We start from the raw sequence: 230,940 nt of genomic DNA on the forward strand, positions 1-230,940 counted from the left end.
CTCAGTCATCTCCTGTATAAATCCTCTGTACCTTCTTAAGACAGTATCCTTTCTCACGAGATACGGAGTCACCCATTTTGCAGCTTCTCCCTCCAGGAGGCTAATCACGAAGGCCACTTTAGCCCCATCATCTGGAAATTCCGTGTGCCTGACATCCAGATATAACTCACATTGAGCCACGAAAGTTGCCAACTGATCACTTTGTCCCACGTATTTTGGGGGCAATCCAATGGGAACCTTTACTACGGCAGCTGGAGGGGCTGTTCGCATCTGGTCTATCGTGGCCTTCAAGGTTTGATTATCCGTCTTCAGCGCCTTGACTGCTGCTAGCAGGGCTTGAACATCCATCTGCAAATCAGCTACCTTAGTCCTCAAGAGTTTCACTTCTTCCGTCTCAGAAGTGGGGTTCGTCCCCCCCGCTGCTCCCTTTGACATCTTGTCCCAGTCAAGTGAAGAGAGTGTTGAGGGTGATTTAGGTGGCTCTGTCAAGCTGTCAGGCCCAGGATGTGACTCAGGAACCAGACCAGCGGTTGTAGTTAATTCGTGTTTTATTAGGGTAATGTCCAAACAAAGACTGCGTTTTCTCATGAAGCAATACAGGGATACAGGTCCTGTGGCATTGGGAGAAAGTTGACAGAGCAAGGGACTTCTTCCTGCCTGTTCTTTAAGAAGGGGCCAAACGGGCGTGCAATCTTTCGCTCCTCCTTAACTGCCCCTCAGGTACTGCCCGCCTTCCCCCCTTCTCTCCTGTCTTTTCAGCTGTCTGCATGTGCGCGGTGAGGGGGGAAGCATCACCCCCTCCTCTTCTGAAGTTTCCGATTCCAGGATGGGGGATAGGGGAGGGGCTGATGGTAAACTGCCTCCCCGCTTTTCGGCTGTGAGCAGCCCTCCCTCTTCCCCCTCTTGCTCTGAGCCTGAAAGAGGGGGAGGCGTGAGAATGTCCAGGGAGGGCTCAGGATCCCCGTTGCTAAGCGACCTTATCACTGGCAGTTCCTCTGTTTCGTCTTCGCTCCAAAGGGGGGAAGTGCCTCCCCCTTCCCTCTGCCATCCATCCGAATACTCTTCTCCCAACTCTCCGGGATCCAGCTCCCCGGGATTGGGACCCCAGCTCTGCCTTCCGACATAATGGGAGACTCCCACATGAGGCAGCGATGGCCACCAAGGTGGATTGCTTTGAAAGATTAGACAAATTCACAGAGAAGAATAAGGCTTTCCATGGCTACTAGCCATGATGGCTACGTTTTCCCTCCACTGTTGAAGGCAGTAAATGCCTCTGAATCCCAGTTGCTGGGAATCACAAGTGGGGAAAGTTGCTGTGGCATTTGGGTTCTGCTTGGGGGCTTCCCAAAAGAGGCATCTGGTTGGGCACTGTGGGAGCAGGGAGCAGGACTAGATGGGCCCCTTTTGGCCTGATCCAGTAGGTTCTTGTTAGGTCCTTGTTTGAAATATTTCATAACCAACGTTGGTTATTTTAAAATATTAAAATGGTAACGCATTTCCTGAAAGTTGGTGGAAAGCCAGAAAGGGCTTATCGCTTTCTCAGGGTGCAAACTCTTCTATGGATTAATCAGAAGGCATCCGTGACCTGACTGTGGTGAGACATGAATCCCAACAGGATTTCTCAGCCTTGATGTTCAGAGGTCAAGTATCAAAATGGCTGGTGAAACAAGTAGGAATGATTTGACTAGCTCTCCATGAAGATACTCATTTTCTGTATTCAGACTGAAACTGTAGAAGTTGCCCTGCAAGCCAGAGGAGAGGTCAGTTTGGAAAGAAAAAACCACATTTTTTTTCAGGGGGTGGGATGGCCAGTAGGAGGCTGATCTAGTTAATCAAAATCTAACCTGGCTTTATGCTAATACTATTGGTAAGATGAATGATCACCCTTCTCCATGAGTCATTTGTGATTTTAAGTTGCTTTTAATCATGGAATCATAGAACAGTAAGAGTTGGAAGGGGACTGTAAGGTCATCCAGTCCAACCCCCTGCTTAGTGCAGGAATCCAACTGAAAGCATTCCTGATGGGCGGCTGTCCATCTGCCTCATGAAGGCCTCCAGGGTTGGAGCCCATCACCTCCCGAGGTCATTGGTTCCATTGTTGTACCGCTTTAACACTTAGGAAGTATATTTTAAACAGTACAAATGAAGTATTTTAAACTGTTGTAACCCACCTATGAGTGAATGGCGGTTAACAAATTAAAATGGGGCAGAGTTGCTGCTGCATACTTGGAGGGGTAAGGCACCAGCGAGGTTAGTCACATCATCCTCCCTGCCACTTTCCCCCTCCCCTCCTGGTGATCAGAAGTGACTAATCAGCCAGGAAGTCACGTAAACGTTCCTGCCTCCCCATGCCATCCACTACTGAGGCTGCATTAGCACCGTACATTTAAAGCACTATCATTCCACTTTAAATAGTCATGGCTTCCCCCAAAGAATCCTGGGAAGTGTAGTTTGTGAAGGGTGCCACTGAGACCCTTATTCCCCTCACATAGCTACAATTCCCAGAGTTCCCTGAGAAGAAGGATTGATTGAAGGAATGCTGTGGACATAATATATCTCAACTTCAGCAAAGCTTTTGACAAAGAGCCCCATGATTTAGCAAGCTAGCTAAATGTGGGCTGGATGGAACAACTATCAGGTGGATCCACAGTACTCAAAGAGTGCTTATCAATGGTTCCTTCTCAAACTGGGCGGAAGTAATGAGTGGGGTACCACAGAGCTCGGTCCTGGGCCCAGTGCTCTTCAACATTTTTATTAATGACTTGGATTAGGAGGTACAGAGCACGCTTATCAAATTTGCAAATTGGGAGGGATAGCTAATACCGTGGAAGATAGAAACAAAATTCAAAGGACTGGACCATTGGGCTGAAAACAACAGAATGAAATTTCACCAGGGTAAGTTCTACACCTAGGAAAAAGAAACCAAATGCACAGTTATAAGATGAGGGATATTGGCTCAGCAATACTACATGCGAGAAGGATCTTGGGATTGTTGATCACAAGCTGAACATGAGCGAACAGTGTTAGGTGGCTGCAAAAAAGCCAAATGCTATTTTAGGCTGCATTAACAGAAGTGTAGTTTCCAAACCGTGTGAAGTACTAGTTCCCCTCTGTTCGGCACTGGTCATCTTGAGTACTGCATCCAGTTCTGGGCATCACACTTTAAGAAGGATGCAGACAAACTGGAATAGGTTCAGAGGAGGGCAATGAGGATGATCAGGGGACTGGAAACAAAGCCCTCTGAGGAGAGACTGAAAGAACTGGGCATGTTTAGCCTGGAGAAGAGAAGACCGAGGGGAGATATGATAGCACTCTTCAAGTACATGAAAGGTTGCCACACAGAGGAGGGCCAGGATCTCTTCTCGATTGTCCCAGAGTGCAGGACATGGAATAATGGGCTCAAGTTGCAGGAAGCCAGATTTCGGCTGAACATCAAGAAATACTTCCTAACTGTTAGAGCAGTATGACAACAGAACCAATGACCGAGGGAGGTGGTGAACTCTCCAACCCTAGAAGCATTCAAGAGACAGCCGGACAGCCACCTGTCAGGGATGCTTTGACAGATTCCTGCTTTGCACCCGATGGCCTTAGGAGCCTCTTCCAACTCTACAATTCTGAGTCTATGATTTTATGATTGTTTAACCCAATCATGAGGAGCTATGACAGCAACCAAGGGAAGGCCACTAGATGATTTAGTGTCTCTGACCACGATGGTGCATGTGTCTGAGTGCCGCACAGTATACAATACACAAAGGTTTCACACCAGTTGAGATGGCTCCTGACTAAATGTAGGTTGAACTCCTTGCAATTGTTGGAGAATGGCGAGATATTGCCCAGAAGGGCATTTGAAGATCTGATATATCTCTTAATGGCATGCCCCTTATATCTAGATCCAAGGACCAGTAGCAATTCCCCTCTAAGCACAATTCGATTCCTGCAGGCTGGTACAGACCACTGCAAGTCATACCAGACAGCCAAATTTGTCAAATTGCCTCTGGGGACGTGGGAGTCCCTTATTGTTCAGGAAACAGGATACGCTAACATGCACTGAAATTTTGCAATGGGATATTTGACAATCAGATTTTATCATGGCAATGCATTCCGTATTAGGAATGGAAAGAGTTGTCCATTTTGGCTCTCTGTTTCCCATTTTCCAACCTTGAATTCAATTCTCCACCTTTCTGCAGAAAAAAAATCCTCATGAAGATTCTCCAGCATTCTGCCTTGCCTGAGGAAGGTCCTAGGTTCACCCCTCGGCATCTCTCAGTTGAGCTGGGAAAGACCTCTGTCTGAAATCCTGGAGATCTGCCGTCAGTCAGTGTAGATAATACTGAGTGCGATGGCCCAATCGTCTTGAGGTAGCTTCCCTCATTCCTCTTTAAATCACCACTAAATTCACAGTGATGAGAACTGGAATCTTGCTTTATTTTTAGTGAAAATTTCAATGGTAGTGACTGGATAAAGAGGCTTTGGGAGTTAGCTCTGACTTAAAAATTAACACATGATTTAAGACAATCATTATTTACAATAAAATGTTAGTGGGGAGGGCCGTAGCTCAGTGGCAGAGCCCCTGCTTTGCATGTGGAAGGTCCCAAGTTCAATCCCCGGCAGCATCTCCAAGTAGGGCTGGGAATGTCCCCTGGCTGAAACCCCAGAGAGATGCTGCCAGTCAGGGCTGACAACACTGCACTAGATGGACCAGCAGTCTAACTCAGGATCAGCCAGCTTCCTGTGTTCCAGCTTCCTCTTTCAACAAGCCTTTTAAGTGGAGACCTTATCCCAGTCTGCGTCTGTGCTGGAACTGCTTTTTAACATGGTTTTAAAGCTTTTCTTTAAAAATATGTTCTTTTAAGACTTTTTAAAAGATGTTTTGTTTTAATGTATTTGAAAGCCTGTTTTTAAGCTGTTTTAGAGTGTTTTTAGTGTTTTCGTTTGCTGCCCTGAGCTCCTACTGGGAGGAAGGGTGGGATATCATCATCATAGCCAACTAAACTGGCCAAAAAATGGTCTCGACGGCCCCTGCACCTGCATCAGCAGTCTAAATGGCAGCGTTTGGCTTTTCACCCCTTGAGTCTTAATGAACACTGAGCTGCTATTCAGGGCGCAGGAGCAAAGGCCAGATGAAAAAGTTGGCAACCTGAATGTCTGCTTTGCTAAGCTGAAGGTACGTGCCTTCCCTCTCTCTCTTTAACACACACAGCTTCCCCAGTGACTCATTTCCAACTTTCTGATCTTAGAAGCAAACCTACTGCCCTGTCCATGGGCTTTGTTTTGACCTTGTATGCCTTTGGGGAGGGGATGAAAAGGAAGTTCTGAGAAAACAGCTGCGTCGCTGAAATTACCCACCTGCGCCTTTTTGCTGCCACCGCTGTGCTTCTCTCTCTCTCTCTCTCTCTCTCTCTCTCTCTCTCAGACACACACATAATTGTGAGATGATCACCAATTTTCTCAGACCAGAGAGAGAGGAAGAGAGAGGCACGGCACCTTTGGCGTGCCCAACTCACCGGCCCTGCTTCTCAGAGTCCTCTTAGAAAGATTGGTGGCCATCAGCCCGTTTACATGGTGTTGACAGGTATGTTTCATTCCTCCCTCTCTTTTTTTTTCTTTCCCACCCACAGTTCAAGATTAGAAATGGGGAGAAATTCAGTTCAGTTTGCAGTTAATTTTATTTTATTTATTTATTTTATTTGTCAGTCGCTTTTCTACACAAATCTGGGCTCTCAAAGTGGCTTACAATTGATAAAAATTAAAAGTAAACATCTATCTATCTAGTTAAAACAGAACACTACTTACTGAACAACAATACTTCTTCAGAAGGCTGCACAACAGAAGCCCTTCAAAAGCCTTCCAAAATCAAGAACCATCTGTTACGCTTTCCAAAAATATGCAGAATAAAACAGTTTGTCCTTTGAAATTTGCACCCCTCTCTCTCCCTCTCCGACTCCATACACACACACACCAGGAGCGGGGGAGACATGTGATTCAGTTTGCATTTCAGACTGAATCTATCCAATTGGCCCTTTCTGAAAGCAAAATGAGAACTGACAGGCAGGCATCCTCTGAAATTTGCACTTCTCCAAATTTTGCAATGCAATTGGCGAACCAAATGACGTTTACAAACATACATGTTAGGGGAAAGGGTGCATGCAAAACATAATCTACAAAACAGCATTATGTGACAGGAAATGGCTTGCAAATGTCTAAACTGCCTACAAAAATGGTTCTACATTTCATTATATGAAATCTGTAATTGCAGCACTTAAAATAGACAAATATAGAGGGCTTTATACAGTGCTGGATAAATAAAACCTATTGACCTATTGAAATAGGTGGACATAACTAAATTGGATTTGTTCATTTTAATGTGTCTACTCTAACATAGAACTTAGTTGGAGACTTCCCTTAGCTGGGTGAAATCTCTACTCCTTCCATCAATCATCAACCATCTCGGGCCCTAGGATCAGCAGGCAAGGCTGCCCGGCTGGCACTGAACCACTGACGGGGCCCTCTCAGCTGTGGCTCCCCATTTGCGAAATGCCCTCTCTAGTGAGGTGCTCCCATCTCCCTCAGTATTGATTTTCAGGAGAAATCGAAAAACATCCCTGTTTGCCCTGGCCTTTGATAGATGAAAGATCTGTTCCTGGCAACACCAAAATTGTTAGCTGTGCTTGACTTTGCTTGGAAGGTTTTAACTGTGTGGGTTTTTTTTAAAAAGAAGAAGTTGTAAACTCTTTTTAGAAGGTTGTTTATAAGCAGTTTTTAAACGTTTTAAAAGATTTACGTGCTTGCGTCTCTGGGCTTCTCTGCAGGGCAAACTATACATTTAATTTAACAATAACAATACCTTTATAGAAATGTCATGGGCTGCACCCGGTTTTAGTTATCAGATGGGCATCACAAACTGAGATCCATTAATTTCAGTGGGTCTAATCTGAACACAGTTTAGTGGGAGACAACTGAGTAAAATTCATATGAAGAATTCATGATCTCAGCAGTGAAGAGGCATCAAATAATTCCAAATTAAACTTTTATTTCCTAACACTGTCAAATGGAACCAGGCCTTTTCAACTTGCTCTTTTTCATATAATTTCCTATTTCTCTCTTTTTCATATAAAGGCATTCTTGTTCATTCATTCATTCAATATTTTCGATAATAGGCCTCACTGGTTTCCATCAATGAAATGGAAAGCAATCCAACAGAATACAAATCAAATTGCAGCATGCAAAATAAGAAAAGGGACACCATTCAATGATACCTCAATGCCATCAAAATCAGACTGGTAAAAATAACCCAGATAACATTTGAAAGAATATGTGCATTTGTGTGCAATTCTTTCATAGAAATTGGATGGTTGGAGAATAGGGAGCTGTCACAAATTTATATATATAAATGAAGCAATCAGTTTAAATTTAGCAATCAACCGCAATGTGCATCTTTGTCTCAAAAGAGACAAAAAAGAAAAGTTATAAAAAAGGATCCCTTGGAAAAAAACCGGGCATTAATAATAATAATAAATATTTGAATTCCCTATTTTTTATTTGTCTATATGCTTTTATGCTACTGTGTTTTATGTTAACAAAAATAATAAACAACAACAACAATAATAATCATATTATTAAATTTATTACCCTCCTTCATTAGAAGGTCCCAGGGCAGGCCACAACAATATAAAATCACCTGCCAACAGAAGAACAGCAGGGAGGGAACCAATCTAACATTTCTAGGAAAGGAGTTCCAGAGTCTAGGGGGGGCAGCCACTGAGAAGGCCCTCTCCCGTCTTCCCACCAAATGTGCCTGTGAGGGTGGCGAGACCAAGAGATGGGCCTCCCCTGATCATCTCAGGGCTCGATCAGGCTCATATGAGAATATACGGATCTTCAGATAGCCTGGCCTTGAGCCATAGTGGGGTTTATAGGTCATAACAAGGACTCTGAATTGTGCTTGGAAACAGACCAGTAGCCTGTTGTAACAAGGGAGCTGTGTGCTCGCTGTAACCAGCCCCACTTAACAATCTGGCTATGGTTCTTTGGACCAGCTGAAGTTTCTGAATATTCTTCAAAGGCAGCCCCACGTACAGTAATCCAGTAATCCAAACAGGATGTGACTAAGGTATGTGTCCCTCTCGCCAGATCAAACGTCTCCAGGAATGGGTGAAGTTGGCACACTACTTTTAATTGTGCAAATGCATTCCTGGTCACCGCCAAAACCTGAGCAACAGGCTCAGGGCTGAATCCAGGAGTACACCAAAACTGCAAACCTGTCTTCGAGGGGGAGTGTAACCCCATCCAAAACAGGCTCATTTCCTCATCCAGGAGCACCTCTGTCACATCTGGATTCATCTTCAATTTCTTTGCCTTCACCCAATCACTCGATGACAGACATCAAAACAGCTTCCTTATATTTAGGTGGAAAGGAGAAATAGGGTTGGGTGTCGTCAGCATAGTGGTGGGACTGGACCCCAGAGCTTGGACAATCTCTCCCAGCGGTTCCAAGTGTAGGTTAAACAGCATGGGAGTCAGAACAAACCCTGAGGGACTCCACAGGTCAACAGCCGAGGAGTCAAACAGGAATCTGCCAACCTTCTGGGATCACCTCTCAAGGTAGGAATGGAGCCACTGTAAAACAGTGCCCCAAGTTTCCTCCATTGAGGCACCCCAGAAGGCTACCATGGCTGATGCTATCAAAAGCCTCTAAAATCCCAAAGGGACACACTCCCCCTGTCTAGATCGCAGCATAAGTTGTCCACCAAGGTGATCAAAGGATGGCTGTGTTTCAGTTCTGATATTGTTTGGAAAGTGCGAATTGGATAGATTCAGCTTGAACTGCAGACTGAATTGAAGTTCTTGCCCATGCCTAGTCTAGTCATTCTTTTCCCATAAATGTGGAAAACATATGTCTTTGAAGAAAAAAATGCTTTAAGTACACGGTAAGGTTGGCCATCAAACACTATAGAAAAATTGCAGACAAACATAATCCTTTGTGTGGAGATGCATTGCTTTTTTATTTTAAAATTAATCTAAGAAGTAGTGATCTTTAGTGCAGGGAAGAGATGGGAGAATGCCTCAAAATTAGAATAAGTGCGAATTTCGAAGGATGGCGTGTGTTTTGTTCCTCATACTGTTTCGGAAAGTGTGGATTTGATCGATTTGGCTTGAAATGCTCTGAATTGAATTTCTCTCCCCTGTTTTTTCATTGTGCAGCTAAAACTCCTTGCCGTAGTGGATACAACTTTGTAAACATAGTTGGATTCTATTTTGTGACTCTTAACTCTTTTAACACTTACGTTAAAGGATAAAACTACATTAACAAATGCCCACTCTGAAATCCGTGGTTAATTTTCACGAATCAGCGCCTTTGAGCAAAATACCCTCTTGGAGTTTAGATGTAAAATACAACCTGAATCTCCACCTGAGATTTTGTGACTCCAGAAAATATTTATTATATTTATATACCGCCCCATAGCCGAAGCTCTCTGGGCAGTTTACAGCAACTAAAAACATTAAAAACAAATATACAAATTTAAAGCATATAAAATATACTGTTAAAGCCTTTTGTGGATTAAGAAGCTCCTTTCTCAGATGGAACATGAGATGAGATGAGCATTTTACTTTATGTATCAGACAGGGCAAGATTTGGGTATATACTTTATATTTAAAAATCTCTAAGTATACAGAAACACAACATATTACAAATAATAAAATCAGAGGGTTGGATACAAGTAAATTAAAATAATTAAATTTGGACCTAAGTAAGTCATGCCCTTAATTGCAACGGATCTCTCGGTATTTCTATTGGATTTGAAATTGTTTTTATGTATGTAATTGTTTTAACTGATTTTAGATCTGTAATGGTTTTTATTTCTGCAATTGTTTCAAATTTTTTTATATGTTTTCATGAACAGTGAAATTGCTATGCAAGCTTCAGAGGAATTGATTCATACATGAAATGAATAATGTGCATAGCTATCTACTTAATGTATGGACCTCTATCTGTATATTTTTGGATTGTATAGCGAAATTGCTTTGAAATGCTTCATAGGAAGTGATTCATAATTACAGCAACATAAAAACCAGTAAAGCATGATAAAAACAGATCCAGCAATAACAGGGTCCAGTCTTGTGGGTCAGGGAAAGTCTGGGGAAAAAAGAAACGCCTTTCTGAGACTGAGATGGTGCATGATGTTGCATGTACAGCAAGAAGGAATGGTCTCTAATACATGCAAATATTCATGCTGAAGATCAAACAATGCAAATGGGTTTTAAAATGCAAGGTCTTTTAGAGGAGATTCTTTGATGTGACACAGACTGATCAAGTCATTAAAAAAAAGAGACTCTTGCACTCGGGTCAACTGTGGACAATTTGCATCCCGAGCAAAGCGCTGGATAGGGATGGGTGAAAATTTTGATCCAGTTTGCATTTCAAGCAGAATTTATCATATTTGCATTTTCTGAAACAATCTGAGGACAGAAACACAGACATCCGTTGAAATTTGCATTTATTAGAATTTTGGGATGCAGTTCGCCAATTGTTGCTGTTTATTTCTGTCCTGCCTTTTGGCCAAAAAACCGTCAAGGCGGCTTCCAAAAAATACATAAATATCAAAAATACTTATCAATAAAAACAGTACAATTTACAAAAATTAAATAACAAGGTAATAACATTATTAAAAAGCAACAATAACAACTGTCAATGAAAATACAATAACAAATCACACTTTCCTAACAATTTCCTCATAAATTCCTAACAATTAGACAATATCTGCTGGTTCTTACATCAATATGTTGACATCAGAACATGATACCACGGAGGTGTCCTGCTGGTACTGCATCTGCCAGTCCTAATACAGGAAAAGGCGCAGGACCAGTCCAGCTTTTTGCCAACATAGACTCTGTCCATGGTAGGCAGTACTTCAACTTGATCACGGGTCGATGTTCTGGCTCTTGTAGGTTGTTGCAAAGGTGGAAACAATGGGCTCGGAAGGAAAGGAGAGGGAACAAGTAGAAGCCTGCTCAGAGTGTGTGGGGCTGCCTCCGGGAGACATGGAACCGATGGGCTCTGAGAGGAAAGGAGACGAAAGGGGTGAAGGCCTGCTCAGCGTACAGTAGATGGATTTGCCCACAGGGGAGGCCTCAGTGCTGGAGCTCATATCAGATTGATTCCAGCCCCTTGAAATCCACCAATGGTTTTTCCACCACAATGCTTTCCACATGAGACTGTCATCATCATTCAAATGTGCCTGCAGTGATTTTGATCCTTGCTGTCCACAGGCTGTCGGGGCCAGTTCACTCCCTGGTCTCTCAGCCATCTCCCCAGGCTGATATAAAAATCTCTTCTATCCCCCTGTTATAGCTCAACTAAACAACATTTACAAAAATGCATATATTAGGGGAAAGTATGCATAAAAATGGGTACATGAGTGAAAATAGAATGCAAAAAGGCATGAAGTGATTACAGATGGCGTGCAAAAAATGTGTGCCTGTCAAAACTGCCTAAGAAATTCACACTAAAATGGTGGAGAATTTTCATGAGGAATTTAAAAACAATCTTCGCAGATTGCTGCAGAATTGTAGAGAACTGAAATTAACATTAGAAAAGTGAAAAACTCAAAGAACCGAAATGGACAGATCTTTCCATCCCTAGTGCTGGACTGGACAGGGCAGTTTAAGCCCTGTGTTTACTTTGATTTTGTTCCCATCCTTTTGCAATGGCTGTCAAAATCAGCGAGGAGCGGAGGCAGAAAAATGGGCTTAGAGGGGGCTTGATCAGGCCCTTGGGGTGGGGGTTAGCCACCCCTGCTTTAAATGAAGCCCCCACTTGCATCATATCTGCATTTTCTTGGGAAGAATAAAGGTAAAGGTGTCCCCGCACTTGTAGTGCGAGTCGTTTCTGACTCTTAGGGTGACGTCTTGCGACGTTTACTAGGCAGACCGTATACATGGGGTGGGATTGCCAGTTCCGTCCCTGGTCTTTCTTTACCCCCCAGCGTATGCCGGGTACTCATTTCACCGACCATGGATGGATGGGAGGCTGAGTGGACCTCGACCCCTTTCACCGGAGATTCGACTTCCTCCTTCCGTTGGAATCGAACTCTGGCCGTGAGCAGAGCTTTCGGCTGTGCTACCGCCGCTTACCACTCTGCGCCACGGAGGAGGACAAATAGTTGATTGTTAACCCTTCTTGAAAGTGTAGCTCTAAGGGAACAAGGGTCTCCTAACGCCTCTTGGCACCCTTCACAAACTACACTTCCTAGGATGATTTGGGGGAGAACCATGGCTGTTGAAAAGCCATGGTCTTTGGTGGGCACCCCCCCCAATGTTCATAATAAAATTATATTTATTTATTTATTACATTTATATCCTGCCTTTCTTTTCATGACAGAAACCCAAGGTGGCTTACTTGGGTAGGTTTGTATGACTGAAAAGGGTTTTTTTTAGCCGTTTTCCTAGCACTCTTACTCCCACCCTTCCCTCTGACTTCCCTTTTCCACTCATTTCCCCTCTCCTTGCATCTTTCATGAGATCAGGAGGATCCATGAGAAGCCCTGTCGCCGGCTAGCTTCAATGCCTTTCAGGAACAACCAGATAACATGAGGGATGGAAAAATCTGTCCATTTTGGTCCCCTCTGTTTCTCATTTCCCCCCCAACCTTAAATTCAGTTCTCTATATTTTTGCAGCAATTTGCATTTAAAAAAAAAAAAATCCTCATGAACATTCGCCAGCAATTTAGTGCAAATTTCTCCTCATCGACCCATTTTTGTAAGCTATTTTGACTTGGGTACACATTTTTTGCAAGGCATCTCTCGTCATATAATGTGTCACGTCTTCATTTTCAGGCGCCCTTTCCCCTTGCATTGGTTGGCTGGCGACCTGGCTTGCAAACATTTGAATACTTGTGAATTTAAGCCTGTGACCTGTCACCACACCTTGTGGTAAGGAAATGCATAACTTGACAGTGTGTGGAGAAGCAGGCGTCCTTCTTGTTTTCCAGCGCTGAACTGATTGCCGATCAGTATGAGTCACCATGAGTTCTTCTGTTATGAGGTGGATTTCTCTGGGTTAAACTCTCTCCTCCAGTCATTGTTTGATAAACCACCTTTTTTTTCTGCTTTAAAAGGCCCCGGCAATATTTGGGATTTTTTAGTTTAGAGGAAAAATTAGTAAAGACGGAGACATGCTAGAGTGTATGCACGGTGTGGAAAAAGCAGCTAGTGAGAAGTTTTTCTCCCACTCTCATAACACTAGAATCCAACCGGTGGGGCGTCATCTAATGAAGATGAACGTTGGAAGATTCAGGACAGACAAAAGGGGTTTCTATGCCGAGCATGTAGTTAAACTATGGGTTTTGCTCCCACAAGAGGCAGCAATGGTCACCAACTTGGATGGCTTCAAAAGATGATTAGACACATTCACGGAGGACCATCAGGCTTTCAGTGGCTACTAGCCCCCAGGGCTATGTTCTTCCTCCACTGTCAGAGGCAGTAAACGCCTCTGAATGCCAAGTTGGTGGGAGTTGCTCTTGCGTTCAGGTCCTGTGTCGTGGGGCTTCCCGTTGGGGGCATCTGGATGACCACCATGCGAATGGGATTCTGGACTAGATCCAGATCCAGCAGGCCTTTTCTTATGTGTAATGGTCAGAATGGAAATAGGCTTCTGTAGGATCTGAAGACCAGTTGCTGGGAATCACTAGCAGGGAGCGTTGCTGTTGCACTCAGGACCTGCCTGCAAACTTCCCATTGAGGCATCTGGTTGGCTACTGTGGAATAGGATGCTAGACACGATGGGCCCCCATTGGCCTAATCCAGCCGCTGGGGTCTTCTAATGTTCTTCTGAACACTGATAGGCAAAGATGTGGCCAAAACCCCACCCACCTGTCAAAATGGTGGGAGAGGTGAGGACCCTGCCCACCAGTTGGAAAAGGTTCCCTACCCCTGCTCTGGAGCAAACAAGAGAACAAAATTCTCCATCATCTGTATGATAACCCATCAAATATTCGGAGATGGCTCTCGTCTCACTTATCCAGCAGGGCTACCACATCACCTCTTCATCGTCTCTTCTCCAGATGGATCCCTCCAACTTGTTCAACCATTGTCTCTTAAGACAGGGATAGGGCAGCTGGTGGCTCCATGTCAGTGGGGGAGTGGAATCCACTCCAGGTTTTAATCCAAACTTTCAAGGAGCTGTCCAAGGCACTTGAGTACACAGCCGTCCTTCCAAATTCACACTTCTACGAATTTTGCAATGCAGTTCACCAGCCAAGTGGTAGGCACAAAAATGCATTATACTGGAGTAAAGTTTTCATAGGAATGCATGCATTCATGAAAATATACATAAATGTGTTCTGTTAGGGGAAACTGCTTTCCAAAAACATGCATACTGGGCAAAATGCATACAAAAATGTGCAGATTCGGAGAAATTTGAGACAGTGTGGGGTACTGCTTAGGAGGTCTAGGGCCTGGGAGACCAGTTTCAAATCTCAACGCACCTGTGGAGCTTACTGCATGACCTTGGGCCAGTCACTGCTGCTCAGCCTAGCCTACCTCACAGGGTTGTTGTGGGGGCTAAATGAGAACCCTGTATGCCATCTTGAGCTCCTTGGAGAAAAAAAGTGGGATACAAAGGAAATAAATAAATAAAATGCAGATGATAAGCCACAATCTGGTGTGGGAATGTAGAGAACTGATTTTAAGACTGGTAAAATGAAAAACAGTAAATGACCAGATTTAGTGATGGGTGGGGCCAGGACCCAAAATGGTTGCAGCAACAATTTTTAATTTACAGTACTCACACACCCCTCTGTATTCTTCATTCAGTGAAGCAAGATGCATTATTAGAGTTTAAGGACACATTCTAGCCAGGCACAAACACTAGAGGGCTGATAAGAAGTGTGGCCTAGTGTGAGGAGTGTGGCCTGTGGAGTATCCCAGGGGCCAGATTGAGAGGCTTGGAGGGCCACATTCAGCCCCGAGCACTGAGGTTTCCCACCTCTGTCCGAAGATGATCTCTCAGCCCTCGCGGTCTTTGTTGATAGCTTTGGAGGACACCATGAGTCTTATCCAACGCTACTCGAAGTAGATCTATTGAAAAAGATGGACAAGGCTTGCTTGGGTTCGATGGGTCTGCTCTGAATAGAACTTAGCCTAAGACAACCCACTAGGACCCAAGTTAGTCACACCCATCATTTTCAATGGCTCTACTTGGAGTAGAGCTACCATTGGAGACATCCCACTGAACCTACAAAGATGGCACTACCGTCATGGATTGTGAGTGAAATAGATCCTTTGGGTGTAGCTCTCCCACTCAGTTCTTTGATACAGTAAAAAGTTTATCAGCATGTGGTTGAGAGATCTCCCAAGAATTAGCCTCATTTTATGTCAACTGTTTCCTTTTCTCCTACGCCACAGCTAGAAATCATCGAGAAGACAGCTGTGGTTTGTTCAGATAAGCTCTCGAGAAAGGTCGACTAGTTCTTCCTAACAACTCATTGTTCCTAGGTAATTGATATTCACTTTTCATTTCATGAGGCGGGTTTTTTTTGTTTCAGATGGGGCTCCTTGAGAGCCTGAAACATTTTGGCTGACGCAGCTGGGGAACACCAGAATGCTTTGGAAAATCCACCCAAAGGTCTATCAGTTTTTCCTGAAGGGCGACAACAAGTGACATACATAGAAACAGAGTTGGCATTAGGGATGGGATCCATTTTGCTGGTCTGAAAGTATTCTGTCGACCTAACAGGCCAGTGTCGATTTGTGTATGTTCTTAGTCTGCTAGCATTTAACAATCTCGGGTTTTTTTATATCCTGCCCTCCTCCCAGTAGGAGCCAAGCATGGCAAACAAAACACGAAAAACACTCCAAAACATCATAAAAACAGACTTTAAAATAGATTAAAACAAAACATCTTTAAAAATACGTTTAAAAATCTTTAAATATATATATATATATATTTAAAAAAACTTTTAAAGCATCTTTAAAAGCCATTCCAACACAGACTGGGATGAGGTCTCTACTTAAAAGGCTTGTTGAAAGAGGAAGGTCTTCAGTGGGTACCAAAAGGGTAGCAGAGATGGTGCCTGACTAATATTTAAAGGGAGGGAATTCCAAAGGGTAGGTGCCACCACACTAAAGGTCCGTTTCCTATGTTGTGTGGAACGGGCCTCCTGACAGGATGATATCTGCAGGAGGCCCTCACCTACAGAGGTAGGTATATAATGGGTAAGACAGTCTTTCAGGTATTCTGGTCCCAAGCTGTATCGGGCTTTGTATACCAAAACTAGAACCTTGAACTTGGCCCAGTAGCTAATAGGTAGCCAGTGTAATTCTTTCTGCAGTGGGGTGACATGTTGGCGATACCCTGCTCCAGTGAGCAGTCTCGCTGCCGCATTTTGCACCAGTGGCTGCTTCTGGATCAACCTCAAGGGCAGCCCCACACACAGCACATTACAGTCATCCAGCCTGGAGGTTACCAGCATGTGGACAACAGTGGTCAGGCTATCCTGGTCCAGAAACGGCCGCAGCTGTCTCACCAGTCGCAGCTGGTAAAAGGCACTCCTAGCCACTGAGGTCACCTGGGCCTCTAGTGACAAGGATGGACCCAGGAGCACCCCCAGACTATGGGCCTGCTCTTTCAGAGGGAGTATGACCCCATCCAAAGCAGGCAACTGACCGATTATCCAATATTAATATTGATATTCTGAAAGGAAATGCTGACATTTTGGAAGGAAAGATCAATGCAATTATCGTTCTTAATATCAATATTTTACAAGCGGATTTCTTTTTTAAAAATCCATTTTGAAAATAGCTGCTGAAAATGGCTGTATACAAATCTGACCTGCAATAATCAATGAAAAAAGTAATGGAAAATTTGGTACTGAATCCAAACTGGGCAGAATTCTAGCACAACCCTAGTTGGCATGCATATGTTTTTCTGATGAGCTGAGCTTGGATTGGTGTTCTGTGGTAAGAACATAAGAGGGGCCTGGCTGCTGAATGAGGCCAAAGGGGGCCCATCGTGACCAGTATCATATTTTCAGAGAAGCCAACCAGATGCTGGTGAGAAGTCCGCAAGCAGGACCTGAGCACAACAGCAACTTTCCCTGCTCGTGATTTCCAGAAACCAGTATTCTGGCCCTCCTCTGTGTGACAGCCTTTCAAGGACTTGAAGAGTGCTATCATATCTCCCCAGTCTTCTCTTCTCAAGGCTAAACATGCCCAGTTCTCTCCTCATGGGGCTTTGTTTCCAGTGTCCCTTGATCATCTTTGCTGCCCTCCTCTGAACCCATTCCAGTATGCCTGCATCCTCCTTAAAGTGCGGTGCCCAGAATTGGACACAGTACTCAAGATGAGGCCTTACCAGTGCTGAATACAGGAGAACAAATACTTCATGCAATTTGGAAACTATACTTCTGTTAATGCAGCCTAAAACAGCATTTGCCTTTTTTGCAGCCACATCATGCAGTAGGCTCATATTTAGCTTGTGATCAACCACAATCCCAAGATCCTTCTGTCATGTAATATTTCTGAGCCAAGTATCCCCCATCTGCACCTGATTTCTTCCCGCCCCCCCCCCCCACGTGTAGAACATTTGTGTCCAAAGAACTATTAAATACAAATTGGAAAAGACTTTTTAAAACACTACCCGGAGAACCTCCATACGATCCATTGTTTCCATTGCAGTCATGTTCAAGTTTTTTTAAGGGTTTATGATTCTTCTCTCTCTCTCTGTCTCTCTGTCTCCAGGAGTTGAAGAGGAAACCAGCTGTGGCTGATTTTAGCACCGTGAGGCTTAGATATGACAGAAACTTGTGGTGAAATGCTGACTCATCCATTGAAAGGGGAGGCACCCCCTATTCCTCTGCTGAGTAAGTGCCACTTTCAGTGCCAGTCACAAGACAATAAGGCAGAGATTCCTGGTAAGTGGTTAGTCCCCGGAAGGAGGCCAAGGGGCCTGTGGCGATGCCAAAAATCACCTGCAAAATTGGCAAAAGACTCCAAGACCACAATTCCTCTTCTCCCCATTATAAATCAACAGAGAAAGAACTAGGAGGGATAGCTGGCTGTTTTGAAATTCAACTGGGAATGGGAAGCTTGTGGCCTTCAAGGGTGATTCTGAATTGGGGCTGGGTGGGAACATTTAATTCCGTTCGCATCTCAAGCCGGATCGATCAAATTTGAGTTTTCTCTTGCCCCTCTCAAATCCGAACTCTTTATTTTCTAGAAGGCACCAAGAGCATGGAATGTGTCCCAGAACCTGCCAGGGTCTTCCGCTCACTCACTGTTTGTTGCAAGACGGCCCTGCTCCCTTGTGGCATGAAGGGGACTCTGAGGAGGAAGCGAGAGTTCACCCCTGAGGCGGAAAAGGACACCACGTATTGGGAGAAGAGGCGCAAGAACAACGAGGCGGCTAGGCGCTCCCGGGAAAAGAGACGTCTCAGCGATTTTGCGGCAGAGAGGCAGGTTGTTGCTCTCCGAGAGGAGAATCTCCACCTCCGTTTAGAGCTCCTGGAGCTGAAGGCCCGCTTTGACCTCATTAATCTGGAGGCCCATTGCACCCAACAAATTCAGGACTCCCAAGTCTGTTCTGCCCATTGCAGACAAGATAGCTGCTGGTTTAGAGCCCAGCATGTCTCTCCTGTGGCCCAAGAATCAGTGGATGCTATGTATGTCTCAAGGGGAGTCCTTGGTTCTGACCCAAAGCACATCCCCTTACTCATACGGAGTGACTTAGGGTCCCCTCAGGCAAGGAGTTACAAGGAACCCGCTTTTTCCAGATCTGCCTTCTTCCTGCCTTCCATCAAGTGCCCTCTCCTCCATAATTCCTCCTGCCAGTTGCCAGTGTTTGAGGGCTCCCATTTTCCAATCATGCTACCAAACACAGCTGACGTAAGGAAGGAAAGTTTACCCCGAAACCACTCAGGCGACAGACCTGACCAACAAGCAACCAAGTTTACCCCTTGTAAGTTGTTGGTGGGCCCTTCTGAAACCCACCCAATTGGCCAAGGTTGCTCTGCCCTGCCTCATAAACTTAGGATTAAAGCAAAATATTTAAATTTCTGGGGACATGGGAGTGTTAATGGACATTGTACAGGCAAGCAATTGTGAACCTGTAAGGGAGGTCCTTGGGATAGAAGATAAAATGGGACCTCTCAGACATCAGTGCAGATAAAAGTATTGGGATATGTTGCCCGTGGCCTTATCGTGTGGGAGTCACCACAGATCATGAATACGGAGAAGGAACAGAGCCACAATGAACTGATATTTGTGCATGTGTTCAGAGGAAAAGGGGGGATTCTTAAACCCATTCTCAGTAGCTCAAATGTGCTTGAAGAAATTCAGATTTGGATTTGATATCTCCCAGAGGCCTGCAGCTAAGAATTGGCTGGGTAGCGTAGTGGTTAGAGTGTCCTGCTTAGAACTTGAGGGATTCCAGTTCAAATCAGCCCGTCAGCTGTGAAGCTCACTGGGTGAAGTGGGACAGTCACAAATAGAGATGAGGGATAAATTCAACTGAGTTCACATTTCACACCGAATCGATCAAATCTGCACTTTCCGAAACTATAACCGAAGCACAGCCCCCTTCAAAATTCACATTGGTGTTGATTTTGCAAGGCAGTTCACCAAAGAAACAAGGTCCAAAAATGCATATGTGGGCTCCTGCTGGGAGGAAGAGGGTGAAATAAACCAACAAACCAACAAATAAATGTGTTAGGGTAAAGTGTACAACCAATAAACACAGAAATCAAAATAACATGCAAAGATGCATTGTATGATGAGAAATTGCTTGCAACAATGCACACACAAGTCAAAACCGCCTACAAAAATGTTTTATCAGGAGAAATTCACATTAAAATGCTGGAGAATTTCCATGAGGATTTTTAAAAAGAAAAACCAGCAAATTGCTATGCAGAGAGCTTAATTTAAGATTGGGAAATTGAGGAAAGAACTGAAATGGATGGATCTTTCCATCCCTAGTCACAAACTCTCACCCTAGCCTACCTCACAGGGTCCCAGCAAAGTCCATATGTCTCCAGGAATGAGCCAATCAGCATGAAATGAGAGTGTGTTAGCCACTGAGAAGAGTCTTCTAACATGCTACCGTGTCCTGCTGATTTGGAGTCAATCAGAATGAAAAGAGATGAGTCAGCCACGGAGAAGACTCTTCTCAGCAGCTGACACTCTGCATTAACAAGGATCTCACTCTCAACCCAGCAGGGGAAGAAAAGGATAGGAGAGGGTATTGCTGTGACCATCATTAAGGAACCCTGCACTTCTGAATTTGCCATTACATAATTGCAGCCAAGGCAGGCATTGAAAGGGCTACATGGCATGATATAAGGCAGCTTCCCCTGATCTAAACCAGGGGTGGCTAACTCCCAGTTTGGGGGGCTTATCAAGCCTGCCAAGCAAATGTTTCTTCCCAGCCCCCTAAGAAGGTAAGAAAAGCCCTGCTTGGATAGGCCAAAGGCTCCTCTGGTGCAAGAAGCTGGTCTCACAATGGCCGAACTGTTGCTTCTGGGAAGCCCACATGCACAACGTGAGCGCAAACCGGGCTCTCCCAACATGCAGTCAGGGATGGGAGAAGAAACTGTATTCGATTTGCGTTTGAAGACCAACTTACTGAATTCTCACTTTTCATGGGAATACTGAACTAAGACACAGCCATCTTTCTAAATCTACACGTCGCCAAATTTTGCTGTGCTGTTCTGCAGCCAAGTACAAAAAGGCACGTCCTCGGGTAAAGTGTGTGTACAAACGCACATATTCGTGAAAACAATGCTTCCTACGAGCAGAAATTGCTTTGCAAAAATGTGCAACAATGCATATATTTGGAGAAAGTTGCATGAAAAATGCTAATGAATTTCCATGATGACTTAAAAAAAACAATCACAAACTGATGCAGATATTTGGAGAACCAAACACAAACCTGGAAAAAAAGAGGACTAAAATTGATATATTCACCCATTCTTAATTGCAGTTCCCAGCACCGGGCATCCTACTGGAGTACGAACTGTGTACGAACTTTGTACGAACACAGACAGCATGGTCAAGATTCCGCTTTTTTTTTTTTTTGCAGTAGTCGCAAAAGGGCAGAAAAAATAATTAAAGCAAACACACTACAGGTAGTAAATCTAACACCCTGAAGGGAATGAAAATGATCTCCTTCTCACATCAGATTGATAATTTGATGAGTGGAGAGGAGGCAATCGCTCCTGCTATGCTCAGCTGGCTGCACATTGGCTGAGAAGGCAGGTAGGCTCAGGGCCAGATTATCCATTAGGCTTAGTAGGCTGAAGCCTAGGGGTCTGGAGCTCTCGGGGGCCCGCGATCCGCAGCTCCTGTCCTGCTTCCTCAGGACAAGAGCTTCCGAACTGCCCACCATCCCCCCACTTCACTTACCTTTTTCTCCGCTGTTTTTTGTGGTTTGCCATCAATGAAGTTGGTGGCTGAGGTTTCCGAAGGGGCTGAAGCCTCTGCCGCCATCTTGGCTGACGGCACGCGTGCGTGCTACACGTGCGCATTGCTGCCATCAACCAAGATGGTGGCGGAGGCTTCAGCCCCTTAGGGAAAACTTGGCCGCCGTCATGATTGATGGCAAACCTGCGTGTGCAGTGTGCGCAGCCCCCCCAAAAAATGCTTACAAAAATGCTTCTGTTAGGGGAAAGCGTGCATCAAAATGAACATCTGAGTGAAAATATCATTCCAAAATATGGCAAGACGTTGGTTGCAAAAATGTGCGAATTTCTCATAAGAAAACACATTTTTGTAGGCCATTTCTTGTCATAGAATGCCTTCTTATGCTATATGAGTGACAATAACATAAAATGCATTCTTTGACAAGAAATTGTTTGCAAATATGAGTATATTAGTCAACAATAATGTGTTCTATTGGGAGAAATTTGCACATTTTTGCCACCAACTTCTGGTCACATAATGTATCTTGGAATGGGTTTTTTGCTCATATATTCATTCTGATGCACGCTTTCCCCTGACATATGCGCTTTTTGTAAACATTGGTTGGCAAACTGCACTACAAAATTTGAAGAACTGTGAATTTCAAAAGAGGGCTACTTTTCTGCTCTCATGGCGATTTGGAATGCAAATTTGATAGATTTGGCTTCAAATACAAACTGAAATGAATTTCTTGCCCATATCTACCTCCAGCTATGGAGGCAGAACATAGCCACCATGACTTAGTAGCCACTGATAGCTTTAGTCTATCTAATCATCTTTTAAAGTTGGTGGCCTGCATTTGTGGGAGTGAATGCCATGGCTTAACTATGCGAAGACTCTGCCCTGCCCTGAATCTTCCAACATTCAGCTTCATTGGATGTTATGATGGAGACATGCCATCCATCATTTATGCTATCATTTATGCTATCATCCATCATTTATGCTATCATATCGCCACTGACTCGCTTTCTCTCTAAACTAAAAAGTCCCAAATGCTGCAACCTTTCCTCATCGGGGAGCCCCTCCATCCCCTTGATCATTCCGGCTGCCTTTTTCTGAACATTTTCCAACTCTCCCATATCCTTTTTGAAGTGAGGCAACCTGAACTGAGCACAGTGTTCCCAAATGCAGCCGTGCCATAGATTTGTATAGCGGTAGCTTGGCAGGGAAAAAAAACTTGTGGCCTGGGGCCTCGTTAAGGTCTGAGGATTTGTAAATGATTTTGATGTTTTTAAAACATTTTTTTTAAGTATCAGGGTCAACGTAGCACAGACACACACACCACCATCAAAGGCAACTAAAAATCCCATCAGTGTTCACAAAACTCATTTCGGTGCTGATAGATATTGTATTTTCTGAAGCCACTTCAGAAAATTGACACTAGTGGACTCAGCATCAGTAAGTGTGTGTGCTTATCCATGGTCCTAAATTTGATGGTGTTGGTGGGGAGATGGGCATTCACTTCTAACTATGACCAGTAACTTTTGCTGGTCAAATGGTAAGTCGTATGGGACTAAATTTGTTCCTTCTTTGATACGAGTCTTGCACCTTTATGGGCTGCATTGAACAGAGCTCCTGCTTACTTTCACTAGAGGAGAAAAGTATTCTTTACATGCTTTGAGATACCATGATTTAAAAAAAAAAAAAAAACCACTCCCCTCACGTAGGAAAGGCTATCTGCCCTTGTATGCTTACGAACAATTTCCAAAGAGTGGAGGGACTGTACTTCTCAGGGATGAAGGGAGGAAAGCACTTTGCACATGCTTAGTAGCACCCAGCACTAGAACACCAAAACTGACAGATGCTGATCATGCCTCTTTGCCCAACGCAAATAATAGTTTTTTTTAACAAAAATCAGTGACATTACTGTCTGTCTTTTCTCTTTCCTCTAAAAGAAACCACGACGGCTTCAGCTTGCCATTGCTCAGGGGAATTTGCTGGGAGGGAGCCAGGAGATGTGTGTGTGGAAGAAGAACCCACCGCAAACAGGCTTTGCACCATGGCAAATGAGCTCTTGCAAGCAGAATCGACCACAATGAAGCACAGGCTGCAGTGATAATGAGACCACAAGATCAAGCCTTGCATAAGCGCCTTGGACAACAATACGAGGCCTCAGCTGGGTTCTCTTACTTGCAACAAAAGCCATCACAGTTGCTTGATCTCAGGGAGGCTTTGGGTTTTGAAGCCTCCTTCCCAGGGTCCCCACCAGAGCTGTGTGCAAAAGGCCTCTGTGTCTGTGTGAGCTCATTTTAGTGAATTTAGCCAGCAGAGTGTTGGTAGCCAGCCAGCTCATCCTCATCATCTACAACACAAGTGGGAGAACCAGGGATTGACCTCTATGTGGCCCTTAGGATGCTCCCCCAAGCCACACCCCTCTCCAGAATTGCTCCACCCATCATTGCCTGTGGCCCCACCTACTGTTGGCAGGCAGCCCCCAGAAGGTGCACGTGAGGACATGAGACTTTCAGGCTGAAAACGAGGTCCTCCCCTGAGTCCGTTCTACAATGGACAGTGTTTTGTTCCAGGGCACTGTGGGGTGAAGGGATGGTGATCACCCCCCCTCCCCCCCAAGATTGTGGCAAATATTCTGAGAAAATTCTGCAAAGTAGTCTTTTTTTTCCTAGGAAGGTGAGAAGCAAGAAAAATCTCAAAAATATTCTTTGTGGGAAGGAAAACATATTCACCTCAGCTCTGGTCTCCAAGAATCCAGGAAGGGCCCCCGATCCACTGGAGGGGTGTGGGGGAACTGAGCTGTTATAATCCTTTTTCTAAAGAATGACCAAATTACGAGAAAATGCATTAAAATCAGAGATGGAGAAATCACTATTTCTGATCTGTGCCTTCGCCCATAAGCCCATTCTGGACCCTTTGCCTCATCAGTCTGCTTTTTTTTAACTGGAAAAAGTACTCAAATCTGCATTGCAGTGGTTCCGCTCCTACTTGGCAGGTTGCCTCCAGAAGGTGGTGCTTGGGGACCATTGCTGAGCACCCTGGACTCTCCAGTATGGGGTTCCGCAGGGGTCAGTTCTGTCCCCCATGCTGTTCAACATCTACATGAAACCGTTGGGTGTGGTCATCCGGAGCTTTGGAGTGCATTGCCATCAGTATGCTGATGACACGCAGCTCTATTTCTCCTTTTCATCTTCTTCAGGTGAGGCTCTCAATGTGCTGAACCGGTGCCTGGCTGCGACAATGGACTGGATGAGGGCTAACAAACTGAGGCTCAATCCAGACAAGACTGAGATGCTGCTGGTGGGTGGTTCTTCTGACCAGATGGTGGATGTCCAACCTGTCCTGGATGGGGTTGCACTCCCCCTGATGAAGGAGCAGGTTCATAGCTTGGGGGTTCTCCTAGAACCATCTCTGTCACTTGAGGCTCAGGTAGCCTCGGTGGCATGGAGTGCCTTCTACCAACTTCGGTCGGTGGCCCAGCTACGTCCCTATCTGGACAGGAATAACCTGGCTTCAGTTGTCCACACTCTAGTAACCTCTAAATTAGATTACTGCAATGTGCTCTACGTGGGGCTGCCTTTGAAGACGGTTCGGAAACTGCAGCTTCTGCAAAATGCAGCGGCGAGATTGGTAACAGGGACCAGTCAGCCCGAACATATAAAACCAATTCTGGCCTGCTTGCACTGGCTGCCTGTATGTTTCCGAGCTCAGTTCAAGGTGCTGGTTTTGACCTATAAAGCCTTACACGGCTTGGGACCACAATACCTGTATGCCGGAGACTGGACGCAGGAAGACAGGAGGCTAAACTCTGGCCAATTGTCAGTCTAGCTCAATATTGTCTCCTCTGACTAGCAGCGGCTCTCAAGGGTGTTGGGTAGAACATCAGCATCTGCCTTACACTGAGTCAGACCATTGATTCATCTAGCTATGTATTGTCTACACTGACTGGCAGCACCCGTTCCAAGGTCTCAGCCAGTAGTCTTTCCCAGCCCTACCTATGGATGCCAAGGACTGAACCTGGGACCTTTTGCATGCAAAGCAGGTGCTCTCCCACATAGCTATTGTCCTTTCCCCAGAAGGCAAAGTAAGATTCTAGTCCTCAAGACTGTGACTGAAACACTGATTTTAAACAGGAACCTGAGAAGCTGCCGTATACGGAAGTTATACCATTGGTCCATCTAGCTCAGTGTCACCTACACTGACTGGCAGCACCTCTCCAGGATTTCAGGCAAGGGATATTCCTACGTAGAGATGCCGTGGATTGAACCTTGTGCCTTCTGCATGCATAGCCACTGAGCTCTGGCTGTTCCCCATCATCAGCTACTGGAGATCTTTTTTTAAACTGCAGATGCTGGGGAATTGAACCTGGGATCCTCTGCCTGCAAAGTACTTTACCAGCAGTCAGTCCCGTAAGAGGATCGTCTGCTTACAAATCAAATGTGCTGCCACTGAAGCGTTGTCACTTTTGGCTGCTGCCCTGTTATTCAGCTGGCTTGACATTAGGTACCAACAAATCCAACGGGAAATTGGAGGACCTGTGCTAACTCTACCTGAACAGGGACAGAGTTTACTCTCCAGTCAATAACTACGAGCCATATTGCAAGCCTATGCAAACTGATTTATTTTTTGGTTCCCCCCTTCCTCCTGCCCATCCATCCCAGTCCTGAGCTACCCTGGGGATTAGGTCTGGGCCGTCTCAGTAGCACTTCTTGTGGACGATGTATGGCCCACATTCGTGATATTCCTCCTTTCGAATCCAGCACGGCTGGAAGTTTCTCAGAGAAGCAAGAATGGATCCCCCAGTCCAAACAGTGTACTTCCTCAGCTGGATGCCCGTGACTCGCACTTTTGTGTTGGTTGGCACGGAGGTCATGACGTCATGCAAGAATCTCTTTTCAAATCCCTCGAAGAGGGACGATCCTCCGCATAACATTATATTCTCATACATTTCCTTCCGAGATTCTTCAGGGATTTTACTTATGCTTCTCAGCGCCATGCCATGGATCCCCAAAAGACGAAGTCCAGACATTTGTGGAGGGTTGAACAATATCTCTGGACACTGGAATCTCTCTTTCCCCAAGGTGATAATTTGGCCATCGGGCAACTGGTAGTCCACCATATACTCTCTTTTGGGACGATTCCACTCAGTCTCAAAATCGATGGCCACGTAACAGCATTTCTGTTTGATGTCATCGATGACGTCCAGCATTCTTTCATCGAAAGAATGTCCCATGTCCTTAAGGAGGTCCATCAGACATGAAGTCATGTTGGCTCCAGCAATGTCCATCCTTTCCGTGGCATGTGGCAAATTGTACCCTTGATGGACTGGCACAGTGTGTGACGTAGCATAACCTGTGTCCACCACCAACCCACTGATTTGTCCGTGGGCATACACTGACAATACAGACTGATATGCCACATACATCCCAGGTGAGTTGAGGGACTCAAAGACAACCTCCACCAACTTTTCTCTGTTCGTGGTTGGGCAGAGGGGAAGGTCGGACATTAAGAGCGCATGGTCTTCTGGAGAAACCTTGAGGTCATGGTAGAACAGGTGCCTCCACAGAACTTCGACTGCGTCCCAGTCTATGATGATGCCATGTCTTAACGGCAAAATGATATCAACATCAGGCTCCAACCGTGCTCGCTCCCCAATGAAGGTATCTGGCCTGTCTCTTCTAGTCCTCATGGACTTTTCAGTGGGATGTCCAACCAACGTCCCAATGACCGACTGGGGAGTTTGTTGACCTGCAAACCCTGCTTTACATGTTCCGGTACCAGTATCTATCACAACCGCTCCAGTCTTGACAACCGAGTGCCCTTTCTCTGGAGTGTTTGTCCTAGGCATGGTAGAACCTCTTTCTCTTGAAGATGCCCGAGATGTGGGCGATTGTTCCATCGCAGATCCTGGGGACGGGGTCCTTGTTCTAGCTTGTCCTGGGCTGACTGGCCTTGGCCCTGGGCTCCTTGATTGTGAGGACGCTGGACTCCTCGATCGTGAGGACGCTGGACTCTTCGTCCGCGAAGGGCCTGGGCTTGTTGCCCTGGCACTCCTGAATGACATTTTGAATGGGCCCCAAGCTTACCCTTCCACAGGATCAACCAATGAACTGCAACACCAGAGTGTCAAGCAGGAGCCCTCTGCTGGACTCTGTCGTCACAAAGGGATCTATGACATCACATCAGCACCTTAGGGGAAGTTGCTTCAGCTAGGCAATTGGCCTTGCCTGGTTGCGATTGCTTTCCTCCAACCATCGCTCAGGGTAAAAAAGCAGGTCAGTCCATCCCACCACTTCTACTGTCTGGTTGGAGGTTCTGAAATGTTCCACGAGAGACAATGGGCTGCAGGCCGGAATCTTGGAATCTTAAGGACAAAATGGAATTCCATGAGTCATCCGAGCCAAGTCCTCTCAGGTGGGCCACGTCTGTGGGTTTTAAAGCATTGTTCTGGGAAGTCCTTGGAGAAGATAAGTCATGGCTCTACCTCCACTGGTGGAGGCAGTATTCTTTTGAGCACCAGGTGCTGGGCTCGACAAGCAGGCAGAGTGGCTATTGCACTCAAGTCCTGTTTGCCGGTTTCCCATTAGGGCATCAGCTTGGCATTGTAAGAGTAGGATGTATGACTAGAAAGGCCTTTGGTTTGATCCAGCTGCCCGGCACTTCTGATTGTTTTCATGAGGATTAGCCACGGAGGATAAGGCTTTTGATGGCTAGAAGCCACCATGGCTTTGTTCAACCTCCACTGTCAGAGGCAGTCTACCTCTGAATACCAATTGCTGGAAACTGCAGGAGGGGACAGTTGCTCTTGCGCTCAGGTCCCACTTGTGGGCTTCCCATTGGGACTTCTGCTTGGCCACTGTGAGAACAGGAGGATGGACTAGATGGGCCCCCTTTCAGGAAAGGCACCTGGAGATGCTGGAAAGCGAATCTGGGACCTCCTGCATGCAAAACAGGTGCAACACAGCTATAGCCCTTCCCCTAAAAATAAGCTTCTGGTCCTCATGGTTCTGAATAGGGGTGTGCTAGAATTCCACCCAATTCGGATTTGGCACTGAATTTTCTATCAATTTTCTTATTCGCTATCATTGCAGATTGTATTTCTTTCCACAGGGCATAGTTAAACTACGGAATTCGCTCCCCCAAAGGGCAGCGATGGCCACCACCTTGGATGGCTTTAAAGAGGATTAGACAAATGCATGGAGGAAAAGGCTACCAATGGCTACTAGCCACAATGGCTATGCTCTGCCTCCGTAGTTGGAGAAAGGATGCTTCTGAAAACCAGTTGCCGGAAGCCACAGGAGGGGAGAGTTGCTCTTGTGCTCAATTCCTGCTTATGGGCTTCCCTAAAGAGGCATCTGGTACACTACGTTCAAGATCAAATGCCCTCCTCTGGGTGCCTACTCTGAGGGAAGCTTGGAGAATGGCAACAAGGGAGAGGGCCTTCTCAATGGTGGCCCCCAAATTATGGAATGATTTCCCTGATGAGGTGCGCCTGTTATCTTTTCAACGCCAGGTCAAGACTTTTCTCCCAGGCATTTTAGCATGTGTTCTATATTGTTTAAAATTTTTAAATTGTGTTTTAAATTGTTTTTAAAAGATGTATTTTAAATTGTATTTGTTTGTCGTTATTGTAAGCCGCCCAGAGAGCTTTGGCTATGGGGCGGTCTACAAGTTTAATAAATAAATAAACAGGATGCTGGCCTAGATGGGCCACTGGCCTGATCCAGCAGCCAGGCTCTTCTGGTGTTTTTATTTTTATGTTCTGATTTTCCACAGCTAAAAAAAAAGGTGTCTAAAATATTGATATTAATATTCACATTTTTATCGATATTTAATTTATCTACATTTCGTTTCAAAATATCATTATTTTTATATAATATATTAACAGTTCTGAAAAAACGGATCAGTAACAACAGCAATCGATGCCCGCCTGCGGGGGCCACGGATGCTTTCAAACTGGCCCCAACCACCAGCTCCTAATAAAGGTCTGGTTTAATTCATTGAAAAGCAACAACAGCATGAGAAGCTGCCTCGCCTGACCTCAGAGCTCTGGCCCATCTCACCCAACTCTTGCCCACACTGACTGGCAGCAGCTCCCCAGGGGTTTAAGGCAGGGGTCTTTCCCAGCCCTAACTGAAGATTGTACCTGGGGCCTTTTGCACTCAAAGCAGGGCCCCTGCAAGTACCACTGAGCAGTGGGTCCCTCTCCTTTTCCCAGTGAGCGATGGGTTCAGCACCCTGTGTATGCTCAGATGATTTGTTTGTTTCATAGCTATCCCACCCAGGGGTATAGTCGTCTAGGTCTTGGGGGATTTTAGACCCTTTACTGTTTTGGGAGCAGGGTCCCTACGTCTCCAACATCCTGTGATGCAATCAGCATGAAAGGGGAGTGTTAGCCACTGAGAAGAGTCTTCTCCCATGCTTCCTTGTCCTTTTCTGCTGATTGGAGCCCATCAGAGTGAAAGGAGGTGAGTCAGCCACTGAGAAGACACTTCTCAGTAGCAAACACTCTCCCCTTTGATGCTTTCTGATGGCATCCTACGGATGTTGCTGTGGGAGAAGGCATCTCATTCTCAGCCCCACAGGGGGAAAAAAGGGAAAGGACGTGGCTGTGACTAACATGGACCCTGCACTTCTGCACTTCCCATTACACTACTGATCCCATCTTTCCTCCAAGGAGCTCAGGTTGGCAAGCGTGGTTCCAAAACCTCAGGAAGAGAAGTTCCTCCCATGTCTAAATGGGGGAGGCACACTTATCTGTACTTGAGGCAAAAGCTCAATGAACCCTTCACCCACCCACCCCAGTGTTGTCCTTCCACCCTCCTCACATTCACACACACACCCCGTGGAGGCTGGTGCCTTTTGGGACTGGGTGGGGCAGAAGGCAGGGTGCCAAACCAGTAGGCGGAGCTAGAGCCAGTGAGAGGCGGAGCCAACTCACTCTGGTTTTGCCCCCAGCCTCCTGCCCCTTGCCAAGTTCTGCAGGGGCAACACTCAGACTGAGGAGGAAGGGCCACCCCCTGGGCTAGCCGGCTGGGGAGCAGGGTGGGATTGGTGAGGCAGCCGCCCAGCTTGCCCTCACGGGCCAGCCTTCGATGTCCCCCCACCCACAAAACGCACAGTGATCCTCACCGCTTCATCATCCCAGCAAACTTTAGTGCAACCTTGTGTCAACAGGGCAACGTATTCTGGATTGTTTTAAAAGATCTTTTTTATTTCTAACGTTCGAGAGTTCTTACAAAGCCACAGATGAGCAGAGTCTCCCCTCCACACAAAAAAGAACACCCGAGATCTTAACTTACATGCAGAGCTCAAACGTTTACCTGTAACAGAAATATATTTGTAATGGGGGGGAAATACACCTATGACAAGAATACATCCATGATCACATTTTTAGCAGAGGTGGTGGGCAGCCCTTTTTTCAGGGGTGCTGTGGTCACAACCTGCATAGAAGACCTTGTGCTGAGCAGGAGGTAGTTTGGATGACCTTTAAGGTTCTCCTCCCACAGTATAATTCTAGGATTGTATGTTGCCCGCTGCATTGCAGATCCTGCCTGGAGCAGTGGGTTGGACTAGATGACCTCCACACTCCCTTCCTACTCTATTATTCGAATATTTGTTTTTAGCCAACAAATCATAGCATCCCTTTTCGGGGTAAAATTGACTGACCTACCTCAGGCTTCTGAACACAGGAAATAAACTGTCTCTGTACAAGGACATGAGTGCAAAAGAGGGCGTCCTTGTGGCTTTTGAACCATGGGGGCAAAAGAAAACTGCTTCCTCTGATGTCATGGTGACGTCGGGTGATTGACAGGCGGGTAGCCCCGCCCACCTGTCCGTAAGGCTCGTAGGGGTTGGGGGACAGTCTCTCCCCTGTGAGCTTCTTTAATTAAATTATAATGGGACAACATAAACAAGTGGGGAAAGGGAGATACTCTGGGCCTGCTGCAGAGAGGAGGAGGGGCACAAAATGTGGAGCTGGCCTTGTACTCTGGATCTGGTGGCTGGAGATCATTGGCTGGTGGGGCAGAAGGCATGGCACCCAAACAGTAGGTGGAGCCAGGGCCAATTAGAGGCGGAGCCAACTCATTCTGGTTTTGACCCCATCCTCCTCCTCCCTGCTAGAGTCTACAAGGAGACAACATTGAAACTGAGGAGGAGGAGCAGGGCCACCCCCTCGGCTGGCCAGGTGAGGGGCTGGCTGAGGGCAGAGTGAGGTTGGTGGGGCGGTCCCCCATTCGCCCTAGCAGACCAGCCTCCACTGCCCCAGGGGAATAGAAAGCACAGGAGATTCTCAGCAAGTAAGAAACTTGCAAGGCAGCCCAGAAAGTCGCCCATTCACCACGGCGGAAGTTGGCCGGACATCTTGGTGGCAGTGTGTGAGTGTGTGTGTGTAAGAGCTAAGCAGGTGTGGTTTTCACCGTCTCCTCTGACTGCTCTTCCGTCTTGGCGGCAATGCTGTAGTAATAGGTGCGGATGAGCGTTTCCACCAGAGCAAAATCTGGCCGGTCTTCCCACCTGGGAGGGGAGGGAAAATAAGTGGGGGCTGTTTATTTGTAAATAAAACACCGATGTTACAAACCCCAAGAAGCCTCCAAGGACCTCCTTCCAAGGGGAACCCACCCTCAGCCCTTCAGACTTCGCACCACTTGTAGAAACGGGTTGAGGGGGAGTGATATTTATGAAGACAGGCATGCAAGTGCCTTGAACCAGGGACCATGGGAGGTCTTCATGAGTCAGGGATCGTGAAAGTTCACGGTAGCAAATTTGGGGAGGTTGACACTCTGCGGCAGTGCTCAGGCGACTGTGGTGCAGATCATTGAGAGATATTGGGCCACATCCATGCAGGATTTTGGAGGGCGGGGGAGATTTCGGGCACTCAGCAAAGCCCACAAAACTCAACCTCGATTTAGCTGAAAGAGGGCCTCACTTGAAAGTCCAACACTGTTGCATCAGTTTGTACATCTCCGGAGGACATTTCAGGGGGCAATCCATCCTCTTCCCTTCCTCAAGGAATGCCATCACCTCAGGTCCTTTCATTTTCTAGGAGAAATACATATTCATTTAGCATTTATAAACTGCTTAATATATATTTATTAACACGTATTCATTTAGCATTTATAAATAGAGGTAAGTATTTATTTAGCATTTATAAACTGCTTAATGTTTTTTTAAAAGCTGGATAACAACGTAAAAGCAATACCATAAAGAGAAAAATGCAACATAAACTTTGAATGCATGCAAGAACTTTATGAAAAACAGGGATTCAGAGACTTCAGGCAAATAAGAACAGGGCCTGATGATATGGCTCAAAGGCAGCCTGAGCAAAACAGTGTCTTCGGGTATGTTGGTTCTCTTAGTCCCTCATATTTCCAAGCTTCACTTCAGTTCTTCACATTTCTATAGCAATTTGCAATTAAAATAAAAATCCTCAAGAATTTTAGTGTGAATTTGTCCTAACATCATCATCATCATCATCATCATCATATTATTATTATTATTATTATTTGATTTATATCCCACTCTTCCTCCCAGCAAAACAAAAGCACTAAAAACAAATTAAAACATCATAAAAAGACTTTAAAATACATTAAAACAAAACATATTTAAAAGCATTTTTTTTAAGCTTTCAAGATATCTTTTTTTTTAAAAAGGTTAAAAAACATATTAAAAAGCAATTCCAACACAGATTCAGACTGGGATATGGTGTCAACTTAAAAGGCTTGTTGAAAGGGGAAGGTTTTCAATAGGCACCAAAAAGATATTGGCACCTGCCTAATATTTAAGGGGAGGGAATTCCACAGAGTAGGTGCCACCACACTAAAGGTCCGCTCCCTTTGTTGTGTAGAACGGACCTCCTGATAAGATGGTGTCTGAAGGAGGCCCTCACCTGCAGAGCGCAGTGATCGACTGGGAATATAAGGGGTAAGTCGGTCTTTCATGTATCCTGGTTCCAAGCTGTATAGGGCTTTGTACACCAAAACTAGAACCTTGAACTTGGCCCAGTAGCAAATCGGCAGCCGGTGCAATTCTTTCAGCAGTGGGGTGACATGTTGGCGATACCCTGCCCCAGTGAGCAGTCTTGCCACCACATTTTGCACCAGCTGCAGCTTCCGGACCAACCTCAAGGGCAGCCCCACATAGAGTGCATTACAGTAATCCAGCCTGGAGGTTACCAGTGCATGGACAACAGTGGTCAGGCTATCCCGGTCCAGAAACGGCCGCAGCTGTCTTACCAGCCGAAGCTGGTAAAAGGCACTCCTAGCCATTGAGGTCACCTGGGCCTCTAGCAACAAAGATGGATCCCTAGACTACAGACCTGCTCCTTCAGAGGGAGTATGACAAAGCAGGCAACTGTCCAATTATCTGAACTCAGGAACCACCAACCCACAGCGCCTCCGTCTTCAGTGTCAGTTTATTGGCCCTCATCCAGCCCCCCACTGAGTTCAGGCAGCGGTCCAGGGCTTGCACGGCCTCTTCCGATTCAGATGTTACAGCAAAATAGAGCTGGGTATCTTCAGTGTACTGCTGACACCTCACCCCAAATCTCCTGATGACCATTCCCAAGGGCTTCATATAGATGTTAAACACCATGGGGGACAAGATGGTACCCTGCGGCACCCCACAGCACAACTTCCAAGGGGCCGAAAGTCAATCACCCGATGCTATTATCTGAAAACGACTTTGGAGATAGGATCTGAACCACTGTAAAACAGTGCCTCCAATACCCATCTCACCAAGTTGTCCCAGAAGGATACCATGGTCATTGGTATCAAAAGCCACTGAGAGATCAAGTAAGAATAACAGGGCCGCACTCTCCTTGTCCTCCTGATAAAGGTCATCCGTCAGGGCAACCAAGGCCGATTCAGTCCCATAACCATGCCTGAACTCAAACTGGAATGGGTCAAGATAATCTGTTTTATCCAAGAGTATCTGCAATTGCTGCACCACAACCCTCTCAATCACCTTCCCTAAGAAGGGGGTATTTGCGACCTGTTGGGAATTGTCGCAGACCAATGGGTCCAGGGTGGGCTTTTTCAGGAGTGGTCGGATCACTGCCTCTTTCAGTGGCTGGAGCCACTCCCTCCCACAATGATGTGTTGACCACCCCCTGGATCCACCTGGTAAAAACCCCTCGGCAAGCTTTAATAAGCCAAGAAGGGCAAGGGTCGAGAGGACATGTTGACTGGCCGCATCATTGCAAGCACCTTGTCTACATCATCAGGCCACATCAACTGCAACAGTTCCCATGAAATTGCAGCAGACATTACACTGGAACCTCATTGGGGACTACAGTAGATGGGGCATCAAGACTGCTACAGACGTGAGCAACTGTACCCTTAATGTGCCTTGCAAAGAATTCACAGTGGGCCTCCAAAGGGTCTAAAACTCCATTTCCTGGAGCTGATGTCAACAGACACCTGACAATACAGAAAAGCTCCACTGGACAGCTATTTGAGGATGCGATGGAGGCAGAGAAGTGGGCCTTCTTCGCCACCCTCACCACCAAACAGTAGGCATGGTTATGATGTTTTACTCGTGCCTGATCAGCCTCACAGCATGTCTTTCACCACTTGCACTCTAGCCGTCGTCCAGCCTGTTTCATTGCCCTTTGCTCACTGGTGTACCAAGGTGCAAACCGGCTCCACAATGCCGGAGAGGGCGCTCAGGGGCAACTGTGTCAAGAGTCTGACACACCTCGCTGTTCCACAGCGTGACAAGGGCTTCAACAGGGTCACCTGCTCTTATCTACTGGGAACTCCCCCAGGAATCCAGTGGATTTCATTAGTCTCCATTAGTATAATGCATTGTGGCACACTTTCCCCAACATATGCATTTTTTGTAAATGTTGTTTGGTTGGCAAATTGCATTGCAAAATTCCGATAAGTATGAATCGCAAATTTTCCCTCATATATTCATATTTTATGCACTTTCCCCTAACATATGCATTTTTGCAAACACTGCTTAGTTGGTGAACTGCATTGAAAAATTCAGATAAGTATGAATCACAAAGGATGGGTGTGTTTTGGTTCTCATGCTGATTTGGAAAGTGCAGATTGGATAGATTCAGCTTGAAATGTGAACTGAATCGAATGCCTGCCCCAGCTGATGGATGCTGTTTCATGTACGGCAGAGGGAAAGGCATTCCATTGTGCGGGGACAATAGCGGGAAATTCCCATCTCCGGATCACTGACCAATGATATTCCATAGGGTGCAATACCCAGTAACTCAGCTCAGTGCCATTCACCTTGTAGGGTTTTTGTCCGTAGCTAAAAGCCTCCCACATGGTGATGCCGTAACTCCAGACGTCACTCCTGCTAGAGAACTTCCGGAAGAGGATGCATTCTGGAGCATACCACTTCAGGGGCCATTTCCCAGTGGTCTTAGCCTGCATGGAAAGACAGAAATGGGTGCAATGAAGAATGCCAAGATCATCCAAGTGGTGTGGAAACAGAAAACACAAGCAATCTGTTGGAACGCCTCTCCCGCTATGAACCGGCTCGTACACTACGGTCTGCTACAAAGGCCCTCCTCCGGGTTCCGACTCATACGGAGGCCCGGAGGGTGGTGACAAGATCAAGGGCCTTCTCAGTGGTGGCCCCCGAACTGTGGAATAGTCTCCCTGAGGAGGTCCGCCTGGCGCCGACACTGTCATCCTTTCGGCGCCAGGTTAAAACCTTCCTTTATTCCCAGGCATTTTAATTTTAATTTTAATTTTAATTTTTGTTAATGTACTGTAATGTCTGAAACTTGATTCTGAGCCTTTGCTGTTTTAGACTGTGATATTTGATTTTAGACTGTGATTTTTTTTTTGTACCATATTGTATTTTATTGTATCTATGTTCACCGCCCAAAGAGCTATTGCTAGTCGGGCGGTATATAAGTTTTAAAAATAAATAAATAAATAAACAACTCGCCCGGCCAAAGCATGAAATTGTGGCGTGGAAACCCAAACCCTGGGAGGATCTGTCAACTCTGCTTCGCTCATTTTCTGATTTTTTCCAATCTTAAATGTCTGCAGCAATTTGCTTTTTTTTTTAAAAAAAAATCCTCATGAATTCTCCAACATTTTAGTGCAAATATCTCCTAATACACACATTCTTGTAGGCGGTTTTCACTAATGCAGACATTTTTGCAAGCCATTGCTCCTCATGTAATGCATTCTTGTATGTTATTTTTTACTGAGATACTCTTTTTTATGCATGCTTTCCCTTCACATACGCATTTTTGCAAACATTGCCTGGTTGAAGAACCACATTGCAAAATTCAGATAAGTGCGAATTTTGAAGGAGGAATGTTTCAGTTCTTATGTTGTTTCTGAAAGGGCAGATTTGATCAATTTCACTTGAAATGTGAACTGAATCAAATTTCTCACCCATCCCTAGGAAACGCACTCATCAGAATTTCCCAAGACCCATCTAGTCCAGCATCTTGTTCTCACAGTGGCCAATTGGATGCCCCAAAGAGACATCCACAATCACGACCTGAGCACAACAGCAACCCTCCCCACTAGTGATTCCCAGAAACTGGCATTCTGGGTAAGACACCAGAACTACAAATGGGGTGCTCCCTGGCCAGGAAAGAGTTTCTGAGTTCTACAGTACTCTCGTTACCCTGATCAGGAAGGAGTATGAAATATTTCAGGTCAGGATGGAACTTTGCCTGAGCGATTGCAAATATTCATTGAGGGGCTGCATGAACCACCAGACTGAATTTGGAACGATTCAGAGGGAGCCCATCATCTCGGACAAGTCCCGAAAGTCTCCAAATCAGCATGATCCGGCTCGGGATTCATCCAACTCCACTCATAGCATTCCTGATTTCCCATCTTGTGACCACTTCCTCTCTGTGTGTGGTGTATGATTTGGAATCCTATGCCTTGGAATGAGGAACTCGCTCTGCTGGTCAGACGAGTCTTTTGTTAAGCTAATAGAGTGGCCAGGTAGATAATAGGTCTATCAGTGGCCCAGCAACTGGTGAATGGGCCAGAAAGACCCTTTTGTCATTAAAACTCTTCAGGAGAACCTTCCCCCCCTTCCTGGTGGCTAGCAGAAGTCTAGAGAATGCCCGGGAACTGGAGGCAGGCAGAGAGGCTGGCTCTCTGCATCATGGCTATAGGATGCCTCCTGTAATACTGATGAGAAAGCTGGATATTGGACTGCTGATGCCTTGAACCCCTCCATCCTAAGCTCAGGTTGGAATGTGTGTAAATAAATAAACCATATTTCATAAAGACACCACAGTCTCCGCTGACCATCTTCCCAAAGGAAACCAAACCCTGGATGAGCGCAGGGACCCCTGGAAATCTCACCGCTCGGAGATTGAGGAGGCGTGCAACAATATTTATATCAATATTTTTTTCCAAAGGGGGGGGAATGGATAAAAGCAGCGACTTGCGGACAAAGAACAAAATTGAATCGATACAAGCCTGTTAGGTTGACAGAATGCTTTTGAACTGGCACTGGTCAACTGATCCCAACCCTACTGTGTGTACGTAGAAGGCTTTGGCAAGCCTTCTAAGTGGATATTTTTATCCCAAGTTGGTATCTGTTTTAGATTTTAAACTGTTTTCACATGGGTAACTTTTTAAACTGTTGTTACATACGTAATGGTTTTCAATTGTTTTTATATGTGCATTTGTTTGAGCGGTTTTTAATCGTACAATTGTTTACATTTTTACTGTGTTGTGAATTCTCTTTGAGATGCTTCACAGGGAGTGATTCATAAATGAGATGTTAATAGGCTGTTTTCAACAGTAGTCCTACTCAAGAGTTTTGTTGTTATATGCCTTCTAGACCCACTGAAATTAACAGACATTTGAATAGGTCTACTTTGAGTAGAACAATGCATTCAAATGCCTTCGTGTTTTCTCAGGGTCCCAAGTCTTCTCAAGTTTAGCCTTGACAAGAGAAGAGGGGAGATAGGATAGCACTCTAAGTCCTTGAAAGGTTGCCACACAGAGGAGGGCCAGGATCTCCTCTCGGTTGTCCCAGAGTGCAGGACATCGAATAATGGACTCAAGTTGGAGGAAGCCAGATTTCTGCTGAACATCAGGAAAAACTTCCTGTTAGAGTGATATGACAATGGAACTGATGACCGAGGGAGGTGGTGGGCTCTCCAACCCTTGTGGCATTCAAGAGGCAGCTGGACAGCCATCTTTCGGAGATGCTTTAAGTTGGATTCCTGCATTGAGCAGGGGGTTGGACTGGATGGCCTTATAGGCCCCTTCCAACTCCACAATTCTATGATTCTATCCTTCATTGCTCACCAGGTAGTAACTGTCGTCAGCAGCTAGAGCCTTGGAAAGCCCGAAATCGCTGATCTTGGCATAGTGCTGGTTGACCAGCAGAACGTTTCGGGCAGCCAGGTCCCGGTGGACAAAATTCTTCTCCTCTAAATACTTCATTCCAATGGCCACCTGGTGCATCAACTCCACCACATTATTCACCGGAACATCATCCCTAGAGGAGGAAGAGAAAGTTCTTGTTTCTCCAGGGTGAGGCATTGACTTTTGGGAGTCCAGAGCTGAAGACCCTCTTGGTTTAGTTCAGGGGTGGGGAACCAAGGGCCTCATTCCCTTCTGGGGCCCACGTCCCAGTTGCAGATAGGATCACTAAGATCTTTGGGAAAGAGCCTTTAGTTGGACCCCCATGGCTCAGACTCACAACTCATATCCACCACAGGAGCCGTGCATTCAGTATTGTGGGCCCTGATTCTGCAGAACTCTCCCTGCCCAGGCTCTTTCCCTGTTGAACTTCTGGTGCTTGATGAAGACCTTTCTATTCCAGCAAGCATTTTAAGGAATTTGCATTAGGCCTGTTTATGGAGCTTATTATATTTGACTGATCAATTGCTTTACTGAACTGTAAGCTATTTTTATAATGATATTCATTTAACAGGATTTATGTGACGGCCACTTGATTGTAATAAAACATATAAAGCGTTTACCAACCCCCCCAAAAAAATTATCAATAAAAGGAATATTAAACACACTCAAAGGACAATAAAAAACTATCAGTAAGCTAAAAAGAGATTAAAACATCCTTCTATGTGTCTGGATAGGCTTGCCTAAACAAATATTTTCAGCAAGTGCCACAAAGAGAAGAGTCCCTGTCAAGAGGCAGGGAGTTCCAAAGTGTCGGTTGATTTCTTACCGATGGATTTCTTTGAGAACATCTGTGCCACACAGCGGTCTGTTGGAAATAAATAAATGGGAGGCTGGCACGGCTCACCTTTTGGAATACAAGAACTTGTTGAGCGACCCTGCGGAGGCCATCTCCATCACCAGCATCAGAGCCTCCGCCTCGCAGACGCCGATCATGCGGACAATGTAAGGGTTGTCGAGCTGGTGCATGAGCTGGGCCTCTTTCATCATTTCATCTCTGCCTGCTTTTTCATTGCCGCTCTTCAGGATTTTGATGGCCACATCGATGTGCTTCCTGGGAGGGAGAGAAGCAGCAATTATGGCAGCAAGGAATGAGGCCACCTCTCTGAAGTGACATGAGATGGAAGAATGCCTCTATTTAGAAGAGGCGTTCCTTCCTGAGAGAGGGGAATGCCTCTTCTTAGATCAGGAATGGGGAAACCTGCCCCCCTCCAAATGTTGCTGCACTACGACCCCCAGCAGCCAGCATGACCAACAGTCAAGGTGATAAGAGTTGGTGTCCAGCAACAACTGGAGGACCAAAGGGTCCCCATCCCTGCCCTGTGTCAGGTCAGATGCTTGACATTTGGTATTTCTATTAGGGATGGTGTCGTGGTTAAGGTGTTGGACTACGACCTGGGAGACCAGGGTCCGAATCCCCGCATAGCCATGAAGCTCACTGGGTGACCTTGGGCCAGTCGCTGCCTCTCAGGCTCATGAAAACCCTAGTCATAGGGTCGCCATAAGCCAGAATTGACTTGAAGGCAGTCCATACATACTGAGAAATTAGATTCAGTTTGCATTTCAAGCCGAATTGATCAAATTTGATCAAATGTATATATTAGGGGGAATGAGGGCATAAAAATTAATATATTAGTGAAAATAACATGCAGTACTGTGTGATACTAGAAGAAATTGCTGGCCAAAATGGGTACCTTAGTCAAACCTGCATACAAAAATGTATTAGGAGAAATTCACACTGAAAAGGTGAAGAATTTTCATGAGGATTTAAAAAAAAGGGGGAAAAAGAAATTCACAAATTGCTCCAGAAATGAGGAGGACCGAATTTAAGATAGGAAAAAGTTGAGAGAAACGAGATCCATCTATCCCTAATTTCTAGCCACACACATTTGTCTCTTGGCAACTTGCCACCTCGGTGGGGTGAATGGAACCACAAAACAGGAACTGACTGGCAAAACCTGCCGTGCCCCCTCTTGTGACAATCAAGCCTATTTTTTAAAAGGCAGCACCAGACGTTTGTGCAGGGAAGTGGCTGTAACTCAGTGACAGACCATCTGATTTGCATCCAGAAGGTCCCCAGTCCAGTCCCTGGCATTTCCAGGCAGGAGAGCCGCTGCCAGCCAGTGTAAACAGTACTGAACCTAGATGGACCAATGGTCTGGCTCAATAAAGTGTAGCTTCCTATGTTCTTATGTTAAATCAGCCCTTTATTCACAAGGATGAGGACTAGAGTCTTACTTTATACTTTGGGGAAGGGCTGCGGCTCAGTCGCCAAGCATCTGCATTGCATGCAGAAGGTCTCAGGTTCAACCCTGACCCTGATGGCATCTCCAGGCAGAGCTGGGGAAAGACTCCCTGCCTAAAACCCTGGAGAGCAGCTTCCAGTCAGTGTGGACAATACTGAGCTAGATGGACCAACAGTCTGATGCAGTAGAAGGCAGCTTCCTACGTTCCTATTTTCAAAGCAGGCCTTTTTTTCAGAACCACGAGGACTGGAATCTTACTTGATGTTTAAAGAAAGGGCTGTAGTTCAGTGGTAGAGCGCCTGACTTGCATGCAGAAGGTCCAGGTTCAATCGCCGATGGCTTCTCCAGGTAGGGCTTAGAAAGACTCTCTGCCAGAAACCCTGGAGAGCCGCTGCCAGTCAGAGCTGACGATACTGAGCTAGATCAACCAGGAGGTCTGACTCGGTATAAGGCAGTACCCTCTGTTCCTGTGGTTGAACACACCGCCGGGTCACCAACTTACTTCCTCATTTTGTAAACGCCTTTCTTGACGCAGCCAAAATTGCCTGCCCCCAGGTCCACATCTTCGATGATCAGGCTGCTCCTCTTCAGGAACAGCTTCTTGTCCTTCAGCTCTTCAGGATCGCTGTACGGGCTCTCGTAGCAGGATGTGTCCATGGGCAGGATCCGGCCCTTCTTCCCGGCACCTGCTCCCATCCCCGAGACATTAAGGTATGACAATCACTGTGGGCTGATAGTTCATCGTACCGGTCCAAATTTCATCACTCTCCCTGGCTCTAAAACAGCCTCTGTTCAAGGTATCCACTGGCCTTTTCTATGGAGCCTCCATGAATAGTGGTAGTCTATACAGCTGGCCACCAAAGGTTGGAATTCCATAGCAAGGGACGTCTGCCCCTTTGGAAGCCTGCTTACACACCTCACAGCTGGACACTGGTAGAAACAGAATGTGGGATAAAACATGGATTTGGGGTCTGATCCAGAAGGTCCCTTAAGTTCTCTTGAACTTTGGGACCAATTTGTCATTTGATGAAGTTGTTGGGAGTAAAGCCCCAATGCATGTTTCAAGTGACCTGAACTAGTTGGGGGGGGGCATAGCCAGAAAGCAATCTAGTCTACCCTCTGCTGATTCCTCCTCTAATGTGTTAGTTGCTTTTGCGGGGTCTGCTCCTCCCCTTCCTCCCTTCCCCTCCTGCCTTTGTCCTCAGTTCATTAGTCATGTCTCTCTGAGTGGAAGCCACATGGCTGCTTCAGCTTGTATGACTTTGTAGTAATAAACATTATTCTTTCAATAACCAGTCTTAACAGACCAGTTATATTTCTGCATTCCGCTTATATATATATATACGCATATATAAATATATTCATATATATATATTAGGTGATTAATGGAATCCTTATAGGAATCCAGAGCAAGCTTGAGTGTAGTTCTGTTTGTTGCTTTCAAAACCCTATAAAATTGCAAACAGCATGGAGAAAGTGGATAGAGAAAAGCTTTCCTCCCTCTCTCCCTCTCTCCCTCTCCCTCTCTCATAACACAAAACTTGTGGACATCCGATGAAGCTGAATGCTGGGAGATTCAGGACAGACTTCTTCATAGAAAAATCTGGGGCATGGAATGGTGTATCCTGGAAGATGACTGGCTGGCTGGAACACTGCAACAATTGGTTGCAGATCTCACATGCAAAAATTATTCCCATCAACTGGTACTCTGGGGCATTTGCCTCCAACAGCGGAGGCAGAGCATAGCCATCCTAACTGCCAGGGATGCTTTAATTTGGATTTCTGCATTGGGCAGGGGGTTGGACTTGATGGCTTTACGGGTCCTTTCCCGCTCGACTCTTCGAGGAGTCAGGTAGCCATGGATCGTCTTTTCCTCCATGATTGTATCTAATCCTCTTTTAGAGCCTTCCAAATTGCTGGCCATCGCTACGTCTTGGTCTATAAGAGTCCTGCTGGGTCAGGCCAAAGGGGACCCATCTAGTCCAGCCTCCTGTCTGAACCATGGCCAACCAGATGTCCCGTTTAGAAGCCCACAAGGCAGGGCCTGAGCACCACAGCAACTCTCCCCTCTTGTGATTTACAGCAACTGGTATTCAGAGTCATCCTGCTGCAGGGGCGAGACTGTGCCGGGACCATCAAGGGGCAAGCTTTTCCACCTGCCTTGCCCCCCCCCTGCTCTTAGTGACATTTTTCTGGGGACTGCCTTTCACCAGGAAGATGAATGCTTTTGGTTTTGTGCTCTTGTTGTTTAGAAATGTTAGCGTTTTGTTAGTTTAATTTTCTTTTTTTGTAAATTGTATTGTTTTTATTTGGGGGCCTATTTGGCCGAAAGGCGGACCAGGAATAAAACGTAACATAACATCCAGCCTCCGACAGTGAACGGTGAATTTAGCCATCATGTCTGGCAGCCGCTGATGGCCTCATCCTTCTCTAGGAATTTGCCTAATCCTCTTTTAAAGCCTTCCAAGTTAGTGGCCCTCACTATCTCTTGCGGCAGGCAGCTCTGTTGTTTAACACATAGCTGTATGAAGAAGTCCTTCCTTTTGTCTGTGAGTGTGGCTTTGACCCCTTCATGCAGGCTTTGGAGAAACTCATGCATGTATCAAGTTTCTAGCCCTGAGAATATCATCTATATCTATCAAGTTTCTAGCCCTTATTGGTATAAAGGCATATTTGAAAATCCGGGGAGGAGTGCCTGCTAAAATATCCAAAGCCAAAGAGGAAACTATGGTTTTCTTTCTTCCTTTAGCATTTTTTTAAAAAAAAAATCAGCACAGCACATTAGCCCCTAAATGCTCTTGCAAAATTGCAAACATCCTTTTTGCAGGGGTGAAACAAAACCTTGTCGTACCACAACTGGCCACAGGGTGGCGCTAATGGGACAGAAGCACAATTCTGCCCTGTCCTGGGCCCCAACACCAATCGCTGACATAGACTGTGCCATGTTTTTTTAATATATATAACTTTTATTTATTGATTGAATTTGTTAATCGCCTATCTGGCTGACCATCCAACCTCTCTAGGCGATGTACAAAGCAAAATGATATCTAAACAATTAACTTCAGTTTCTTAGTAAGTATATAAAAATACACTGTCAGCGTTGGATATATTTTCCCCCCTTTTCAAAGGAGTAGTACTCACCTATAGGTTCGGGTGTGTAACCGTCGGAATTTTGTGACATGAGTCTCCGTGGGGTCTAGCAGGGAGCAGAGAGAAACTTCAGCACAGAACACACCCACAGGCATCGCCATCGGCTCGGTTAAGGATCTGATCAAGCTGTCCATCGTTAACTAAGAACTAGTGCTTATGGTAAGTCTGGGGACAGGGACTGTCTTCTGATCATTTGATTGATAATTTTGCATGTCTTTCGTAAACCACTTTAGAGATCCAGTGTGGCGTAGAGTGTTGGACTGCGACTTGGGAGATCAGGGTTCGAATCCCCACACAGCCATGAAGCTCACTGGGGGACCTTGGGCCAGTCACTGCCTCTCAGCCTCAGAGGTAAACCCCCTCTGCATACTGCTTACCATGAAAACCCTATTCATAGGGTCGCCATGAGTCGGGATCGACTTGAAGGCAGTCCATTTTCAAAACACTTTAGAGGGTTTCTATTTTTTTTTTTTACAATCAAGCAGTATATAAATTTTAAAATAAAACAATTGTAAGCCACTCTGGAAGCTCTTTTCCGCTTTTTTTAAAAGCTTAAAATAAACGAATTTTATATTCACAACAACCCGGTGAGGTAGGTTAGGCTCGGAGGACGCAATTTGGCCGAGGTCTCCCCGTGAGCTTTGTGGCTGAGCCCCGTATGATGAGAGAGTGCCACCCCTTCCTCTGGCACCCTTAAAAGTGGTTACATGGAACAATTTATCAGGACTTCCCTGGCAGTTGATGAAGGGTGCAAAGCCACTGTGGATCTCTTGCCCAAGCCATACGTGGCTGCCAAATCCTTAAGCCAACCCAGAAAGGGGCTACCTGGCAGGGACCATGCGAGGAAAGGCTTTTTCAAAGAGACCCAAATGGGGGGCATTTGCCATACTTACATATGCGGAAGGGTGAGCTGGAGGGGAAGGTGCCATGGCTGCTGGAAATTGGGAAGGAAAGAGTTTGCTTAGGTTATGTCTGCAAGCGATGAGCCTAGGACACTGCCTCATAAGAACATAACAACATAAGAAGAGCCTGCTGGATCAGGCCAGTGGCCCATCTAGTCCAGCATCCTCACAGTGGCCAACGAGGTGCCTGGGCCTGGGCCAGACCAAGTTATGGTCCTCCTTGCCCCCTCCCCACCACCAAACAAAGCTAAGCTTCCAGTCCTCATGGTCATGAATGCAGGGCTGATTTATATAGGAACGTTAGGAATCTCACTCACCTGTTGGTGTGTCAGGATTTGGGGTGCTCTCCTTCAAATAATAGATCATGCCATCTGGTTTCAGTTTGAGATACTCTACAAGCTGGGGGGAGTGTGCAGAGGTTTATTAGGGGGAGGGGGGTTATAAGGCAAAGAAAGAGCATTAAGCTTTGCTTGCGTCCCAAGATTTCCTCAGAGATATTGAGGTGAAATAATAAACCCTGCTACCGAGCTTACCAGGAATCATTAGGGAAAGCGTTACTCCACAGGGGTTGGGGAACCATTTTCAGCCTGAGGGCCATATTCCCTTCCGGGCAGCCTTCCAGGGCCACATGGCAGTGGGGGGTGGAGCCAGAGGCTAGGGAGCTGCCTTACGCCGACTCTGTCCATGAATCCTTCTAATTCAGGATTGTTGACCCTGACACTGCAGAGAGTCTTTTCCTGCCTGGAGTTGCCGCGGATTGAACCCGGGGCCTTCTGCATGCAAAGCAGGTGCTCTCCCACTGAGCTATGGCCCTTCCACTAAAGCCAAAGTAAGATTCCAGTCCTCATATTCCTGAAAGAAGGGCTGATTTAAAGAGCCACCTGCTTTATACTGAATCAGACCATTGGTACATCTAGCTCAGTACTATCTACTCTGACCGGCAGCAGCTCTCTGGGGTTTTAGGCAGGGGACATTCCCAGCCCTGCCTGGAGATGCCATTAGGGATTGAATTTGAGACCTTCCAACCTGCTGACTGAAGCCATCAGAGTGAAAGGAGTTTGTTTTAGTTTCTACTTCAAAAAACTAAGTTGTGGAGAGTAGTGAAGTGGCAAATTCAGAAGAGCAGGATCCCTTCATGATAGTCACAGCCACACCCTCTCCCCTCCTCTTTTTTGCTGCTGGATGGAGAATGAGATCATTGTTAATGCCTTCTTCCATGACAACAGACATTCCCAGGAGCCAATCAGCGTGAAAGGGGAGTGTGTTAGCTACTGAGAAGAGTCTTCTCAGTGGCTAACTCACCTCCTTTCACTCTGATTGGCTCCAATCAGCAGGAATGGACATGCTCCCAAAAAAGTAAAGGGTCTAAGACCTGCCCAAGACCCTGGAGGACTACACCCCTCGTTGTGCAGAGTGAGAATTCTGTAACTGCAGAAGAAGAAACATGGAATCCTGTTGATAGCATCCCATCTACATCATAAAACAGTTTGGTAGCAGCAGGAGATAAATGTGTGGGCACTAAGTTCAGTAATTCAAGCTGATTCAAGCTAATTCTCTGACAGTGGAAAAGGGCAGTCAAAATGTGACCGTGAGAGAGGAGCGGACAGCAGGATTCAAACCTGGCCAGATTATTCTATAATCTTAGGAGGCATGGCTGCACTTCTGAATTTGACCGCTTCATTTAAATGTATGCATTCTAGAAGGAGGAGGGTCTTAATACACACATATTAGGGATGTGCTAGAATTCCGCCCAATTCAAATTTGGTACAGAATTTTCAATTAATTTGCTTATTCTCAATTGCTAAGGATCGGATTTCCATGCAGTGAATTTCCACGGCTTTTCTTTTGAAAGCAATGATAGTTTATCAATATTTCCTTCAAAATATCGATATTTAAAAATGTCAATATTAATATTTTTTCCGAGCGAAAAGAAAACACAGATTGATAAAAGCAGCGACTCGCGGATACAGAACAAACTTAAATCGATGCAGGCCAGGTCGGTTGATGGGATGCTTTCGAACCGGCCAACAGATCCCATCCCTAACACAAAAAAACACTCAGACACACACAAAACCAACCCACCTGCCACAGCGTATCAAACTTTGTTCCATCTTCCATGGAATATTTCCCTGCTTTGTCCTGCCCTATCCGGTAGTGGTAAACTGTCTTGCCATAGATGAGGGATAGCGCATAAGACCCTTTTTCCTTCTTTTCTCGCAGCCTGGAGAGAAGAACGGGTGTGGTCAGATGCACCGATGTTTCTACAAAGGGGGCCTGGCATTAGGATGGGCAACCCTGTTTGTTTTGGCTTCTCTCAATTTCTCACTCTTCCAACAATATGTTCAGCTCTCCAAATTGCCATATCAGTTTGTGATTTATTTTGATTTATTTTTGAAGTCTTCATGAAACCCATCAGCATTTGGGGGCAGATTTCTCCTAATGTTAGCGTCTGTATGTGATTTTGCCTAATATACTTTTTTTTTTTTTTGCAAAGCAACTATTCCTGAATATAATGCATTTTAAAAATATTATTTTTACATGCACATAAAAATGCACATTTTTATGCATACTCTACCACAGTGTAGGCACTATTTGGCTGGAGAATTCCATTGCAAAATTTGGAAACCTGTGAATTTCAAAGGATTGGCTGTGTTTTGCTTTGCCTATAGTTTCAGAAAGTGCCAGTGAATTAGGTTTTCCTTAAAATGTGAACTGAACTGAATTTTTCCCTTAACCCTAGCGGGCACACATGTAGCAACTAAAATCAGGAAGCCGATGCAGTTCTGAAAACAAAGACTGAAATGCAGTTAATTTGGGGGGGGGGCTCTTGAGCAAATTCCCTGTGGTTGGGGGCCCTCCTACACTGGTGATCTCCAGGAGGTTTTGCTGACAGCAGCATCCCGCATCATGACCTAACGCTGCCATTAACATTTCCCACAATGCTGTGGGGCTGCTATTTCAATCCCTCACAATGCCCCAGGGTGATGCCATGCTTGGGCCAAGTGTGACAGGTGGGTGGGGCCACCTACCTGTCAACCCACTGACATCATCATGACAGCCGGTGACTTTTTTTTAATCTGCAAAGCACAGGTGATCAGCTGATCATTGGGTCTCACTAAAGCCCCTGTCAAAGACAGGTCTTTTCCTGTCCCACACTTTATATCATCTAATATTGGGGGGGGGGAGAGGTAGGCATTTGGAGAATTCCTTTTGAAGTGGAAATTGCTGCAGTTTGCATAAATCAACCTAGCGAATAAATCGCAAATCAATCCAGTGAATATGCTTGGTATCGATCCAGCAAATGCAATCAATACCTGCTCACAACATTATTGTGCGGGGTTTTTTAAAAAAATTCCACAACCAGTATGTAATTAATGACTTTTTAAAAACAAAGACACCTTGTTTTGTTCATTTCTTTACACTGCAACAAATGGTGGTAATAATGGCATCCTTCATGATGATAAATTCTTAACTTCCATCAATAATTGGAAAATGGAAATGGACTGCCTTCAAGTCGATTCTGACTTATGGCAACCCGATGAATAGGGTTTTCATGGTAAGCGGTATTCAGAGGGGGTTAATAATTGCATAATGTTAAATGGCAGACAGCGAGATGAATCGCTTGGTATTTGGCAGAAATTGAACTGCAGCAAACACTGTAAGAATTAAATCAACCTGAACAGAATGCTCTTAACAAAAAAATTTAAGGTACACATTGAATGCACAGAATTAAAAATAGAACATAATTTAACGTAAATATCTTATAGAACCATCAGACCAGCATAAACTCACTAGTAAACTTCGACATACAACTCCAGATCAATGCACGTACATAATAAAATTAAAAATATGGCCCAACATGTTTGGACAGAGGTCTCAACTGATAAGAATACACCTTTCATATTTCTGTCATAAATGGGGACTGATAATTGAAATTCAGTTGAAATCCCAGCAGCGTGCCTATGAGGACCATGTGATGTCAATGGAAATATACGCCAATAGGAAAAAAATGGTATTTTAATTCTTTGAATTATGGACATTGATTTGAAGGTCTATGTAGAGATTTGCTAGTGAGTTTTATGCTGGTTTTAAAGTTCTATATAATATTTATATTAAAGGATCTATTTTTAATTCCGGAAATTAAATGTGTACCTTACCTCTTTTGTTCAGTTTCTGCATCAATTGCAAAAAAGACAGGTCAGAATGGAAATGCCTCTTGACATCCCTAAGGGCAGGCAGGTGGGCATGGCCAGATTTGGGGGAGGGCTGGCAGGGCCTATTAAGGCTCGAGGGCCAAAGGTTCCCCACCCCTGTTGAAGGTCATTAAAATGCCAGCTTCCTGACCTAGCCTTTCAGACCCACTCCATTCCAGGTCCTTTGTGCAGGTGGATATGTGCCCTAAATCGGCAAAGCCAGGCAGATAAGTGTCCTGAATGCAGAAATGCAGGGACATAGGAAGGTGACAGCAGCCCCATGACAAATGGGGAATGTTGGCCTAGCAATGACATCCTTACAAGAATTTCCCATCAGGCTGTGAACCCGAGTACAGGCGGCTCTCTGCTTGCTCCCGGGAGATGGAGCCGTGGTACCAACCCATCTTCTCGTGTGCTGTGGTGGCCAGGAGCTTCTCCACCTGGGGGGCTTGGCTTATGATTGCCTGCTCGAGGGGGTCTCCCTACAAAGAAGCAAAAAGGGAAGGGGGAGAGAGAAAGAATGTGTGTCTTTTACCTCTCGGGGAATGATTTAAATTCTCAAAATGGGCTGTGCCTGGTGGGGGTATTTTCAGCCTACCATACCAGCTCTGGATGGACACAGGCAATGGAAACTGAACCTCAAGGTTCAAAGGTATCACAGAGGCATTTGGGAACCAGGGTGCCGGACTCAATGAACCTTTGGCCTACCACAGCTACCCTGGAGTACTAAGCTATGGTCTGATGAACTATGTAAATTGTTCCAGGGATCCGTTCTGGAGCTTAGCCCCATGGAATCAAGGGACGTATCAACAATGCCACCTCATGTGCGGCTGACAGACAGTATCAAATCTCTAGATTGGCCAGGGTTGGTATAAATGCAAAGAACCTTTTACTGCCTAATTGGAAAAGAGGGACGGTCTCTTGTCACGCTAAGGGCACTGTTTAAAGGCCTCCACCCTTTAACACATATCCTTTAGCTCCACTCCATAGAATGTTTGGTCAACTGGTCATAAGGCATTCCTTTAAAACAAATTAAAAAAACTGGAATCTTATAATGAATCCAGTCTTGCTAAAGAACAGCAGAAACGCCAAACACATTTGGCAACATCTATGTCTACACTTTGGAAAGTTCTTTGTCCTTCTGTTCTCAGACACCTCTTTAAAATATCTTAACCCAGTTTGGCACGATGGTTCCTGAGATCGAGGAACAGGTTTTCAGCAATGTTTCAATACAGTTGGCCGCCATTTTGAATCAAGATGGCTGACCGAACCTGTCAAAATGGTAGCCTTTTTTTTTTTTTTGGTCTATCAGCATTCCCAAGCAATGCTAGGTACAAGGCTATTGGTAAATAAATAAATACATACATACATAAAATATGGGTTTTGATTTAATTGGCCTGGAGAAGAGGAGATTATGGGGAGGCATGGCCCGAGCTTGGAAAAGTTACTTTTTTGAACTACAACTCCCATCAGCCCCAGCCAGCATGGCCGCTGGATTGGGCTGATGAGAGTTGTAGTTCAAAAAAGTAACTTTTCCAAGCTCATGGCTGCCTTCAAGTATCTGAAAAATTGTCACGCAGATGCTGAAGCAGACTCATTCTCTGTTGCTCCAGGCTGGGAATCGCAGGGAAGAAAAGTTTGGCTAAATATTAGGGAGGAATTCCCTAGGGGTAAGAGTGTTTGACAGTGGAACAGACTGGAGGTGATTATTACTATTATTTTGCTTCCCCCCCCAAAAAAAATGATCTCAAAGGAAATAAAAAAACCATTAAAAACAGGAATAAGAACAGCCTAAAATGCTCACCAATAATATATAGAAAAGAGCAGATCCAACTCAATGCCACTAAATGATAAGCAGAACAATGAGGCCCAATGGCCTGGGAGATAAGGAATGTTTTTGCCTGGCATGAAAAAACAGACAATGATGGCACCAGGTGGGCCTCCCTAGGGAGAGCATTCCACAAACAGGCAGCCACCACTGAGAAGGTCCATTCTTGTGTAAACCCCCCACCCACCCATGCAGACAGAGAACAACCTCTGATAATGAATGCAGGGCCTCAGTTGGTTCAGGTGAGGAGAGGTGGTCCTCATCCACGTAAGCCTTCATAGGTCCTGATCGGGGTCCTGATCTGTGAAAGGCTTTATAGGTTCAAACCTATTAAGCAGAGGTTGGGCGGCCTTCTGTCAAGAATGCTATGGTTGCAAGAATCCTGCATTGCAGATCCTGAGTGGAGGGCTGGACTAGATGGCCTCAAAGAACCCTTCCATCTATGGCTCTATAAGAAAAGCCCAAATTCCACCCATACCTCCAGCTTCCACGTCTGCCGGATATACTCGCGCACCATGTTCTCCCGGACATTGTCGAAGATCCCCGGCTGAGGCTCCAGGCTGCTGGGACGGTTGCAAGGCTTCCGGAGAGGGCAGCACAGCCCGTCGGCATCCTTCGAATAAAACTCGCAGAGTTCCTCGGGGCCACAGTGTGCTTTCCCCCCAGGAATGGCGAAGGTGCCATTCATCTGCCGCTCAATGGAGTAGTGGTAGAACTGCAGTTTGTAGACGATGGAGAGGACGTAGCCCCCCAGGCTCCGTAGGCACTGGCGGAGCAGGAAGAGGCCGTCAGACATCCCGCCCAGTTTGAGGTGCTCTTCTGCATCCGCGCGGGAGATGCTGCCATAGTAGAAGGGCAAGTGGGCTGCAGGGTTGGGCATCTCGCAAGAGTTCCTGGCTCCACCCAGACGGTGCTCATAGGCTGCTTAGGAAACGTCTAGGAAACAGGAGGACCCATGTATTAATAGTAGCCATAGTGCTGGTTTGTGCTTTGAATAATGCAAATGCAAATATATTAGGGATGTGCTAGAATTCCCCCAATCTGGATTTGGTACTCAGTTTTCCATTAATTCGCTATTGCGTTGTGGATCGGGTTTTTATGCAGCTGTTTTCGAAAACGGTTTAAAAAAAAAAAAAAAAACCAACGACCTCTAAATTATTGATATTGTGAACAATAATTTTATCGATATTTCCTTTCAAAATCATCAATATTCATATCAACATCTTGGGCGAGGGGACAAAACCATTCGGTCAGTGGACAAAGAACAAACTCGAATCGATACCGGCCTATTAGGTAGGCAGCTTTCGAACTGACTGTGGCCAACACACACACTCACTGTAGTGGCAAATTCAGATGTGCAGGGCCCCTTCATGACAGTTACAGCCACGTCAGCTCACAGCAACACCCTTTCTAAGTTTATAGTCTGGGTCCCAGGCTATGGTCTGAAGGCACAAGAGGCCAGCACCTGGTCAGTGCCTGGATGGGAGACCGCCTGGGAACCATATGTAACCCGCCTTGGGTTTCTATCATGAAAAGAAAGGCGGGGTATAAATGTGATAAATAACAACAATCTGGCCAGGTTTGAATACTGCTTTCTGCTTCTCTGTCCTTGTTAATGCCTTTTCCCACAACAACAGACATTCCAATCAGCATGAAAGGGTAGTGTGTTAGCTACTGAGAAGAGCCTTCTCTGTGGTGACTTCCTTCCTTTAACTCAGCAGGAAACAAGGAAACATGTTAGAAGACACTTTTCAGTTGCCAACATGCTCCCCTTTCATGCTGATTGGCTCCTAGGATGCTTGGGACTGTGCTGGGACCTGGCTCCCAAAAAAGTAAAGGGTTTAAGACTCCCTGGACGCACACACATCCCTGTATCGCAGGGGTACCACCAATGAGCTGCGTTCAGGTGGTCTATGGCATGTTTGTGAAAAACACTTACAGATTGAATTCTATATAATTCTATGAATTTCAATACCGTAAATAATAATAATAATAATAATAATAATATTTAATTTGTGTGTCGCCTACAATATAACAAGCTAGCAAAGCATCAAAAAATACAACTGAAAACCATACAGTATCTCTCAAGCACATCACATCCCACCTGGTACAACTGGAAGGCAGGGGGATCATTAAGTGGTCCTCTAAGACATGTTCAAGGGCTCTGTGGTGGGAAAAGCGTCAGAACCACCTAATTATAGGATACATCTTGGGTTGTGGCCTGCTAAGTTTGACTCAGAGGAGACCCATTAAAAAAATTTAATCATTTTTTATTTTGAATAATTGCTTTTGTTCTTTATTTTTCTTTATTTATATATTGCATTTATGTCCCACTTTTCCTCCAAGGAGAATCTTATGAATATGGCATTGGATCAGATCAAAATCCCAGCAGTCCTGGTGATCTGTCTCTGCAGTACTTTTAATGAGTACTTAAAAAAAGCAAAACAATTATTTGAGGATGGTAGTTTTGTCAGTATCAGTTAACCAGACTGCTTCATTCAGGAGTGGCTAATGCTTTGTTTTGATGGGGAAGGAAACATGCCAGTGGTGAGTGTGCCCAAAACTGGGCGAGGTCCCGCCTACTCTCACACCCACCCACTCTTGCACCCACACCAAGGACACACAAGACCCTTCCTCAGCTGTCGGTGCTTTCAGCTGTGGAGGGGGATTATCATCCTTTGCCCACTGATCCAACAATCAGTCTAGATCATTTGCATCATTAATAGGGCATGGGGCTGGGTCATTTCTCTTTAAAAAATTGCAGCTGCCAAGATTGATGGGAAATGGGAGGACAGGACTGACCCAGTCCCTGCGTCAGGGGGTAACCATCCGTCCATTAACTGGCTACAAACTTTTAGCCTTCTGTTTGATGTGGTTGGTTGTACTGATTGTAAAGACAGACAAATCTGCCCATTTCATTTCCCCAGGCTTATGTTCCTCACCCATTTGTGAAGTTTTTAAAGTCCTTGTGAAAACTGGTCAGCCTTTTATTGAGTGTTTCTCCAGCTACACCCCATCCTTGTATGCGATTTTGGCTAATATGCACATTTTGGCAAGCAATTCTCGCTAACATACTATGTTTTTTTTTAAATTAAATTTGTTATGTTCCTTTTCTACACATGTATGCGCATTCAAAGTGAGAGTTCATAAAAAATTTAAAAAGTAAAAGATATATATATCTAAGTTAAAAGCAAAACAGTTCATAAAGGCAATGCAGCAATCCTTCTTAGGAAGGCTACACAACAGTAGCCCCTCAAAAGCCTTCCCAAGTTAACAAGAAGCAAATGCCTGAGAGAAGAGAAAGGATTTGGCCTGTCGTTTAAAGATGGATAATGATGGCACCAGGCCGTTCCACAAATGTGGGGCCACCACTACGAAGGTCTGTTCTCTGCCCCACACAAAGAAGGGCCTCCAATGCCGAGCGCAGGGTCTGGGCTGGTACATATAGGGAGAGGCGGCCCTTGAGGTCTTGGGGTCCTGAGCTGTGTAAGGCTTTATAGGTCAAAAGCAGCACTTTGAATTGAGCCTGGAAACTAATTGGCAGCCCGTGCAGTTGTGCCAGAATTGGTGTTATGTGCTCAAACCGTCTTGCTACAGTGAGCAGCCTGGCTGCTGAGTTCTGCACAAGCTGCAGTTTCGGTACTGTCTTCAAAGGCAGCCGTGCAGTAATCTAACTTAGAGGTTACCAAAGGAGGGTAGATACGGCCCAGACAGGGTCGTAGCCGGGTCATTGACTTGAAGGCATATGACCACAACAAAAATACATTTTTATATGTCAAGGTCACCGATAACTGCATTCGTACGCACACTTTCCCTTCATATACTCATTTTTCTACACATTTTGGGCCTTGCAAAATTCGGAGAAGCGCAAATCTCGAAAGAGAGCCGTGCTTCGATCCACAGGCTGTTGTGGAAAGTGCAAATTGAGCAGCTTCGTGTCAAAATGCAAACTGGATGGAATTTCTCCATCCCTCATTATATTGATAACCTTTATGATTCATTTTGCTATTTTTGCACGCTCAGGGTTTTTTGCCTGCCTGCGTGCCAGTGGATAAACTGGGTCATGGATTTTCTCCAATGACAAAACGTTTGCGTGACATGGGACCTGTCTTCGCTGGAACAAAAAGTACAGCATGGGGGGGGGGTCCTCATGCCTCTTGCACTGACTAAGAACAGGTGGACAGAGTGGTGTGACCAGGGTGAAGGAGACCCTGCCCACAGAACGGGGCACATGATCCACTAGCCCATCACAGCCATCACCTGGCCCGAGTTACATCCACCAATTTACAGCATCCTTTCATCCATGTGCTTGCATCGTCGTCCAATCCCAGAAGACAAGGGGGCCTCTTGAAGGAGGAGGAGGTGGTGGCAAAAGCATCCTACGTCATTTACAGCAGGAAGTTGTGGCAGGAAGTGAAGCCGCCAATGGGCGTGACTCAAGAGCCAGCAGATGGTCCCTGCTCGTACGTGTCGGAGACTCGCTGAGAGAATGTGGCTGCAAACTACGGCTTCCAACACATGCTGCACTCGAACTGCAAAACCATTTGGGGTGTGTGTTTGTGTGAGGTTTCATCCTCCTGAAGCAAATCCAAATGTGCTTTGCAGAAATCCCAAGGCCCTGGGCTGATTTTGTGAATACCCTTTTGTTTCTTGGTGTGAACTGCCTTGTGGGATCAGGCCAAAAGGGCCCTTCCAATCTGGCACAGTTCAGACAATGACTGCCCAGTCGGATGCCTCTGGGGAAGCCTCGCAAGCAGGGCATGAAGGCAACAGCCCTCCCTCTTTGCCATTAGAGGTAGACTACCCCTGAGCATGGAGGATCCACTCAGCCATTGATAAGAGTTATCTTTCCATAATTTGTCTAAAGCGACCTAAACTAGCAGCCATTTCTATTATGCTTATAGGGAGAATAAATTTCCAATTACAGAAGTAGGAAAATCTCAATTCTGAGGGCCAAATAGGGAGGTAGTGAGCTGTCCAACCCTTGAGGCATTCCAGAGGCAGCTGGCCAGCCACCTGTAAAGAATGATTTAAGTTGGATTGAGCAGGGGGCTGGACTAGATGGCCTTAGAGGTCCCTTCCAACTCTACTAGTCTATAATTCCTCCAGTCCCCTCTATCCGGCCCTCAGAACTGTCCCCATGCTACTCCCCATGTTAATAGCACTGCTCTGCACCTTGGAATGTGCCCCTGAATTGTAATAATGCCTCTTTGCCTCTTGATTGCCCAGATGTGTGTGTGTGTGAAACCTCAAGGCAGATGTTCTGCCACTGAGCTAGAAATCTTTCCCTTATCCAGTTCTTTCCCACTAAAAGGCTGGTCCGGCCGTGAGTAAATGGAGGAGAAATTTGATTCAGTTCAGATTTCCCATCAAATTTAACAAATTTCCACTTTAACAAATCTGAAACAACGTGAGCAGCAAAACACAGCCAGCCTTTGAAATTCACACATGTCTGAATTTTGCGATGCAGCTCTCCAGCCAAGCAGTGTTCACAAAATTGCACGTATTAGGGGGAAAAATGCAGAAAATGAATACATTGGTGAAAATAACATACAGTAGGGCGCCGCTTCTCGGCGCCCCGCTTCTCGGCGTTCCGCTAATACGGCACCAGCGGGGCGATCAGCTGGAGGGGGGTCTGGAGCTCCCCGCTCTCCAGCTGATCTCGCCGGAGGAGGGGAAGATCAGCTGTAGAGCGCTATAGCTGACCTCCTCTTCTGGCACGATCAGGCTCCTGCGCTCGATCTGATCGCGCCGGAGGAGGGGAAGATCAGCTGCAGTGCACTCCAGCTGATCTTCTCCTCCTCGGGGCGATCAGACTCCCGCACTCCAGCTGATCGTGAAGATCGGCTGTAGCATGCTACAGCTGATTTTCTCCTCCTCCGGCGCGATCAGCGGTAGGTTCCAGACCCCCGCACTACAGCTGATCCACTTTCGGGCGGTTTTCACTTTTCGGCGAGGGTCTGGAACCTTACCTGCCGTATGAGTGGGGCCCTACTGTACAAAAATGCATTCTATTAAGATAAATTGCCTGCAAAAAAAAAAAGAGTGTGCCCTTAGTCAAAATTATATACAAAAAGGTGTTTATTGGGAGAAATTCACACTAAAATGCTGGATAATTTTCATGCGTGTTTTTTTTTTTAATCTCAAATTGCTGCAGGGAAGTGGAAACACAAATTTAAGATTTGAAGAATGGGAAACAGAGAGAAGCAAAATTGACAGATGATCCATCCCTAACCATAAAGCAGAATCAGCTGGCCACCTCTTGTGGCAAGTGATGGGGGGCAGTGGTAGCCGCCCCCCACCATTCCCCCTGAGCCACTCTCTTGCTCTCTGTTAGAGAACAAAGCTGAGCGGGCCTCATGTCCTGCTCGGCACCCCCAGTTGACACAAGACCAGGCCAGTCATCCTTTGTGTGCGGAATGGGGAGAGAGTGCAATTTTGTCCTTTCCCACAGGCAGGAAGAAGGCCGTAGCCCAGCGGTAGAGCATCCACTGTGCATGCAGAAGACCCCTGGTTTAATCCTCAATGGAAAGATCCCCTGCCTGAAGCCCTGGAGAGCTGTTGCCACTCAGTACAGATCTAGATGGCGCCAATGGGACTGACTTGGTATAACTTGGCAGCTTCCTAGGCTCCTATTTAAAACCAGCATTTTATTCACAACCATGAGGACTAGCATCTTACATTACCTTATGGGGAAGCCCCAGAGCTAAGTGGGATGGCACCCAAGCTCAATCCCTGGCAGCATCACCGGGCAGGGCTAGGAAAGATTGTCTGAGGGAAAAGGTGGTAGGCAGAAAAATCGGTACCCAGCCTTCCATGTTTTTCTCCAATGAACATGTATGCTTTTATAAGGTGCGTGATTGCAACAGCCATCTAACCACCCAGTGGCTAAGCGTTTGTGGTTGGAAATTTATGTGCATCACTGTGGGGGTGTGAAGAGGGCAGCAAACTGTCACTGCAGGCAGTCGTGGTGTTTGGCTAACGCTCGAGGAAATGTTTGCTAAATGCGCAAGCTCAGCGAGGAAGATAAATGTACGTTTTTGAAAGTGGGTCAGGTGGCGCTTTCTTATTTGGTGTTTGCTGGGAAAGATTGCTCAAGGGAACTCTAGAGGGCTTGGTTGTGTCTTTGGGACCATAATTGATGGTATGGATGCTTGGATCCCACCTGCGCAACCTGCTCCTTGTGGCGGCTCTTGCGGGGGGGGGTAAACCCAAACCAGTTTATTTATACAGGTTGAGCCAGTAAGGCACAAGCAGGCAATACTCATCCCTAACTAGCTTTGGTCCAGCGCTGACCAGCATCATAGAATCTGAGTCTCCAGCCAGGTAGAAGTTTGTTAGGCAACGTTTTATATTTTTTTTGACAAACCTCCAAATTCAGAATCACCTTTAGCTAAAAACCAAGCCAAATTTCCCTCCAGAGGTAACATTTGGCTCAAAGCATGGTTGCCCTGATCCCGGACATCATTTTTATTCCATAAATCCCCTGGGTGCAAGATTACATCACTGCAGCTTCCTCCCACCAGAACAGTTGCATTGGAAGAGGCCTTTTTTAATGCAGACTTTTATTTCTCTTCAGAACTTTATGTTATACGTTACTTTTTACAACTGGTCTTTAATTTGAACTGCCATCGGTTTTGACTGTGAGTTTGTTTTTTGCTTTCGCTTTTTTTTTTTTTAAATTGTATTGATTTTATATCAGCTGCCTCGTGTACATAAGGCATATATAAATAATAAATGTAGCGTATAAATCAGAGTAAAAATCCACCTGCGCTGTTGCATTCCAGGTGTCTCAGCCTACAACTCCCAGGCTGATGGGAGTTGTAGTCCAAGATATCTTGAGGGTGCCAGGTTGGCAAAGGCTGGCATAAAGAAGTGAGCACACAAATAAACAAAGCCTGCTTCCACTTCCATTTCAGAACGCCCAAAATACTGGACACACAGCCATTTTTCCACTTGTGAATGAGATGGTGAAATTTTGAGGGGGGGTGTTCAGTCCCACTTTAAGTCTCTTTTGCACACACAAGGATTATTTATTTTGAAATATTTCTGTCTCACTGTGTCTACCAGAGATCTCCAAAGCCGCTTGCAAAACAAGATCTATGAAACAGTATATCCGGACTGCCAAATAAAAAGAACAGCTCTTTTGCGGAAGAGGAAGAAAACTCATCAAACAAACCATTCATCTTCTCAAACAAGCCATAGACTTTCAAACAGCAGTAGATGTTGATTGGAAGAGTTGAACGCAACAATTCAGACAAACGTTTCCATCAGTGAAACTTGGTGGATCTCTCATGCGAGAGATCATTCAGTACTCTGGGCATGATAAGTCTCACTTTCCCATCCAGCCGGTCGAATGCCAAATGGCGGTGAATGGGTGAGGGAGTTTGCATTTGAATGTGAATCTACCGAACTGAACTTCCCAAGACAATACACGTACCGAAACTCAGCAACCCATCAAAATCTAGTCAACTTTTGCAGAGCGATCCCCCAACCAGAAAATGCCCACAAAAGCTGAATTTGTTAGGCAGAAGTGCGTATAAAAATGCGCAGCTTAATGAAAATAATCTACAGAGATGTATCAGGCAAAAATGTGTACATGAGAGGGAATGCGTCCCCAACCGCTGACCAATAGGGATGGAAAGGTCTCTCCATTTCAGTTCTCCAAATTTGTTGGCCCCTTCGAAGGCTTGGGGGCACAATTGCTCCATTTTTTACCAACCTTGCAGAGTTGTTCTGCGGCTATAAAGAACGGGAGTTGTTTTCTGCCATGAATTCTCTGGAACTATGTAACCCATTAGAATTCCTTATCAGAACATCAGAAGAGCCAAAAGGAGGTCCATCTAGTCCAGCCTGCTGTCCTCACAGTGGCCAACCAGATGCCCCAAAGGGAAGGCTGAAAGCAGGACCTGAGCGCAACAGCAGCTCTTGGTAGATTGGTTACATGCTACAGAAGAATGACTCCAGCTCCTTTACTCATAATTCAGATTAGATAGACAGACAGATAGATTAGATAGATCCAACAAAGTTCTACACATGGTAGACCGATTAAAAATTAACAGGCTTAAGTTAGTCATGTCCATTAATTTCAATGGGTCTCCTCTGAGTAGGACTTCTGTTTTCCTGAACTGGTTTTCCAGCAACTAATTTTCAGAGACACGGTGCCTCCAATACTGGAGGGAGTGAATTCCAACCACTGAACATCGTCCCCAAAACAAACAAGCGAGGCTGGAATCCTGACTTGGGTCAGCATCAGATTGCCTTCTTCGCAGGCAAAAGGACCTTGGTTCAGTCAAACGGCCATAGTTCAGTGACTAGAGCACCTGCTTCGTGTGCAGAAGGCCCCAGGTTCAATCCCCAATGGCATCTTACAGGGAGGGTGGGAAGAGACTCCTGCCTGAAATCTTGGACAGCCTCTGCCAGTCAGTGTAGACAACATTGAGCTAGAGGGGCTCAGTGTAAGACTCCTATATTCCTCTTTAAATCAGCCCTATATTCAGAACAATGAGGACTGGAATCTTACTTTATCTGTAGGGGAAGTGCTGCAGCTCAGCAGAGGAGCACCTGCTTTGCATGAAGAAGGTCCCAAGTTCAATTCCTGGCATCTTCAGGAAGGGCCAGGAGAGACCCCTGCCTGAAATCTTGAGGGAACCGCTGTCAGTGAGTGTAGGAAATACTGAGCTAGATACACTAATGGTCTGACTCAGTATGAGGCAAGAGTGAAGAATCTCCAGCCCACAGGCTTGATTATTTCACCCAGCAGCCCCTTTTGCCCAAGCCCCACTCACCTGTAAAATTTGGCCCACGTGGGAGGAGGCATATGCCGGCAAGATTTGGTTGCCTACCCCTTGGTATAAGGGACGATCTAGATGGGCCTTTGGCTTGCTTCAGCAGGGGGACCTTAAGAAAGTTCTGAGATTCAGTTCTGTCCCCCAAATGTTCCTCTAGTGTCAGACCATAAGAAGCTGCCTTATCCTGAGCGAGATCCCTAGTCCATTGAGCTCAGTGTTGCCCACACAAAGGTCTTTGGTTTCCTGCATCAAGCAGGGGGTTGGCCTCGATGGCCTTGTCGGCCCCTTCCAACTCTACTCTTCTAGGATTCTGAGATTCTGTCTTTCCCAAACCTGCACAGAGGGCCCGGGGTTTGAACCCAGCCAAGCAGGCGCTCTATTCACAGAACTCTGTCCGTTTTCCAAAGGAAGGGAACAGGTCTTTCCCTTGGACAAACGTCTCAGAAGATGAGGATTCAAGGTCTTCACTCACCCCTTTACCCCCTGTAACAAGAAGGGCTCCAGCTGCACCCCAACGGAAGCAGAGATGACAATGACACTGGTGGAGAGGGGGAAACACAGCATTCACCTTGTCTCTGGAACTTGGGACTTCGGGAAGGGTCGAGTCGGAGTGAGGTCTCTGGGCTGCGATGGGCAAGTCTTTAAAAAGCAAGGAAATTGGGCAACTATAGGGAAGGCACCAGGGGAGCAGGAGACCCGACCTCCTCTCTGAGATATTGCACTGCCCTACAAATTTGTAAAAATGCCAACACAATTTGGGTTGGTTTTCACAGCCCGATCCACTTCCTGTGTCACTTGGAAGCATTTGGCCATGTGTGCCTCTGAGCATCCGGTGAGTGCTGCAACCAGCCCAAAGAACAGAAACAAGAGAAGCCTGCCTCAGAATCCCACAGACAGACCAGAAGGCCTCAAATAGACAGCAGAGGAGAAGATCCACCACCCACCCTCCCTTAAAATCCAGGAGTTTGATCCCAGGAACTCCAATTTTGAACCCCCCAATATTTTTGGGGGGGTGCGAGTAGAAGAATGGTCACCATTGCATCCTACACCCCAAGTACCGACGGCCTTACCTGATTCAGAGAGCGGGGAGAAAATGGGTTGCCTTTAAAAGATTTTGTCTGGTTACTTAAGGAAAAATAAATAAATTCAGGTTTGTCCTCTGTCCGGGAGCAAAACAGTAGTTTTCTTGGTAATGAGCAGTTAGGACTGGGCAAGTGGGAGGAACGGTCTCTGAGGCAGCGAAGGTGCTGCTGACTAAGTTTGCTTTGTAGATGTTGATAGGGGGGCGGTGAGAGGTGCCTTTGAAGTTTTGGCCTGATTTCCTCACAATGCAGGCAGGAAGGTTGAAAAAGTGAGCTTCAAGAAACGCAGACGGATTTCGAGAAGGCCTGAAAAGTGTGATGCTAGGCCCAGAGAGGCCTGAAAAGTGTCACCCGAGTCAGGTTGCCAGTTCTTCTCTCCACCTGTGCATGCAGCAGGCTGAAATTCAACACGTAGAGCCATTTCCTGGCCATCACTGCTTTCTCCCTCCTGCTGTGAAAAGCTGCAGATCTTGATGCCAGCTTGAAAAACAAAAATGGAGGTGGAAGGGATGGGGACCTTGCCAGGGTGTGGAGGAAACGTGGCAACCCAGCCTAGTGGTTAGAGCTGCCACTGACTTTTGGCTCAAGTGAAAATTCCAAAGGCAAATGGAAAGGCTGCTGGTCAGGCAAAGCATCTGTGGGGTGTTTGAGCACCCCAAGACCCTATTTTGGCACAAACAGTAAAAATGCCAAATTGGCGTTCACACATCGCTAATGATAGCCTAAACTGTGTTCTCAAGAAGACCTCTTCAGCTGGGGGGGGAACCCCAATATGTTCTCATTTGAATAAATCATGCATTTCTGACACATATTTACCTAATTTGCATGCATTACTATGTCCCAAGAGCGGGGTTCATTTAACATTAGTTTTCAAAAAAGGAGCAAGCATTGATTGTCAATAAGACCATGCTGAGTCCCAAAAAAAAGACTGGGCTTGAGAAGTATAGCTGTTCTGTCCTGAGGGAAAGGCACCTAGAGGTACTCTTACTTCAAATCTGCATCTCCTTTGTATATTTTTAAAGGAGCAACATGACCTCAGAATTTGGGAAGCTGATGTGTTGGAGTGGTTTAGCCATAGCAGAAAGAGGTAGGTTGACAAGAGCAAAACCAACCGCACCAGGTTGCAAGAGAATATTCCATGGTTTAAAGTGCCCTTTAAGATGGGAATGGGGAAAGTGTGGCTTTCAAACGTCACCGGGCTACTCCGCGCATCATTTTTGACCATTGGCCATGCCGGCTGCTGAGGAAGTGGGGAGTCACCTTTCCATCTCTTGCACGCAATAGGGGGTGTGAGTTTTTAAGTGAGGGATGGGGGAACATCTGTGGCTCCCCTGAAGTTGCTGGGCTCCAACCTCCAGCAGAGGTGCTCCTGGTCAGTCGTAAGGCAGATCAGGGAATAGGGATACAGTCCGTGCTGGATGGGGTTACACTCCCCCTGAAGACACAGGTTCGCAGTTTGGGTGTGTTCCTGGACTCAGCTTTGAACTTGGAGACCCAGGTCTCTGCGGTGGCCAGGAGTGCTTTTGCCCAGTGAAGACTGGTGCGGAAGCTGTGCCCATTCCTGGAAATGCCCGATTTGACTATGGTGATGCATGCCATAGTCACATCCCGTTTAGACTACTGTAACGCGCTCTACGTGGGGCTGCCTCTGAAGACTGCTCGGAAGCTTCAGCTGGTACAACGTGCTGCAGCCAGAATGCTAACTGGGGCTGATTACAGGGACCATACAACTCCCCTGCTAAAAAAGCTCCACTGGCTGCCAGTTTGTTTCCGGACACAATTCAAAGCGCTGGTGCTGACCTATAAAGCCCTACACTGCTTGGGTCCAGGCTATTTGTCAGACCGCATCACCCTCTATGTGCCTGCCCGGGCCCTGAGATCCTCAGGAGAGGCCCTTCTTTCAATACCTTCGTCCGCACAAGTACAACTAGTGAGGATACGAGATAGGGCCTTCTCGGTGGCTGCCCCTAGGCTTTGGAATTCCCTCCCTAAGGAGATAACAATGGCCTCTTCCCTGCAGTCCTTTCGTCAACAGGTAAAAAAAATTCTTGTTTCAGCAAGCCGTTGATTCCGGAGGCGGCTAAGGATAGGCCCAAAAGGAGGTTATATTGTTCTTGCTTGTTTATTTTTTAATTATTCTGATTTTATGAGTATAGTTTTTAATTATTAGAAAGAGTTTAATGCTATTTTAAATTAGAGTTCATTTTTTAATTATATCTGTCTTTATTTATTTATGTATTATATGCTTTTAACTTTGGTAGGTTTTAATTGTATCTGTTTTTTATCTGGAAGCCGCCGTGAGTTCCAATTTGGAAAAACGGCGGGGTATAAATAAAGTTAATAATAATAATAATAATAGCCACAGATGTTCCACATCCCTGCCTTAAAGCATTGTGGGAATTAAAGCATTTCTTGTGTGGTCATCCTGGTGTGTTGATGTAAGTAGAGTGGCTCACGCTAGCCTATTTCACACAATGATTGCCTGGATGGGACTGCGGCTGATGATTGGCCAATGAGGGCCCATGTGATTGGCCACGGCCACATAGCAGGTTTTAAAATCTTTTCTGTGGCACCGGAGCCACAGGAAGGCAGCCGGGCACCTAAAGGGCACTTCAAACAGCCGGGTGTCATTCAGGAACAGCAAGTGAATGGCTTCCAATCAGACCAGCTAAGCCGGTGTCCAAAAAATCACCCTGGAGGCCAAAATCAACCTCATACATTTGGAAGAAATTATGTGAAGTGTTCAAGAGATTGGAATGGTTTAAAAGCAGGCAGGCAGGCAAAAAAAAAAAAAAAAAACCACCAGAAGGCGCTTTGAAACTGAATGCTGACACGTGACCTCTTTTGTCCCTCAAAGGATCCCATGTAAATAAATGAAATTATTATTATTATTTCACTTCTGACACTAAAGTGTCTCAAAGTGGCTTGCAAAACCAGACAACTTTTCCAAAAGGGGGTGCACAGGGCAGGCGTCCAAAGGGCCCCCACTGTGCCCCGGCAGTCACCTTGGGATGCCAGGTGCTGACCCCAGATCTGAATGGAACCCATCCTCCACTGCTCCAACCCCCAATCCATGTCCCCTCTATTAAGAAGCTGCTTTATATGGAGTCAGACCATTGGTCCATCTTGCTCAGTATTGTATACAACATGGGGAGGGAGGTTCTCCAGTCCTCAGACCTAATTCAGTCCACCAGGCCTCCCTGCCCTTCCCAGAATCCTCTGCAGACCCTAGAACTCTGGCCACTGGAGCTCTGTTAGGAGTCTCCTCTCAGCACCCTTCACAAGCTACACTTCCCAGAGTTCTTTGGGGGATGCCATGACTGTCTAAAGTGAAATAAAGATCTGGTGTGGGTGTGGCCCTCTGATTAAGCAAGCCCAGCAACTGTGACTCTGGCTTTTAGAACACTGACAGTTGGCTCTTACTGAGCATGCCCGACATTATCATTGAGTTCAAGCCAACATTTCTTAAATTAATTAAAAATCAGCCAGACTTTTTTTAACTTTTAAACTGCAGAAGATGAAAGTCAGAGTATGGGGCAAGGTCAGTAATAGGATTACAGGTACTCTGTGAACATGGCTGATTTTTAATTAATTTCAACAAATTATGAGAACTCCGACAGAAACAAGTCCAAAAGGGGTCTGTTTCCCCCCGTCTTTTTACACTTTGAACTCTTGATTCTCTCTGACTGTTTTGTGTATCGCTGTGAAAATTGAGAAGGTTGTTCAGCAAGCGTTTCTGAGTTCAGAACTATACGTTTTGTAACATTTTATTTTGAAAGGAGCTTATGGGAAGCATCAGAATGGCATATGGGGTATTTTCAATTTAACATTGCGGAATGCGAAAAATCCATGCTGGCTGTAGTATACAGCCACTCTTGTGGCTGTATAATGAGTTGGATTGTGCCCTTAGTCTGTCGGGTTTAAGGAAGTTTGTATTTCAAGCCAAATCTATCAAATTCATACTTTCTGGAACAATATGAGAATCGAAACACAGCCATCCTTTGAAATTCATACTTGTTCCAATTTTGCGATGCACTTCGCCGACCAAACAATGTTTTGAAAAAAGGATATATTAGAGGAAAGTGGGCGTTAAAATGGATATCTTGAAAGTAACGCACCAAAATGGATTATATTAGGAGAAACTTCTTGCAGAAATGTGTACATGAGTCAAAACTGTCTACAAAAATGTGTTTATCAGGAGAAATTCACACTAAAATGCCGGTGAATTTTCATGAGGTTTTTGTTTTTTTTAAAATAATAATAATATTTAATTTGTGTGTCGCCTATCTGGCAGATAGCCACTCTAGGCGACGTACATTAAAATGGGATAAAATACAATAGTATCAAATGCAGTCACATTAATCTCAATAAATAAAATACTGGACAGTCATCAGTACATTTATAAAAAAAATCACAAATTCCTGCAGAAATGGGGAGAACTGAACTTAAAATTGAGAAAATGAGAAAATGACAGAACAAAACGGACAGATCTTTACATCGCTTGTCTAAAGGTTGTTGCTCTGGGTCCCAAGTTCAGTTCCCAGCATCTCTAGGTAAGGATAGGAAAGATCCCTGCCTAAAACCCTTGAAAGCTGCTGCCAGTCAGTATAGGCAATACTGAGCTAGATGGACCAATGGTGTGACTCAATAAAAGGCAGGTTCCTATTTAAATCATCTCTTTATACAGGACCATGAGGACTAGAATCTTACTTTATCTTTATGAGATAGCTTAGTTGTAGAGCACCTCCTGTGCATAAGAAAAGTCCCAGGTTGTGGGTGCCCCCATCTGAAATCCTAGAGAGCTGCTGCCAGTCAGTGTGGGCAATACTGAGCTAGCTAGACCGATGGTCTGACTTCGTATGTTCTGATATTACAGCAAACACATCTTGTGACACCTGAAAGATGCAACTCAATTTATCACAGCATAAGGTCTCTTCTCCAGAAATGACACCCTAATGTTGTTAGTCTTCAAGGAGCTTCTAAGAATGGGGGTGGGGGGAGATTCAGTTCAGTGGACACTTTTCAAAACAATATGCAAGCCAAAAGGCAGCCATCCTTCAAAGTTTGTACTTGATTTTGCAGTGCGTTTCTTCCAAGCGCTGTACACAACGACGCATAAAGTGTGGATTTTACAAAATCAGATATTGGTGAATTCAAAGGCATGTTCTGTTCAGGGCAAATTGCTTTGCAAAAATGTGAACATTAGGCAAAACTGCATGTCAACATGTCCCTACAAGGAGAAATTCAGACTAAAACACTGATGAATATTCATGAGGGTTTTTTTTTTAAAAAAATTGCAAACTAAGGTGGGAAGGCAAGAGAACTGAATTTAAGGCGGGGGGGGGATGAGAAACTGTGAGAAACCACAACTGATATATCCTCCCATCTCTGTGTGATACACAGTCCCTTGGTGTAGTTTGATAATGCTGTTCCCCCCCCCCCCAGGGAGTGGAAAAGCACTTGGAGATTTAGGGAAGCCCAGTGAATTTTGTTTTCCAAGAATTGAGGGTGATTTCAACCATAATCATAATGTGAAGCCCCACTTTTCCCTTAGATGTGCCACTACCTTTCTCCCTCCCCTCTTTTCTCCAGATTCCCCGCCCGCCCGGCAGATGTCTTGCATCTGTAACAGCAACAGACCTGCCTTTAGATGGCGTCATCGGGGAAGAAGGAGGATCTCTCTTTCTCTTTCTCTCTGAGGGGGGGAATGTAGTGTGGATTTTTTTTTAAATTAGCCTGGCAAAATCCCCCCTCTTTTTTATTAAGGTCACCTCTCTCTCCACGCTGCTTCATCTAACCACTCTCATACCTCCATTATGCTTTCTGAAAGGAGCTCTTTTTTGCAAAGAATCCGTTAGCTCAAGACTGTTTGCAGGAGGAGTGTTTTTCCTTAATTTTTTTCCCCTGCCTCTCTCCCTCTCCCTCTCTCCTGCCTTCCTTCCAGCTGTTGCTTGAGAAAACCTTTAGCCCTGAGCCTGGAGAGCTTCTCAGACCAGACGAACGCACATTTGGGCTCCTGAGAAAAGAGGGGGGGGAAAGATTAAGCGACGGGTAAGCAAAGTCATTCTCTTTTATTCCTTTATTTTTACCCCCTCTGGTTTTGCAAAAAGTGATTGCAAGTGTCCATGGATGGGATTGCGAGGCTCAGGTCCCAGCAGTGCAGAAGTAACTTGGATGTTCTTTTGGGGGGCCCAGGCTGCTCCCCAAAAAACATGTTGCATCTGGGTCTGGCCAAGGCAGTGGCATTCCGAGGGATGGGAAGGGCTTCTGGCCAAGTTCTGGGTGAGTGGAAGGGAGGGAAAGCGTTTCAGGGGAACGCCAACTGTGTTCGGCCGATGTTCTGAAAATTCCCCACGTATGCAGAAATCGCCCGGGCTGTTTTGGGCCAACAGGACGGCCTTCCCTGGTCCTCAACCATCTGGCTGGGCCTGGAGAGTGTTCCAACTTCCGTCTCCCTTGAGACCCTTACGTTGAATGTGGGTTTTTCTTCTGACTTTTCAGCGAGCTGTTAATGACCTGACTCTGCATCCGAGTCATCAAGTTTTGTCGGATTCTATGTCTACCTTCCCGCTAGGAATAGAAGGATCTGTCCATTTCTGTTCTCTCCATTTCTCTTAAAAAAAAAAAAAATCCTCATGTAAATTCTCCAGTGTTTTAGTAGCGTTTCTCTTACTAAACACTTTTGGGTGCAGTTTTGACTAATGCACACGTTTTCGCAAGCTATTTCTCATGTAATGCCTTTTTTGTATGTTATTTTCACTCACTTTCTCCAATATTGCAAACGTCGTTTAGCTGGAGAATCTCAAAATTCAGATCAGCATGCATTTCCGTGGATGGGCTGTGTTCTGGCTCTTGTGTTGTTTCTGAGGGTACGCATTTGATAAATTCAGCTTTAAATGTGAACTGAATTTAATTCCTCCTGCATCCCTACTTTCCATCGAGTTAAATACACACATTCATCTCATCCGCTTTTCAGACACCCCGGGAGGGGCTTTGGTTTCCCCCCCTGCCCACACGCAATCAGAAGCTTCCAAGCTGGCTCTCCTGCAAAATGTGTCCACTAACCTGGACAGATAGGCGACCAACAAATAAAATTTATTATTATTTATTATTATTAAAATAAGTTAATAGCAGTGCAAATTTTTCAAGAGCCGCTGGATATCTGGCATTGAGATCCAGGTCATATGCTGTGATTAGACCCTTAATAGCATTCAATTTTTTTTTAAAAAAAAAATCATGCTGAAAGTGCCACCGCACAGTTTAATCAATTCCTTGGGATGCATTCTTCCAATCATCCGAGCAAACGTTAGTCGAGCTTAAAAGCCAAACGGTTTCTTCATTAATGTTTGGCGGGTTGGGATGAGCATAAATAATTGGGCTGCGTAAGCATCCGAAAAAAGACAGGGGTTCAAGGGAGGCTGGAGATGAGGATTCCTGGATTTTCTCTTTTTATCTCCGTGCCAGATGTTTCAGAGCTAGACACGATTGCACAGGTCGTTTCGGCTCCTTTAGGTCCGTGCTTTTAAGGTTCATGCTTCATGCCAGGCAGAAGTTCAACCAGGAGGTGCCTTTTCACCTTATCACTCTTGAATTCCTGACAAGGTGGCAACCTTCTCTGAAATGGCTGGGGGAGAAATTCAATTCAGTTTGCATTTAAAGCCGGACCTACTGAAATTTGTACTTTCTAGTCCTGCCTGGAGATGCTGGGGGTTGACCTTCTGCATGCAAGACAGATGCTCTATTGGTGAACTACAGCCCTTCACCTACAGCCCTTCCTAATTCAAGCTTTCTTCATGAGACATAGTCTTCTTCAGGACCCTTATCTTCACTGTTCTTTTGTGGACCTTGTTCCAGTTTGCCAGTACCCTTAAAACAATTTGCCCAGAACTGGACATTAGGACTCAAAGGGAAGTCTGGTCAAAACAGAATGGTGTCCTCTCAGGATCCTGATATAGGGTTGTATGGAACTAAATCCTACTCAGAGCAGGGGCACTGAAATTCATGAACTTAAGTTGGCCGTGTCTATTAAGTGGGTCTGCTCTGATTAGGACTAGCACTGAATGCCATCGGTAGATTCCATATTCTGAGCCCTATATATTCTAAGCTCTCCTGAACAGGAGTAGTTTCCCAGTCCAAAGCATAAGAAAGATCTCGCCCGAAACCCCAGACAGTCTCTGCCAGTAAGATCTGAGCAGTTGTTCCACAAGACAAAGGGAAAGACCGTCGCACAGTGGTGAGGGAGTACTTGCTTGGCATGCAGAACATCCCTGTTTTGTTGCAAGCATTTGGCCAGATGAGGTTGGGGCAGCCTCAGATCACCCTGGGTCTGATCCAGTCCACCCGGAGCGATCTGGGACAGAGGGGAAAGAAGGAAATTGCAGGCAAAGTTCTACACCTAGGGAAAAAACCCCAAGTATGCGGTTATAAGGTGGAGGATACTTGGCTCAGCAATGCTGCATGTGAGAAGGATCTTGGGATTTGTTGGTGATCAAAGGCTGAACATGAGCCAACAGTGCGATGTGGCTGCAAAAAAGGCAAATGCTGTTTTAGGCTGCATTAACAGAAGTGTAGTTTCCAAATCGCATGCAGTATTGGTTCCCCTCTAATCATCACTGGTTAGGCCTCATCTTGAGGACTGTGTCCAGTTCTGAATACCGCACTTTAAGAAGGATGCAGACAAACTGGAAAGGGTTCATAGGAAGGAAATGTGGATGGATAATCAGGAGACTGGAAACAAAGCCCTATGAGGAGAGACTGAAAGAACTGGGCATGTTTAGCCTTGAGAAGAGAAGACTGAGGGCAGATATGACAGCATTCTTCAAGTCCTTGTCTCACAGAGGAGGGCCAGGATCTCTTCTTGATTGTCCCAGAGTGCAGGACACAGAATAATGGGCTTAAGTGACAGGAAGCCAGATTTCAACTGAACATCAGGAAAAACATCCTGTTAGAGCCATACGACAATGGAACCAATGACCTCGGGAGGTAGTGGACTCTCTGACACTGGAGGCATCCAAGAGGCAGCTGGACAGCCACCTGTCGGGGATGCTTTAACTTGGATTCCTGCATTGAGCAGGGGGTTGGACTCGATGGCCTTTTAGGCCCCTTCCAACTCTACTATTCTAAGATTCTATTATTCTGAGGGTCGGGGGAGCATCACTGCAAAAGGCCCTCCAAATTGGTTCAGGGCCTAGATCCCGGTTGGCCCTAGATCATCCCAGGTTGGAGTGGGGCCATTCTGAAGTGCCTTATTGGGACCCAAATAAGATTGAGGGGGCCATGTGCCTCTTTATTTGAGTGCACTGTATCCCCGAGTGCTGAACACATGCATGAGCTTCATGCCACACTCTGGGCTCATCCAAACGGAGCGGGATAATCCACGTTTTCCATATCCAGTTCGTCAACTGACAGTCCTCACTTTGCCTGTTTGTTCGCTCTTTCCCAATAAAAAACCCGCTTTTTTTGCGCCCACACACCCAGCGAGAGGACCCGTACTTCTTCTCGATTTTTCCCAGCTCCGCCCATAACACTCCCCCTATCAGCCAATTGGTCCACAAAAATATGACGTATGCTCCTCTCCCCCTTTGCAACAAAGCACAACAAGGCGCATGCACTTGAACGTACGAGCGCAAAAGTTTGAATTTCCTGATGGTTTGGTAGTAGTGGTTGTAATGGAGTTCCTTGTCGCTCACCACTCTGGAGCAGCGCCGGCCGGGGGTGTGTGTCTCCAGGTGCCCCTGACCATCCAGGGGGATTGTGGGCAGTGCAAGGGCTTGTAATCGCCGGGCGAATCCCCCTATAACCCTTGGGCTCATTCACTGCAGGGTTCAGCCCCGGACCGTTATGCGGCTCAGCAGCAGGAATGCTGCCCCTGAGGGAAGCAAACAGCCCCCCCCCACACAGGTGGCCGCTCTTGGCTCGGGCAGGGAATGCGGGCAAACAGCCCCGCGTGCTGCTGTGTCAATCTGCGCTGAAGCGACCAGCACAGGCTTTGCGGTGTTCCCTCTGATAAAAGAAACATGCAAACCACGTATATGCCTATAATTCCTGTATTTCTGTTTGCTTGTATTTGCGATATTTCGCAAAACCGACTGTATGCTTTTCTACCTTTAACGTTTCTGGAGATACACATGATTGTAATTCCACTTCTTTCTCCAGAACAGCAAGTAACGATGTGTCATGTCACCCCCAGTCTCTATGGTTGCGGGTGGCTGAGACGCTCTAGCAAACCACTTATATGCCAATAATTCCTGTGGGGTTTTTGCTTGTATTTGCCATATTTCGCAAAAGCGACTGTATGCTTTTCAGCTCAGCTGGGCTGTGGAGAACCTGCAGGCTGTGGTTGAAATTGATAAGACTCAAAGAGAGTAGCCTTGCAGGCAGGAAAGCGAAATTGACTAATGGTGGGTGAGTGTCTGTCATCCAAGAGGAAAGCCTCTATTTCTCTTCTGCCCCCTTCTCCCTCGACTCTGGATGCCTGGAAGCAAAGACCAATACATTCAAGAAGGACATCTGATGCGGGGGGGTGAGGGGTGGGAGGAGGAGGTTAGGCAAAGATAAATATTTTCTCCCTTGAAAAAGTTTACAAACAACCACAATTGCAGATCTCACCCTGAGCGGCTGCCCAGTTTGCAGGCTGGCTAAAAATTAACCGCTGTTGCTGCTTCTGTGCAAATGCGCTTTTTTGCATCTGTGCAGTAGAAGTTGCAGGGCCCCCCCCCAACACCACACCATTGTTCTGATAGGTTCCTTTTTCCCGGGCTTTCCCCGGACATTCGCGCACATGCGCAACAGTGGAAATACGTGATTGGCTGAGAATGAGGGAAGGGATATGGGGAACCGCCCAAGAACTGCCCATCAAACGCCCACAGCTGTAAAGTCCGCGGTATTGCATCCGAGTGTCTGAAGGTACAGCGGATGATTCCCGGTTTAAAAAAGCAAATCGCACGATTTGCGGTACTGCAGGAGTGGATTTAACTGCGCGAAAATGCGCAAAAACGCACGGCATCATATGGGCGACCGAAAAATAATGAAAACACAAAGCGATCATGTCACACATTTTACAGTCGTCTGGATGAGCCCTCTGTCTCAGCCAGTTGATGCAAAAATGGGTATATTATGAGGAATTACATACAAACACGTGTATATTAAGAGAAATTGCCACTAAAATGGTGGTGAATTTTCAGGAGGCCTTTGTTGTTTTTAAAAAAATGCAAATTTATGTGGAAATATGGAGAACAGAACTTAACCTGGAAAAATGAGAGATTGAGGGTGGCATTCAATGCTACTCAGAGTAGACCCATTGGAGTTAATGGGCATGACCATGGCTGCAAGCCAATATGCACTTAGCTGGGAATAATTCCCCTGGAACTGAATGGAGCTCTTCGGAGCAGACATGCATTCGATTGCAGCCTCACTTAGACTCATTAATTTGAACGAGTCTCCTCTGAGTAGGACTTAATTGATAATACAACCCTAAAGCTGACTTATGTGCCCATCACTAATCATCAACCAAGCCATGCTCGGATAGCAGACCCATCAAACTTAATGGACTAGAAGTTACTGAAGTCCACTGATTTCAGCGGATCTCTTCTGAGTCGGACTGATATTAGATATCTAATAGTGATGGGCAAGACTTTTAATTCAGTTTGCATTTTCAGCCGAATCTAACAAATCTGCACTTTCCAAAACAACAGGAGAACCGAACACACAGCCATCCTTCGAAATTTGCACTTATTCAAATTTTGCAGTGTGGTTTGCCAACCAACCAATGTTTACAAAAATGCATCTGTGAGGGGAAAGTATGCATAAAAATGAATATATGAGTGAAAATCACATGCAAAAAGGCATGATACGGTGAGAAACGGCTTGCAAAAAGGTGCTCATGATTCAGAACGGCCTGCAAAAATGTGCTTACGAGCAGAAATTTGCCCTGAAATGCTGGAGAATTTTCATGAGGATTTAAAAATTAACAGGCCTAAGTTAGTCATGTCCGTTATTAATAATGGTAATGTTGACCTAACTGCAGATCAGAGCTCCCCAGTCTGCAATCAAAGGCTTGGATATATAAAGCCCTTGCTGCAAATGCCCTTGTTTGCTTTGCACTCAAAGAGGGGACCCCTTTAGGCCAAAGTAACAGCGCATCTGCTTTCCATTTCTGTCCTCTCCAGCTGGATCTGGAGCCAACACGACTGAGTTGTCGGCAAACCCAGTGGCAAAATTAGGAACAGCCGCTCTCCCTCCTTTCCCGCTCTCTGCTTGCTCTCAAACAAGCACATTTTGGCTCTGCTGTTCAGAAACCTTCCTGGCGTCTTCCCACATTGCAGTCCCAAAGTGTGCACAAGGAGGCCGAGGGCCCTGGGAAGCAGGGCAGGGGGTTAGAGGGAGGGGGCTCGCAGGGAGGCTCTTTGGGATTTCCTGAAGGGTAACATCGTGCTGGGGCGGAAGTGGTGGATGTCACTCTGAGGGCCAAAAGACTGGGGCAATGGCGAGCCTTGAGCCCTGAGAGGAGGCGGGTCACAGCTGGGACGCTGTCAGGAATCAGCTGCTTGGAGCTGCTGTAAAGTCGGGGAGACGTGCAAGAAAATGCTGGCTTCAGGCAGCAAGGTTCAGGGAAAAAGGTCCCTTTCTTTTCCTTCTGTCTCCCTTTCTCCCTCCCTGCCTCACACCATCTCTTCACTGCCAGCTTCCTTTTCCATAGTCTCAGGGTTCCTATCAGGGGTGTAGTCATCCAGGGTCACCGCAGGTCTTAGATCCCTTGCTTTTTGAGGACCAGGGTCCCTAATGTCTCCAGGACCCAATGAGCCAATTAGCCACTGAGAAGAGTCTTCTCACGTGTTTCCTTGTCCTTTCCTGGTGATTGGAGCCGATCAGAGTGAAAGGAGGTGAGTCAGCCACTGGGAAGACTCTCCTCAGCAGCTAACACTCCCCCCTTTCATGCTGATTGGCCCCTAGGGATGTCTGTTGCGGGAGAAGGCCTTAACAAGGATCTCATTCTCAACCCGCCAGCAACAACAAAAAAAGGGGGGGGACATGGCTGTGACTAACATGAAGGGACTCTGAACTTCTGAATGTGCCACTAAGCTATGGGTTGCCCTTGCAGATCTTGGCCAGGGAGGGTGGTGATGACAAAGGTAGGATTACTCACCTCTGCAGGCTCCTCTTGCTCTTGGGACGCCCTGCCTTCAGCCCCATCAGCTGCCAACGGGCACCTGGCCACCAGTGCAGCTCCACAGAGAGACAGAATGTGTCCAACTCTCCCCCCAAGTCTCCTCTTCCTTCCGTTCCCCACTTCTGCCCGTAACGCTGCCTTTCTCCCCCCTCCGACAGAGCAATGTCACGGCGTCCTGCTGGCATATGCTGAGCGACAAAGGCCCGATCCGACGCACCGCGACGCCTCCCGCACCGTCCCCGTTGCCTTCAGGAGAGCGCCCAGTGGCTGAGGATGGCCACCGAGGAACCAGGGACACCTCTCTAGACAAGCGTGGTGGCTCAGGGAAAGCAATGTTGGAACAGATCCCCGTGGCCTGGTCCAACACAGCCTGCACCGCAAAGAGCATCTTTGTCCACGATGGCGACGGCCTGGAGGCTTTTGACCTGGACTCTCGTCTCCGCTGTCTCTGTGGGCAACCTTCCTGGCTACACATTCCAGTCACAAGGTATGGGAGGCAGGCCCATAGAATCGTAGAATCATAGAGTAGGAGAGTTGGAAGGGGCCTCTAAGGCCATCAAGTCCAACCCCCTGCTCAATGCAGGAATCCAAGTTAAAGCTTCCCCGACAGGTGGCTGTCCAGCTGCCTCTTGGATGCCTCCAGTGTTGGAGAGCCCACCACCTCCTAAGGTCATGGGTTCTATTGCCGTACCACTCTAACAGTTAGGAAGTTTTTCCTGATGTTCATCCAAAATCTGTCTTCCTGTCACTTGAGCCCATTCTTCTGTGTCCTGCACTTTGGGACAACCGAGAAGAGATCCCGGCCCTTCTCCATGTGACAACCTTTCAAAGACTTGAAGAGTACTATCCTATCTCCCCCCAGTCTTCTCTTTTCCAGGCTAAACATGCCCACTTCTTTCAGTCTCTCCTCATAGGGCTTTGTTTCCAGTCTGCTGATCATCCTCGTTGCCTTCCTCTGTGTTTGTCGGCATCCTTCTTAAAGTGCAGTGTCCAGAACTGGACGCAGTACTCAAGATGAAGCCTAACCAGTGCTGAACAGAGGGGAACTAATACGTCACATGATTTGGAAACTACACTTCTGTTAATGCAGCCTAAAACAGCATTTGCCTTTTTTGCAGCCACATTGCACTGTTGGCTCATATTCAGCTTCTGATCAACAACAATTCCAATATCCGTGTCACACGTAGTATTGCGTAGGAAGCCTGGATTCCGCCTCTAGGGAGCCTCAAGCTTCTGGCCCGTACGGCAGAGATCGGGGACCTTTTCCAGCCCAAGGGCTGCATTCCCTTCTGGGCAACCCGTTCTGGGGGCCACATGCCAGTGGGGGGCAGGGCCAGGCACAAACATGGATGGGGCCATGGATGCAAATTTTACCTTTTGTACAGTAGGCAAGTTTCTACACTTACTCATACACCCCTCTGTATTCTCCATTCAGGCAAGGAAGAATCAGTAGAGTTCAGTGGCACATCCGAGCCAGGCAAAAACACTCGAGGAAGGTGTGAAACAGGGCCAGGGAGGAGTATAGCTCAGTGGTGGCTGGTGCTCCTTGGTGCTGGTGGGGAGGAAAGCAGTGAGCCTAACAGCAGGTGAAGCTGGACACCAGAGCAGTAGTGTAGTGACAAATTCAGAAGTGCAGGGTCTCTTCTTGATAGTCAGGTCAGGTCCCCTCACAGCCACAACCCCTCGCTCACTCACTTGCTCTCCATTATCATCAGCACACTCCTCAGTTCTTCCCATGTGCAACTTCTCCCACCACAACAGATGTCCCTAGGAGCCACGCAGCATGAAAGGGGAGTGTCTTAGCTGCTGAGAAGGGTCTTCTCAGTTGGTGACTCACCTCTTTTCATGCTGTCTCCAATCAGCAGGAAAGGGCAAGGAAGCGACTTAGAAGTCTCTTCTCAATGGACAACACACTCCCCTTTCATGCTGATTGGCTCGTAGGATGCTGGAGACATTGGGACCATGCTCCCCCAAAAAGTAAAGGGTTGAAGACCTGCTGAGACCCTGGACCACTACACCCGTGCACCAGAGCCAATGGGAGGCAGAGCCAACTAATTCTGCAGAGGGAGAATCTGATAAGAAGACCCCCCCCCAGTCAAGGTATAAGAAAGCAGGGAGGTGGGGGGTGGGAAGCTGGGAGACTGAAGGTAGCCCTCCAGGCCCTTCTATCTGGCCCCCAGGACTCTTCCTTGGCCATGCCCCCCACAGGCCCTGCTTCGCACCCTCCTTGAGCGTTTTCGCCTGGCTGAGATACGGCCTTGAACTCCGGTCATGCCCCTGTCTTGCCTGAATATAAGGTCAAAGAGAGGTGCGCAAGTGTGTGTCAAAACTGAGCCTATTGTACAAAGGTAAAATTTACATTTGTTGCTCTGCCCACTTTTGCCTCTAGCCCCGCCCATGACTGGCATGTGGGCCCCGGAAGGGAATGCGGCCCTTGGGGCAAAAAAAGGTTCCCCGTCGCCACCTCCACGCACAAGACCAAAGTCTCTCTGCTGAGAAACTTAGGCCTGAAATTTGTTGTCAGGCCCAGTGTCAGCCCCTGGAGTAAAATTGGGGGGGGGGACATGCCTACATTGCTGCTGATGTGGCTCGCCCATGTCATGATCATGCTGGATGGAGTCATAGGCTCACACACAAGGAATGTGCACTGGTTGGCATTGTTGACATGCTTGATTTTCACGCAGAAGGCAGAGGATCCTAACATCGCAGCAGCTGTCAGTGATCCACACTGATGGGGCCGGAGCTCAGTACTTAGATCTTCTGCTCTGCATGCAGGAGGTCCCAGGTTCAATCCCCGACTGCATCTCCAGGAAGGGCTGGAGAAAGACTCTGGCCTGAAACCCCGCAGAGCTACTGCCAGCCAGTGCAGGGAATACTGAGCTGACTCCATATAAGGCAGGCTCCTAGGTTCCTGCTGGGGAAGGGCCGGCATCGTGAGCCTGGCAGCGATGGGGGCTACACTACCATCAGGACAGGAGCTTTGCTCGCTGCTGCCGCATGAGAACCACAGCTGGGGGAGAGTTGCTGCTGCTGCATTCAGGTCCTACATGAGGGCTTCCCATCATGGTCACCTGGTTGGCCACTGTGAGGACAGCATGCTGGACTAGATGGGCCCCCTTTGGCCTGGTCCCGCACCGCAGGGGTCTTCAAAGGATGAAAACCCAACCTTAACAACACCTGAAACACAAAAGTGGGTTGAGTGGGGTACTAGCTTGAGTTACTGAAATGATTACCATAATTTTAATATACATTTAAAACTAACACTTAAACATAATTTAAAACAACCAAAAGATATAATTAAAATATCATATATCAGTGTTAACTCCACAACAATACTATACTAGCTGCTTTAGATGTCACATCTCTTTACACCAATATACCACATAATGATGGGATTTAAATGAGTTCCTTAACAACAGAGATGGGAACCTCCAGCAGAGGTTATCATAACGTTAGCTACACTAGTTCCGACTTGCAACAACGTTACTTTCAGTGGAGAACGCTACCTGCAACTACAAGGCACAGCTATGGGGACTGGCATGGCTCCATCATGTGTGAATCTATTTATGGGTAAACTGGAACAAGAGATCCTCAAAAAGGCCATTAACAAACCACTTATATGGTGGCGATACTCTGATGACATCTTTATGGTCTGGACAAAAGGCAAAGAGAGTTTAGAACAATTTTAAAATTACGTCAATGCATCTATTAAGTTTCCAGTGAATAGTACAAATGATAGTCCACACATCCCTTTTCTTGATGTCCTTCTCATGATAGAAAAAAACAAAATAGCTACTGTTCTATATAGCAATCCCACTGATGCCCACATCTATCTTAACTGGAAATCCTGCCATCCAAAGCATATATAGCTTAGAATACTCTGAGAATCAAACTTATTTGTAACAATGAGGATAAACACCAGAGAAGGATCAGTGAACTTGAAGAACACCTTCTTCTGAGAGGATATCCTCCACATATTATTGATTGCAACATCCACCGAGCCTCCATTCTGTCCAGAGAAAACCTCCATCATACTGAGGTGTCAAAGAACAACGGATTCCATTTGTGGTAGATTCAGCATCTCCTAACTATAACCGAGCAATCAGGGAGAGCTACCCATTGCTGGCAAACTCTGAACATCTTGCTAGAGCCATCAACGAGCCTCCTGTTGTAGCATTTCGCCAGCCTCCTAATTTGCGCAGACTCTTAGCGAGAGCTGTGCTTAAGCCACCTATCACCAATCCTGGGTCTCATCCTTGTCACTCCAAACGCTGCATTACCTGTGCGTACCTCAGGGAGACAGCTACTTTCAAAAGCACCAGGACAGGCAGAACATATGACATCAAACAGAACATCACCTGCAGGTCCTGCAATATAATTTATGTCATCAAATGCAAAACACCAAGACGTATTGGAATACATAGGAAAAACTACAACTGACCTAAGCACACACTTCAGAAACCACAAATCAGCAATCTTGACAAAAATTGGAGCAACCAGTTGCAAAACATTTCAACATTGAGGGCCACAGCCTGTTGGACTTTTCTATAACAGCTACAGAGATGCCAACAGACCCAGCAGCATTGACTAAAAGGGAGAACTTTTGGATTTACTCTCTGGACACATTGGCACCACATGGCCTGAACCTGGAGGACAGTACCAGCATCACTTGGCTTCTGCAAAGGAAGCCCCACTGAGCAATCCATCCTCAAAGCTCTATAACTGCCACCTTGGTAACAGCATTTGTGTGTTAGCAGCTGATGAAGGCGGAAGCCGGAACATTTTGTTAATATAATAAAAACCTGTTTTGTTAATCACAATTACATGCATATATTTTTAGGTGATTAACGGAATCCTTATGGGGATCCAGAGTAAGCATGGGTGAAGTTCTGTTTGTTGCTTTCAAAACTGTCTGTCTGTCTGTCTAATCTCCCTTCCCCCTTTATCTCATCTTCCTCCTGGGGAAATGTGAGCAACTCTCTCCATCTCGGATATTCCAATTCAATGTGCTTTCCACCACACCCATTTCCTAAGGATGCCGGCTTGCTGGAGTGCCCAGAAATCTATTTTACCGATTATATAATCTAGGGACCAATGAATTTCTTCTGCTTCGTTCCATTGTTCTGTCTGCCCTGCCTTGAGTTCTGCTCCACCTAAATTCTGGTTTAAGTCCCCTCCAGACTGTTTAATCCCCCCCCCCGGGTGTATTATGCAATGTGCAATTGATGCAATAATAGTGTACTTGTGGTAGATTTATCCTGGACTGTCTGCACATCATTCCACTTTATAAGTCATTCTGTGATGCTTTCTCAATGTTGCCACATTATTGTCTGGCAGGTAGAGATGTGCTAGAATTTTGCCCAATTTGGATTTGATACCAGAGTTTCCATTAATCTGTTGATTCTCTATCGTTGTGGATCTGATTTTTATGTAGTAATTTACTTCTGCTATTTTCAAAAATTGAGTTGTTTATTTAAAAATATCCACCTCTAAAATATTGATACTAAGTACAATTTTATCGATATTTCCTTTCATTTATTGATATTTCCTTTTAAAATATCAATATTTCAAAACATCAATATTAATATCAATATTTTCTCCATATTCTGTCATTGCAGTAGCCTCATGTCCAGAGTGTAGGTTGTGCATCAGGACAATCAGATGCTGTGGCACCCCCATTTCTTTTAAAGCATTCCATAGTTTTCCATGATCTACATACTCAAGGGCTTTGCTGTAATATATAAAGCACAGGGTGATTTTCTTCTGAAATTCCTTGCTCCGTTCCATTATCCAATGTATGTTTGCAATATGATCTCTGGTGCCTCTTCGCTTTCTAAATCCAGCTTGGACGTCTGGCATTTCTCGCTCCATATATGGCAAGAGCCTTTGTTGTAGAATCTTGAGCATTACTTTACTTGCATGGGATATTAAGGCAATGGTTCAATAATTACTGCATTCTCTGGGATCCCCTTTCTTTGGAATTGGGATGTAGACTGAATGCTTCCAGTCTGTGCACCATTGTTTAGTTTTCCATATTTGTTGACAAATTTCTATCAAAATTTGGACAGATTCAGTCTCAGTAGCTTGTAGCAACTCTATTGGTATGCCATCTGTTCCTGGTGATTTGTTTCTTCCAAGTATTTTAAGAGCAGCTTTCACCTCACATTCTAAAATTTCTGGTTCTTCATCATACGGTTCCTCCATGAATGAATCTGTCATCCTTGAATCTCGTTTACAAAGTTCTTCAGTGTATTGCTTCCATCTTCCTTTTATTTCATCTCAGTCAGTCAGTGTGTTCCCCTCTTGATTATTCAACATCCCTACTCTTGGTTTAAATTTCCGTTTCATTTCTCTAATCTTTTGGAATAGGGCTCTTGTTCTTTCCTTTTTGTTGTCCTCTTCTATTTCTATACAATAACTATTGTAATAGTTCTCCTTGTCCCTACATACTAGTCGGTGTATTGTTGCATTTAGGGTTCTAACTGTGTTTCTGTCTCCTTTTGCTTTTGTTTTCCTTCTCTTTGAAGAGTTTCTTCATTCATCCATTGAGGTCTTTCTCTCTTTTTAACGAGAGGTATTGTCTTTTTGCATTCTTCCCTGATAATGTCTCTGACTTCAGTCCATAATTCTTCTGGTTCTCTGTCAACTAAGTTTAAAGCCTCAAATCTGTTCCTTATTTGATCTTTATATTCTTCTGGGATGTTATTTAAATTGTGGTTTGGGCATTATGATTGCTTTGTTCTTCTTCTTTAGTTTTACTCCTATTTTTGATATTACCAGTTCCTGATCTGTACCCCAGTCTGCTCCTGGTCTTGTTTTCGTAGGAAGTATGGAACTTCTCCATCTTCTGCTTCCAATTATATAATCGATTTGATTCCTATATTGACCGTCTGGTGATGTCCACGTGTACAGTCGTCTTTTTGGTTGCTCAAAAAACGTGTTTGCAAGAACCAAATCATTGGCTTCACAGAATTCAATAAGTCTTTCTCCTACTTCGTTTCTATCTCCTAAGCTCCATTTCCCCACAATTCCTAGTTTTTCTCTGTTCCCTACTTTAGCATTCCAGTCCCCCATGATTATCAGCACATCTTGTTTTGGTGTGTGATCAATTTCTTCCTGTACTTCTGCATAAAATCTCTCCAATTCCTCTTCTTCTGCGTTTGCCATTGGAGCATAGACTTGGATGATGGTTAATATGTTTCCCATTTAATCTCACTGATATAACTCTCTCAGACCTTGAGTTATAGCTCCTAATTGCTTTCGCTGCATCACTTCTCACTATTAAAGCAACCCCATTTCTTCTTGATTTCTCATTTCCTGCATAAAATATTTTGTAGTTGCCTGACTGGAAATGTCCCATTCCCGTCCATTTTAATTCACTCACGCCAAGTATTGTAATGTTGATGCGTTCCATTTCTTGCTTGACAATTTCTAACTTTCCCTGGTTCCTGCTTCTCACATTCCATGTTCCTGTTGCGTGCGTCGTACAACTCCGGACTCTCCTTTCGCATCTGTGCGCATCAGCCGCTGGGCTTCCTTTCGGCTTTGACCCAGCTGCATCATTAGTCACAGCACTACTCGTACTTGTCCTTTGTTCTTCCCCAGTAGCTCGGTCTTCTGACCTTCTGAGTGCCTTCTGACCTGGGGGGGTCTCATCTTCCAGCACTATCTCGTGTTGCATTTTGGATACTCGGTTCATGGTTTTCATGATAAGAGATATTCAGAGGTGGTTTACCATTGCCTTCCTCTGCATTTGGATGCACCTTAGTCTGGTGTCTCAGCTTTGACCATTCCGCCTTGGATGCCCCTGCTAGGAGTCTAACCTCTTGGTCTAGACTCCTGACACCATTGCTCTCAGCTTCTTCAACACTCTCAAACCCCCTCACCACGTTAAGGTGTGCATCCTAGAGGGGAAGGCTCATATTATAAGGATTTAAAACAACTATTCTCCAGCACTAGACCAATAGACTGAGTAGGATACATACTTACATATTATATTGTATAGGTCATATTTACTACAATCAAGATAGTGTATGTTGTTCTTTTGCAGAGCCCTCACAATAGGAAGTTGGCATGTTCAGATACACTCAATAGTGAGCAATCATTTGTTTTCCATTATATGTTTGCGTGTGTATGTGTGTGTACTAACGAACATCCAAATGCTGTTACCAAGGTGGCAGTTATAGAGCTTTGAGGATGGAATGCTCAGGGGGGCTTCATTTGCAGAAGCTCGGTGATGCTGGTACCGTCCTCCAGGTTCAGGCCATGTGTTGCCAATGTGTCCAAAGAATATATCCAAAAGTTCTCCCTCTCAGTCAGTGCTGCTGGGTCTGTTGGCATCTCTGTAGCTGTTATAGCCAACAGACTGTGGGCCTCAATGTTGAAATGTTTTGCAACTGGTTGCTCCACTTTTTGCTGATTTGTGGTTTCTGAAGTGTGTGCATAGGTTGGTTGTAGTTTTTCCTACGTATTGGATATGACACCCTAGTCTTTTGCATTTGATGACATACATTATATTGCAGGACCCGCAGGTGATGTTCTGTTTGATGTCATATGTTCTGCCTGTCCTGGTGCTTTTGAAAGTAGCTGTCTCCCTGAGGTACGCACAGGTGATGCAGCGTTTGGAGTGACAAGGGTGAGACCCAGGATTGGTGATAGGTGGCTTAAGCACAGCTCTCACCAACAGTCTGCGCAAATTAGCGAAATGCTACAACAGGAGGCTCGTTGATGGCTCCAGCAAGATGTTCAGAGTTTGCCAGCAATGGGTAGCTCTCCCTGATTGCTCGGTGATAGTTAGGAGATGCTGAATCTACCACAAATGGAATCCGTTGTTCTTTGACACCTCATTGTGATGGAGGTTTTCTCTGGACAGAATGGAGGCTCGGTGGATGTTGCAATCAATAATATGTGGAGGATATCCTCTCAGAAGAAGGTGTTCTTCAAGTTCACTGATCCTTCTCTGGTGTTTATCCTCATTGTTACAAATAAGTTTGATTCTCAGAGTATTCTAAGCTATACACAATGTTTTTCTTTATATGCTTTGGATGGCAGGATTTCCAGTTAAGATAGATGTGGGCGTCAGTGGGATTGCTATATAGAATAGTAGCTATTTTGTTTTTTTCTATCATGAGAAGGACATCAAAAAAAAGGATATGTGGACTATCATTTGTACTATTAAATGGAAACTTAACAGATGCATTGATAGAGTAGACGTAATTTTAAAATTGTTCTAAACTCTCTTTGCCTTTTGTCCAGACCATAAAGATGTCATCAGAGTATCGCCACCATATAAATGGTTTGTTAATGGCCTTTTTGAGGATCTCTTGTTCCAGTTTACCCATAAATAGATTCACATATGATGGAGCCATGCCAGTCCCCATAGCTGTGCCTTGTAGTTGCAGGTATTGCTCTCCATTGAAAGTAACATTGTTGCAAGTCAGGACCAGAGCTTGGAAGATTACTTTTAAAAAGTAATAAATTACAGTTACGGTTACATGGCCAAAAAAGTAGTAATTAACGTTACAATTACAATTGCTCTGAAAGTAACTGATTACTTTACTATTCCTCCAATGTAATCACTACAATTACATTTCAGTTACTTTTTAAAAAAAGCCTACAAGGTGCTGGCCTTGGCTGCTGCACATCTAAGTAGCCTAACATTAAAAATAAACACGCACATACAGAGGTAGTAGAATAATTATTTTTATTCATAATATAGCAATGGTGGTCTCTCCGCTGGTAAGGGTGGTCACTACTCAGATCTTTGCACGTCAAACCAAGTGCCACCACCCCCCAGCCAGCAAGCATAATCTGTCTCACTTAACCACCTCCCAGACCCTGCCCTGCCACCAATTAAGGGACACTCACTCAAGCAAACATTTTCCCTTGAGATGCCAAAAAGTTAAAACAGTAGCCAGAGAGGGTGGTGGAGGCCAAGTGCAAACACAGTATTCTCTCTCTCTCTCTCTCTCTCTCTCTCTCTCACACACACACACACACACACACACACACACACACACACGTACATTGTCATCTTTCACCTCCACAGTTCTTTATCTCCATTCTGCTGCTGCCTCCTTCTCCTCCTTTATCCATGTTCTTGACCTCTGGATCCTTTTTCCCTCCACTCCATTCTTCACCACCACTATCCATTTTTTTATATAATTGTTTTCTCCACTCCACCCCGTCTCGCTCTCCACCACCTCCCTCGTCGCCTCCTACCCACCCACAGAGCATGAGGGAAGAGCGACGCTGCACAGAAGCCCAGTTTGAGGCACATGATTTTCATCCACAAATCAGAGGAGCAGAAGACTTCCCCTGCTCCCCCACCCCAAGTAATGCCCAAAAGTAATTCTGGAAATGTTACAATTACTCCACAAAAGTAGTAAAATTACTCCTAGTTCTATTACAATCAAAATGTAAAGGAATTACCCACTCGTTACTCAAAAAAGTAATGAATTACAAATAATTAGTTACTTGTAACTAGTTACTTCCAAGCTCTGGTCAGGACTAGTGTAGCTAACGTTGTGAGAACCTCTATTGGATGATTGTTCCCATCTCTGTTGTTAAGGAACTCATTTAAATCCCATCATTATGTGGTATATTGCTGTAAAGAGATGTGACATCTAAAGCAGCTAGTATAGTACTGTTGTGGAATTGATACTGCTTGTTTAAAGACTTGATTTTAAGTAAGAGTCATTGGTGTCTTAAATATATGATGGGAGGTTTTGCACCATGTTTTGTAAATTTAAGTCAATGTACAGAGAAATCTTTTCAGTAGCTCTGTTGGCAATTGGGCGACCAGAATTGTTGGCTTTGTGGATTTTAGGCAGCATGTAAAACCTTCCGGGGTGGGATTTGGATTAACAAGAAGATCAGCAGTCTCCTCCTTAAGAAGTTTCCTACTGGTAAGGGTTTCTATATTGAGTTCTGTGGTGATGTCTTTGTCAAGAAGTCTATACGTTACATCCTTTAGTTGTCTTTGACCTTCTGCTATGTCATCAGCAGTGTTAAGCACCACGACAGGACCACCCTTATCCACAGGCTCGATGACAACATACCTTCTCATCTGAAGGTTCCTTAGGGCCATTCTTTCTTCTTTTGAAAGATAGTCATGAGTAGGAGTTTGTGTGTGGTTGTTAATGACTCTGTTTATTGATAAGAGAAAGGTTTCTAGGACTGGATTCCTATTAATGTTCGGTGTCCACATTTTAGGTGGCAGATAGTGTAATGGAGGATCTCTATGTCGTTTTTAGAGCCATCATAAAAAAATTCAGCCAATCTGCATCTCGTTTCAAATGTCACATTTCATTTGTGCTATATTGTGCTCTCTAGCTGTCGGGCATAAGTTGAGGCCTTTGGATAGACACTTTGCCTGCAGTGAGATCTATTATTGTTGTGGAGTCATTTCTGTAAGTTATATCGGGTGAACTGGTTATGCATGTGGAAGTTTTTGGAGTAAACCTTTTGAATCTCCTGTTTTTCTTTTTCTTGTTGTTAGCTTTTACTCTTGTAGCAGAGGAAAATATTTCTTTATAAACAGAACCCTGTGTTATTAAATTGGATGGAATAAAGGGAAGATGATATCTTAGAATATCCCTTTTGAATTTTTTCTTTTTGGTGGCATGGACATCGATAAACTTTGTCTGTTTTCTGGAGCAGATATAGGAGACGTTCATAGTCACGTGGTGTTAGAATGTTTCTTTGAAACATTAATTCCTGCTGTAGTGCTTGTTTCAAGGTCTTGATTTTCAGGAGATTCTGATTAATAATCGAAGAAATAAGGAATATGCTCGGCTGATGTTTCTCTATGTGCCAATTTAGACATAAAGGGATACTTTCCTGAATAGAAATTGGTTTAAAGATCTCCAGGCCTCATGGGATAATGTTTAAGGTCTTGTACACTTTAAGATGCTCTTTAAGTGGGCATTTTGTCATTTTCTCTTGTTAACAACATTGCATACTTTGGGTGGTTGTTGTGCATGAGGGAATTTTATTTATTTATTTTATTTATTATTTATTTATTTCGTTCAATTTATATACCGCCCATAGCAAAATAGCTCTCAGGGCGGTGAACAACAAGAGTAAAATACGGTACATCATAATGATAAAATCACAAAAACATATACTAGACACAAATAGGAAAACAAAACATCACTAAACTAAAGACAAAATACATTAAAAAGAATGAAAATTATAGAATTAAAATAGTTAAAATGCCTGGGAGCATAAAAAGGTCTTTACCTGGCGCTGAAAAGATAATAATGTAGGCGCCAGGCGTACCTCTTCAGGGAGGCTATTCCACAGCTCGGGGGCCACCACAGAAAAGGCCCTAGATCTAGTAACCACTCTCGGGGCTTCATGATGTGTTGGTACCTGGAGGAGGGCCTTAGATGCAGAACGAAGTGAGCGGGTAGGTTCATAGCGAGAGAGGCGTTCCACAAGGTATTGCGGTCCCGCACCGTGTAAGGCTTTATAGGTCAAAACCAGCACCTTGAATCTCGCCCGGAAACAGATAGGTAGGAATGCTTGAATGCTTGAATGAAGTAGATGTGAGTTGCTTTAGACAGACAGTTTTGAAAGCAACGAACAAAGAAAGCAAATATATATTTGTGTGTTTGAATGCTGCGTTGACAGCCCCGGTACGACAAGACAATCCGTCCATAGGAATGTCCATAGCATTATCACGTGAGAAATGCAAGACAATGAAAGAAGGAAGGGAAAGAGGTTGCGAAGGGCAGCAGCTCAGTGGTAGAACATCTGCTTTGCATGAGGAAGGTCCCAAGTTCAATCCCCAGGAGCATCTCCAGGTAGGGCTGGGAATGTCCCCTGCCTGAAATCCTAGGGATCCAGTGCCAGCCAGTGTACTTAATACCATGCTAGATGGACTTGGTATAAGGCAGGTGTCTATGTTCCTGTTAAATCAGTCCTTTACTCAGAACCATGAGGACTAGCATCTTATTTCACATTTTGGGGGAGGACCGTAGCTCAGTGGTAGAGCACCTGCTTTGCGTGCAGAAGGTCCCAGGTTCAACCTGAATATCTCTAGGTAGGGTCGGGAGTGTCCCCGCAGGCTGAAATCCTGGAAAGGCACTGCCAGCCAGTGTGAACAATACCGATCTAGACAGATCACTGATCTGACAAGCTTCAGGCAGTTTCCGAGTAAAAAGGTGTTTAAATTGCAGGTGGAGGAGATGTTTCTGTCCCTGCTTTGAGAAGAAGAATTCCTTACTGGGTGCATGAGATGGAGAAATGCTTCTCTTTGGAAGAGGCATTCCCCTCCTAAGAGAGGGATGCTTCTTATTAGATCAGGAACAAGGAAAACCTGCATCCCTGCAGATTTCACTAGAGCTCCAGCAGCCAACATGGCCAATGGTCAGGGATTATGGGAGTTTGGGAGTCCAGCGACATCTTGAGGGGACCCTACAGGCTCCCCATCTTTGTTTTAGAACTTTCCCAGTAAGACTGATATGCAAGTAGAATGTCACACCGTGTTGAAATCCTAAAACGGCAAAGGAGCTGAACACACTCTGCGCATGCCCCGAGTCACCACTGTGCATCCTCCTTTTCGCCCCTTTTCACAGAGGAGTTCCTCTCGAGCCTCGAACACTATGAAATCGCCTTCCCCATCCAGGTGGACCAGAATGGGGACTTCCTCACCTTCGACGTGAAAAGCCAACAGAAGCGGCGGTCCCGGCGTGGAGCAGCCTATGAGCCTCAGGAGAAGCAGGTCTTCTATAAGGTCTCTCAGTTCCTCCTCAACTTGACATTGCACACGAACCTGCTGGCGGAGCACTTCCGGGTCGAGTACTGGCGAAGGGATGGTGTCGACCAGCACCACAAGTTCCACGAAGACTGCCACTACTCCGGGCACTTGCAGGATGAGTATCTGAACTCCAGAGTAGCCATCAGTAACTGCAATGGGCTGGTAAGTGTATTGCTTTGCAGAGGAATGCAGTCATCATGGCCGCTGCCAATGGCGGGGCGGAAAGGAGGGAGCCCCAAGAGGGGGCGGAGCCAGAGCCAATGATAGGTAGAGGCAGAGCCAATGAGGCAGAGCCAACCAATCTTAGCTTTGCCCCCATCCTCCTCCGCCCCTGGTTGACTTCTACAAGGTCAACACTGAGACTATGGAGGAGGAAGATGGCCTACCCCCTGGGCTGCTTGTAAGTAGGAAGACAGCAAGTGGGTGGGGGCTGGCTGAGGGCAGACTGAGGTTGGTGGGGCAGCACCCCACTCGCCCTCGTGGACCAGCCTCCACTGGAACCCAGGAAGCTGCCTTATAACTGAGTCAGAACTACATCTGTATTGTCTACACTAACTGGCAGCAGTTCTCCAGGGCTTAAGAACATAAGAACATAAGAAGAGCCTGCTGGATCAGGCCAGTGGCCCATCTAGTCCAGCATCCTGTTCTCACAGTGGCCAGCCAGGTGCCTGGGGGAAGCCCGCAAGCAGGACCCGAGTGCAAGAACACTCTCCCCTCCTGAGGCTTCCGGCAACTGGTTTTCAGAAGCATGCTGCCTCTGACTAGGGTAGCACAGCACAGCCATCACGGCTAGTAGCCATTGATAGCCCTGTCCTCCATGAATTGGTCTAATCTTCTTTTAAAGCCATCCAAGCTGGTGGCCATTACTGCATCTTGTGGGAGCAAATTCCAGAGTTTAACTATGCGCTGAGTAAAGAAGTACTTCCTTTTGTCTGTCCTGAATCTTCCAACATTCAGCTTCTTTGAATGTCCACGAGTTCTAGTATTATGAGAGAGGGAGAAGAACTTTTCTCTATCCACTTTCTCCATGCCACACATCATTTGATACACTTCTATCATGGCTTCCAGCAGGAGACATCCTAGAGATGCCCTTGGAGATTGAACGTGGGACCTCCTGTGTACAAAGCAGGCGCTCTGCCACTCAGCTACGGCCTGTCTTCCTCACAGTCTCCCCGTGACCATCTCTTCTCCAGGTTGGACGTTCCGATGTCCTGCAAGCATTTTTTTGCACACGTTTTTCGTCTGCAAAATCTGGAGAGGTGTGCATTTCCAAGGAATGCTGCGTTTCCGTCGTATTCTTCCCAGAAGTGAGAATTATGCAGCTTCACATTCAAATGCCAACCAAATCCAATTTCTCTCCCCCCCCCCCCCGTTCTACATCTAACCTGGTAGAGACGGTGGGATGAAAAGAAATATTGCCTGGGGAAGTGGGAGAGGATAGCAAGTGAAACCTTTCTCCCGGAACACGCTTAAAAATAATAATACTGGCTTCCCACTACTCTCTTTTTAAAAAGCCTCTGAGAAATCTATTAGCATACCTAGCTATAGGTTGGTCTGTGGCTCCCTGAAACTTTTCTCCAGCAATCTCCCCACAACAACAAGAGCTGAATTGCTTCTGTGGGCCTGTAATGAAAAGTTTCTGGCTTTCCAGCCCTCCAAGGGGCGACGTTGATGGCCCTGCTGTAGATTTCCTCCCTTGTTGCCTTTGGCCAGAAGCCATCATTCCAAGCACAAGGGAGGTAGTGTGAGGCAAGCCTGGCTGGCAGCCTGACCAAAAAGCCATGCATCCACTGAGGAAAGCAGCCAGGAGGAAGGGATCACCCCTTGGCTTGTGGGCAAGGTCACTCTGGGGTGCGTGTTTGGGTTTTGGGTGCGGAAGATGGGCTCTGCAGTACGGCTGATGAACCTCTCCTTCCAATTACCTGGTTTTATGTTTCCAAAGTGGAAAGGCAGCATTGGGAATCTCCGGGAAGAAATGAGATCTTGTCTAAATGTTTGTCTAAGTTTTGTCTAATGGCAAATTTTGTCTAATTGTCTAAATTTTGTCTAATGGCAAGAACGACTGCTCAGGGTCGCTGTAGCTGCAAGATTGCTACACTGAGCAGGGAGTTTGACCAGATGGCCACCAAAAGGAAGGTTCCTGGTGTATTCCTTGGCATCTTCAAGTAGGGCTAGGAATATCCCCCTGTCTGAAACCCAAGAGAGCCACTGCCAATCAGTGTGAACAGTACTGAGGTGGATGAACCAATGCTCCAACTCAGTATAAGGCAGCTTCCTAGGCTCCAGCTTAAAGCAGCTCTTTATTCGGAGCCATGAGGACTGGAATCTTATTTTCTTTTTAGGGAATGCCCCATATCTCACAGGGAAGGGTCATGACTCAGTGGCAGAGCCTCTGCTTTTCATGCAAAAGTTCCCAAAACAAGCAAAATGATGGTGGAGCTCAGCTAGGGTCACGGCTCCTTGGGCCTTAGTCTGCATGCAAAAGGGCCCAGGTTCAATCCCCAGCACCTCCAAGCAGAGCTGAGAGAGGCCCCCGTCTGAAACCTGGAGACTGCCAGTCAGTGCAGACAATGCTGAGCTAGATGCTGGTAGTCTGACTCTGCACAAGGCAGCTCCTTGTTTAAGCCAGCGCTTTGTTCGGAAGAACAACTGGAATCTTCTTCCATTTTTGAGGGGAAGGGCCTTAGCTTAAAAATAACAAAGCTGTCCAGCCTAATATATAGTCACACAACAGGGTAAACCAGCAGAATAACATTATGGTTCCACATCTTCCCAGAGATGTATAGCCTGGATAGCAGTTGGAAGATGGACCCCCAACATCAGATAGTGCCAAACAACACTGGGGAACAAAGACATAAGTTCTTGGTCCTACTCTTATCGGAAAAAGCCTAGCAACAGCCAGGAATTAATTAGCCAATCAGGTGGCTTTCTGATGATGAAATCTTCTGGAGCTTTCGGGCCTAACGGTCATGCACTCACCAGCCTTCCCAGACCGGTTGGCCTTGAAGTACCAGTTTTGGCTGATAAGCAGGTGTTCTTGCTTACTGCTTAAGAGTTCAACTGGGAGAACTGACTATCTCAGGGCCTGTCAGAGGCCCTACTCGGGCAAGATGCCCCCCCCCACGATTCCTTGCCATGGAACCATTTTAGAAACCAGGCGTTCTTGACGCACACCTGGAGAGAGAACAGGTTGATCTGCCAATCAGTTGCGAATTCTCTTTGAAGCTGATTTTTTTAAAAAATAACACACACAAGTGGCTCCCACCAAGTTTTACAGTAAAAAGGGCAGGGTTTGACTAGCGTCGTGTGCCCCCATTTTCAGAAGAGGGAGGTAGAGAAGCGCTGGACCCAACAGAACAGTGATTGTGTCTCTGCCCTTATACTCTCGAGCATAGCCATCCGCCACTCCAGGCCTCTCACATTTTCTTCCAAAAGCACCAGCGCCTTGCACTTGTTGCATGTGCACACCATGTTGTTCTCGGGTAAGAAAACAAGCACTGCCTCCTCCTCCTCCATCAATTTATTTAATCCTCTTTAAAACCATCCAACGCAAGACCCCCCCACACACACTCTCTGCCCATAGCATAGCAAAATCAGACTGCACTGCAGCGGCAGAGTGCAGAATCCCTGCAAAGCCACACCCCCTTTTTTGCTGCTGGGTTGAGAATGAGATCCTTGGTAAGGCCTTCTCCCACAAGGACAGACATCGCTAGGAGCCAATAAACATGAAAGGGAAGAGTTTTAGCTATTGAGAAGAGTCTTCTCAGTGGCTGACTCACCTCCTTTTATTCTGATTGGCTCCAATCTGCAGGAAAGGGCAAGGAAGCATGTGAGAAGACACTTCTCAGTGGCTAAAACACTCCCCTTTCATGCTGATTGAATGTAGGATCCTGGAGACATAGGTACCCTGCTTCCCAAAAAGTATGGAGTCTAAGACCCCCCCCAAACCCCGGAAGACTACACCCCTGCTGCATTGCGAACACTGGGCCTCCCCAGAGAGTTCTGTCTAACAGCTGTCCTACTGAGTCAGTCTTTCTCACAAAGCCAGTCCGGGCAGAATCGGCATGTGGTCCTCTTGACACTGGAAGCAGAACACAGCCATCGCGGCTAGGAGCCCTTGACAGCCTTCTCCTCTGTCAGTTTGTCCGAATCCCTTTTGAAGCCATCTGAGTTGGTGGCCATCGCTGCTTCCCGTGGGAGCGAATTCCATACTTTAACTATGTGCTCTGTGAAGGAGTCCTTCCGTTCATCTGTCCTGAATGTCCCGACATTCAGCTTCACTGGATGTCCCTGGGTTCTAGCATCAGGAGTAGAGGGAGAAAAGCTTCTCTCTCTCCACTCTCTCCACCCTATGCACACAATTTTTTACACAAGTTCTCTCCTCTTCCCCTTCCAGCACGGCGTGATCATCGCAGACGATGAGCAATACTTCATTGAACCGCTCACCCCCGGAGCCAACATTAGTGGCGGACACGAAAGCGAAGGAAGCCCCCACGTGGTCTACAAGCGATCCTCTCTTCAGCACCGAAACATGGATGTTGCCTGTGGTGTGTTAGGTATGACCTGGGCGACATCTCTACTACGGGTGGGGAACCTCAGCCCTCAGAGGCCAAATACCAGGGCTCTATATCTGGTCTGCAGACCTTCTTCCTAGTCCCCCCAACTGCTTTTACAGGTCTAGCATCCTCTTGCTTGCCCAGATGAAGGCTGGGGAGGTCTGTGTATAGTGCGAAGGGCAGGCTGTTGTCGAAACCTTTGACTTTTGCATGGCTGGAAAAATGTAGCCTACTGTATCACATCCATTGCTTCACCTACTGTCACCTCTGGCCCTGCCCACCAAAGGCATGTGGCCCCCGGAAGGCTAGAGAATGCGGCCCCTGGTCTGGAAAAGGTTCCACACCCGTGATCAATGCTTATGTTCAGGGCATAAGAACCGTGTGTGGTTTCGGGTACAGAATTCCATGCCTGAGGATCTTTGCTTTATTTTTTTTTGTACTTTGATATTTAAAAGGCAGTTTCTAGTCCTTATGATGTCAAAAACATGCTTGAAACTACGGGTTGTATGGAGCTAAGGTCTACACAGAGCACATCCACTGAAATCAAGTGGGCCTAAGATAGTCGTGGCCATTCATTTCAATGTGTCTACTCCAAGTATGACTAACATCGGATACAACTATATGTGGGTGCTGCCTGGCCAAATCTCTAAAGCCACAAGGATAGTTGAATGGCTTCCAGTGGTCAGGGGAGGGAAGGACACAGTTCAGTGCTCTGCCTAGTTTTTTCTCCAGATTAAACTGGACAAAATAAGCAAGATTCTGGAAAATTTAGACCTATTTTTTGCAAAGCACAGATTGCAGAAAGAGCTTGATCTGGGCTCCTCAGTCCTCCACTCCAGATGGCAAAATCAGATTCTCAAGGAATTCCACATCAATATTCTGCCCCCTTGTGGCAAGGAAACCCACTCAGGATTGCCAGCTTTTTTTACAGGCCCTGCTCTTGAACCTTCAAAGAGGAGCCTGGCATGCAGTAATTAAATTGGTGAAGCGTTTCCTAGCATGAAGAGAGATGATGGGGAAAGCATCGCTGATGAATGTCTACAGCATGTTCAGGCCATTAGTTAAAGGCACAGGAGCAGGGTTCAGTGAAAAAGTTGGCAACCCTAAACCCACCCTTCTTTGATTCATATATACATATATATATATATATATATAGTTTATGGTGACCCTGTGAACAGGGTTTGCATGGTAAGCGGTATTCAGAGGGAGTTTACCATTGCCTCCCTCTGAGGCTGAGAGGCAGTGACTGGCCCAAGGCTCAGAAAACGTGCTTTTTCCTGCTTTTCTGAACATCTCACAGATTGAATAAGTAAGCTTTCAGTCTTTTTCTCTCTTGTGTGTAGGAGTCAGACAGGTTTAAATTTTGAAGAGGGCAGTGTTTTGCAAACTTCCCAATATGAAGCTTTAATCCAGTACTTGCTTCTTTTCCAGAGTTAACATACCCAGAGTAAACCCCATTGAATTCAATAGGAGTAGACATGGTTAGGAATGTGCTGTAAATTGATGGGACTTTTGAATGACCATAGGAAAGAATTGTCTTCTCTCCCCCTCCAATCCAATCCTATTTTTAAAGCAATTAGGCAGGGCTTACTTAGGTATCACTGTTTTTATTGCGTAGGAAACTAATACTGATTTTATTTTTTTTAATGTTCTGCAATGATCAACTGGTTTTGACAATAAACTATTCTATGGGGGGGTGTATTTTTACATCTCCAGTGTGTGTGTGTGTATGGGAATCTTTCCAACAACCCTGTGAGGTAGGGTTGCAGTCTGGAAACCAAGGCAGCTCGCAATAAGAAATAAATCCCTTTAAAATCCAATAACCATAAAAGCAAGTATAAACAGTTGCAAAACAGCTTAAACTGGCATGATTCTGAATTTTGGGTTGCGTGAATGAAGTTGCTTATCTCTTGAGGTTGCTGTTCTGTCCCTGTTTGAATAAGCCCCACTGAATACATTGGGACTTGCTTCTGAATAAATAAACATAGGATTGCACTATAAATATCTTTACAGGTCGCTTATTACGGTCACAGACCCAATCAAATAAAATAGTCAGTAAAACATCAGAATAATTAAGATCCAGGAATATAAAAGCACTTAAAAGAGAAGAATCCTCTTACGACTCCTTTGGACAGAGAAGAGGAACGTAGCCACTGACTCTGTTATAGACTTATTAAAATCAGCTAAGAAGTATTTTAGAAACCAGACCAATGGCCTGCCAGGAAAGTTCCTCATAACTGGGCCGAGTAGTCTATTGCAATCCTCCCTATAAAAATTACATACAAAAAAGACGCGAGTCAATGTTTCAACTTCATCACCGCAAGGACACAGCCGGTCTGCATAAGGGGTACCTTGGTATCGTCCTTCCAAGAGAGTGGAAGGGAGACAATTAAACCTGGCTCTGTGTTTAAACCAGGTCGTGTAAATAATAAACATATTTGATAGTCATGTTTATACAAATATTTCTTCATTTTTCATATTTTTGGTTTTTGGTTAGGAATCCTGACTGGTTGTGGGATGCTTAGTTTTTCTGCCTTACTCTTAGGAATCTTGTTGTGGTTGGTATGGTATTGCACTTAAGAAATCATCACTGTCTTTTGTTTCGCTGTTTCCATTTCATTTACCTTTATCCTCACTCCTTTTCATCCATAGAAGCAACAACAGTGGTTCCATGCGCTCCGCTCAACCTTCTTAAACTGTCGGGAGGATGAGCTGGGCTCCTGGGGGGTTGTCAGAAGAGGATTCAAATGGCTGGCAGAGGGAGGAGGGAGGAACTTACCCTCTGTGGAGCGAAGCCGAAACAGAGGACATGCCAGAGATAGGGTCGCCTAGCAACGGGGAGCCTGAGAGCCTTGAAGTTTTAGAATCCCCCCCAGACATTCCCAGGCCCTCCCTTCTCCGCAGCTCAGAGCAAGAGGGAGGGCTGATCACAGCAGAAAGGCGGAGAGATGGTTTACCCTCAGCTCCTCCTTTATCACCCATAGGGGAATCGGACACTTCAGAAGAGGAGGAGGTGATGCCTCCCCCCTCACCACGCACACGCAGACGGTTGAAAAGACAGGAGAGAAGGGGGGGAAGGCGGGCAGTACCTGAGGGGGAGTTAAGGAGGAGCAAAAGGTTGCGCGCCCGTTTAGCCCCTTCTTAAAGAACAGGCGGGAAGCAGCCCCTTGCTCTGTCAACTTTCTCCCAATGTCGCAGGACCTGTATCCCTGTATTGCTTCATGAGAAAGCGCAGTCTTTGTTGGACATTACTCTAATAAAACACGAATTAACTACAACCTCTGGTCTGGTTCCTGAGTCGCATCCTGGGCCTGACATAAACCCACTGATGATGCACCTTGTTTGTTTCTTGTCCAATAGTGGTAAAAGAGAATTCACATACTGGGCAGCGCGGCTGCAATTGTTGTTCCCAAGCTGCTGCCTGTGAAGGCAGACCAAACTATGTCTGTTTTCTCTCTGTTAATTATTATTCACAGGAATTGGGTTGGCTGATGAAGTGAGTTTATAGCAGCCCACAGGGCAGACAGAAAAGGGTAGAGAATCTTCTTACTCGTTACTCAAACCTCTTTCTGAAGTGAAGGGTCAAATCTGTAAAGAAATTTGGATGTTAAAAGGTAGGGGCAGGACATTCCAGGCATGGGGGGTTGCCAACCCTACTTGGGTGTGGATATCTTTGCAGAGGATCCCTAGTCAAGCTTTATCAACAACACAATCCAAACCATATCTACTGAGAAGTCAGTCTTATTGAGTTCTATGGGGCTTAGTCCCTTAGTATGTTTAGAATTGCAGCTCTTCGAGGGCACCCATCTTTACTCCTGAGTGCTCCCATCTAACATCTCCACAACACGAGGCTCCTTTCTTCCTACAGTGGCCTTCTGGTGACTGGCCTGGCGTGGCCTGAGGGCACTTGAACCCTTTTTTGCCTTTTTGACAGAAGCTAATTGGCTACATTAAATGTTCCCTATCCAGGCTCCACCTTTTAGCGAAGATCTCTATCTTAATTTCCAACCAGATAAATGTTTTCGAATGAATTGTATGTGCCAAGGAACTGTGGTTGATGCTTAATGTATCATGCTTAATGACATCACTCGGGCACGCCCCCCAAATATCAGGGCTTGGGATGCTTCTGACCTGGCAATCCTATTGTGGACCACAGTTCCCATCAACCCTAGCTGACCAATGATCAGGGATGATAGAAGTTGCAGTTCAACAGTGCTGTAGGACTCTCACTTTCAGCAGCCCCAGCAGCAGCCAGCATGGCCAATGGTTAGGGATAATGGGAGTTGTGGTCCAAAGCATTTGGAAAGCATCACGTTGGCAACTCCAGTTTTCATAAAACACTGCTGTGGGGAAAGCAGCCTGACTCACAGCCGTTTCCCGTTCAGATGAGAAGCCATGGAAGGGTCGGCCGTGGTGGCTGAGGGCCCCGAAACCCTCCCCCCTCAAGACATTGAGCAACGTCACGCAACGGGGGCAGCTTCCGTTGAAGAGGTCAGTCCGCACCGAGCGCTACGTGGAGACCCTTGTGGTGGCTGACAAAATGATGGTGGGGTACCACGGCCGACGAGACATCGAACAGTACATCCTGGCCATCATGAATATTGTAAGTGTTATAACCAAGGCACTACTTCCATCACCCGGCTGCGGATCCCATTTTAGAAGCTCCTCTTGGGGGTTTTCACTGGCAATATGGTCTATCCAATCCTTAGTGGTTGCTGAAGTCCGTTTCCAATAACAATACCCGTCCCACATCCTTACCTAAAAGCCAACATATTTCATCCCATAAATGCAGGTCCAGCACTGCTTTTCTCCCATGTGGTTATTGAGTTATTCCTGCTCTTAAAAACAGAAATTGGGCTCCTCTCTTGTATGAAAACATCAGTTGGAAGAGCTTCTGAGCTCAGCACTCGTTGGCCCCTGTGAAGTTGCCCATGCTAATAAGGTCCACCATAATAACAATAACAAACAATAATGATGATGATGATGAATTGCTTCCCATGAGTCATCCCAAAGCTATTTAGAATTGAATATATATATTGGAAAAATGGAAATGGTCTGCCTTCGAAACCTGGTCTCCCAGGTCCTAGTCCATCACTCTAACCACTAAGCCACACTGGCTTTCATATATATATAACAATTGCATAATAAAAACAGTTAAAACAACTGCATTTATGAAAATATCTTTTTAAAAATATATAAATATAAAACAAATTAAAACAATTTAACTGTTAGAGTGGTATGGCAATGGAATCAATGACCTAGGGAGGTGGTGTGCTCTCTGACAATGGAGGCCTTCAAGAGGCAGCTGGACAGCCACCTGTCAGGGATGCTTTAAGTTGGATTCCCTCGCTGTGCAGGGGGTTGGACTAGATGGCCTTACAGGCCCCTTCCAACTCTACTATTCCAGGATTCTAAATACAATAACAGAACATACATAAAATCAGTTCAAATCCAAAACAGAGACCAGCATTACACTGAGGCTAACTCCAATTCTGTCAAATACATTTCTTCCATTGTTTATTTTTATTTGAAAAATGTAACATACAGTATTTGTTATTATATATTTCATTTATTTTATCGCTTCCTACAAAGCATCTCGAAATGGTTTCACAACGAAATCAAAAACCATATACAAAGCAAAAACAATTACATATACATGAAATTAAAACAATTACATATATAAAAACAATTGCATACACAAAAGTAATTTCAAATAAAGTCCTATTTGACTGGAAACTTACTTTACTTTAAGGGAAAGGGCCGTAGCTCAGTGGTAGAGGATCTGCTTTGCATGCAGAAGATCCCAGATTTGATCCCCGGGATCTCCAGGTAGGCCTGGGAAGATCTCTCTGAAACCCTGTAGAAGCGGTTGCCAGTCAGTGTAGACAATAGACCTATTTAAATCAGCCCTTTCTTCAGAATCCTGAGGACTGGAATCTTGCTTTGTTTTTAAGGAAAGGACTATCACTCAGTGGCAGAACATCTGCCTTGTTTGCAGAAAGTCCCAAGTTCAATCCCCAGCATCTCCAGGTAGGCCTGGGAATGTCCCCTGCCTGAAACCCTGGAGAGCTGCTGCCAGTCAGCGAAGACAGTACTGAGCTAGATGGACCAATGGTCTGACTCAATATAAAGCAGTTTCTTTGGTCCCTTGTGAAGGGCACGAAAGCCCTGAGACTTGCAGCGCATTGTTCGGCTGAGGCTGTCTTTTTTTTTTTTAACACTGATCTTTCCTTGTTTCCTGGAGGTCAGGTTGCTAAACTTTTCCAAGACTCAAGTCTGGGCAATATTGTCAACATCCTGGTGACCAGGCTCATCCTGCTGACAGAGGACCAGGTGAGGAAGGTGTCCCAAACAGGGCTGTGCAGTTGGAGTCGTGGAGTCGGAGTCGGAAGCAATTTTGGGTGGAGTCGGAGTCGGTAGAAATGTACCCACTCCGACTCCGGCTTCAAAATAAATTTTGATTGACACATTTTTTAAAATATAAATTCAAAATGTCAAAGGAGCTTCCCATGAAGTCAGCTGTATTTGAGCAATTCACCATAACTCAAGGTGGAAAACATTTTGTGCGTCAGTGTATGACGCAGGACCCAGATGAAGACAAATGCTGTGATGCCAAGATCAGTGCATATTCAGGCAGCGATAAAAATGCTCCTACGAGAGCTTCCAGTTTAAAAAGACATTTACAGCCCTTTCCAGGACTGTGGAGTCAGAAGCAATTTTGGGTGGAGTTGGAGTCGGACAGCAGAAAAATGGAGGAGTCGGAGTCGAAGGTTTGGCGTACCGACTGCACAGCCCTGGTCCCAAAAGGAAAGAAGGGGTGGCCGGTCACTGAGAAGGTTGCCTGTCTAATCTCTTGCTCCTTTCTGGTGCCTTCCTTGCACTAAAGCCTCCACTATGCTCAGGGCTAGGGCCATGGGTCGGCATATTCAGGCATCTGCTGGGGGGCCATGCTCCAGCAAAGGGCCCACTGACAAGAGCTTCCTGGATTTGCTCCTCCTTTTCTCCATTGCCACTTGCCTTTTCACCCCCCTCTCGACAAAAGGAAGGGCTTCTTCACAAAGTGCGTCATTAAACTGTGGGATTCACTCCCACAACGGGCAGCGTTGGCCACCAACTTGGATGGCTTTAAAAGAGGGTTATGCAAATCCAGGGAAGAGACGGAGGCGATCAATGGCTACTAGCCACGACGGCTATGTTTTCCCTCCACTGTCGGAGGCAGTAAATGCCTCTGAACGCCAGTTGCTGGGGATCACAAGTGGAGAGAGTTGCTGTTGTGTTCGGGCCCTGCTTGTGGGATTCCCATTGGGGCATCTGGTTGGCCACTGTGAGAACGGGATGCTGGACCAGATGCCCCCCTTTGGCCTGATCACGCTGATGGGCTCGTCTTACGTTCTTCGGTTGGTAATAATGGCAATGAAGAGGTAGACTTGCTGAGGCAGGGGGGACCATGGAGGGTGTCTTTTCCTAGAGGCTTCCAAATCCTGCAGCTGACATTGTGGCGGGTTAACAGAGATTGGCACAACAAACCTGACTCCATGGACTAGCATAAACAGGTCTAGGAATGGAGGGAAGTCCTAGCATGAAGAAAGTGGTACAGGACGTCCAACGTAGTTACACCAGGGTAAGCAACGTGGTGCCCTCCAGATGTCCAGATTTTCAGGGATGAAGGGAATTGTAGTCTGGAAGGCACCTCATTGGTTGCACCTGGTCTATGCTCTGCAAACATACTTTGGTATTGCACCAGCTTAACCATTTTGCCTTTCCCCCAAGGAATGCTGGGGATTGTAGTTTGATGAAGATGTTGCAAATTTTGCTAGATATCCACAGTCCTTCCTTAGAGAACTACAGTCCCATAACCCTCCTGACTGAAAGAGAGCTGGAGTCTGTAATATACTGAGCTTCATGGACTGATGGTCTGGCTTAGTATAAGGCAGTTTCCTCTGTCCCTATTTAAATCGGCTCTTTATTCAGAACCATGAGGACTAGAATCTTAGTTTATCTTTCAAGGAAGAACCATAGTTCAGTGGTAGAGCACCTACATTGCATGCGAAAGGTCCTAGGTTTAATCCCTGGCATCCCCGAGTGGGGCTGGGGGAAAAAACCCTGTCTGAAATCCTGGAGAGCCATTGCTAGTCAATATTGAGCTAGATGGGCCACAGGCCCCACCCAACCCCAGTCTTGGTGCAGCCACAGAAAAGGCCCTCTCTCGTGTCCCAGTGAAACACATGTCGGAAGTTTGCTTGCCACCCTGGGCTCCTGCTGGGAGGAAGGGCAGGATATAAATCAAATAATAATTAAATAAATAAAGTGGGTGGGATGCCAAGGTGAGACTGCCCAGGAGATCTCAATGAGTGGGACAGCTTCCTATGTTTACTTACATGCAAATCTTTCGTCTCCTCCAGCCCACCCTGGAGATCAACCACCATGCCGGGAAGTCTCTCGACAGCTTTTGCAAGTGGCAGAAGTCCATCGTGAACCGCAACGGCAACGGCAACGCCATTCCAGACCACGGCGTTGCCAACCACGATACCGCTGTCTTGATCACCAGGTATACCTGAACCAACGGTTTGTTCAAGGTGAAGGAGCAGCTTGTCCTTGAGGGGAAATGGAGTCCTCCCTCCTCTCGCCCCATTGATGGCTTTAGCACCGATCGGTGGAGGATGGAGGCTGTTCCATTAAGGCAAAGAGGGTGTTGCTCCAGGGGTGGCCCTGCCTGCCATCTTCCTCCTCAGTCCCAGAGCTGCCCCTTGTAGAACTCATCAGGGAAGTGGATGGGGTCAAAGCTAGAATTTATTGGCTCTGCCTGTCATTGGCTGTGGCTCCCCCAGCTGTTTGGGCTCCCTGCTTTCCAACCTATCAATGGGCGCCATCAAGCCGGAAACTTCTAAATAAATAAACAAATAAAGGCTTTCACATCAACCTTCCCTGGCTCGTGCTGGTCCAAAGTTGTGAAATACCGTGAATACTCCCTTGACCCTTGGGGTTCCCCCCCCCGCCTCTCCTTTTGCCGTCCTCTCCCTCCACACGTGCAGGACTTGCGACAAGATGAGGATGCTGGCTTGGAATGCTTTGCTTTTCAGCCTGTTTGAGCAATTGCTCTTTCCAGTCCCCCCAAAGGGACTCGCTCAAAACCAGGCCTTGGACGGGACCATGGCAGTCCTCGTTCACCTTCAGCGTGTGCCTTGTAAATTCCTTATATCTTGATAGTGAGCGTCCTGCTGTTTAGGCAGGGCAATTCTTTCTTTCCCTGTGGCTGCATACACGCTCTGTTGGCCGGTGCTGGTTTGGAAGCATTCTGTCTGGTATTGATTCAAGTTTTTCCCCTTGCAAAAAATATTGATATTAATATTGATGCACCGAAAGGAAATATTGATAAAATTCATCTTAGAGGCGGAGTTTCTTAAAAAACAAAAAACCCATTGTCAAAAATAGCCATGCAAAACCGCTACATAAAAACCCTAACCCATGACAATAAAGAATACGTGAATTAATGGAAAATTCGATACCAAATCCAAATTGGGCGGAATTCTAGCACAGCCCTGGTACACACTGTACCCTTAAAGCACTTTCTCTGCCCCCCAAAAAGAATCCTGGGAACTATAGTTTGTGAAGGGTACTGGGAATTGTAGCTCTGTGAGAGGTAAACTATAGTTCCCCAGATTCTTTAAGGGGGATAAATGTGCTTAAAGGTGTGGTGTGTACGCAGACTCTCTCTTGCTTGGGGACAGAATTGCCTTAATGAGATATCAGCTAGAACTAAGGCAAAATGTCACTGCCTCGCTACGTTCCAGACTCAAAGAACTCGGCGCACATCACACTCTTTTTTCAGGATTCAGCTGCAATTTCACTACCAACGAGTTCTTTTCCCCCTCACCGCATCTCTTTGACTATTTTATTTCTTTGCTGCGTTGAATATTTTCAGTTGTTGCTGTTTGTAATTTCGTGTATGTATTGTGTCCAGCTAAATTCTACTCAGAGTAAACTGAAATTGATGGACCTAAGTTTGGTTGCAATCCAATGCACATTTATGTGGAGTCCCATTGAACTCAATGGAGCTTACTTCTGAGTAGAAATGTAGTCATGTCCTTTACTTTGAATGGGCCTACTTTGAGTAAGAGTCATGTTAAATGCAACCCATTATTGCAGGTGTGGGGAACCTTTGGCCCTCCAGAAGTTGCTGAACTACAACTCCCATCAGCCCCAGCAAGCATGGCCAGTAGGCCAGGGACAATGGGAGTTATAGTTTGGCAACATCTGGAGGGCCAAAGGTTCCCCATCACCAAACTAAAGGCTCCTGGGAATGGGAAGCACTATCCAGAAAGGAGGCTCCCTGCTGAGTGGCTGCATGAGTGGCTGCTCTGGCTTTTTTTAAAAAGGGCTGGAGAGTCTTTGGCCCTCCAGATGTTGCTGGACTCCAACTCCCATTAGCTCCAGCCAGTGTGGACAGTGGCCAGGAATGATGGTAGTTGTAGTTCACCCACAACTGGAGGGGCAAAGGTTCCTCATACCTGTATTATTTCAGTGTGTGTTTCAGAGTTTTGGCTCTCTTGTTACAAACCATTTTGAGATTTTAAAAATGTTAATATAGCAAACAATTTAGAAATCGATTAAATAAATCATATTTTTTTAAAAAAAAAATCCAAATTTTGGCATTTGAAATGCATTGAAATTTGAAAAGGTCCTCTTAGGTGGGGAATATGTTTGGGCCAGAGAGCCAGGTCTTTATTTCCCCCCCCCCCCAGCCAGTGGGCTAACATTGACAAGTGGACAGGGCCACCCACCTGCCTGACATCATGATGACCCATGGGGGTGGGAGGGGGGCTCTGCTTCTCCAATGTTTTCCCCACAGGGCAGGTGCTGGTGGAGCATTGAACTCTGTGCTCACCACTCAGTTGCAGGGGTCTGCCTCGCCATCACGTCTCCCACAAGGTATTCCCTGGTGAAGCAAACCCTGCAGCTCTGAACCCTGCCCTCCTCGTCACAAATGGCCATGGTTAGGGGAAAATAGGCTCCTGAGCCAACTTGGACCTTCTGGATGGCCGAGACTGACCTGTGGGTTGGAGATTCCGCACCCTGTCTTAGTGTGCTTCAGACAAAAAGGATGGGGGGGTGCGCGTGCATGTATTTGTTCGCTCGCTCAGTCAGCATGGTAGAAGCTGGTTTAATTTTCTCTCTTCCCTCACTCCCTTTTTAGATATGATATTTGCATCTACAAAAATAAACCGTGTGGCACTTTAGGTAGGTAGGAAACCTTACGACTGTGCGTACATTTCCACAAGCTTCGTAGTTCTCATTTTTTCAGATTTGGAGCTTGGGGGGGAGTCATTTCAAGACCGGTTTACAAAAACAACCCTACGATTCTGACTCTGGACTCTGAGGTGAACTGGCCTGTTCTGTGCCTTCCAGGGCAATGCACAGATCAGAATTTCGGAAGATGCCGCTAAATCTTATTTGAACACTGGCGACGGGATAAGAACATCCTCCAATGAGGGCAGCAGGCTAGATTCATTTTTTCTTGGAATTTGTAGCTTAGATCGGCAGTCCCCAAAACTTTTTTTCCTCATGGACCACTTGAAAATTGCTGAGGGTCTTGGTGGACCACTTCAGGACTTTTTTGTAGCAATTGTCATGCACTGTGCCAGATGCTATATGGTTTTTAATTGCATTTTTATTGCATCTTTCATTTCTTATATTTTATTTTGTTCTCTTACAATTTGCACCCCATAGAAGTCAAATGAGGAAAATTAGAGAAGCAAAACTGACAGATCTTTCCATCCCTCACTTGGAAGAGAACTTATTTTGCCAACCAAAATTTTCTCCCTAAAGAACTTTTGGTTCGACACTCGTTTTGACCCATTTTTGGCCGCTTAAAAGATGGATTGGAGGGAGGGGGAGGACCTGGCATGTACTTCAGACATTCATGTTGCACCCCCATCTCCCCCCAACCTCCCACCCCTGTGATAATGTTTTGTCTCTCCCAGGATTGGCGCCTGTCGGCGGGATGTGTGAACAGGAAAGGAGTTGCTCCATTAACGAAGACCTTGGCTTGGCCACAGCTTTCACCATTGCCCATGAGATTGGCCACACGTAAGCACGCTGTTATTTTCCCCAAGGGTTGTCGTAGCGTCAGGGCAGCCTCGATTTCATCCTGAGGTACCTGCCCTGGTGCTGCTCCCCGCCATCTTGAGGAGTTGGCCCGCTGAGGGTTCGCACTGTGTGAAAAGGGCACTGATTTTGTGTGCTCTGTGCTGCTCATGCAAGAAACAGATGTCATTTCTGCCCCATGCACGCCCCCCTCCGAGTCCCTTTCATTCCTTCATGACTCCTAGTTATTCCTATCACAAGCAATTTCACTTGTGAGTTGATGTGCCTGTGATCCTTCACCAGCTTGCCACCCATTTTACTCCCAAGTAGACATGTCTACATGCTGGTCAATTTACTCCTGAGTGGATACCCCTACTTGCTAGCTAATTTACTCCCAAGTGGGCACCCCTACTTGCCAGTCAATTTACTTTCAAGTAGGTAGCCATACTTGCTAGCCAGTGTACTCCTGAGCGGGCGTCCCAACTTGCAGATCAATTTATTCCCAAAGTGGGCAGCAAATAATTCCGTTTTGTATGTGTCTTCTTTCTGTGGTCTCATTGTGCTCCTTCAAGGTTTGGCATGAATCATGATGGTGTCGGAAACAGCTGTGGCTCCCGGGGGCAGGAGACGCCCAAACTGATGGCAGCCCACATTACTATGAAAACCAACCCTTTTGTGTGGTCGACATGCAGCAGGGATTATATCACCAGCTTCCTCGAGTAAGGGATTGCCTTTCCTCTTCAGTCTGCCTCCAAAGCATCCCGCACAACGTACCTCTTTCCTTTCATTCCCTCTGCCTCCTTATGCTGGGGGTCTGTTGGGCTTCTTTATTATTCAGGGGCCAGCTTTGTAGTATTTTAATATCATAGTGAAGTGGATATTTCCAGTGCTTCATATTATATTTTGTGGGCAGTATTTTCCATATGACTGTAAACCGGTGACTGAAGAATTAGTCCTGAAAAGCAGATTGTACATTTGTTTAAAACAGGGAGGTGTTTTTCTGCCTCTCTCAAAATGGGAAAATGGAAATGGACTGCCTTCAAGTCGATCCCGACTTATGGCGACCCTATGAATAGGGTTTTCATGGTAAGCGGTATTCAGAGGGGGTTTACCATTGCCTCCCTCTGAGGCTAGTCCTCCCCAGCTAGTCCTGCTCAGCTTGCCACAGCTGCACAAGCCAGCCCCTTCCTTGTCTGCAACAGCCAGCTGGGGGGCAACTGGGCTCCTTGGGACTATGCCGCTTGCCCACGGCTGCACAGGTGGCAGGGCACATAACCCCTGAGCCACTCCCTGTGGGGGTGATCTTGAGCTGGCCCTTGGCCCCCAGGAGACATGAGCGGGGATTTGAACTCACAGACTCTGGCCTCCCAGCCAGGCTCTCCTCCCCACTGGGCTATACTCCCTCTCTCAAAATACGAGAAGCCCAGCAGGGTCATCCAAGGAAGCCAAAGGGTGGGAGAATCAGGGCAGGCAAGAGGAAGGACCTCTCCACACAGAGCAGAGTTTAAACTGTGGAATTCACCATCACAAGATGTAGCAATGGCCAGCAACTTGAGATGGCTTTAAAAGGGGGGTTAGACAAATTCATGGAGGGTAAGGCTACCAAGGGCTACTAGCCTAGGTCTATGTTCTTTCTTCACTGTCTGAGGCATTAAATGCCCCCTAGTACCAATTGCCTTGGATCACAAGTGGGGAGAGTTGCTACTGCACTCAGGTTCCGCTTGTGGGCTTTTTAGATGGGGCATCTGGTTGGCCACTGTGAGAACAGATGAGCCCCCTTTGGCCTGATCCAGCAGAGAAATTCTGCCGCTGTTATGTTCGTTTTGATGGCAACATGCTAGGGAATGACAGCAGGAGAGGGCTCTTGCCTAAACACCCTCCTTGAGAGCTTCCCATCAGCCATTATGGGAACAGGAGGCTGGACTAGATGGCCTCCCTTTGGCCTGATCCAACTGCAGGGCTCTTCTTGCGTTTTCATGTTCAGCCCATAATGCTTTGCTCCCTTTCCCTACTCCTCCAGTTCCGGGATGGGGCTCTGCCTGAACAACGCTCCGCCCAAGCAAGACTTCATCTACCCGACAGTGGCTCCGGGGCAAGCCTACGATGCAGACGAGCAATGCCGCTTTCAGTATGGAGTCAAATCTCGCCAGTGTAAATATGGGGTAGAGAGCCTTCCTGCTTTTACTCTTTATTCCCAAAGGGATGGAGGGACAGGCTTCCCATCAACCAAGCCTATTGGTCCCTCTAGACCACGCTTTCCACCAGTCGCAGCCCTGGCATTCTTGGGCAGTTGACAAGGCCTTGGCAGGGGGCCCTGCTAATACCTACCCTGGGATCAACTTTTTTTAAAAAAGTTACTGTGGATGCTAATACCCTTTCAATTTCCCAGAATGCTCCCAACCTAGTGTCATTCAGGGACACTATGGGAAATTAAACGGGGGGGCTGGGCATAGCCTCCCAATCCTGACACCACATAGATATAAGCCCCTGAAGTCCCACTGACAAAGAAGGGGATCCATGGGAAGACACTTTTCCCAAGCCTCCACCCCCCAAATCTGAAGCCATCCCTGCTTCACCACCATCCTTGCAAGCTGCTGATAGTTTCTTCCTCGCCACGTGGGCCTCTGTTAAACTTCATCCCCAGGTGCACCAAGGCTTAATGTTGCAGCCATCGTCATTAGCGCTGTGCTGACATCTGCCCTCCAGTATCTTGGAAGCTTCCTTTGTGGAAGAGGCTTCCATTTCTCTCCCTCGCTTTCAGGGCACTTAAGAATTTCACTCGGGGCAGGGTTTCTGCACCTGCCTTATTATTATGAGGTCGCCAAGGGTATTGTGCATTTTTTTTTATCCCAGTAAACATTTCTCCAGCATTCTGCAACCTCCCCCCCCCCACTGGCTGCCTGCATCTCCTGATCTGAAAAAGCCCCCGTGGGGAGGAGTTCTCTCATGATGCCTGCCCATGGGCTTTGACTGAAGTGTGAGCCCCCGAGAAGGCTGCAGAGTGCAGACCTCTGGCGAGGTGATTCACAAAATGAAAGGAAGGCCACTCACAAGTGCCCCTTGCCCTCCTCCAAAGGAAGAGAGCCACGACACAAAACCCTGCACCCCACCCAGGAGAATTTCACCGAAATTTTCTCTCCCCTTTTGACAATTTTGAAATGCAGCCTCTTTTGTCATTCATGGGTGGAAGAAATATGTACAAGTCATACTAAGGCCAAGTATGACTAAGCTGGAGACAACCCAATGGGTCTGCTCTGAGCAGAGCTTGGGAAAGTTACTTTTTTGAACTACAACTCCCATCAGCCCCAGCCAGCATGGCCACTAGATTGGGCTGATGGGAGTTGTAGTTCAAAAAAGTAACTTTTCCAAGCTCTGGCTCTGAGTATAGCTAACACTGGATGCATTCCGTTGACTTCAGTGGTTCCACGTTGACTTCCAAGTTTGACTGTGTTGGATGCCACCCATAGTGTCAAGTGATGCACACCCCGACCCTACACTCAACTCAGCAACCCTCTTCCTTCACATTCCTCCCAATGTTCCTTATCATTGCTTTCTGTCTTGCATGTATCCCGGAATTACGGTTTGTCCCTGGGGCCGCATCCTCACTTTTTACCCTTGCTTTGCTGTTTCAAACTGGGGCAGTGCCTCCCATCTCATTTCAGGGCATTGAAAGGTTTCCTTTGTAAGGTCACAATCCCGTGTGCGTTCACGCCATGGCCTGACATGATGGCACCAACCCATTTCCCAGTCCCACCCACCGTGGCCTCTTTTCATTCTCCAGGAAGTTTGCAACGAGCTCTGGTGTCTTAGCAAGAGCAACCAGTGCATCACGAACAGCATCCCAGCTGCAGAAGGGACCCTCTGCCAAACGAACACCATTGAAAGAGGGGTAAGGTTCCTCGGTGAGGGCTAGGGATAGGGGGAGAAATTTGATTCAGTTCGCATTTCAAGCCAAATCCATCAAATTTCCACTTTCCAAAACAATATCAATGTTTATCAATAGTTCCTTCTCAAACTGGGGGAAGGTACTGAAAGGAGTGCCGCAGGGGTCGGTCCTGGGCCCAGTGCTGTTCAACATTCTTATTAATTATTTGGATGAGGGGGTGCAGGGAATGCTTATCAAATTTGCAGATGATACAAAATTGGGAGGGATAGCTAATATTTTGGAAAACAGAAACAAAATTCAAAGTGATCTCGATGTGCTGGAGCATTGGGTTGAAAACAACAGAATGGAATTTAACAGGGATAAGTGCAGAGTTCTACACCAAGGAAAAAGAAGCCAAATGCACAGTTATAAGATGGGAGATACTTGGCTCAGCAATAATAAAAGTGTGAAGGATCTTGGGATTGTTGCCGATCACAAGTTGAATATGAGCCAACGGGCAATGTGGCTGCAAAAAAGGCAAATGCTATTTTAGACTGCATTAACAGGAGTATAGTTTCCAAATTGCATGAAGTATTCCCCTGTATTTGGCACTGATTAGGCCTCATCTTGACTACTGCGTCCAGTTCTGGACACCACACTTAAAGAAGGATGCAGACAAACTGGAACAAATTCAGACAAGGGCAACAAGGATGATCAGAGGACTGGAAACAAAGTCCTATGAGGAGAGACTGAAAGAACTGGGCATGTGTAGCCTTGAGAAAAGAAGAGGAGAGGTATGATAGCACTCGTCAAGACCTTGAGAGGTTGCCACACAGAGGAGGGCCAGGATCTCTTCTCAATCATCCCAGAGTGCAGGACACGGAATAATAGGCTCAAGTTACAGGAAGCCAGACTTCAGCTGAAAATCAGGAAAAACTTCTTAACTGTTAGAATGGTATGACAATGGAACCAATGACCTAGGGAGGTGGTGGGGTCTCCAACAATGGAGGCATTCAAGAGGTAGCTGGACAGCCACCTGTCAGGGATGCTTTAACCTGGATTCCTGCATTGAGCAAGGGGTTAGACTAGATGGCCTTGTAGCCCCCTTCTAACTCTGATTCTATGATACTATGAATATGAGAAACTGAAACACAGCCATCTTTCAAAATCCGCATTTCTCTGAATTTTGCGGTGAAGTTCTCCAACCAAACCATGTTTGCAAACATGCATATATTAGGGGAAGGTGTGCATAAATTATGAGTGAATATAGTGAAAATAGTATAAAAATGCATTATATTAGGAGAACGCGCTTGCAAAACTGTGTGCATTAGTCCAAACTGCATGCAAAAATGGCTTCGTTAGGAGAAGTTCACACGAACATACTGAAGAATTCCCATGAGGGTTTTTGAAAAGAAAATCTGCATCTTGCTGCAGAAAGGTGGAGAACTGGATATAAGACAGGGATAATTAGAAATGGAGAGAACCCGCATGGCCTGATTCATGCATCCCTAGTGAGGACCCACTTGCTGAACCCTAAGAGGTACATAGCTCAGTGACAGCATCTGCTTTACATGGAAAGGTCTCAGGTTCAGTCCCCGGAATCTCAAGATAGGCCTGGGGGGAAACCCTGTCTGAGAGCTGCTGCCAGTCAGTGTAGACCGTATTGAGCTAGATGAGCCAATGGTCTGACTCGCTATAAGGCAGCTTCCTATGTTCCTGTACATCCGTCTGACTGGGCCATCATAGCAGAGATTAGGGGAAGGGCTGTAGAGCATCTGCCTTGCATGCCGAAGGTCCCAGGTTCAACCCCCGACATCTCTGGGGAGGGATGGTAAAGACCCCTGAAGAGCTGCTGCCAGTCAGTGTAGACAGTACTGAACTAGATGGGCCAAGGCTCTGGCTGTATAGAAGACATATAGCAACCTATGTTTATTCAGAGCCATGAGGCCTGGAACCTTGCAAAAATGTAGGGAGGCAGAGCGTGGCAGGGGTGGCCAATTTGCGGCCCATCAGCTGCACGCAGCTCCCAAATAGATTTTTTTTGGTGCCATCCCAATTTGTATTTTTTTAAAAAACCCAGTTGACAGCTCCTATGCCCCCCCCCCACTGTGATTAGGGATGGAAAGCACCATCAGGTTCAGTTTTCTGTTCCCCATTTTTCCAATCTTAAATTCATGTCTCCAAAATGCTGCAGCAGTTTGTGAATTTGTATTTTAAAAATGCTCATGAAAATTTTCAAGCGTTTTCGTGCAAATTTCTCCTAATAAACACATTTTTGTCGGCTGTTTTGACTGACGTACACATTTTGCAAGCAATTTCTTGTCATACAGTGCCTTTTCCTATGTTCTTTTCATTCATATATTCATTTTTACGCACACTTTCCCATGTGCATTTTTGTAAACACTGTTTGGTTGGCAAAAAAAACCTTGCAAAATTCAATGATTTAGCTTGAAATGCAAACTGAATCAAATTTATCACCCATGTCTGTGATGCCAAGATATGTGCAGAAACTAGGCTCCTGTACAAAGGTGACATTTCCATGTGTTGCTCCACCCACTTTTGCCTCTGGCTGTGCCCACTCCTCCTCAAAAGAGTAACTGTCCAGCCTGTCTTGAGGGCAGAAGGAGGAACTGCACGCATATAGGCGACGAGATTGTTGTTGAGCACTATGTCTCTGTTCTTCCTTCCTGTCCCTCACACCCAGTGGTGCTATAAGCGAGAGTGCGTACCTTTTGGCACACGCCCGCAAGGTGTAGACGGAGCCTGGGGCACGTGGTCGTCATGGGGAGAGTGCAGCCGCACCTGCGGGGGAGGCGTCTCCTTGTCCATCCGCCAGTGCGACAGCCCACGGTAAGTGGACTCTCCATGCACCCTCTGTGCCGCAGGTTTTGTCGGCCGGTTGTCGTTGTTCACGTCTTCCTTGTTTTTCTGTTCCAAAGCCCAACCATTGGAGGGAAGTACTGTCTCGGGGAAAGGAAGCGTTACCGGTCATGTAACACTGATGTGAGTAGCAAAGCCATTCTGGTATGGATGGCAGGAAACCATACTATTTTGTTCAGGACTGGCAAATGTATTTTGTTTTAATGACTTTCCTTTTTAAAAAAAAAAACATTATTTGTAGGGTGCTTTTAGAGCCTGCACTATCATAAGGCAGAGTGAGTTTGTTGCCTCAGGTGGCTGATAATAGGGGTGACATCAGCTCCCCACAGCCTCGCATACAGAAGGTCCCGGGTTCAATTCCTGACATCTCCATATAGGGCTGAGAAGGAGTCCCTGACTGAAACCCTGGAGAGTCACTGCTGCTCAGTGTAGACCAGCCTTTCCCAACCAGTGTGCCTCCAGATGTTGTTGGACCACAACTCCCATCAGCCTCAGCCAGCATTGCCAATGGTCAGGAAAGATGGGAGCTGTGGTCCAACGACGTCTGGAGGCACACTGGTTGGGCAAGGCTGGTGTAGACAGTACGGAGGTTGATAGACCCATGGCCTGACTCTGTATGAGGCAGCTTCTTAGGTTCACACTGAGCCCTGTAAGCTAGCCTGTTCCCTCCGGGGCCGTGGAGCATGTAGACCCATCATCGGTATTGAAGTGAGGTTCACCTGTCATTCCAATCAGATTCTGCCCACTGAACGGCAGAGCGCCATCTTGTCCGTCGCTTCAGGCAGCTCAACGTCTTCCTCCACTCCTGGCTGACTTTCTACTTCTAGGAGGAAGGGCAGGATACAAGTTTAAATAAATAAATAAATAAAGAATGAATGAATGAATGAATGAATGAATCTTTATTGTTCAAAGCCATAGGCCACCACAATTAAACAGGCATAAAAAAATACAAAATACATATTAAAACAGATCATATTACAATAAAACACAGTTCTTTAGCATAAAATGGAAGAGCAGCAGTACAATTCAAATAAAATTCCCACTCCTGGAAGATACCTTGACCCATCCCGTATCTTAATGCATAGATGCTACCGTGAAAATAGCGCAAGGGCACAGCCCACTCATTCTCCATGATGTTTTAGATAGCCAGCTCTTACTTTTCCTGCAGCTAATGCAAATTTTGCCACCTGAGTAGTAATAAATTGGTCATTGCCTGCTAACAAGACACAGACCTGCTCCAGGGGAGTTCTATTTGATAAGGAGTGCAGGATGCGACGGATAACTTTTAATCTTAGAGATTTGTACAGGGGGCATCTTAGTAAGTAATGTGTAATGTCCTCAACTTCACTGGAGTGGCAGATACAAAGTCTTTGTTGGATCGGAGTTTTAGAAAACCTCCCCTCCAGAAAAGGAGAGGGCATAGTCTGAAGTCGTAAATCTGTGAATGATTTTCTCAAGGATGTCACTGTTAGAAATGTAAAGTAGTGCTCCATGGCAAATGTTTTATATAGTGGGTACCAAATAGAATATGACATTCGGGAGACTGAAAAGAGATCCCACCGTTGAGTGTAAAGATAAATTCTGTCTTTGAACAGCTGTCTTACTCCATCCGAAATGAAAGTGGGTAAAACTTCTGTGCTAATGCCGTAAGCAGACAGAATAGATTTAACAGAATTTACCCAGCAACTTTGGGTTGGGGCTTGCAATTGTTCTAAAAAACATTTCTTTGGCAGGCACGAATCATTCATGCAAGACAGCATGAATAAAAATAAATAAATATTAGGGAGGGAGGAGAAATTTGATTCAGTGCACGCTTAAAGGTGAACTTATGAAATTTGCACTTTCCAAAACAATAGACAACCATCCTTTGAATTCACACGTCTCCAAATTTTGCAAATGCCGTTCTCCAGCCAAGTAAAATTCACATATTAGGATGCATAAAAATGCATATATAGCATACAAAGATGCATTTTGCAAATTGTTTTGCAAAAATGTGTGTGTTAGTCAAAATTGTGCACAAAACTATATATATTAGTAGAAATCTGCATTAAAATCCTGGTGAATTTTCACAAGGATGGTTTTTTTTGAAAAAAATCACAAACTGATATGAACACAAAGCTGAAACTGATATAGTCAGCCCTCCTGGCTTTCTACATTCCTGTACTATGGGTTTACAACCCATAGAAATGACAAGATATGCAACAGAAATCACATTTATCATCCTGTAACCATTCAAAATATAACCAAGAACAAACAATTTGCAAAATTCAAGAGTCCATTTCTGATATAATATTACAAGATAAACTCAAGAAGGATATTAAGCAAATCCACCCTCATCCACACCCAGTGACAATAAATCAGAGATGAAGAACATCTGTGAACCTGCAGATGTTGTTGGGCTTTTAACTAATATAGTCATATTTTTTAACTTATTGTTGATTTAATCCATTTTTAACTGTTGTATATTACTTGTTTAACTGATTATGGTTTTTATCTGTAAGCCGCCCTGAGTTCTTTCGAAATAGGGCGGGGTATAAATATTTTAAATAAATAAATAAATAAATAAAATCTCCCAGCAGCCCCAGCAGCCAGCACGGCCAATGGTCGGGGATGATGGGAGTTGGAGTCCTACAACATAAGGAAAGGCACCAGATTCCTCAGCCCTGCTCTAAGAAGCAGCATAGAGGACTTCCTATATTTAGAAGGGTTTGATTGCAGTCTACAACATCTGGAGGGCACCAGGTTGGAGAAGATGGACCTGTTTAGTAGCTAAGCTAACTGACTCTGTCGTCCCCACTCCTAAATATCTTTAGTATCTCCCAAAGTTTTTGGATATGGGGCAGGACGTGTTATCTGTGCTTTCAGGTGTTGGAAAAGGCTCCCATGCACCATTAATATTAGGATCTTTCTCTTTCTTTCCCCCCCACCTCAGGACTGTCCCCCCGGCTCGCAAGATTTCAGAGAGCTTCAGTGTGCTGAATTTGATCACACCCCCTTTCGAGGCAAATATTACACCTGGAAAACGTACCGAGGAGGTAAGGGCCCCATTTCCCAGGCAGGCGAACAGCGTTGACGCAGTCTCCTTCCACCTGTCCAAGCAATAGGGTAACTGGAGCATGTGACTTCAGAATATGACTGCAGGCCCTTTAAATATTACAAGAAGGGAGTGGAGCTACTGGAAAGGTCCCGCCCCGAGAGCCTTTTCAGATTACTTTAACCTTTCACTGAGGGAACATCACCCCACGCTCAGTTAGCATGGTCTACTAGGAGCTGTCCAGGGTCCTGCCTTGCCCCCATTCACCCCACTTGCCGTTGCATAAATCCAGAAGACGGGCTTGTATTTCAAGGAAGTTTGGATATTTGCACACCGCACTTGCTCCTTGCATTCCTCAGGATCCTTTTGGGCCAGAAAGCATATGACTGGTTAATGCCAGCCCATAATACTTATTCTTTTGTAAAATGCTCTGAAAAATGCTCTGACTAGCCTGTTTTCCATTCAACCCTTTCACAGAGATAAGACTTTCACAGGACTGAGCTCACTATCCTCTCATCTTATGGGTCTTCCCCCACCTGGTAAGACCCGGGGATAATCATGATCTATCTTAGGACCTTGTTATGTGCAGTGCGGTCTCGGCCTTGGTATAACATAAACACTGTCACAAGGGTGGATGGATAACCCAAAATGCCAGGAGCATTGAATTAGCTTCTGGTGCATTGGAATTGGCTTGTAAGTAGTATAAAAAAAACAAGCCCTGTAAATTTAGAACTCATCACAGACCCAACATCTCCACAACACTAGGCTCCTTTGTCCCTGCAGTGGCCTTCTGGTGACTGGCCTGGCCTGAAGGCACTTAACCCTTCTCGCCGAAAGCAAGTAGGCTAGATTAAATGTTCCCTACCCAGGCTCCATCTTTTAGCTAAGATTTCTATCTTAATTTCCAATCAGATATTTTTTAAAAAAACTGTATGCTCCAAGCAACTTTGATTGATGCTTAATGTATCATACTTGATGACTTCACTCGGGCTTGCCCCTGAAATCTCAGGTTTTGGGATGCCTCTGACCTGGCAACCCTACTTGGGATGGCGTGCTGTTCATCCAGCTCCTTCGGGGTCCATTTGCTGTTGTTCAGAGGGTTCCCAGATGGTTGCAGGAATGTGCGACTAATTACTTTATTGTCTTTGTATACTTCCCTTTAGTGCCGTTTTCTTTAGCAGTCAATAAAACTTGTAACTTTCACCCCATTTGTGTGATTGTTGCCTCCAAATCCACAAAGCGCCTTGCCCTTTGGCAGAACGCCGCCTCACCTCACTTCACATCTCATGGGCTTGAGGCGTGCAACTTGAAATAGGCCTAGTTCTAGAGCTTGGAAAAGTTACTTTTTTGAACTACAACTCCCATCAGCCCAATCCAGTGGCCATGTTGGGTGGGGCTGATGGGAATTGTAGTTCAAAAAAGTAACTTTTCCAAGCTCTGCCTAGTTCTGATTAAGGCTTACACATCAAGCTTCCTTCTCCCTCTCAGTCTGCCTTTGCTGAAGACCCTGGCCTTACCAAACCCAAGGAGGACTGCTCCCTTCTCGATGCTCATGTCTGTGATATCTACCAAAGGAACCAGACAACACTGATCTGCTTACCACCGGAGCTGAAACTAGTGTCAGACATGGCAATGGGAGGGGAAGGTCCCCAAACTGTTCTCTTTGCCCAGAGTTGTCTGCAAAACTTCAAAATTTGTCTCTAAAGGGTTGTAGCCCCCTCCAATAACATAATTACAATGTATCAGCTTTTTCTAAATTTCTGCTTCCGAAGAACCCTTTTCCCTCCTTGGATTAAGAAAGAATACCTGGTTCACTCTTACTCTCAAAAGAGGTTCCTTTTAGAGGGCATAACTGTTTCTGAATGAGTTTATGATCAGGACTTGTCAGAACATGGACTCATACATGTTCTCTTCAGAGGGAAGGTCATTCTTCCGTGTTGGGAGGAATTCAGTGGTAAAATACCACCCACTGCAGAGGTAGGGCAGAATCATCTGTCCCAGGGAGAGGTAGTTGGGAGGAGGCCAGCCCAAACCCAGGGACTCAACCAGAGACACAACAGATCTCTTCCTGAGGGCAAACTTTTTTGCTATATTTAATTTAATTTAATTGGGAATGACAGAATGCTCCAATCGCACAGCAGGAGCTGTTTGGAAAGAGACAAAGTCAGTGCAGCAAATCATACAGGGAAGCAGCAGGTAGCCTTCTTTGTTGGCAATTGTCTTGGGGATTCCGAGGCTCCCAGGAAAATTTGATTGGCAATTAATTTATTGCAATGCATCATTTGGCAATAACTGTTGAACTTCCTGTGTTTGGCTAAGACTTTTTTTCAGCAGGCATTTGGGGTCCCCCCCCCCGATTTTATGCTTAATTTTAACTGATCTACCATCTCCCTGCAGGAGGCGTCAAGTCCTGTTCGCTCAACTGCTTGGCAGAAGGCTTCAACTTCTATACAGAGAGGGCCGCGGCTGTGGTGGACGGCACCCCCTGCCGCCAGGACTCCTATGATATCTGCGTCAGCGGAGAATGCAAGGTGATTTTGCATTGCTGCCGCCACTGCCTCTAGCTGTCCATTTGCCTCTGACTAAGTTACAACTAAGGTTTAATGTGCATCTTCTGGGACACAGGGTTGTACCTCTTGGGAGTAAAGCACCAACACTTGTCATAAGTGGAGGGCAATCCATAAGTGAAAGGCAATCCATTCTTCCCTCTTCTGATTCCTCCTGTAAAGTATTTGTTGTTTTTGCAGGCTGTGCTCCTCCCCTTCCTCCCTTCTCTTTCTGTCTTTGTCCTTAGTTAGTCACCCCTCTAATATTCCCTGGTGCTAGTCCTATTCAGAGTGGACTCGTTGAAGTGTGTCTACTCAACGAACTGATATTGGACACAACCTTTAATTAAGCGGGTGGGAGGTTGCAGAATCTTCTCTACAAGGAACGGCTAATGCACTGGGGCCTTTTTGGCTTAGAGGAGAGGAGCCTGGCAGGCAGAGAGAAAGAGTGACTCATGGGAGATATTTGTAAAGTTATGAATACAGTTCTGGTCACCTCACATCAAAAAGGGGCATGGTAGAGCTGGGCTGTGAAAGGTTCAGACAGTGGCAACCAAAATTATCAAGGTTGCAAACACTCGGGCCTTTTTAGTTCAGAGGAAAAGCAAGTAAGGGCAGGGGGGATGACAGAGGGGTGTAAAACAGTGCATGGTGTGGAGAAAGTGGATAGAGAATAGTTTTTCTCCCTATGTCCTAACATTAGAACCCAGTGGGGGCCATCCGATGAAGCTGGATGGTGGGAGACTCAAGACAGACAAAAAGAAAAGACTTCTCACAGTGCAAAGTTAAACTATAGAATTTGCATGAGATGCGGTGGTGACCTCCAACTTGGCCCAAAGAGGTTCCTCTGGGAAGCCCAGAAGCAGAGCATGAACACAGCAGGTGCAATTCCCAGGGACTGGTATTCAGAGGCATGCGCTGCCTCCAAAAGCCACCCTGACTGGTAGCCACTGCTAGGGTTCTCCTCCTCCTTGAATTTGTCTAATCCTCTTTGAAAGCCCTCCAAATTGGTGGCCATGACTTCCTCCTGCGGGAGCTTCTTCCATAACCCCTTCCCTGTTTCTTTTCCCGTAAGCATGTGGGCTGTGACCGCATTCTGGGCTCAGACACCAAGGAAGATAAGTGCCGGGTGTGCGGAGGTGACGGCAGCAGCTGTGAGACCGTGGAAGGAATCTTCAACCACTCGCTGCCGGATGGAGGTGAGGGTGACCGGATGACCTGGTAGGCAGACAAATGTACCAAGCTGAGAGCGGGGCAGGGGCACTTTCCCCATTTTTCAAGCAGACTTTTGTCATTTCCAAGATGAGCTCTGAACTTGAATGGGGAAGTTTTTCACCTGTGCACAGCACCTATTGACCAACACCGGTAAGATAGCGAACCCTCAGTCCCAAAAGCTATTTTGAGACTGTTTTTAACATGCTTTCAGGGTATTATTGTTATTATTTGTTTCAGTTATGAATATCTCCCCATGAAATGTTTCCCCAACCGGGAGAGGGAAATCAGCTGCTAGTGATAAGCAGAAATAAACCAGGAAATAAGAGATGGACAATCAGTCCCTCCAACTTCCTTGCATGGGTACTCTACCATCCACGCTAGGGATGTGCTAGAATTCTGCCCAATTCTGCCCAATTTGGTACCGAATTTTCCATTAATTCGCTTATTCTCAGTTGCTCTAAATCCTCTAAAACATCGATTGTAAGAATAATTTATCGATATTTCCTTTTAAAATGTTGATATTTCCTTCAAAATATCAATATTTTAACATTGTTATTTCCTTTAAAACAGTGTTTTCTTTAAAAATATGGATATTAATTTTTTTCCTAGTGAAAAAAATGGATCAGTAAAAGCCGGAGCTAGCAGATACAGAACCAACTTGAATCAATGCCAGCCTATCAGGTTTCGAACCAGCCAACGGATCCTATCCCTGATACACATCACATGCGTTTTCTCTAATTAGATATACATGCAGACTAAATCATAGTCGGGGCAGAACCCATGGGACCGTGTCCAGCTAACTTTTACTAGAGGTGACCCATTGAAATGGGGCTAAATTAGCCATGTTCATTAATTAATTTCAGTGGGTCTGCTATAGCTAATGTCAAGCACAACCTAATGGGCCTGCACTAGTCATGTCTGTTGATTTCAGTGGGTTTACTCTTGAGAAATCTAGATACAAATATCTAGTTATCTATAATTACATTTATATCCCACCTTACCTCCCACCTTTGTGGCGTACAAACACAGTTCTCCCCCTTCCAATTTTATCCTCACAACAACCCTGTGAGGTAGGTTAGACTGAGAGATACAGTGGCTGGCCCCCAAAGTCACCCAGGGAGCTTCATGGCAGAGTGGGGTTTTGAACCCGGGACTCCCAGGTCCCAGTCCGACACTCTAACCAATACAACACCACTGGATGTACCGTAGGGTTGTATCCAGAGCTTGGCAAAGTTACTTTTTTGAACTACAACTCCCACCTGGGCTGGGGCTGATGGGAGTTGTAGTTCAAAAAAGTAACTTTTCCAAGCTCTGGTTGTATCCAGTATTAGCCATTGTAGACCCATTGAAATTAAAAGACACGGCTACCTTCGATCCATTCATTCCAACAGGCCTACTCTGAGTAGGAATTAGGTAGATGCAGCCCACAATAAAATAAATGAGGGCCCCTATGTCCCTCTCCCTCTAAAACCCACTTTGCACCCTCTTAGTCATTGCCATGGCAAAAGGGCATCACTCAGTGGCAGACAGAACATCACACAGAGAGGTCTCCAGTTAGATCCTTTGCATCTTCACCTGAATGAACCTCAGGTAGCAGCGATAAATTTGGGAGCCACTTGGAATAGGCGGTGCTGAGCTGGAAGCACTTAGCAGAAGAGAGCTTCACTTATTCCCCATGGGCTTTGCAATGAATTTTTCCAGGTTTTCCCCCCCAGGCCTTCACATCTCTGTTTGCAATCCTCTACAGCAAACCTTCTCGCTCAGCATCAGCCTTTGAGCACCCTGTTGTAATTCCCCTCAGCTGATATCTTTCATTTGCCATGCAGGCTACGAAGAGGTGGTATGGATCCCGAAAGGATCAGTTCATATTGACATCCGGGAACTCAATCTTTCCTTGAACTACCTTGGTGAGAAACTTGGGCTGTACAGGAAAGACCCTAGACATGATGTCCTCGAGGTGACCTTCTGCCTCTGTTTTTGCCTGGGTATCTCCACTCCTAATCTGAACCTAAAACCCTCTCTCTCTCCTTCTCTCTCCCTCTCTCTTTCTCTCTCTTCTTGACCCATCTACTATACTTCAAGATCGATGGATCATCCCGTTCCATGCCACGTCCGTTGTCTGTACACTGAACTGCTGCTCCACTCCATCCTACTTTTTGCAAATTACTATTTTTTAAATACGCCCATGCAAAAATTACATTTAAAAATTGTATGCACTTTCCCCTAAAGTATGAATATTTAATGTCTTCTTCTAAAATCCGCACATTTGTATGCTTTCCAATGCATCTTCCCTTAATGGACACGTTGTTGACTGAACTTTCCCCCCGCAAAAAGGTGCATCTCTTGTGCACTTTCAGTTGTCTCACTGAAACTGCTTTGCAAAATTCAGAGAGGCGCGTAATGTGATCGATAGCGGCATACCAATCAGCGTATAAGTCCAGGACCGATGAAAGAGGTCGCTTTGCTTTAAAACGTTAACCAAACGTTAACTTCCTTCCCTAACTGTAGTTTCCACCATCAGCTATCGATCACGTGGTGGGTAGAAAAGGCTTGGGCCAACACAGTAACTGGCGCTCCTCGTTGCCCCTTCTTCAGAACAGGGATTGATCTGTTGCGTGCCTTCCTCTGAGCATGAAATATCCCTCCTAAGGGATGGGTTGAAAATTTCACCTTTTCTTATTTTGTTAAATTTGGGGGAGTTGGGGGTGCTGAAACTGTCCCGGTCGTTTGGAGGAGAGCAAATGGTCAAAGTCACCCTCGTCTTAGGCATTTTTTCCCTCTTGAAATTCCCCTTCCAGCTCTGAGAGGGGAGAACGATGAGTACTTTGTCAACGGGAAACTCTCTATTGACCCTCCCCGGCGCTTTGACATTGCTGGGACTGCATTCTACTACAGGCGCTCTCAGGACGAACCGGAGTCACTGGAGGCCCTGGGCCCAACCAACATCACCCTCATTGTCATGGTTGGTTATGGTGCTGATGAGCAAGAATGTTGCAGGCGGGGGGGGAAGATGGGTGGGTTTGATAGAAATTGTCTTTGGACAATTTCCATTGCAAAAAAGCTGAGAAGTTTCCTAGTTTTTCGAGTGATAGGCTAGGGTCCCTGATAGGCTAGCATCAGTATTTGTTGTGAAATGACTCGGAGATGGTTGGATTCTTTGGGGGGGATCTCTGATTCTCTGATAAACTAAGAGTATCCCTGTTCAAGAAACATTGCCCATTACTCTAATGGACTCCATTTGTCCTTATTTGACATCAGCACATAGCTACAACTGATTGGCCACCTAATTATGACGAGATTATGTCCAGCACATGGCCCTTGTTGGTCTAGGGTTACTGGTGGAGTAAGGCAACGAAATGGATGCAAGGAAAGGGGGAAAGAGTAGGTGTTGATACAAACAGCCACAAAGAAATGTCTCTAGCCTACCCCCAGACCCCAAAGGAGTTTTTTTCCAGCAGAAAATTGTGTGTTCAAGATCCTTTCAGAAGAGAGGGAGATTCTCCAGCCCCTCCTCCTCATGTTGCTGTGATGTCATTGCCTCCCCCCCCGTAGGTGCTTGTCCGAGAAGGACTGCAGAAGATACGCTACAAGTTCAATGCGCCCGTCACTCGCAGTTCTGCATCCCAGTACCTATGGCACTACATCTCGTGGACACAGTGTTCAGCCCTCTGTGCGGGAGGTAAGAATGTTTCATAAAAGTGGAGAAGGCCTGCAGCTCAGTGGCAGAGCACCTGACTTGTGTGCAGAACGTCCCAGGTTGAATCTACTGACAATTTTCTTCCTGTTACATTTATTCAGAAGTAGACACCTCACCTACAGTGAATTCCTAACCCACATCGCAGGGTTGTTGTGAGATGGGGAGAGGCCCATCTACCCCTCCCCAAGGTCATTGGCACCAGGATGGGGAATTGTTTTGGCTGGTGCGGCAGATCCGCATCTGAAGACTCACCTTTCACACCTGAGATGTATATTTTTAGGGCCCACCTCATGTTTGTGTTTCCTTTGCATTCTTTTTAAGGGTGTACTTTAAACTGTTGCAACCCGCCCTGGGACCTCAGGGTGAAGGGCAGGTAATAAAATAAAACCGTCATCTTCCCCATCAGAAGGCCAAATTTGACAGGTGCGTCGACCCCTTGACACCACAATGACGTCAGGTGATGATTGTCGGGACTTCTAAAGAGCCCTGCATGGTGCTTTGAAATGCCGCTGATAGGTGGCAACTTCAGACCTGCTTTCTGCGGGGATTGGCTGCACAGTTGCGTTCCACGCAGGGAACTCCGTCACACAGCCGATCCGGCTGCGTCTCTGCCTGCCCCTCACCCGAGGTCACATCCGGGCATGCTCTGGGGGAAACAGCCTGGCGACACACATTGGGACCCAGGCTAGGACAAAGGTGGCTTGTGGGCTGAAAGTTCCCCACGCCTGCCATAGAGGAAGGGTAAAGAATTTAAAATGAAACAAATACTGTAAATGATGAAATAAGGTTCTCTGTTTAACACAGACAGCTCTGCAACCATTGCATATTGTAGGGTAGCCCTTATTTAGCCGCCTCTCCATCCCCTGAGATCTCACCACACCTTGCCCACACTCTTTCATGCTTAATATGCATCCATATGGCCTAGAAACTTGACTTTAAAAAAAAGATGCTTGAGCTTCTCAGGAAGCTGAAATCGACACCCAATGTCAAAGTGGATGCTTCCTCCCCCACCCCATCGTTGACATCACAGCACCTTTTACATTGCTTATGCCTGCACATATTTTTTTTTAATTGTTCTCTGGGGATTTGTTGGGGGGGAGGGGAGGCGATTCCTACTGTTGGAAAACAGGACAGTTTGGCTGGGAGATGTTGTAGGAACTGGGGTGGGTGGAAAGACTGTGCTGCCTCCGACTGTCTGAGTATCAGCATCCTCACTCAGCAATTCCGCCCCCCTGGACCATCCTGCAGGCAGCCAAGTTCAACCCGTCGTATGCCGGAATCAAGCTGACAGCTCCACAGTATTCAACCATTTCTGCAGCCCCAATACCAAGCTACCAGAGAGGCAGAGGCTGTGCAACACTGAGCCTTGCCCACCGACGTGAGTTCGATCCTTTCCAGTGTCTGTTTTCAGTGGGGCAGGGCTGCATCCTAAGGTGGAGGGTCTCCCCGATTTGGGTCCAGGATAGGGCTGCTTGAGAGTTTGATTCAGTTTTCATTTCAAGCAGAATCGATCAAATACACACTTTCTGAAACAGTATGAGAGCGGAAAGACAGCCAGCACAGAATGTTGTGATGCACTTCGCCAGCTAATGTTTACAAAAATGCATATAGTAGGGGAAAGTATGCATGGAAAACGCATTAGGTGACGAGAAATGGCTTGCAAAAATGTGCACATTACTCCAAAATGCCTACAAAAATGTGTTTACTCAGGAGAAATTAGCTCTGAAAAGCTGGAGAATTTTCATGCGGATTTTTAAAAAATAATCGCAAATTGCTACGGAAATGTGGACAACCAAATTTAGTATTGTAAAATAAAAAAACAGAGAAAATCTAAACTGACAGCTTTTTCTCGACCCGGGCAACCACAACAAATTTGTCGAGGCTTTCCGGGTGGGATGCAGCCACATGCTGGCAAATTCAGGTTGTGCAGTTGTCGAGTTGATTGAAAGGTTATGTGCGGCGAAAGTGCCTCCCCAAGAGATGAGAAGCGATAAGTGATGGGGAAATGACAGCCCTTCCTTTGAGGCTGAGCCCTTATATTCCAGCCCGATCACTTAGATCATCTGGAGGTGCACTGTTAGTTGTCCCCCGTTGTTACAGAGACTCATCTGGCCTCCAGTATAAGTCGGGCATTTAATGTCACCACTCCCATGCAGAGATGCAGCAGGCACCATAGTTTTTTTTACTTTCAGGCGTCTCTTAAAGGACTTTTTTATGCCACGAGGCCTTTGCAGCTGTTTAATTTTTAGTCTGATTAGCCAGTCACCTTAATGATTATCTGTAGGGTGGGGGTGTTTTTTAATGGCGCTTTATTTATTTATTTATTAAATTTATTAGTCGCCCATCTGGCTGGCTGTCCAGCCACTCTGGGCGACGTACAAAATAAAAACATACAAATACATTAAAACGTTAAAAATCTCAACAACAGTAATAAAACCTAACCCACCCCAAAAGCCTGCCTGAAGAGCCAGGTCTTCAAGGCCCGGCGGAAGCTCATCATAGAGGGGGCATGGCGGAGATCATTTGGGAGGGAATTCCACAGAGTGGGGGCCACTACTGAAAAAGCCCTCTCCCTAGTCCTCACCAGTCTAGCTGTTTTAACTGATGGGATAGAGAGAAGGCCTTTTGAGGCTGACCTTGTTGGGCGGCATCCCTGATGATGCTGGAGGCGCTCCTTCAGATAGACTGGGCCAAAACCGCATAGGGTTTTAAAGGTCAGAACCACCACCTTGAATTGGGCCCGGAAAACAACCGGTAAACCTGGTAACATTGCAAACCCCTCAGATATTTTATGATATGGCAATATAGGAAATAAACTCTCTGCAAGGAAATCAGGACAAATGGTCAATAAAGTGCCCTTTGCCACATTTCTGAACCAGTTTCTGATTTTTTTAAAAAAAACTTACAGAAATGTGGTGTTGGAGGAGAGCGTTTATGCTCACCATGGACTGAAAAAGACAAATAATTGGGTGTTAGAACAAATTAGACCAGAACTATCACTGGAAGCTAAAACGATGAAACTGAGGTTATCATACTTGGACACAATGAGAAGACATGATTCACTAGAAAAGACACTCATGCTGGGAAAAACAGCAGGGAGTAGAAAAAGAGGAAGGCCAAACAAGAGATGGATTGATTCCATCAAGGAAGCCACAGACCTGAACTTACAAGATCTGAACAGGGCGGTTTATAACAGATGCTCTTGGCCGTCGCTGATTCGTAGGGTCGCCATAAGTCAAAATCAACTTGAAGGCATATAACAACAACCTAATGTGCACATTGTTATGCAATTTTTGCCTAATGTGTACGTTTTTGCAAACAATTTTCCCCGAACATAATCAACTTTTGTACATTATTTTCACAAATATATGCATTTTTAGCGACGCACGTTCTCCTAATATGTGTACATGTTGGCACACTTTTGTTGTTGTTTCGGTTGGAGGACTGCACCGCAAAATTCAGCGAAGTGGGAAATTTGAAACAGAGGTGCATTTCAGTCCTAATCTGCATTTCAGGAAGAGCAAATTAGATCCACGTTAAAATGTGAAGCAGACTGAATTCCTGCCCCGTTCCTGCATCTGAGTGAGCGTCCTAATTGTTATTATTTCAAAAAGAAGAAAGGAAAGGAAAGGTAGGGAAAGGAACAGAGCAATCCAACTGGGAGGAGGCTGGCAGAAGTGGAGCCATCAGAAGCGAAGGCAGCAGAAGGTCCTGCCACGTCCCACCTCTGGTCATAAGCCCCAGGGAGAAGGGCACGCTGGCTGGGCTGGCAGGGCTCGGGGAAAGGAAACAACATGCAAGTTTCCTTCCCCTTTTTCCCGACGTAGCATCTGCTGGGACTGGGGGCTGCAGGACCAAGCTGAACAGGGCCAGGACGCGCCATGAATGTCCCCTTTTGGGGGGCCCTGCGCTGCCTGGGTGGCGGCAGAGTTCCATGGCTGCACTGTAGAGGATTCTTGCAAGCACAGCTGTGCCAACACCATCCCTCCTCCTCTGCAGCTACACCACATCTTGCATCCCCTTGGCCCGGCGTAACTACCAGGAGAATTGGGCCCAAAGAATCATACTGAGAAGTAGAAAGTTAAGGAAGGGAAGGAGGGAAGAAAAAAAAGAAGGTAAGGGAGAGGGAGGGTGAATTTAGGGAGAGAGAGAGAAATATTTTCCTAAATCCTTTCAGTTTTAGTGTCATGTTCTAGGGTGACCAAAATACTGAGCCTAAGGTGGGATTTTTTCTGCCCTGGGCTGCTGCAGGAGGAAGGGTGGGGTATAAATGTAATAAATCATCACATAGCTAAAGGGTAACTTCCACAGGATAAATTAAATGACACTCAGGTTGATACAGGGCACACTCGTGTCCCTTCTTTTCAAGCACACACACCCTTTGCTTCTGCCCCTTGTCTCCATCAGCTGGGCGATTGGGAACTGGTCCGAATGCAGCCGCAGCTGCAACCAGGGAGTGCGCACCCGGAGCGTGACCTGCCGGCGCAAGATCTCCACCACGGAGGAGAAAATCCTGGATGACGACTCCTGCAGCCGGCAGCGCCCCCACCTGCTAGAACCTTGCAATAACCAGACCTGCCCCCCGGAGTGGGCTGCCCTGGACTGGTCTGAGGTGAGCATTGCCACATCTTGGCCTCTTCATCCAAGCCTGGCTGTTCTTAGACAGGCCTAATACCCCATGATAGCAAGCCGTGGAGCCTCCTTGTACAGGAGCAGCATGCCTCCAATTTACAGATCTTCATATGAATAAGGAAGGGCTGTTTCCTTTGTGCCCTGCCTGTGGGATTCTTGAAAGCAATTGTCTGGTCCCTGTGGGAGGCAGGATTCTGAACTAGATAGCCCTTTTGACTCATCTAGCCGGGCTGCTATCAGCCAGGACAAATCTGGACATGCCCTCCCTATAATAATGATGCAATAATTAACCCCCTCCACTGCATAGGGAAAAATGGAAATGGATTGCCTTCAAGTAGATCCCAATTTATGGCGACCCCATGAATAGGGTTTTCATGGTAAGCAGTATTCAGAGGGGGTTCACCATTGCCTTCCTCTGAGGCTGAGAGGCAGTGACTGGCCCAAGGTCACCCAGTGAGCTTCATGGCTGTGTGGGGATTCAAACCCTGGTCTCCCAGGTTGTAGTCCGACACTCTAACCACTACGCAATGGGCTTCCATACACAAGATCACACCATATAGCATTTAAGAGGTAATCTGCAAAGGTCATCTACACCTGCTTGTCTGTACAACAGTTTTTGGTAATACAGAGGTCTATCAGCTTCTATTAGCCATGATATTTAAGAACATAAGAGAAGCCCTGTTGGATCAGGCCCATCTAGTCCAACATCCTGTCATCACAGTGGCCAACCAGATGCCCCCAGCGGGAAGCTCACAAGCACGACCTGGCACAACAGCAACTCTCCCCTGCTGGAGATTCCAACTCTGGTCAGTCCCAGTCAGCACGGCCAATCGCCGGGGATAATGAGATGATCTGGAGGGCTTACAGCTACTACCCAGTGGGGATTCCATGTTCAGAGGCAATCTACCTCTAAATGGTAACTTCTAGGGGCAAAGAACCAGCTTTGGATGCCCAGCTGAGCTCTTTAGGATATGGTGATGCTGGACGAGGCAGGATCCAGCAATGCTGTTAGCCCTAGCAGAGCTAAACAAAAACTCCGTCCAGGGGCAGTCTAAAGCAGTGGTTCCCGACCTGGGGGCTGTGACCCCCCCATGGGGCCCACGAAGTAATCCAGAGGGGGCCACGAACAGTAAAGAAATGAATTATTTATTAATTTTTTAAAAACCCTCTTCACTTCCTGGACGCTGTTTGCTCCCCACCGCCACTGTAGGCGGCACCTTCCCCTTGCTCCAAACAAGGGGAGGACTTCTGCTGAAGTGCCAGAGCATCTTTCAGGTGCGCTGAGGGCAGGCATCTGCCTATGCCACATATGACAGATGCCAAAGGAGGCTGAGGGTGGAGCTACCAGGCAGAAGAGGGGATTGCGATCGCAGACTCCTCGCCCTGCCGCCGCTGACGACGCCCTTACTCTGAATGAGAGGAGAGGGCTTTTCATGAAGCAAAGCTGCAAGGAAAGGCTGCTTTCCCCTTTCCTTCCTGGCGACCGGCCTGCCTGGTTTTCTTGACGCCTGCTTCACCGTCATCTCCTTTTAAAAAATATTCTTATTTGCGAGGCTGCCCAGATCTCGCTTTCAGCCCAGATGGAACAGTGAGGAAGCTCAGGACTTGCTCATCCCCATCTCTGAGGCTAAATGCGTGTGCCAGCATCCTCGTTTTCTTCCACCTACACTCCGCCTCCCCCCCCCAATCTCTCTCCAAGATGCTGTGGCAGTTGAAGTCTTCCCCCCCCCCACATGCCCAAATCCATGCACACCTGCAGGTGCTTGCACGAGGGGACGGTGTGTTTGTGCGTGTGATGATCTGTCTTCTGCTCCGCTCTCATTCCCCAAGTGCACGCTAATCATCATCATGATTATTTTTTAAAAGGTCAGCAAGTTGGCTGAGGCTGGGGTCCGCATACTGCAGCTGAAATGTATTTACTTAATTATTACTGATGATCCTCCGTTGCGCAGAGTGGGAAGCGGCGGTAACGCAGCCGAAAGCTCTGCTCACAGCCGGAGTTCGATTCCAACGGAAGGAGGAAGTCGAATCTCCGGTAAAAGGGGCCGGGGTCCACTCAGCGTTCCATCCATCCGTGGTCGGTAAAATGAGTACCCGGCATACGCTGGGGGGTAAAGAAAGGCCGAGGACGGAACTGGCAATCCCACCCCATATATACGGCCTGCCTAGAGTCGGAAACGACTCGCACTACAAGTGCGGGGACACCTTTACCTTTACTTAATTATTACTGCATTTACATCCCCCCTTTCCTCCAAGTTGCTCAAGGTGGTGCACATGGTTCCCCCCCTCCTTTCCATTTTATCCTTACACCAACCCTGTGCGATAGATCAGGCTGAGAAACTGTCTGGTCCAAGGTCATCCAGTGGCTGGGTGGGGATTTGAACCTGGATCTTAGTCCAACACTGTAACCCACATCTTCAGGCTGTATGTGTGGAGCAGGAGGGGGATACCAATTTGATTGGACCCTTGCATTAAGAAAAGAAAGCAGGGAGCTTTTTATGGAAAGGGATATTTGGAGATGTGATTTTGCCATGCACCATTTTTACAGTGAACAGAGACTAAAATTACAATTGGGGGGGGTTCACAATTTTTTTTTTGAGCTTACAAAGGGGGTCCTGTACTCAAAAGGTTGGGAAGCACTGGTCTAACGCAAAGGTGGAGGAACCAGTGCTGTCATTTCCCGGTGGTGGGCTACCCAGAGGCATCTGATTGGACACACTGTGGAAAACAGGATGTTAGGCTAGACCCGCCTTTGGTCCGGTCCAGCGACCAGCTCTTCTTATGAAGGGGTGCAGGGGGGGTTGGTCCCACTGATCTGGCAAGATTCTACCTCCCTTCTTGACCCGCTTTGGGTGTACCAGCCCATTGCGTGGCACACAAAGATACCCCCTCTTGAAAAGAGTTGCTAGCTGCCGTCATTGTCAAGCAGACAGAGGAGCCCCGTTGAGCTCAACTCTCCCTTTCCCCTGGAATAAGACAGTTGTGGTCTTAACAGCTTCCTCTCTTTACAGTGCACCCCAAACTGCGGGCCTGGCTTCCGCCACCGGATCATCCTTTGCAAGAGCAGTGACCACAGCTCTACCTTGCCAACTTCCCAGTGTCCCGAGAACTCCAAACCCCCCACCAGCATAAGGTGCAGCCTCCGGCGTTGCCCACCCCCACGGTGGGTCACTGGTGAATGGGGAGAGGTACGGAACCCCGTCTCTTACTTTCCCCCTGGCTGTTGCTTGGTGGTAGAACCCAAGAACTGTTCCAGATCAGACCACTAGGGGGAGCGTCACTCAAAGGCAAAGAGCCAATGAAGATGAAGTTGCATAAAGCCTATCTGCCATATTGGTTTGGTTTGGTTTAACCAATGGGGCTGGGAGGATGGGAAAATTCATTGCAAGAAGGGGGTTGAGAATCCTCTCAAAAGTGCTTGGAGACAGCCAGGGATGCTTGATTCCTGCATTGAGCAGGGGGTTGGACTGGATGGCCTTACAGGCCCCTTCTTACTCTAAAATTCTATGATTCTACTCCAATTATGGCTTCGTTTGAGGCAACCTTAAAGGTTGTAGCCAACATTGGTCATACTCAGAGTAGACCCATTGAAACTCAAGGAAATGACTGACTTAGGTCATAGAATAATAGAATCATAGAATAGTAGAGTTGGAAGGGGCCTACAAGGCCATCCAGTCCAACCCCAAATCAAAGCATTCTTGACAGATGGCTGTCCAGCTGCCTCTTGAAGGCCTCCAGTGTCGGAGAGCCCACTACCTCCCAAGGTCATTGGTTCCATTGTCATACCGCTCTAACAGTTGGGAAGTTTTCCCTGATGTTCAGTCGAGATCTGGCTTCCCGCAACTTGAGCCCATTATTCCGTGTCCTGCACTCTGGGACAATCGAGAAGAGATCCCAGCCCTCCTCTGTGTGGCAACCTTTCATGTACTTGAAGAGCGCTGTCATATCTTCTCTTCTCAGTCTTCTCTTCTCCAATTAATCTGCTGTGAATAGGATTAGCAGTGGGTGCAACCCTAAGTGCTTATCATAGAATCAGAACAGTCGCGTTCAAAGGGATCAGTTTATGATGACAGGCAGCCATTACACCTTGGTAATTGCCCATGTGCATGTCCAGAGGAGCTTTTATTTTATTTTTAAATGTTCTTTCGTAAAGAATCACATAGACATGCATGCAACAAATCTTTGATCGCAGACAACCCCCCCTTTCTTTTAAGGAACAGATTGGGAGAAGTGGGTGTGAGGTCAAAGGTGAGAGGTGTGGCTAAATGAGAGAAAAGGGGTTGTGCCTGCAGAAGGTCCCAGGTTCAATCCCCGGCATCTCCAGGCAGGACTGGGAAGATCCCCTGTCTGTAACGCTGGAGAGCTGCTGCCGGTCAGTATGGACAATACTGAACTAAATGGCTCAATAATCAGTATAAAGCAGCTTCCTATTTCCTATTTAAATCAGCCCTTTATTCAGAACCATGAGGACTAGAAACTTTCTTGAGGTTTAGGGAAATAGTTCAGTGGCAGAGCATCTGCTTTACATGCGGAAGGTCCCAAGTTCAATCACCTGAGGACTGGAAACATACTATATCTTTAGTGGCAGGACCATAGCTCAGGGGTAGGGCTGGGAGACACTCTTACCCAGATCCATGGGGAGCCATTGCTAGTCGCTGTAGACAATATATGGAGCTGCTGGATGGACCAGTCTGACTCAGTATGGCAGCCTAACTAAATCTCATCTAGCCCATCCCAGCCCTCCTGCCTCTTCCTTGTTGTTTTCCCTAGTGCTCTGGGCAGTGCAGCTTAGGCCAGCAACGGCGTTCAGTCCAATGCATGACCCACACGGGACAGCCCTCCAGTGAGTGTGTGGAGACCCTGAAGCCTGCGGCGACACAGCAATGCAAGAGCAAATGTGACTCCGGGCCAACGGAGAACCCCGAAGGTACTCGCATCCTAGGATGATTTTTACATTTGCGATGCAGACGGGGGAAAGCCAAGAGCTTTTTTTCCCCACCCACCACATGGCAAACCTTACCGTGCAGTCACCTGGGATTTCAGAGAGTTGTTTCTAATGTTATTCCTGCTCAGAACCATTGAAAGTCATCGATATTGGCTTGCTTAGGTCCATTAATTTAAATGGGCCTACTCTGAGTAGAATTCAGTTGGATGCAGGCAGGAGCGTCTATCAGGACTTGCACATAGCATGGCCCAGAGCCCAGAAATTGAGCGAGGGCAGGCAGGGTGTTACCCCACTCATACGGTAGGTTACGTTCCAGACCCCTGCCAAAAAGCCAAACCCGCCGAAAAGCCAAACTCATTCTATGGAATGGCGCCCGATGCCCCAAAAAACACCATAAAAGCGGAACAAGTGCCACATGAGTGGGGCCTTACTCTAATTGAAAGCCGCCGTATGAAAAGTGGGCTGCCGAAAAGCGGGGCCCTACTGTAAGAGAAAGAAATTGCCAAAGTCCCAGCCCAGGAATCCTTGGAGGAAGGAAATGGATCCACTCCCCGGTCTGTCCCATGAGGAGCCACAGACACCAAAGCCTGCATCTCCTTCATTGGATCTGAGGAGATCTCTCTGCTACCAGGTTCCTCAGAGGATCAGGGGAGCCCTAGAAGATGTCCCCTGAAGCTAATAGCTGGAGAAGAATGCACTGGCCTTTAAAGTGGCCAGATATGGCATTCAGGGCTGAGTAGTCATCGAATACCTAGCCTTTGTGAAAAAGATCTGGCAGTTGCTCCTCAGGGCAACGCTGAGGCAACTTGTATGACCTGTCTCAGCTGCCGGATTACTAAGGCCCCTCTCCAAGGTGCTGATCTTGCAAAGCTGGGACACGACCTCCCTCTTGCTAGGAATATTGCCTATCCATGGTGAGGACGTAAAGACAGGGAGACCAGGCCAGAGTAGGCAGGTGACACTCATTGACATGCAAAGATCATTCTCTCTCTCTCTCTCTCTTTCTCTCTCTCTTTCTCTCTCTGTTTCTCCTCCAGAATGCAAAGATGTGAACAAGGTCGCCTATTGCCCTTTGGTGCTAAAGTTTAAGTTCTGTAGCCGGCTTTACTTTCGCCAGATGTGTTGCAAAACCTGCCAGGGGCATTAAACCAAGGGTGGGGGGCACACTCTTTCGGCGCTGCAAGGAAACTGGAAGGGCCCAAGAGGAAGGGTGGCCGCGCCGTTTCCCCACCACAACCGCCTGCCCCTAGGATCTTCAATGAATTCAAAAGCAGGCCCTCGGGGCCACGTCACTCCCAGGAGCCGGTGAGAATCTCAGTACCCTCCTCATTTCCCTGGGATCCTCCATCGAACCACTGCCAAAGGGTGTGCTGTGGCAGGGGGGGAAACAGCTGGATGCAATGCAAGGGGGGGTACTGTACCATGGCCGGAGGCAGAGGAGCTGAGTGAGGTGCTGTTTCAGCACATTACTTGAAATTCTTGACATTCTTATTTATTTAGTAGCAGAGCTGGGTACCGCCATGCCAGGCGACATTCCTGAAGCAGCAGTATGTACACACACGTACACACACGCACCACGGTCACCCAAAGGGGCAGAAGGAGTCCATTCAAGCCACCAGTTGCCCCCCCATCAACATTCCCCTAAAGGCAGTGCCATTTTCTATCCCTGGGATTTGCCTCTGCTCTGTGGGATGGTCCTTTGGCAGGCCTACGGAGGAGGCATCCGAAAGGGATTTGGGTTTGACGAGACGGAGACGGGACTAAAGGGAATATCCTAAGCTGCAAATGGATGGCAAGAGGAAAGACAGTAGAAATAGGTTGCAGTGAGGGCAGTGGGGTGGAGTGGGGGCCTTTCTTCTGTTGTGATGTGGGATATCCCTTAAAATCTCTTTCCTCCACATGAGGCTCTCTAAGAGTAGTCGAGTGGATCCTCCCCATGTCTCTCTGGGGCTGGGGTCTTCAAGCTCTCAAATGAGGACAAAACCCATTTATTTTCGCCCAGCTTCATCTGGGGGAAACCTCTCCTTATCGGAGCATGAGTCTTAGCAGCCGAAACCAGAGGTGCAGGAAAGGGAAGATCCTGGGATACGTATTACCGTTTGTTTGCCAGTTGGTTGAGCCTTGGAATCGTCGAATTGAATCTATGGACACGAACGAGAAATGGGTGCTTTTCTTTGAGACGTCTCTCGCGGACCGGATGAAAGTTCCTTTCTACCCTGGGAAGATTCAAAACGAAAAAGCCACAGTAAGCTGTGTATGTTTTGGTTCCAGAATTATTTTTAGTAATTCCTATTGAATTAAGGAAGATGCAGTGTGAAATTCCAGAACAATCAAGGAACCAAATTAGAGGGGTGAGGATGAGTTCACCCTTGCCCACTTCCTGAATCTGATGTGGCAAACCTTTCCCACCCCCAATTAGAGATCAGGCATTAGGGGTCTGTACCCCTGAAGCAGAATACTCATAAGTCTAAAGGATATGCAGAATTTCATTTATCTAGTTGGGACATTTTTTTTAATTTCGTTTTTGCATTTCCTCAAAATTTTCCCAAAGTCGGAACGCCAACTCTAGTTCATATTTCAATTTAGGCAAGACCCGGCAACGATTGTAATCAAAACCTGCTTCTGTGCACAAACTTTTCTTAGTTTTGCCGACCGTTGTTTGGCTTCTTGATCCTTTCCTCAGCTGTTTGGCCTAAGGAAGGATCTCCTCCGACTGAAACCTGTCACTGTCGGTGAAATGTCAGTGACGGTTCTCTTTTGGATCCCAGAAACGTGCAGGCTAAGATCTGCCAACTCCCCAAGGAATCTTCCTAGTTGATAGCAAAGGATGCTTTTAAGATAACGTTGTTTTTAACCTGCTCAGACAGAGTGCCCTCTGGCAAGCAAGGACAGTTTTCACAATTTCATATATAAATATATACGGATATATTGTATTAATATTATTATTGTTATCATAGAAGTTGTTTAAAATCCTGTTTCCATGATGAGAGAAAGAGAGAGAAATTACAGCATGATTTTTACAATTAAAAAAAACCCCTCCCACCTCAGTTTTTATTTTTTATTAGCAACTACACTTGATATTGAAGGGGAAATGTAAAACTTAGGTTGCATCCCACGTTAGTTCTACCCAGAGCAGACCCATTGGAATGAATGGAGATGGTTAACTTGGGTTCATCAATTTCAATGTTCTGAGTAAACGTTAATTCGATACAACCCTCTGAGCTGTGCATGAAGTCAGATTAATTAGAAGTATTTGATATGAAATGGGAAGCATTAGGGCTGGTAAAAACTTCAGGCCAGCCTCTTTCTGGAGGTGACGGGCTGTGAGTAGTACTTTAAGCCCAGAGACTAGAATTGCCCAACTGTTGATAGGGTCACAAGAGAATATCCCAGTCAAGGTCTGGACTCTAAACTTAGTGATAGGTTCTTTGTGTCCGCTGGCAACCCTGTCTCGCTGGGCTTCTTGTCTCTTAGTTTCTTTACTCCCTGAGGCCTTGAACAAGCCCCTGTGTAAAGTTTCATTCATTCCCAGCCAAGCTGGCAACTTTCCCCTTCCCTTACGGAAGCTGGACTGCAGCTGCTGAGTTCTGTAGCGACAGAACATCCAGTGGTATCGCTTTCATTCAATATTTTTTTTAAGCGAAATTTCATTAGAGTGGATCGTGTCCAGTTTCATGCAGCCTGTGGTTTGCCATTGCCTTTTTAAGACAAAAAATTAGACACACATACACCAAAAATGTCATCTTTATTATTTTAGGTCTTCACTGTTCATTGTGGCTGGAGCCACTGACTTGTGAGGTTTTTTTAAATTAGATCCTCGTTCTGAACCAGTAACTTGAAAACATAACTGTTCCAGAATTAGAGATCAACAGAGACATTCTAATAGAGAGGCTCAGGTTGACATTGGCTGTTATTTTTATTGTTGTTTTGATGACATTATTTGCATGTCTCACACAATTCATTGTGGTCGGAGCCATCACGTTAGTGTGAGTCGGATTCCCTCCCCACCCGCGTCATTAGATTCTCATGCTGAACTAGTAACTTGGGGGAAAAAATTTTTTTTAAACGTTCCGGAATCAGGTTCAACAGAGTCATTCTGAGAGAGAGGTTCAGGTTTGGATTGACTCTTTAGAGGCCGCCTACACCTGCCCCTCCCCATAACTATCCCCTGAAGGAGGAAGTGAGGGACAGATGAGCGGGAGGAGGGGGGCTGGATAGAGGAACTCACTCAACACAAGTTGTGGTTCCACTTCTGTGTCTGGCTGTTGCTGCTGTTGCTCAAAAATACAGACAGAACACTCCCCCCAGCCCACCAGGAATGCATCGCTGTCCCCTGGAGAATCTTGGTGACTAGGACTGGTAATCAACCCATCTTGGTGGTGGGGTTGACGAGAGCCGAACCGAAATCATGGTAAGTCCGGGCAGAGGCAAATTTCAACGCTGCAAGGGTGGTGGGATGGAGACACACAGCAGCACAACCTTGGCATCCTGTTTTGAGAGTTTTTTTGCGCTCAGTTTCTAGTGCTAAACACAAAAACGGATGAGGATGAGGTGTCAGGCTTGCATTGCATCTCACGGTGGCGAGATGGGGATAAGCTCCCCCTTTCCCCAACATATAACTCATCACCCACTGCTAGACCATCGTGGTTACTTGAAGGACAGTCATCTTTCACATTCAAATGAACCCCGAATCGTAAAAGTGGGTTTTTTAAAAAGTTAAGGCTCTAGTCTTCAGTGTCCTCGCCCAAGAACTCCATCAAAAAAAAAAAAAAAATCAAGAGGGCTTATCTCGGAGAAATATCTTGAGGATGGCACCGTTTAAGTGAACTATATCTTTCAGAAAGCTAATGTGTTGGATGGATTAAGTGACACACAGACAAAACTGAACATTGCCACTGTTGACTTGTACAAAGATCTGCCATTCAGAGGATGTGCGTTTCCCTCCTCCTGATTCAGTCAGGGTGTGGGTGGGTATTTTCTTCTGGACTGCTAAAATGAAAAATGAAAAATAAAGCTGCTCTCTCCAGAGGTAGTGGACCTTTGAGAATCAACCATGCAGGCTTCCCCCCAAAGCATGCTAGACTAGATGGACAGTAATCTGACTTTATGCACTATAAGAATGTGCCTAGGCAACTTGAGTGCCTAGTCTTTGCAAGGTCCATGACAGAGAGAGAGAAAGAGCCATACCACTGGTAGGTCGTCTCCAACAAGGCTTTACATGGCGTAGACCCACTGGGATCAAAGACAGTCATGTCGATCCGTTTCGGTGGATCTACTCTTGAGTATGACTAACGCTGAATTCAACCCTTTCATTAATCCAAGGCAGAGTCTCAGTTTGGAGGTATCGTGCCTATTAGCCGCTGACAAGACTTGTCCTCATCTTGACGTTCCGCAGTGCCAATTAAACAATGTGCCAAAACGCGGGAAGAAAGTTTGAATCTGAGCAGTGGCACCCTACGGGAGATCTGTGGGCATGTTCCCGTGTCTCTCTGGGTGCATCCACACTTCAGTTTCAACTTACACACAGGGCTAAAAATATGTCTGCAAGGAGAAAGTGGATAGAAATAACTTTTATTTTTTAACTCCTTCCATACCGCTAGAACTTTGGGCCATCTCCTCCCCACCCACCCCCAGTCACCAGTGGCTGGTGCCCACTGTCACTGGTGGGGCAGCAAGGCCTGACAGTAGGCGGGGCCAGAGGCAATGGCAGGCGGAGCCAACTTCATCCGAGCTTTGCCCCCATTTTCCTCCTTGCTGAAACAACACTGAGGCTGAAGAGGAGGGGAAGCCAGCACAGGGCCTCCACCACCCCCGGCCTGGCTGTAAGTCAGAAGGCTAGCCGAGGGCAGGCTGAGGTTGGTAGGGCAACGCCCCTTTTGCCCTAATAGACTTGGCCACCATCGCCCCCAGTAGCTTCAGGACAATAGATTCAGGACAAACACTGGCAGTAGATTCAGGACAGATTGAAAATCAATCACATTATGCACCGTCAGGTTATGGGAGTGTGTGTGTGAGAGAGAATCTCATATCCTCTGGGCAGTGGAAACTGATGCCCGTTGGAAATGGTGGGGTAGCCCAATAGCAGAGCCAACTAATTCTGGTTTTGTCTCCATTCACCTCCCTGATGAGTTCTGCGAGGGGAACTGAGGAGGAAGGGGACAGGCAGGGCCACACACACCCCGGACTGGTCATAAGTAAGAAGGCAGGCAGGGTGAGGTTGGTGGGGCGCTGCCTTGTTTGCCCTAATGGAGCAGCCTCCATTGCCTCTCCCCAGGCCATGCCCGTCACTGACCCTGCCCAGTTCCCTCTTGAAGTGCCCACAAGGGAATGCTGCCCTCAGGCTCAAAGAAGTCCCTCACCCCTGTGATTCACAGGATTCACAGCCATGAAATGGAGGGGTGGTCCACTAGATCAGGCAAATTCAGGGAAGAAGACTGAACGAGCAGCAACTGTTAGGTGTGGTGGCTAAACAAAGCCTCCATGGTCAAAGGAAGTCTATCTCAAAGGGCCAAACAAGAGGAATGGTCTGCTTTCTTCATACCTGGTTCCCTGCGTGCCTCCCAGGGGCATCGGATTGGCCACTGTGAGCAACTGGATGGACTTGATAGGCTTTTGGCCTGATCCAGCTGAAGGGCTCTTCTTACAGAGGTCTGTCCCAGTAGCAAACTGGAACCTCTGCACACAGGGGCCGTCTACCTTGGTTTACTAAAGGTTGGTGGCCAGGAGTAAGAAAGGGCTGTTTCCCTTGTGCCCCGCTTGAGGGCTTCCCAAAGGAGTCTGTGGGACGATGATGTTGGTCTAGGCAGCCCCGCTGGTCTCCTCGTTTAACAACTGCTCTCTCTTTATAAGGGAAAACAGGAATTGTAGCCCCGTTACCAGGCTAGGCATCCAAGAGAATTTTCAGTACCTTTCCAAAGCTGCCATTGGCTTCCACCACTGCCCAACAGAATCCTGGGGATTGTGGGGTAGCGAGAAGCTTTGAGGCTTGTTCAGAAAGGTGGAGGCAGATTTGTTCCTGTTATTTGCTAGGGGAAGTGGCTGAAGAGGTTAGCTGAGTGGTGGCAATTCACCACCCCATCACCCAAGCATATAAATGCACATTTTGAAACTGGGTGTTTACTCTGTTGTTTTAAAGACGCACACACCCATCTGCCCAGTGTCTGGTTCAAGTTAGCATTGAGTCTGCATGACTCTACCTTAGGGTTGGGAAATCTCACACCCAGGTGCTCCATGACTCTTTTGTCTGGCCCTTGAAACTCTCTGCAAAACAAGCACCCTCTCACTGACCTTGTTTCCTTAAACTCAAATGGTGCCTCTTTTGGTTGTCTGGGTGGAAGCTAGAGGGGTGTGTGCAAAAACCAGCCTTGTCACTCCACCTACTTTCACCTTTGACTCCGCCCACCACTGACATGTGGCCCCCAGAAGGAAATGTGGCCCTCAGGCTGATGCCCCCCCCTTTCTACACTTTTATCTGGGAGTAAACCCTGTTGAACATAGCAGGGTTTACTTTTGAGTAAACATTCATTGTATTGGGCTTTACAGCTCCAAAACGACAGGAAGTGAAACACCCATATTTCTTTATTTGAAGCACTCCTGTCTTGCCTTTTCCACTGAATCTTAAGGGTATTGATTGACTGATGTGTGTCAATCTTTTATTTATTTATTTATTTATTTATTTATTTATTTATTAAACTTGTAGACCGCCCCATAGCCGAAGCCCTCTGGGCGGCTTACAATAACGGAAAACAAATACAATTTAAAATACATCTTTTAAAAACAATTTAAAACGCAATTTAACAATTTAAAACAATATAGAACACATGCTAAAATGCCTGGGAGAAGAGGAAAGTCTTGACCTGGCGCCGAAAAGATGACAGTGTTGGCACCAGGCGCACCTCATCAGAGCAATCGTTCCATAATTTGGAGGCCACCACTGAGAATAATAATAATTATTATTATTGTTATTATTATTATTATTATTATATCCCGCCCTTCCTCCCAGTAGGAGCCCAGGGTAGCAATTATGGAACAGAATTTTATATTTGTTTAAAAATCATCATAACAAACAACCCTCAACATTTAAACGCACGCACACCGGCTGAAAACATTCTGTTGAGAAGTGAAATGCCTGGCCAGAGCTGTGCCACTTCAGAATATATCACAGGGCTCATGTGATGGAACGCATCTCCATTTAAATAATAATCTCCCTGCACGCAAGAAAGTAAGCACGCTAGCTTTCTACATGATATACATTAGGGAGGGGTGAGAATTTTGAAATAGTTTGCATGTCAAGCCAAATCTATCAAATGCACAATTTCTGAATCAATAGAGAAGTGAAACGCAGTCCTCCTTCGAAATTTGCACTTATTCAAATTTTGCAATGCATTTCACCAGCCAAACCACGCTTACAAAAATGCACATATTAGGGGAAAGTGTGTGTAAGAATGAACGTATGAGTGAAAAATAACATACAAAAAAGCATTGTATGATGAGAAATGGTTTGCAGAAATATGTATACATTGGTCAAAACTGCCTACAGAAATCTGTTCATTTGGAGAAATTTGAACGAAAATGCTGGACAATTTTCATGAGGATTAAAAAACAAATCTCAAGTTACTACATAAATGTGACAAACTGAATTTAAGATTGGGAAAATGAGAAGCAAATAGGCAGATCGTTCCATCCCCAATATCAACACCCATTTGCACCCACATTGCAAATTGAAAAACGACATCGCCCACTCATATGAAAGAGGCACCAGTGAACCCACGGTGACTCCCGAGACTTGCAGATATGTAAAAGATCTTAAGGGCTGAGCCGCGCATTAACTCAACGGTGTGAGATGACGACTGCCTGAGAGGGGAGGGAAAAACCTGACAACTGGGTGGGAGAGGGGAACAGAATGGAGTGGCTGGAACAGGAGAATAGAGGCACATCAATATAGAAAGGTTAGAAAGAGCCATTGTCTGGATAGGTCAACTTCCTGGTTCACACTGAGTAGCTGTGCTTGTGGGCTTCCCAGAAGAGGCACCTGGTTGGTCGCTGTGAGAACAGGATGCTGGACTAGATGGGCCGCCCCTCTTTGGCCTGATCCAGCACTGCAGGGCTGTTCTGAAGTCCTTTTTTAAAAAAAAAGGTCCCAAGGATGGAAGACGGAGGGTTCAGTCTAGATTTTAATGCAAACCTACGTAACTCAGACTTCCCGAAACAATGCCCAGGCATCCTTCAAAATTCGCACTTCTCAGAATTTTGCAATGCTGGCCTCCAACTTAAAAATTTGTGTATTAGGAGGGGAAAGTTGAGCGTATAAACGCATCTATTAGTGATGACAAAATGCTTTATATTAGGGGGAATGTATTGCAAAAATCTGCATTATCAGGCAAATGTTCGTATTAGGGGAAGGGGGAAGGTCTGGCAACCCGTAGCAGGGAGGTCTTGAGACCCATGGGGGGGAAGGAGGGAGAGCTTTGGGAACCTGGGGGGGGCTCTTGTGACCTGTTTGGGGTGGGGTTGGTCATAGGGTAGGGGGAGGCTAGGGAGTGCTTGGCAGAGGCAATGGGAGGAGGACTTTGGGGTGCTGCAGGGTGGGGTGCAGGCAGGGTTGGTGAGTGAAACAAGCAGGGTCGGCAGCCCCTAGTTAAAAATAATAATCCTTTCCAGAAATGGCAGGTTCCACAGTAAATGCAATTCATTGACCCCAAATTGCAGGCTGGAAGAGGCTGTTATAGAAGCAAGTGACTTATGGGACCCTCTCAGGGTAGCTGACTATTGTAGCTCAGGCACTGAGTAGCTGTTTTTTACAATAGCCCAGCAATGTTGTTCAGAGGTATTAGACCTCTCTTGCAGGTTAGGCTGAAGCTAAGGGAGTAGCTCACAAAAACCCTGCTGTGTTAGCCATGGCTTTTACCCCCCATGTTGCAGGCTGGGCTGAGATAGGAGTTGTACAACAACCCTGCAGTGAAGCCATTGCAGGTGGAAGGGCTTTGCTGACAGGGTATGGCTTCCAGCAGCCCTGCCATGTGGCCTTTTCTGACATGACATGATCCCACCCAGACCCTGCACTCATCACATGAGTACCTCCTCCAAGGGCCTCCTCTGAGAGAAGTCCAGGTTGGTGACACAGGCCTTTCTGGTTGTGGCTCTCGCCCACCCCCATCCTATGGAAGGCGTTCCCCATTGAGACCCGCCTGGTGCCTATCATTTAACATTGTTTGAGCACCAGGCAAGAACCTTCCTCTGTTCCCAGGTATTTGGTGGGATTGTGGCGGGTTATCGCAGCCTTTTACACGGCTGAGGTTTTGCTGTCTCTGTTGTTGATGCGATTCCTGAGGTTGTTCTTCCATTAATGCAGGAATGAGGAACTTCAGGTCCGGGAGCCAAATGCGGCCCTTGAGGCCTCTGTGTCTGGCCCTCAGGTCTCTCCCCAGACCATGCACACTTTGAAGCCACACCCCAGTAAGAACATAAGAACATAAGAAGAGCCTGCTGGACCAGGCCAGTGGCCCATCTAGTCCAGCATCCTGTTCTCACAGTGGCCAACCAGGTGCCTGGGGGAAGCCCGCAAGCAGGACCCGAGTGCAAGAACACTCTCCCCTCCTGAGGCTTCCGGCAACTGGTTTTCAGAAGCATGCTGCCTCTGACTAGGGTGGCACAGCACAGCCATCACGGCTAGTAGCCATTGATAGCCCTCTCCTCCATGAATTGGTCTAATCTTCTTTTAAAGCCGTCCAAGCTGGTGGCCATTACTGCATCTTGTGGGAGCAAATTCCATAGTTTAACTATGCGCTGAGTAAAGAAGTACTTCCTTTTGTCTGTCCTGAATCTTCCAACATTCAGCTTCTTGGAATGTCCACGAGTTCTAGTATTATGAGAGAGGGAGAAGAACTTTTCTCTATCCACTTTCTCAATGCCATGCAGAATTTGATACACTTCTATCATGTCTCCTCTGACCCGCCTTTTCTCTAAACTAAAAAGCCCCAAATGCTGCAACCTTTCCTCGTAAGGGAGTCGCTCCATCCCCTTGATCATTCTGCTTGCCCTCTTCTGAACCTTTTCCAACTCTATAATATCCTTTTTGAGATGAGGCGACCAGAACTGTACACAGTATTCCAAATGCGGCCGCACCATAGATTTATACAACGGCATGATGATATCGGCTGTTTTATTTTCAATACCTTTCCTAATTATTGCTAGCATGGAATTTGCCTTTTTCACAGCTGCCGCACACTGGGTCGACATTTTCATCGTGCTGTCCACTACAACCCTGAGGTCTCTCTCCCGGTCGGTCACCGCCAGTTCAGACCCCATGAGCGTATATGTGAAATTAAGATTTTTTGCTCCAATATGCATAATTTTACACTTGTTTATATTGAATTGCATTTGCCATTTTTCCGCCCATTCACTCAGTTTGGAGAGGTCTTTTTGGAGCTCTTCGCAATCCCTTTTTGTTTTAACAACCCTGAACAATTTAGTGTCGTCAGCAAACTTGGCCACTCCACTGTCCACTCCTAATTCTAGGTCATTAATGAACAAGTTGAAAAGTACAGGTCCCAATACCGATCCTTGAGGGACTCCACTTTCTACAGCCCTCCATTGGGAGAACTGTCCGTTTATTCCTACTCTCTGCTTTCTGCTTCTTAACCAATTCCTTATCCACAAGAGGACCTCTCCTCTTATTCCATGACTGCTAAGCTTCCTCAGAAGTCTTTGGTGAGGTACCTTGTCAAACGCTTTTTGAAAGTCTAAGTACACTATGTCCACTGGATCACCTCTATCTATATGCTTGTCGACACTCTCAAAGAATTCTAATAGGTGAATAGAATTCTAGTAGATGATGATGATGATGATAATATTGCAGGCCAAAGATGGAGTTACTTAAACTGACCTTTTCAGAACCCCCTCCCAAATGAAACTAAGGATTATGTATTATATTATTATATTCCCTCAAGTCGATCCTGACTCATGGTGACCCTATGAACAGGGTTTTCATGGTGAGGGGTTCCCCATTGCCTCCCTCTGAGGCTGAGAGGCAGTGACTGGCCCAAGGTCACCCAGTGAGCTTCATGGCTTTGTGGGGATTCGAACCCTGGTCTCCCAGGCCGTAGTCCAACACTAACCACTACACCACACTGTATGTAGTTGATTCCAGTGTTATTTCTCTTCAGAGCAGATCCATTAGGCTGAAACCAACAAGTCCTACTCAGAGTATACCTATTGACATCAACGAACCTAAGTTAATCCTGTCCATTAATTTCATTGTGTCTCCTCTGAGTAGAACTGATGTTGGGCACTACTCTTTCCTCCTTCAACAAGCCTTTCAAGTAGAGACCTTTCTCCCCATCACCATTTTGAAACTGCTTTTTAATATATTTTTCACATTTTTTTTAAAGGACAGTATTTTTAAGATGTTTATTTTTAAGATGTTTTGAGTGTTTTGTCTCTTGTTTGCCACCCTGGACTCCTTCTGGGAGGAAGGCAGATACAGGATTAATTAATCTAATCTATCTATCTATCTATCTATCTATCTATCTATCTATCTATCTATCTATCTATCTATCTATCTATCTATCTATCTATCTATCTATCTATCTATCTATCTATCTATCTATGAACTTACTTACTTCTCTCTCTCTCTGTATATATTCTGAAGATCTATCTATCTGTCATCATCTGTCATCATCTGTCATCTATCTATCTATCTATCTATCTATCTATCTATCTATCTGTCTGTCTGTCTGTCTGTCTGTCTGTCTATCTATCTATCTATCTATCTATCTATCTATCTATCTATCTATCTATCTATCTATCTATCTATCTATCTATCTATCTATCTATCTATCTATCTATCTATCTATGAACTTCCTTCCTTCCTTCCTTCTCTCTCTCTCTGTATATATTCTGAAGATCTATCTATCTATCTATCTATCTATCTATCTATCTATCTATCTATCTATCTATCTATCTATCTATCTATCTATCTATCTATCTATCTATCTATCTATCTATGAACTTACTTACTTACTTCTCTCTCTCTCTGTATATATTCTGAAGATCTATCTATCTGTCATCTATCTATCTATCTATCTATCTATCTATCTATCTATCTATCTATCTATCTATCTATCTATCTATCTATCTATGAATTTACTTACTTCCTTCTCTCTGTATATATTCTGAAGATCTATCTATCTGTCATCTGTCATCTATCTATCTATCTATCTATCTATCTATCTATCTATCTATCTGTCTGTCTATCTATCTATCTATCTATCTGTCTATCTATCTATCTATCTATCTATCTGTCTATCTATCTATCTATCTATCTATCTATCTATCTATCTATCTATCTATCTATCTATCTATCTATGAACTTACTTACTTACTTCTCTCTCTCTCTGTATATATTCTGAAGATCTATCTATCTGTCATCTGTCATCTATCTATCTATCTATCTATCTATCTATCTATCTATCTATCTATCTATCTATCTATCTATCATCTATCTATCTATCTATCTATCTATCTATCTATCTATCTATCTATGAACTTATTTACTTACTTCTCTCTCTCTCTGTATATATTCTGAAGATCTATCTATCTGTCATCTGTCATCTATCTATCTATCTATCTATCTATCTATCTATCTATCTATCTATCTATCTATCTATCTATCTATCTATCTATCTATCTATCTATCTATCTGTCTATCTGTCTGTCTGTCTGTCTGTCTGTCTATCTATCTATCTATCTATCTATCTATCTATCTATCTATCTATCTATCTATCTATCTATCTATCTATCTGTCTATCTATCTATCTATCTGTCTATCTATCTATGAACTTCCTTCCTTACTTCCTTCTCTCTCTCTCTGTATATATTCTGAAGATCTATCTATCTGTCATCTGTCATCTATCTATCTATCTATCTATCTATCTATCTATCTATCTATCTATCTATCTATCTATCTATCTATCTATCTATCTATCTATCTATCTATCTATGAACTTACTTACTTCTCTCTCTGTATATATTCTGAAGATCTATCTATCTGTCATCTGTCATCTATCTATCTATCTATCTATCTATCTATCTATCTATCTATCTATCTATCTATCTATCTATCTATCTATCTATCTATCTATCTATCTATCTATCTATCTATCATCTATCATCTATATCATCTATCTATCGCATGGAGAAGCCATGGATGTGCTCTGTTAAGTTGCTTACAGCCTGATCACACTTAAATGTTCAAAAATTAAACAAATAATAAAAAATGTGAGAGAGGCAGGTCAGAGCAAGGATTCATGGTTTATTTAATCAAGCCCCTCAGTCACAGGATCAGGGATGCACTGCAACATGTTGTTAGCTTTGTACAGAGAAGTATTCAGTCATGTGACCCTCCTCCTTTCCCCCTCCCATGCTCCTCCACCTGCCTCTAAAGTGGTATGGTGCACACCCAGGTTTGCCACCTCAGTGAGGACAAGCCCTTTGATCAGTGAATCATACTCGAAGCACAGAAAGCTTTCCTCCTTCCTGTCACTGAAGTGCTCATGCAAGATGGAAAACCCAGTTGAGCCCTTTGGGTGGAGCTGATGGAGGGGGTGTGCTTCCCAATTCAAAAGAACGGTGACTCATACAGAGTTGCAACAGGAGACCTCTGCCGGTTTAATGACTCACCATGGTATGCCGTTTGGGGAACTTCTTTCTTTGGGGCTGAACATTAGGCCACCCTACTCTTGACAGCGTTTTTGAAATGCATCCTGGGAAATGCACAGACAGGTTTCACAACACACACACCCTAGTTCCCCTTTCCTTTTAGCTGATGTTCTCTGAGCGGCGGTGCCAAACCTCAGAGGAAACAGCTTCTGGTGCACCGCGCAAGAGTCAAAGGATGTGGATGATGGATGCTTTGTAAATAGTGCCTTGCGAGAGGAGAACGGAATCCAGTTTCAATGAACACAGGAGAGCCCTAGAAGTTTAGCAGCTAGATTTGGGGTGCTCTAGCAAACCCCCACTATTTACCAAGGTGGACGGACGGACGAAATCTGTCCATTTCCTCTTTGCTTCCCGTTTTGCTTCATCTTAACATTTGCCTCATTTCCTCATCAGTTTGCAAAGTAGTTTTCCAAAAGCCCTTGTGAAAATTCATCAGCCTATTAGTGTGCATTTCCCCTGACAGGCATAAAAACTTAAGAAGAGCCCTGCAGTGCTGGATCAGGCCAAAGAGGGCCTATCTAGTCCAGCATCCTGTCCTCACAGTGGCCAGGAAAAGGGAAACCTGCAAGCCAGACCCAAGCACAACAGCAACTCTCTCTGTTTGGGATCCCCAGCAACTGGGATTCAGAAACATTTACTGCCTCCAACTGTGGAGGGAAAACATAGCTAGTAGCCGTTGGTAGCCTTCTCCTCCTCCAAATCTAACCCTCTTTTAAAGCCATCCAAGTTGATGGCCAATCACTGCCTCTTGCAGGACAGGTTTTTCAATGCAGTTGAAAGATAGCAGCGTGTTGTTTCCAGAGGGGCAAATGAGATAGGTTTGCATCAAAATGCAAACTGTCCTGAATTTCTGCCCTGGCCCCTGTTTACCAAGGACAGCCCCTATTCTCCCATCTCTGCCCATTCATGGAAATTCACTCTCCATTTTATTTTCCCCTCTTTTTGTCTCTTGGGGGCCCCCTAGTTAGAATCGGGCAAACTGCTAGCATCATTGGGAACACGGGAAGGTGCCTTATGCCGAGTCAGACCATCAAGATCAGGATTGCTGACACTGATGGCAGCGGCCCTCCAGTGTTTCAGACTGGGGATGTTCCCACAGCCCTAGCTGGAGATACCATTGGGGATTGAACCTGGGACCGTCTGCATGCAAAGGAGGTCTTCTGCCCTTCCCCTAAAGATAAAGTAAGATTGCATTCTTCGTTGTTCTGAATAAAGGGCTGATTTAAATAGGAACCTAGGAGTCTTATGCCGAGTCAGACCATTGATCCATCTAGCTCAATACTGCCTACACTGACTAGCAGAGGATCTCCAAAGTTTTAGGCAGTCCTACCTGGAGATGCCATTGGGGATTGAACCTGGGACCTCCTGCATGCAAAAGAAATGCTCTATCACTGAACTATGGCTCATAGAATCATAGAACACTGGAGTCAGAAGGGGTCTATAAGGCCATCAAGTCCAACCCCCCTGCTCAATACAGAACCCAACTTAAAGCAACTTAAAGAATCCAACTGGAAGAATCCAACTTAAAGCTCTTCCCCATTATTCCAAGGTTTGGCTCCCTCTCTTTGCATTCTAGAAGTGAAATGTTGGAGTTGAGAGTTGATGCGCCTTCTCTGTAACTCACAAGGAGAGGTCAATATGTGTGCATTCCCCTGTTTCAGGTATTCAGACACCTGCTGGCCTCTGCTTTGAACTACTGATCACTTAAACCAGGGCTAGTCAACCTGGTGTCCTGCAGACTACTATCATCCCTGAACATTGGCTATGCTAGCTGCTAAGCTAATGGGCACCAGAGCCCAGTGGCATCAGGAGGGTCACCACAGGTGTTCCCCATCCCTTATCTAAGTAGCATTCTCTTCTGCACGCAAGGATGAAAGAATGCCTCTGTTTAGAAGAGGCATTCCCTCCTGACAGTGGGGAATGCCTCTTCTGAATAGAGGTGTTCCTTCTTCTCTCGAGTGCAGTAGGAAAAGCTACTTCTTAGAGCAGGGTGGCCCTCCAGATGTTGCTGGACTCCCACCATCGTCAGCTGAAACCACTGAGCATGCTGGCCACTGGATGTCCTACAACATCTGGAAGGCCAGAGCGAAGGAAGCCCTGATTTGGATACTTATTGTATACAATACATGCTTAAAGACAGAGCATGGAAAAGTTACTTTTTTGAACTACAACTCCCATCAGCCCCAGCCAGCATGGCCACTGGATTGGGCTGATGGGAGTTGTAGTTCAAAAAAGTAACTTTTCCAAGCTTTGCTTAAAGATGTTTATGAGAGGCGATATGCTTTTAAAGGTGCACCTTTAACTACATATGTGTAGACAAAACACATTAAAAAAAACAAATTAAAATGGAAAAGGAGCAAAAATGGAATTATAAGTCAAAAGATGTGAAAGGAGGCACTTATCAGCAATAGAAAGATCAACAGTTTGCCCAGTCTTAGATATATTCTGATGGCTGGTAAAGATCCAGCCAATGGTCTTTTTAAAAAGCTGGGTGCTGTATTTGCCTAAGTCTTATTGAAGTAGACAAATTGAAATCAATGGGCTTGGCTAACTTAAGCCCATTGATTTCAATAGGTCTACTATGAGCCTCAATCTTAATAGCATCAGAACAATTCAACAGACCAAGAACTGAGAGATTTCCTCACCATGTACAAACCACCTCTTAAGCAATCAGTAACATCTCCCGCTGGTTACTAGCAACGAAACTTCCCCTTCAACAGAAGTTAGGAATGGGGGAGAATTTTGACTCAGTTTACACTTAAAGCCAAATCTATCCAATCTGCACTTTCCGAAACAATATGAGCACCAGAACGCAGCTTCCCTTCGAAATTTGCACTTATATGGATTTTGTGATGTGGGTCTCCAAGCAAGCAGTTTTGACAAAAATGCATATGTCAGAGGCCAGCGTGCATAAAAAGGAATGTATTTGTAAAATTAGCATACAAAAATGCATTATCATGACAAGAAACAGCTTGCAAAAATGTCCACGTTAATCCAAAATGTGTTTATTGGGAAATATTTGCACTAAAACGCTGAAGGATTTTCGGGAGGATTCTTTTAAATAAATAAATAAAACCACAAATTGCGGCAGAAATGTGGACCACTGAATTTAAGACTGGGAAAATGAGAAATTAAGCGAGATGGACAGATCCTTCCATCCCTAACATGAGTAAAGAGCATCAGGTCTGGGGGCCAAATGCGGCCCTCCAGAGCTCTCTGTCTGGCCCTTGGAAATTCCTCAGGCTGCACCCTTCACCAGCCCTGCTTCACACCGTGAAAATGTTTGCCTCTCCGGAATGCATGCTTGAACTCAGATAATTTCTCTTGCTAGCCTGGATAGAGGACAGAGGGGTGTGCAGACACGAGCCTGCTGTACAGAGGTAAAATTTACATTCATTGCTCCGCCCAATTTTGCCTCTGGCCCTGCCCACTTTGCAACCGCCTTGCAAAACTCGGAGAGGTGCAGATTTCAACGGATGGCTGTGTTTTGATTTGTGTATTGTGTCAGAAAGTGCAAACTAGGTAGATTCACCTCTAATGTTAACTGAATCGAATTTCTCCTCTGTCCCTACTCAGGAGTAAGCCTCCCTTGAGCTTAATGAGGAGTTCTATTAGTCTATGCAGTTGAGATTGGCAAAAATGAGAAACTGTGCAAAACCGAAATTGACCGATTCGTCCAGGATTAATTTCTGATTTGCCTTTTCCTCTCTCGACTCACCATAGGGAAGCAAGGAGCGATTTCATTGGCAAAGTCACAATGTCAAGCAGAGCGGAGTGGATGACATGGTCCTGCTGTCCAAAATCAGTGAAGACGCCATTGTTGAAAATCTGAAGAAGCGTTTCATGGATGATTATATTTTTGTATCCTTTTCTCAGCCTCTTGGGGAAGAAAAGGGGGGTTCAAAACTCTGGAGAAGGTTTGAGCGTTCCTTTGGCGTACAATGTCTCTGGGATCCTTGCAATAATCTGTCGAGATATTATACACACTAACGTTTATTTGGAGTAAACCCATTGAAATGAATGACCATAACTAACTGAGGTCTACTGGGTCTACTACCAGGAGTAAAAATTAGCTGAATGCAACCCTAAGGACATTAGATTCTAGAAATGGCGTTATACACCAACAAGCCTTCAAATAATGGTTTCCTGCATTGCCCAGGGTGGCAAACAAAAGCACTAAAAACACCAACAGGGGATTAGACTAATCCATGGGGAGAAGGCAATCATTAGCTACTAGCCAAGATGGCTATGTTCCCCCTCCACTGTGGGAGGCAGTAAATGCCTCTGAATGCCAGTTGCTGGGGATCACAAGTGGGGAGAGTTGCTCATGCGCTGAGGTCCTGCTTGTGGGCTTGCCTTTGGGGCATCTGGCTGGCTACTGTGAGAACAGGATGCTGGACTAGATGGACCCCCTTTGGCTTGATCCAGTAGGGAAACTCTGACGTTCTTATGCTCATATAAATTGCTGCTAGCCATGATGGCTACTAGCTACCTCCAGGTTCGGGCCAGATGCCTCTGAATACCATTTTCTGGGGAAAGACAGCCGGAGAGGGCTTTCGGCTTCCCACCCTGCTTGTGAGCTTCCCATCAGCCTCCGATGGGCTACTGTGAGAACACAAAGCTGGCCCAGATGGGCCTTTGACCTGATCCAGCAGGGCTCTGCTTATGCCAACTGAGACACTGATCATCACACATACATATATCTCCCCATTCACCCAAAACAGACCCTGTCTGACTGGTTTAAGTTCTCATTTCGGAAAGCTTGCAATAAATTAACCAGCGTGTTGACAGCCTGACATTTATAGCCTCAGTCCTGCAACCCTCCTCCTGCATCACTTCCGTTCAAATACCCCTGTGGTTTGTGGTGAAGTCCCCCTCTTCCTCTCAATTCATCCTCTCCAAATTTGGCAGCCCCAGCAGAGGACTTAGAGCTGCCAGCCTCCTGTTGATTCTGGACAATTGTTCTCTCTGTGCCCCATTTCCCAAATTTGGGGGGGCACCAAATGAAGGGCCACAACCTCTCCAGCTCTGCTGAAAGAAGCCGCAGTTCCTTACTGCCTGCAAGAGATGGAAAAATGCCTCTATTTAGAAGAGGCATTCCCTCCTGAGTAGGGAGGGGGACATTGTCTGCTTCTCTTCTTCCGCCATCCCGCTTAAAAATATCACCACCACCACCCTGTTGCTTTCTCTGCTGCTGTTATGTAAATAACTTCTGTATTCAGGCGTGAGTCAGTCATCATCTCCACCCACACATTAGCAGATGTCCTAGATGCTACCAGAGGCCATGTTTGCTCCTGAATCCTGGATCAGGGCATAGCACTTCCAGGTCAGGATGGCGGAGATGTACCCTTGTAATTGCTGCGTTGAGTTGCAAGTGGAATCAGTGGCGACTGGTGCCCTTTTAGGACTGGTGGGGCAGAAGGCAAGAGTCAGAGCCAACTAATTCTAGTTTTGTCCTCATCCTCCACCCTGCAGAGGAGCAATTTTGAGACAGGAGGAAAACAAAGCTGGCAGACCCTGTCACACCCTGGACTGGGAGGCAGGCAGGCAGGTGGGATCTGGCTGAGAGCAGACTAAGGTTGCCCAGATGAAGCAGCCTCCGCTGGGTTTAAGACAAATTCACAAAAAATAAGGTCAGCATGATATGAGAGGATACTAGCCAAGGGAATTTAACGTGGTAAATTTGTATGGCAGAAATCCACCTTTTCCCTGGGTTATTTATTTATTTAACAAAATGGATTGGCTGCTTGATTGTAATATAATCTCTAAGCTGTTTAAAAAAATAGATAGATAGATAGATAGATAGATAGATAGATAGATAGATAGATAGATAGATAGATAGATAGATAGATAGATAGATAGATAGATAGATAGATAGATAGATAGATAGATAGATAGATAGATAGATAGATAGATAGATAGATAGATAGATATTTGGAAACATTCAAAATATAATTTTCATAGTCGGGGTGTATGTCTGAATGCTGGTTTCTGGAGCGTAGAGTGGAGACCTAGAATCATGGAATCATAGAATAAGAGAGTGGGAAGGGGCCTATGAGTCCATCAACCCGTTCCTGTTTGTCTGCATCCTTCTTAAAGTGCGTTGTCCAGAACTGGATGCAGTCCTCAGGATGATCCCTTTTTGCATCTATGTTTAAATTGTTTTGATGTTTTCAAAACGTTTTAAGGAGTTTTGCTTTTAAGATTCTTTTTAAGGTGTTCTGTTTTTAACTTGTTTTTAAAAGATGTTAGTGTTTTATCGCTTGTCTGCTGCACTGGGCTCCTTCTGGGAATAAGAGTGAGATATGATTTTAGTAAATAGATAATAAAAATAAATGGATAAGGTTTTAATACATCCCTTAACATGTGGCACTCAGACCTATATAGGACCTGTCCTCATCTCTGTCAACCCCTTTAAGCAAATGCCTTACTTTACTGATCGAGAGGTTGAACTCTACCAAGGAGCGGTAAGGAACAGGAAGGGGGATGGAAGAGGGGGGGCTGGCCAGTGGGCACCCTAATTTCTTAGGGTGCTGCTCTACTAGCCAAACACAGACACAGCATGATCAAGCGCTGGCCTAGGGCCTGCACCGGAAACGTGGGCCCACTGGCAAGGAACCCACACACCCCGCCTGCTCAACCTGCATCACCGCTGGCTTCTCGCTCCATCCTGGAGGGGTTGAGCAAGTGAACGGCAGCGGTGGTGAATGGGAGGAGCGGCAGCTGCCACAGCTGCCACAGCTGCCTGCTTGTTCGTTGGCTCAGTTTCTAGCCCTCATGGAGGCAAAGGTTGGCATGAACGTGTGTGGGGGAGGCCATCTAAAATCTCAGAAGGCGGAAAGGGTGGGTGACTAAGATTTCGAATGGATGGGGGTGGGTCTTTAAGAGGGCTGGGGAACCACAGACCCATGGTCTGAATGTAGCCCTCCAGGCCTCTATATCTGGCCCAGGCCGCACCCTCTCACTGGCACTGCTTTACGCCCTCCTTGAGTGCCTTTTTCCTGGCTGGGGTGTGCGAGCATGTGTAGAAATTAGCCTACTGTATAAAGGTAAAATTTGCCTTCATTGCTCCACCTACTCTTGCCTCTGGCATGTGGCCCCTGAAAGATTGCTCAGAAGGGAACGTGGTCCTCGAGGTGAAAATGGTTCTCCTTTCATGTCCCGTCCTTAGCAAACCCAGCATAAATCATTCCTCCTAACTCCGATGTTCAGGATATGAGTGCCAATCTTTATGTAGCCAAAAAGCCACACGCAAGAGGGACGCTTGGGGGAAGCCCCAGCTTTGCAGAAGTACAAACAAAATATTTAGGGGATGAAAAGAAAAGCTAAAAGGAGAGGAGGAATCCCCCCCAAACAGCCCAATGAGGACTGAGTATGTTCCGTGGGCATAGAAATAGCAACTTTGGGGGTGAGGATGAGAAAGGCAGGTGGAAAGGGGAATGAAGTGCCTTGAAGCACCTTGCACTGCAACATTTTGTTGCAGGTCCTCCTTGCTTTGCAAAGCAGCTCACACACGGAACAAACCGTTTGCTGGGTGCCTAGCGCTTTCCACAGTACAAGGAGACTGATCCTTGCCCCAAGGCGCTTACAGTCTAAAGTTAGGTGCAAAGGTAATCAGCAGAGGAAAGTGAGATGGGAAATGGAGGTAGGGAATAAACCAGGAAGAATCTGGGATTATTTCGGTGACAAATCCTGTGCCATAAGAAATTAGGCAATACAAGACAATGAGAGCCGTGTGCATCGTTTACAGCATTTTCTTGTTTGATGAGAAATTCGATTCAATTTGCATTTAAAGTGAATTGACCTAAACTATGAGAGACCAAAATTGACACGCCCGTTGCTATTCCTAGGTAAGCAGGTATAAGGATTCTAGCATCCAATTCTCTTGGCGCAGAATTCCAGTTTGTTTTTTTGTTAAGCCCTGATTCTATGCCTCTGACTCTAGGCTCAGTACGAGAATCCTCCCCACATCTATGCGCTGACGGACAACATGTATCGCAACATGCTCATCGACGGGGAAAACCAATGTGTCATCATCAGGTAAAACAATTAAAAATAAAATCAGAATCCAGGTTCCTGACAGCTAGGGCATCTGGTCTCATGACAAGTGTGTTCAATGAGGACTAGATTTGAAATCCCACTGGGTTATATTGGATCTGTTGCTGTCTCTCCCAGCCTGGCCTACCTCACAGGACTGTTGTGAGGATAAGGGGGTGAGGAGAAGACCATTAAAGCTTCCCTGACTTGCTTGCAGGAAGGGAAAGATTGCCTATCAAACACCGCCCAACATTTTACAGATGAAAATGGGCATCCTTGTGTACTTGTTACTCCTGGGTTGTTTTTTCATGTTCATGATGCATCATGCATTAATCACCTGCCCGTGTGGCAGACTCAAGGCACATCTCCACCTGCGTAAGAAAACCCTGGCAAAATTTCATGCCTTGCAAGTCAGCGAGGGAGAAAGCAATTTGGAGGGGAAAGGAAGTAGACGAGTATGTGCCTGCAATTCGCATGCCATTTGTTTACACCAATTAACATGTAGTGATATCGATTTGGAAACACTGAATAGAATCAAAATAGAAATGCAGCTCCCCCTAGTGGGGAAGAGACAGCCAGGTGACCAGTCTGCAGTCCTGGTGCTGATCACTGAGGATGCTCACCTTCAAGGCTTCAAAGAGAAGGTGCCTTCAAATGGAGGACTCTGCTCCATAAAATAGGACAAAAAGGTCGCCCTGACAGAGGCAAGTGGGGGGAGGGCACCTAGCAAAGTAGTGATGTGCATATTTGGGAAAATCACAATCACCATACATTTGCATAGTATTTGCATGAATTTAGCACAGGGACAGGGAACTTGTGGCTCTCCAGATGTTGCTGGTTTACAACACCCATCATCTTACCTGGCCGCTGGCCATGCTGGCTGCTGGGGCTACTGGGAGATATCTGGAGGGCTGCAAGGTCCCCACCTAAGAACATAAGAAGAGCCTGCTGGATCAGGCCAGTGGCCCATCTAGTCCAGCATCCTGTTCTCATAGTGGCCAACCAGGTGCCTGGGGGAAGCCCGCAAGCAGGACCCGGATCCTGAGGCTTCCGGCAACTGGTTTTCAGAAGCATGCTGCCTCTGACTAGGGTGGCAGAGCACAGCCATTGTGGCTAGTAGCCATTGATAGCCCTGTCCTCCATGAATTGGTCTCATCTTCTTTTAAAGCCATCCAAGCTGGTGGCCATTACTGCATCTTGTGGGAGCAAATTCCAGAGTTTAACTATGCACTGAGTAAAGAAGTACTTCCTTCTGTCTGTCCTGAATCTTCCAACATTCAGCTTCTTTGAATGTCCAAGAGTTCTAGTATTATGAGAGAGGGAGAAGAACTTTTCTCTATCCACTTTCTCAATGCCATGCATAATTTGATACACTTCTATCATAGCAGATATAAGGAGATATAAGGAGGCCTCTTGACCCTTCTGGGCCTTAATAAAAATGATCATCACATTGGGATGTGAAGTTCTGGCCACCAAGATTTAGCTTCTGGAGATATAAACACATCTGTCCTCTTCACTGAGCCGGAACCCTGTTGCCTTCTCTGAGATGAGTGTCTCGTTCAAGAATGTAGAGAGACACCACCTCAGAACCTTCTAGCTCTCCCTGATGAAACATCAGCAGACCATCCGGAACTATTAAGCAACTGGAAGCCTGCATACACACACAAACACACTCACACATACTTTTTTCCCTGCAGGCAGAAATGCTGTTTTTGCCAACCCTGCAGTGAGTTAGGGAGACAGCTGGTGTGAAAGGCGTAGGCGCCCTACCGAAACAGTATATATTTTTAGAGTTTAGAATTGCTGTTTTTCCCCCCGATGAGATCATTGCCACATATTTGTTGCAGAATATTGAGCAACTTCCCCATGAAGGGCTGCAATGCTCCGCAAGAATATTTGTGCTATCCTGAAACCAAAAGCAATGTTTCAAGAGGCAAAGTCATGCATCCCTTAATAACAGCAGAGGGCTCCCTGGGACCCCAATAACTTTGGTGCTTTACCAGATGTAACATATTCAGAGAAGTCCCATTGCAATTAACGGACGTGATTAAATTTGGTCCATTAAGTTCAACGGGTCTTGACCCTGCAGAGGATCATGAAAGGAGAGCGCTACCCCCACACCCTAAGGACAGGCCCTTCAGGAGCCCCTCTGGACCTCAGGGCCCTCAGCCAGGGCCCGACCTGGCCTCCCTTTGGTACTGGCACTGGTCCCAGGGTCAGTCCCTGGCATCTCCAGGAGGGGCTGCAAAAGGCTCTGGTCTGAAATCCTAGAGAGTCCATGGAGGCAACACTGAGTTACATAGACCAATGGTCTGAATCAGAGGCTGCGCACGCACATTTAAAGCACATTACTTTTCTCCCAAAGAACTGTAGTTTGTAAAGCTCTCTGAGGGGTAAACAACAGTTCCGAGGATCCTTTGTCATGTGCTTTAAATGTGCTTTAAATGTATAGTATGTAAACAGCCAGAGTTGGTATGTCAGCTTCCTGTTGAAACCAGCTCATTTTTTTATTTAATTTCATTTATTAGATTTATATCCTACCCTTCCTCCCAGCAGTAGTCCAGGGCAGCAAACGAAAAGCACTAAAAACACTCTAAAACATCATAAATGTGTTTTTTAAATTGCTAAATTTAAAACATCATAAATGTGTTTTTCAATTGCTTTTTTTAAAAAGGTGTTTTTAAATTTGTATGTTTGTTTTTAATGTTTTTAATTGTTGTAAACTGCCCAGAGAGCTTCGGCTGTGGGGTGGTATACAAATGCAATAAATAAATAAATAAAAACAGACTAAAACATGTTACAATAAAACATCTTTAAAAACATATTAAAACAAAACATCTTTAAAATATATATATTTTAAAAAGCTTTAAAAACATCTTTAAAACACCAATTCCTTCTTCAGAACCATGGGGACTAGGATCTTATTTTATTTTTAAACTGAAGGCTCGAACTCAGTGGCAGAACACCTGCTTTGCAGGTTCAGCCTCTGACACCTCCTGGTAGGGCTGGGAAAGGCCTCCGGCCTGAAGCCCTAGAGAGCTGCTGCCAGTCAGAGTCGACGATACTGAGCTAGATGGGGCGATGGGCCGACTTGGACATTCAGGCAGCTTCTGAGGTTCCAGTGTGTGTCTTGCAGCGGAGAAAGTGGCGCTGGGAAAACCGTGGCGGCAAAATACATTATGGGCTACATTTCCAAAGTGTCTGGAGGGGGCGAAAAGGTGCAGGTATGTCTTGCTGGCAAGTTGATTATCTTTTCCTTTTAGCCTTATCCCAAATCCATATTTAATTTTATTCTTGCCTTTTGCCTTATTTACTCTGCAAGGGGAGGAGAAAAATGCAATCCAGGTGCTTCCCCTGCGCTCCCCCCCCCAAAGTCCCAACTGGATCATTGGGAGCCTCTGGGCATCTCGGTCTAGTTTTGCCTGCCTCCGTCTTGCTCCGTTTAAGGGACGCTGATTTCTCTCCCCTCCAGCATGTCAAAGACATCATCCTCCAATCCAACCCGCTGCTGGAAGCTTTTGGTAATGCTAAGACCGTCCGGAACAACAATTCCAGCCGATTCGTAAGTCTTTGCAGGGTTGTTGTTTGGGGAGCAGACCCACGGAGCTGCCTTGGGAACCTTAGGTCTGGGGCCAAATGTGGCCCTTCAGGCCTGTCTAGCTGGCCCTTGGAACTCTGCCAAGGCCACGTCCCTTCACTGGCCACACGTATCCCTGCACTCTGATAAAGGCCTCTCGGTTGCCTGAGTGAAGGATAGAGAGGGATGTATGTGTAGAAATACCTACCAGGCCAAGTTCAAGGTTCTAGTTTTGGTATATAAAGCCCTATACAGTTTGGGACCAGGATACTTGAAAGACCGTCTTATCCCTTACATGCCCAGTTGATCACTGCGCCCTGCAGGTGAGGGCCTCCTGCAGATACCATCTTATCAGGAGGTCCGTTCTGCACGATATCGGAAACGGACCTTTAGTGTGGCGGTACCACCCTGTGGAATTCCCTCCCTTTGAATATTCGGCAGGCGCCATCCCTGCTATCTTTTTGGCGCCTCTTGGAGACTTTTCTTTTTCAACAAGCCTTTTAAGTTGAAAGCTATCCCAGTCTGTGTCTGTGTCAGAATTGCTTAATATGTTTTTTAATATTGTTTTTAACCCTTTTTTAAAAAGTTTTTAAAATGTTTTTAACGCTGTTTTGTCTTAATGTATTTTAAGATTTGTTTTGATGCTGTTTGAAAGTGTTTTTAGTGCCTTGTTTGCTGCCCTGGGCTCTTGCTGGGAGGAAGGGCGGGATACAAATTAAATAAATAAATAATAATGATGATGAAATCAGCCTGCCGGACAGAGATAAAATTTACATCTGTTGCTCCACACATTTATGCCTCTGGTCCCTGCCCACTGTTAGCATGTGGCCCCTGAAAAGTTGCTCAGGAGCAAATGTGGCCCCATACTAACTCCATGGGCCAGCAAAATGGACTCCCAAAACTACCCGCCCAAAGCAGTTCTACTCAGAGAGGAGCCGTTGAACTGAGTGGGCCACAGTTCATCATTTCCACTCATTCCAATGGGACTCCTCTGAGTAGGACTGAGGTTGGAGGCAACCCTGTTACCTCTCCCCAGGGGAAATACTTTGAGATCCAGTTCAGTCGTGGGGGCGAACCAGACGGAGGGAAGATCTCCAACTTCCTCTTGGAAAAATCCCGGGTGGTGAGCCAGAACGAAAGCGAGAGGAACTTCCATATCTATTACCAGGTAAGGGAGCCGACGGTGCAGGGTGTTGTCTGGAGATGCATGAGGCCAGCACCTGCTGAGACCCGGTCTGGTCACTGCCTGAGATGGGCGACTACCTGAGAACCACATGTGAACCGCCTCGGGTTTCTGGATGAAGAAAGGCGGTGTATATATTTGTAATAAAATGACATGAATGTGCTGCCAGCCTGAGCAGGATGAGCACATGCCATGCACCACTATGTGCCGAACACCCAGCCAGCAGTAGGCATGGCCAGGATCTGATGAGGGTCTCACCACCATCCCCTGAGCGTTTCCCCAGCTTGTTGATCACTAGCTTTATAGGTGCCAACAGGGCAATGTGCCTGCAAAAAAGGCAAATGTGATTTTAGCCTAAATTAAAGACCGTCCGTGGCACAGAGTGGTAAGCAGCGGTAACGCAGCCGAAGCTCTGCTCACGACCGGAGTTCGATTCCAACGGAAGGAGGAACTCAAATCTCTGGTAAAAGGGGTCGAGGTCCACTCAGCCTTCCATCCATCCATGGTCGGTAAAATGAGTACGCTGGGGGGTAAAAAAAGGCCGGGGAAGGAACTGGCAATCCCACCCCATATAAATGGTCTGCCTAGTAAACATCGCAAGACGGCACCCTAAGAGTCGGAAACGACTCGCACTACAAGTGCGGGGGCACCTTTACTATACTAGTAAAGTATAGTAAACTATACTAGTTCAGCACTGGTTAGGCCTCATCTTGAGTACTGCATCCAGTTCTGGACACCGCACTTTAAGAAGGATGCAGACAAACTGGAACGGGTTCCGAGGAGGGCAACAAGGATGATCAGGGGACTAGAAACAAAGCCCTATGCGGAGAGGCTAAAGGAACTGGGCATGTTTAGCCTGGAGAAGAGAAGACTGAGGGGAGATATGATAGCACTCTTCAGGTACATGAAAGGTTGTCACACAGAGGAGGGCCGGGATCTCTTCTCAATCATCCCAGAGTGCAGGACACGGAATAATAGGCTCGAGTTGCAGGAAGCCAGATTTCGACTGAACATGAGGAAAAACTTCCTAACTGTTAGAGCCATACGACAATGGAACCAATGACCTAGAGAGGTGGTGGGCTCTCCGACACTGGAGGCATTCAAGAGGCAGCTGGGCAGCCACCTGTCGGGAATGCTTTAAGTTGGATTCCTGCATCCAGCAGGGGGTTGGACTTGATGGCCTTACAGCGCCCTTTGAATTCTACTAGTCTAGGATTCTGTGACCACCCTTACTGTCAGACTGTACCCACAAGATATTATCTCTCCCAGAAACTGTCGTTCATAGCAGGAATTATTGCTGTGATTTGCAGGCCTGTTGCCTGTGTTTGTGTAGTTGCGTAAACTGTTTTCCCACCCGCTTCTAACTTTACAGCTCATTGAGGGGGCCTCACAAGATCAGAGACATAACTTGGGGATCATGAGCCCAGATTACTACTTTTATCTGTCCCAGTCAGAAACGTATAAAGTGGATGGTACAGACGACCGAAGCGACTTTCATGAGACCATGGTAAGCGATCCTATGAGATGGAGGGTGCGGGGAGCGGTTTGCTTGGCAATTCACACATCCTGAGCCAATAAACAAACAGGAACGCTGGTATTCTTTGAAGAAATCAGTACCTCTCCGAATGTAAAAACAGGCAAAAAATGTCTCAAAGGTGTTGAGATGCAACTCAACTTGGGTGGCTTTAAAAGCTGATCACAGCAAGAGAACCCTCACGTTTCCTAGATTGCCTTTCTGACCTAACTGATGCTGACCTTCCTTCAGGTGTAAACAGAGACTCTCAGGGTTGCTGACCTTTTTTCCCCCTTTGTCGCCCTGATCTTGGAGAGGAGGCTGTGACGCCCTTCCCTGGCTCTCCCTGTCAGGTTCCTACCTGCGCGTGGCTACTGCCTGTCCCTAGGCACCACCAGGGACTCCACCAGTCCGGACCGCTCTCTTTTATGGTTTCTCTCCCCGCTCTAGCACAGATCTCAACAGATCCCCCTGCTAGGCAACCACCAGTCACGTCCTAATACTAGTATTCCCAGAGACTCTGAATACTGGTATTGTTATTCTCTTCACCGCTGCCACCATTTGTTACAGTTCCCCTTCAGCCTTGGTCATTACCTTACCCTCCCTTCTGGTCTGTGAAACCCCAGCCAAGGATCAGGCCTTTGGTAAACCAAATTAAGTATTTATTAAAGATAACAAAGCTAACAAGATTAACAAGATTTCTTCTTAAGGCACATAAGCATATGGTTTTACTCAATACTAATCCGAACTCCACCCCCCTCCTTCTCCACTCTCTCCTGGCAAACCACTCTCTCAAACCCACCAAACAACCCACTCTTTCTCTTCTCCCCCCAGATTCCACTCTCACTCTTCCTTTTATACATTCAGCCATTTTAAACACTCAGCCAATCATCTAACATTCTACTGCCCATTCACTCCCCCTCCTCTTTCACTCCACTTACCATGTATCTTCTAAACAACCAACACTTACCATATATGCATTAATATAGGAACATCACAGAGGCGTCTTTCCTTTGCCTCTTTCTCCTGCAGCAGACGGCAAGGAGCAAAGATGGCTCTTGGCATTCCCGGCCTCACTAGTTAGAGCTTGAACTTTTTGTATCAAGTATGTATGTCCTAAATAAACAAGTTTTCTCATCTTCCTAAGCCTAAAGTCTCAGTGTGACTTAATCCAGGAAAGCCGTGCTGGATTCACACATACACACAGCTCAGCTACTCCAAGCTTACTCTGCTAATAAGAGCCTCAGAAGAGCCCTGAAGCATGCTCTGGCCAAAGGGGGGCATCTAGTCCAGCAGACTGGAAGGATGCAGACAAATTGGAACAGGTTCCGAGGAGGGCAACAAGGATGATCAGGGGACTGGAAACAAAGCCCTATGAGGAGAGACTGAAAGAACTGGGCATGTTTAGCCTGGAGGAGAGAAGAATGAGGAGAGATATGATAGCACTCTTTAAGTACATGAAAGGTTGTCACATAGAGGAGGGCCGGGATCTCTTCTCAATCGTCCCAGAGTGCAGGACACGGAATAATGGGCTCAAGTTGCAGGAAGCCAGATTTTGACTGGACATCAGGAAGAACTTCCTAACTGTTAGAGTTGGATTCCTGCATTGAGCAGGGGGTTGGACTGGATGGCCTTATAAGCCCCTTCCAACTCTACTATTCTATTCTCTATTCTATCCAGTGGTCAACCAGATGCCCCAATGAGAAGACCCCAAGCAGGACCTTAGCTCAACAGCAACTCTCCCCTCTTGTGATTCCCAGCCATTGGTCTTCGAAAGCATTTACTGCCTCGGTCAGTGGAGGTAGAACTTAGCCATCATGGCTAGTAGCCACTGATCACCTCCTCCTCCATGAATTGGTCTAATCCCCTTTTAAAGCCATCCAAGTTGGTGGCCATCTCTACCTCTTGAGGGAACAAGTTCCATAATTTTAACCATGCACTTGGTTGTGGGAGTGCTGGAGTTTTGACCGATTTGGAGTCAGTGCTGAATTTTCCATTTATTTGCTCATTATCTATTGTTGCAGGTCGGATTTTTATGTAGTGGCTTTCCACGCCTAATGGATTTTTTTAACCCTAATCCTTCAAAATATTGATATAAATATTAGTGTTTTGCGAGGGGGGGAAGCCTGTAAAAGCAACAGCTAGCAGACAACAAACTCGAATTGATACCAGCCAGTTAGGGCGATGAAATGCTTTCCAACTGACACCAGCTAACGGATCCCATCCCTGCACTGGATGAAGCAGTCCTTCCTTTTATCTATCCTGAATCGTCCAGCATTCAGCGTCATCAGATGCCCACAAGTTCTAGTGTTATGAGAGAGGGAAAAAACTTCTCTCTATCCACTTCCGCCATGCCGTGCATAATTTTAAACACCTCTTATGCCTTTTTCCTAAACTAAAAATTCCCCCCAAAATTGTAACCTTTCCTCATGCTCTGATGCAGTTCTCAAGCCAAAAAAGCGCGTACAAACAGCGAATATATTCTTGGAAACAATACACAACACTGCATTATATTAGGGCAAATTGACTGCAGAAATACAGACGTCAGGGAAAATTTGTGCACAAGGTTAGGAGAAAATGCCTCAGTGTTTTCACTCAGGCTTTTCTTTTTTTGAGGAAAAAATTGCAAATTGATTTAGAAATGGGTCGGACTGAGGGTTAAAACTGAAAAATAGGAAACGGAGGGGGGATTCATCCATGCCTCGTGATCATAGGTAGCAATAAGATTTAATACTGTGCACTTGAAATTCATGCTTCAGTACATGAATCTCTCTCTCTCTCTCTCTCTCTCTCTCTCTCTCTCTCTCTCTCTCTCTCTCTCTCTCCTCCACTGGGCCCATCAGACTGCCATGGATGTGACTGGCATCACTGGCCAAGATAAGCAACTTGTCCTACAGATCATAGCTGGCATCCTTCACCTGGGGAACATCGGCTTTCAGGAACAGGGCAATTATGCCCAGGTGGAGAGCCCAGATTGTGAGTAATTGCCTCAGGCTGATCTAAACCATTCAAGATAGATAGATAGATAAGATAGACAGATAGGATAGATTGGATGGATGGATGGATGGATGGATGGATGGATGGATGGATGGATGGATGGATGGATGGATGGATATCAGATCCTGGGGTCCACGTGTGGCCCTTCCGGCCTCACCCTCAGAACTCTCCCCAGGCCATACCCCCTCACTGGTCCTCCTTCACAGCAGGATGGACAACAAAGAGGTGTGTGTGTGTACAAACTAGCCTACTGCTCCACCTACTTTTGCCTCTGGAAGGGAATGTGGCCCTCGGGTTGAGAAAGGCTCCCTCTGCCAAGTCATCACCAAAGACATGTTATGAAGTGCAACTCAAGGCCATAAAATGTAGGAGACCTTCAGGAAATGGGAGGTTTATTTACTCCTTAGAATTTTTTTTAATCCAATCTGAGGGTGCTGCACATGGTTCTCTGTCTACCCACCACCCATATTACCCTCACAACAACCCTCTGGGGTAGGTTAAGCTGAAGGAGAGTAAGAACATCAGAAAAGTCCTGCAGCAGCTGGAGCGGTCCAAAGGGAAGCCATCTAGTCCAACCTCCTCTTCCCGCAGCGAATGTCTCAGCGGGAAGCCCCCAAGAAGGACCTGAGATTGACTGTCCCAAGGCCACCCACTCTGAGATTCCTGGCTAACCGATTATTTGAACCTGTGCTTCCCCACACCTAATCCGGCACCGGGTTTTCATCTCACTCTCTGTTGAAACAATCTCTTGAGAACCATGTGGGGGTATTATGCTGGACTTAGACCGGAGAGAGCATGGGTTTTAATCTCCTGCTCAGCCCCAAAAACTCATTAGGTAGGCTTGGGCCATTCGCTTCTTTTCATACACTGACCTGCCCCACAAGGTTGTTGTGAAGATCATCTTGGAGGAAGGAGCTGTGGATGTGTGCAAAACATTATGGGTGACCGCAAGTCCCGCAGCGCCCAGCAACCCTGCTGTGCCATCTAGGGATGCCAATGCAGTCTCCCACCCTCTCCTCAGTGCTCGCCTTTCCCGCCTACCTCTTGGGGATTGACAAGAATCGGCTGAATGACAAGCTTACCAGTAGGAAGATGGACAGCAAATGGGGCAACCGGAAGGAGTCCATCAACGTGACCCTCAACGTCGAGCAAGCTTCCTATACTCGTGATGCCCTCGCCAAGGGCTTGTACTCCCGTGTCTTTGACTTCCTTGTGGAGGTGAGCACTGGCCTTGTTCTGGTCTAGGACTAGAACACCAGGGGAGGGTGGGACATCTTGGGGAGTGGTTTTGATTATTATATTATAACGACAACAACAACAATAATAATGGTTCTTTGAACGCCAAATATGGGTGGCAGTGGTGGCTCCATGTCAGTGGGGGAATCCTCTCCAGGTTTTAGTCCAAACTTTTAACGGTGCTGTCCAAAGTGCTGAACCTGGGAACAAGTTTCAGAACCTTGAACAGCTCCTGGCAAGGCCAGCTAGGCTCAGCACTCGGGACAGCTCCTTGAAAATGTGGACTAAAACCCAGAGCGGATTCCACTGCCCCACTGGCAGGGAGCCACCAGCCGGCAATGATGGATGGATCAAGGAGTTGAGAGAGCTGGAACAAGACGGGGAATGATTTGTCATGTCCACCTCGAGCAGGAGATGGGGGGTGTTGTTTTTGTGTTTAGAAGGCTGGACTGGTTGATAGCCAGTCGATCGCTCCCCACTCCCTGGTTTCTCGTCCCTCAACTCTGCCTTCTCGCAGCACCTGACAATAAACCTTCCAGCATGTGTGATGCTAAGGTGTCCCCTTCCCCACCAGTCCATCAACAGGGCCATGCAGAAGCCAAATGAAGAGTATAGTGTCGGCGTCCTAGACATTTACGGTTTTGAAATATTCCAGGTAGGACTCTTTCTTCAGAAGACCTCTCAAACTGGCCAGTGGGACTCTCTTGAAGCCACGCCCCCTCTCCTCAGGCCATGCCCCTTGCCACCCCTGCTTTGCATCTTCCTTGAGGGTTTGTGCCTGGCTGGAACCAGTTCTCAAACTCCAGGCATGCTTCTCACTTGCCTGGCTGGAGGACAGAGAAGGGAGAGTGCGTGTGTGGGCAAAGCCCACTGGGCAAAGGTGACATTTGCATATGTTGCCACACCCACTTTTGCCTCTGGCCCCACCCACCACTGGCATACGGCCCCCCGGAAGGTTGCCCAGAATGGAAGGTGGCCCTTGCTCTGCCAAAAGGTTCACTGATCCCAGCTCAGAAGATGCAGTGACTGAATCCCCTTGCCACAAGAGAGTCATCACCACCACTTCCAGTCCGAATGGGGCACGCCTCCGCTCTCCCTGACGGGCAACATGGAAAATGATATACCCCCTTTTCTCTCTTCCATCAGAGAAACGGCTTTGAGCAATTCTGCATTAACTTTGTGAATGAAAAGCTCCAGCAGATCTTCATCGAACTGACCCTCAAAGCAGAGCAGGTGAGGTCTAGGCAGGCGGGCTGGTGGGGAGCCTCAGACCAGGGGACTGAAAGCGGCCCTCCAGGCATCTCTTTCTGGCCCTTGGAACTCTCTCTAGGCCACGCCCACTACTAGCCCTCCTTGTTTGCCTGGAGGGGTGTGTGAGTGTGTGTGTAGAAACTAGCCCATCGTACAAAGATAACATTTGCATTTTGCCTCTGCCCCTGCCCACCACTGGCATGTGGCCCTCGGAAGCTTGCCCAGAAGAGGATGTGGCCCTCTGGGCTGAAAAAAAAGCTTCCAATCGCTGGTCTACAGCATGCTATCTATGGAATGCGGCAGATTCCCATGGAGGTCTCTCCTACAAGTTTCCACCTTTTTCCCTTAGGAAGAGTATGTGCAGGAAGGGATCAAGTGGACCCCCATTGAATATTTCAACAATAAAGTTGTCTGCGACCTCATTGAAAACAAGCTGGTAAGTGACAGGGAAGGGATGAATAGGAGATTACTCAAAATTGGTCTAGGGGGCAGTTGCATGAGGATGGGACTAGATACCACCCTGTGGCTCCTTCAAGAGGAACAGCAGAGGGATATAAATTGAATACCCTTTGGAATTCCCTCCCGTTAAATATTAGACAGGCACCATCTCTGTTATCCTTTTGGTGCCTACTGAAGACTTTCCTCTTTCAACAAGCCTTTTATGTAGAAACCTTATCCCAAGTCTGCATCTGTGCTGGAATTGCTTTTTAATAATATTAATAATAAATCAGATCAGATCAGTAGACACCCCACATGGCATTCTCTAGATATTGTTGGACGGCCAGGGACGATTGATGATGATGATGATGGGAGCTGTCATCTGACAACATCTTGGGGGGCACAGATGAACCCCGTCCCTGATGTAAGAAATAGTGTTCTCTACTGCAGGGGCTCCCAAACATATACTTTCCAACAAAGATCAATACAAAATGGATGTTTTACCGGCGCATGCATTGAGAAGCACTGAAAAGGTTGCATTTTACATGAAAAGTGTGTCTTTTATATTAAAAAGCATGCACAAAATCTTTACAAAGAATTGTCTCCAACAATAGACACAGAGTAGACCCACTGAAATTCAAGGGCATGACTACCGTAGGGCCATTAATTTATGTGGGTCTACTCTGGGTAAAATGTTGTTGGATACAACCCAAAATGCATACAAGAAGACAGGACAAAATGACATGCCAGGGGATGGGACAGGACAGACCTTTGACTGAATGCCAGCAAGGCTGAAACAGGATGGAATTAGTTGCTCAGCCCCTCCCTTTTCTCCCTTTGCTCCTCCCTTTTCTCCCTTTGCTCCTCCCTCTTCTTCCACCTCCCAGAATCCTCCTGGCATCATGAGTGTCTTGGACGATGTTTGTGCCACCGTTTACGCCAAGGGTGACGGGGCAGACCAGACTCTTCTACAGAAGCTCCAGTCGGCCGTAGGGACCCACGAACATTTCAACGGTTCCAGTTCGGGATTCATCATCCACCATTATGCTGGCAAGGTCTCTGCAGCACTCAGTGGCAATAATCATAATCATAATCATAATGCAAAGCCATAAATGTACATGGCACCTTACAAAGAACAGGTATGAGAGGTCTCTGCCTCCAAGGGGCTTACAATCTAAAACACAGGCAGAGGGAAGGAGAGGGAAATGGAAACAGGGAGGTGTTAATTGCACTCTTTTCCATTTCAATTCTGCAGCCTCCGTAGTTGTGAAATCCCACATCCCCAAGAGATTGTCAGCCCTCTACTGGGCAGAGAAGGCTATCAGTGGCTACTAGCCACAATGTTCTCCCTCCACTGTCTGAGGCACTAAATGTCTCTGCATGCCAGTTGCTGAGAATCACAAGTGGGGAGAGTTGCTCTTGTGCCTCCCTTTGGCCTGACCCAGCAGGGGAATCTGGATGTTCTTCTATCCTTGCTGTCATTTGGGCAGGCTCTAAATTCTTTATGCAGGACTGCTTTTAGGGAGGGGGTGTATGGAAGGGTTTCCACAGGGGCCCGTCCCTTTTTATCAGGATGGCCGGCTGAGGGCACTGCATGAGGAGAAGTGAAGCGTTTCACTGCTACTCCGGCCACCAGTGAATCGTTGTGATGTCGGTGACCTGCCAGTTTGTTAACAATAACAATTAATGACATTGGCTTAGTAGCAGTTCGTCAGACCATCGGTCCACCTCACTTGGTATTGGCTATGCTGACTGGCACTGGCTCTCTAGGATTTCAGACAGCCTTCAGAACCCTGGGCCTTCTGCGGGCAAAACAGATGCTCTACCCCTGAGCCACAGCCTTTCCCCAAGTTCCCCAGCCCTGGTCTAGAGGAATATCCAAAAAAGGTGACGGCAGGCCCAGAGCATTCGAGGCTCAGCCTGAAAGCATCTGGAGAGTTTTCCGATAGTTAATTTCTCCTGATGGGACCGCCGCGATACTGACTGTTGCCCAACTGTGTTTGCAGGTGTCCTATGACGTGAGCGGCTTTTGTGAAAGGAATCGAGACGTGCTCTTCACTGACCTGATAGAGCTGATGCAAAATAGTGAATTGTGAGTCCCTTGGGGGGGTCAGGGTCTGGCTGTCAACCTCTGTTAGGAGGCAGCAGGAGGTTGGACTCATGGGATGCAGGACGGGGAACATCTGTGGCCCTCCCAACGTTGGACTACAACTTCCATCCTCCCTGACTGCTGGCCGTGCTGGCTAGTGCCGACGGGCATTGTAATCCAGGAACATCAGGAGGGCTGCAGGTTCCCCATTTAAGGAACCCTCATCCCTGTGCTAGATGGGTCTTCCTCGTCTGATCCAGCAGGGCTGTCCTTAGGCCCTTATTAAAAGGGGCGTAGACAAATGGGTGGAGATTAGATCTACCAATGGCTGTGAGCGAAAATTGATCTATTAAATCGAGCCTCTGTATTCAGAGACAGTCTACCTCTGAATACCAGTTCCTGCTGGAAAAAACATCAGCAGAGGGCTGTTGCCTCCGTGCGCTGCCTGTGGGCTTCCCAAAAGCATCGGGTTGGCCGCTCGTGGGAGCAGCATGTCGGATTGTCAGCCTTTCCTAACTTGGTGCTGTACAGGTTGGTGAATTCTCAGTAGCCAGCACGGCCAATGCTCGGGGATGATGGAAGCTGAAGTGTAGCAACATCTGGAAGGCCATAGATGACCCCCCCTTCCCTGATCTTACAAGTAGCTTTTCCTGTTGCATGCAAGGGATGGAAGAATTCCTCTATTCAGAAGAGACATTCTCTCCTGAGAGCGGGGAATGCCTCTTCTTGGATCTGGGACGGGAAAACTTGTGGTCCACCAGAGGACATTGTTGGACTCCACATCGGTCCTAGCCACCATGGCCAACGATCCGGAGGGGAAGGCTGGATGAGGCAGGCGTGTGGTCTCATCATTCAGGAGGACTCTCCTTACGTAATCTTATCCGCTACCCTAGTTCGCTCTTTCAGGAAAGGTGGGGTCTTTCTTGGCTCAAAGTAACCAAGCCCTCAAATGGGTTCCCTTCCCCTTTGCCTCTCAGTGGATTCATCCGGATGCTCTTCCCAGAAAAACTCGACGCAGATAAGAAAGGGCGGCCCACCACTGCCAGCTCCAAAATTAAGGTAAACTCGTGTTCGGTTCAATTTGTTTCCCAGCTGAAGCTGCAAAGCTTTTAAGGGGGAAAATAAAAAGCTATCCATATGTGGTGGTTGTTACTCACATGCAAGTCATAGAATCATAGAGTTTGAAGGATCCGCAAAGGCTGATGCAGGAAATGCACTGCTACAGGATCCCTGATAGGTTGGCCACCCAGCCTCCATTTTAAATCCTCCAGTGCAGGAGAGTCCACTGCCTTCCAAGGCAGTCAGTTCTACTATACAACATAAGAGCATAGGCTGCTGTTTTATTTCCATAAGTCCAGCCTTCTGCTGAGTACAAGATCTGCAACGCAGGATCTTACAACTTCAGCATCCCTGAGAGGTAGCCGTCCACCCTCTGCTTAAATACTTCCAGCGATGGAGAGCTCATCCCACTCTCAAAGAGCTCACACCATCAGGCACTTTCGTCTTCTCCTTAGCTGAAATCTGCTTTCCTGCCATTTTCGCCTGTTTCTTCTAGGCCTGGCTTTTGGAGTTCACTGGAACTGAAGTTCTCCTTGAACTCCTGGTTGCCATCCTTCAATGAACCTCCATTTGTTTTAGTTATTCCTTTTATTGCATTCATATCTCACCTTTCCTCCAAGGAGCTCACAGCAGCGTGCAAACGTGGTTCTCCCCCTCTTCATTTAATCCCCACAATAACCCTGTGAGGTAGGTTAAGCTGAGAGACAGTGACTGGTCCAAGGTCACCCAGTGAGCTTCGTGGCTGAGTGGGGAATTTGAACCCTGGTCTCCCAGGGCCTAGTCCAACACTCTAACAACTGCATCACACCGGCTCTCACTGATGCTGGACCACAACTCCCCATCAGGTAGCATGGCCAATCATCAGGTGCGGTGAACGCCCTCCAGTTCCTACAGGCTATATACTCGTCATAGACCCATCTAAGTCAATGGGCACGTCGAGTGCCCTTGATTTCAAGGGATGGACTCTGAAATATGACTTAGTTGAGGCAACCCAATGTTAGTCCTACTCAGAGTAGACCCATTGAAACGTATGGGCACAACTAACTCAGGCCCATTCATTCCAATAGCTCTACTCTAAGCAGAACTTAGTTGGGATAGAACCCTATCATTCTATGCTTTGGGGAACGGTGTAGGTTGTAATCAACTAAGTCCTACTCAGAGTAGAGCCATTGAAATGAATGAACCCAGGTTAGCCATGTCCATTAACTTCAATGGGTCTACTCTGAGTCGGACTAGCATTGAGTACAACCCGTTGTGTGTCGTATAGAATTCAGATTTTTAAAAACAGCGGCAACAGAGGATTCCTAATGCAACCATTCCGCTTTGGGATCAGTGGAGCAGAAAGACCAGGAAACCCGGAACTCTGAAATCCAGGGAGAAAACTGGATGGAGGAGCACTTCAGAGGGTTTTCTGAAGGCAGCTTGGAGTGAGATACGATGGTGGGATTTGCAAAGTGGGCCAGGTAGAATCGTAGAATCATAGAATAGTAGAGTTGGAAGGGGCCTATGAGGCCATTGAGTCCAACCCTCTACTCAATGCAGGAATCCAAATTAAAGTATCCCTGACAGGTGGCTGTCCGGCTGCCTCCTGAATGCCTCCACTGTTGGAGAGCCCATTGGTTCCACTATCATACCGCTCTAACAGTTAGGACGTTTTTCCTGATGTTCAGCCGAAATCTGGCTTCCTGTCACTTGAGCCCATTCTTCCACGTCCTGCACTCTGGGATGATCGAGAAGAGATCCCGGCCCTCCTCTGAGTGACAACCTTTCTGGTGCTTGAAGAGTGCTGTCCTGTCTGCCCTCAGTCTTCTCTTGTCAAGGCTAAACATGCCCAGTAACAGCAAGGCTCTTGGGTCTTCCCCAACAGAGACAGGCTAACGACCTCGTGAACACGCTCATGAAGTGTACGCCCCACTACATCCGCTGCATTAAGCCCAACGAGACCAAGAAACCCAGGGACTGGGAGGAGAGTAGGTAAGGACAGAGAGGGGGATTGTGCCATGTGGGCAGATCTCCATCAGAATTGTGAACTAGCCGCAAAGCTTAATGTTTCTTGGGGTACCCTTGCCCTCACTTCTCTGATTCATTCCCCCACTTTTCCCTCTCTCCCTTTACCATCAAAGTTTCGATTGCAAGATCCTCAAGGCAGAGACTTGTTTAATTGCATTCACAGCGCTATAAAAATGCAATGCATTTAAACAGTTAAATCGCTTCTATTTAAAATATTGTGTTCGGCCAAAACAAATGTCCCAGGTTAAAGAGATTTTTTAAAAAAATATATATATTATTTTTAATACAAGGGCTCGTAAACACTGCAGATGGCAAGTGCCAATAAGAGATAGTGACTCTTTTTAGATAAAGCACTCCCTCCTGTGCGTGTGAGAGAGAAGGGGGATGACTCATCCTAGAAGAGGCATTCCTTCCTATTAAGTATAGAAGGGGGATGTCTTGGCTTAGAAGAGGCATTATCTCCTAGGTGTGAGAGAAAGGGAGGTGCTTGATACTAAAAGATGCATTCACTCCCATCCAGTAGGGTCAGGAGAATGCCTCATCTTGAAAGAGGTATCCCCACCTGTGTGGGAGATAAAGGAAGAGGCATTCCATCCTGTGTGAGAGAGGAGGAATGCCTCTTCCAAAGTGATGCTTGCTATGACACACACATGCATCATATAAAAACAGAAGACAGCAGGGCTCTTTCTCCCGTTGCATCTGCCTCTCCTAGGGTAAAGCACCAGGTAGAGTATCTGGGCTTGAAGGAGAATATCCGAGTCCGTCGAGCCGGCTTCGCGTATCGCAGGCTTTTCCAGAAATTTCTGCAAAGGTAAGACCACCTTGATAGGTGCCAGGATGAGACAACGAACTCTGGCCTGGGGGGTTCCATGCCTGGGAGGTGTGCTAGAATTCCGCCCAATTTGGATTTGGTACCAAAATATCCATTAATTCACGTACTCACTATCGTTGCCGATCAGATTTTTATGTAGTGATTTTCCAAGGCTATTTTCAGAAACAGATTAAGAAGGAAAATCTGCATCTAAAATATTGATATTATAATGGATATTTCCTTCAATTTCCCTGAATCTATTGACATTTTCTTTCAATATATTGATATTAATATCAATATATTTTCTGGGGGGGGGGAAGATCGGTAAAAGCGGTGGCTTGCAGACAAAGAACGAACACAAATTTATACCAGCCTCTTAGGTTGACGGAATGCTTTCAAACTGGCACCGGCCAACGGATCCCATCCCTAGTGTGCTGTGACCCGGCTCCAGTGGCCCTCTTGCTGCTGTGCCATTTCTCTTTCCCTCCCCTGCCCACATGGCTCAGCAAAGGGGATTCCATGCCCCCACCCAAAATCTTTTCTCTCTCCAGTCTCCCAGCTCAGCTACACAGAAGCTCTGGGGTTCCTTAGCTATTCCACTGTCTAGGCTGCTGCGTGCATGTGGCCTCCCTGTACCACAACTGGATCTGCTCTCAAGGAATGTCAGGTGGCACCAGGGGATGGCGGCCTCCACAGTAACAGGTCCAGCCCCCTGCCATCGCTTTGCTTCTATGACCAGCACAGGGCAGACTATTAGTCTTCTAAAAGTTGCATATAGAGGTACTCTTTTTGTTGCTGAAAAGACTAACAGTCTGCCCTGGCCTTTGATAGTTAAAAGTAGTTTGCTTTTGGGACTCTCCCCTTTGGGCTGAACATTTACCATTCATAGCATCGTAGAGTTAGAAGGGGCCTATAAGGCCATCAAGTCCAACCCCCTGCTCAATGAAGGAATCTAACTTAAAACATCCCCGACAGGTGTCTGTCCAGCTGCCTCTTGAAGGCCTCCAGTGTCGGAGAGCCCACCACCTCCCTCCATCATTGGTTCCATTGCTAGGAAGTTGTTCCTGATGTTCAGCCAAAATCTGGCCTGCAACTTGAGCCTGTTATTCCACGTCCTGCACTCCAGGACGATCAAGAAGGGACCCTGGTCCTCCTCCGGGTGGCAACCTTTCTGCTCTGGCTGGAGCTCTTCCGCTTGTTTCTATAATTCATTGTGTTATCAGTTTTCATAATTGCATCTTATAGTGTTGTAACTAACCCTGGAACCTTATCCTGAACGGTGGGTAAGAAACCTTATGAACAAATAAACCATGCCCACTGTACTCCGCCCCAGGAATATATTCACATCAGAATCTCCTCTTTCCACCTACACTTTCCCCCTCGGATTTAAAATGGGAGGGATAAGAACATAAGAAGAGCCTGCTGGATCAGGCCAGTGGCCCATCTAGTCCAGCATCCTGTTCTCACAGTGGCCAACCAGGTGCCTGGGGGAAGCCCGCAAGCAGGACCCGAGTGCGAGAACACTCTCCCCTCCTGAGGCTTCCGGCAACTGGTTTTCAGAAGCATGCTGCCTCTGACTAGGGTGGCAGAGCACAGTCATCGTGGCTAGTAGCCATTGATAGCCCTGTCCTCCATGAACTTGTCTAATCTTCTTTTAAAGCCATCCAAGCTGGTGGCCATTACTTTGGATTAACTTTGGATACTTTGGATTAACAGGGAAATGGGGGTTACTTTCAGAGCAGGAGTGAGGAAATGTGTCCTTGAATTGTGATCATGCTTCTTACTTATCTGGATGGAGAATAGAGAAAGGTGCAGAAACTAGACAATTGTTGTTGTCATCGTTCTGTGCCTTCAAGTTGATTATGACTTATGGCGACCCTAGAAAAATTTGCATTTGTTGCTCTGCCCACTTTTGCCTCTGGCCCCCCCACCACCGGCATGTGGCCCCAGGAACATTAAGGGGGATAAGGCAGGAGTTCCAAGGGTCAGCCCAAAGATGCAGGGCTCTGGGCCCTCTGCTCCCACGGGGCAATGCTCCTGCGCCTCAGGAATCTCAGAAGAGCTCTGCAGGGCTGGCTCAGGCCAAAGAGGGGCCATCTAGTCTCGCATTCTGTTCTCATGTCGGCCAGCCAGATGCCCCAAAAGGAAGCCCACAGGGGCAAGAGCCCTCTCCGTTCCTACATTTCCCAACGACTGGTATTCAGAAGCATCACTGTCACCAGTTCTGGACACCCCACTTCAAGAAGGATGCAGACAAACTGGAACGGGTTCCGAGGAGGGCAACAAGGATGTTCAGGGGACTGGAAACAAAGCCCTATGAGGAGAGACTGAAAGAACTGGGCCTGTTTAGCCTGGAGAAGACTGAGGGGAGATATGATAGCACTCTTCAAGTACATGAAAGGTTGCCACACAGAGGAGGGCCAGGATGTCTTCTCATTCATCCCAGAGTGCAGGACACAGAATAATGGGCTCAAGTTGCAGGAAGCCAGATTTCGACTGAACATGAGGAAAAACTTCCTAACTGTTAGAGCCATACGACAATGGAACCAATGACCTAGAGAGGTAGTGGGCTCTCTGACACTGGAGGCCTTCAAGAGGCAGCTGGACAGCCATCTGTCGGGAATGCTTTGATTTGGATTCCTGCATTGAGCAGGGGGTTGGACTGGATGGCCTTATAGGCCCCTTCCAACTCTACTATTCTATTATTCTATGATACTCCCTTCCTCTCGCCTCTGGAACTCCCTGAAATCTCAGCAGAGCTCTGAACTAAGGTTAGCTGCTCCTTCCATCAGGTATGCCATCCTGACCCCGGAGACCTGGCCGAGATGGCGGGCAGATGAGCGCCAAGGAGTCCAGCATTTGTTGCGGTCCGTCAACATGGACTCAGACCAGTATCAGATGGGCCGCACGAAAGTCTTCGTCAAGAACCCCGAGTCGGTAAGCCAAACGTCCGTGACTCTGTCCAGTGCAGGGTGCCCCATTCCAAATTTTTGTCTCGGGTTCAATATTGGGTGTTTTGTTGAATGAGCCAGGTCGGAGGAACTGGAGGGGACATAAATGTGGTAGGGTTTTTCTCTTTATCGACTGCTATACCTGGATTCAAAAGGTACAGCCTCCATCTCACCAAAACTCACCTAAGGACTCGCTTAAAATTAAAAATACAGGTCCTGGCACCTGTATGCCCTGACCACTGGCCATGCTGGCTGAGGCTGATGGGAATTGGGGTCCAAGAACAACCTCTGGAGGGCATCAGGGTCCCCGTCCAAGGCTGTACTCGTCCAGGGTCGCAGGGGGCCTTAAACCCCTTACATTTTTAGGAGCAGGGTCCCTATGTTTCCAGCATCCTACAAGCCAATCGGCATGAAAGGGGAGGGTGTTATCTACTGAGAAGACTCTTCTCAGTAGCTAACACCCTCTCCTTTCATGATGATTGGCTCCTAGGGGCATCGTTGCGAGAGAAGGCATTAACAAAGGCAGAAGCCAGAAGCAGTATTCAAATCTGGCCAGATTATTCTATAATCTTAGAAGGTTGTATAATTTTAGGAGGAGTGTGTGACTGTGACGATCATGAAGAGGCCCCGCCCTTCTGAATTTGCCACTGCGTAACTGTCCCCTTGCCTTAGGAAGATGAAGCCGTCAGCAGAACGCAAGCTTCTTATATCCCTAAAAGAGATGGGGGGGAGGTGGGGTGTGTGGATAGGAGATTCTGCAGGGAAGAGATGGTGGGTCCATTTTGTTTTCCTAACGTTGTCCAGCTAGATCTCTCCTTCTCCTGCAATGGATTAATCCCATTTCTCTGACCCCCACTCTATCCCTCCTGCCCAGCTCTTCCTTCTAGAAGAGATGCGAGAACGGAAGTTTGATGGATATGCCCGGATCATCCAAAAAGCTTGGCGACGCCACATTGCAATCCGGAAATATGAACAAATGCGAGAGGAAGGTGATGTAGAGGCAGAGGGCTTATCTACATGGGAGCATTTCTTCGTAGGAAATACACTTCTTTTACCTTTGCTTTTCATTTTCAGTTCCTGCCAATGGCTTTTTCCCATTCACACAAGCAGGCATTCTTCTGGGGAGGATTAATCTCGCTTTTTCCTTGTGGCCCTGCCTTCTAATTATACATTTCCACTCCCTCTGGTTGCTAGGTGACTGAGCATGCTCTGTTTGTTCTACCAGCTGCAGTAGGTTCCTTTAAAAAAAAAAAACACCGGAAGTGCAAATATCTGTGTTTTTCCTGGTAGGATACAGCTGAGATACAAATCTTTGTTTGAGCAATGTTATGCTTTTGCGCACAAGTTAGGGGGAAAAGAAAATAAAGGCACCATTTGCAGCAACATTAAAAAGGCCAGCAGAATGGAGGAGAGCAACCAGAAGTTGTTTGTCAGCCTGTAGGAAATAAAATGAACGAAGGGAGAAGGAGGGAGTGGGTGTGGAGAGGGGAACGATTGACACACCCACCTAAAAGCATCAGAGCAAAGTGTCTGGAAGCACTAAAGATATGGAGTGAAGACTTTTTTTCTTCTGTTTTCGTATTATCAGAGGATTGGGTTAGTATGGATTTACAGGGGGGAAATTGTGTGATAGCTTCTCTTTGCCAGTAGGTAACATCATGTAAGCCATGCAAATTTAAAGGAGATGTGAGTAGCACCAAACACACAGTAAACCACAGTGTAGATTAGCCCAGAGGATGTGGAGACAGACACAATGATGGGAGTTGGGAACCCATTTTACATTCCCCTTTTTCTACCACACAGAAGGCCTTCAAAGCAGCTTACAGTCAATATAATAATAATAATAATAATAAGTGATTATTGTTATTGTTGTTATTGCTGTTAAGCTATCAATGTGTATTGTGCTTTACAACATTGAAGAGCCCCAGGGCCCTGCCCCAAGGAGGCTACAATCTAGCATTTGACCACAGGGAAACAGCAGAAAATCCCAACTTCAGATAGATGCCATTGGGGTCTCAGCCAGCAGCAACTGACCCAGAAAGGGATCTAGGGGTAGTGGTGAAACGTTTGGACAAATTGCACTGAACCCACCCCTCTGGACCACTCCAGATGCTGCCGACATACTTTAAAAAGTGCCGAGAAATACGAGGAGGGTAGGCAACCTTAAGGACTAGCATCTTGTCCTTTTAATTTTGACCAAGGCCGAGCCCAATGTCTGGCTCCACATAGTCACGTCTCAAACTGGACTCGTCTTTCTCCCCCCCATCTTCTCCCCCCCTCCCAACCATGCAGCATCCCACATCCTATACAATTTCAAAGAGCGACGGCGCAACAGCATCAACCGGAATTTCGTAGGAGACTACCTAGGCATGGAGGACAAGCCAGAATTGCGCCAGTTCTTGGCCAAGAGGGAGAGGATTGATTTTGCTGACTCAGTCACCAAATATGACAGGCGGTTTAAGGTAAAGTGATGGTGGGATCCTCTTCCTAACCCAAGGACTTCCATCCAAAGTCCTGCCATTTCATTATCTGAGGACGGCATTTCCTGGAATACACACACTGACATTTGAAGAGAGCATTAGAATATTCACAGACATTATCTCGCTTTTACCTTGCAACTGCTCTGCGGGGCAGGGCAGGGTTTTTAATCCCCGTATTACAGTTGGGGAAGATTGAGGCTTGCAGGGAGAATGGCTTGCCTGAGCGCCACTAAGCCAGTTCATAGGAGACGTGAGATTTGAACTCGGGACATCCTTGTTCACAGCTGAAATACTTGCTTGCTACACACTGCATACCTTGTGTCTAGGTCTTGTTTCTCTATATGGATTTTTTCCAGATATGGAACTGTTTTTAATTGTTTATACACATGGGATTATTTTTCACTGGGTTGGAGCCAGCTAGGCTCAACTCCAAGCAGACCCACTGGAATGAACGTGCACAACTAACAGAGCTCCATTAATTTCAATGGGCCTACTCTGGGTAGAAATTAGTTGAATACAATCCACGGTTTTTATGGTTGACATTTTCCCTGTGGAATCGCTTCAAGATATTTTATGGGAAGCGATTTGTAAATGGAATTGGGAAATTGGGCAGCTATAGTGAATGCACCAGGGGAGCAGGAGACCTCTCTGAGATATTGTATTGCCCTACAAATTTTTAAAAATGCAAATACAATTTGGGTTGGTCTTTCACAGTCCAATCCACTTCCTGTGTAGCTTGGAAAATTTTTGTAACATGTGCCTTACCAGAATTCTCTGGGGAGAGGGGCTGACTGTTAAACCACTCTGGCCACTTGAGCTCAGTCAGGGCAATAGGAGTCTCCTAAGAACTCTCACCATCCTTCACAAACTACACTTCCCAGTATTCTTTGGGAATGACTGTTCCAAGTGGAATAAATGTCTGGCATGAGTGTGGCCCCCTGAATTAGCCAAGCCAAACAGCTGTGAGTGTGCCTTTTAGAACACTGACAGTTGGTTCTTTCTGAGCGTGCCTGCACTATCATAGACTCCAAAGTTAATTTTCTTAAATTAATTTTAAAAATCGGCCATGTATTTTTCTTTAACTTTTAAACTGCAGAAGATGAAGGTCAGAGTATGGGGCAAGGTCAGCAATAGGATTACAGGTACTCTGTGAACATGGCTGATTTATAATTAATTTCAACAAATTACGAGATAAGTCCAACAGGGCTCTGGATTTCCCCTCTCTCTTTTTACATTTTGAGCTCTCAATTCTCTCTGATTGTTTTGTGTATCACCATGAAAACTTAAGAGGTTGCTAAGCACGCATTTCTGAGTTCAGAACTATAAGTTTTGTAAGATTTTGTTTTGAAATGAGCTTATGGGAAGCAGAGGAAGGGCATAGGGGGTTATTTTCAATTTAACATGGCCGAATGTGAAAAATCCATGCTGGCTATAGGATACAGCCTCTTTTGTGGCTGTATAAATATAGTCGCTTGCTGTATAAAGTCTCTAAGGAACTTACAAATCTTTAAAAACATAAAGTATAACCTCTCTGTGATGAACATTGGATGCAACCCTATTTGATTCCAGTGGGTCTACTCTGAGTCATACACAGCTCTCTGTCCCCCACTGTCAGTTCTGCATGGCATTTCCATAGCCTGAAGACTCTCCACCCCCTTCTAGCTTCCCAGTGCAAACTGGGACCTTCTCCTGAAGGCGATACCAGCACCGTTTATATCTCTTCCTCCTCCTCCCCCTCAGCCAATCAAGAGGGATTTCATCTTGACCCCCAAACACTTCTACCTGATTGGCCGGGAGAAGGTGAGAAAAGGTCCCGAGAAAGGCCAGATCCAAGAGGTGCTGAAAAAGAAAGTGGAAGTCCAAGCTGTCAACAGGGTATCTCTCAGGTAACACCGCGTCCCTCTCCCTCTGATGTTACACTGCTTACCTCTCGACACCTGCCGCCTTTGAAACATCTCAAGGGAACCGAGGACACTGCCTTCTACTGAGCCGGGGACGTTTTAATTTGGATTCCTGCGCTGAGCAGGGGGTTGGACTCGATGGCCTTAGAGGCCCCTTCCAACTCTACTATTCTATGATTCTGTGAGTCAACGCATTGGTCCATCTTGCTCAGGGCTGTCTGCACTGACTGGCAGAGGGTCTCCAGGGTTTGAGGTGGAGGACATTCCTAGACATTTTGCACACAAAGCAGATACTCTGCCACTGAAGATCAAGTAAGATTCCGGTCCTTGTGGTTCTTAATGGGAACCTAGAAAGTTGCTTTTTACAGAGTCAGACTGTTTGGTCCGCCTAGCTAAGGATCGTCCATGCTTAGGGCATGCCGAGCCCCTTGGCTCCACCTCTTATTGGCTCTGGCTCCGCCTCCTGTTTGGGCCCCCTGCCTTCCGCCCTGCCAGTCCCAAACAGCCCCCCAGTAAACATGCTTTGTTGTAGCTAAGCCACAACTGGGCCGGGCAACACATCAGCAATGGTTAAAGACCCGCCTGTTGCAATACTGGCAATTATGGCAGGTCACACCCCCACAGCCCAGACATTTGCATTTTGGTTTTGAATGTGCACATTTAAATGCAAAGGTGCACCAGGCATGGCATTCCACGCTGTGCCTTCCCAGGGGTCTGTGGAATCCATGCCATTCTGCCTGCCCAACCCTTCTCTTCCCTCTGCTCTCAAGAGGACTGATTTCTCCTCCTTTCTTTGGCTGTTTTTTTCGGGGTGCAAACCCCAGCACAAGACAGGACGATTTCTTCATCCTGCATGAAGCCGAGGCTGACACGTTCTTGGAATCCGTCTTCAAGACCGAGCTGATCAGCCTACTCTGCAAACGCTATGAAGAGGCAACCCGGAACAAACTCCACCTAAATTTCAACGACACGTAAGTGGGAGGAGAGGGCTGGCCAGCAACCCAATTTGCAACCCAGCCCCGCCCATCCTGGTTCCCAAAGATGTGGCTGGGTGCAACACAGCTCAAACAACAAACCCACTCATTCCTGTCCTCGGATTCCAGCTCTGAATTGCTGCCATTTTTTTCCACAGTGATCTTAAGGTCTAGAAACTTGTTTAAAAAAAAAAAAACACATATAGAGAATCCTAGTGTTCTGTGACTAAAGGTTAAAAAGCCACATTCCAGTTAGCACCCTAGGTTTCAGACAGGGGACATTCTTAGCCCTAAGAGGGGATGCTAGGAACAGAATCTGGGACTCTCTGCATGCAAAGCAGACGCTCTACCACTGAGCTACAGCCTTTAACCTAAAGTTAAAGAAAGATTCTAGCCCTCATGGTCTTGAATAAACAGCTGATTTTAAATAAGAGCTGAGAACAGTGCCTTATACTAAATCAGATAATCGGGCCCATCTAGCTTGGCACTGTCTACACTACATTCTTCAGCTTTGGGTCCCCGGATGCTACTGGACTACAACTCCCATCAGGCAGTGGCTAAGCTGATGGGAGCATTAGTCCAAGAACGTCTGGGAATCTGAGGTTGAAGGACAGTGGCCTGCACCAACTAGCAGCTGCTGTCTAGGGTTTCAGGCGGAGGACCCTCCCCGCCCTACCTGGAGACGTCAGGGATCAAACGTGAGACCTCCTGCATGCAAAGCAGGCGTCCTAGCACTGAGCCACAGACCTATCCATCCTCCCCATAGCGCGCATCATTTTACATATTTCCCCTCCTGAAACTCAAACGCCCCGAAAGCGTTACCCGTTTATAAGGGCCATAGGGCCCTGAAGCTGGGTCAGGCTAAAGGCCCAGCATCCTCTTTGTCACAGCAGCCAATTAGATTCCTCCAGAAAGCCCACAGGAAAGAGCCCCTCTTTTTCACTTTTATTTTATTTTATTTATTTTAATTTAATTTGATTTGATTTATATCCCACGCTTTCTCCCAGTAGGAGCCCAGGGCTGTTATTCATAAGAACCTAAGAAGAATCCTGAAGCAGCTGAATGAGGCCAAAGGGGACTCATTTAGTCCAGCACCCTCACCCTGTGGCCTCACAGTGGCCAACCTGAAAGGGAAGCCTGCAAGCAGGACCGCCTCCTAAGGGAGGTGTTTCACAGACACTCTGAACCCAGTATTACGAGGAATTGGAGGGGTTCCACGATCCAACATTTCCTCCTCTTACACACACACACTTTTTTAACCCTTTGCAAAACCTGACAGTTACTAACCTGGTGGCTTCACCCCTTTCCTCCACCCTCTCAGACTACAATTCCGTGTAAAAAAAGAAGGCTGGGGAGGGGGCGGCACGCGGATGGTGACATTTGTGAGCGGACAGGGCAACGTGGCAATCCTCAAAGCGGCAGGGAAGGCTCTGACCATCGCCATCGGCAGCGGACTTCCGAAGAACTCGAGTAAGCAATCTGGCTTTTTTGGCTCTTGGTTAGGAGGCTGAGAGGTACAGCCAGTGGGGTGGCACCTTAGGAAAGTGCCCCTTTATGCCACCCAGAGGGGGGCCAGGATCTCTTCTCGATCATCCCAGAGTGCAGGATGTGGAATAATCAGTTCAAGTAACATGAAGCCAGATTTCACCTGAACATCAGGAAAAACTTCCTAACTGTCGGAGCGGTCCGACAATGGAACCAATGACCTCAAGAGGTGGTGGGCTCTCCAACCCTGGAGGCATCCAAGGGGCAGCTGGACAGCCACCTGTTGGGGATACTTTAACTTGGATTCCTGCATCGAGCAGGGTGTTGGACTTGATGACCTTATAGGCCCCTTCCAACTCGACAATTCTACAATTCTGTCCCCACTTGTCCCTTCCAAGGTGTCTGAGTCCTGTGCAGGGCATTTTTTAAGGAATTGTTACTGGGCGTATATTTTCTTCATTCAAATGGCTTGCACGTTTTCTTTCTATCAGGTAGAAGCCCGGGCATTTGGAGTGAGGCGAAAGAGAACTAAAAACAAACAGGGGGCGAATACAGCCTTGCAAATGTATTTTACACAGGTTAAAGTTACTAGCCTAGCAAAATTCTCACTAGGCCGCCCACCAGTAAAAACATGAATTAAAAAGCAAAAGCATCACCATCTCTACAATTCTAAATTTCGGAACTTAGAAAAATTGGTTAAAAACACAACTGTTCTGGCATTACGAAAATATATTTGGGGAATATTTTTATTTTTGTTTTGCAGTAACATAAAGAAGGCCTTTTTAAAAACTGCATAGCACACAATAAAAACTAAAACCACGGAATGCTCTAATGCCAGAACTTTAAGATCAGAGAAGGATCGTTCCGGGATTAGGCAAGACTGAAAAGAAAATATCTGTTATTTTGGTTTTTTAATATTTTGTAGTAAAAGAGCAATGCTTTACCTTTCTGCAAAGGAGGCATTCTCTCTCCCCCCCCCACATCTGTTTAGAAGAGCTTTGCTACTGAAGCTAGACACACACACTGTACATCATCTCATCCCCCTTGTCAGTGTTTCCGTGGCTTCCGATCTGAATTTTTGTTCTCAGTTCATTGATTAACTGAAATTTGATGTGTCCATTTTGTGTCTAAGCTAGGACTAGGTGTCCACTTGGACACACAACTATTACTTGAAAAATGCCTTGCTTGGTTGATTGACAATGCGGCAGAGTCCACAGTGAATGGCACCATCACCGAGCCCAGAGCTGCGGGTCTTTTTATTGTCCCCAATAGAGCCGGGCTCAGTAGCATCGTGGAAAATTTCAATTGCCCTGCTGGCCAGCAGCGGCCTCTGATCGTTGGTCAAGGACACAGCACGGAGCCTGCCGAATGAGATGTTACTAGCAAAGGGCACAATCTGTTGCTCGATTTGTGTAAGAGATTCAATTGGAGCAAGATTGGGGTTTTTTTTCTTCCTTACATAGGAAGCTGCCTTATACCAACACTCCATTGAACTCAGTATTGTTTACACTGACTGGCAGCAGCTTTTTAGAGTTTCAGGGAGAGGTCTCTTCCAGCTCTACCTGGAGATGCCGGGGACTGAACCTGGGACCTTCAGCCTGCAAAGCAGGTGCTCTGCTCCTGAGCTATGGTCATTCCTCAAAATATAAAGCAAGCTGCTGGTCCTCATGGTTCTGAATAAAGGACTGATTTAAGAGGAACATAGGCATCTGCTTCCTACTGAGTCCATCTAGCAGGGTATTGTCGATGCTGGCCAGGACCTGGGACCTTCTGCATGCAAGGCAGGTCCTCTACCACCAAGCTATGGCCCTTCCTCTAAATCTAAAGTAAGATTGTAGTCCTCATGGTCCCAAATACAGAGCTGATTTAGACTTAGGAAGCTGCTTCAGACCATTTGTCCTTTTAAGCACAGTACTGTCTGCACTGACTAGCAGTGGCTGTCCAGGGTTTCAGGCAGGGTAACTTCCCAGCCCTTGCTGGAGATGGTGTTGGGCACTGAACCTGGGACCTGCAAAACAGGGGTTCTACCACTGAGCTACGGGCCCTTTTCCAATTTTCTTCCTACCATTTTTTACTCTTCCCCAGAATTTTATTCTAATATGGCTAGAAAGGTCAAGATATGTGTCTGATTTCCTCTCCTCCTGCAGAGCCGACTAGAAAAGGGATCCATCACAGCAAAGGTTACCCCAAGCAGCCAGCGCCGTCACGAGCCGCCCCGTCAGCCCCGAGAGGTAAGGCCGGCCCAGTGCCATTTCTAAGCCTATTGGGAGAGATGGATGGCCAACACGGCCCCCTTCCAGATGCTGCTACAAACTCTCAGCAGCCAGCATGGCCAGTGGCTAGGGGTGGTAGGCATTGGGGTCCGGCAACACCGGGAGGGCCACAGACCCTTCCCTGTCCCATGAAGCAACATTCCATGCTGCATGCAAGAATGTATCTGTTTAGAAGAGGCATTCCCCTCCTAACAGCAGGGAACTCTTCAATCCGGGATAGGGAACTCCTGTGGCCTTACATGCATTGTTTGGACTCCATCATCTCTGACCATTTGCCATGCTGGCTGCTGGGAAGTGGAGTCCAATAACAGCTGGAGGGCCACAGGTTACCCCATCCCTGATCTATGAAGAGGCATTCCCCACACTCAGGGGGAAATGCCTCTTCTAAATAGAGGCAGTAAGTGTGTTGAAGATTGGAGCTATTCCCTACCACAGGTGAGAGATGGAGGAATGCCTCTGTTGAGAAGAGGCATTCCCTCCTGAGAAGAAGGGAATGCATCTTACAGCAGGAATGGGGGATCAGTTACCCTTGGGGTGTTGTTGGGTCTCAACCTCCCAGCAGCTAGCATGGCCAATGGCCAGGGATGATGGGAACTGAAGTCCAGCAACAACTTGAAAGCTACAGATTCCCCATCTCAGAGCTGAGCGTAGGGCAGAAATCCACTTGTTCACTTGGAGACCTTTGGCCAGTCACAGCATGTCAAGCTAACCGATCTTTCTGCCTAACTCACCTACGGCGACTTCATAATTTCTTCCAGGCGACTAGGCCGCTAATGACAAACTAACACGAAACGTTGTGGAGTTATTTGTAAGGCTGTTGTGATGCCTCCTATTTAGGGGGGGTTCCTCCAGGGAGCTGCAGGAATGGAGCGCCGCAGTTTCCACGCAACAGCAGGCCACAGGACCAGACCTACAGCACCCCCAGGAGACCTGGACAAGTGCCCCCAGCCGCCGCCATCCCCAAACAAGGCATGATGCGGCGGTCGAAGGCAAGGATGCCCTCGGACCACAACATGGAGTTCCTCAATGTTCCGGACCAGGGCATGGCAGGGTATGTACCCATTGTGGAACATGTTGCCTGCCCCATGGTGCCCAGTGTGAGGGAGGCTGTATCTACCCTGCTGGGCCTGAAGAGGAGTCAGAGGGCAGTGGGGATGCACGCTGGGCTGAATTTTCATGGGGCTTGTTTTAGCCTCGCTGGGATGCATTCTTGAACTCTTGCTTGCTGGAGGGAGGGGCATGTGCAAATGTGTGTAGGAACTAGCCTACTCTACAAAGATAAAATTCACATTTGTTGCTCTGACCACTTCTGCCTCTGGCCCCTGCCCACCCCGGCATGTGGCCCCTGGAAGTTGCCCAGAAGGGAATGCGGCCCTCGGGCTGAAGAAAAGTTTCCCCACCCTTGCTGTACGGAGTGTCTGCCAAAGGGGACCAACGTTGTTACCCCATGTCGCCCTGGGCTCCTGCTGGGAGAAAAGGCAGAATAATAATAATAATAATAATAATAATAATAATAATAATTTGATTCCCCAAAGAATATTGCTGGAGGGAATATTTAAAATTATGACATCCATGCATTTCAAACTCTGTGCCAAAATTGTATGCAGGAGAAAGCCTCTTGCAGTCATCATCTGTCCTTCTCGCACATGCTCACTCGGCACAGTTGAGGCCGATCTGCACTGTACATTTAAAGCGTATCATACCACTCTGAACAGTCATGGATTCCTCCAAAGAATCCTGGGGACTGTAGTTTCTAAGGGTGCCGATGGTTGTTAGGAGACCCCTCTTCCCCACACAGAGTTTCCTGGAAAGAAGGATCAATTGTTAAACCACTCTGGGAATTGTAGCTGTGGAGGGGAACAGGGGGTCTCCTAACAACCATCAGCACCCTTAACAAACTATAGTTTCCAGGATTCTTTGTGGGAAGCCATGCCTGTTTAAAGCACTATAAGAGATCTTTAAAAGTATTGATTTATTTTTTATTTATTAAACTTCTCAGTCTTCCTCCCAGAAGGAGTCCAGGGCGGCGAACAGAGAACAAAACACTAAGAACGTCTTTAAAGATCTCAAAAACAAAATGTCTTAAAAAACATTTTTAAAAAAACATCTTTTTAAAAAAACGTTAAAAACACCATAAAAAGCAATTCCAGCACAGATGCAGACTTGGGATGAGGTCTCTACTTAAAAGGCTTGTTGAAAGAGGAAAGTCTTCAGTAGGAGCTGAAAAGATAGCAGAGATGGTGCCTGACTTCCAAAGGGTCGGGGCCACCACAGTAAAGGTCTGCTTCCTATGTTGTGCGGAATGGACCTCCTGATCAGATGGTATCTGCAGGAGGCCCTCACCTGCAGAGTGTAGTTAGTTATTCTTTATTTATATCCCGCCATCCTTCCAATACTGGAACTCGCGGCGGCTTCCAGATAAAAGCACATATAATTAAAACATACTGAATCTACATTAAAATGAAATTAAACTACATCCAATATTAAAACCAAGAGTGTAGTGATCGCCTGGGGATATAAAGGGTCAGACAATCTTTCAGGTGTAGTGCAGGTGTGGCACTGCTCTGGCCTTGCTAGCATTTTCGAGTTTTGTATCTTCTTTTTTTCAACCACCGAAAGTCTCGGTGACTTGCACTTGATCTGGAGACTGCAGTAAGCACAGGACATTTAAAGTGGTAGCATACCACTTGAAGCAGCCGTGGCTTCCCCCAAAGAATCTGGGAACTGTCGTTTGTTAAGGGTCCTGATGGTTGTCAGGCGACCCGTATTCCCCACACAGAGTTACATCCAGAGACTGCAGTTAGTGCAGTTAGCAGTTGCTGACTCAGTCTAATGCCCCTGCTCTGAGATCCCTGTCGGCTGCCCACTTGTGACCAGACCGTTTTGCTCTGCAAAACAGGCACAGTTACAGGTGCTGCGTAATACTCGTCCTGCACTTGTAAGAAATGAATCCCCCAGCACCACTTTCTTCCTGGAGGGACGAACCCAGAAAGTGGTGCTGGGGGATTCCTGTTTGAGTCCTTGGCCGTTGACATATGGGGTCCCTCAGGGCTCAGTTTTGTCCCTCATGTTATATAACATCTACATGAAACCGCTGGGTGACGTCCAGGGGTTTGGGGTTCGGTGTCATCAGTATGCGGATGACACCCAACTCTATTTCTCCTTTCCACCTAAAGCCAAGGAAGCTGTCCTGGTCCTGAACCGGTGCCTGGCATCAGTGATGGACTGGATGAGGGCAAACAAATTGAAACTAAATCCAGACAAGACAGAGGTGCTCCTGGTCAGTCGAAAGGCAAATCAGGGAACAGGGATTCAGCCTGTGCTGAATGGGGTTATACTCCCCCTGAAGACACAGGTTCGCGGTTTGGGTGTGCTCCTGGACTCAGCTTTGAACATGGAGGCCCAGGTCTCTGCAGTGGCCAGGAGTGCTTTTGCCCAGCTTAGACTGGTGCGCCAGCTGCGCCCGTTCCTGGAGACGCCTGATTTGACTACAGTGATGCATGCCTCAGTTACATCCTGTTTAGATTACTGTAACGCGCTCTACGTGGGGCTCCCTTTGAATACTGTTAGGAAACTTAAACTGGTACAAAGAGCTGCAGCCAGAGTGCTAACTGGGGCTGGTTACAGGGACCATACAACCCCCTTGTTGCGACAGCTCCACTGGCTGCCAGTTTGTTTCCGGTCACAATTCAAAGTGCTGGTTTTGACCTATAAAGCCCTATACAGCCTAGGTCCAGGCTATTTGTCAGACCGTATCTCCCCATATGAGCCTGCCCGGGCATTGAGATCCTCAGGAGAGGCCCTTCTCTGACTTCCGGGAAGGGTGACTTCGCTTGTGCCTGCTTTTGAGACGGGCTCCCGCCTCAGAAGAAGCTTATCCAGATATAAATAAGTCAGAACATTTTTTTTTTGACTGATGAAATTTCTCCCGGGCAGGGAGAAACGTAGAGATCAACCTCAAAAGCCTGTTTTTGTTGGGAGGACTGGATTTCATTAATTTATGAGAAAAGGTCCAGCCAGCAATGCCGGACGGACTTCCGAACAAGCTCTATCTGATTAATGCGATACGTTTATCTTTTCTTCAAAGAGAAAACGGACTAACAGGCAAGCACCCTTCTTCTATTATTTTTTTTACTTGGTTTAAATTGTTGCAGCAAAAAGAGATTTGTCAAATGAATCAGCTTTAAAGAACTTCTGGGTGAGCTATAACTCTTCTCTGTTATTCACGAAATTAACAGCTTATCTCTGTTTCTATTGCAAAAAGCTGTCCTGGAAGTGCATTCTAAAGATATAAACAGAAGAGGGATTTCTATTCCGAGGAACATTATATTGTCTGGGACTATTCTCTTTTTGGTCTATTTTATTTTGACGAATCTGCTTCTTCACGATGCCACTAACTGTTTTGATGCTGGGAACTAAATTTGTTTTGTATTCTTGAACATAGAGAGATAAGGCAGGCTGCTCTGTTTATACTGTGATGTCATCAAGCCTGGAATATTAACCCAATTGTTGCTGAAATAAGAAGTGGTTCTTCTTTATTTTTGTTTTGTTTTGTTTTCGTGGTTTTAAAAATGGCAATCAAGAAAGTGGCTGAGAATCTGGAAGTAATTATGTTTCAGAAAATAATGGATGAGATTGAGATAACGAAACAAACCCTGCGACAGGGCAGTAAGGAGCTGAAAATTGAACTGAGCAAAATGACGCAGGAGCTTAAAGAAATAGGGGATCCTGTGAGAGAGGAGAATGAGATCAGAGATGAGAAAAGAAAAAATAAAGGGAAGATACAAGCCCTGGAGATTGGAACAAATGTGGAATTGGAAAAAGATCTGGAGTTTATGGATATTAGAAATAAAATCTACTGTTTGGAATTTAACGTTATCTCTGAAGAAATTAATGAAGATATTAGAGATAAAGTTATCAATGGCTTGGATAATCTTCTGGACTGGAATGACGTGATGGAGCTTGATATAGAGAAAATCTATGGAATTAACTGCAGCCATGTGACAATGGAAAAACTCTCAAGAGATGAGCCAGTGCATTTTGTAAAAAAGAAGAACACAGATATGACTTTACAACAATATTTCAGCAACTTATTCAGAATTGATGGCAAGAAAATATTTGGGATAGAGGAAATTCCCATCAGACTCTTATTATATGACTATGGCTATGACAGCAAGATTATTATGGAATACTGATAATGGAAGATTGGACACTGAAATTACTGGACTTAACAGGACTATTGAAGATGGAAGATGGAATTAATAGGGATAATGGAATAATGGCTATTGAAATTATTGGACCTAACAGATTTTGATGAGATGGATTAATCGATATGTTTATTTGGACTATGGTTATGACAATAAGATTATTATTATTATTAACGAGATGGATTAATCGACATGTTTATTTGGAGAAAAATTGATAGATATATTTCTTAAAGAATTGAAACCTCTCTTTGACTTTTTGTGGAAAGAATAAAGTAATGTTTATGAGATTTGATGATTAATTAAGATAACTACTGGAGGAAAGTGATTTTATAATATAATTTAAGAGACAGGATTGTTATATATTGTAGACCTATAACTGATTTGATCTGCGACAAATGGGAAGTCAACATTTTATTTTTTTGTTTAATCATTTTTGTTTTGTTTTGTTTTTTGTCTTTGAATGTTTTATGATTTTGTTTTGTATGTTTTATGAAAATTTGAATAAAAATTATTGTAAAAAAAAAAAAAAGGAGAGGCCCTTCTCTCAGTCCCAACACCTTCGCAAGCGAGATAGGGCCTTCTCGGTGGCTGCCCCCAGGTTCTGGAACTCTCTTCCTAGGGAAGCACGAATGGCCCCTTCCTTGCTATCCTTCCGTCAGTAGGCAAAGACTTTTTTATTCCAACAGGCTTTTGGACTAGAAGATGTTTAAGATAGGGCCTCATAAGGTCTGTTGTATTGTTCTATGGTCCTATTCTTAATGTTTTAAATTGTCTTAGTATCTTAAGTGTATGTTTCATGGTTTTAATGTTACCAGTAGTTTAATTCTATTTTAATTGTATATTTTTGTATGTTTTTCACCTATGTGTGGTTTTTATTTGTAAGCCGCCTGAGTTCCAGTTTTGAAAAAAGGGCGGGGTAAAAATAATAATAATAATCTTTTAGTGTGGCACCACCTACCCTTTGGAACTCCCTGCCTATTGACATCAGGCAGGTGCCTTCACCCTCTTAAAACATATTTGTTCTGTTTTTACTTTTAATGTTTTAAAGATTTTTTTAGAGTTTTGTCCCTTGTTTTGTGCCCTGGACTCCTTCTGCGAGGAAGGGTGGGATAGAAATTTAATTAATACTAACACTAATATTTTGATGTTTTTAATCTTGTCTTTAATCAACCGTTCTTAATGGTTGTTTTTATAAACCACTTTGAGGGTTTTTTTTACAATCAAGCAGCGTATGATAATTTGTCACCTAAAAAAAAAGCCATAAGGACTAGCAACTTGGAGGTGGTATTCAACCGACTCGTCCCATCAGCGTAAGGATTTCCTCTTCTGCAGTGGAACTTCTCCCCCTCCCTGTCCCCTTGGAAGATACCTCAAATCTGCTCCGGAGGGTTGAGGGCATCCCCAGAAACCACGACTGCACAAGTGGAAATCCTTGCACAGATGGGGTGCTTGCTTGCCTCAACACTGGACACAATCCTTGGGGTTGGTTTAAAAAATGAAATTGAACTCCATGCCATACCTTGACCCTTTTTTTTACCTGCAGGAAAGTGATTGTCCTGCTGACATGCCACCCCGAGGATGAGGTGGTCACCTAGCTGATCTTGAGTGCACCCTGTCTTGCAGGATTTGTATTCGGAGCCCCCCAGAATTCCCCACTGACTCACTTTTGTGTCTAACAGGACGCAAAGGAAGCGGAGCATCAGCCAGAGGCCTCCTCCGGCTGTGGGAAGACCCAAGCCGCAGCCGAAGATCTCTGGCCCGCGCTGCCGCGCTCTGTACCAGTACCTCGGGCAGGATGTGGATGAGCTCAGCTTCAATGTGGGCGAAGTGATCGATATCCTGATGGAAGGTAGGGAGGCTTTTGCACAGGCCCCACAGGACGATCCTTGACTCACAAACATGTTTTGGGGCAGGGGTGAGGAAAGCTTTTTTCTCTCTTGAGGATCGCATCCCCTCAAGGGAGGTAATATGTCGGAGCCCAAGTGGGACTGAAGCTAGCCATGGGTGGCGCCAGTGCCAAAAGTGTGCAGGGCCACCCCCTTTTCTGTCTCTCTGCTATCCCCTTCTCTTTCTATCACTCTGACACCCTCTTCTCTCATGTACCCTTTCTCACATACATACATACACACACACATTTCTCTCGTACACCCCCTTTTCTCTCTGACACCCTTTTGTCTCTGGCAACCACTTTTCTCTCACACAAATACACCTCTCTCTCTTTTGTACACCCCTTCTCTCTCACACACACACACATCCCCTTCTCTCTCGTACACCCCCTTTTCTCTCTCTCTGGCATTCCCTTTCTCTCTCTCACACACACATCCCCATCTCTCTCACTCACACACACATAGATCCCCTTCTCTCTCTCATATACCCCCTTTCATCTCTGATAACCCTATCTCTCTCTGGCAACCTCTTTTCTCTCTCTCTCTCTTACTCACACCCTTTTCTCTCTGTCACCCCATTTTCTCTCTTCCTGCCACCTCTCTCTCTCTCTCTCTGTGCCACCCTACACAGCCGGCTGTGGGGAAAAGGACAGATTGCTCTTGACCGAGGTCTGAACTGATCACTTGCAGAGGGATTGTGAAATTAGGCACGTGGACCAAACGGGACATGCAGGCTACATGTGTGCCACGGGCCACAGGTTGCCCGAGGGCTGCAGGTTGCTTGCCTGTTCTGCAGGAATAGGGCTGTTCAGGGACAGAGCTGGAAGAACGCCACAATCATCTGCTCTGGTGTAAATGTTGCTAGAAGCTTCAGGTGTTTAACATGGGAGTTAGAAATGTTTTCAGGACTCAGCGCATGTGGGTGGATCAGATTACATACTTGCATATTTCCTTCAAACCAACTTAAAAATGGCTTTCATCTGATTTAGTTTGTAGGCCTAGTTTCCACCGCAGTGGCTTTTACGTTACAAACTGCTCTGCCATTCCTCCAGCCCCCAAATTCCCTCCACCCAGAAAACTAGCATGTCAGAGAGAAGGGTTCTAGCACAAACATGGTTTTCTGTGTTTGGGGATTTTTCTATTTTAGATTGTGAGCTCCTTCTGCTCTGCTGTTGGAGTTTATAAGAGCGCTGCGCACATTAACTGGGCTGTTGTCAACATTTCTTTCTGACATTTGTACATTTCCATCTTGCCATTCCTCCAAGGAGGTGAAACTTCTCCCCTGCCCCTATGAATCCTCGCCACAATCCTGTGAGGTAGGTTAGGCCAAGAAGTTGTGACTAACCCAAGTTCCCTCACTGAGTTTCATGGATAGGATTAGAACCTGGGTTTCCCTGTTTCTAAAGCAATTAACCTAGGGCTGGAGAACCTGTGTCCCTCCTGTGCACAGTTATAAGATGGGGAATACTTGGCTTGGCAATACTACACGCGAGAAGCATCTTGGGACTGTTGTTGATCAAAAGCTGGATGTGAGCCAACAGTGAGATGTGGCTGCAAAAATGGCAAATGCTATTTTAGGCTGCATTAACAGTAGTTTCCAAATAGCGTGAAGTACTAGTTCCCCTCTATTTGGTACTGGTTAAGCCTCACCTTGAGTACTGCATACTGCACTTTAAGAAGGATGCAGACAAACTGGAACAGGTTCAGAGGAAGGCAACGAGGATGATCAGGGGACTGGAAACAAAGCCCTGTGAGGACAGACTGAAAGGACCAGGCATGTTTAGCCTTGAGAAGACCGAGGGGAGGTATGATAGCACTCTTCAAGCACTAGAAAGGTTGTTACACTGAGGAGGGCCAGGATCTCTTCTCGATCATCCCAGAGTGCAGGACACAGAAGAATGGGCTCAAGTGACAGGAAGCCTGATGAACATCAGGAAAAACTTCCTGTTAAGAGTGGTGCAACAATGGAACCAATGACCTTGGGAGGTGGTGGGCTTTTCAGCACTGGAGGCCTTCAAGAGGCAGCTGGACAGCCACCTGTCGGGGATGCTTTAATTTGGATTCCTGCATTGAGCAGGGGGTTGGACTAGATGGCCTTATAGGCCTCTTCCAACTTGACAATTCTATGATTTTAGGATTACTGGACTACAACTCCCATCATCCGTGACCATTGGCCATGCTGCCTGTTGGGGCTACTGGGAGTTGGGTATCTAAAGAGCCAGAGATTTCCCACTCTTTCTCTAACCACTACACTTCAGTGAGTTTATAGTAAAGATGGAGAAGCTTTTTCAGCTCACGGGCCACGTTCCCTTCTGGGGGCCACATGGCAGAGGCGAAACTGGGCAGAGCAAGTTTCTGCAAATTTCACCTCTGTACAGTAGGCTAGTTTCTACACAAACCCACACACTCCTCTCTGGCCTCCATCCAGGCAAGCCAAGAGGCACGATCAGAATTCAAGGGCAAAGCCCAGCCAGGCAAGATCGAGAGAAGCAGGGCCAGTGACCTGCCGAGAGTCCTGAGGGCCTGGAGGGACGCATTTGGCCCTCGGGCCTGAGATTTCCTACCCCTGATCTAAAACAACAGAATTCTTTGGGTGAGTGTGTTGACAGAGGGGTGTTTTTTTTAATAGATGCCTCCGGATGGTGGAAAGGGCGTCTCCACGGTCAAGAAGGCCTTTTCCCTGGGAATTATGTGCAGAAGATCTAAGCGATGCCCTGTCCTGCAGTGGCCCAAGCATGAGCAAGACACAACCAGTGGGAGCGTTACAAAACTGGCCCTTGAAACAGAGCCAGCTTGCACTGAGCGCATGGGACCCCTCCTGCGCTATACGTCACATTAAGACTCTCTGCCACCTTTTTCTAAATCCCGCAAACACTTTGGCTAAAAGCCTCGCTTAGCGAGAGCTCACAGAGAGGGGGAGGGGGGGGAATGAATGTAACTTTTGCACCACCCCCACCCCCAGCAGGTATTGTGTTAATATTTTAGCTGTCTTGGTGCTATCTAGGGGGTTGGACTTGATGGCCTTACAGGTGCCTTCCAACTCTACTATTCTATGATAAAGGGGGATGGCCAGTTGAAATATTTTAAACAGGGAGGAGGATGGAGTTATCCGTGCACACCAGAGATATTGCACTGCCTTGATGTTTTCTGCACAACGCCACAATGCTTTTTGTGGGCTGGGGAGGCCCAGCAAGGAATGAAAATAAGCCGTTTCAAAATGCATGTTTCGTAAGGTTGCTTTTGGACACAAGCACCCTCCTCTCGTTCGCAGAAAGGAAAGCCTTGTTGCAATTTGTTAAAGCTCACGGCCTGCGGGCTGGTGCAGCTAAGTGCCGCGGTCACGTAAAAGGAATCGCGCGAGGAGGAACCGGTTATGCCAAGGCTGGGCGGGGGGGTGAGACAGCAAAAAAAACAGCCCTTCCTATTGCTATGAACAGCTGAAACTCTCAGATCGCTAGCTTCTACGAGTGTGTTTTGCACTCTCTGTCACATGTACACTGTCTGCCAGTGAGCTCCTGGTGCTATGGGAGCGAGTTCATTCCCTTGAGGCAAAGGTGGCGGACCTAGAGAAGTTGAGCGGATTGTAGATGAGGCCTTCAGGGACATTTCAGCTGTGTCTAGGGACAGGAAGTGCTGTCCATTTCGTTTCTCTCTGGTTTGCATTTTCCCAATATTAAATTCAGTTCTCCACATTTCTGCAGTAATTTGCTATTTTTTTTTAAATCCTCGTTAAAATTCTCTGGGATTTTCGTGCAAATTTCTCCTAATAATAAACAACGCATTTTTGCAAGCCATTTCTCGTCATATAATGCATTTTTGTAAACGTACTGTTTTGGAAAGTGCGGATTTGACCAATTCAACGCGAAATCTGATACATTCAACTTGGGCTCCTACTAGGAGGAAGGATGGGATATAAATCTAATAAATAAGTAAATGCAAACTGAAATTGAAATTCTCGCTTATCCAGGATGATCATTCTCCTGCTTTCACGGAGAATGAGGGTTTTGGGGAAAGAGAGTATCACTCTGAGAAAGAAATTATCCCTTAGAAGGGACCCATTCCTTGGGAGATCAGCAGATATCCAGCCCAGATATCTTCAGGGCATATTGGGACCCCAGTAGTGTGCGATTTGAACATTAGGAACACAGATAATGGAGCGTGAGATGGACGTACAGACTGCAGGGTTAAATGCCTGCCTGAGGTGCACACTGGCACCAACGACATGGGGAAATGCAGCCGTGAGGTCCTGGAAGCAAAATTTAGGCTGCTAGGTAGGATGCTGAAAGCCAGGACCTCCAAGGTAGCTTTCTCTGAAATGCTACCAGTTCCACACACAAGGCCAACCAGACAGGCCGCAGCTTTGTAGTCTCGGTGCGTGGATGAGACGATGGTGCAGGGAGGAGAGGTTTGGATTTGTTAGGCCCTGGAGAACATTTTGGGACAAGCCAGGCCTGTACAAAAGGGATGGGCTCCATTGAACCAGGGTTGAGCCAGACTATTGGTGCAGAAAATCCAAAAGGTGGCCGAGCAGCTTTTAAACTGATAGAGGGGGGAAAGGCAACAGGAGCTGAGGAACCAATCTCCCCGCTGTGATAAAGACATACAAAATGAAGGCAATTTATATGGGGTAGGCCTAGACCTAGGCATTGTGAGCGCAGGAGCACAGGACAGCAATTCAGAGACCAAAGTACCCCAGACCTGATCAAATGGCCCAAAGCGGCTTGAAGAGAACCGCTAAGAACATCAGAAGAGCTCACTGGATGAGGCCAGTATCCTGTTCTCACAGTGGCCAACCAGGTGCCTGGGGGAAGCCCGCAAGTAGGACCTGAGTGCAAGGACACTCTCCCCTCCTGAGGCTTCCGGCAACTGGTTTTCAGAAGCATCCTGCCTCTGAATATGGTGGCAGAGCACAGCCATCGTGGCTAGCAGCCACTGATAGCCTTCACCTCCTCCATGAATTTGTCGAATCCTCTTGGAATCCAAGTTGGTGGCCATCTGCCTCTTTTGGGAGCCAATTCTGTAGTTTAACCATGCGTCTGTCCTGAATCTTCCAGCATTCAACTTCATCGGATGTCCAGTTCTAGCATGATGAGGGAGAAAAACCTTTCTCCACCTTCTCCACGCCATGCATCGTTTCATACACGTCCATCAAGTCGCCGCTGACTCGCCTTTTCTCGAATCGAAAAAAAGCCCCAAATGCTGCAACCTTTCCTCAGAGGGGAGCCGCTCTATCCCCACGGTCATTCAGATTTGCCCTTTTCTGAACCTTTCCAACTCTACAAATATCCTTTTTGAGGTGAGGTGGGGCTGGGAGAAAACCCCATCTGAAATCCTGGAAAGCTGCTGCCAGCCAATGTAGACAATACTGAGGAAGATGGGGTAACGGTCTCACTGACGGTATAAGGCAGCTTCCTGAGATGCCAAAGAAGGTACTGATGAAAAGGCAACTCGTTGCACTAAAAATGAGAGCATGGGCTTTATTATTTTGGGACATTTTACATTTTTTAAAATAACTTTCTCCACACTCCCAAAACTCTGCAAAGCAGAAATATAGAACCACCAAGAAGACTCAAAGCCATTCACAACTGAGCTTCCCCCCCCCACTTATTTGTAGAATAGCACACGGCATACCAACAGAGTTGCTACAAGCTACTGAGACTGAATCTGTCCAAATTTTGACAAAATTTTGTCAACAAATATGGAAAACTAAACAATGCCCCCCAGACTGGAAGCATTCAATGTACATCCCTATTCCCAAGAAAGGGGATCCCAGGGAATGCAGTAATTATCGAACTATTACCTTAATATCCCATACAAGTAATGCTCAAGATTCTACAACAAAGGCTCTTACCATATATGGAGCGAGAAATGCCAGATGTCCAAGCTGGATTTAGAAAGGGAAGAGGCACCAGAGATCATATCACAAACATATGTTGGATAATGGAACGGACCAAGGAATTTCAGAAGAAAATCACCCTGTGCTTTATATATTACAGCAAAACCCTTGAGTATGTAGATCATGGAAAACTATGGAATGCTTTAAAAGAAATGGGGGTGCCATAGCATCTGATTGTCCTGATGCACAAATTATACTCTGGACAAGAGGCTACCGTAAAGACAAAATATGGAGAAACCGATTGGTTCCCAATAGAAAAGGACGTGAGACAGAGGGTTTCATCACCCTACCTGTTTAATCTGTAAGCGGAACATACCATACGGAAAGCGGGATTGGATCAAGATGGAGGCGTGAAAATTGGAGGGAGAAACATCAATAATTTAAGATATGCAGACGATACCATACTCTTATCAGAAACCAGTAATGATTTGAAACGAATGCTGATGAAAGTTAAAGCAAAAAAGCAGGACTACAGCTGAACATCAAAAAGACTAGTGATGACAACAGATTTATGTAACTTTAAAGTTGACAATGAGGACATTGAACTTGTCAAGGATTATCAATATCTCGGCACAGTCATTAACCAAAATGGAGACAATAGTCAGGAAATCAGAAGGCTAGGACTGGGGAGGGCAGCTGTGAGAGAACTAGAAAAGGTCCTCAAATGCAAAGATGTATCACTGAACACCAAAGTCAGGATCATTCAGACCATGGTATTCCTGATCTCTATGTATGGATGTGAAAGTTGGACAGTGAAAAAAGCGGGTAAGAGAAAAATCAACCCATTTGAAATGTGGTGTTGGAGGAGAGCTTTGCGGATACCATGGACTGCGAAAAAGACAAATAATTGGATTAAACCAGAACTATCACTAGTAGCTAAAATGATGAAACTGAGGTTATCGTACTTTGGACACATAAGAAGACATAATTCCCTAGAAAAGACAATAATGGCAGAAAAAACAGAAAGGAGTATTATTTATTTATTACATTTATACCCCCCCTTTCTTTTCATGATTGAAACCCAAGGCAGCTTACATATGGTCCCCAGGCGGTCTCCAAAAAAGAGGCAGGCCAAATGAGATGGGATTGATTCCATAAAGGATGGCACAGACAAGATCTGAACAGGGTGGTTCATGACAGATGCTCTTGGAGATCACTGATTCATAGGGTCACCGTAAGTCATAATTGACTTGAAGGCACTTAACAAGCATGTGGATCATTCAGCCCCCCTCAGGATTCTACCTCATTTTGCGGAGAACAAGATTCCCACTTTTGGTTGGGAGTGAGAATCCTGTCAAAGGCCTTGCAGAAGCAGCAGGAAGAATTTGAGGTGGCAATCCAAGCATCTTCTTAGGTTTTGCATGGACAAAATGTATCCCAAGCGTTGCCTTCTTCCTCCTAGCTCAAGGGTTCCACTTCAGGCACGGGGCCCGAATGCAGCCCTCCAGGCATCTCTATCTGGCCCATGTCACTTTCCTAAGGCCACTTCCCTCAAGAGCCTACTTCATAGCCTCAAAGTGTTTGCGCCTGACTGGAAGGCCTCTTGCTCGCCTGGATAGAGGCGGAGGGGTATGATTGCACATGCATAAACAACCCTGGCTGTACAAAGGTGTAACATTTGTGGCCCCAGGCAGGTTGCCCACAAGGAGATACGGCCCTCAGGCTGAAAAAGGCTCCCCACCCATTCTCCCCATTTTTGGGCCCGACTCAAGGTTTTGCCCCCAACTATCCCAGGTTAAAGACAAGCACTTATTTCCGATTTGCAGTTGACCCAACTGGCCCAAGGTCACCCAGTGAGCTTCATGGCTGTGTGGGGATTCGAACCCTGGCCTCCCAGGTTGTAGTCCAACACCTTAGCCACTACGCCACACTGGCCCATACAGCACTGCTAAGACGCCCAGCTGTCTTGGAGCTGCGATACTGAGAACACAGGAGAGCACCCCTTTGGAAACACTCTTTCATGAAGTCCAAACAGCCACGTCTGGTGTGGCCGCAATCCAATGTTTTCGAGAAGGAAGTCAACAATGCCAGGAGAGATTAAGGGCAATAGTCACAGTGGAATATGCAACTGTGCCGTTTGCAAGAATCCCGATTCTTCTGTGAACTACCTATGCAAAAGGGGTGAGGAACCTTTTTGGCTCCACAGGACAGATCCTTACCTTGTGATGGCACCCACCTGTCAATCACACATTATGGCGATGTCACGTGGTTTACACATGGGTAAGGCTACCTACCTATCAAAATCCCTTCTGCTTCCCTTTTTAAGCCTCTGAGATCAGGGTTCAAGGGGGATGGGGGAGACTGGCAAAAGCCTCTTCCAAGTCTCTCCACATTTCCCTTTTAAAGGTTTCCAAGTTCGGGGACTTAAAGGGGGAGACTGACAAGAGGCTTGAAGACAGCTGCTGGAGCAAACGGGTGCAGAGCTGTCTTGAAGCCTTTGGAAAAGCCTCTTCAGAGTACCTCTCGCATGCACATGCTACTTCAAAGGGCACTTTTGCACATCGCTTTATCCCCACTTAGCTGATGTACAGGGGTTAAAGTGGATCCCTTGGGGGAGCATTATAACCCGGTGATGGAGGTTCCTCAGCCCTGCAAAACAGGAAGGCATTCCAGAAGTTGCTGGACTACAATTCCCGTAATCATCCTTGACCTAGGGATGATGGGAGTGGGGAGTCCAGCATCTGGACAACATTCCTCACTCTTGCTCTAGAGCTCAAGCTAAATCTCTTCCTGTTTGAGCATAACAACTGTTATTAAACATTAGAACTGGCAATAAAGTAAAATATAAACTTTTATTTAGAATTAAAGCAAATACTTCAGTATCACAAACACACAATATTAAACTTCCAAGAAATATACTGCTAATTTGGAGTGAGCATTTATTATTATTATTTTTTTGCACAATCACAACATGCGGACAAATCCAGGAGAAAAAAAATGATGACAAAAGTTGGAAATTTTCAACATCCTTCTCCCACCACCAGAGCAGCCTATCACAAATAATTCGTACAATGGAACAAGTCATTTTTTCCTTTTTCGTTGCGCGCGCACTATGCGTAATAAAGATGTTGCGAAAATTTCTACAGATTCATCTTCAACAAAGAAACAAGAAAAGCTCTAACAAGGCAAACACTGCAATCTAGTCTTCTTCGGAAGAGTCTCGTTCGAACGTGTAGGCCATGAAGCAAGCGTCGGGTCTCTTGGGAACGAGGGCATGCCCGGGTCTCACAATCTCAAAGCCCAAGAAGCTGAAAGTCCGGAGCAGCGAAGCTGCCAGGGGGAGGGGGGGGAGAAAAGAGTCAGTACAAGCCCCTTGAGACGTGGATCCCAGTGCTAAGATAGAATTAAGCTCACGGCTCCCCCACCACGCCCTGCACCCACCCCGAGGAATCCACATGTTCCTCAACCCAGCAGGCCCCACAGCTCCCCCCCTTACCTCTGTCATCTCTGTTCTTGTGGAAGCAAATGAAGACATGGTCTACTTGAAGCTGTTCTTCAGCAAACTCAAGAAGAACCGCAAAACTGGGGGGAGGAGGAAACAGGGAGCGACTGAAAATCTTCCCTCCCTCGCCATCCAAAAGTATTTTAAACAGCTGTGGTTTGGATTTGGGCAGAGCAAGTGTGATGTGGAGGGGGAGAAGGGACGCAAATTCAGGCATCACTGCCTGTGAAGCAATCTGGCCTACAGGCAGCAAAGCAGAGGATGGGCCCCTTAAGGCTCCACTGCCATTTACAGCTTAATCATCTTCTGGGCTGAACTGATGGCAGAGCAGATTCAACGTGTCCTCGACCTCCCATCGCCAGGCCCTCCCACTCCATGCCACTGGCGAGAACTGGCTTTGAGAATGAACATGCACACTGCTAGAACTGCTCCTTTATCATTGTTGTTATAGCAGCTCACAACTCAAAGTGGCTTCATTCTTGCTTTCCCACTAAACATAGGCCTCTCCCTTCAAAGGAAGAAACTTGTACTTAAAGGGAAAGCAAAAGTATAGTAGCACAAGTCCTCTCAGGTGTACAAAACCAAAACCCTGACTTAATAAGCAGTGCCTTTTTCAAGACTGGAAAAATCCCTCCATTCTCCAAAACTGGCATTTGAACAATTTCAATCCATCCCCGTTATGTCACCAGCGCTAAGCACTTCCCCAGATGTCTCCAAGAAGCCTACAAAATGGAAAAATGGAAATGGACTGCCTTCAAGTCAGCAACCCTATGAATAGGGTTTTCATGGTAAGCCATATTCAGAGGTGGTTTACCACTGCCCACCTGTGGGGCTGACAAGTGGGACCTAAAAGCAATTAACTCTCCCCTACTGTTGTTCCTCAACAACTGACATTCAGCTGCACACCGCCTCTGAACATGGAGGTTCTCCTTAGCTATCACAGCTAATAGTAAGCAAATAGGCCTCTCCTCCTCTACCATGAACCTGCCTGCCATCCACGCTCGCAACCATCTTGTGCCAGCAAATCCCACAAATTAACAACGGCGCAGTGTAAAGAAGCCTTCATGTTTTGGCTCCGAGTTGATAGGGACTAAAAGGGTGCCCAACCTGTCAGCCTCCAGACGCCGCAGGGCTCTTCATCAGCTCCAGCAAGCAGCAACACCAGGAGGACCACAGGTCAGCCACCCTTGGACTAGATCCCATTCCCCCTCAAGGCCCCTAATTTTGGGGGGAAGAAGGCTAAAGGTATTACACACTGAGCACTAGACGGCATGTTTTGGGACAAGCAATCAATTCAAAAGAACAGGAGATTCAAGGATGACTCAACAGGAGCTATATATTTGCCAAAAAAACCCACCCAAGCTTCAGCCATAACAGCAACAGAGGCAGATCCAAACTCCTCTGCGCCCTTTACCTGTCCTTGCTCCCTTCAGGCAGAGGGCCGTTGGGAATTTCAATGTACAAGTTGTTGCTGTTCAACACAGTTCTCCAACTGATGTGTTTGGCATCCGTCAGCCTGGACTGGACGTTCAGGATTCTCGTCCTGTTACTGGATGTTATTTCCTCTGTTACATTCAGCCGATTATCCTAAGAAAGCAAAGCAGAGAGATTTTTGCCATCCACTTCCAAAGCATCCAATGTTAGCTGCAGACTGATCCAAGGGCTTTGCTTCCATCCCAGCTATTTCATCTCATTAGTCTCCCAAAGCTGGCACATGGACCCCAATTTCAGTGGTTTGGGTAGAACATACAATTCAGATGAGACCTAGCCTGGAAGCTGCCTCACCCGCACCCCCAGGCGTCTTAGGCACTCAATGGTATCTTCTTGTGTTAACCACACTTGCAGTCCACACGTAGATACTTACAGAATAAAATAAGTTAGCTGAAAGATTGTGATCCCTCTGACAATTCCCTCGCCCACCTGGGATCTTCAGGGGTGGGTGAGGGGCATCAGGAGCACCACCGAGGCCCCGGACCCAGGTTACTACAGCAACTGAAGGCCACCCTGGAACCAAAAAAAGAAAGTGTTTAGGCAGAACTGCGCACACCCAGGGAGGCTGGCAATGCGATTCTCACCAATTAAAACTCTGTGCCATCAGTTCATTAAACAGGCAACAAGCAAAATTTCTTATGGACTAGTAACTGTCAGATTAAAGTTTGAACAAGCCCCCTCCAATCGCTTCCAACTCCAGGTGTCACATAATAATGGTCACACTCACATCTGTTCAATGACAACGTTACGTGAAACAATCCTGATTCAGCCCACCGATTCACTCAAACCTTTTGTTTCTACTACTCTGCGGAGTTACTTCAGTTTTCTGGGTTAACGGGAGCTCCAAATTCAAAGTTAACAAGCCACAAAGGGGGGAAAGAAGAGCATGCAGTAACTGCCACAGGAGAAAAACAGGCTTCCATTTGGGTTGCTTAACTGGCATTCTAACGTCCCATCAGCCCACCAACATTCTCATTCCTTTCTAGCATCTAGAGCTCCCTACATTCTCTAGAACCGGAAGCCCTTCCATATCCCCTGCTGGTTGCAATAAATACGTAAGACTTCCCTATTCCCAAAGATATTGTGCTTCTTTCTACCAGGCGTTGAAAAGAAATGCAATGCTAAGCAGCAAGCCGGTTTACAGAATTATCTAATATTTTAAAGTGTGTTCATTCAGATGCTAAGAACAGGACTTTTACATTAAAAGAGTCAGAGCTAAAAAATACCAACAGCTATTTGTGAATATCTAAGCTGTGATTACAATGTTCCATCCTGCTCAAATAAGTAACTTGTGCAGCATTCAAATGTAGTTATGTCAACAGCAAGCCAGGCAGACTGAATGGATCTTTCTCCCTTTAACACCAACAGCAGATGACAACGATTGCCATCCCAGTGAGCCCCTCCTTCTGCATCATCCTTCACCCTCTAGTTGTGTCACCTCAGCAGATGCAGTAGATCAAGGATCCCCTTGGGGAAATTCTCACAACCATCCTGCCAGCAGCCATTTGCTAAATGGCATCCGCAGGCAAAATGGTATGAACACCTGCCGCCATCCACCATTTTGAAAAGCCCCCCCAAAACCATCCCCTAAACCTTGAACACTACGCAACAGTGAGCCAAGGTCATCATGTTTAACAATCTGATTTATTTTCTCTCCTATCTGCCATAGACACTAAGCTCAAAGACTGATTGAAGTGACAAGCATTGTTCCTGCCACCTACACCCAGATAAGCTACTGTTGGCTTCCAAGGCTCTGGTGTAACAACAACCAGGGTTCGAATCCCCACACAGCCATGAAGCTCACTGGGTGACCTTGGACCAGTCACTGCCTCTCAGCCTCATGAAAACCCTCTTCATAGGGTCGCCATAAGTCGGAATCGACTTGAAGGTAGTACATTTACATTTAAGGTGTTTAAGCAGGCCGAATCGACCTATCGCCTGTATTTTATATCATACTGACCTGCCCTGGGAGCTTGTGGTGAAGAAGAGGTGGTAATAATAATACTATTATTATAAGAGGTCCTTTTCCATATATGTATTTTCAAGATTAACTGCAGGCTTGATGCCATTTGCCCCTCCTCTGGTTACCACCCACCTTGGGGCTTACCACGCACCGTGTGGACTGTGTTAATTTGGGTGGGTGGAGGGACAAGTACGTTCAGCCAGAAAACTGCGGAGTGGTTTTTAAAGGCACCTACTGAAACAACCCAAGTTTTCCAAGCTAGACGAAGCCCTCTCATTGAGCCGCCATTCTGCACAGGCTTCAACATCCCTCTCATCTTGCTGTCTGCAAAGGAACCTGCCCAAGTTGCTTATCTAAAGATGAGGTTTATATTCGATACAGCCAGGACTGTAATCACCGATTTGCTGCTTATCACCCAGCACTTGTTGGCTGTTGCAAGCAGGCTTGATTCGGTGGGCCTTGATCTGACCATGAATGGATATCATGGGTGCTCCCACTTGAAACAGATTATTTATACCCCAATTGTCCACAGATCCCAAGTGTGTACTCTGGCTTTGTAAACTTATTTATTACATTTATATCCTGCCCTTCCTCCCACACACCCAATCTTGTCTGATCTCGGAAGCTAAGCAGGGTCAGGCCTGGTTGGAGACTGCCTGGGAATACCAGTTGCCGTAGGCTTAGAGGAAGGCAATGGTAAACCACCTCTAAATACCTCTAACCATGAAAACCCTATGAATATATATATAAAAATAGATTCATAAGGTCGCCATAAGTCATAATCGACTTGAAGGCATATGACAACAAGCTCACTCCCAGAAGGAGCCCAGGGCAGCAAATTTAACACCCATTGGTAAACCAAGAGGACTCTAAGCAAAAGGGAGGCCGCTCGACTTGATTCAATCCAGTCAACAACCTAGAACCCCTGCAGGAACATTTTCCAGTAGCTCAAAAGCCTTACTGTGCTTTGAGACAATTTTAGCAGCTCTGCTCTGTTTCTTTTTACAGGGCATGCAGTGCGTCATCGATTTGCACACACAGAGTCTGATTATCCCAATGGCAGCGTGCCAGCCAGCCAGCGCTGTTCCAAGTGACGCTTGCATGATTTTATCAGGCAAAACTTACAGGTAAAGAAAACTTTAGTCCCCAAGACTGCTTCTATCCCTCCTCTATCCAAACCTCATCGATCCAGATTCCAAAGTGGATCTGGAGTTCATCAGGGGACAAAGCACACCCCTGGGGAATGAGCTAACCCAGGCTATTCGCTCCAATACCCAAAAGCAAAGAGCTTGAGATGATACATGCAACATTATTGGGAGGAGGACACTTCCCATTCCACTGGTTTGTTAAGCATTCCCCAAATCTGGTGCCCTCCAGAGGACGTTGGACTCCCAACACCCATCACTCCCAGCCAGCCTGGCAAACAATCAGGAATGATGGGAGTCCCAAAATGTCTGAAAGGCATCATGCTGGGGAAGGCTGGTCTGAACAGTTCTGTCCATATGGCTTTAGGCAGGTGGTCTCAGGAAGAACATGACCTCCCAATGAAGAAACCAATCTTTGGCATGGCATTCATTCCTACGCCTCATGCACTACAGTTCAGACCAGATCCCTTGCAGGTGGAAAGGAATACGGCCTGTCTGTCGCCATTATGAAGTAAACAGGCCATAATGGAAAGTATTACATGCAAAAGGACTGTACCTTGTTTACAGCTGATCAGAGAGCCAATCTCCCCATCCTCGGCTTGGTCCTGCTTTCTCAGTGCGACCCAAAGGCCAAATAAAGGCTCTTCTGGGACAAACTGAAACTTTAGCACTGAGGATTGGGAAGAGGGAGTTGAGGCAATGGGTGGCCAGAGCTATGCTTAACGCTGGTTCTGAATGGCAAAGCAAGCAAGGAAGGACAGAATCTCAAAGGGATGCCAGCGCCAAGCAAGGCCTCTTCCTCCTCACCTTGCACTTAAGGCTTCTACCCGTTTCTCAGTCGTGTGCTCCTTCAAAGAACCTGCCCTTTGCATACACAGTAATGCTTGACGATGCTGAACCAATGAAGTGCGAGTCTGCGTGCATTAGCAAACAAGAGATTGGGTAAAGGGAAGCAGGTCCCCACCTGCTAGGCAAAGGTGCTGTCAACAAGGCCTGTGGGTCCCATATAATCTCCTATGGCACTAGAAGAGGGACGTTCAGACCAAGCCAAGCCCAGAGAACAAAAGCAAAAATTGTCCCAACCGGACAATTACATCTCAATGAGACATCCTGAGAGAGAAAGAAGGGGGGGGCGGAAAAAGAGATTAAATCAGAGCCCTACTCCTGGTGAGAGTGAATGCAGTAAGGGTTTTCCTCCACGTACACCCCTAATGAATGCTGCCATAGAAAGCATATAGCTCTGCCTGGAGAGCTGCTGCCAGTCAGTGTAGACAATACTAAGCTAGACAGACCAATGGTCCGACTCAGTGTAAGGCAGCTCCCCAGGTTCTTATAACTTGAAAATTTTGTCTTCGTTGCACACACATAGAATATTCCACAAAAAAAGTCATATGGGTCCACATATTGAATCAAAGGCACAGTTCCCCAACAAAGGTGTACCCGCTGCATTCCCAGTCACTGACAAGGTTTTTAATTGTCCTCTCTCAAATATATTCCAGGGATTGGGCAGGTGCAAAGGAAGTCATGAAAAGCTGCCCCAAAATATTAATGGCTTCTTTCTGCTCCTAAATATATCAAACAGGGCTTCTCTCTTCCCTGGGGGCCGGGCGTGCGTGTGCTACAAGGTTTTGGCAGGGAAGAGATGAATCTGTCGCCAATTTCCCTTTATGAATAGATGTGCTGTTTCTCTTGCTTTCCCTGCAACTTATACTGAGCAAGGTTTTCTTGCTTTCCGGGATGGTGGGCATCCCAAGGGAGGAAATGAAGACTTTTCTTTAATGAAAAAAAGGAGAGTTTTCCATTTAGACTGGGGGTGGGCAGATTTCTCCCAACAACCTCTTCTGTCATACCTTTACTGGGTGGTGGATATGTTCAGGGTGCACTTTGAAGCAGTGGGGGGGGAGGTGCATCCCCACCCCTCCCAATGGTTAGAGAGAAGGTTTTGCCTCGACTGTCTTTTCAAGCCATCTAGAAAGACCTTGCTCTTCCCTAGGTGGCGGGCCCACCTTGGGGGGGGGGGGGGGAGATTACGAGAGAAGGGGAATTTCTCATTACAGAACAGAGATGTGCCTTGCTTTCTTTCACCATCATCCACACACACTTTAAAAAGAGTAGCCCCTCCTTTTCAGAGTGTTCGGTGCTTAATTGAAAGGGCAGGAATGACTAGAAATGAATTCTCCCTCTTTCCTGGTTGCCCCATGGGTGTACGAGGAGAGAAAGGGAAAATGTGACCCTCCCAAATGAACAAGAGTGAGGCTCCCATTCTTCCCACCCCCCTCCACGCACAACCTTTTCAAGTAGGGCCTCTTTCCTAGCTGTTGGCACTAAATAGCTATTTTCAGAGGTGGGATAAGCAACAAAGAAAAATTAACAGAGTGGTGCAATAATAGTTTTTTTAGACTAGGGAAGAGGAGGGGAAAACAAGCATGTTGCTGCTAAATTTACAGAGAGTGGGAAGTGTCTAATGGCTTTTTTGGGGGAGGAGCGAAAAGTGCACAACCTTACATTTTTAGATCAAGAACAGACAGGATTATCGGCCCCCAATAGCCTTTATAGTGAAAGTGGGGGAAGCTACAAGCCTGATTTCCCCCCCTAAATTAAAAGAAAGACTCGCTTAGTTCTGGGGGAGAAGACACTGAATTCGCCCTTATATGAGAAACGAGCTATGCCTCATCATACGGGGGGAGGGGACGTTTTAAGGGGGGGGAAAGGCGAACCTGAACTCAGGCCCCAAATGGGGGGATTACTTTTCTGTGTTTTTTTTTAATCTCTCGTGTCCCACCCACAAAAAAAATCATTTCTAAAAGTCCACACCTCGCGTAAGAAGCCCCCCACGCCTTAAAAAACAAATCACACGTTGCTAAAGGGAGAGAACGTGGGGTGCTGCTGGAGGAGGGGGAAAGGATTAAAAAAAGGGAAAGGGGCGTGACCAACGCGAGTCCCCACCCCCTGCTCGCGGGCGTGGCCTGTAGGGCGTGGCCAGCGCGACTAGGCCGCGGAGCGTGAGGCGTCTTTCCCCCCCCCCCGTCTTGTCCCCCCCCAGCTCTTTCTCCGGCCCCTGCCTCCCCCCCCCTCACCTCCTCAAAGCGGCGCTGCCGGGCAGGGCGGGCATGTTGGCGGCGTGGGTCTTTTTATTTCCTTCCTTCTCGCGGGCGAAGCAGTGACTGTTGAGGATCCGCTGCAGGGAGGATTTCACCATCCGGGCCGCCCCCTGGTCGCCGAACCCCCGGTCGGGTCTTTCCCCCCCCCTCCTCGTCTCCCCCTTGCTACGGCTTTTCTCCCTTCCTTCTTCTCCCTTCGGCTGCACAAAATGGCGGAGGAAAGACCTCAGACAGCAGCTTATATAGACAGGTGGGCGGTGCCTAAGGGGGCTGGCCACGCCCACCTCACGCCCTCTCCGCGTATTGGGGCGAAGGCCTCGCCCATCTCGAAGCGTAAGAGTGAAGAGCCGCGCCCCCTGCACAGCATATTTGGGCAAGGCCGCGCCCACTTCTCTCCCTCGCCCCCTCCCTCTTTTTACCGTTTTTCTCTCTGAGGTAAACAATATTTTCCTTCCCCTCCCCCATTCCACCTTGAAAGAGGGGAGGTCTCTTCTGATTGGCTGAGGCGCAGAAAAGGGAGTGGGCGGTGTTAAGACGCTTGGCAGTTCGCCGGAGGATTTATCGATTTAAAAAAAAAAAAAAAGACGGGCGAAGGCGGATCCAAGTAGAAGCGGAATTCTTTCATTGGCCAAAGCGCGAATGAGCTGAGCGATTCGGTTGGTTGGAAAAGTGGCGTTCTTGAAAGAAGTCGTCGATGTTGGAAAAAAGGGAGATGCGGGGGGGGGGAAGGGGGTAATTGCGCATGCGCAGACGTGAGGAAAATGAGAGGACTCGTTTGAAAAGGGGGGGGAACCTTAGTTATTATTTTCCCCCTCACAAATAAATACCTTATTATTGAATATTGCCAATACCTCGGCACAGTCATAAATGGAGACAATAGTCAAGAAATCAGAAGAAGGCCAGGACTGGAGAGGGCAGCTGTGAGAGAACTAGAAAAGGTCCTCAAAGGCAAAGATGTATCACTGAACACTAAAGTCAGGATCATTCAGACCATGGTATTCCCGATCTCTACGTATGGCTGTGAAAGTTGGACAGTGAAAAAAGGGCTAAGAGAAAAATCAACTCATTTGAAACGTGGTGTTGGAGGAGAGCTTTGCACGCACCATGGACTGCAAAAAAGACAAATAATTGGGTGTTAGAACAAATTGAACCAGAACTGTCACTAGATGCTAAAATGATGAAACTGAGATTATCCTACTTTGGACACATCATGAGAAGACCTGATTCACTAGAAAAGACAATAATGCTGGGAAAAACAGCAGGGAGTACAAAAAGAGGAACGCCAAACAAGAGATGGATTGATCCCATAAAGGAAGCCACAGACCTGAACTTAAAAGCTCTGACCAGGGTGGTTCATGACAGATGCTCTTGGAGGTCGCTGATTCGTAGGGTCGCCATATTACAGAGCTTGGAAAAGTTACTTTTTTGAACTACAACTCCCATCAGCCCCATTGGGCTGATGGGAGTTGCAGTTCAAAAAAGTAACTTTTCCAAGCTCTCAACTTGAAGGCACGTAACAACAACAATTATTGAATAAAGGTTTGTTCAGTAAGGAAACAAATATTAATATTTATCCCCACACACGATACAAATAATTGAAATATTTGATGTGCACATTTCCCTAAAACATATTTTTCCTATATAATTTCCCCCCATAGAACACCACCCCAGCGCACATAACAGAAACCTTCATTTTATCCTTTTTTCTTTATAACATTTTTATACCGCATAGTAACAAAAAACAGGGTTGATTGAAGCCCATTGATTTCGATGGGTCTGCTCTGAGTAGGCCTCAGTTGAACACAACCCGAGTTCTCTGGAGCATGCACAGAGATTTTTCCCTTCAGCTCCCTGTGGTTCTGTCAAGACCCCATACAGAAGACAGCCTCCCCCCTGCCACCCCCCAAAAAACACTTAAAAAAAAAAGTACCTTAAAGGTACATTTACTTATTTTTAAGTACATTTATAAACAGTCAGCTCATTTTTTTTAAAAAAAAGTATCACAGTGGCGTGCAATGAAACCATTAAAACGTCACAAAATTATAAAATCATAAAATCGGAAACAAATGACCCAAACTGGATGAAATGGAGAGCCTCTCCAGACAAGTGTGGGATTTTTTTTGCAAGCGTATAATTTTTTTTGCAAGCAATAGTAGTGCATTTGCGGTGGATTTATCCTGGACTGTCTGCACATCATTCCTCTTTGTTTCTCTTTCTGTGACGTTTCCCCATTATTGCTGTCCGAAAGGGCACTCTTTGGCAGAAGAAAAGCAGAACCATAACTAACATTTGCACATTTGTGGTATAACGAGTTACAGGATTTCAGCTGGATATTTCAGGACATGCAGTAATTGGAAACAAAGAAATGTGACCACCCCAAAACTTTTGCAAGGGCAAATAGGACTAAAAGTAGGAACACGTATCATCACCCCAACACCATCGCGACCGCAAGCCACCATGAACGCACAACGAAATGGTGGCTGGTGGCGCCATATCAGGTGGGCAGTGGAATCTCCTCTGGGTTTTAGTCCAAACTTTCAGTCCTCCCCTGTTCTACACTGGATAGGCCTCATCTTGAGTACTGTGTCCAGTTCTGGATGCCGCACCTTAAGAAGGACGCCGACAAACACTGGAACGAGTTCAGAGGAGGGCAATGAGGATGATCGGGGGAATTGGAAACAAAGCCCTATGAGAGACTGAAAGAACTGGGCATGTTTAGCCTGGAGAAGAGAAGACTGAGGGGAGATATGATAGCACTCTTCTACTGCTTGAAGGGTTGCCACACAGAGGAGGGCCAGGATCTGAAGACAGATTTTGGATGGACATTAGGAAAAACGTCCTAACTGTTAGAGCGGTATGTCAATGGGACCAATGGCCTAGGGAGCTGGGGGTTCTCCAACCCTGGAGGCATTCAAGAGGCAGCTGGACAGCCACCTGTCGGGGATGCAATGCGGGGTGAGCAGGGGGTTGGACTTGATGGCCTTAGAGGCCCCTTCCAAATCTACTGTTCTGTGATTCTATGGAGCCACCAGCCACCACTGCCTAATTCTCTAAAAACATTTGGCTAAACAGAAACATTTGCCTTTGGTTAAGGAGATATGGAAAACCTGTCGCCCTCCAGTTGTTTTTGGACTCACAGCATCCCCAGCCAGTGAAAAGGAAGAGCAGATCAGGGGGGTGGAATCTCGTCACCAGGCCCCTGCTGGGGTGTGGGCCGCTTGGCAGATGCCCAAATGTGCCAACCTGTGGTGCCAGCCTTGAAAGCCGCGCTGTGTAGCCATACATGTTTAGGGGAACTCCGTTGTTTTTATATTGTTTTAAATTTTAAAATTGCGTTTTAAATTGTTTTTAAAATATGTGTTTTAAATTGTATCTTTGTTTTAATGTTTTGACTGCTGTAAACCGCCCAGAGTGCAATAAATAAATAAATTGGTGGAGCACAGAGCTTTGCCCCGCATCCAAGTACAGTTAAAAGCATCTCAGGTAGGTGAGGCTAGGAAAGAAGAGGCATTATTGGAGAGCCGTTGTCAGTCAAGATGACTGTGATTGACAATGACAATACTTGGCAGCGAGCATGGCCAAGGGTGATGGGAACCCTTGGCAACACTGGAAGGCCCAAAGGTTTCCCCGCACCTGCAATAATGAATGGACTGACGCATAAAGAACATCCATAGCTCACCAGCAGAACGTATAGCGTGCATGCAAACCGTCCCAGGTTCGAACGCTGCCATCTGCAGGTGAAAAGATCTCGGATATTCTCAGGCCTTTCTCTGTCTGCAACCCTGAAGAGCTGGTCCCCCTCAAAGCAGACAGCACTGGATTGGCTGGACCTAATGGTGCGACTCAGAAGAAGGCCGTTTCATTTGAGCAGTTGGCTACCTGACTGTTGATAAGAAATGACCAGAGTCCTTGCTTAAAACCCCAAATGTGCCTGCGGGCTGATCAAGATCGGCAAGCCCCCTGCAGCGGGACTTAACATGAACCTGAGTAAAGATGTTGACGGCATCCTAACATCTCCCCGTCCCCTGGCTTTGCCAGCTCTGTGGTATTGCAGGACTTAGCAGCACTCAAGTCTGCAGAATTGTGCTTCCGTGATGAGGGGTGGGAGTGTGGTTGTTTTAATGCAACCTCTCCTCCCTCCTCTCTCTTTTTTTTTGGCTGGGGGGCACTCGATAGAAATAGCTGATCCCATTTAATCTCTGCTATTGTGGAGTTGATCCATGTTATTCCAATTTGCACTGCGGCCAGGAAATGTGCTGTCAAAACAAATAGATGCATAGAGTTGCTTTTTTTGGGGGGGGGGGTCATTATCAGGAATGAGTCCAGATCCACTTCCGCAGGACTAAACATGTACCTTCTAAACGGCCCTGAGCTGGATCAGACTGGGGTGTAAATAAGTAAAATAGCAACTTGCCTTCTGTGACTGCACAGGCGCCAACCAGCTTGTTTTGAAACGGCTGGCCCATCTGTCCATGTGCTTGATCACGATTATTATTTCATGCTGATGATGCTGTTTAGTGTGTGGGACGTGGAACTAAGGCTGCCTTATACCAAGACAGACCATTGGTACATCTAGGTCAATATTGTCGACACTAACTGGCAGTAGCTCCCAGCGTGTCAGACGGGGCCCTACCTGGGGACTCAACCTGGGACCTTCTGCGTGCAAAACAGGTGCGCTTCTACTGAGCTATGGCCCTTCCCCTAAAGATAAAGTAAGATTCTAGTCCTCTTGGCCCTGAATAAAGAGCTGCATTTATATAGGAACCGAGGAACCTGCCTCATCCTGCCAACATTATTATCTTTTCGGCGCCAGGTCAAAACTGTCCTCTTCTCCCAGGCATTTTAGTATGTGTTAAAAATTGTTTTTAACTTTTTTTAAGAATTTAAAAATTTTAAAGTTGTTTTTAAATTGTCTAAATATGTGGTTTATTGTATTTGATGTATGACTGTTGTGACTGCCCAGAGAGCTTTGGCTATGGGGCGGTATAGAAATTTAATAAAATAAATAAATAAATCCTGTCGCAGACCGTTGCTGCATCTCGCTTAGCATTATCCACACGGGCAGGCAGCAGCTGTTCAGGGTTCCAGATGGTGACTTTTTCCCAGCCCTAGGTGGAGATGCCAGATATTGAAACTGGGGCCTTCCACATGCGAAACAGGTCCTCTGCCACTGAGTTATGGCCCTTTCCATAGAAGTGGTGCAGTTTTATTTCTGGCCTACTGAATCATACAGCTTTGATCGCACCCTACCGCTTGCAGATGTAACAGCACTTTAGAGTACTCTGAGAGATCTGGAGTCTCTCACACACACACACTATGCAAACCATCCTAGTTATAATTTAACTGTGCTTTGCTTGCACTGGTGTCCAACAGTGATGAAATCGACTTAGGTAAGCATGTCTGGATGGTTCATATCCTGTTCCCTCCTCCCCTACCCACCCAGCATTTTCAGTTAATTTCCGCATCAGTTATTTTTTTTACATCCCCGTTAAAACTCCGCCAGCGTTTTAGAATGACATTCCCCTAACACACACATTTTTACAAAGTGGTTTTCCCGAATATCATCTCTTTTTGTATGCCTCTTTCACTCACTTATGCCTTTCTGTGCATGCTTTATTCCGGTATGTGCATTCTTGTACACGTTCCTCGGCTGCAGACCTGCTTTGCAAAATTTGGAGAAGCGTCAGTTTTGAAAAAGCGCATGTTGTTTTGGAAAGCGTGAATTTGGTAGGTATACCTTTAAAAGTGCACTGCATTCCCTGCACAATCGTAAGCAGGAGTGCAGTGGCAAATTCAGAAGTCCAGGGTCCCCTCATGACAATCATACCTATGCCTGTTTCTAAGGCTAGGACTGGGGAGGGCAACTAGGAGAGAACTAGAAAAGGCCCTCAAATGCAAAGATGTATCACTGAACACCAAAGTCAGGATCATTCAGACCATGGTATTCCCGATCTCTACGTATGGCTGTGAAAGTTGGACAGTGAAAAAGGCAGATAAGAGAAAAATCAACTTATTTGAAATGTGGTGCTGGAGGAGAGCTTTGCGCATACCATGGACTGCGAAAAAGACAAATAATTGGGTGTTAGAACAATTAAAATCCAAACTGAGCCCCCATTATTATTATTTTTTAAAAAAGAGGTAAGCAAAATTAGCCCAAGCAGCCAAACTTCTGAGAACCAGATTAACTGGATGTTGTCACATTAATGAATGGCCCGTTGTCTCTAGTTCTGCTAATTAGGCTGAAATCCCTGCATTCAAATGAAGAAATTAACACGGGTCATGAGTACTTGCACAGAAACTTTTCAGGGTTGAAAAGGCAGCCCTTCAGATGATCCTGGTCACCAAACGTCAAAATGGGACATTATACGGCTGGAAAAGGTGCAGAAAAACCCACAAGGCAACCAAAATTATCAACTCCCCTATGAGGAAAAATTACAACTTTGGGATTTTTTTGAGTTTAGAAAAAAAGGCAAGGAAAGAAGGGATGTGACAGAGGTGTATAAAATTATGTGCAGGGCTCTTCTGCAAGCTGGCTGGATCAAGCCAATGGCCCATCTAGTCCAGCCTCCTGTTCTCACAGTGGCCAACCAAGTGCCCCCATGGGAGTCGGCAAGCAGGACCTGAGCACACGAGGTTCTCACGGTATATGCTGGAGTCTTCTCTTGAAAATGGCGATTCAGCCCAGCATGCGCTTTCCACAAAGGCTTATGCCACATCCCTTCCCAATGGCTACTAGCCTTGATGGCTATGTCCTCTGGTGGATGGTGCCCTTTGGGACTGGAAGGAGACCAACAGTAGAGCCAATGACACATGTAGAATCACAGAATCCCAGAACAGTAGAGTTGGAAGGGGTCTGTAAGGCCATCAAGTCCAACCCCCTGCTCAATGCAGGGATCCAACTTAAAGCATCCCCAACAGGTGGCTGTCCAGCTGCCTCTTGGATGCCTCCAGGGTTGGAGAGCCCACCCCCTCCCTAGGTCTTTGGTCCCATTATCATACTGCTCTAAGAGTGAGGAAGTTTTTTGTGAGGATCAGCCAAAATCTGGCTTCCTGTTGCTTGAGCCCATTATTCTGTGTCCTGTGCTCTGGAACAATTGGGAAGAGATCATTAGGTGGGGCCAACTAATTCTAGTTTTATCCCTGTTCTACTCCCTGAAGATGTTCTCCCTCCCCTGTTGGAGACTGTATGCCTTGCTGAGATCACAAGTGGGGAACGTTTCTGCTGCTGTGCCCAGGTCTTGCTTGTGGGCTTCCCATTTGGGGCATTTGTTGGGCTGCAGTGAAGGTGCTGGATTCGACGGGCCCCCTTTGGCCTCATCCAGCTGCAGGGCTCTTCTGTTCCCCAGCAGATGTCGAAGGACATTTTAGGAGATTCTGCAGACTAGACCAGGTGGGGTGGATATATGTGGTGGTTTTGCTTCAATCCCTTTTGGGACAACGGTTTTTTTAAAAAAAGGATTGTAAGTCAAGGTTGAGCCCATCTGGACGGCTGGGATTCCTTAGAAGATAGTCGAAAGCTGAAAATAGAACAAACGGCTCCTTTGAGCTAGCCTCCGCTTGTGCACAAATCCCTCCAGGGAGGTGCCTTGTGTGTTGTTGCTTCAAGGACACCATGCGGGCTGAAAGCAGGGAACTTGAGCCACCTCTCTGCCTGGCCCTGTGCGCATGTGCGTCCCACCACAGCCTCTCCATCCTCCTTCAAAGGATGTCCTCGCTCAGGTCTGGACTTCCCCGGCAGGTTTAGTAGAAGCCGCCCTCAGGCTTTGGGGAGGTCAATCATGCAGCTCCGACTTGGAGGGCTCTTGGTGGGCCTCTTGCTGATGATCAAGCCCATCTCTGTGCGCGGGAAGGAGATCCGTGGAAGAGAAGAGCCTGAGCTCTCAATCTTCAGAGAATTTAGAGGATCCGATCCCCCAGAAGAGGATGAAGTCCTGGACATGTCGGACTTCGTAGGGCCGCGGCTGAAGGTGCCGCTTCCTTTGATGAATCCAGAAGGTGGCTCTGAAGCGGAAAAGCCCTTAAGTTCATGGTACGGATACAGCTTCCAGCCTTGGCCCCACGGAGGCCCCGAGGAGCCTGTGTGTAGGGTCAAACTGGAGCGGGTTTGGGGCCAGCGCCGTCTGGAGGTTGTGGGTCTCCTCACCAGCTACGATGGCGGGTTCCTGAAGGCGCTGAGTGGGTCGGCCTGGAGCGATGGAGAGCTGGAGATGTTTGGGGTCTGCCCCACCGATGTTCCCCGTGGCCTCCTCGCCTCTCTCCAGCAGGTTGGCGATTCCCTGGACAATCCACGGGAGAACAGGTTTCTCTGGCTTCATCTGGAGGAAGGTAGGTGAGTGGGAGATTTCCACAGAGTCAGGGGCTATCACAGAAAAGTCCCTGTCTCCTGTGACCACCAATTTGATTGGCCCTGCAGGAGGAGTTTACAAGCAGGGCCACTGAGGCAGGTCTTAATGCCTGGGCAGGTTCATACAGGTGCAGGCAGCCCTTCAGATAACTCAACCCCAAATTACACAGCCTCATTTGTCCCCTCAGCAGTAAGTTCCCCTGCCCCCTCCTAAATCTTTAAACGTCAATGCTAGCACTTTGAACTGGGCTAAGAATTGCACCGTCAATCAGCACAATGTTTTCAGGCTTGATGTTGCAAACGCCGAATGCCTAGCACTCTTCAGCAGCAGGGTGACTGTGTCCTGCCCCCGTTAAAAATTCCAAAGCCGTCTTCAAGGGCAGCCCCACGCAGAGCACATTGCAGTAGTCTGGCCTGGATGTGACTAGTGCGTGGATTACTCAGAGAAGATCTGATCTCTCTCTGACTAGACGCACAACCGGAGTGCTGCCGACCTAAGCTGGTACAAGGCCCTCTTAGCCGCAAACCTTGTGCTTCTATAGCACAGGGGAAACCCCAGACGAACGTGGCAATGCTGAACTTGATCAGCCAGATCGAGTGGCCCAGTCAAGACGTCCACTCTGAGCCATGCCATTAACTCCTTCCGTGTTCCTTTTCGGTTGTTTTGCCTTTGTTCCTTCCTTGCCTCTTCCCGTTCAGCTCCATGCATCGTATGTAATCAGCAGACTGCTTGAAGATGGCAGAGTGTCATGGCGGACGGCTTCGTTATTTTTCTGCCTGTTGCGGCAATTGCATTTGTACCGCTTATTTACTTTCTTCTCTTGCATTTTGCCGTGTTGCGATTTGTACTGCACAGAATTCAGATTCCAATGCAATCAAACACAATATAAAAAAATAAAAGAAGCGATAAAATTAAATAAAAAATCAATATAATTATTTAATGTGCGCATGCCGCAGACCACCTGAATGATGCTTGGAGACCACTGGTGGTCTACAGACCACAGTTTAGGTCACTAGAGATGCTAGTTTCTAGTATTTGCTAAGAGGGGACTTTCTCAGAGTACTGATCTTTAGTGCAGCCAAAATAGCACTCTGCTATGGATCCTTAACGTAGCGAAAACAGCGCCCCCTATGCACAAGAGGAAAGTGTTGCAGGCTTAAGGTGGACTCCAAACTTTGCAGAGGTATCAAACAAATCTAAAGGGGGGTTCAGGACTGAGCATGCTCCGTGCATGCTTCTGAGTGTGCATTGAGGAAGGGGAGATGGGAGACGTAATGGAGTATCTAGGAAGAGGGCATGGTTGGCTGATTGGAACCTTGAATGGGAACCACTACATGCCGCAACATTTTGTTACAACTGCCATATTCTCTCTCTCTCTCTCCTTCAGGTCAGGGCCGATGATGGAAATGTTACAAGGAAGAATAGAATCTATTTAACAGAAAGGGCTCCATATGGCAACATTTTGTTGTAGTGCCTTGCTTTCTCTTTCTTCCTCCTTCTCTCCTTGCCTCATTTCAGGACCATTGATGGCTATTTCACCCGGGGGGTGGGGGAGAAGAGATGCCTGCCTCCCTCACCACCACAAGGGATTTTTTTTTCTAATGAATACTGAGAGTACAGAGAAACAAAATACTTACGAAGACATTTTCAACTTTCAGTGAAAAAAGATGCCTGCCTCCCCTCTATAAATACTGAGATTGAGAGAGAGAAAAGATTTACAGAGGCATTTTCTACTGTCTAACTTCCGTGACAGGCATGTCCGTAGCCGCTTTTTATATTGCAAAGAGCTGACTAGGATTGGTGCGCTACAAGATGTGTTGTCCCGTTTGTCAAATGTGCGGTACTTCTTGGCAGGAGCTTAGTCTCAGGATCTCAGCAGCTGGGGACTCTGGTGGGGTCAGTTTACAGTTGAGGCAGTGTGAATTGGGATCATCTGCTGCTTTTTAAATTTATTTACGAATGCAGGTTCTGGACCTTTACCAGCCCTAATGTGGCCATTTGTTCCTGCATGGGGGGACTGAGGGACACGGAAACTTCACCTGCTGATTTACCACCTGACAAACAACTGCTAAAACACACACAGTCTACCAGTAAAAAACTTAAGAAAAAAGAGAACAACCACGTATACATTTTCCCCTCTGGGTCCCAGCAATGGGCAACCTGTGGCCCTCCAGGTGCTGTTGGACTCCAACTCCCAGCAGCCTGCGTGGCCAACAGCAAGGGATGATGGGAGTTGTAGTTCAGCAACTAGGCACCAGGTCCCTCACTCCAGCTCCAGCTTAGCAGGAATGTGGAAGCAATTGCAAAGCCCAGAACGGTGGGGAGGAGGAGGCGAGGGTGGGGGAGAGGAGCGTTCATTAATTAAGTAATTAATTAATCAGTTAGATCTGCCCAAGGCCATGCCCCTCACCAGCCCTGCTTTGCGCCCTCCCAAAGTGTTTCTGCCTGGATGGAGCATGCCCTTGAACTCTGATCATGCCTCTTGCTGGAGGAGAGAGAGAGAGAGAGAGAGAGAGAGAGAGAGAGAGAGAGAGAGAGAGAGAGAGAAAGTAAAACAGGCCTACTGGGGAAAAGTAAAAGGAATATTCATTGCTCCGCCCACTTTTGCCACTGGTTCCCGCCCACCACTGCCATGCGGCCCCTGGAAGGTTTCTTGTGAAGGGATGCGGCCCTTGGGCTAAAGCGAGAGCTTCCAAAGGACAAAATGAGCCAGGGAAATGGAGTCTGCCAGCGCTTTATATTTTTTTGGTGAATAACCTCAATGGTGATCAGATGGCTACGTTGTCCCAGGAAGCGAGCAAGACCTGTTTTATTCACCGCCTGCCTTTCCTTCCTTTCCTTCCTGGCAGTGAAATGGGAGGCTGAAACGAAACTCCAGTTCAGGCTGGCTTTCCACGAGGACGCCGACGAGCCCCTCGGCACTCTGCAGCTCGCCCTCCTCGTTTTTTACCAAGGAGGGATGGATTCGGCGAGCCCCAGGAGCACCCCAGAGAAGTTCCTGCTGGGGGGGGAAGGTCTCCTCCCTCGAGAGCAGGTAGGCAGAGGCAGGCCCAGCGGGAAGCCCTCTTTGATTTAATGCTCCGTAAATCCCTCCTTGCCTCCAAGGAGCTCAAAGCAGGATGTCTTGAGGTTCCCCCAAATTTTATCCTCACAACAACCCTGTGAGGTAGATTAGGGAGAGAGAGAGAGAGAGATTTGATCCTGGCATCACCCCAGTCACAGAGTGACAAGCTCATTTCACAAAGGATATAGGTGTCAGCTGCTATTAGCAGGGGAATGGAGCCTCCATGTCTAGCAGCAATCTACCTGAGAACCTCAGGTACTGGAGGGCAGGGCTGATTTCGGTGCAGGGGGGGCTTTGAATCCAGTTGAGCTACACAGACTCTTATGCCCTGTTGGACCTTCTCCTTCTGTATGCTCCTGTCCTAACAGGGCTTCCAGGATCAATGTTTAGGAAACATGAATCCAAAGCAACACCTTAATTTGTCTTTAGTTATTTGTTTACTGGCTCTGCAACCAGAGCCCTGCAGAAACCCAACAGGTAAGGCGCTTCCTGCCATTTTGATGAAGTTGCACTTCTGCCTGTCCAAGATGCTGCTGAATGATGTGTAGGGGAGTGGGGATGATGCAATGGGGGAGGATTTCATCTGTTGAACTTCTGCCTGTCTGTCAAAGATGATGTTAATTGCAGGTGTTGCAGCTTTTACCTGCTTTTGTGAATGTCGGATCCCCCCCCCCCGCCCTTCTCATTTCCATCCCACAGATTGTCTGCCTCTCCGGGAGAACCCAGTACCTTGTCCTTCAGGGCTCACTGATGTCGGGCAGACGTTCACCAGGGCAACTAAGCTTTGACGTTTCCTTGGCAATCAGGCATACGAGCAACAAAGGTATTATCACCATGCAGTACTTTCGTATTACAAAACAATCCAGGATTTGGGAAACTCAGACCCAGGGGGGCAAACGTGGCCCTCCAGGCCTCTAGATCTGGCCCTCGGAACTCTCCGAAGGCCACGCCCCTCTCTTCAGGCCACTCCCCTCACTGGCCCTGCTTTGCACCTGCCTTGAGTGCTTTTGCCTGGCTGGGCTGCATCCTGGAAGCCTGACAGTGCCTCTGGTTTGCCTGGGTGGAGGAGAGGGAGGACTGGGGGAGTGTCTGTATTCACAAACTAGCCTACAGAACTCCACCTCCCATCATCATCTCTGAGCATTGGGCATGCTGGCTGCTGGAACCAATGGGAGGTGGAGTCTAGCAGCACCTACTGGGGGGACGGGCACCTCAGCTTCCCCAGCCCTGCCTTAAAGGGTAAGGATTAACCGTAGACAGTGAACGTGACTAGCTGTCAGAATACTGATCTACTTACGGTCTTTGTCTTAATATTCCCTCCTCTGGGCCTTTTTGGGTTGTATCAGTTGGACTTTTTGGATTTTCTAAGTTGATTCTGTTAAAGTTTTCATTGTACATTGGCCAAAGATCCATGTCATGGGCAATTAACAAATAAATTATTATCATTTACATATATTCATCACTTTCCACAAGAAAATGACTCAAAGGAACTTAGAAATCCATGGAATACAAAACCACCCAAGAATCCATTTTTTCTTGTTTCTAGTTATTCATTATTACGTTTATATCCCACCTTTCCTCCGAGGAGCTTAAAGTGGTGTCCAAACATGGTTCCCCTCCTGCCCATTTGATCCTCACAACAACCCTGTGAGGTAGATTAGGCTTGAGAGACAGCGCCTGGTCCAAGGTCACACAGTGAGTTTCATGGCTGTGGGGGGATCTGAACCCGGGTCTCCCAGATCCAAGTAGTCCAATAGGCACGTCATTTCACTGGTGTAGAAAGATTACAATAAGACAAAATCCCCTAAAGGGCTTAATAAATAATTAGAAACAAGCACTGTTTGTCTTAGACTGTTTCGCAGCACCTAATTGTTTTAGTTCATCATCATCATCAATACTAATTACTACTAATAATACTGCTGATAATAGGGAGCAAGGGCTTTATTAGCAATGGTTGAGGAAGAGCCGCCAATTTTATCTTCTCCATTCAGCAATCCCCCTCCCTCCCAGGTGCCACCCTCTCCCACCGTGAAGCCCAAGACCTGCTGTTCGGCTTCGATCCCAAGTGTTTCACCCGCATGACCCCGGCTGTGTTGCTGTTGGCGGAGCAGAGGCCCCGAGGCGCTCCTCTTCCCTCCGCTTCGTTCCTCGCCGCCGATGGCAAGTTGGACGTGGCCCCTTACCTGCAGCCCAGGTGAGATTCCTGCTCTTGCGCCTCCGTTTCCCCTGGACGCCACTCCTGGCGTCGTGGGCTGCGTACGCACCATACATTTGAAGCACATCCCCTCCCCAAAGAATGCTGGGAACTGTAGTTTACCCCTCACAGAGCTACAACTCCCAGCACCCTTAACAAACTACAGTTCCCAGCATTCTTTGAGGGGAAGCCATGTGCTTAGAATGTGTGGTTTGTACACAGCCTTAGACTTGCACGCAAGGGAGACAGGGAGGGCTGAAACCATGTGGACTTTTCTACTCTTCCTTACCCAGCGTGCGTGGGCTGTTTGTGTTTCCTCACAAGGGGAGGCACTCTGCACATGCTCAGGGCCTTTATGATCTCTCCCGTTTACTCCAGTATCTGTCTTCCTCCTCTCCCCCTCCTGCCCCTCTCTGTGTTGAAACCGTAGATTGTAAGCGTCTTTGGACGCGAGAGCTCTCTTCTTAATGTTCCTCTCGATTCCCAGTGCCTTTGCAAGAAATGACAACCTGGGTGGCATTTGCAAGGGCACAGGGGTCTGCAGGAGCCTGTGAAGCCCGCTGTTGTCAGGGAGCCTTGTCATTCCCTGCCCCACCCCTGAATAGGTGATGTCAGGGGCAGGGCAGCTGGACGTATCTTGGCCACAACTGTCCGGCAGTCCAAATGGGGAGGTTTCATTAGGCCCAGGGCCAGAGTTTGCCCACTGCTGAGACATATATTAAAACAACTTGTTCCAGCGTTCAGTTCTGTTTTAGAAACCCAGTTGCGGGGCAGTGAGCTGGTGCGGTTTGTAAGACAGCCACGGCCGTCCCTGGTTCGGAATAGCTTGACCACATTCGCCCATGCATTGCTAACCTCTCGGTTGGATTACTGCAATGTGCTGTGTGTGGGGCCACCCTTGAGGATGGTCTGGAATATGGGGGCTGCAGGTGGTGCAGACCGCCTACCTGCATGTATGGATGAGGGAGAAATTCGATTCCGTTCACACTGAAACGCAAACTTCACCTAACTGACAAGATGAGACCCAAAAGACAGGCATCCTTTGAGAGTCACACTTCTCTGAATTTTGCAAGGCGGTTCTCTAGCCAAGTAAAGTGTCCAAAAATACATAGATGAGAGTCCATTAAAGCATGCATAAAAATGTACATATCAGTACCAATAATATTCAAGAACGCATTCTTTGCAAAAGTGCACGCAGAAACGTCTAGAGCCACCCGTGCTAAAACACGGATGAATTTTCATGAGAACTCTTTTTCTAAAAAATCGCAAACTGATGTGGAAATGCAGAGAACTGAATAATGAGAAATGATGAGAAATTGCCATGGGCAGATTTCCCACCCCCATCCCATGTTACCCCTGTGGGGCGTTCAAGCTCCCCAAAGGAGGAGGGTGGGGACATCCCATAACGGCATGGCACGAAATGAAAGATGGTAGGGGTGGGAGGAAGGAGAGAGTATCCTAACCCTGACGGCTGTGCTCTCCCTCCACTGTCGGAGGCAGTAAATGCCTCTGAATGCCGCTTGGTGGAACCGCAGGAGGGGAGAGTTGCCGTTGTGCTCAGGTCCTGCTTGCCAGCTTCCCGTAATGGGCATGCAGTTGGCCAGAGTCTGGATGCTGGACTAGATGGGACCCCGTTGGCCTGATCCAGCACTGCAGGGCTCTTCTGATGTTCTTACGAGAATCAAAGATGGAAGATTGTGCGCACCGTCCTGTAAAAGGCTCTGCTTTTCTTTCTCCGCAGCGGTTTGCCGACATCTGTCATGGCTGAAGTGCCGCCCTCTGTTGCTGCCAGCACTGCAGCCAGCCAGGTGAACATCTCTGCACCGATGCTGGCAAACACCGGGCAGTTCCTAGAGGCTCTCTCCCAGTTTGTCAACAAGGTCTCCAGCCCCTCCGATGAGCCGCCGCAGACCTCCAGTCCGCAGCTCCAACTGGATTTCGGCACAATGGAGGCCTTCCCCCACCTCCTGCTAAACCTGTCCGAGAAGGTGGCCTTGGAGCGGCTGGTTCGGTCCGAGGACCCCCTGGTGGTCCTGTTCCCTGAGAATAGCCAGGCCTTGATGGAGCAGCACTTGGCCCACTGGTCCTTGGAGGGGGCACTGTTACGGCAACTGCTGGTGAAGCTGCGTTCGGTGATACAAGAACTGAAGGCCTACCCGTCCTTCCAGGCCCACGCAGCCCTCTTCCGCAGCCTCCTGGCTTTCTGCCACTACCCTTCTGGTCTCTCTCCAGGAGGGGCAGAGGGGTCCCGGGGCCGGCAGAAGATCCACAGCCTGCTGCTTCTCAAAGCCCTCCAGGCGGTCCGCTTTCGCTGGCAGGAGTCGAGGAAGGCCTCCCCCCGGGCGAACCGCAGCACTGGCAACCGGGGCGACTACTGCCAGCTGCAGAAGCTCAAGATCAACCTGAACTCCACCGGGTACATCATTTTGCCAAAATGGTACGACGCCAACAACTGTGTGGGGTCCTGCCGCCTCCCCCTCTCCACCCGCGTCCCCGACTATTACTCCCACACGATCTTCTTGCTGCATGTCCAAGACCAGCGCCTGCCTCTCGAGCGAGCCCCTTGCTGCGTCCCCGTTAGGTACTCCCAAAGCATCTTCGTTACCTTCACCAGCGATCAAAACGTGAAGGTGAAGGCCTACCCCAATATGGTAGCCGAGGAGTGCGGCTGTCGGTAGAGGGGGAAACCGGCTCTGCGTGGCCAGCCGTGGTCTCGTGCCAGAGTGGGCCTCGCCGGTGGCTGTTGAACCCACCATCCTCTCCCTCCTGCCATTGACCAGGACTGTTGGGCCTCCTCTTGTGCCTGAGACCAAACTAATAAGGCTGTGTACGCACACCATACATTCAAAGCACATTATTTTCCCCCAAGAAGCCTGGGCACTTTATTTTACAGAGCTACAATCACCAGGAATTCAGCTACGGTTCCCAGGACCCTTTGGGAGAAATACTGTCCTCTAAATATATGGTGTGTACGCTGCTTGTGCACCAGCGACATCTCGCTGGTGTGTATTAAACATATGCGGAGTTAGCACACCTACAGAATTCCTCTCGCTTTGCATAATTTATTCTTATGAGGAGAGACTGAAAGAACTGGGCATGTTTAGCCTGGAGAAGACTGAGGGGAGAGATGATAGCACTCTTCAAGTACATGAATGGTTGTCACACAGAGGAAGGCTGGGATCTCTTCTCGATCGTCCCAGAGTGCAGGGCATGGAAGAATGGGCTCAAGTTGCAGGAAGCCAGATTTCAGCTGAACATCAGGAAAAACTTCCTAACTGTCAGAGCAGTATGACAATGGAACCCATGACCAAGGGAGGTGGTGGTCTCTCCAACCCGGGAGGCCTTCAAGAGGCAGCTGGACAGCCACCTGTCGGGGATGCTGTAACATTTCCACTATCCTAATCATTGAAGATTTAGCCTGTTTAGTTGATGCATTTAGTAAAGCAAGAGTTTCTTTAAAAGTATGGTGTGTGAATTTCAAAAGGTGCATGAAATATTTCTTTAAAAAGAATTAATACCTCAAGCAACTGAACTAGAATATTTGACTGGGGAGGAGATTGGGGGGAAATCGATAAAGCACACACTGTGGTTTAAAGCCAGATTTCAACTTGACATCTGGAGAAACTTCCTAACTGTTAGAGCCATACGGCAATGGAACCAATGACCTAGAGAGGTAGTGGGCTCTCCGACACTGGAGGCCTTCAAGAGGCAGCCTGTTTGGGATGCTTTGATTTGGATTCCTGCATTGAGCAGGGGGTTGGACTGGATGGCCTTACAGGCCCCTTCCAACTCTGCTATTCTATGATTCTATGCATTTGCAATATATCTGGTGGTGCTTGAATGAGATTAAATCTTTTGGGTATTGTGCTAATTTTGATGGTGTGATGGTGTTTGTTTTGGGAGGGGATAGTGTTTGGTTTTGCATATTGTTGTTGTTATTATTGTTGTTAATATGTTAGCCCCCTGGCCTTGAATCTCCTGGAAAACATTTTGGGTGGTGTTAAGGCAAAGGATCAGTGTGCCTTATCATTGTGGCAGTTAGATGGGAGCAGTCAATTTGCTTGCCTGTAGGTAAAATCTGGGTCCGTTTGCCTTGTTGCTTAAAATTTATTTATTTATTTAATTTATTTATTTAATTTAATTTATATACCGCCCTAAGCCCGAAGGCTCTCAGGGCGGTGTACATGAAAATAAAAACAAGTACAATATATAAATACAATAAGTACAATGAATCACAAACCAAAAACAGACAAACAATACCAAACAACGTCAAAAATACAAAATAATGCTAAAATACTGTAAAATACACTTTAAAATGCCTGGGAGTATAAAAAGGTTTTCACCTGGCGCCGAAAAGATAGCAGCGTCGGCGCCAGGCGCACCTCATCAGGAAGACCATTCCACAGTTCGGGAGCCACAACCAAAAACGCCCTATTTCTAGTCACCACCCTCCGAGCTTCTCGATGAGATGGAACTCGGAGGAGGGCCTTAGATGTTGAGCGCAGTGTACGGATAGTTTCATATTGGGAGAGGCGCTCCACCAGGTATTGCGGTCCCATGCCGTGTAAGGCTTTATAGGTCAAAACCAGCACTTTGAATTTAGCCCGGAAACAAATAGGAAGCCAGTGCAGATGGGCCAGAACAGGTGTTATATGAGCGGACCTTCTGGTCCGCGTCAACAATCTGGCCGCTGCATTCTGGACTAACTGTAGTTTCCGAACTATCTTCAAGGGCAGCCCAACGTAGAGCGCATTGCAGTAGTCCAATCTAGAAGTTACCAGAGCATGAATGACTGAGGCGAGGTCGTCACTGTCCAGATAGGGATGAAGCTGGGCTACCAATCGAAGATGGTAAAAAGCATTCTGTGCCACTGAGGCTACCTGAGCCTCAAGAGACAGGGAAGAGTCGAGGAGAACTCCCAAGCTACGAACCTGTTCCTTCAAGGGGAGTGTAACCCCATCCAGAACAGGGTGAACATCCACCATCTGGGCAGAGAAGGCGCTCACTAACAGCGTCTCGGTCTTGTCTGGATTAAGCTTCAGTCTGTTAGCTCCCATCCAATCCATTATCGCGGCCAGGCAACGGTTTAGTACGTTAACAGCCTCACCTGAGGAAGATGAAAAGGAGAAATAGAGTTGCGTGTCATCAGCGTACTGGTGACAACGCACTCCAAAACTCCTGATGATCGCACCCAGCGGCTTCATAGATGTTGAAAAGCATGGGGGACAGTACCGATCCCTGTGGGACTCCACAATGGAGAGTCCAGGGTGTCGAGCAGTGTTCCCCAGGCACTACCTTCTGTTGACGACCCACCAAGTAGGAGCGGAGCCACTGCCAAGCAATACCCCCAACTCCCAACTCCGTGAGCCTTCCCAGAAGGATACCATGGTCGATGGTATCAAAAGCAGCTGAGAGATCAAGGAGAATCAACAGGGTCACACTCCCCCTGTCCCTCTCCCGACAAAGGTCATCATACAGGGCGACCAAGGCTGTTTCAGTACCAAACCCAGGCCTAAAACCGGATTGAAACGGATCGAGATAATCAGTGTCATCCAAGAGACCCTGGAGCTGGCCGGCCACCACCCATTCCAGAACCTTGCCCAGGAACGGAACATTCGCCACAGGTCTATAATTGTTCAAGTTATCTGGGTCCAAGGAGGGTCTTTTCAGGAGCGGTCTCACCACCGCCGCTTTTAGGCAGTCAGGGACCACTCCCTCTCACAAAGAGGCATTGATTACCTCCTTGGCCCAGCCGGCGGTTCCGGTCCTGCCAGCTTTCACCAGCCAAGAGGGGCAAGGATCCAGCACAGACGTGGTCGCACGCACCAGTCCAAGAATCTTGTCAACATCCTCAAGCTGCACCAACTGAAACTCATCCAATAAAAGAGGACAAGACCGTGATCTGGATGCTTCATTGGATCCAACTGCTATAATATTGGAATCTAAGTCCTGACGAATGCAAGCGATCTTATTTTGGAAGAAAACACCCTTTTGCATCATACCTAGTGCCAAGCAGATAATGAAAATGGAAATGGCCTGCCTTCAAGTCGATTGTGACTTATGGTGACCCCATGAAGAGGGTTTTCATGGTGAGTGGCATTCAGAGGGGGTTTACCATTGCCGTCCTCTGAGGCTGAGAGGCAATGACTGGCCTAAGGTCACCCAGTGAGCTTCATGGCTGTGCTGGGATTCGAACCCTGGTCTCTCAGGTCATAGTCCAACCACTATACCACACTGGCTCTCAAAACAACAGATAATAACTCACCTCAATTCAAGCTTCATTGGGAAATGGGAAATTTCCACGGCCCAAAATATTTTTATTTACACAGCATGCTTTTTTTAAAAAAAAACAGCAGCAACAGCAAGACCCACAGCCGTGGGCCTGCAGCATGTACAAGCAACATCCCCTTAAATAGCCTCAGCCATCCCACCTACCTCTTCCTTCAGTGCGCGTGCCACATGCCTGCCATCAGCGAAGATGTCATGGGGTGTGGGTGGCTCTCAAAGGATGACTCTCCTGGAGTTGTAGGCCTCTGTTCTTTCTTATGTTCAACACACATGCAAAATGACTCCTGCTGCAAGCTCTCCTCCCTGAGCTCTAAATAAAGTAATACATAAAAAGGGTTCCAGGTGACCTCTTATAGCGTATGGCTTTATTTCATTATTATTCATATAGTGCTTACAGTGTTAGCGCTGGGGCAGGTCACCTTGCAGGGCCTATGACTTTATTGCAGAGCTAGGAAATTCCCTTCCCTTTTACATTCACAACTTTTATACTTGCATTCTTTTTTTTTTTTAAAAAAAGTTAATATACTAGGGGTTTTGCCCCTGCCCACTTTGCGCACCACCAAACACATGCACACAGGGACTCCAGCACCCCGCAGGACTCCCACCCACACCCAGGCAAGCACACACAAAGACCTAAGCAACTCCCCAAAGCGACCCCACCTGCCGGGAATGAAGCCTCATGTCTTGGGGAGAAGGTTGCTTTCCAGTGGTGTCACTACGGGGGTGCGGGGAGTGCACGCCGCACCCGGGTGGCACCCAGAACAGGGCAGGGCGCCATGGTCCCGCAAAGGAGCCGAGAAGCGCTCCGGGCCGGCGTCGCAGAGCAGCCAACTCCTCCTCCTCGGAGGCACTTGCTCGTTCCCTACCTCTTTGTCGTGAAATCCTTCTTAACCTGCAACGCCCACCCCGCTCATTTCTGTATGCAGACCCCGCCTCCCTTCCCCTCATGCATTGCGGAAGCATTTCTCACCGTTTAGACGCCTCTGATATCTTGCTAATATTTCTTCCAAACGTCACTGTCCAAAACAGCCAGCTCTTTCCTGGAAGCCAAAGAAGAAAAGAAGAGTTTCCAAGAGGAACAACAGAGTTGTTTCGGCGACTGTTCACCATATCTTCATAAATTCTTCAAACGAGAGGTTTAAATAGTAAGTGTATGGACAGTTAGCTTGTGCTCGCTTCGGCAGCACATATACTAAAATTGGAACGATACAGAGAAGATTAGCATGGCCCCTGCGCAAGGATGACACGCAAATTCGTGAAGCGTTCCATATTTTGGCAACACGGTTTTGCTGCCAGACGCCCCTCTCCGCCCGCAGCATTTAAAATCGCCTTGCACTGCCTTCAAGTCAATTCCGAATAGGCTTTTCTAAGATTCAAGACTGCATTTATATAACCAGATGGCTGCGGGTGTGTTGACAGGCTCAGGAATGAATGAATTGTCCATGAGAGGGGTGGGGTGGCCCATCTGTCTGACCCTGGAGTGTGTCTGGGGGGGCAGCAAGGGGATGATGGCTCTGTCCACCCAACAACGCCTCTCCCGATATGAACCTGCCCGTACACTACGTTCTAC

The 230,940-nt window shown here is 46.6% G+C and overlaps 6 protein-coding genes, 1 long non-coding RNA gene and 1 other non-coding gene across 11 annotated transcripts; 4 read left to right on the forward strand and 4 right to left on the reverse strand.

Moving 5' to 3' along the window:
* Positions 1-26,095: 26,095 nt before the first annotated feature.
* Positions 26,096-27,247, reverse strand: ACTL9 (actin like 9). Its single transcript, XM_061601855.1, has one exon. The coding sequence runs from the start codon at positions 27,245-27,247 to the stop codon at positions 26,096-26,098; it is 1,152 nt and encodes a 383-aa protein (XP_061457839.1).
* A 3,384-nt stretch (positions 27,248-30,631) lies between these two features.
* On the reverse strand, positions 30,632-62,272 carry LOC133372329 (tyrosine-protein kinase ZAP-70). Of its 2 annotated transcripts, none has more exons than XM_061600760.1 (13): positions 61,967-62,272; positions 51,584-52,041; positions 49,599-49,759; positions 47,167-47,305; positions 45,402-45,483; positions 45,076-45,113; positions 44,174-44,228; positions 41,535-41,718; positions 39,634-39,840; positions 38,670-38,862; positions 35,649-35,789; positions 32,330-32,442; positions 30,632-31,917 (listed from the first exon to the last, which is right to left on the reverse strand). In XM_061600760.1, exons 2-13 carry the CDS (start codon positions 51,983-51,985, stop codon positions 31,800-31,802), a joined length of 1,833 nt encoding a protein of 610 aa, XP_061456744.1. In that variant the 5' UTR covers positions 51,986-52,041; positions 61,967-62,272; the 3' UTR covers positions 30,632-31,799. The 2 variants fall into 2 exon arrangements, with proteins under 2 accessions (XP_061456744.1, XP_061456743.1); XM_061600759.1 differs by having other exon boundaries at positions 45,076-45,116.
* A 5,382-nt stretch (positions 62,273-67,654) lies between these two features.
* Positions 67,655-135,393, forward strand: ADAMTS10 (ADAM metallopeptidase with thrombospondin type 1 motif 10). 2 transcript variants are annotated; one of them, XR_009759499.1, is made up of 26 exons: positions 67,655-68,029; positions 75,305-75,633; positions 88,730-89,073; positions 93,308-93,467; positions 97,853-98,070; positions 99,717-99,800; positions 101,870-102,015; positions 104,662-104,705; positions 105,449-105,554; positions 106,124-106,270; positions 107,572-107,713; positions 109,333-109,440; positions 112,121-112,266; positions 112,356-112,419; positions 115,229-115,331; positions 117,728-117,861; positions 118,952-119,075; positions 120,918-120,998; positions 121,890-122,053; positions 122,644-122,770; positions 124,037-124,166; positions 127,196-127,400; positions 130,432-130,608; positions 132,191-132,347; positions 133,403-133,670; positions 134,476-135,393. XR_009759499.1 is itself a non-coding variant. In XM_061601244.1 (25 exons), the coding sequence occupies exons 2-25, from the start codon at positions 75,546-75,548 to the stop codon at positions 133,510-133,512; spliced, it is 3,309 nt and encodes a 1,102-aa protein (XP_061457228.1). In that variant the 5' UTR covers positions 67,655-68,029; positions 75,305-75,545; the 3' UTR covers positions 133,513-135,393. The 2 variants fall into 2 exon arrangements, 1 of the variants encoding a protein (XP_061457228.1); XM_061601244.1 differs by having other exon boundaries at positions 133,403-135,393.
* A 1,182-nt stretch (positions 135,394-136,575) lies between these two features.
* Positions 136,576-196,214, forward strand: MYO1F (myosin IF). The gene is made up of 28 exons (XM_061601343.1): positions 136,576-136,776; positions 150,807-150,944; positions 153,461-153,550; positions 155,029-155,123; positions 158,257-158,344; positions 158,593-158,682; positions 159,734-159,865; positions 161,253-161,387; positions 164,237-164,369; positions 165,412-165,608; positions 166,201-166,281; positions 166,773-166,859; positions 167,227-167,313; positions 168,203-168,370; positions 169,322-169,407; positions 170,382-170,463; positions 172,331-172,437; positions 173,186-173,284; positions 176,077-176,221; positions 177,110-177,224; positions 178,528-178,697; positions 180,456-180,601; positions 181,441-181,587; positions 182,912-183,060; positions 185,223-185,306; positions 186,186-186,399; positions 192,235-192,404; positions 195,071-196,214. Exons 1-28 carry the CDS (start codon positions 136,774-136,776, stop codon positions 195,145-195,147), a joined length of 3,315 nt encoding a protein of 1,104 aa, XP_061457327.1. The 5' UTR covers positions 136,576-136,773; the 3' UTR covers positions 195,148-196,214.
* Positions 196,215-201,115: 4,901 nt separating this feature from the next.
* OAZ1 (ornithine decarboxylase antizyme 1) lies at positions 201,116-209,674 on the reverse strand. Its single transcript, XM_061600653.1, is given in 6 exon segments — positions 201,116-201,607; positions 201,774-201,859; positions 203,194-203,366; positions 203,644-203,730; positions 203,732-203,783; positions 209,456-209,674. Coding segments are annotated over 6 exon segments (651 nt in total). The 5' UTR covers positions 209,578-209,674; the 3' UTR covers positions 201,116-201,476.
* A 587-nt stretch (positions 209,675-210,261) lies between these two features.
* On the reverse strand, positions 210,262-230,243 carry LOC133372285 (uncharacterized). Of its 2 annotated transcripts, none has more exons than XR_009759473.1 (3): positions 230,031-230,243; positions 229,518-229,680; positions 210,262-210,588 (listed from the first exon to the last, which is right to left on the reverse strand). It is a non-coding gene; the product is annotated as an uncharacterized LOC133372285 (long non-coding RNA). The 2 variants fall into 2 exon arrangements; XR_009759474.1 differs by lacking the exon at positions 210,262-210,588 and adding an exon at positions 222,440-222,658.
* LOC133372283 (muellerian-inhibiting factor-like) lies at positions 217,256-226,907 on the forward strand. The gene is made up of 5 exons (XM_061600652.1): positions 217,256-217,804; positions 220,674-220,858; positions 221,588-221,711; positions 222,899-223,082; positions 224,824-226,907. The coding sequence occupies exons 1-5, from the start codon at positions 217,258-217,260 to the stop codon at positions 225,758-225,760; spliced, it is 1,977 nt and encodes a 658-aa protein (XP_061456636.1). The 5' UTR covers positions 217,256-217,257; the 3' UTR covers positions 225,761-226,907.
* Positions 230,244-230,538: 295 nt separating the features above from the next.
* Positions 230,539-230,645, forward strand: LOC133373003 (U6 spliceosomal RNA). Its single transcript, XR_009759601.1, has one exon. It is a non-coding gene; the product is annotated as a U6 spliceosomal RNA (small nuclear RNA).
* Positions 230,646-230,940: the final 295 nt, after the last annotated feature.

Source organism: Rhineura floridana, chromosome 18, assembly GCF_030035675.1.
Source record: "Rhineura floridana isolate rRhiFlo1 chromosome 18, rRhiFlo1.hap2, whole genome shotgun sequence".
NCBI lineage: Eukaryota > Metazoa > Chordata > Lepidosauria > Squamata > Rhineuridae > Rhineura > Rhineura floridana.

Excerpts from the sequence above, each read along its gene's own strand:
- ACTL9 (XM_061601855.1), bottom strand. The coding sequence starts at position 27,247 with ATGCCTAGGACAAACACTCCAGAGAAAGGGCACTCGGTTGTCAAGACT.
- LOC133372329 (XM_061600759.1), bottom strand. The coding sequence starts at position 51,985 with ATGCCCAACCCTGCAGCCCACTTGCCCTTCTACTATGGCAGCATCTCC. Across the intron at positions 38,863-39,633 it reads AAGTTCTTGTATTCCAAAAG|GGATGATGTTCCGGTGAATA; the intron begins GTGAGCCGTGCC and ends TTCCTCCTCTAG. Across the intron at positions 31,918-32,329 it reads CAACAGTGTTGGACTTTCAA|GTGGGAAGACCGGCCAGATT; the intron begins GTGAGGCCCTCT and ends CTCCCCTCCCAG.
- ADAMTS10 (XM_061601244.1), top strand. The coding sequence starts at position 75,546 with ATGGCGACGGCCTGGAGGCTTTTGACCTGGACTCTCGTCTCCGCTGTC. Across the intron at positions 105,555-106,123 it reads GCCCATGAGATTGGCCACAC|GTTTGGCATGAATCATGATG; the intron begins GTAAGCACGCTG and ends TGCTCCTTCAAG. Across the intron at positions 115,332-117,727 it reads CTGGAAAACGTACCGAGGAG|GAGGCGTCAAGTCCTGTTCG; the intron begins GTAAGGGCCCCA and ends ATCTCCCTGCAG.
- MYO1F (XM_061601343.1), top strand. Across the intron at positions 176,222-177,109 it reads TCGTCAAGAACCCCGAGTCG|CTCTTCCTTCTAGAAGAGAT; the intron begins GTAAGCCAAACG and ends CCTCCTGCCCAG. Across the intron at positions 185,307-186,185 it reads CGCCCCGTCAGCCCCGAGAG|GGGGGGTTCCTCCAGGGAGC; the intron begins GTAAGGCCGGCC and ends CCTCCTATTTAG.
- LOC133372283 (XM_061600652.1), top strand. The coding sequence starts at position 217,258 with ATGCAGCTCCGACTTGGAGGGCTCTTGGTGGGCCTCTTGCTGATGATC. Across the intron at positions 221,712-222,898 it reads CAGGCATACGAGCAACAAAG|GTGCCACCCTCTCCCACCGT; the intron begins GTATTATCACCA and ends CCTCCCTCCCAG. Across the intron at positions 223,083-224,823 it reads GCCCCTTACCTGCAGCCCAG|CGGTTTGCCGACATCTGTCA; the intron begins GTGAGATTCCTG and ends CTTTCTCCGCAG.